The sequence below is a fragment of the Pan paniscus genome, chromosome 8, assembly GCF_029289425.2.
Source record: "Pan paniscus chromosome 8, NHGRI_mPanPan1-v2.0_pri, whole genome shotgun sequence".
NCBI lineage: Eukaryota > Metazoa > Chordata > Mammalia > Primates > Hominidae > Pan > Pan paniscus.
The window spans coordinates 134678268-134935000 of NC_073257.2; the positions used below are offsets into that span (position 1 = coordinate 134678268).

The 256733-nt window shown below is 40.7% G+C and overlaps 8 protein-coding genes across 14 annotated transcripts; 4 read left to right on the forward strand and 4 right to left on the reverse strand.

The window, feature by feature from the left end:
• Positions 1-4134: 4134 nt before the first annotated feature.
• CUZD1 (CUB and zona pellucida like domains 1) lies at positions 4135-18406 on the reverse strand. Its single transcript, XM_034931639.4, has 9 exons — positions 17945-18406; positions 13152-13302; positions 10990-11204; positions 9377-9527; positions 8804-9021; positions 8149-8321; positions 6670-7061; positions 5638-5906; positions 4135-4419 (listed from the first exon to the last, which is right to left on the reverse strand). The coding sequence occupies exons 1-9, from the start codon at positions 18024-18026 to the stop codon at positions 4247-4249; spliced, it is 1824 nt and encodes a 607-aa protein (XP_034787530.1). The 5' UTR covers positions 18027-18406; the 3' UTR covers positions 4135-4246.
• A 2875-nt stretch (positions 18407-21281) lies between these two features.
• FAM24B (family with sequence similarity 24 member B) lies at positions 21282-22695 on the reverse strand. The gene is made up of 2 exons (XM_034931641.4): positions 22580-22695; positions 21282-21627 (listed from the first exon to the last, which is right to left on the reverse strand). The coding sequence occupies exons 1-2, from the start codon at positions 22693-22695 to the stop codon at positions 21435-21437; spliced, it is 309 nt and encodes a 102-aa protein (XP_034787532.3). The 3' UTR covers positions 21282-21434.
• A 29323-nt stretch (positions 22696-52018) lies between these two features.
• LOC100974994 (putative uncharacterized protein C10orf88-like) lies at positions 52019-71898 on the forward strand. The gene is given in 4 exon segments (XM_063607548.1): positions 52019-52360; positions 52888-56148; positions 60491-60790; positions 60792-71898. Coding segments are annotated over 3 exon segments (564 nt in total). The 5' UTR covers positions 52019-52360; positions 52888-55995; the 3' UTR covers positions 60903-71898.
• Positions 71899-74311: 2413 nt separating this feature from the next.
• On the forward strand, positions 74312-80094 carry FAM24A (family with sequence similarity 24 member A). The gene is made up of 3 exons (XM_003816312.6): positions 74312-74522; positions 75336-75462; positions 76455-80094. Exons 2-3 carry the CDS (start codon positions 75338-75340, stop codon positions 76645-76647), a joined length of 318 nt encoding a protein of 105 aa, XP_003816360.1. The 5' UTR covers positions 74312-74522; positions 75336-75337; the 3' UTR covers positions 76648-80094.
• Positions 80095-96540: 16446 nt separating this feature from the next.
• On the reverse strand, positions 96541-123669 carry C8H10orf88 (chromosome 8 C10orf88 homolog). Its single transcript, XM_003846200.7, has 6 exons — positions 119641-123669; positions 118450-118653; positions 117575-117647; positions 114249-114455; positions 103359-103813; positions 96541-98302 (listed from the first exon to the last, which is right to left on the reverse strand). The coding sequence occupies exons 1-6, from the start codon at positions 119802-119804 to the stop codon at positions 98068-98070; spliced, it is 1338 nt and encodes a 445-aa protein (XP_003846248.4). The 5' UTR covers positions 119805-123669; the 3' UTR covers positions 96541-98067.
• A 17609-nt stretch (positions 123670-141278) lies between these two features.
• On the forward strand, positions 141279-156043 carry PSTK (phosphoseryl-tRNA kinase). 2 transcript variants are annotated; one of them, XM_055093435.2, is made up of 6 exons: positions 141279-146325; positions 148391-148682; positions 148931-149129; positions 151948-152023; positions 152517-152610; positions 155827-156043. In XM_055093435.2, the coding sequence occupies exons 1-6, from the start codon at positions 146110-146112 to the stop codon at positions 156024-156026; spliced, it is 1077 nt and encodes a 358-aa protein (XP_054949410.1). In that variant the 5' UTR covers positions 141279-146109; the 3' UTR covers positions 156027-156043. The 2 variants fall into 2 exon arrangements, with proteins under 2 accessions (XP_054949410.1, XP_054949412.1); XM_055093437.2 differs by lacking the exon at positions 155827-156043 and adding an exon at positions 152982-153151.
• Positions 156044-156465: 422 nt separating this feature from the next.
• IKZF5 (IKAROS family zinc finger 5) lies at positions 156466-174504 on the reverse strand. 5 transcript variants are annotated; one of them, XM_063607551.1, is made up of 5 exons: positions 174357-174501; positions 172690-172840; positions 164164-164329; positions 161660-161842; positions 156466-160383 (listed from the first exon to the last, which is right to left on the reverse strand). In XM_063607551.1, the coding sequence occupies exons 3-5, from the start codon at positions 164294-164296 to the stop codon at positions 159440-159442; spliced, it is 1260 nt and encodes a 419-aa protein (XP_063463621.1). In that variant the 5' UTR covers positions 164297-164329; positions 172690-172840; positions 174357-174501; the 3' UTR covers positions 156466-159439. The 5 variants fall into 5 exon arrangements, with proteins under 5 accessions (XP_063463621.1, XP_063463620.1, XP_063463622.1 ...); XM_063607550.1 differs by having other exon boundaries at positions 164164-164342; XM_063607552.1 differs by lacking the exon at positions 172690-172840 and having other exon boundaries at positions 174357-174504.
• Positions 174505-174519: 15 nt separating this feature from the next.
• On the forward strand, positions 174520-220791 carry ACADSB (acyl-CoA dehydrogenase short/branched chain). Of its 2 annotated transcripts, XM_034931647.3 has the most exons (12): positions 174603-174736; positions 193147-193200; positions 199981-200140; positions 203398-203498; positions 206117-206323; positions 206859-207029; positions 208712-208837; positions 210054-210146; positions 212861-212950; positions 216711-216848; positions 218719-218818; positions 219351-220791. In XM_034931647.3, the coding sequence occupies exons 1-12, from the start codon at positions 174695-174697 to the stop codon at positions 219419-219421; spliced, it is 1353 nt and encodes a 450-aa protein (XP_034787538.1). In that variant the 5' UTR covers positions 174603-174694; the 3' UTR covers positions 219422-220791. The 2 variants fall into 2 exon arrangements, with proteins under 2 accessions (XP_003816354.1, XP_034787538.1); XM_003816306.5 differs by lacking the exon at positions 193147-193200 and having other exon boundaries at positions 174520-174736.
• Positions 220792-256733: the final 35942 nt, after the last annotated feature.

Below are 256733 nucleotides of genomic sequence, written 5' to 3' on the forward strand. Positions count from 1 at the left end.
ACAGCTCTATGACTGCTCCTGCAGAGCAGGGCTACCCTGTAGGCAAAAAGTAGCAGCTCAGGGCAGTTTTGCAGTCATATTAATATTAATACTTACTTTTAATTGCATGCAGATTAAGGGTTGGTTTATGCAGAAATTTCTAGGCAAGGGGTAGTAACTTTTGAGTTAGTGGGTCATTGACATGGAAAGGGGCAGTAACTCCCAGGTGCTGCCGTGGCAACAGTAAATTGACATGGCACACTGGTGGGCATGTCTAATTGAAAGCTGCTTCCACCCCAGCCCTGTTTTAGTTAGTCCTCAATTTGGTCCGGTGCCTGAGCTCTTCCTCTAGAGTTGAAACCCGCCTCCTACTTCACTACCAGGTGTTTGTGTGGCCATGTTCTCAGTCTGTTTCCCAAATCCTCAAAGCATTTGGGAAACTTGAAAAGTACACATAAAACCTGAAAAGCAAACAAGGAAAGCTTAGCTTATTCCTGCATCCTCCCAGAGAAGGAGAGCAGCATCCACTCTCATCTCACTTTCTACCTTAACAGAAAGAGACCTGTGCTAGACTCACTATCCTTGAAGGTGTCTTTAAAAAAACAGACTTGAACATAGTCAGATTTTTATTTTTGCTTGTCAAGAAATATTCAGTAGCAATATTTAAAAGATAGGTCCCCATCTCCAAGGACTAGTTCCCCTCTTTGTCAACAAATGACCTGCACAGGATGGGACTACAGTATTTTCAAGTCCCCCATGGAGGAGGGCAGTTTTGGGTAGAGCCTAGGAGCTAACCCTGAGGTCTTCAAGGTTAAAAATCTGATAAATGACCCAAGGAGGGGTGTAGCCTGTGAGCTGAACATCTGTTTCATTACAAATTTTCCCTTCATCAACAACTGTCTTGGTAAAATATATTGGTATTTATTTTAATGAAGTTCCCTGCTTATACACAGAAATTGATGAAATGTGATTACTGGCCAGTTTGGTGAAAATGCTATCTTTAAATCAGAGTCAATTATTTGTCCCTGAGTGGCTCCAACTTTAGTCACATGAAACAATGATTTTAGTATCTGATGTGTATTTCATGCAAGTGCTTCAAATGAATAAAGGAGCTTTTCCAAGTAATTGTAGGCTGCTAGAGTTTCTACTTTCAAAGTCATCTCCCTATTAACTGTATATATTCATAGCCCATAGCATGTTGAGGAAGTAGAAGCTAACAGCTACCAAAACCTAGCATTTTATGACTTTTAATAAATCCCTAATATGAAACGTGTTGACAATGAAAGAACTAACATTTTAATAAACAAGGGTCCAAACGAACTTCCAGATCAGTTCCTCTTGGTGTGTGGTTCAAAGGACGGGATCCAGGAAGCAACCTTCTCCAAAAGCATTCCAGGTGATTCTCAGAAAGGCTGAAGTTTGAAAGCCATGGCCACCTTTCAGTTTTCCACACCTCATGGATCAAAATGCACTTCACAGGGAAAAGCCTGCAATCAGGAAACACCAATGGTACAAGACCAAAAAGAACCAAGAAAAGCCTGCTCTCTCTAGCCAAAGGACCAGCAAAGGAGCAACCTAGCAAGACAGAAAACACTTAGATGAAAACTGTCCGACTCTAGCTAACTGCCATAGGAAACACTGTGGCCCCACCTTCATCCCAGCCAGCAAATGTTGAGTGGAAAGCCTAGACTTCTGCCCTCCCCCAGCACTCCTTCTCTTCCCCTCCCTCATCCTGAGTGATGTCAGAGAAGGTAAAGCAGGCACTGGGATGCTCATCACCTCCAGGTAGTAATGAGACCCTCACCTCCAGCCCTCATGTCAGGTGCAGAGCAGGTAGTGAGCCTACACTTCCATTTTTACCCCTACTTGGAAGAGATGAGGCACCCTTTTATTCTATCCTGGTTAGAGGAGGCCCAGTGGAGAGCCAGGACTTTCACCCCAACCCAGCAGTAATGAGGTGACCGCCCCCCGCCTTGGGAAAGCAGAGGTAGCCTGGATTCCACCCCACCCCACCCCTCTAGTTTGCATGTGCCTGGTATTCCATTGCCTATCCCTTCGTTTTTAGCCTCTCCAAAACACTTTGTTAGGTAAGTCTTTTGAATACAACGTACAGTTACTTTGTAAAATATTCTGAAAATCCATCCCTTTTAGGAGTTGAGTAGAATGACCACTCTAGGGTGACACCCAGATGTCCCCTCAGAGAAAGTCACTCATATCCAGACTGCTGGGAGTGTTGGCGGCGGGCAGATCTCAGTGCCACCGCTCACCAGGAATTTCCCTCAGCTCAAGGCTTTGTCTAATCCAAGTTCACAGCCCCTCCACCCTCAGGCAGCCCTCAGGCAACGACTGATCCACAGAAGCATAGACAGGTCTGAGCACCTTGCCTCAGTGGGGCGTCTCTGAAGGGCAGAGCGGCCCCAGGACACCCTGGGGGAGTGGCTGGACCCTGCTGCTGCTGCAGCTGCTTCTTTGTGCGCCAACTCCCCTGCTTGGTTCTGCTTCCCTCCTAGGACACAGGGGCTGATCCCGAGCACACGCCTGAGGAAGCCTCCTGTACATCAGCCTCTGCATCAGAGTCTGTTTCTCAGGAACCCAATCTATGCCGGGTGTGGCCCAAGAATATTAGAAGCAGATTCTAGAACGGGATTTTGGAGCTGGCAGTGAGAACTTCTCACTGATGGTAAGTGGAACATGGATGGCTCCTGACTACAAACACATTCTCTCTTTTTTAATCCTCACCACAGCCCCGGGGGGTGGTAGCTGCTACCAACCCGTTTTAAATTATGGAGACCAAGGCTGAAGGTGACCTAGCTCATGTAACCCACCAGGTAAGTGAGAAGAACTAGAACCCAGGCCACTTTCACGTTAGGTTAAAAAATAACTTTACAGTCGTTCAACTTAGGCTACCTGGATGAACATAGAAGAGAGTCACTGTGTGGCTGCCTGAGAAAGTATTAATATTTAGGAGATTGACATGGAGATATTGAAAAGAAAATGGGGAAGATCTGCTGTGATTTGGAGCTGGAAAATCAGTGTCCTAAGGGCATGTTCTGTGAGGGCAGAGATTCTATCACATGTACCGTGTATTCTCTTCAGCATCCTATAGATGCAATGCATGTTCAGAAGGAAAAATGCCTTTGGGCATTTGGGAATGTGGTTACCTGTTGGGATGCATGTTACAACCTGAAACTATGTGTGTTGTTAGATGATGAGAGAGAGTTGTGTTGATTGATCATCTAGGGTGATTAGATTCTATGTTTTCATGTGTAAAATCAGTGCACACTGGGGTCTTTCATTTTATTTGTTCAGTCACAGTAAATGGGAAAGTGTAAACCCAAACTGGCTACTCCTTGAGGACAATGAACCTTTGGCTTAGGTGCTTGATGGTGAAGGGGAAAAAAAATGTTTTTATCTCATTAACCCAGAAACGGTATGAAGTCTCTCGTTTTATAGTCACATTTGTCTATCCAAAGCCCTTTCCTGAAATGCTTACAGTGAGAAATGCTGCGGCTCTGCATGAAAGCAGGAAGGCATGTGAATCAAGGAGACTGCGGTTCTCCTTCTCACACTTTAGTTTCAGAAATTCTAACTTTTGATGTTTCAAAGAGTAGCATATTTGCATCTAAAAAATAAACACATCTATCTTTGAAGGCTACTTTTCTTAAGTAAAAATAACCTTTTTCTTTTCACTTAATATTTGGTTAAAATGTTTTGTATTTATAAAAGGAGGTGTTAATTCGTGTCTTTTTTTTTTTTTTTTTTTTAACAGAGTTTCACTCTTGTTGCCCAGGCCGGAGTGCAATGGCGTGATCTTGGCTCACTGCAACCTCTGCCTCCCAGGTTCAAGTGATTCTCCTGCCTCAGCCTACCACCAAGTAGCTGGGATTACAGGCATGTGTCACCACACCCAGCTAATTTCTGTATTTTTAGTAGAGACGGGGTTTCACCATGTTTGTCAGGCTGGTCTCGAACTCCTGACCTCAGGTGATCCACCCGCCTTGGCCTCCCAAAGTGCTGAGATTATAGGCGTGAGCCACTGCGCTTGGCCTCATGTAATATTTTTGTATCTTTAGTTCCTAAAATGAGAGCCAACTGACGTGGTATTTATTTCCATCATCTTGTAATGAAACACACTGACACAGTGACATGCAGGCCTGTGTGTCACTTTCAGGCCCTTCCTCATTTATTCATAATACGTGTAGCCACGAGGTAGCATTTCCTTTGGCATCCTGGAGAAACGTGTCTCACTTAGGGTTGGACCTGTTAGTTAATAGTTCTGCAGCTTCTGGTATTTGTAGTCTGCCCGTTGATTTACAAAATGCCTCACTGTGATTGTCGCTACAATCACCACATTCAGAGCTAGAACCATGAAGGAAAACAGATGCAGACTGTTGAAAGGCTGGTTTGGAGTTTCTTCCGCATGTGTTTCATGCTGAAATCCTAAAATTGGAAACAAGATGAAAATCACTTTTTAAGAAGTGTTAATATTATAAAATGTTGGTAGCTTTTATAATACCTGTACATATCCTATGAATCTTATATATGAATTCATGTATAATGCATAATGCCAACACAATACAGAGGAACCATTATCAAATAGTTGAATTTATTTATATTTATATTTAATTTTGAACTTGTTTCAAATGGTTGACTTGGTTTGATTTCTCGATATCACATGAAAAACGTGTAACACTCAAGCATAACAGTCAAATGGAAATGCAGGTTCACTTACTAATGGTCACTGTTGCTCATTGTTGCCAAAATACATTTTGTCAACAGAAAAAAAAAATTTGTTCATTCCCTTGAAATAGGAAAAAGATACTTTTCTCATATTGATGGTATTTCCATAATGACTTCCATTTATAAATTTTCAACTAATTTCAAACCAGTGTCTATAGATACACTATGTAAGCCACTTAGTGAATGCGTTTATAAAATTACTGAATTTAACTTTTTTCTGTTTTTGCCATAGAAATATTTTGCTACAAACCAGAACCATACTCCTTTATAGTGCTAATAATATTGAATAAATACAGAGATCATAAGGTCCTTTAATGCCATTTACAACTAAAATAACTTCTTATAGTTTTTCTTTCATTAAGGCTTATCTTAAGCCATTTAATTATGAACCTTCCTTGAGTATTTACCATCATTCCTTTCATGCATCTGGGCAGATCTCAGGTTTCAAGCCTTTCAAAAGAAGCAGGGTTAGCCTATATTACTATAATAGATTCTTTGTCTTTTTTTTTAATAACTTTTTTTCAAATAGGCTATTATGTGGAATGCTGGTTCATTTTGTTTTACTCATTTAGGAGTTAAAACACATTGCTTTTGATTCAATTATCTGCTATGCCATCTATAATAAGGAGTCAGAAAACTAAAAGAAACTTGTTTTTAGAGATGAGGACATTACACTTATACTCAAAATCCAAATGAATAATGGCAAACTATCAGTGTATCATCTGCTTACACTGTACATGGTATGCATATTATCAACTGATGGAAATAAATACTAATCCTATATACTTAAAATTCAACTTATTTGCTAAAGCTACTATTATAAATCTCTAAACTGTACATGCTTAAGAGTTACTGGATTTGAGCAGCATTTTATGAGCCATGATGTGCTTTTTGATCATGGAATAGCTTTTTTCTTACCTGAATTGCCACTTGCACTTCGATCCCTTTTCAGACGAATGGGTCCTATGATGGAATCTGTTTTCCATTTATATGAAGAAATGTCTCGTTTGCTTCTGGAAACACAACCTTGATTGCAGCGAGACTGGTGGTCACTGCTATCACATATCAAAACTTTACACTGCAGATACACAGAGCTCATACTTCTCAAGAATTTAAAGGCATTAAACTGGAATCTCCCATAGTGTCCAAATAAGGGATACACCTTACAAGTTTCATCTCGACTACATCTGGAACAGAATTTATGAACATGTTTAGAAGATACAGACAAATTCAGTCTTTTCCATACTAAAAAGTTTTCTCAACTAAGTTGTGAATCCAAAAATCTCTCTCAAAAGACTGTCTCTAGTTCATACTACAGTGAGTTAAGACTATAGACCTGATTCCTGGGTGAGATAGCAAGGTTCTTTCTAGCTCTAAAATTCCTGGTCCATATAACTTAATCAGAAAACCAATACTTACGTATTGGAAGTCAAACTTCTTTCCTTACGTGCTTATCATTAATGTATCAGTACGAATGACGTAGTTAAAATCCAACAAATTGTAAGGAAAAAAGGAAATTGTTCCTTTCAAATAAGAACGTTATACTTTTTCTCTTAAGAATGCTACATATGTTTTACTGATGGCGTTATATTTTAAAGATAACGCACATGAAATAATCTTCTAGATTTTTGTTGAAAATAACCAAAACGTACAAAAACCAAAACGCAAATAGAGCTTTTATAACAGAAAATAAATTTGTTTCTACCAGCAAATATTTTGTGAATACACTTAAAATTCTAGATATAAGCTGTGTCTGCATAAATGTTTAAATTTAAATTATTCATAATTAGTACATAGTAACTATTTTATAAAATGATTAGAATAAATGTAATGAAATTTCATGTAGTGCTAGGAAAAATGTATATATACACAACACAAAAAATTACTTTATTGAAATTATTATTCCACAGGAAGGAATATCATACATACATCAGTTACATTAATACATACCCACTCTTGATTAGGTCGTAGGTTGGAGATGCAAAGTCAGAGGTGGGAGAGGCTCTACAGGTATCAAGAAACACCACCAAATTTGGATCTGAGGTGTGCAGACTAACTTGAACAAAAAGAGTTTGGTTCAAATCCACATAATATGGTGATTCAAGTATAGTCTTTTCAAATGAATTGGATTCAAAAAGAGCCATGCTGGTGTTATATTTGCCCAGTGCATTTTGACTTTGTATTACATCATCTTCTGTTATGTATATTATCTCCACTGTAGAATTATGTCCCATTTCACACTTCACAATAATCTGGAGTTGTTTCTGACGGGTGATCACTTCAGAAGTTGAGGATGCAGAAAAGGTGATTATATTGGTGTAAGTAATTGACTGATCTTCTACCTGCAGAACGAGATAGAATTCAATTTTTATATTTTAAGTCCAGTAATATTTTAGAGCATAGATGTGGATAACATTTGCAGGTACAGACATAATTTTCTTAAATCACGAGGTAACAGCTTTCATGTCAGAATACTATAAACCTTAAATGTATTTCATTGAAGAAATATTCTAGGAAAGAAAGAAAGTATGAGATGAGAAATACAGCTTGTATTAGAAAGACCTGAAGATAGAATCAGACAGAATTTTTTTCAGTTACAGTAAAATCCATTTTGATTGCAAATTTCCAGTCTTAAAAAGACATTACACCTTACTATATGTTGCTTTCCTTAAGGAGCTTTAAGTTAGTGTGGCTAACTGGGCAGTTTCCAAAATATATGTAGACCAAGGGTCTGCAAGAGGAAGGCCCTTAGCTGCCTTCCCTGGGGGTTCACAGTGTAATAAACCCTGTGCGTTCATTTTTGGCAAGATACGATGATTTACTTCTGTCTTTATCAATTCCTCTGGATTAACCCCCATTCTTTTCAATTACGTTACTGTTTAATGTCTGAGTGAAAAGTTTATAGTATATATCCTAAAGAGACCAAAGGTTGAAAATGTTTGAAATCTTGAATGGGACTTCTAGAAAATGGAGAACAAATCACAAACTTCCAGTAATATCCTTCATGTTTAAATGGGTTTTTTTAAATGTTTTTTTTTTCCTGTCTTTAAAAGGAAAAGAAGAAGATCCTAAAAATTTAGCTAGATTTTCACTAAATACAAGGTGTAAACATTTTCTGCGTAAGTGTTACTGGTAGGCTATTAAGCCAACTGCATATAGATGTTCGAACTCTCTTTAGTGAGTTTTCAGAGTTCTTTACCTTCTGGGAAAGATAACCATCCCCTACTTATCCTGAAAATGAATGCAGCAATTTGGCAGTTATGTATGAATGGGTATGTGCACTTATATGTCTTCACATGCTTATCATGTGGTTAAGCCACTAAAATTTGGGGGTCGTTTGTTACAGCAGCTAGCAAGCATTACCCTGACTGCATTGCTCAACATGCACTCAGCATTTGACAAAATCCAGCTATCAGTATTTCACTTTACCTTTCTGATTGTACCACATCCATTAAGAGGGATAGAAAATTCCACAACATTTGATAATTTTGGTCTGCAAGTTGGGTCTTTTAGTTGTAAGTTATTCCCATTAGAGTTAAAAGCCTCTAGGTAGGATTTGCTTATAATAACTCTCATCCTGTCAGAAGAGCAAGTTAAAGATGCTGTCAGGAAAAAAAAAAAAAAAAAAGAATGGTCATGTTTATGCCAGCTAGGAATGTTGGATCTTGAAGAGCTACGTGTGCAAGTAAATATATAAAAAGTCAAAACCATTTTGCCCTAAACAGTAATCATAAATTTGAGATAGCCAAGCAATTGATTCACCTTTTGCTGTGTTCATTGTGACCTTGTTTAGAGCTAGAATCTGCAAACCTGATGTTTTTAATTGTGTCTTTGCAGAAGGAATTAAGGGAAACAGTCCATATTATCTGCATAAATCTTTTTCAAGTTAATAAAATCATTAATTTCCTCTTCCATTAAGCAATGCACAGAAATGATTGTCAAGCTTAAGATTATGAATATGTTCCCAACTATATGTGACATGCTTGCAAATAGGAATAGCCACAGGTAGGCTAAAAATTAACAATTTCTACGTATGCAATCTTCGAAGAGCTCAAAATAGCTAAGAATGTAAAACATGACTTACTAGTGTTGATGTTTTCTGCATAAATTGAGGTGTAGGAAGCAGAAAAGCCCCGGTAAGAATTGGCATAATCTGTAGACAACACGACAGTCAGAGAGTTTGATGACGATTCGAAGGTGGGAGTCACACGGCCACAGACTTGTCCAATCAGGCCAGAGTTGGTGGAGGGGCCATCATAGATGGCAAGAAAATCAAATTTGCACTGTTTGTCTATTTCTAGGCTAGAGAATGAGGGCCTCTGGTGAAAAAGAGTTTCAAACCAATTCAATTCTATTTTCTAACATCCCAACAATCCTACTCTTAAGTGATTATGGATTTTTTTTTTCCTTCAATGGTATCTCAGGTTTACGAAGACAAACCTGGGGTTTTGATAGTCTCTGACAAAGACCTCAGAATCTTCAGAAAAATAGTCAACTTAGTTCAATGGAATAGTATCACTGTTTTCCTTTCTACATCAATTCTTTGAAAAGTGCCCATATATGAGAATTACGTATGGTAATTTCTCTTCCCCAAATCCCCCAGTTGCCAGGTGGGTTTACTGCATTTGTTCCAACAGAATTGGGCAGCAGTACTTACAAAATCTCTTTGAAGTTTAGTTTTATCTTGTAATCTTTCTCCACTTGTATGTGCCACACACAATAAGCCAGCTCAGGATGCGGCTTTGGGTAATTGGGGCTGGTGAAGGATCCTTCCAAGGTATCCAGGTAACCGCCACAGTTTGGAATAGCTGAAATGGATGTGAAGGTGGTCAAGAATGAACATCAAAATAGAGACTGCTTTTAATTTCTGTGTTGTGCATCGAGCTTAACACATCTCTCCTGAGTATGATTCCATCTCTATCTTTCCCATGGGTCACATATTGAGGTTTTCATCCTCTTTTATCATTGAAATTTCTGCCCACTGGTGCAGGGCAGAGAGGGAATCTTTATACTATTGCCAAACGAATCATATTAAAGTTGTGCTGTAAGATGTGTTGCATCTGGAGAGACTCCCAATACCTGAATTGCGCCATAGAAAATAAAGTCACACCCTCCCTTGAAGGCTCTTCCTCACTCTCACCAGCTCAGCTTTCCAGTCTCATCAGTCACTACTTCATGGCCTTCTGTTCTATCCTCCCTTTCTTCCCATGACTCCTCAGCTGTCAGCTCCAGCAGTGGTGAGTCCTCTTCCCTGACTCCCACCTCCGCCTACCCTCATCATGCTATTGTTCAAAGCTCAGCTCAGAAATAGCCTTCATGAAGCAGCCCTTGGTCTCTCCTTTCCCCAGTAAGTACATAAGGAAGCAGCTGGACAGATGAAATGTGGAGAAACAATGCAGAGAGCTCTTTTTGGAGATGTAAAATGGTTTAGATTGGCTGAAGCATAGGGTGCACGCCAGGCAGCAGCTAGAGGCAAGGCTTGAAAAGGTGGCCTGGGTCCAGCGTGGGAAAACCTTGACTGCTGCACTCTGGAGATTTGCTGGTACCAAGAAGTCAGTGGTTTTAGCAGGAGAGTGACATGGTCAGCTCTGGGCCTTGGAAAGAAATCCACAGTGGAGCTCTCCTCATGAACCCACTCGCAGATGTTCTTGGCATTCTGCTTCGGATCACAGTGGAATGTAGGTGCTGTGAATGCAGAGCCCTGTAAATGTAGCCTCCAATCACCTGACAGTCTTAAATTTCAATGGTGAGCCCAGAGATTCCTAGCATGCACTCTCCAGTCTTCTTTGTCAGAATCATCCGGGGGACTTGTTAAACATGAAGGTTCAACAACCCCAACCAAGATCTAAGGAATCAGAGCATAGGGAGGTGCAGTCCCTGAAGAGGCACTGCAGAAGATACCAGGGTTACTATTAAACAGGCTGAACATAGAATCTCTGCTTTGGGCTCTAACACAGTACCTCTCAATATGTAGCCATCTGATCAGCCCCTTGTCTCTGCCTCATCTGGGAGCTGGTTAGAAAGGCAAGATCATGTGCTCCATCCAGAACCAATGAATCAGAGTATCTGTGATGGGGTCCAGGATCTGTGATTTAACAAGCTCTCCAGATGATTCTTACGCACATGTAAGTTAGAGAACTACTGCTCTCTCAGATAGAGAAGACTCTGAGGGAATATACTCAGACTGAAGATTATAAGAACCCGGACAGAAGAGTGTGTAACCTGTGCTTGTAGGAGATGTGGGTGAAGGTTGTGTAAATGAGGACTTACAGATGTTAGGAGAGAAGTAGTAGTAGAAGACAAACACAGTTCTTTGAATTCTTGCTGAGTCAGTAACTATTTGAAACGTCAATGTACTGGATGATGATTCAAATACAGGAACATAGTCGTTTTTACTGCAGACTTGCCCTAGCAGAGGCCCATTGCTGGAGGTTCCGTCAAAGACTTTAATGTTTTCACTTTCACAGCTTCCATCTGGATCAAGCCTGTGGAAAAAACACAACTGTGGCTGAAGAAGTGTCACAAGCAAAGGGAGTTTGCAGAGCAGTCAATTGCTCACCTAGGCATGTAAATTTACAAAGTGGTGGCACATCTGTTTTCATTTAAACCTCTCCAAGACCAATCACCAACCCCACCATCCTCAACATCAAACCACAAACTGTCAACTTTAATGGGCTCAGGGAGGTGAACTGCTTTGCCTATGTCTTGTATCAAGTAAATTATGAGGATGGGCCTGGAATCAGAATTCCTTTCCTTCTACCTATTTCCATCTCTCCTGTTCCCCATGTCCATGTAACTCTCTGATGAACCTTCTTATTTAGAATTGTTTCCCATTGACACTTGATATCCAAGGCTGTTGAAAGGTGAAGCAACTCTTCTTCTTCCATAGCCACCTTTCCCAAGGAAAAGCAAACCTTAGCACCTCCCTAGTTGCTCCTTCCTTCCCTTGTATCACCACTTCCTCATTCTGAAAGACAGTCCCATGCCCTGCACTGGACAGGACAGCCCAGGGTTGTAGTTTGCTGCACATTCTGACAGGGTCTCTCCAAATATCCTCAGAGGACATATGTCCAAAATTATAGGAAGTAAGACAAGGGTAGAGAAATCTGGGTTCTCTTTCCACTTTAGTCACTTACCTGCTGTATAACTTCAGATAAGCGATTTAACCTTTCTTGGCTTCAGTTTTCTCATCTGTAAAATGGGGATATCACAGCCTACTTCTCATTACTGTGTGAAGTTTATAATATTCTGAATATGAAGCACCTGCCACAGGCCTGGCACATAGGTGTTCAATAGATGTTAAATGTTAATTTCTCGCCTCCTTTGCTCTTCCCACAATTTCTCTTCCCCTCTCTTCTTACACAGCAAGAATAGCATATATGTTTCTCAGCAACCATTCCAGGAAATTTGAGGCCTCTTTTGCTTCTTTGAAGGATAAAGTAAATTCCAACTTCATTGGTACAGGGCTATGGTTCTCAAAAGTGTGGTACTTGGACCTGCAGCATCAACATCACCTGGGCATTTGTTAGCTATGCAGATTCTCAGGTCCCACACACTCCATCTGAATAAGATAATAGAGACTTTGGTGGTGGGGCCCAGCAGTTGTGTTTTAACAAGCTTGCTACAGGCTTCTGATGTATGGTCAAGTGTAAGAACCACTGGGACAGGCGTAAGAGTGGGGGCTCCGGAGCCAGGCTGCTTGGATTCAGTTCCTATCCCATTTTTATTAGTTTTTAGTCTTGGACCTGGTGACTTCTCTGTGTTTTCTTATCTATAGAATGGGGATTAGACTGCATCTGCCCAGAGGGTTGCTGAGAGGATTAACTAGAGGCAGATAGGAAACACTGAGCGTCTCTGCAGGGCGGAGTCATGTTCTCAGCTTGGCCTCACACTGGGGTCACCTGGGCACTTATAAAAAGCACTTATAAATGTATACTTATTTCAAAATAAAAACTATAAAATAAAAAATATTGATGCCTGGAGTCTACCCCCAGAGATTATAATCTAATCATATGGTGTACAGCCTGGGAGTCTGGATGTGTGAAAGCTCCTCCACTGATTCAAATGCATAGAAAAATCTGGAACCAAAGTTTAGTGTTTTAAGGCCAAGAAACTGGAACTAGACCAGGTAGGTTCTAACCCTGGTCATGCTATTCACTATTTGTGTGACCTCAGACAAGTTCTCAACCTTGCTGTGTTTGTAGTACTATTATAGTGCTGACCTTGAAGGACCTCTGTGAGCCAGTGCCGGGCACACAGCCATCATCAGTGACTATCAGCCATCATCCTCATCACCATCATCATCACGATGGCTGTCAGTGTCACTACCACCTCTAGCAGCAGCTGAATTCTTTCTACAGAGAGTCCCTCTACCCACCCCAATGTGGTCAGAGTTCGATATCCCTTATTAGGAAACTAAAGTTTCTACTTACTGGACATAGGAAAAGATAATTCTGATGCTTTTGTTTTCTGGTCTTTCTATTGTCCAGGTGCAGTTCTCACTGGGATTGAGTTGCAGGATCATGGCTTTGTGGGTCTCTGCCATATTGGCACCCCCTAGACTGACTGTGCAGGTTGCATTGCCTGTTAGAGATCACAGATGGCACTGAGGAAAGTCAACAACAGGCCATTTCCCCTCCCTGAGAGATTAGGAATCTACCTCTCACATGTAATATACATACAAGTAGGCAGCTAATTGTGGATGGTACTTAGCTTACTCCAAAGTACGTCAAAAGCAGTTGATTTCTCCATCTTGAACCCTTTGAGAAGAAGTATTTTTAACTTCTCTACATATAGAGACTATATTAGGACCCGAAGAAGGATGGTTTGTATTTTTAATAGGTTTCCATATGAACATGTGTCTTTATTTCTCTAGCATAAATACCTAGGAGTGATATCACCAGGTCATATGTTAAGTGTATATTTAACTTCATAAGAAACTGCCAAACCATTTGCCAGAGTAGCTGTTCTATTTCACAATCCACCAATGATGTATGAGAGTTCCAGTTGCACCACATTCTTGTCAACACACACTATTGTCAGGTTTTTGTATTGCTTTGTTTAGCCATTCTAACAGATGTGTAGCAGCATCCCATCATGGTTTTAACTTACATTTCCCTAATGGCTAATGACACTGAACATCATTTCATGTTCTTATTTGCCTTCTATATATCCTTTTTGGTAAGTGTCTCTAAGTCTTTTGCCCTTTTTTTTTAACTTGGCTTTTTGTTTTTATGATTGGGTTTTGAGAGTTTTTTATATATGCTGAATACAAGTCCTTTGTTGCATCTGCAATTTGAAAATATTTTCTCCCAATCTGTATCTTGTCTTTTCATCCTCTTAACAGTGTCTTTCCTAAAACAAAAGTTTTAAATCTTTTATAAAGTCCAATTTAGTAATAGTTTCTTTTATGGGTTGTGCTTTTGGTGTCTTGTCTAAGAACTCTTTGCTCAACCCCAGGTTACAAAGATTTCTCCTATGTTTTCTTTTTAAAAATACTATAGTTTTACATTTTACATTTAGATCTATGATCCATTTTGAACTAATTTATGTGTAAGAAATGAGGCTTAGGTTGAGTTCATTTTTTGCATATGGGTGTCCAATTGTTCCAAGACCATTTGATGAGAAGGCTGTCCTTTCTCCATTAAATTGCCTTTGCACCTTTGTCAAAAATCAATGGACCATATTTGTGTGGATCTATTTCTGAGCTCTATTCTATTTCAATTTTCTCTGTCTATCCTTTTGGCAAACCACACCTTCTTGATTACTGTAGTTTATAAGAAGTCTTAAAATTAGGTAACATGACTGTTCCAACTTTACTGTTCTTTTGCAAAAATTTTTTGGCTATTCCAGTTCCTTTGCTTTTTCATATAAATTTTAGAGTCAGCATGTCTGTATCTATTTAACATTCTTACTGGGATTTTTATTGGAATTGCACTGAATTTATAGATCAACCTGGGAAAAAAAGGATGGTTTTTAAAAGACACTTGATTTCTAGAATGTATAAAGAATTCTTACAATTCAATAATTAAAAGGCAAATAATCCAATTTAAAATGGACAAAGAACCAGAATAGACATTTTTCCAAAGAAGATCTATAAATGGCCAATATGCATGTAAAGATATATTCAGCATCATTAGTCATCAGGGAAATACAAATCAAAACCACAATGAGATATCACTTCACATGCATTAGGATGGCTAGAGTCAAACACAGAAAACAGCAAGTGTTGACAAGGACATGGAGAAACTGGAATGCTTATACACTGCTTATGGGATTGTAAAGTGGTACAGCTGCCATGGAAAACAGTCTGGCAGTTCCTCAAAAGATTAAACATACAGTTATCATAACCCAGCAATTCTATTGCTAGGCATATCCCCAAAAGAAATAAAAACAAATGTCCACATAAAAACTTGTACACTATATTCATCGCAACATTAGTCATAATAAGCCAAATGTTCATCAATTGATGAATAAATAAAACATGGTCTATCCATACACTGGAATATTATTCAGCAATAAAAAGAAATGAGGTACAGTCATCCCTTGGTGTCCACGAATGATTGGTTCCAGGACTCCCTGTGGATACCAAAATCCATGGATGTTGGAGTCCCTTATGTAAAATGACTTAGTGTTTGCATGTGACCTACACACATCCTGTACACTTCAAAACATCTCTAGATTATTTATAATACAGTGTAAATGATGTGTAAATAGTTGTTTACTATATTATTTAGGAAATAACGGCAAGGAAAAAAGTTTGTACATGTTCCGTAACCAACCCTTATTTTTTCAAATGTTTTCAATTCATGGTTGGTTGAATCCATGAATGCTGAACCCACAGGTACTGAGGGCTGATTGTACTGATACATGCTACAATATATATGAACCTTGAAAATATTATGCTAAGTGAAATACCACATATTACATGATTTCATTTATGTGAAATATCCAGAATAAGTAAATTTATAGAGACAAAGTAGAGTAGTGGTTTCCTTGTGCTGGAGACATCAGGAGAAATGGAGAGTGAATGGTAGTGAATACAGACTTTCTTCATACATATATATACATACATATATATATATATATATCCACACAGAAACTTGCACACTAATATTCATCACATTAGTCTATATATAATATACAGTTATATATATTATGTTAGATATATTTATATATATAAAAAACATTGGTCTATACAGAGACTATATATATAGACTAAAGACTATATATAGACTATATATAGACTATATAAAGACTATATATAGACTATATATAGACTATATATAGAGACTATATATAGACTATATATAGACTATATATAGAGACTATATATAGACTATATATAGACTATATATAGAGACTATATATAGACTATATATAGACTATATATAGACTATATATAGACTATATATAGAGACTATATATAGACTATATATAGACTATATATAGAGACTATATATAAATATATATATATATAGAGAGAGAGAGACAGACACAGACAGACAGACAGAGTCTCACTCTGTTACCTATACTGGATTGAGATGGCACAATCATAGCTTACTGCAGCCTCAAACTACTGGGCTCAAGTGATCCTCCCACCTCAGCCGCCAGAGTAGCTGGGACTACAGTCATGTACCACCATGCCTGGCTAAAAAAATTTTTTTTTTAATTTTGTAGAGTCGAGGTCTCACTACGTTGTTCAGGGTGGTCTTAAACTCTCAGCCTCAAGCAATGCTCCCATGTCAGCCCCGCAAAGTGCTGGGATTGTAGGCTTGAGCCATCATGCTGAGCCTGAGACAGTTTCTTTTGGGGGTGAAGAATATGTTCTGGAATTAGATAGTGGTGATTGTTGCACAATTCTGTGTATATACTAAAAAACACTAAATTGTATACTTTAAAATGGTGGATTTTATGGTATATGAATCATATCTTAATAAAGCTGTTATTAAAAAGGAGAAAGAAGAGAAGAAAGAGAAAAGGGGAAGAGGAAAAATAACTGGATCCTAAAGATAAACTGTTAGCAGTGAAATGACCCGGTAAGGGGCTGGGCGTGGTGACTCATACCTGTAATCCCAGCACTTTGGGAGGCCAAAGCGGGTGGATCACTTGAGCTCAGGAGTTCGAGACCAGCCTGGGCAACATAGTGAAAATTTTTTTTCTATAAAATTTTTTAAAATTATTTGGTAAATTCTTATATTTTTATGTACATTGTCAGATGGGCCCAAATAAAATTAGTACTAATTCAAAATCCCACCAAGATTTTGACTAATGGTCAAAAACCCCACCTACATAGGAACAAAGCTTTATTTTTATTTATTCTCCCATATACTCCCATAACCCCATCCATCCAGAAACAATCATCACTAAAACCTTGGTGTAAATTCTTCCACTCCTTTTCCTTTCCTCTTCTATTTCTAGACATTTAAAATGCTTGAATGTATATATTTCAAACATAAGAACCATCATATTGTACACAAACTTCAGATCTCTTTTTTCTCTTAATGTGGTCTATGGACACATTATAGATCAGTCTTTTTTTTTTTTTTTTTTTTTTATGAGACGGAGTCTTGCTCTGTCACCCAGGCTGGAGTGCAGTGGCATGATCGCAGCTCACTGCAACCTCCACCTCTCGGGTTCAAGCGATTCTCCTGCCTCAGCCTCCCGAGTAGCTGGGACTACAGGCACGCATCACCACACCTGGCTAATTTTGGTATTTTTAGTAGAGACGGGGTTTCACCATGTTGGCCAGGCTGGTCTCGAACTCCTGACCTCGTGATCCACCCACCTTGGCCTCCCAAAGTGCTGGGATTACAGGCGTGAGCCACCGCCCCCAGCCATCATTTTTTTTTAAGTTGCAAAAAAGAGTGTTCCATTTTATGGATTTACCATAAGAAATAATGAAAAATCATGTTGTAGTTTACAATTATGTAAGTGCACATATTTATACATATATCTTTGGACACTTTTATGCTTATTTCCAAAACATAAACTCTTAGCAGTAAATTACCCAGTAAAATTCTATACGCTTTTGATATTTTTATGGACATTGTCAGATGAGCCAAATAAAATTAGAACTAATTTAAAATCCCCTCCAAGAGCATTAGAGTACATTTTTCTCTGAACGGGGGCCAACATATATAAACACTTTGAAAAATTTTGAAAGAGGCCTCTTAAGAGAAGAACTTCTCTGTTTTGGTGAATAAATCTGGTTCAATTTTCTTACCTTCAGCCTCCGCCATTGTCAGCTCCGCCAAACAGGAGAGAATTAAGAGGGTCAATGGCATGAGCCTTCTTACAAGCTCCATTTTGGCAAGGCGCTGGGCAGCCTTAAGGACCGACAGCTTTTATAGGCTCTGTGTTACATCAGCTTTCTGGACACCTCCAGGGAAACATCAGTTCCAGCCACGCAAGGGGTAGATTTGTGTGAGAATAGAGCAGCTGTGTGACTGGTTTCTTATCAGCATTCCCCACAGTGAGGGTTCTCTCTCCCCAACTCCTTCCTGGAAGGGTTGCCCCCAGTGGAAGCTCTCTGTAGGGATCTCCAGCAGCTGGTTCCCAGCAGGCACTGAGTTATTTTCCATGAAACTGATGGGGAGCTGTGCCTTTCTTCTGTGCCTGCATATCACAAACAGGTGGCCTCATTGACATCATTGAAGTCTTCAGGGCTCTGCTTTGAGAAGGGAGCCTGTGGGAGAACAAAGGTCTGTGGGGCAAGGCAGGGGGTGCAGCACCTGGGCAAAATCTGGGTCCAGCTGGGACATTCAGATGCCCTGCCAGGTGGCTGACCCTGTGGGGGACGGGAAGAGGGTAGAGGATGAAGAGAAAAAGAGTGCAGATCCGGATTCCCCCACAGCGATTTCTAACCAGTTATGTCTGGAGAGACTGAAGCAGGTGAATTAGTCTCTCGGGCACGGTGTTTTGCAGTTGAGAGAAAGAAATCCTAGTGTCCACATTGAGATTGGGAGGAGCAAGTGGTGGTGGGTGGGGGCTGCCCTCTTTTCATTCATTCAGTCAGTAAATATTACTTATTGATCTAGGGCCTAAGCAATATAGAATTGAATGTGAGAGACACAGTCCTGCCCTCATGAAACTTGTATTCTAAGTGGAGAGTTAGACAACAAAAATAAATGAAGAATTCAACTGGTGAGAGGAGCTAAGGATACAATAAACAGGATGACTGCATAGACGGTGGTTGCCTTGGGGTGGGGAGGAAATATGACAGTGAGAAGGAGGGCATCTTGAGAGATGAAATCTGAACAAAGGCAGAAAGACAAGAGGGAGGCATTCATGGGTGATCTGAGCTTGGGGGCTGCATCTTAGGCAAAAGAGAGGGCAAGTGCACAGGCCCCGAGGCAGAGACCAGGTGGGCACACCTACAATAGTAGGGAATAAAGAACAGCCTGGCTGGTCATGAGTGGGAGGAGTGAGCTGGGAGGGGAGGATGGAGAGGAGCAGGTGAAGGTCAGATGGGGAAGGACCCATAGGGCAAATGAGTCTGGGTTTCACTCTAAGTTCAGGTGGAACATATTGAGTGGACAATGCCAGGACTGGCTACTTTCTGAAGAACCTTTGTGCAGCTCTGGGGAGGTCTGACGCTCGTGTAGGCTAAGTCTCCTAGGGTGAAACCCTCTGGCTACCGTCAGCCCCTCTGTGTTGTTCTGACTGTGCTGCAGCCCAGGAGGCCTCCCTAGGGAGAGCACAGTCCTACGTTGTGACCCAGGGGATCCATTCCTCGTTGGACCCTTGCAGGGGAAAGGCAGCACCTGGGATGCTCAGGAGGAGCTTGGACATGCCCCAAGGCCCCTGCCTTGCTCTGCTCCATTCCTATCTGCCCGGGCTGGCTGTGGATGAGGCAGGACTGGGTGTCCTGGGGTGAGTTAGCAGGGCACAGGTGTTTGAGATGGGGGACCCTTCTGGTTACTAAGCGCTTGCAGCTGTGTCCATGGATACCCACTCCCACCCTGGGCTTTCCCTCTGAACCCCTCTTTGTCACCCATGGCTGGGATCTCCAACGTCCCTAATCCATCTCCACTGAGTGCGAGAGTTTCATGGCCACACTCTGTTAGGTGGCCCTGGCAAAGGACTCAGGCTTCCAGATCCAGTCAGGAGAGAAGCCCCCTTCAGGCCTCTGGCAACTTCCTGGGGACCACGGGGTGCTGTGGGGTCACCCTGCATCATCTCATTGCTTCTTCTCTGTCACCTGTGCAAGTCCGCACTTCACATCAAGGACACAGAGGCTCAGATGAGTCAAGGGACTTCCCCTGGTGAAGGCCGAATTGGGATGGGAACCGGCTCCATAGGGCTCTAAAGCCCATGTGCGGTGCTCTGTCCTCCTGCTAATGGGGGTGTCCTGAAGACCTTTGTCCCACCTCCCTCACGGCCCCTGCAATACCTGCACCAGGTATAGTCACCCACATGGGGAGGCCCTGGCACAGGCGTCCTGGATCCAGGCACTGGGCCACCCACTGGGTGGGGTAAGAGGGGATTTGTATGTGCTCCATCTGTCAGAGCTGGCTGGTGACAAGAGAAAATCAAAGGCAGGGGACAGAGACAGTGCCCGGAAACTTAAGGGGGACAGGTGACCTCCAGCTGGAGGCTGCCCTGACTTGGCCTCTTCCCAAGCATGCTGGGGCTGGAGGCTCAGCCTCCAGGAGGTGCTCGGCGTCTACAGGCAGCTCCTCCACCCACATCTGGCCCGTTTCTGTGCCTAGCTGTCACAGCTGTTTCCTTTATTTGCGACTTCTGTTTTCCTTTTTACCCCCTTTTAGTAGATTACCACCTGTTACTAGCTAATAATTCTTTACATTCAGTATACATGTGATGGTCACAAGCAAGGGTTTAGTTCATGAGAGGAGTGGACATGGCAGTTACAGATAGGGAATCATGCTTAGAAAGGGGTTCCAGGAGGCTCAGGGGCAGGAGCTGGAACAGAAGGCAGCTGGGAGTAAAGTGGGGAGGAGTGCTTCCTGCCACCTGCTGTTGTGGTCAGGGAGTCTGGGCTTTGGCCTTTGGCTGGTGGTTCGTGTTACAGTTGAAGATGTTGATGGCTAGATCAACAGACATCACTGTTACCGTAATCCATGCAGGAGCCACATGCTCTGGAGATCTGGGGATTGCAGTAGGAAGAAACTGGTTTTCAAAAGGTCCTTTTGAGGTCACTGAGCTCAGGCCTATCTTACACAGGTCAGACAACTTTAACACAGGGAGGTCCTGCCTGGCTCCTCTCACTGTCTTGGATAAATGGACAGGACAACAGGACAGGTATCAGGACATGACACCATTTTCTGCGGTGGATGTCAACCATCCAAGCCCTCACGAGAGCTAAACGAGCGACTCCAGCTGGACAAGATCAGCTAGGCTGAAATTGGAAGTGTCCTAAGAACAGTGTGCATTTTCCTTCTCGGGTGGGAGATGTGCTGGACACTTTTATTCCAATTCTCTTTCTTCTATTGCAATGCTACAAGCTAATCCCCCCCCCCACATTCCAAAGTGAGTAATAAATATATTTAAACAAAGGATGTTTATAATCAACAATCAAAAAATATTGGCAGCAAAGAGGATTATTTTTAATAGTGTACATTTATTCAAAAGTATATAAAACAGCACTGTAAATTATATAATCTCACATAAAAACACTAGAACTTGATTTGAATAACAAAACAATCTACTAAGAAGTATTGCTCATGAAGATTTTTGTGCCCACCTTTCCTAACTCAGAGGCCCTCATTTACGTTGCAACAGCAAGGTGGCAGGGAATCAAAACTGGCACACATTCTATATCCTTCACAGCACCGCAGGGCAGGACAAGACTCCGTGGCAATGGTTTTGGCCTGGCTGTTCTTGGCCCACCACACCTTGTCTGGGTTGTGATTTTTTACAGCCACAGCCTCAGGTTCCTTTGCAGCTCTTGAGAAAAGACACACACAAAGCACAGGCTTAGAATTTTTCTTCTCAGCCCTTTTGTGAGAACTGTTGGGGGGTATCTGGGGAGTTTAGTGCTGAAGCCAGTCAAACATGAACACCAGCCCTACATTAAAGCTCTCTCCCCCGTCGCAAGTTCCTCTCGAATCCTTTCCTCTTCTATGATTGCTATAAATGTAAACTGAGGTTACAAAAGTAAGGGTGAGTGAATTCGCAAGCAAGGTCACCCAACTGGTCACTGCAGGCCCCCGAGATGCAGGAATGATGGGAAGGTGCTGCATTTGGCTGTGTCCCGGGCTCCGGGATGTGCCATTGTGAACTCCTTAGAATGGGGACACAATTGCATCTGACAAATAATCTCTCTGGTACTTAAAGGGTCTTCTCCCCAAAATGCAATCTTATCTGACCTACCCTCCCTTGTCCACTGTCCCCCAGGTTTTTCACACGGTTCAGCTGTCCCTGAGATCTAGAGCCCCAGTCATTTTCCCCAAGGCCTCCAGAAACAAATGGAGGAATACCCTGAGAGCTCCCAACTCAGGCAAGAAGAGATCAATCCAGCCCGTCCTCCACATGAGCACAAGGCAGAGCTCGTTCACGCAGCCTCCCCCACAGAATCTGCAGCCTACAGTGCCCAGGACAGAGGGAGTCTTGGCCAACGTGCTGAATTAAACACCTGATGGTAAACTTAGTGAGGTCCAGTGACAGCCAAGCAGCGCTGACACTCACAGGCCAAAGCTGAGAACATTCTACCAACCCCAGCCAGGAAGAAAAAAAAATAAGATTCTACACTCAGCTGTCTTTTTGCTTTTACAAAGCTGCCTGTTCTTCTTGACTTCACCCAGGGTATGGCCACAGCAGCAACGAATGACCTTGCTCCAACAGGAAGCCCAGGTATCCCACTGAGGAAGTGCTATCCCCTTTTCCCCATGTGACTCACTTTAGTACGTTGTTTATTTTGAACTTTAGCGCATTGTGTATTTTGAAGTAAAGACAGAGCACGATAACTATCAGCAGGAGCAAGGCCGCCAGGATACCACCAGCGATGACAAGCATAATCACTGTATGGAGGTCAAAAGACTTCGATGTACCTAGGCAGATAAGCGCAAGCAAGCACTGAGCCCATGTGGTCTCCCTCCCCACACAACCACTGAGCAATGCCAATGTCAGGGGAGGAAGAAGAAACCCCAAACACAGATCCTTATGTGTGTAAAACACAAATGTCTTCCCAGGGCGGCCTAGGATCCCAAGCTGGCCCAGAGATGGAAAAAAAGAAAATTTAAAAAGTCAGTTTGTCAATGAAAAGGAATGGAAATGCAAAGTCCAGAGAGAAGGCTATCAGAAGGACAAACAGTGGGAAGAATCTTTCCCTTTCACAGGTGTGATGTGCGGCTGGAAATAACAAGCAGGCCTGCAGTGGAGCTGATGGCGTCACTCCCCAGCACCTGGGCCTCCTGAGCTATACTCATTTTCAGAGTCAGAAATGACCCCTCACTGGATATCAGGCTCAAAGCTCTTCTGTGGAAATGACTGTTTCCAAATGTTACTGTCCCAACAATACTGAGAATATGCAAATCCATTTTGTAAATGATGCATGTTTTAGGAAAAGAACTTTACAATTCTTCCTCTGACAACTGACATTTTTCCTCCTAAATCGTAAATTCTCCCAAGAAATCCAATTTGAGATAATAAATTAGTTTAACTTTCTGAAACTGGGAAAAAGTGAGTCAGGGGAGAAGAATAAACAATCTGATTGCCAAAGCATACTTACCACCTTCTAACTCCTCATGGCTGGATGAAAGCCAACAGTAAAAAAAAATTATAATCAAAGTAAACTTTAGGGAACAGGACATCTTATCACGAATTTCTCAAACCTTTAATTTGAGAAAGAAAATTCTAATGATTAACATCCAAAGTTGAAGAGCTTGCTTTTAGAAGCAGTCTTCCAGCAGAGCTAGCAGAATGGATATCCACAATCTAGTTCCAACTTCTGTGCCAATCAGGACACAGGCTGTGTGACATCAACGCTCTGGACACCAGCTCTCTTTCATGGAGTTCTGAATTCCATTCCACTTCCAGATAGATTTTAGCACCAATGGAAGTAGATATGCCTAAATACTCTCTTAAGCCATGGAATACTCAATCTCCCCTTTTCAGGCTTTGTTCCCTCAGAGAAAAGTTTTAGTTAAGAGTCTGATTCCCAGAGATGCTATATTATTTTAAATGTCCAGTTTTCAAAAAAGCCTATAAGAAAGTATGGCCCATAAAGGAGTGGGGGAGCAATAAATAAAAACTGTTTCTGGAAGAAGCCCAGACATTGGCCCTACTAGAAAATACTTTTAAAGTCTTTTAAATATGTTCAAAGGAATCCATGTCCAAAAAACTAAAGGAAAATATGAGAATAATGTCTCATCATAAAAAAATACCAATAAAGATAAAAATTATCAAAAGAACCAAATAGAAATTATGGCATTGGAAACTACAATAACTGAAATGAAAAATTCACTAGAAGGGCTTTCATAGCAGATTTGGATTGACAGAAGAATCAGTGAACTTGAAGATAGTTGAGATTATCCAAACTGCAATACAGAAAGAAAAAAAAATGGGTAAAAGTGAACACAGGACTTCTGGTTTCTGCACAAACATGTGAAGGGCTTGGGAGTCATCATTCCCATCCTCACAACAACTAAAAAGCTGAATAAAGTGGCTGAATAAAAGCTGAATCAACAACTCTTAAGTCAACCAGAAAATTGAAGTCACAGGGCAAACAGCCACCCCCAAAACTAAAGAGAGAGGTGAATACAGAGAATCCCAGCTTAGGAGCAGAAGCCATTGCCAGAGCCAGCAACTGGTAAGAACACTTACATGGTAACTGATGTCTTCCTGGATGATGAATAGGGACTAGCAGAATATTTAAAAACTCCTGAGGGCCCAATTTTGTTTTGTTTTGTTGGGTGGGGGCACACTTTCATGAGTCATATCTCCAGGAACTCACCAGGTTCTTATAATGAGGACAACAGGAAAATTCCTTTCTGTTTTAGTCTCCACTGACACTGCAGTGGAGGTGGCCTTATTACCACTGTGAGATAATAAAAGTCATGAAATTTCACCAGGCCTCCTCTGATGCCACCCCAGAAGTTAAGTGGAAAGTTGCCCCATTATCTACTGAGTCAGAGAAGAAATCCAGACTCCCCAAGGGGTCTCCACTGATACCACAGGGGTCAGAGGTGAGTCTCTGCTCTTTATTCAGCCTCCTCTGACACCACCCTGGTGGAGGGGTGCTTTGGGACACTTCTTTACAGCTTGGTAACAGTAGACATCTAGGCTCTCTACTCAGTCTTCGCTGGTGGAGTTGGGATAGGGCCATAGTTTTTTCTATGGTGTTTGCCTAGAATGCAGAAGCTATTGTCTAAAATTTTCTGTCTTGTTGAGTTGCCCATTTCCTGGTCTTTTGGCCAGAAAAACTAGTTTCTTGGTGGGGCTCTTTTGTCTGAACCCACTGGTGTTTCCAAGTTGCTCACTTCTTCAGCTCCAAGTTTAGGAATCCGAGACAAAAAACAAAACTTAGGGAACTCACTACCATGCTATTACTTTGATCCCAAGGTCCCTAGCTAGCCTTCCTTCTTCTCTCCACCTATTCAAGTCTTATGTTTGTTTTATATATAATGTCCATGGATTTTAGTTGTACTTAGGAAGAATAAGAAAAAGTATCTCTTCCCATAAGTAGAAGTCCCCCATATGGGAAATTTTTTCATCAGTCCTCTGCTTAAAAGCCACAGCCTCTGCACCAACCCTACACTTGCTCAATCCTGAAAATGAGTGTTTCCTTAAATTTTGTACCCCGGGCCCTTCGCATGTGTTATCCAGCCCATATCTCAACATAACATCTTTCCAGCCTCATCTCCCTCTCCATTACCCCACATCCCATGCATTTTCATGCCTGTGACCTGGTTAGATGGCCCTCCCTGTCCCTCGCCTCCTCTATCTGCTGAAACACCAATCCTGCAAGACTTCAATAAAATGCCATGTCCTTATAAAACCTTCACTGATTTCCGCCTCTCTCCCTCCCGTGTTAATTGCTCCTCTCCCTATGTATCCATGCCCTTTGTTTGTGCCTATATGGAAATTTGAATTGTTGACTAGGTGTAGTGGTTCATGCCTGTAATCCCAGCACTTTGGAAGGGTAGGGCAAGAGGATTGGATTGAGCCCAGGAGTTTGAGATCAGCCTTGGCAACATGGTGAGACCCCATCTCTACAAAAAATTTTAAAAATGAAAGTGAAAATAAATTAGCCAGATGTGGTAGCAGATGTCTGTAGTCCCTACTTGGGTTCAGAGGGATATAACCCTAAATAAGCTTAGTCATCATTAAGGAGCTAGGCCCTGTGGACCCTCCCCATGGGGGTGACTACTTCATCTCTCGGTTTCCCTCTATTTCTGTGGTTACTTGATTGCTGTTGGATAGTCTGTGGGCTTGTGCATTTAAAGTTTGCTTTTTCAAGGTGTCTGTGAGCTCTGTGGGGGCAGGAGCTCTGCAACCCTAGGTATCAGAGAACCTAGAACCTATCAGGTGCTGGCACATGTTATGATCAATGACTGAAATCTGAATTTTGTCAGTCTGGTACTCACTTTCTCTGACTGAGCCTCTACATTTAGACAGTGCAGTGACTCAGACACAGCAGTTAAACCCTGACCAATATTATTTCATTTATTAAAAAGAATGCATACTTTCTACACTGCTTGTAAGTCACCAACATTTAACTACTTCCAATGTGTTTTAGTAATATCTTTCTGAGTTGTAATGAAGGCAACCAGGAGGCAATAACTAAAACCTCTGTTTGAAAGATGAGGAAACTAAAGCTCAGAGAGTGGAAGTGACTCCCTTGGGTCACACAGCAAGTCACTGGCAGCAAAGAAACTAGGACCTAGTTCTGTAATCCTTCCCTCCATCTCCTGCTTCCCAAGTCCAATGCTCTTCCACCCCCAGCCTTCCTGAACCTTCTGAAATGATGTGTTGTTCCCCATTCCCAGTCCCCCAACTCTATTATTCAAAGGCCGTGATTTTGGCTGTCAGCTGAAAGATCTGCAAATAAATCCCGTTGCATTTCATTTAAGGAAGGGGCTGATTTTTGTGTTGATGTTTTCATTCGAAGCAATATCTCACTGATGATTCACATGTGGTGACTGCTTAAGAGGATTGAGAGGGATGGGGCCATGTGTTCCAGATGGCAAAAGGTAGGCAGCAACTGTGCTCAGAATCAGTGAGTTCAACTTTGCAAAATGCGATTCCCGATACAGGGGCTGGCCTTTTCTCTATGGAAATTCTCTGTAATTCACATCCACAGGGACTTTCACCCAAGTCAGTTATTTGCAAACTGCCCATCCTGTGACTAACACCTGTGACTAACCACTAACAAATGGTTGCAAACACCCCGATGCCTGCTAAATTGCATCTCTGGTGACAGAAGCATCCTGGATCCAAAACTACATAAGCCTGTGAGCTCCCTACTTGACCCAGTTCCCATCTCTGTGCCTCCTCCACAGCTCCTTCTGCTCCGCTCCCGGGAAACTTATCTTTACCTTCAGACTCTTGGTGCAGATGGGGACCTTGCTATGGCCCTGGCAAATGCCATGAGAAGAGTTGGGTTTTGCCCCAGAGAGAGGATCTCCTTAACTGAATCTTTTATTCTCAGAGAAATAAAGATTGTGGTGAACAACATGCAATTGGATTTTATGAACTGCCAAGGTTTGAAGACAGTTTCTGTGTCTTTGTAAAATCCAAATGGCACATTTTACTATATGTCCCAGAACCAGATTACACCTCTCTTCCCATCTCCGAAATTCCCATCCAGTCTTTCCCTCACCAAATTTTATGACTGTAAAATCAGTTTTAAAAGAACCAAAGAGAAAAAACTGCAAACTTAGTGATGGATTACCATGTTATATCTTATCAGTGCCTGTCTAGGTGATCCATGCAGATCCCCCGGAGGTGCAGGCACGATGGGAAGGTCACAATCTGCCACGCACTGGGCTCTGGGATTTGCCCTCTAACTCACAGGCTTAACTTCCACAAAATGTGACAAGACTGAGTCTGTCAAATCAACCTCTCATTTCTTGGGAGGCATTCTTCTCATACTCACGTGATTCAAGAGAAGTAACAGTTCATCTTATTTTACCTGCATAAATAATGGCTCCTCTGCTCCAGGAAGGGCAAGAAACGTTTCAAAAAGAGCTCCAATCATGTGTCAGACATCCCCTTGTCAGGCATCCTCCAGGGTCTTCCAACTGCAGCTTCCCATCTCACCATTTCTAAGGCAACTGGAGAGGGGAAAAGAGAACAGCTCAAGTACTCTCTAGCTCAGGAAAGGGGAGATCATTCAGCTTGTCAGTTTCTTCAGTCTACAGTGCCTCAAGACAGAGGGAGAGCTCAGCTAACACACTGAGTTAAACACCCGATAGTAAACTCAATTATTTAAAGTGACAACAAGGCAGCGCTGACACACAGAGCCACCAGGCTGAGAACATTTTATTTACAAGCTCACAGCCCCAAGCCAGAAGGTAAAAAAGCCAAGAGTGTACACAAACATGCCTTTGCCTTTCAACCTCTCCTGCTGTTCTTGACCTGAACCATATGTGGCTGCCACAGCAAAGAATGCCCCTGCTGAAGCAGAGAGTGTCCAGGTATCCCATTTGAAGGGATGTCCCTCATTGTTAAGTGACTCACATCTTTGCCATGGCACATTACAAGGAGACACGATCAGCACAGGGGCAGCACCCAGGAAGAGACCAAAACCAACTATGATCTCTGTCCCAAGACCAGCAGTCTCACCCAACTTGTGGTGGCTTACTTTGTGAAAAGCCAAATATCATCTATGAGGAGCTAAGCAGACAGTGCCAATTATGTTCCCCATGTAGCAAACAAGCAACCTGTCCTGCTGTTCTTGACCTGAACCATCTGTGGCTGCTGCAGCAAGGAGTGACCCTGCTGAAGCAGAGAGTGTCAGCCTGGGGAGTCAGCAGTGCCTGCCTTCAAGGGGAAGCCTGGGGGAGGTCATAAAGCCCTGATTCTGCAGCTCAATCCCAATGAGAATGGCCTTTGACACTGGAACGACCAGACAGCAAAAGCATCTGAATATCTTTCCCACTTCCAGTGTGTTGAGGTCTCAGTCTCAGTCTAGCCATGCTGGGGAGTCTCCAGGGGTCTCTTCTTCTTTCCCTGGGCCTAAATCAGGACTGCAGAGCATCCTCACTGGCCTCAAAGGTTCCTTCTCCAGCCCCCTCTCCCCTGGACAGACCCACTGCATGTTGCAAAGAGATGTAGACAGTGATTACAGATCGATCTTCATTTCACCTGGACTGAGAAAAATCACCCTGGGTTACTGCTGCTTTCCTCAGCCACTATATCCCTCCCTCCACTTCCCACCTCTGAACACCAGTGGCCTCATGATGTCCCTAAGCTGCCAGCCCCACAAAGCCAGGCCCAGCCCTGCATTTACATTTCACTGGATGGAGACAAACAGAATTTGGTTGCTTGTGATTGTAGGAATGAGGTTCCTATTTCTTGCTGGCTAATGGCCCAAAGCCACTCTCAGCTCCTACAGGTCACCCACTCACAGGCCCTCTCACTCCAAGGCAGTTTACTTCTCCTTCCCAGGCTAGGAGTAAAGCCTCTCTCTGATGCTCCACCCACCTTTAAAAGGGCTCACCTAATAAGGTCAGATCTACCCAGATAATCTCTATTTTGATTAGCTCAAAGTCAGCTGATTAGTAACCTAGACACAAGAGTGACATTCCATCATATTCGCTGGTCCAGCCTACCCTCTAGGGGATGGGAATATACAGGATATCTGCATGGGGGAGCTGGAATCTGGGGGGTCATCAGAGAACTTTGCCTACCATGAGGTTACTATGTTCCACTTATAAAAGGGAACCATTTTGGTCCAAAACATGAAAGCCAACGAGCTTTGCTGCAATTGAATTTTCACTATTCTTTCTTGCTATTACATAAGTCAGTCTTTAAAGCAATAAATATTGAATTGCTATCTAATCCATTTACACTTCACAACTGGTCATTTCTCTTACTACATTCAAATACGTTTATAAAACTCAAATTATCAATACAATGCTGGGAACCTTTACCTCTGCTCCGCAAAGGCAGTTTTGCTGTACTTGTGTATTTATGGTACTTATGTATCTGTTTCCTTGTATTTCTCTAGTTTTGTCATTTTCTCCAAAGCACTCATCATTCAAACTTGCCTCCAGTCAAGTTTTGAGGCCTTAATGACAAGAAGAATGTTATAAACTCTTGAGGAAGTACAAACCCTTCAAACTCACATTTCTAGGCCTTAAACTGTCAAACTGAAGCTTTAAAAAGGAACAAAAGAAAACATTATCAGTTTACTTTTATGTCCCCCAAATGGGCTGGAAGTGCGTGTCAGTGCCTGCTGACCACCTGACAACTACTCAGGCACTGGCAAGGCTGGCTCTGAATGCTCTGACAATTCACATGTGGTGACTACTTAAGAGTGTAACTTTCCTCAAGGATCTAGAACTAGAAATACCATTTGACCCAGCCATCCCATTACTGGGTATATACCCAAAGGATTACAAATCATGCTGCTATAAAGACACATGCACACATAGGTTTATTGCGGCACTATTCACAATAGCAAAGACTTGGAACCAACCCAGATGTCCATCAATGATAGACTGGATTAAGAAAATGTGGCACATATACACCATGGAATACTAGGCAGCCATAAAAAAGGATGAGTTCATGTCCTTTGTAGGGACACGGATGAAGCTAGAAACCATCATTCTCAGCAAACTATCGCAAGGACAAAAAACCAAACACCGCATGTTCTCACTCACAGGTGGGAACGGAACAATGAGAACACTTGGACACAGGAAGGGGAACATCACACACCGGGGCCTGTGGTTGGGTTGGGGAGGGGGGAGGGATAGCATTAGGAGATATACCTAATGTAAATGACGAGTTAATGGGTGCAGCACACCAACATGGCACATGTATACATATGTAACAAACCTGCACATTGTGCATATGTACCCTAGAACTTAAAGTGTAATAATAAAAAAAAAAGAGTGTCACTGTGCCCCTGCGCATCCCTCCCCATGCACACCTGTGCCCACAGCAGGAGATCACTCCTCCTGCATTCTTGAATGTGCACCTTCGGGTCCTGAAGCAGGACAGTTCTAGGAACTGGGGGAAGACCACAGAGAGTGGTTACCCAGGTAGCCCTTACTGTCTGTGGGGCACACAGAGCCTCTGAATCCTTCTAAATGTGGTGTCCCCAGTACCAGCGAGAAGTACCCCTTGGGCTGGTGCTCCCCAGAGACTACAGAGGGAGCATGCTAAGGCTTCAGGGCACCCCACCCTCCCTGGCAGTTATCCAACAGACTTCTGTGAGCAAAATCTGAACACGGTTCCTCTAGGGATCTGGCAATATATTAAATTTCCTTAGGAAAGATGCTTTTTTCTTCTTGCAGACTTCAGGTTTCCATCAGTGGTTCCTCTTCCAGGACTCAGGAAACTAGGCTCCCACAGAATTGCCCATCCTTGGTCTCTCTGCATCTTTTGGATGGAAGTGGACAGCACACATAAGACAGGGCAAGAACTGACTGATTCTACTGGTAAAGACACAGTAATCCACTTCTTGATTCAGACGGTTTAGTACTCAGACATTGAAAGAGAGATTAGCCAAAGGCACCCCAATCCCTGTTCCACATTCCAAATAGGATGACACCAAACAAAACACGTTGGATGACTGCGATGTGAGTTGTGGGATAATCTGTTGCTAAGGAGCCAATTCTATACTGAAGCTAAGTGGTTTAATATTCTGAAGTTGTATTCTGATGGAAGCATGGCAGAAAGCTTTATACCTTATCAGAACAGAGGCAGCCATTACAAACTGACTCATGAAAGCCTCCCAGAGAAGAGAAGATGGTGAGTGAGAGATGGCCTTGTAGCAGCTCCTTACAAGCCTCTCAAATCCTTCTTGATCCTGGAGGATCAAAGGCATTCCACCAAGCCTCAGATTAACTAGGGTTCAGACCTTGTCTTGCATGGCCAGAAAGGTGGAAAGGTGCAAGGTTGCCAGGGTGCAATGGCAGAGCCATTCCCTTACATACTCTTGTACCAACTGTCATAGGTCAGGAACCTGGAAAACAAACTCTGACACAGGCTTGTGTACAGGAGGCTCCCTGGGCAGTGTATTCAAAATCCACCCCTGTGAGGGGTGAGGGAAGCAGGACTGAAGAGTCAATGAACTATGAAGCAGCTGCAATAAAAGGTTCCCACCAATTCCCTGGAGAGTTTAAGGCTAGGCTGGCCCTTACAAGATGCCCCATTGAGGCAGTGTGCTCAGACCTTTATATGCCCATATTGACTAGTCACTGGATGAGGAGTTGTTCAAGGAGGGCCTGTGAAGTTGTTCAAGACAACTGTCTTGAATTCCTGGAGAGCAGTGGCACTGAAAGCCATCAGCTGCCAACACTCCCGGCAGCTTGTATTTTGTCCTGGCACAGCCCCTTCCACCAACATTTTGGTCTGACTTTTTTTTTTTTTTAACTTGCACACAGTAAAGTTCACTCTTCGTGATGTACAGTAGTATGGGTTTTGACAAATGCACAGAATCAGGTATTTGTCCACAACAGTACCATAAAGAACAGTTCCATCACCTTAAAAAGTTCCCTTCTGTGGCCCCTACAGTCAGCTTCTCCCCTATATGCCACCTCTTGGCAACCATGGATCAATTTTCCATCCTTTTGTTTTGGGTTTGCAGATTGTCATATAAACTAAATCATATTATACTTAGCCTTTTGGACCTGGCGTTGTGCACTTAGGAAAATGCATTTAATATTTGTATATCGATAGTTTCTTTTTAGGGTGAAGTACTATTCTGTTGTTTCACTGGACCACAGTTTATCCATTCATACATTGAAGGACATGTGGATTTATTTCCAGGTTTTGACAATTATAAAAAAGCTGCTATAATACATCCCATACCAGTTTTTGTGTGAATGTAAGTTTTCAGTTCATTTGGTAAATACCTAAGGGGAGAATTGCTGGGTTGTGTATTCAGTACATGTCTGACTTCATAAAAAACTGCCAAACTGTTTTACAGAGTGGTTGTATCATTTTTTATTCTCACTAGCAATGAAGTTGAATTCTAGCAGCTATGTTTACTTGTCAGCATTTGATAATGTCAGAGGACTTTTTTGTTTGCTTGCTTGTCATTCTAACACATCTGAAGTGGTATCTGGCTGTTATTATTTGATTTATTACTAATAATTTTGAGCATCTTTTCATATGCTTATTTGACATCCATATGCTTATTGGTAGATAACTTCCTTGATAAAGTATCTTTTTAGCTCTTTTGCTTATTTCCTGAAATTAGGTATTTACTTTATTATTCAGTTTTTAGAGTTCCTTCTTTATATGCTCTGGATCTAAGCCCTTTATGAAATATATGATTTGCAAATATTTTCTCCTAGTCTATGGCTTTTCTTTTCATTCTTTTAAGTGTGTGTTCAATAAAGCAAGTTTTTAATTAGATAAATTCCAATTTATCCTTTCATTCATTGATTATATTTTTGTTGTCATATCTAAAATGTCATTGCCAAACCCACTGTCATACAGATTTTCTCCTATTTTCTTCTGTATGTTTTATAGCTTTATATTTTACATTTAGGTCTACAATTCATATTGCTTTAGTTTTTGTAAATGAGGTATATGTGGAGGTTCATTTTTTGGCACACGAACATCCAACTGGTTTACAAAAACTTTGCCTTTGAAAATTTTTCAAAAATCATCTTATTTTTGTGGCTCTATTTCTGGGCTCTCCATTCTGTTCCACTGATCTATGTCAAACTGCATTGATCACTGTAGCTTCAAAATAAGTCTTAAAATTAACAGTGTGAGTCCTTAAACTTTGTTATTTTTCAGTTTGTTTTTGCTATTCTAATTCCTTTGCCTCTTTGTATACATTTTAGAATAAACTTGTAGCTATCTACAAAAACTTTCTACATTGAATCTGTAGATCAAATTGGGGAGAATTGACATCTTCATAGTGGATTTTCCTATCCATAAACATGGACTATCGCCATTTATTTAGATATTCTTTGATTAATTTCCATCAATGTTTTATAATACTCAGGATACAGATCCTACACAAAGTTTATTAGATTTATACCTAAATGCTTCTTTAACTTTTAGTGCTATTGTAAACAGTATTATTTTCAAATTTCAAATTCCAATTGTTCATTGCTGGTACACAGGAGCAGTGAATTTTTATATATTGACATCATTGCTGAGCTCACATCCTGAGCCACTGGGACATTCTTTAAAAACTAGTCAGCCATATCATTTTTCCTGCTCTAACAGTACCCACTGACCTTAGGGTAAAATCCAAACTCCTTATCTGACCTACACAGACCTTCATAATCTGACCATTTACCTGCCTCTCTTTTCTGTCACCACCTCCCATCTTGCTTCCTTTCACTGACATTCAAGCCACAATGGCCCTCCTTCCCTTACTGTGTAGACATGCCCAGTTGCTTCCTGCCTCAAGGCCTTAGCCCTTGTCTGTTTCTTTGCCTAACATGCACCAGCCCCTCCCCAAGACATGTCACACCTGAGTGCATTCCTCTTTATGTCTTTGCTAAAATTTCCCCTTCTCAAAATGGCATTCCTAGGCCATATTATTGAACCCCCACCTACAAGACACCCTCTATCTCATCACCTTGTTTAATTAGATTCTAAACAGCAATTATAATTTAATTTTGGTTTATTTACTGTGTGTCTCTCCTATTTAGAATATAAATGCCATGACAGCATGGACCGTCTCTCATGTTCATTTCAATATTCACATTCCCTAGAATAAGACTCAGTAAGTATACGCATTTTAGAAATCTGGAGGAGAAAGAAGAGAAAAAAGAAAAGTAAATACATGAAGTTATTAACAGTGATTGTCTATACGTGGTTGGGATTGTGGAATTTTATTATTTTTCTTTTCAGTGTATTTCTTATTTTTCTGTAATAAACATGTACTGTTCTTCAAATGAGTTATTTTTAAGGAAAAATAAATGAATAAAAGGCCTTTGTTTTCAGGGACTTTTCAGCCAATAATAAGCAAAATGGTTGCTGCATTATATATGGAGATTATAAAGAATAAGTCAGGTTCATTACAAACTGGGTTTTTTTAACACAAATGCAAATAATAATTCTTCTAGTATAACAATGTTCCTTCTGCCTTATATTTTCTTTGCTCTTTTAAGGACTATACACAAAGACATCATAACTACTTTTCTCTCCAGGTGTCCAAATGGGAGAAGCCAATTGCTGATGGTATTTAGCTAAATGACTGTGTAAGAATCACCTGTGGAAGGTATATTCCCACTCATTGTGTGGCCAACTCTTCTTAGTACCAAGTGCAGTCTCTATCAAGCAAATCAAGCGGAAGGGCCAGCTTGGGAGGGGACAGGCTAAAGGAAACCCATGAAGCATTGAATCTGAGCTCAATTTCAATGAGAACCATTCCTGAACAGTGGAAAGACCAGAGACATCAGAACCATCTTTCCCACTTCCATTAAGCCAAGGCATTTGGTCTTATCACCAGGACATGCAGCTTTTTGGCCATGTTGAAGAATCTCTGTGGAAAGAATTCAGCTGCTCCTACCTACAGGTAACAGTAACATCCACAATCACAAAGTAATAGCTGATATTACACTGATTGATGACTTCATGCCTGGCACTAGCTCTTAGATATTTCATTCTCTTAAGAGACCCTATGAGGTAGGTAATACTATTATCATCCCCATTTTCTTAATGGAGGCAATAACAAATGGGAAAACATGGACATATGGAGGTTAAGAATTTGTCCAAGGCCATACAGCTAGCAGGGAAAAGGGCCAGGAATTGAACTCAGCAAATCTGGTTCCAGAGGCAGGCTATAAACCTCAAGACTAGTGGCTAGCAAACTGTATGTGCATTCAAATCAGCTACAGAGCTTTCAAAAGTCTTTTTAGAACAGTTTTCTATTTATTTTTAAATTGAGTAGATAGGACAGAATTCCCATATGTCCCTCTCCCCTGCTCACATACACTGTTATTTTATTTTATTCAATCTGTCCTGTTTAGTTCTGTTTAATTCCTCAGTGAATACTTCATTTACACTGATTCACTGAAGTAACAACCTCAAAACTTCATTACCATCCATAGGCGTAGCCTCAGATGATGTTGCCAGGGCTCTTTACCAACATCTCCTGACTGTTTTTCCATTTTCAGGCTGGCCCCCTCCACATACTGGGCCAGTGTCGGCTACAAGCCCACATCCTTAAGATCTATGATCTAAAAAGGAGAGAGATAATGTCCTTTTCCAGCATGCGCAAATCCTACAAAAGGACTTTGGTCTTCCCTGGATCACCTGCCCTTGAATTGTACCAGTCCCTGTGGAAAAAGGGACAAGGGCCCATGATCTTGTTCAGGTCAGGGTCACATGCACTGTCACTGATAACTCCTGCCACAATCACAATGGATAAGTGGTGAAGCTCATCCCAAAACAACACATGAAAAACATGTGTTGTTTCAGAGCAAACTGAAACAACACATGTTCACTGTAGAAAGCAAGAGTGAAAAACATGAAGTTGTTGAAAAAGTTTAGCATTACAGTAATTTTATTCTGATCATTTAATACAAGAAAGCCAAATAGGAATTCAAGTTTTCGCCTTTATTTTTGGCATTGATGAATAATGAAGAACCTTAGCTTCTTCATACTTCCACAGTTACTTGAGTTAAAACAATCAGGTATTACATATTTCACTTGCTTTTTTAAAAGTTCTCCTAAAAAGCTGTGAGAATTCTACACCAGCATGGGTCACTGTTGCATAATATCACTGAGGTCTGTTGTGTGTACTACTTTTCACCAGCAAAGGAAAAATGATGGATTTTTTGAGTAACTTTTGTATACATATTTAGGTACTACACTTTTACTAATAAAAGTAACTTTGACAAGAAAAAACATCTTGTATTACTGTGGTGCATTTGTTACAATTAATGGGACAATATTAATATATTAACTAAGTTCGGTAATTTATATTCAGTTTTCTCACTCTGTGTGTACAGTCCTATAGGTCTGGACAAATGCACACATCCACCATTATAGTATCACATGCAGATTAATTTTGCCCCCAAAATCCCATGCTTCACTTATTCAACATTACCCTTCTCCTTTCCCCCTGCCAGACCCTGGCAACCATTCTTTTAATTGTCCCTGTAGTTTTGCCTTATCCAGAATGTCACATAGTTGGAACCATATAGTATGTAGCCTTTTAAGGCTAACTGGTTTCAACTGGCAATGTACACTTAAGGTTTCTCCATGTCATTTTGTTACTTGCTAGCTCATTTATTTTTATCACGGAATAATATTCCATTATATGAAAATACCAGTTTCTTTAGTTACCTACTGAAGGACATCTTAGTTGCTTCCAGCTTTTGCCAATTATGAATAAAGCTACTATAAAAATTCATGTGCAGGTTTTTGTGTACCCATAGATTTTCAGCTCAGCTGGATAAATAACTAGGAGTCCAACTGCTGAGTCATTATGTACCATTTAAAATTCCAACCAGCAGTGAATAAGAATTCCGGGTGCTGTGCATACCCACCAGCATCATTTGGATTGTCAGGTTTTGTTTTTTTATTTTAGCCATTCTAATACATACTTGTTAAGTATGATGTTAGCTGTAGGTTGTTTGCACATGTTCTTTATTAACCTGAAGAAGTTTCCATCTATTTCTAGTTTGCTGAATTTTTTTAATGATGAATGGGTGTTGAATTTTCTCAAATCCTCTTTTCTGCATCTATTGATATGATTTTTATTCTTTTATTCTTTATGTGATAGGTTACACTAATTGGTTTTCAATATTGAACCAGAAACATACTAGAATACCTTACACACCTGGAGTAACTCCCACTTGGTGTTGATACATAATACTTTTTCTACTTGTTGGATTCTATTTGATATTTTGTTGAGGATTTTTGCATCTGTGTTCATGAGAGGTATTGGTCTGTATGTTTCCATTCTCCTAATGATTTTATTTTGCTTTGGTGTTAGGGTAATGCTGGCTTCATATAATGAATTAGGAAGTGTTGCTGTGCTTCTGTTTTCTGGATAAAACTGCATAAAATTTGTATTATTTTTGCCACAAATGTTTGGGAAAATTCACAAGTGAACTCATCTTGTCCTGGTGCTTTATTTTTTTGGAAGAGTAATTATTAATTTTTTTTTTTACTAGATATAGGCCTATTTAGATTATCTATTTCTCCTTTCTAAGTTTGGGTACATTGTGTCTTTCAGGAAATTGATCCATTTCATCTGTTATCAAATTCGGAGACAGCTGTTTGTATTATTCTTTTTTTTTTTTTTTTTTTGAGATGGAGTCTCACTCTGTTGCCCAGCTGGAGTGCAGTGGTGCAATATTGGCTCACTGCAACCTCTGCCTCCCGGGTTCAAGCGATTCTCCTGCCTCAGCCTCCCGAGTAGCTGGAACTACAGGTGCATGCCACCACACCTCATTAGTTTTTTATTTTTAGTAGAGATGGGGTGTCACCATGTTGGCCAGGCTGGTCTCTAACTCTTGACCTCAGGTCACCTGCCCAGCTCAGCCTCCCAAAGTGCTGATATTACAGGCATGAGCCACCGCACCAGACCTCCTTTTTTATCCTTTTAATGCCTGTGGAATCAATACTAATGGTCCCCCTTTCATTTCTAATATTAATAATTTGTGTCTTTTTTAGTCTGACCAGAGGCCTATCAACTTTATCTATCTTTTCAAAGAACCAGCTTTTGATTTCATTGATTTTTTCTTTGTCGATTTCATTGATTTTTGCTGATTTTTATTACATCTTCTCTTCTGCTTGTTTTAGGTATACAGGCATACCCTGTTTTACTGTGCTTCACTGTACTGTGCCTCATAGATACTGTATTTTTTGCAAACTGAAGATTTCTGGCAACCCTGTATTAAGAAGGTCTATCAGTGCCATTTTTCCAACAGCATGTGCTTACTTGTGTCTCTGCTGTCACATTTTGGTAATTCTTACAATATTTCAAACTTTTGCTTTATTATTATATATGTTATGGTGATCTGTGATCAGCAATCTTTGATGTTACTATTGCCATTGTTTTGGTCCACCATGAATCATGACCCTATAACATGGCAGACTTAATCAACAAATTGTGTTCTGAGTACTCCACTGACTGCCATTCCCTCACCTCTCTCCCTATTCTCAGGCCTCCCTATTCCCTGAGACACAAAAATATCGAAATGATAACAATTAATACCCCTACAATGGTCTCTAAGTGTTCAAATGAAAGGAAGAGTCATGTACGTCATATTTTAAATCAAAAGCTAGAAATGATTAAGCTTAGTGAGTAAGGCATGTTGAAAACCCAGATAGGCTGACAACTAGGCCTCTTGCATGAAACAGTTACCAAGTTGGAATGCAAATGAAAAGTTCTCAAAGGAAATTAAAAGTGCTACTCCAGTGAACACACAGATAAGAATACAAAATAGCTTTATTGCTGATATGAATAAAGTTTTAGTGGTCTGGATAGAAAATCAAACCAGCCACAACATTCCCTTAAGCCAAAACCTAATCCAGAGCAATGCCCTAACTCTCTTCAATTCTGTGAAAGCTAAGAAAGGTAAGGAAGCTGCATAAGAACAGATAGAAGGTGGCAGCGAGGCTGGGGGAGGGACGCCCACCATTGCTCAGGCTTAAGTAGGTAAACAAAGCAGCTGGGAAGCTTGAACTGGGTGGAGTCCACCACAGCTCAAGGAGGCCTGCCTGCCTCTGTAGGCTCCACCTCTGGGGGCAGGGCACAGACAAACAAAAGACAGCAATAACCTCTGCAGACTTAAATGTCCCTGTCTGACAGCTTTGAAGAGAGCAGTGGTTCTCCCAGCACACAGCTTGAGATCTGAGAACGGGCAGACTGCCTCCTCAAGTGGGTCCCTGACCCCCGAGTAGCCTAACTGGGAGGCACCCCCTAGTAGGGGCGGACTGACACCTCACACGGCCGGGTACTCCTCTGAGACAAAACATCCAGAGAAACGAACAGGCATCAGCATTTGCGGTTCACCAGTATCCGCTGTTCTGCAGCCACCGCTGCGGATACCCAGGCAAACAGGGTCTGGAGTGGACCTCCAGTAAACTCCAACAGACTTGCAGCTGAGGGTCCTGCCTGTTAGAAGGAAAACTAACAAACAGAAAGGACATCCACACCAAAAACCCATCTGTACGTCACCAATATCAAAGACCAAAGGTAGATAAAACCACAAAGATGGGGAAAAAACAGAGCCGAAAAACCGGAAACTCTAAAAATCAGAGCGCCTCTCCTCCTCCAAAGGAACGCAGCTCCTCACCAGCAATGGAACAAAGCTGGACGAAGAATGACTTTGACGAGTTGAGAGAGGAAGGCTTCAGAAGATCAAACTACTCCGAGCTAAAGGAGGAAGTTCAAACCAATGGCAAAGAAGTTAAAAACTTTGAAAAAAATTAGACGAATGGATAACTAGAATAATCAATGCAGAGAAGTCCTTAAAGGACCTGATGGAGCTGAAAACCAAGGCTCGAGAACTACGTGATAAATGCACAAGCCTCAGTAACCGATGCAATCAACTGGAAGAAAGGGTATAAGCGATGGCAGATGAAATGAATGAAATGAAGCGTGAAGAGAATTTTAGAGAAAAAAGAATAAAAAGAAACGAACAAAGCCTCCAAGAAATATGGGACTATGTGAAAAGACCAAATCTACGTCTAACTGGTGTACCTGAAAGTGATGAGGAGAATGGAACCAAGTTGGAAAACACTCTGCAGGATATTATCCAGGAGAACTTCCCGAATCTAGCAAGGCAGGCCAACATTCAAATTCAGGAAATATAGAGAACGCCACAAAGATACTCCTGGAGAAGAGCAACTCCAAGACACGTAATTGTCAGATTCACCAAAGTTGAAATGAAGGAAAAAATGTTAAGGGCAGCCAGAGAGAAAGGTCGGGTTACCCACAAAGGGAAGCCCATCAGACTAACAGCTGATCTCTCGGCAGAAACTCTACAAGCCAGAAGAGAGTGGGAGCCAATATTCAACATTCTTAAAGAAAAGAATTTTCAACCCAGAATTTCATATCCAGCCAAACTAAGCTTCATAAGTGAAGAAGAAATAAAATCCTTTACAGATAAGCAAATGCTGAGAGATTTTGTCACCACCAGGCCTGCCCTAAAAGACCTCCTGAAGGAAGCACTAAACATGGAAAGGAACAACCAGTACCAGCCACTACAAAAACATGCCAAACTGTAAAGACCATTAAGGCTAGGAAGAAACTGCATCAACTATCGAGCAAAATAACCAGCTAACATCATGACAGGATAAAATTCACACATAACAACACTAACCTTAAATGTAAATGGGCTAAATGCTCCAATTAAAAGGCACAGACTGGCAAATTGGATAAAGAGTCAAGACCCATCAGTGTGCTGTATTCAGGAAACCCATCTCACGTGCAGAGACACACATAGGCTCAAAATAAAGGGATGGAGGAAGATCTACCAAGCAAATGGAAAACAAAAAAAGGCAGGGGTTGCAATCCTAGTCTCGGATAAAACAGACTTTAAACCAACAAAGATCAAAAGAGACAAAGAAGGCCATTACATAATGGTAAAGGGATCAATTCATCAAGAAGAACTAACTATCCTAAATATATATGCACCCAGTACAGGAGCATCGAGATTCATAAAGCAAGTCCTGAGTGACCCACAAAGAGACTTAGCCTCCCACACAATAATAATGGGAGACTTTAACACCCCACTGTCAACATTAGGCAGATCAACCAGACAGAAAGTTAACAAGGATATCCAGGAATTGAACTCAACTCTGCACCAAGTGGACCTAATAGACATCTACAGAACTCTCCACCCCAAATCAACAGAATATACATTCTTTTCAGCACCACACCACACCTATTCCAAAACTGACCACATAGTTGGAAGTAAAGCACTCCTCAGCAAATGTAAAAGAACAGAAATTATAACAAACTGTCTCTCAGACCACAGTGCAATCAAACTAGAACTCAGGATTAAGAAACTCACTCAAAACCGCTCAACTACATGGAAACTGAACAACCTGCTCCTGAATGACTAGTGGTTACATAACGAAATGAAGGCAGAAATAAAGAGGTTCTTTGAAACCAATGAGAACAAAGACACAGCATACCAGAATCTCTGGGACACATTCAAAGCAGTGTGTAGAGGGAAATTTATAGCACTAAATGCCCACAAGAGAAAGGAGGGAAGATCTAAAATTGACACCCTAACATCACAATTAAAAGAACTAGAGAAGCAAGAGCAAACACATTCAAAAGCTAGCAGAAGGCAAGAAATAACTAAGATCAGAGCAGAACTGAAGGAAATAGAGACACAAAAAACCCTTCAAAAAAATCAATGAATCCAGGAGCTGGTTTTTTGAAAAGATCAACAAAATTGATAGACTGCTAGTAAGACTAATAAAGAAGAAAAGAGAGAAGAATCAAATAGACGCAATAAAAAATGACAAATGGGATATCACCACTGATACCACAGAAATACAAACTACCATCAGAGCATACTATAAACACCTCTACGCAAATAAACTAGAAAATCTAGAAGAAATGGATAAATTCCTCAACACATACACTCTCCCAAGACTAAACCAGGAAGAAGTTGAATCTCTGAATAGACCAATAACAGGTGCTGAAATTGAAGCAATAATTAATAGCTTACCAACCAAAAAAAGTCCAGGACCAGATGGATTCACAGCCGAATTCTACCAGAGGTTACAAGGAGGAGCTGGTACCATTCCTTCTGAAACTATTCCAATCAATAGAAAAAGAGGGACTCCTCCCTAACTCATTTTATGAGGCCAGCATCATCCTGATACCAAAGCCCGGCAGAGACACAACCAAAAAAGAGAATTTTAGACCAATATCCTTGATGAACATTGATGCAAAAATCCTCAATAAAATACTGGCAAACCGAATCCAGCAACACATCAAAAAGCTTATCCACCATGATCAAGTGGGCTTCATCCCTGGGATGCAAGGCTGGTTCAATATATGCAAATCAATAAATGTAATCCAGCATATAAACAGAGCCAAAGACAAAAACCACAAGATTATCTCAATAGATGCAGAAAAGGCCTTTGACAAAATTCAACAACCTTCATGCTAAAAACTCTCAATAAATTAGGTATTGATGGGACGTATCTCAAAATAATAAGAGCTATCTATGACAAACCCATAGCCAATATCATACTGACTGGACAAAAACTGGAAGCATTCCCTTTGAAAACTGGCACAAGACAGGGATGACCTCTCTCACCACTCCTATTCAACATAATGTTGGAAGCTTTGGTCAGGGCAATCAGGCAGAAGAAGGAAATAAAGGGCATTCAATTAGGAAAGGAGGAAGTCAAATTGTCCCTGTTTGCAGATGACATGATTGTAAATCTAGAAAACCCCATCATCTCAGCTCAAAATCTCCTTAAGCTGATAGGCAACTTCAGCAAAGTCTCAGGATACAAAATCAATGTACAAAAATCACAAGCATTCTTATACACCAATAACAGACAGAGAGCCAAATCATGAGTGAACTCCCATTCACAATTGCTTCAAAGAGAATAAAATACCTAGGAATCCAACTTACAAGGGATGTGAAGGACCTCTTCAAGGAGAACTACAAACCACTGCTCAAGGAAATAAAAGAGGATACAAACAAATGGAAGAACATTCTATGCTCATGGGTAGGAAGAATCAATATCGTGCAAATGGCCACACTGCCCAAGGTAATTTACAGATTCAATGCCATCCCCATCAAGCTACCAATGACTTTCTTCACAGAATTGGAAAAAACTACTTTAAAGTTCATATGGAACCAAAAAAGAGCCGGCATCGCCAAGTCAATCCTAACCAAAAGAACAAAGCTGGAGGCATCACACTACCTGACTTCAAACTATACTACAAGGCGACAGTAACCAAAACAGCATGGTACTGGTACCAAAACAGAGATATAGATCAATGGAACAGAACAGAGCCCTCAGAAATAATGTCGCATATCTACAACTATCTGATCTTTGACAAACCTGAGAAAAACAAGCAATGGGGAAAGGATTCCCTATTTAATAAATGGTGCTGGGAAAACTGGCTAGCCATATGTAGAAAGCTGAAACTGGATCCCTTCCTTACACCTTATACAAAAATCAATTCAAGATGGATTAAAGACTTAAACGTCAGATCTAAAACCATAAAAATCCTAGAAGAAAACCTAGGCATTACCATTCAGGACATAGGCATGGGCAAGGACTTCATGTCGAAAACACCAAAGGCAATGGCAACAAAAGCCAAAATTGACAAATGGGATCTAATTAAACTAAACAGCTTCTGCGCAGCAAAAGAAACTACCATCAGAGTGAACAGGCAACCTACAAAATGGGAGAAAATTTTTGCAACCTACTCATCTGACAAAGGGCTAATATCCAGAATCTACAATGAACTCAAAACAAATTTACAAGAAAAAAACAACCCTATCAAAAAGTGGGTGAAGGATATGAACAGACACTTCTCAAAAGAAGACATTTATGCAGCCAAAAAACACATGAAAAAATACTCATATTCACTGGCCATCAGAGAAATGCAAATCAAAACCACAATGAGATACCACCTCACACCAGTTAGAAAGGCAATCATTAAAAAGTCAGGAAACAACAGGTGCTGGAGTGGATGTGGAGAAACAGGAACACTTTTACACTGTTGGTGGGACTGTAAACTAGTTCAACCATTGTGGAAGTCAGTGTGGTGATTCCTCAAGGATCTAGAAGTAGAAATACCATTTGACCCAGCCATCCCATTACTGGGTATATACCCAAAGGATTATAAATCATGCTGCTATAAAGACACATGCACACATATGTTTATTGCGGCACTATTCACAACAGCAAAGACTTGGAACCAACCCAAATGTCCAACAATGATAGACTGGATTAAGAAAATGTGGCACATATACACCATGGAATACTATGCATCCATAAAAAATGATGAGTTCATGTCCTTTGTAGCGACATGGATGAAGCTGGAAACCATCATTCTCAGCAAACTATCGCAAGGACAGAAAACAAAATACTGCATGTTCTCACTCATAGGTGAGAATTGAACAATGACAACACATGGACACAGGAAGGGGAACATCACACTCTGGGGACTGTTGTGGGGTGGGGGGAGGGGGGAGGGATAGCATTAGGAGATATACCTAATGTTAAATGACGAATTAATGGGTGCAGCACACCAACATGGCACATGTATACGTATGTAACAAACCTACATGTTGTGCACATGTACCCTAAAACTTAAAGTATAATAATACAAAAATAAAATAAAATAAAAAAAGAACAGATTGAAGCTAATAAATGTCAGTTCATGAGGTTTAAAAAATAAACCATCTCCATAACATAAACGTGCAAGGTGTAACAGGAAGGTACAGCAAGTTATCTAGAAGCTCTAGCTAGGATAATTCATGAAGGTGGCCACATTTAACAATGGATTTTCAGTATAGATGAAAACAGACTTCTATAGGACAAAGATGCCCTCTAGGACTTGCACAGCTAGAGAGGTCAACGCCTGGCTTCAAAGCTGATTCTGACTCAAAAATCAGGCTGACTTTGTCGCTGGGGACTAATATAGCTGATGATTTCAAGTTTAAGCCAACGCTCATTTACCATTCTGAAAATCCTAGGGCTCTTAAGAATTATGCTAAATCTGCTCTGTCTTTGCTTTATAAATGGAACAACAAAACCAGGATGACAACACATTGGTTTACTGAATATTTTAAGCTCCCTGCTGTGACCTCCTGCTCAGAAAAAAGTTCTTTTCAATACATTAGTGCTAACTGATGCTTGGCCAGGGCCACCCAAGAGCTCAGATGGTGATGTACAAGGAGATTAATGTTTTCATGTCTACCAACACAACATCCATTCTGCAGACCATGGATCAAGGAGTAATTTCAACTTTCAAGTCTTATTGTATGAGAAATACATTTCATAAGGCTTTAGTAGCCATAGATAGCAATTTCTCACAGTATCTCTTAGGTGTGCCTATAGATTGCTCTTCTTTCTCTAGTTTCTTAAGGTGAAAGCTTACATAACAGATTTTAGATCATTCTTTTCCAACATGTACTCAGTACTCTCCGTTTCCCTCTAAGCACTGCTCTTGTTGAAGTCTACAAATTCTGATGAGTTGTATTTTCACTTTCATTTAGTTTGAAATATTTTTAAATTTCTCTTGAAACTTCGAGCCAAGTGTTATTTTAGAAATATGTCTGTTAATCTCCAAATATTTTAGGATTTTTCAAGTATTTTCCTGTTACAAATTTCTAATTAAATACCATTGTGATCTAGGAACATACTTTGTATAATTTCTATTCTTTTACATTTGTTAAGGGGTGTTTTATGGCCCAGAATGTGCTCTATCTTGGTAAATGTTCCAGGAGTGTTTCAGAAAAATGTGTATTCTGCTATTGTTGAAGTGTCCTATTAATACCAATTAGATCCAGTGGACAGATGGTACAATTCAGTTCAACTATATTCTTACTGATTTTCTTACATGCTGAAACTGTCAATTACTGATCCAGGGTTGTTGAAGTCTCCAACAGTAACAGTGAATTTGTCTATTTCTCTTTGCAGTTCTATCAATTTTTGCTTCACATATTTGATGCTCTGTTGTTAGGTACATATACATTAAGGATTTTATTTTGCCTTCATTTATTCCTTCTCTGATGCTCTTCCTTTATATAGATCCAAGTTCATGACCTTGGATCATTTTCCTTCCCTCTGGAGAACTTATTTTAATATTTTTTGCAACACAGGTTTATCACTGACAAATTTCCTTAGCTTTTGTTTAAGAAAATCTTTAAGTCTCCTTCACTTCTGAAAGGTAATTCTTGTGGATACATTCTAGGTTGGTGGGGTTTCTCTTTCAACATTGTAAATATTTCACTCCAGTCCCTTCTTGCTTGGTTTCTAATCAGAAATATAATTCTTATTCTTGTTCCTCTATAGCGTGTATTTTTTCCTCTGGCTCCTTTCAATGACTCCCTCTTTGACTTTGGTTTTCCCATCTTGAATATAATATGCCTAGGTACAGACTAAGCTTGTCCAACCTACAGCCTGTGGGCTGTATACGGCCCTGGACAGCTTTGAATGCAACTCAACACAAATTTGTAAACTTTCTTAAAACAGCATGAGGTTTTTTTTGCAATTTTTAAGCTCATCAGCCATTGCTAGCGTTACTGCATTTTATGTGTGGCCCAAGACAATTCTTCTTCTTCCAGGGTGGCCCAGGGACACCCCTGGTACAGACCTTTTAGTATTTATCTTGCTTGGTGTTCTCCGAGCTTCCTGCTCTAAGAACGGGTTTGGTGTCATTAATTTTGGATAATTCCCAACCATTATTTCTCACATATTTCTTCTACTCTCTTTCTTCTCCTTCTGGTATTACCATTATACATGTTATTACAAGTTTTATAATTGTCCAGCAGTTCTTGGATAGTCTACTTTTTCATCTCTATTTTCTTTGCTTTTCAGTTTTTATTAACAGTTCTTCAAGCTCATTTATTCTTTGGCCTGTCCAGTCTCCTGATAAACCCATCAAAGGCATTCATTTGTCACGTTGTTTTTTGACTTCTATCATTTCCTTTTATATCTTCCTTAGAGTTTCCATATCTCTGCTTACATTACCCATTCACTCTTGCATGCTATCTGCTTTTTCCATTAGAGCCCTTAATATATCAATCATAGCTGCCTTAAATTCCCTACTTGAGAATTACAAAATCTGCATCATATGTAAGAATGGTTCTGATATTTCCTTTGTTTCTTGTTCTTTCTTGCCTTTTAGCATGCTTTGTAAATCTTTGTTGAAAGCCAGACATAATATATCTGGAAGAATGTATAGAAACTGAGGTAATCAGGCTACTTGATTCATGTCAATCTGACTAGAAGTTAGGCTGTGTTTAATGTTTGCTGTAGTTATCAGTGTCAGAGGCTTCAATCTACTATTCTTGCTTTGAGTTTCCACATTGTCACTGTCTTTGGGTATCCCCAGAGACTCCTTTTAAATAAAATGTAGTCTGATAATAATTGGTCACAGCTGGCACTAGGGAAAGGCAGTCTCCTAATTAAAAAAAAAACCCTGAAACTGGTGATCAACGGCTTGCCGATAAGATCTCAGGAGTTGGGCAAGTGGGTTCAAGCATGTGCACTAAGAGGCAAAATGGCAGAGTTTAACTGGTATATGACCTTCTAAGAACATTTGATGGGTAAGAGAAGAATGCTTCAAGTGAGCATGCATACAACTCCAGTAAACACACTACGCATACAGCCCCGCCCTAGTGCTGGCACGCCACTGAGCATGCAGACAGCCCACCCTGAGGGAAGAATTAGCAAGAAATAATGCAACCCTGGAAGCATGTCAACATGTAAGACCCAAAATCAAAGGTCCAATCACGCACTTGATCTCTCAAGGCGCTTGCTTGGCCCTCTTCCAAGTGTACTTTTACTTCCTTTTGTTCCACCTCTAAAGCTTTTAAATAAATTTTTCCTCCTGCCCTAAAACTTGTCTTGGTCTCTCACTCTTCCTTATGACCCTTGGTCGAATTCTTTCTTCTGACAAGAATTGAGGTTGCTGCAGCCCCCTGCAGATTCACTACCACTAACAACGGGAAGGCTAGAGGGGGCTGGAATCTTCTAATTGCCCTTTCCCTAGAACAGATAAGGCTCTGGTAAAGTACTTTCCCTTGAGAGAAGGCTTTTGTTAGGGAAAATGCTGAGGGCAGTTTTCAAAAAGGTTACTTTGCCCCCTCCTTCTGCACAAAGCAGGAGGGAGTTTTAATCCAATCCTTGTCCTAAGAATCTGCTGCAGCTCTGAAAAGTAAAACTCCCAAAAGTGTAAGGGCACCATATGAGTGGTCTCCCAGGAGTTTCTAACTGTCAAGCTAACTCACACTCAGCATCCAGCAAGTCATCAATGACCATTTTAAGTGTTCCTACCATTTGCTGCCTCATGAGGATTTCTGTTCCTAGCATGCTGATATCAGTTGTGATTTTCTGTATTTGCCTATCCAGTTTGGGGGTGGCCATTTGCTTTGTGACCTCCATTATCTGATGGATATTTTAAAGGCTGTTAATGTTCCATTTGTTCAGCTTTTTTCTTGTGAGGACAGTTGTGATTGACTTCTAAGTGGTTTATGTGTCACAGATGAAACCAGAAGTGTTAAAAAATAAGAAAAGAGCACACAAAAACAAAAGCTTTCTAGAATATTCAATATTTTGAGGGTAAAAGGTCCCGGGACTAAAGTGTTTGATTGCCACTATGCAAAGGCACTCTGTTAGCAACAGTAGATACATATATGATTCTACTCTAAATTCTACAAGTTATATACAATAAACTTCTCTTTAAAACAGTCAAGCCAAAAAAATACATTGTGATATTGGTGGAAAGATTTCAAAGATATGCCTTAGTCTTTATTTCAAGTGAAAAAATAAAAATAAAGCAAAAAATACCATTTGCCATTCACGACAAGAGTAATTTATTACATTAAAATTGAGGTCACCTAGGCACCAGCACAACACCCTGGCTTTGTAACCATCTGAAGGATTCTTCCTGCCTGCTACACAAAGATCATGGCATTGTAGTAAAGAAAGAGTTTAATAGACATAAGGCCAGCCACACCATGAGGGAGATAGATTTAGTACTCGAATCATTCTCATCCAAAGCTTATAGGTTAGGGATTTTTCAGAGGCAGTTTGGGGGAAGTGGTGGAGATCGCTAGGCTTGCTGCTGATTAGTTGGGGCAGAGATGAAATCACAAGGGGTGAAGCTGTCCTCTTGCACATTGAGTCACTTCTGGGTGGGGCTGTAAGAATGGTGGGTGTCAGACATACAAAAAAAACCTGAAAAGATATCTCAAAAGGCCAATCTACAATAGTGGTGTTATCTGCAGGAATAATTGGGGAAGTTGCATATCTTATAACCTTCTGAATAATAACTGATAATAGTTCATGTCTGCACCTTAGCAGGACCCAGGCTCCTCTCCTCCTGCCACCCTGATGCAAAAGCAGTTGAGTTTGGGGGAAGGCCTATGATAATTTAAACTACAGCCTAAATGTCCCAAAAGACCAAGAATAATCAAGGCAAGACTGGGGATGGATTAGCTCAGATCTCTTTCACTGTCATAATTTTCTCACTAACTTTTGCAAAGTTTTTTCAGCTTTGAAAATAAGATTGAATTTGCCAGTTTCACCTCTTTCTACTCCTCTTATACTGTAATAGAGTTCCCAAACAACCTCTATTGCTATCTCTATCATAAATTCCATACAACAAACCTATACTCAATCTCTACTAGGCACAAAACAATTCCTATTTTCAACAACTGTACAGATGGTTGGGAAAACAAATGTGAGAATTATTTGGTAAAGCTCCATACCAGAAGAGAATTATAGTATCTAAAAACTCTAAGTGTAGCAGAGAGAAATTACTGACAAATTCTCTCACAGTGTGGAGGGCTGTGCTTGGCACTAAATGATGAACAGGATTTTTCCTATCCAAAAGAAGGGGCATTCTAGGTAGAGGGAAAAGCATGTACAAAAGCTGGGGGGTCTAGGAGGCAGGCAGAAGTCAAGGATAAAGGGCTTTGTATGCCTGTTAAGAAGTAATGGTGGCCAGGTGCGGTGGCTCACGCTTGTAATCCCAGCACTTTTGGGAGCCGAGGCGGGCGGATCACTTGAAGCCAGGAGTTTGAGACCAGCCTGGCCAACATGGCAAAACCCTGTCTCTCCTAAAAATACAAAAATTAGCTGGGCCTGGTGGTGCACGCCTGTAGTCCCAGCTACTCAGAAGGCTGAGGCAGGAGAATCGCTTGAACCCAAGAGGCGGAAGTTGCAGGAGCCGAGATCACACCACTGTACTCCAGCCTGGGTGACAGAGTGAAACTCCATCTCAAAAGAAAAAAAAAAGTAATGGTGATGGTGATTCAGTCAGAAAGCATCAAGCATCAGGACAATTGATAAAAGATTAGAGGGCAGTGCAGAAAATGAAACGCAGGTGAGGAGATAATGACTATCGACCAGTAAAGAAACTCCTGGAATTGTTCCGATGAAAGCTAGTATTTCAAAACAGAGAGGCAGAGATGGAGAAAGACAGGGAAGTTTTTCTTTAAAAACCAAAAATGAAACAAGACTGGGTGATATACTGAACATACGAGATTGAAAGAAAGGGGAGACGACAAAATGCTGTAGGCTTTCTGCCTTATTTAAGGAAGTCAAAATCCAGCTTATAGTATTGATCTTGCTCATGAAGTTTCAGATAGGTAATTCTAAAAAGCCTATTTTCCTTTAGACTGTCCAATTATGATGACATGTATCAAAGTTAACTTATGACTACAATGGGCTGGGCATAAAGAACAGAAAGTCTGGTGTACACAACTTAGAATGCATCTGGAGTACAAAAGGAAGAAAGAGGCAAGATCTACTTCCTATTCCATGGGGCATCTGGAAAACTCCCTCAGGCGACCGCTCCATCCAAACACCTGGGATCTTTCTCAACCTTCTGATTTCTGTCACGAGGGCATCCAGCACAGTCCTGGCAACGCCGTAGGATCAGGGAGCATCAAATGAGATGGCACCTGGGGAAGGCCCGTGTGGCCCAACGTCCACCACTAACGCCGTTCAGTATCTACCTCAACTCCCCTCTAACGCGAGAATGTGTATGAGAGAGGCAGGGAGAGTTCGGAGTAAAATTAACCCGAATGGACAGCGCTTCCGCCGCGTTCGCTGCCACAAATGCTGCAGACCCGACGGAGTGGAGGCAGAAAAGGCCCTGGCGTCCACTCGGGAAAGAACGAGGTCAGGAGTCGGCCCTGCACATCGCGTAGAGCGAAGAGACGACACCTACCTGACCATAGACGCTCCCCATCCGCCCAGCAACCATGGTCCATGCTGCCTGCGTCCACCGCCAGCGTCGAAAAACCGCCGTGGTGCCCGCGCGCAGTGCACCGCGCCTGCGCATAGTCTCCAAAGGCCGAGCGAGGGGCTGCCAGTGCGCATGCTCCGCTCTTTTGCGCTTCCTGAGCAAAGTTTAAACGCCTCTCGAGTCCAGTTGGTTTATGCGCATGCGTTTCTCTGGTGCAGGTTCTCACCAAAATCCAGAAGTGGCGGGCATTTGAAATGATGTGAGCCGGGAGTCGCTCTGCCTGCCCGTTTCTGCGCTGCACTGGCCGACACTTAAGCACTGGAAGAGAGGTTCCAGGGCTGGGCTGGCCTGGCAGGAGGCGGCGCAGTGGACACGCGGTCCGAGGACGGGGGCCTCACCCGCCGCCCCACGCTTGCCTCTTCCTGGGATGCCGCAGGCGGGGCCCTAACTCACAGCTTCCTCACCCGGGCTGGTCTCCGCGCCCGCGACTTCGACTGGGAGGAGCTTCTGGCGCCACGTGCGCCAGGGTGCGCCGGGCCGCCGGGGACCGGGTCGCTGCGCTCGGCGACTGCCGCGCTCCTCGGGGAACCGTGAGGGTCTGAGTCCGGGATCCAGGAGAGCAGTTGGTGTCGGGTCTCTGCGGGGGAGCGGGGCTGCGAGGTGGAGGCGAGGACCGGGGTGGGCGGAGGCGGGGTGGGTCTGGCCGGGAAGTACCCGAGGCCCCGAGGCATGAGCGGGGGAAGGTGACCAGGACTTGGAATTTCATAAACGTCCCCGTCAGGCGTGACAGGTCGTCAGGGCTGCTGTCAAAGTCAGTCCGCCCATCTACCCTCAAACAAGCCACCTCCTCTCCACCAAAACAGGCTGTGTAAAAAGTCCAGCTATAGAAGACCGCCGTCGACTTAATTTCGAAAAAGATACACTTTGTCTTCTATTGTGTTCTGCTCCTACTCCTGTGCACACAGTAGGTGTCCAGTAATGTATCCGAGAATCAATTGCAGGGGACTGAGTAGAACGTTGATGATTGAGGAAAAAATAGAGGGGGAAGCCCTGATGTGTGATGCCTCCATTTCCTTATGAATTCTGTGTTGAGCATTTGTTAGAATAAACCTCATGGCCTAACAAGTGGGTTTTGAGCCATGTTCAGAAACTATACTGTGTGATGTTTTCACCTGTTTTCTTCTCAGCCAGATTCTGGTGATTTAGAAGAGAAGATTGAACAACCGAGATGAAAACCCCTGCTTCCTTTACCTGAGGTGTGGCCCTGATGGAGGTGAAGAAATCGCTTCTATTGGCATTTTAAGTTCAGCAAGAAATATGGAAGTGTACTTAGGAGAGGAGTACTGTGGAACCAGTAGGGGCAAGAATGTTTGTACTGTCCTGGATGGTAGGTGTGTGACTTGTACACGGGAAAGTGTTCTTCTGAATTGGTGTTTTTATTCTGTTCACCTTTTGCAATATTGATTGACTCTCTGACATTGATGTTTACATTAGAGAAGAGAAGATAAAAACCTACTATGGCATAGAAGGTTACACCATTAAAGCATCTTCTAGGCAATCTAGTTCAGCTTCCTCATTTTTAGGAATGCAGAAATTTAGAGCTAATAAAGGGGAGGTGAGCCTGGAGAGGGTCATACTAGTTAAAGTGTCCAGGCAAGAGTGCAGTCCTTATTGCTGCTTCTTGACTCTCTCCATAAACTCACAATGGTCTGTTTTCCAGAAATTAATTTGACAGTCAGTCTGGAACTTTGATCACATATTTTGTAAGGAACCTACAAGCCCAAGGTGGTGCCACACCAGCCTATTTCGTCCATATTCAATGTGTTATAGTTTGATCTTTTCCCTAGTCCCTTATAGGAACATTCTACACTAATCTCGCCTTAATATAAATCAAAACGTCAACAATTCTATATATTGTGCATATTGGAAATAATAAATACACGACATAGGGTTATTAACCAGGTCACTTGAGAAGGGATCTCAACTGTTTGTCCCCTACCAGGCAAACTGAATCTCAGGATTTAAGCAATGGCCTGGAAACAATTTTTTTTTACTGCAGCTGTTTAAAATGATAATTTATATAAGTGAAAAAATAATTTTTATTCTATTTTATTTTCGGTAAACACGAAATTATTTTCTACAAAAATTACTTAATATTGGCATCCTCCACTCATGCCTGTAAAATAAAGGTAGGTCATCACTAAATTTTAACTAATTTGACAATTGCAAATGTATGTATAATATACTTATGTACTGTTGGTTTGTTCATATAGTTAGTCCAACTTAGTCCCTGTTTATATGAAACTATGGTGCCAAGAAAACCACGTTTTGGCCCCATTATATTTAAAAAGACAAGAATTAGAGAAGTTGCAGAGAAAAGCACCTAAAAGCTATTTGGACTGGTACCCTGAATATGAAAAATATTGTTGAGGTGAACTTTAGTGATGTCATCAGAGTCTAAGAGTACTGAGCTACAAATAGCCCAAAGTATTAATGCAGTTCTGTTAGTTACTGCCTGAGTGACCTTGGGAAAATCTCTACATTTCATTGGACCTACCTCATGGGTAAATTAGAAGACTAAAGAAAATAAAGCATTGTATTCTTTTTTGTCTCCACATTATACAGGGTTGTGAGACTTACTTTAAGGAAAAAGTTGGCCGGGCATGGTGGCTCATGCCTGTAATCCTAGCACTTTGGGAGGCCGAGGCAGGCTGATCCCTTGAGCCCAGGAGTTTGAGACCAGCCTGGGTGGCATAAGGAGACTCTGTCTCAAAAAAGAAAAAAAAATAAAAAGAATAAGGAAAAAGTTAATGATTTTTATAGCAGGCAAGTAACAAACTTACAGATCAGATTGTTCCAAGACATTGTTTTAGGTAGTCTATATTAATCGCTTCCAAAGTCATTTAAATAAAGTGATTTATTCAACAAATATTTGAGTGCCTACTGATACCAGATACAGACTGTAGTAGGCATTTAGGAAGCAGCAGTAATAAAATGGAGCAACTACCCTTGTGTTGCTTATATTCAAATGGGATGAGACAGGTAATGAGCACACTCTGAATAAAATTGTGTTTTGTTTGGTGGTGAGAAAGGCTATAAGGATTAAGAAGCAGAAAGGGGATAAGAGAGAGGATGAGAGGCGACTGTTTAAATTTAACAGTGTTTTCTTAATTGTGAAGGATAGTCACGTCTTTGGTGCCATGGGTCTGAATTGACCTGTGTCTTTGGGTTACTTATGGTTCTGTGTGTCTCTCTGAAGATGAGTATTTTTTGTAACTATTCTATGGAAGTATATGTGAGTGCAAAGGGTCATTTCATTTAGGAAAATCCCAAGCCTACTAAAGCTTATTCTGAGGCAGCAGAATATGAAAGTTACAAAAATAGTTACTGATGAATATTTTCAAATACTCACTCATTGGAAATTTTAGCACATAATTCCAACCACCATGTGAAATCACCGATGTGATCCTCCCTCATGTTCATTCTGATTTACGTTTTGGCATTTGTCCAGGATCATACAGGCTATACAGAGCAGACTCATAACTGAACTCTGGTTTATCTCATTCTAAATCCTGTTTCCTTTCCACTTTGATACTGTTTTTGGTGCCACACATGAAATGTCTTTTGGTTCATAAACATGAATTAAGAGAGGCAGCATAAAGCATTGGAGAGGGCACTGTTATAACAGCCAGGAGAGCTAGGTTCTAAGCCTGACTTTTACTAATTGGGTAATCCTTTGACAAGTTAGAAAATGACCTCTAACTTCATCTTTTTAAATGTGTAAACCAGTGGGTTACATGAGACCATCTTGACCCTGCCTTATAATTCTAAATGGCTCATTTATATTTAGTAATTCAGTAAACACTTTGGATGGGCTTCTGAACACTCTTATTTTGTATTAAAGAATATTATAGTAAGCGGCTGTATGTTAAAGTATCAGATTGGCATAGTCTATTCTGAGTTGCTTAAATAAATGAAACTTTAATTTTACCTTCTTTCTTATATTTAGTATTTTTTTTAGTTTGAAAATGACATTGTCTTATATAAATTGTTCTTCTGAGTTTCATAATAAATTGAAACCTCTGACCATTACTGTATTAGGGAAAACTTGAAAATATATTTAAAGTTTATATTTGTTTTCCTGAATACTTTACTCTTGCTGATAATACAAAGGAGTGACCTTAAATAGTGAATATTGTTTAATATTATTATTTATTTTCCTGAACTTTGTATTGTAATAGTTGCGCTCCTTTGGTGAAAGGCAGTGTGTGTTCATCAGTAAAGTTGTGATACACATGAGAGCAGTTTCAGCAGATTATTCCACAGGCTCTCCTGCTGTAAAATCAAGAATAGAACTGGACAGGATCCAAACCATAATGGAATCTATGGGGTCAAAGTTATCTCCTGGAGCTCAGCAATTGATTAATATGGTTAGGTTTCAGCAGTGGGTAAGTAGAAATGGATGACTTTCCAGATACCATTAAAAATTAAAAGTAATGGCTTTTTATAAGTACACGTAGTGATGTAAATTTTTTCTTTGAAATTTTGTAATTGATTTAACTGTTATCCTTATTTACTTGTGTAAAAAATAACATTTCATAGACTTGCCCTCCTACAAAATATTTTGACTACAAATCTTCACACTTTTTCATGAATTCATTCACACATTCATTCAGCAAGTATTTATTAAGCACCTTCTTAGTGAACAAGGCACTAGTTTGAGTACATTTCATGATGCAAAGATATCAGTTTATAATTTGTCTTTAAGGATTTACATTCTAGGACATATAAATGGGGAGGGATGAAGAAGATTAGGAAAGGCTCACTAAAGGAAGTGGTATTTTTATCTAGGCCTTTAAAGGACAGGATTAGGCAAGTAAATTTGGAAGAAGGCCAATTCAGACAAAAAATAGGCTGAATAAAATCTTCAATGCTAAAAGAATTGGATGTAGCTGAGAAATGAGTAGTAGTTCATTTCTCTGAAGCAGAAGGGGAATAGGGGAAGTTTAAAGTAGATTTCAGCTAGGTCATAGTGAGAGCTTTGAATGCTACTTCACTTATTTTTTGAGGTGGAATCTCGCTCTGTTGCTCAGGCTGGAGTGCAGTGGCACGACCACGGCTCACTGAAACCTCTGCCTCCCAAGTTCAAGCGATTCTCCCACCTCAGCCTCCCTAGTAGTTGGGATTACAGGTGCCTGCCACCACACCTAATTTTTTTTTTTGTATTTTTAGTAAAGACGGGGTTTCACCATGTTGGCCAGGCTGGTCTCAAACTCCTGACTTCAAGTGATCCACCCGCATTGGCCTCCCAAAGTGCTAAGATTACAGCATGAGCCACCACACCCTGTCTGAGTGCTACATTAAATTTGTAAGTATTTCCACCGTCATGTGTAAGGTAAATCAAAAGAAAGTGAGACTACAAGGAGAAGACCAGCTACACGTTATTCCCCTCATCCAGATGAGCGAGAATGAGGGTCTAAGATTGAACATAGTAACATGATGCTGGATGGTGAAATGCTAAAACAATGGAGCTGTTGGGACTTTACAACTAACTTCATATTGGTGTTGTGGGAGAAAAATAGAGTCAAATGGTAAATTGAGGCTTTAAGGATGGCAATACAAATAATCGAAATTCAACCCAAGGAAGGAGGATGCTTGGGGGGAAGAAAAGTTTAGTTTTGGGAATATTGAGTTTTAGCTGTGAATAAAACATTCCCTGGGAGGATATTGCAAACATCTGAAAACAGAGGATTAGGAGAAATGGAATGAACCTTAAGTGGCTGGAAGGGAAGTTTAGAGGTGTATCCACAGTAGCTGATGGAGTGTGGTGAAGAGAGGGACTGAAGCAAGGAAGAAAGATCCTTGGAGAATAGCTGCATTTGTACAGATACAGGGAGAGGAAAAAGGAACCAGAAATGTAGAAGGTAGCAGAGTGATAGAGTAGCAAGAGAAAGGATTTGATGTCAGGTAAAATTATCTCAAGCTCTTGTCCTGTCTCCTCTTAGTTCTGCATCCTTTGGGCAAGTTGATTCATTTTTTTTTTTAACACAAATTCTTCATGTGCAAAATCTAAATCTAAGTGGTAACACTGTAACAATCACAGGATTGATGTAAAAATTTAAAATAAATAACGCAAGTAAAGAACTCCTTGTAGATGTGTGGCCTACAGATATTAATGTAGTACCGCTATTACCATGTGGGCTGAGTTAAGAGAACAAGGAGAGCTGAAGTTATGGAAACGACAGAAGGAAGAGTTCCAAAAAAGATGGAAATGTGTACTTTTCTTCCTCCCACACCGTGATCTCACCTGGATACCTCAGGAGGTTCCTAACTGGTCCTCCAGCTCTGCTAAAATCCATTCTCCACAGTGCACTCAGAATGGCCTCAAAGTTCTCATCCTGTGTAAGACTTTCTCACTGCTTCCCATCACACTTAGAATTAATCTTGATTCCTGACCCTGATCTCTAAGGTGTAGGCCCTTCTTGCCTCCTCAACCTCATCTCCTGCCATGTTTCCTTGGGCAACTTGCTCCAGACATTCTGATGTATGCATTCTATAAATATCCAAATGTGTTTCTACCTCCTCAGGACCTTTACAGTTATAATTGTTTTCTTTCCCTAAATCTTGGCATAACTGACTATCCTATCAGATTTTGGCTTAAATGTTACAGCCTCAATGAGATCTTCCCTAACCACCCAGTTTTAAGTAGACTTTCCCTCCAAATCTATATCATGTTTTCTTCGGAGCCCTCTTGACTATTTTTACTGTTGTTTATGTATTGGTCTGTTTATCTCATTAAAATAAGCTTTATGCAATAGACACCTGGTCTTTCTTGTTTATGGTATGGAATATATGTACGATAAATGTGCCCTTTGGATTATCAGTTAAGGACTCCTTGGAGATCTTCGGGGGGTCAGTTTGAATAGTGATGAGGTGGAAATCAGATTTTCAGGGATTTGATAGTAAATGGGTTTTTGGAATGTGGAGGTACCCAGGGTAACATGGGTTTATTTCAAGAAAGAGATAATGAACTTCAAGAATCTCTTGAAATGTTTATAAAATGCAGATTCTTGGCCCTCACCAGTGCCCTGAATCCTAGGGAGTGGGATCCAGGAATCAGTATTTTAAACAAGCATCTCCAGATGAGTCTTATGCATAGTGTATTATGAATATAGACTCTATCTGTCTAGAGTTTTCTATGCATATAGAAGCATGTTCCTTCCAGTCAGTAGATTGTGTTGTAACCAATTCCCACCCCCTGTCCCCCCCAGCACACACTCTAAATCATTACATCTGGAGACATTTGGGGAACACCCTGGAGAAGAAATAATGTTAATTCTTCCTTTAAACATGCTAATAAAAGACTTACTTCCTAGTAAGAAAGTTCTTATTTATGGAGTTAACAAACCAGACATCTATATATTGTCTCCCTAGAAAATGTCATATAAGCTTTGTAACTATCTGAGCATAAAATGGGGATGTTTCATGACTAAAACAACTCCTGTGTGATGGTGTAACCATACACATTGTCTAGGCAGGGTCTGTCCTGGAGAAAGGAAGCACCTGGGGACCTGTGTTGGAAGTCTCAGCCCCTCAGCTTTACTTCTGAATTGAGATTATTTGCTTTCTTGAAAGTTTTACTAAAGTTTAGTACTCTGAGTCATGTAAGTCTGAAATGGTCATCTGTGTGATATCTTGATAAATATAAAGGTTCTTATTTCCTTGTGTTTGAAGTTTAGATTGCTGGCTTTGTTTTTGCTTCACAATTTAGAATATTGAGTAGGAATTCCATATCAAAGTGTGTAGTATACTGTTGTCATTTAATATTATCTGAATGAAAGAATGGTGCACCCCATTTTCTCAAAATATATTCCATTATGATTTATACTGTTTACTTTTTCCCCTTCCAAATAAAAATAACTTTTTCTTGTTTTTTCAAAATGATATATGAGTGTTTTGTAAGTAAAACTTATTTCATAAATCCCATAAGATATTCAGAGATAAAACACTTGATTTTTCAGAAATGTCACTTATATGAAATTATGTGTATGCAATATATGAAGTTATGTGTATACACACATATATAGTTCTTTACATATTCATATATATTGACACAATTCTGCATAAATATTTTTCATGTTCCTTTATGCTGCTCTATAGTCATTTTCCTCTAACATGAGATGGGCCACATTCTAAGCAAGAAGTATATCCCTATGTCATTTTTAATAACTATATACTATGTCACTTTATGAGTATTTTGTACTTATTTAATCACTGCTAGATTAGTGAGTATTTAGGCTCCTCAAATTTTTTGGTATTATGATTAGCACTGCTAAGCAGAAACTTCTAAGAAAATTGTCAATTCTTGTGACTCAGTTGAGAGTACTGCATTTTATTACTGCAAATTAAAGAAGTCTTTGTAGTGGAAACATTGAAATATGCCAATGCCATTTTACTAACCATTCTATATTTATTTTAATATATTTTTAGAAAAAACTACAGTTAAATGATTAAAAGCCCCAACTGTGGGGTTAAGTGGCCTGAGTTCATGTTGCAGTTCTGCCACTTACTGGCTGTGTTACTTTGGCCAGGCCACCTTTAGCCTTGGTCTCCTCAATTTAATTTAATATAAAGTGATAGTAATATTACCCTACTTCATAAGGATGTTTTGTGGATTAGATGAAATAGTGCACAGTGCCTGACTCATACTCCAAAAGTTAGCTGTTAATTACTCTAAAAGGTAGCTGACAAGATTACTAATATTAACATTTACTTATTTATCTTGTTTAGAATTGTATTCCTATTGAAGAGCAGCTTCAGTTGGTGTTGGGCAATGCTGGATACAAGCAAACGACTGGACTACAATGCTCATCTGCCTTAGGAGCCTTAGACAAGTCATTCTCCACACCTTTCCCTTTTAGAACTGGATTGACATCTGGAAACGTGACTGAAAACTTACAAGCGTACATTGATAAAAGTACACAGGCATCTAGTGGAGAGAATTCTACAAAGCTTGATGAGTGTAAAATTGTGCCACAAAACCATTCCCTTCTTGAAAATGATCTTAAAAATGCAACATCCCCTTTCTTAACCAAAGAAAGCAAATGACAACTCAAATATATCTAACTCTGAGTTGCTGCCTTTTCTCCAGAATTTATGTAGTCAAGTTAACTATCTCCTTGTGGGACGTAAGGCCGAGTGACAGGAAAACATCACCAAGCCTGATGAAGGCATTCTTGGTGGTGGGTAAGTATTGTTTTAACACAGATGTAGTTTTGATTTGGTAGGTGGGAGAATTAGATGAAGAGAAAAAGAAGCAGATTTGTCTCAATGAGTACTGCCTAAAATCTGTTTCAATAGAAAATTCTAGCAGCTTTTTTTTTTTACAGCTTACTATTAATATACTTGTAGGTAATAACTATTCTACAGAGAATAGATTGTTTTGAAAGAAGTGCCTGTGCCTGTAACTGGAGGTGTTGCACACTTGTCAGGCATTTTGTGAGTTACAAGCATAGCTAATGGTTGAAGTTGAAAGTGATCCATACGAATGGAGAGCAGCTGTGGGAACCATAATATGTATATTTTTTTTCCTGATTGTACCAAATGAGCCATCATAACAGATTTTCTTTGTAAATCACATTTGACCTAGGCTAATTTTGAAGTCATCAAAAAATGTATTAACATTCTAATTATTTATAGCATATAGGCCCTTATACCCTGGTCTCATAATTCCAAGTTTGTGACAGTCCTCATTTGATTGAGGAATGGCTGAGTATTTAGTATGTTCCCCATTCTTTACATAGATATAGCGTGCTGAAATATTGCACTAGGCTAGAATTCAGGACTCAGTCAGAGACCTGGCTTAACTATTTTGCCTTACTGGTTAAAACTTTTGATTTTTTTTTCAATGTGTAAAGTTAGATATTTGTATTGGTTGAGATTTGTTTAAGGTTTCCAACAGTGTTAAAATTTTAGGAATTTAATTTATTTAAATAAAGGTGGTTCTTAGGATATAGAAAGATAACATTAGTGTTCAATAATTGGCGGTCTACATCAATGATAATTACTTGTTATATGAGATGGCATAGTCTTCAATTGTTGAAAGTCTGTATCAATGATAACTAGTTGTTATGTGTAATGGCAAAAAAAAAAAATCAAAAGACTATACAGTATACAGGGATTCAAAAACTGCTTGGGACACTTCTGGGTCCAGCTGAGATAGAACATTGCCATTCCTCTCAGATCCTCATTTTACAAATAAAAATCCTTGGACATAGCACAACGAAGAAACATACAAGGACTGTGAAAGGTAGAAAGAAGTCAGACTGCTTAGGGACTGTGGGATTTGAGGAGCAATGCAATGTTGAGTTTTTTTGCCTTCCATATATCTTGGATGGGGTGCCAAAGAAGTCTGCAACCTGGGACAACCAGTGGGGACAAAAATTAAGAGCTTCAAGAAAAGCCTATTCCTTCTAACCAAAGGACCAGGAAAAGGGAGTCCTAACAAAACAAAACCATGCAATAATACTTGTCTACTCCAATCAAACACCAATGGAAATACTGCCCTCCTGCCTGCCCTGTTGAATGAGGCAGTTGTACTCTGGTTTCTCTACTGGGGTGGTATCAGCAAGCTAAATGGTGAGCTGTTCTTCTATCTCTCAGTCAGAAGAAGTGGGCAGCATTCCAATTCTGCTACTGGGTGGTATCAACAGAGCCGAGTAGAAGTTAAACTTCCAGCCCCTGCTCAGCTGAAACAAGCAGTACTTCAGTTCTACCAGGGTGATGTCACCACTGCCCCGCAAAATCAGACGATACTTTAATTTTCTAGCTGGGGTGTTATAAGGAGAGGAAGGGAGAGTTTGGAGCTGAAAAAATATCTGAAGAAATAATGGTTGAAGTTTCCCCAAAGCTGAAATGGGGAAAGGCGTGAACTCAGAGATTCAAGAAGCTGAGTAAGTCCTACACAGGATAAATTCAAATACGTCTATGCCAAGTCATATCATAATTTTTTGAAAATGAAAAAATAAAAAATAAATTCTAAAAGAAAGCTGGAGAGAAACAACATATTCTCATAGAGAAATACCAAGTTTGTTGACAGCTGATTTCTCATCTGAAATTATGGTGGCCAATAAGAAGAGGCATATTTTTCAAGTGCTGTAAAAGAACTGTGAGTCACAAATTGTATATCCAGCAAAAATATCCGTTAGGAACAAACAGCAAGTAAAGACAGTCTCAAATAAATGAAAACAGATTATTTTGCACTGGCAGGCCTACCCTTAAAGAATGGATAAAGCAAGTTATCCAAGGAAATGATGACAAAAGAATGCTTAGAACTTCAGAAAGGAAGAAAGATCAATGGAATGGATAAAAATAGAGGTAAATATGACAGGCTATCCTTCTCATAAGTCTCTTAAATCATATTTGATGGTTGAAGTAAAAATTATAACACCATATGATGTGGTACTTAATATATGTAGAGGAAGTATCTAAGATAATTATATTTTAATAATTACTATAAATATAAATGGCTAGATTCACCAATTAAAAGAGATGTATAGAATGGATTATAAAATACAACCCAACTATATACAGTTGACAAAACACACTTTTCAAATATAATGACATAGGTAGGTCAAAAGTAGGAAGATATGCCATGAAAACATTAATTTTTAAAAAAGCAGAAGTCGTATATTAGTATCAGGTGAAGCAGGCTTCAGAGCAAAGAAATTCACTAGATAAAAAGAGGGACATTACATAATAATAAAAAGACAATGACATAGTGATCCTAAATGGGTATGCAGTAAACAGAGGTTCAAACTACATGAAGCAGAAAACTGATAGATACAAAAGGATCAATGGACATAACCATAATTATAGTTGAATACCTAACACCCCACGCTCAGTTATTGATAGAACTGTTAGACAAAATTATAGGAAAGATATAGAACTGAATAGTACACTATCAGTCATCAGGATCTAGTTGACATTTGTAAAACACTCCATTTCAGCCATTTCGAAAGTTAATGTAATCTACCATTTCAGCGGACTAGAAGAAAATTCATATGACTATATAAATTAACACAGAAAAGTATTTTTAAAATTCTAACACCAATCTATGATGAAAGAAACTCAGAAAACTAGAAATTGAGAGGAGCTGCCTCAACTTCATAAAGGATATCTACAAGAAACCTATAGCTAACATAATACTTAATGGTGAAAGACTGAATGCGTCCCTCCTAAGTGAAAAACAAGGCAAGGATGTCCTTTCCCACCACTGGGTTTATTTTGTTTTGTTTTGTTTTGTTTTGTTTTTGAGACAGAGTCTCGCTCTGTCGCCCAGGCTGGAGTGCAGTGGCACGATCTCGGCTCACTGCAAGCTCCGCCTCCTGGGTTCATGCCATTTTCCTGCCTCAGTCTCCTGAGTAGCTGGGACTACAGGTGCCCGCCACCATGCCCGGCTAATTTTTTTGTATTTTTAGTAGAGACGGGGTTTCACCATGTTAGGCAGGATGGTCTCGATCTCCTGACCTCGTGATCCACCCGCCTCAGCCTCCCAAATTGCTGGAATTATAGTCATGAGCCACCGTACCCGGCCATCACCACTCTTACTCAACATAGTGCTGGAAGTTATAGCCACTGCAGTAAGACAACAAAAATTCAATATAGATTGCAATGAAAGAAAACTGTCCTTATTTACAGATGACAAGATGGTCTATGTACAACATCCCAAGGAATATTTTTTTAAAAAAGGTTTAAAACTCATAAATTGAGTTCAGCAAAAGTCACAGGATGAAAGATCAAAATCAGTTGCTTATGTATATTCAGTTGGCCCTCCATATCCATGGCTTTTGCATCATGGATTGAACCCACTGTGGATCAGAAATAGAGAAAAAATAATTGTGTCTGTGCTGAACATGTAGACTTTTTTCCTGTCCTTATTGTCTAAGTAATACAGTATAACAAGTATTTACATAGAATTTACTTTTATTAAGTATTGTCATCTTATATAAGGGACTTAAGCATCTGCATATTTTGGTATCCATAAGGGTGGGTTTGGGGAGGGAGGTCCTGGAACCACTCTCCCACAAATATTGAGGCTTAACTACAAATGATGATGTGTGGAAACCAAAATTAAAAACAATTTCTTTTTATAACTCACCTGTCAACAATGAATTATTAAATTAAATGTTGGCTTCCTAGTAGAAAATGCTAAGAATAAAAGTAAGCTTTTCAACTTAAAAGAGACACACTCACTATACTATTTATAGTTGCTCCAAAGAAAACTAAATACTTAGGTATGAATCTAACAAAACATGTACAGGATATATATGCTGAAAATTGTAAAATGCTGATGAGAGAAATCAGAGAAGATCTAATTGAGGGACATACCCTGTTTATGGCTTGGTGACTCAACATAGTAAAATTGTTAGTTCTCCCTATTGATATGCAGGCTTAATGTAATTTGTATCAAAATCCCAAGACTTTTTGTAGACAAAAACAAGGCTTTTTAAAATTATATGAGAAGGCAAAAGTAGTAGAATGGCTAAAACAACTTGTTTTTCTTTTTTCTTTTTTTTTTTTTTTTTTTTTGAGATGGAGTCTTGCTCTGTCACCCAGACTGGAGTGCAATGGCGCAATCTCAGCTTCCTGCAACCTCCACCTCCTGGGTTCAAGCAATTCTCATGCCTTAGCCTCCCGAGTAGCTGGGACTATAGGTGCCCGCCACAACACCTGACTATTTTTTGCATTTTTTTTGTAGAGATGGGGTTTCACCATGTTGGCCAGGCTGGTCTTGAATTCCTGGCCTCAAGTAATCCGCCTGCCTTGGCCTCCCAAAGTACTGGGATTAAATGCTCAGCCTAAAACAACTTTCAAAAAAAGAATTAAATGATTGGAATCACTCTTCCCAGTGTAGAGTATCCAATACTGTTTAGTATTATGTGGGATTGAAATATAAATCAATGGAACATAATAGAGGGCCAGAAATAGACCCTCACAAATATGCTCAATTGATTTTTGATAAAGGTGCAAAACTGGCCAGGGGTGGTGGCTCACACCTATAATCCCAGCACTTTGGGAGGCCGAGGCGGGCAGATCACTTGAGCCTAGCATTTCAAGACTACTCTGGGCAACATGGCAAAGCCCTGTCTCTACAAAAAAATATGAAAATTAGCCAGGCATGGTGGCGCATGTCTGTAGTCCCAGCTATTTGGGAAGCTGAGGTGGGAGGATCACTTGAGCCCAAGAAGTCGAGGCTGTGGTGAGCTGAGATCGTACCACTGCCCTTCAGCCTCAGCAACAGAGTGAGAGTCTGTCACAAAAAAAAGGAGGGGGGAGGGTGCAGAAAGGATAGCACTTTCCAGAAATGGTGCTAGAGCAATTAGATATCCAAATTCTTTCACCTAAACTTCACATCCAACACAAAAATTAACTCAAAATGGGTCATAGATTTAAATGATCTTTTGGATGGAAACTGGAGAAAATCTTTAGCAACTAAGAATTGCAGAAAAGTACTTAAAAATGACACCAAAAGTACATAAAATAAAATTAATAAATTTGACTTCATTAAAGATAAAAAATTCTGCCCTCTGACTCAGTTAAGAGGATGAAAATACAAGCTACAGATGGGAGAATATATTATTTGCAAACCAAATAATCTGACAGATGACTCATACCTAGGATATATTAAGAACTCTCAAAACTCAACAGTAAAAAAAAAAAAAATCCATTTAGAACATGGGCGAGACAGGAGATATTTCACCAAAGAGAATATGCAAACAGCATATGAACATGAAAAGATATTCAACATTACTATCCATTAGGAAATTCAAAATAAGACCGTGATGAGATATCGCAGCACACCTATTTGAACAGCTAAAATAAAAGCTCAGGTGGCAGGACAAGTGGCAGTGTGCAGGCAGTCCAGCAGCCCAGCTTCATGAAGGCTCATGGTGCACTTCAGCCCTCAGGCACCAGAGGAAGCTCAGCCCAGCTGAAGGGGCGGTGAAGGAAGGGCCCAAGAGGAGGCCCATGAGGTTGTCAGATAAACCTGCTCCTGCAAAAGTGAAAACAAAACCAAAAGAGGCAGCAAGGAAGAATCATCCTCAGACAAAAAAAGTGCAAATAAAAGGGAAAAGGGGAGCAAAGGGAAAGCAGATTCAAAGTGGATAAACAAGAAACTAAAGATTTAAAGATTTACCTGCAGAAAACAGACAGACCGAAAATGAGAAGAGTCCAGCATCTGATGAAGCAGGAAAGAAAGAAGCCACGTCTGATTCATGTCCGGTACCATGTCTTATCAGTGGTCCCTGTCTCCCTTCTTGTTACTAGTTTGTAACTACACTTTTTTTTTTCAAGTTACTAGTTTGTAACTACACTTTTTTTAGTAGCTCTAGGAAACATTGAAAAGGAGGGAATACAACCTTATCCCACTTTTTAAAGTGTAAATGCTTTTTTTTTTTTTTTTGAGACAGAGTCTCACTGTGTTGGCCCAGGTTGGAGTGCAGTGGGGCAATCTCGGCTCCCTGCAACTTCTGCCTCTCAGGTTCAAGGGATTCTTGTAGCTGGGATTACAGACACCTGCCACCACACCCGGCTAATTTTTGTATTTTTAGTAGAGATGGGGTTTCATCATGTTGGCCAGGCTGGTCTCGAACTCCTGAGCTCAAGTGACCCCCCTGCCTCAGCCTCCCAAAGTGCTGGGATTACAAGCATGAACCACTATGCCTGGCCTAAATGCTCTTTTTAAGAGGAGAAATCACTTTCTGGTTGTATTTTTGGTAAAACCAGAAAATAGTGGGATATTGAATTATCGGAAGATTTGACTTTTTTGAGTGTTAGCTTAACATTCCATGAGGGTGTAGGTTATATCTTATAATACAAGGCATAATTGACAATTTGAATCACAGTTGTGTATTTAATATGTCTTGATCATTTTAACTTCTATTCCTATGTTTTTTAGCAGAATTGTTTACTAAAAACTACTCCTCGATCTTGCCTGTCCCTGTCAGAATAATGTGTACTCTGTAGTGTCTTTGGTCATGTAGTAGTCCAGTTTTCTTAATAACTTTGTTAATGTGTTGTGAAAGACTGAAAATCTGACTATGTTATATATATAATATTAAATTGTGAATTGGTGGGACTTTATAACAGCTTACAACATTTAACAATATGGGCACTTAATATCCTCAAGGGAATTTTGTCTCTAAATTTTAAGCTAAAAAGTCACTGAAATAACTTCAGAAAAGAATGATGATGCATGGCTTTTTAGATTTTCAGTACGTACATTTGAGATGTGCAGAAATTGAAATGTCTGTGTAGTGATCCTCAACACAACCAATACAATCTCCATTATGAAAGAAAAAAAATCTGAGAATGCCCAATGCTAGCAAAGATGCAGAGAAACTAGATCTTTCATACATTGCTAGTGAGAATGTAAAATGTACAGCCACTCTGGAAAACAGTGCCAGTTTCTCAAAAAACTAAACATACACTTACCATACAAGCCAGCAATCATACTCCTTAGCATGTATCCCACAGAAATTGAAACTTATGGATGTTCACCCTTTAACACACAGCTAATATAGGGCATTTTAGTTATTTCCAGTTTTGGGCTTTACATTAAAGCTGCTATGAACAATTACATACATGAGATTTCTGTGTGAATGTAAGAACATGGAATACACTCATAAAAAATGTGAACTATTGATACATCCAACAACTTGGATGAATCTCAAGTGAACTATGACAAGTGGAAAACAAAAGATTACATACTATAGTATCCAACATATATGACATTCTCAAAATAAAATTATAGAAATGGAGAACATCATGGCTGCCATGGAATAAGGATGATAGGGAAAAGAGGGGTGACTGTGATGGTAAAGGTTTAGCACAAGGATAATCTTTGTGGCTAAGGAATAGTTCTCTGTCTTGATTGTAATGGTAGTTACATGAATCTACACATGTGAAGTAGAACTATATGCATACATTGTACCAATGTCAATTCCTAGTTTTAATATTGTACCATAGCTATGTAAGATGTAACCATTGAGATCATTGGTGAAGGGTACTGGATAACTCTCCACAGTATCTTTGCAACTTTTGGTGAATCTGTAATTTTGTATTTCAATTTTTTTAATTTAATAATTTTTAACCTGCTTGGCAATTTCTAGAGTTGTAGTTCTCAAATGTTTTCATCTCAGGATCTCTAATCTCAAAAATGAAGAACTCAAAGAATATCTGTTTATATAGACTATATTAAAATTTATATTTATTTTTAAATAGTAATTATTTGCATATACATATAAACAATAGCTTTTATTAAAAACAATCTTGTTTTCAAAAAATCAGTGAAAAGAATGACATTGTATTAAATTTACACAAATCTGTATTAACTTGCTCATGTCTGCTTCTGCATTATAGTACATATAGTCCAATATAGCATAAAAGCACAATATAACTACTCAAAACAAACTGAGTTGATCTTTTAAAAAGCAAATATTTATACCCTAAACCTAGTACCCAAAAGCAAATGTAACAAAAACAAAGATAAATAGAATGGGACTTAAACTAAAAAGTTGCTGCACAGCAAAAGAAATTATCAGCAGAGTAAACACGCAACCCACAGCGTGGGAAAAAGTATTTGCAAACTATGCATCCATCAAAGCACTAATATCCAGAATCTACAAGGAACTGAAACAAAAGAAAAAAAACATAATCCCATCAAAAAGTGGGCTAGGGACATGAACAGACAATTCTCAAAAGAAGATATACAAATGGCCAACAAACATATGAGAAAATGCTCAACATCACTAATTATCAGGGAAATGCAAATCAAAATCACAATGTGATAACACCTTACTCCTATAAGAATGACCATAATGAAAAAATTGAAAAATAATAGATGTTGGCATGGATGTGGTGAAAAGGGGAATGCTTCTACCCTGCTGGTGGGATGGAAAACAGTATAGAGATTCCTTAAATAATGAAAAGCAGATCCACCATTTGATCCAGCAATCCCACTACTAGGTATCTACCCAGAGGAATATATGAAAAAGACACTTGCACATGCATGTTTACAGTACCCAGTTCACAACTGCAAAAATATGGAATGAGCCCAAATGCCCTTCAGTCAACGAGTGGATAAAGAAAATATGGTTTATTCATACTACTCACCCATAAAAAGGAACGAAATAATGGCATTGGCAGCAACCTGGATGGAGTTGGAGACCATAATTCTTAGTGAAGTAACCCAGGAATGGAAAACCAAACATCTTATATTCTCACTTACAAGTGGGAGCTAAGCCATGAGGGCACCAAGGCATAAGAATGATACAATGGAGTTTGGGGACCCAGGGAGAAGGGTGGTAGGGGGATGAGGGATAAAAGACTACACATTGGGTACAGTGTACACTACTTGGGTGATGGCTGCACCAAAATCTCAGAAATCACCACTAAAGAACTTACCCATGTAACCAAACACCACCTGTTCCCCAAAAACCTATTGAGAAAAATTAAAATACTTTGTTAATAAAAAGATAAACCATGTGATAAAAACTTTGAGAAATTTTTATTTTATTTTATGTTATTGTTATTATACTTTAACTTTTAGGGTACATGTGCACATTGTGCAGGTTAGTTACATACGTATACATGTGCCATGCTGGTGTGCTGCACCCATTAACTCGTCATTTAGCATTAGGTGTATCGCCTAATGCTATCCCTCCCCCCTCCCCCCACCTCACAACAGTCCCCAGAGTGTGATGTTCCCCTTCCTGTGTCCATGTGTTCTCATTGTTCAATTCCCACCTATGAGTGAGAATATGTGGTGTTTGGTTTTTTGTTCTTGCGATAGTTTACTGAGAATGATGATTTCCAATTTCATCCATGCCCCTACAAAGGACATGAACTCATCATTTCTTAAAAATAAAAAATAATAAAAAAACTTTGAGAAATTATGTAAAAAACAAACGTTAAAGGAAAAAAAAACAGACTGGAGCTCTCCTCATGAACCCACTTGCAGAAGTTATTGGTCATAATGGAATGTAGGTGCTGTGAATGCAGAACCCTGTACATGTAGCCTCTGACCAACCGCCTGACAGCCTTAAATTTCAGAAATGAGGCCAGAGACTCCTAGCACGCACTCCCCAGACAGTCTTCTTTGCCAGAATCACCTGGGGGACTTGTTAAACATGAAGGTTCCACAGCCCTAACCCAGATCTAAGGAATCAGAGCAGAATGAGGTGTGGTCCCTGAAGAACCATTGCAGGAGATTCCAGGGCTATTATTCAACAGGCTGAACATGGAGTCCCTGTTTTGGGCTCTGTGATGGTTAATATTGAGTGTCAACTTGATTCGATTAAAGGATGCAAAATATTGTTCCTGGGCATGTCTGTGAAAGTGTTGCCAAAAGAGATTAACAGTTGAGTCAGTGGACTGGGAGAAGCAGACCTACCCTCAATCTGGGTGTGCACCATGTAATCAGCTGCCATAGCATCCAGAATAAAAGCAGGCAGAGGAACTTGGAAGGACTAGACTGGCTGAGTCTTCCAGCCTACATCTTTTTCCTGTGTGGGATGCTTTCTGCCTTCCAACATCATACTCCAAGTTCTTCAGATTTTGGACTCTTGGACCTTCGATACAGACTGGAGTCTGAAGTCTGCACTATTGGCTTCCCTACATTTGAGGTTTTGGGACTCGGACTGGCTTCCTGGCTCCTCACCTTGCAGATCGCCTATTGTGGGACTTCACCTGGTGATTGTGTGAGTCAATTCTCCTAATGAACTCCCCTTTATGTATTCATCTATCCTATTAGTTCTGTCCTGTTAGAGAACCCTGACCAACACAGGCTCTAACACAGTCCCCCTCAACCTATGCCTCTGTCTCCCCTGGGAGATGCTTAGAAAGGCAAGTTCATGGGCTCCCCCCACCAAACCAATGAATCAGATCTCTATGGTTAGGCCCAGAATCTGTGATTTAACAAGCTCTCTAGATGATTCTTACGCACACATAAGTTAGAGAAACGCTGCTTCAATAAATGGATAAGTCTCAGAAGAAGTAGACTCAAGATTCCAAAAACTCAGAGTAGGTGTCTGTGCAACCTGTGTGTTCAGGAGATGCTCCTGAAAGTTGCTGTTTAAATGAGAACTGTGGGATCCAGAAGAGAAGTAGTAAAGCTCTTTGACTTGTTGAGGAGTCAGAAATCTTAAAACCTGATGAAACCAAGTGATGATTCCAATTGAACAGTCATTTGCAGACTTTTTCTAGCAGAGACCCATTGGTAAAGATTCCCTCAAAATCTTGTCCTCACTTTCACACCTTCTGCCTGGATCCAGCCTGTGGGCAGAAGACACCTGTGGCTGGAGAAGAGCCACAGCAGAAGAGTTAATTACTCACATTGGCATCACAGTTTTCCAAACTGTGACACATGTGTCCTTGTAGAAACCTCTGAGACACTAAAGGCTGCCACCACCATCATTGTCAGACCTCACACCATTCATTATCCCTTCACTTCAGAAAAGAAGCAGCAGGCTTAGGGAGGTGAACTGCTTTATTAGTCTTGGTATCAATAGATGGTGAGGATGGGCTTGAAATCCAGGACCCCTTTCCTTCTCCCTATTTTCATCTCTCCTGTTCCCCATGCCCATTTGGGTTTTGGTGTAGAACCTTTTTATTTAGAATTGATTCTCTTTCACATTTGAAATCTATGGAAAGGTGAAGCAACTCTTCCTCCATGGCTGCCTCTCAAGGTAAAGCAAATGTTAGCATCTTCCCAGTTGCCCCTTCCTTTTCCCATGTCCCTACTTCCTCATACTGAAAGACAGTCCCATGCCTTCATCAAGCAAGGAAGCCTAGGATTTCAGTTTTCTGCCCATTCTGACATCATCTCTCCAAATACCCTCAGAAGATACATGCTCAAGATGGCTTACAGGAAAAAACACTAGGAAAAGAAACCTGAATCCTCCTTCCACCTTAGTCACTTACTTGTTATGTAACTTTGGGGAAATTATTTGACCTTACTTGACCTCAGTTTTCTCTTCTGTAACCACTGGTCTATGTTTAAAAGCACAGCCTCCCCAGCCAGGTTGCATGAGTTTCTTACTAAAATCCCAATCAACATCTTCCAAGGATGTTCTGTAACAGGCAGAAAAAAAATCTAAGATTATACTAGAGCTCGAAGCCCTGCATGTTGGTATCCTTGGCCAATTTTTTCCAAGTCCTCTCCTGCCATCTTCGCTTTTATGCATCTCCAGTCAAATGGCCTTTTTCTTGTTCCTTGACCACACCAAACTTATTCCATGCTCAGGACATCAATTCATTGTCTCTTCTCATTCGGGCATGACTTTTCTGGTTATTGGTATTATGGGCGATAATACCCATAATACCATTTTCATTGAATCATGGACATTTTGACTTTATGCTAGGAGACTCTAGGTCCTATTTAAATATTTTATTTTATTAGTTAGTCACTGACTAGGTTTAGCATGCAGATCCTAGCTTACTTTTGTGGGATTAGATTCCAATTCCAATTTAATTTTCAGAGGTTTCGTGGTGATATTTTGGTCTACTTCATTTATCTGGTGTCACTGGGGCTTCTAGGTCCCCGAAAGTGCTGCCTGAGGGACAGAAGGAGGGTCCCCAAGCTGGAGCCACCTGGAGTCCAGGGGGGTCTCTAGCACATGGGAACAGAGTGCTTCCTGGGCTAGGTCACTGAATGTGGTCAGATCCCCTGCAGGGTCTGAGGAGGGGAGTCTCATGACTAGCAAGGAAGATGAGCACTTCCCCTGCAGGCTTATTGCCAGTGGAGTTCACAATCCACCCAACTTGCCACTGCTGCTGGGAAAGCCTGGGGTTGTCAGCAGGACTCACATTAAATCCGGGAATGGAATAAGCTAGATTGAGCATTGGAAAACACCAGGCCTGTCTACCTCCCCTGTTCTGCTGCTGTGGAGCTTACCCAGGCCTGGGGTCCCTAGTAGTTTGCTTTCTCCTTTCCAATTTCAGAGTTCTCCTTTGTTTGATTTGTGTTATTTCCAGGAATAATAGTTATGCTTAGCAGGGAGAAACATGTCTACACAATCTTCCTTGAACCTGGTGTCTCTTCATTTAATTTTACTACACTGGCTGGATATAAGTACCTTAAAATCATACAAACCTGACTAGAACAGATATCCTGTTCAACTTTCATTTTTGTACTTTTTTTAACTATAAAGCATTAAAATCTTCCCATGTCAATGGAAGTGTGCTTGAATCCTAGTAAATGGCTCCATATTATTTCATTATGCAACTAAAATCTAAAGTCTAACCAGTCTTCTATAATTGAAATTTAAATGTAAGATTATTTTACCCTTCCCACATTTCTTTTTCTTTTATTTGCTAAATTGAAATCTCAAACTTGATTTTGATTAGCAGTCAAACTCCAAAAATTAATGGAAGGGAAATAAGACCTGAAAAGGTAAAAGACTTAGAATTAAGTGATTCAAAATAGTATTTATATTTCACAAAAGCAAAAATATACCTATGGAATAGAATTCAGAACTCCATGAAAGACAGCTGGTGTCCCGAGAGCTGATGTCACACAGCCTGTGGCATGAATGTCAGAATAGGCCCATTCTACCAGCTCTGGCTGAGCCTGAGCTTCCAAAAAGTGAGCTGAGCTGTTCAACCTTGGATCTTAATTACTCCTAGCAGGGATAATTAGGTCCCTCTTTCTCAGATTACAGGTTTGAGAAGTTCCAAATATCCCATGCCCTAAAGGTTTTTTTCCCTTAATTTTATTGTTACAATTGGCCTTCATCTAGCTCTGGATGGTTGAACTGTAGTAAGTATGCTTAGCTATCAGATTGGTTATTCTTCTCTCCTGGCTCACTGTTCCCCAGTTTCACAGTGTTAGATTAAGCAAATTACTTATTCCAAACAAATTGGGTTTCCTGGGAAAATTTAGTATTTACTAGGAAAAATGGCAGAGGTAGGCCTATGGTCTACTAGGAAGACAGAATGAGGGACAGGGGCTCCTGAAGAAGCTGGCTCCTGGTCTCTGCAGACCACGTCCCATTTCTGAGCCCTGGCAAAGGTTTGGCTGGAAGTGTCAGGAATCCCCTTAAACCCTGAGATAACCCAGTTGTTGGTGGGAAAATTGAAAACTGTTCTTCCCAAAATACTTATCACTTACAAAATAGATTGTCATATTCTCAGTATTGTTGGACAATACTTTTTAAACTAATTCTCTTAGTTTCATAAAATAATTTTAAACCTAATGTACAGTGAGGGGTGACTTCTGACCCTCTGAGTGAACATATTTCAGGGCCCAGGTGGTGGGGAGTGAAGCCATCAGCTCCAAGGCAGGCCTGTGGTCATTTCCAGCTGCACATCATGCCTGTGAGAGGGAAAGATTCTTCCCATTGTCTGTCATTATGATTTCCTTCCCTCTGGAGTTTGCATTTAAGTCCATTTTTACCCATAAATAAATCCTTTTGCCTACCCCTGGACCAGCTTAGGATCCTAGGCCTCTCTGGAAAGATTTGCTTGCAGTTTACATGTGTTTGGGGTTCACTCTTCCTCTACTAACGGAAGGTTGTTTAGTGGCTGTGTGGGGAGGAAGGCCACGTTCTGCTTCCCTGCACTTTCTCCCTAGGCATGGCAAAGATGTTTGATCTCAGGACGAAGATCATGATCGGCATCGGAAGCAGCTTACTGGTTGCCGCGATGGTGCTTCTAAGTGTTGTGTTCTGTCTTTACTTCAAAGTAGCTAAGGCACTAAAGTGAGTCACGTGGGGGAAAATGAATTACACCTCCTCAAATGGGATACCTGGACTCCCTATTTGAGCAAGGTCATTCCTTTCTGCTGTGGCCATACCCCTGAGTGAGTGAGGACAAGAAGAACAAGCAGTTTTGAAAAGGCAGAAATGGCAGCTGAGTGTAAAATCTTTTTCCCTTCTGCCGGGGGTTTGTAGAATGTTCTCAGTTTAAGGCTGTGAGTGTCAGTGGTGCTTGGCTGTCACTGGACCTCAATGAGTTTACCATCAGGTGTTTAATTCAGCACCTTGGCCTCCCTTTGTTCAGCACCTTAGCCAGTACCTCACTCTGTTCAGCACCTTGGCCAGTACCTCCCCTGGGCACCGTAGGCTGAAGACTCTGTAGGGAGACTGCATTAATGAGCCTCTGCCTTGTGCTCATGCGGAGGATGGGCTGGATTGATTTCCTCTTGCCTGAGTTGGGAGCTCTCAGAGTGTTCCTTCATTTATTTCTGGTGGCCTTGAGAACAAAGAGGTGGATCTTTAGGACTCTGGGACAGCTGACATGTGTGAATATCCTGGGAGACAGCAGAAAAGGGAATGTAGGTTGAACAAAAGACAATTACAGTTTGGGGAGAAGACTCTTCAAGTACCAGAGAGGTTGGTTGTCAGACACAGTCCATTCTAAGGGGTTCACAGAGACACATCCCAGAGCCTGGGGCACAGCTGAATGCACACCTTCCCATCATTCCTGCATCTCAGGGGCCTGCAGTCACCAGCTGGGTGATTGCTTGCAATTCACTTACCCTTACTTTTGTAACCTGAGTTTACATTTATAGCAATCGTAGGAGAGGAAGGGATTCAAGAGGAATTTGAGACAGGGGAGAGAGCCTTAATGTAGGGCTGGTGTTCATGTTTGACTGGCTTCAGCACTAAACTTCCCAGATACCCCCAACAATTCTAACAAATGGACTGAGAAGAAAAATTCTAAGCCTGAGCTTTGTGTGTCTTTTCTTAAGAGCTGCAAAGGACCCTGATGCAGTGGTTGTAAAAAATCACAACCCAGACAAGGTGTGTTGGGCCACGAACAGCCAGGCCAAAGCCACCACCATGGAGTCTTGTCCATCTCTCCAGTGCTGTGAAGGATGTAGAATGCATGCCAGTTTTGATTCCCTGCCACCTTGCTGTTGTGACATAAATGAGGGCCTCTGACTTGGGAAAGCTGGGCACAAAGATCTTCATGAGCAATATTTCTTTCTTAATAGAACGTTTTATGATTCAAGTCAAGTTCTAGAGTGTTTACATACTATTATATAATGTACAGTGTTATTTTCTGTACTTTTGAATAAATGTGCAATATTGGAAATAATCCTCTGCCTCCAGTATTTTTGTTAGTTATAAACATCGCTTATTTAAATATGTGTATTACCTACTTTGGGATTTGGGGTCACTAGCTGGTAATATTACACTGCGGTAAAAGAAAGTTAGAAAATGAAAGTGTCCAGCACATCTCCCACCCTACAAGGAAAATGCACATTGATATTAGGACATTTCCAATGTCAGTCCCAGCTGATCTCACCCAGCTGGAGTAGCTCGTTTGGCTCTCCTGAAAGCTGTGGTCGCTGGCACCTAGTTCCTCCACCACGGATAATGGTCCATTTGTCTAAGACAGTGAGAGGAGCCAGGCAGGACCTCCCTTGCATTAAAGTCATCTGATCTGTGTAAAAGAAGTCCTGAGATCAGTGGCCTCAAGGGGCACATTTGGAAAACCAGATTTCTCCTGCTGCCACCCCCAGATCGTCAGAGTAGGTGCCTCCTTTGTGGATCACGATAACACTGATGTGCGTTGATCCAGCCATCAGCATCTTCAACTATAATAGGGACTTCCACCAAAGCCCAGACTTTCTGGACCACAGTGAGAAAGCAAAGAAATTTTATCTGAGGATAGCAGGTAAACATGAGGAATGTGAGCCCCCTTTAATTATCATTCCCAGAGAGGAACTGAAATGAAACAGCAGTCATGTCTCACTGCCCCTGTGAGCTAAATAATTACCTCCTGAAGCCACTTGCTATATGGGCTCTGGACTAACTGATGCCAAGAAGCCATAAAAATCCATACGCTGGACACCAAAACTCATACCCTATAATCCAACCCTGTAGAACCAATCACTAACCAATGTCATCTCTGTAAACCAGTGAGAATTCCTGTATTAGCCACTCCTGATCACCTTTGCCTTTTTTTTTTTTTTTTTTTTTTTTTGAGACACAGTCTTGCTCTGTCCCCCAGGCTGGAGTGCGGTGGCGTGACCTTGGCTCACTGCAACCTCCACCTCCTGGGTTCAAGCTATTCTCCTGCCTCAGCCTCCTGAGTAGCTGGGGTTATAGGCATGTGCCACCGTGCCCAGCTAAATTCTGTATTTTTAATAGAGACAGGGTTTCACCATGTTGGCCAGGCTGGTCTCAGACTCCTGACCTCAAATGATCCACCCACCTCGGCCTCCCAAAGTGATGGGATTACAGGCATGAACCACTGTGCCTGCCCCCTTTGCCTTTAAGAACCTACTAGTAACAGGCCAAGCAGAGCACTTCCCAAAGCAACCTGGAAGTGCGTCCCGGCCACGGTCCTCAACCTTGGGCCAAATAACCTCTCTATGTTAATTTTGTTTCAGTTTCTTTCCTTAGGTCAAGGACAGCAACAGGTAGCAGGAAGCCCTCCCTCGCTTCTTCTGCTCCCAGTTGCCTTCTGTTCCGGCTCCTTCCCCTAAGCCTCCTGGAACTGCTTTCGAGCACGAGAAAGGCATAACCATCATGTATACTCCTCTCATGAACTAAACCCTTGCTTGTGAACATCACATGTAGACAATATAAAGAATTATTCTAGCCTGGGTAACATAGTGAGGCCCCATCTCTACCAAAAATAAAAATAAAAAAATTAGCTGGATGTGGTGTCCCACACCTGTAGTCCCAGCTCCGCAGGCATTGAGGTGGATAATCTGAGCCCTGGGGTGCAGGCTTCAGTGAGCCGTGGTCTCACCACTGTACTCCAGTCTGAGTAACAGAGTAAGACTCTGTCTCCAAAAAATAAAAATAAAAAATAAAAAATAATAATTATTAACTAGTAACAGTTGGTTACCTACTAAAGGGGTAAACAGGAAAACAGGAATAGCAAATGAAAGAAACAGCTGTGGCTTCCAGGTGATGGGTGAACAAGGGTGGAAATAAGCATCTGGGTGGCTGCCTGCTGGCTGAACTCCAGGGATCTGGGCAGAGTGTGTGGGAGTCTTGGAAATATTCAGGATTCCCCCAACCTTAGTGCTGGGGAAACAGGCCAGAGGCAGGCAGGCCCAGCAGCTCTGGAGGGGCTGCCCTTGGAGCTGAGCAACTCCCTGGAGGCTGCCCTGAGACCCTCGTCCTGGAAGTGATCTCTCACCCTCGAGTTTCTGGGCACTGTTTCCATCCTTTGACACCGATTTACTCTTGTCACCAGCAAGCTCTGAGCTGACAGAGCACCCAGGAGTCCCCTCTTACCCCACCCAGTGGGCAGCCCAGTGCCTGGACCCAGAAGGCCTGTGCCAGGGCCTCCCTATATGGGCAACTATGCCTGGTGCAGGCATCGCAGGGGCCGTGAGGGAGGCGGGTGGGACAAGGGTCTTCAGGATGCCCCCATTAGCAGGAGGGCAGAACACCACACATGGGCTTTGGGGCCCTATGGACTCGGTTCCCATCCCAATTCGGCCTTCACTAGGGGAAGTCCCTTGACCCATCTGAGCCTCTGTGTCCTTGATGTGAAGTGGGGACTAGCACAGGTGCCAGGGAAGAGGCAGCGAGATGAGGCCGGGTGACCGCACAGCACCCCATGATCCAGAGAAAGTTGCCAAGGGCCTGAAGGTGGCTTCCCTCCTGACTGAACCTGGAAGCCTGAATCATTTATCAGGCACCCTACCCCCCAACAGAGTGTGGTCACGAAACTCTTGCACTCAGTGGGGATGGATCAGGGATGTTTGAGATCCTGGCCATGGGAGAGAGAGAGGGGTTCAGAGGGAGAGCCCAGGGTGGGGGTGGGCGTTCATGGACACAGCTGTGAGTGAGCAGCACTTAGTAATCAGAAGGGTCCCCTCTCAAATGCCTGCACCCTGCTCACTCACCCCAGGACACCCAGTCCCACCTCATCCGCAGCCAGCCTGAGCAGACAGGAATGGAGCAGAGCTGGGCAGGGGCCTTGGAGAGTGTCTAATCTCCTCCTGAGCACCACATCCCAGCATCTCAGGTGCTGCTTTTCCCCTGCAGCAATAGGTGCGGGCCCAACAAGGAATGGATCCCCTGGGTCACAGCATGTCTCCCCAGGGAGGCCTCCTGGGCTGCAGCACAGTCAGAACAATAAAGAGGAGTTGGCGGTAGCCAGAGGGTTTCACCTCAGGAGACGCAGCCTACACCAGCGTCAGACCTCCACAGAGCTGCACAGAGTTTCTTCAAAAAGTAGCCAGTCCTGGCATTGTCCACTCAAAATATTCCACCTGAACTTAGAGTAAAACTCAGACTCCTCATTTGCCCTACAGGTCCTTTCCACATCTGACCTTTACCTGCTCCTCTCTATCCTTCCCTCCCAGCTCGCTCCTCCCACTCATGTCCAGCCAAGCTGTTCTTTCATCTCTACTATTGTAGGTGTGCCCATCTGGTCCCTGCCTCAGGGCCTTTGCACTTGCCCTCTCTTTTGCCTAAAATGCAACTCCCAAGCTCAGATCACACATGAATGCCTCCCTCTTATCTTTCTGTCTTTGCTCAGATTTCATCTCTCAAGACACCTTCCCTCCCACCCTCATATGTTCTCCCCACCCCAAGGCAGCCACTGTCTATTAATAAAATGGGTCACCCTGTTTCATTGCAGTCAGAGCTCCTCTCACTGTTTGAATTCTTCATTTATTTTTGTTTAATTCTCCGCCTAGAATTCAAGTTCCATGAGGGCAGGACTGTGTCTCTCATGTTCAATTCTGTATTGCTCAGGACCTAGAACGTTACATAATATTTGCTAAATAAATGAATAAATGAATGAAAATGAAAAGAGGGCAGCCCCCACCCTCCCTAGTACACACACATTTGCCATTCCTAGTCTCATTATGGACACCAGGATTTCCTTCTCTTAGCCGCAAAACACAGTGCCCAAGGGACTAAGCTAACTGCTGCAGCCTCTCCAGACATAACCTGTTAGAAATCCTTGCAGGGGAACCTGGATCTGCTCTCCCTTTTCCTCACAATGCTCTGCCGCCTCTTTCCACCCCTCAGTTGTCTGGCAGGGCATCTGAGTGACTGTAAGGTAAACACACCTGACATCAACAATTGAAGCATACCCTGAGAATGACCCTGTGTGGCAGATGCAACTGAATGTATGTTCAGAGATGGTGAATCTAGGAGTGGTCAGCCCTGAGATTCATTTCTTGTCTGTCGGGAACATCTGAGCCCCCATCTCATCCCATGGAATTGCAGGCCAACCAGGAGACCAAGGCCCTGAGTTTTGGGTTAAGTGAAGGTTGCCAGGTGGAGACTGTTAGGGGGAGGGTGCTAAGCGAAAATGCCATATAAACTGCATGCTCTTTGCCAGCAGCTGCGATTTTCCTTCCCAGCCCATCTCCACTAGGCCATGCAATTATTCTGTCCAGCCCATGCTGAACTCTGTCCCCTGTATGTAGCCCCTAATAAAATCCCATGTCTCATTTTCTGGCTGAGTCTCTTCTTTGGCCTCTTGAACCTAGTGTCATCTCCATTGGAGTTGATAGGCGTTCGGCAGGACAGTGACCCAGCTGGACCCAGAGTTTGCCCAGGTGCCACACCCCCACCTTGCCCTACTGATCCTCTGACCTCCCACAGGCTTCCCTTCCCAGGCCAGAGCCCCTAAGGCCTCAGATGTCACTGAGGCCTCAAATGTCAAAGGCCTCAAATGCCAGTTCATGATTTGCAGGAACAGTGTAAAGATCCAACTTCCTGTCATCTCCACAGCAAATTTCTCATTGCCGCCTGAGTGGCAGCTGCTAGAGATCCCCACAAAGATCTCCCACTGGGGGGCAACCCTTCCAGGAAGGAGTTGGGGAGAGAGAACCCTCACTGTGGGGACTGCTGATAAAAAACCAGTCACTGAGCAGTGCTTTGTAGTTCACCTTGAGGAGGTCCTTCACATCCCTTGTAAGTTGGATTCCTAGGTATTTTATTCTCTTTGAAGCAATTTTGAATGGGAGTTCACTCATGATTTGGCTCTCTGTTTGTCTGTTATTGGTGTATAAGAATGCTTGTGATTTTTGCACATTGATTTTGTATCCTGAGACTGCTGAAGTTGCTTATCAGCTTAAGGAGATTTTGGGCTGAGACAATGGGGTTTTCTAGATACACAATCATGTCGTCTGCAAACAGGGACAATTTGACTTCCTCTTTTCCTAACTGAATACCCTTTATTTCCTTCTCCTGCCTGATTGCCCTGGCCAGAACTTCCAACACTATGTTGAATAGGAGTGGTGAGAGAGGGCATCCCCGTCTTGTGCCAGTTTTCAAAGGGAATGCTTCCAGTTTTTGCCCATTCAGTATGATATTGGCTGTGGGTTTGTCATAGATAGCTCTTATTATTTTGAGATACGTCCCATCAATACCTAATTTATTGAGTTTTTAGCATGAAGTGTTGTTGAATTTTGTCAAAGGCCTTTTCTGCATCTATGGAGATAATCGTGTGGTTTTTGTCTTTGGTTCTGTTTATATGCTGGATTACATTTATTGATTTGTGTATGTTGAACCAGCCTTGCATCCCAGGGATGAAGCCCACTCGATCGTGGTGGATAAGCTATTTGATGTGCTGCTGGATTCAGTTTGCCAGTATTTTATTGAGGATTTTTGCATCAATGTTCATCAAGGATATTGGTCCAAAATTCTCTTTTTTTGTTGTGTCTCTGCCAGGCTTTGGTATCAGAATGATGCTGGCCTCATAAAATGAGTTAGGGAGGATTCCCTCTTTTTCTATTGATTGGAACAGTTTCAGAAGGAATGGTACCAGCTCCTCCTTGTACCTCTGATAGAATTCAGCTGTGAATCCATCTGGTCCTGGACTTTTTTTGGTTGGTAAGCTATTGATTATTGCCGCAATTTCACAGCCTGTTATTGGTCTATTCAGAGATTCAACTTCTTCCTGGTTTAGTCTTGGGAGGATGTATGTGTCGAGGAATTTATCCATTTCTTGTAGATTTTCTAGTTTATTTGCGTAGAGGTGTTTATAGTATTCTCTGATGGTAGTTTGTATTTCTGTGGGATCAGTGGTGATGTCCCCTTTATCATTTTTTATTGCGTCTATTTGATTCTTCTCTCTTTTCTTCTTTATTAGTCTTGCTAGCGGTCTATCAATTTTGCTGATCTTTTCAAAAAAACAGCTCCTGGATTCATCAATTTTTTGAAGGGTTTTTTCTGTCTCTATTTCCTTCAGTTCTGCTCTGATCTTAGTTATTTCTTGCCTTCTGCTAGCTTTGAATGTGTTTGCTCTTGCTTTTCTAGTTCTTTTAATTGTGATGTTAGGGTGTCAATTTTTGATCTTTCCTGCTTTCTCTTGTGGGCATTTAGTGCTATAAATTTCCCTCTACACACTGCTTTGAATGTGTCCCAGAGATTCTGGTATGTTGTGTCTTTGTTCTCGTTGGTTTCAAAGAACCTCTTTATTTCTGCCTTCATTTCGTTATGTACCCAGTAGTCATTCAGGAGCAGGTTGTTCAGTTTCCATGTAGTTGAGCTGTTTTTAGTGAGTTTCTTAATCCTGAGTTCTAGTTTGATTGCACTGTGGTCTGAGAGACAGTTTGTTATAATTTCTATTCTTTTACATTTGCTGAGGAGTGCTTTAAATAAAAGAGGATACAAACAAATGGAAGAACATTACATGCTCATGGGTAGGAAGAATCAATATCGTGCAAATGGCCATACTGCCCAAAGTAATTTATAGATTCAATGCCATCCCCATCAAGCTACCAATGACTTTCTTCACAGAATTGGAAAAAACTATTTTAAAGTTCATATGGAACCAAAAAAGAGCCCGCATTGCCAAGTCAATCCTAAGCCAAAAGAACAAAGCTGGAGGCATCACACTACCTGACTTCAAACCATACTACAAGGCTACAGTAACCAAAACAGCATGGTACTGTTACCAAAACAGAGATATAGACCAATGGAACAGAACAGAGCCCTCAGAAATAATGCCGCATATCTACAACAATCTGATCTTTGAAAAACCTGAGAAAAACAAGCAATGGGGAAAGGATTCCCTATTTAATAAATGGTGCTGGGAAAACTGGCTAGCCATATGTAGAAAGCTGAAACTGGATCCCTTCCTTACACCTTATACAGAAATTAATTCAAGATGGATTAAAGACTTAAATGTTAGACCTAAAATCATAAAAACCCTAGAAGAAAACCTAGACAATACCATTCAGGACATAGGCATGGGCAAGGACTTCATGTCGAAAACACCAAAAGCAATGGCAACAAAAGCCAAAATTGACAAATGGGATCTAATTAAACTAAACAGCTTCTGCACAGCAAAAGAAACTACCATAAGAGTGAACAGGCAACCTACAGAATGGGAGAAAAATTTCGCAACCTACTCATCTGACAAAGGGCTAATATCCAGAATCTATAATGAACTCAAACAAATTTACAAGAAAAAAACGAACAACCCCATCAAAAAGTGGGTGAAGGATATGAACAGACACTTCTCAAAAGAAGACATTTATGCAGCCAAAAAACACATGAAAAAATGCTCATCATTACTGGCCATCAGAGAAATGCAAATCAAAACCACAATGAGATACCATCTCACACCAGTTAGAATGGCGATCATTAAAAAGTCAGGAAACAACAGGTGCTGGAGAGGATGTGGAGAAATAGGAACACTTTTACACTGTTGGTGGGACTGTAAACTAGTTCAACCATTGTGGAAGTCAGGGATCTAGAAGTAGAAATACCATTTGACCCAGCCATCCCATTACTGGGTATATACCCAAAGGATTATAAATCATGCTGCTATAAAGACACATGCACACGTATGTTTATTGCAGCACTATTCACAATAGCAAAGACTTGGAACCAACCTAAATGTCCAACAACCACAGACTGGATTAAGAAAATATGGCACATATACACCATGGAATACTATGCAGTCACAAAAAAGGATGAGTTCACGTCCTTTGTAGGGACATGGATGAAACTGGAAACCATCATTCTCAGCAAACTATCTCAAGGACAAAAAACCAAACACCGCATGTTCTCACTCATAGGTGGGAATTGAACAATGAGAACACGTGGACACAGGAAGGGGAACATCACACACCAGAGACTGTTGTGGGGTGGGAGGAGAGGGGAGGGATAGCATTAGGAGATATACCTAATGCTAAATAACGAGTTAATGCGTGCAACACACCAACATGGCACATGTATACATATGTAATGAACCTGCACGTTGTGCACATGTACCCTAAAACTTAAAGTATAATAATAATAAAATTAAAAAACAAAAACAACAAAAAACAGTCACACAGCTGCTCTCACACAAATCTACCTCTTGTATGAATGAAACTGACGTTTCCCTGGAGGTGTCCAGACAGCTGATGAAACAGAGAGCCTATAAAAGCTGTTGGTCCTTAAGGCTGCCCAGCCTCTGGCGAAGATGGAGCTTGTAAGGAGGCTCATGCCTCTGGCCTTTTTAATTGTCTCCTGATTGGCAGAGTTGATGTTGATGGAGGCTGAAGGTAAAACACATTTTTTTTTTAGTCAAAATACTGTCATTCAAAAGGTCCCTGCCAGAGATTTTAGAACTTTTTGAGTCCTCTGCTGGCCCCAGTGTGGAAAAAATTACTCTTAAATATTATTAGTGGGAGATTAAGTTAGTATCAGGTTCATTCATGGTGATACTGCAATACATATAAAATATAAAAAGCACAGGGAATTTAACCAGGTAATTTTATTTCTAAACACTTAGCTTTAGGAAACAACTATAATAGTGTCCAAAGATGTATGTACAAACATGTTCATTATACTATATTTATAAATGTAAGAAACAACAAAAATCTCCATTTATTATGAATCTTATGGTAAATACATACAAAGAACACTGCGTGGATTTTAGTTTTTAAAGGACACTGATCCAGGAGGAGGAAACAGAGAAAGATGGCAGAATAGAAGCCTCCATCAATCATCCTCCCCACAGGAACACTAAACTGAACAAGTATCTACACCAAAAAAGCATCTTAAGAAAAACCAAAAATCAGGTGAGTAATCACAGTACCTGTTTTTAACTTCATATCACTGAAAGAGGCACTGAAGAGGATGGGAAAGACAGTCTTGAATTGCCAACACCACTCCCTCCCCTATCCCCTTGCAGTGGCTACATGGTATGGAGAAAAAAATCTGTGCACTTGGTGGGAGGGAGAGTGCAGTGATTGTGGGACTTTGCATTGAAACTCAGTGCTTCTCTGTCACAGCAGGAAGCAACACCAGGCAGAGTTCAGCCAGTGCCCATGGAGGGAGCATTTAGACCAGCCACAGCCAGAGGGGAATCACCCCTCCTAGTGATTGGAACCTGGGTTCTGGCAAGCCTGGACACTACAGGCTAAAGTGCTCTGGGTCCTAAATAAACTTGAATGGGTGTCTAAACCACAATGACTGCAATTCCTGGGCAAGTCCTGATGCTGTGCTGGGTTTGCAGCCAGTGGACTTGGGGGGCATGTGACCCAGTGAGATACCAGCTGGGGTGATCAGCTTGCACCATGCCTCCCCCAACCCCAGGCAGCACAGCTCACAGCTCTGGGAGAGACTCCTTCCCTTTGTTTGAGGAGAGGAGAGGGAAGAGTATAGAGGACTTTGTCTTGCATGTTGGATACTAGCTCAGCCACAATAGGATAGGGTACCAGGGAGACTCCTGAGGCACCCAATCCAGGCCCTAACTCCAAGATGACATTTCTAGACACAATCTGGGCCACAAGGGAGTCTGCTGCTTTGACGGGTAGGACCTAGTCCCAGAAAAATTCATCACTTACTGACTAAAGAGCCCGTGGTACCAAAGCAGTACTTGCCATGGGCCTTGGGTGAAACTCAAGAGACATGCTGGCTTCAGGTGTGACTCAGCACATTCCCAGCTGTGGTGGCTATGGGGATGAACCCCTTCTGCTTGAGAAAAGGAGAAAGAAGAGTAGGGGGACTTTGTCTTGCAGCTTAGGTACGAGCTCGGCCACAGTGGGGTAGAGCATTAAGTGGGATCGTGGGGTCCCCAGTTCTGGGGCTTGCCTCTTGGATGGCATTTCTGTGCCTGCCCTGGGCCAGAGGGGAGCCTGCTGCTCTGTAGAGAGAGCCCCAGGCCTGGCAGCAGTCACTACAAGATGACTTAGGAGCCCCTGGGCCTTGAATGAACATTGGGAGTAGTCTGCCTGACTACCATGGGCCTAGGGCAGTGGTGGCCATAGAGAGAGATTCCTCTGCTTATGAAAAGAAGAGATATTTGTTTTATGGCTTGGGTGCCAGATCAGCTGCAGTAGAATAGAATACCAAGTAAATTCCTAAGATTTCTGACTCTAGGCCCAGGCTCCCCGACAGCATCTCTGAACCTGCTGAGGACTTGGGGGAAGTTGTTGCTCTGAAAAGAAGGATGCCATCCTGGCTGGCTTTACCACCTGCTGGTAGAGCCCTAGGGTCTTGAGCAAACATGGACAGTAGCCAGACAGTGGCTACTGTGGGCCTTGGGTGAGATCCAATACTATGCTGGCTTTAGTTCTGACTGAGCACAGTCCCATTGCTGGTGGCCACAGGGGTGCTTGTGTCACTTCATCCCAACTCCAGACAGCTCAGCAGTGAGAGAGAGAGACTCCATTTGTTTGGGTGGAAGTACGGAAAGAGACTAAGAGTCTCTGCCTGGTAATCCATTTCATTCTTCTGGATCTTGTCAAAGACCACCAAGGCAGTACCTCTATGAGTCTGCAAGAGCCATAGCCTTAATGGGCTTGGGGTATCTCCTAATGCAGATATGGTTGCAGTGACCAAAAACTTAGATCACAATAGGCACTTGCCTTCGAGCATCTAGAAAGCCTTCCCAAGAAGGACAGACACAAACAAGACCAGACTGTGAAGACTACAATCAATACCTAACTCTTGAATACTCAGACACAAACAAACATCCACAAGCATCAAGACCATCCAGGAAAACATGACCTCAGCAAATGAACTAAGTAAGGCACAAGGAATCAATCATGGAGAGACAGAGATATTTGACTTTCAGACAGAGAATCCAGAATAGCTGTTTTGAGGAAATACAATGAAATTCAAGATAACACAGAGAAGGAATTCAGAATCCTATTGATAAATTTAGCAAAGAGATTGAAATAATTTAAAAGAATCAAGAAGAAATTCTGTAGTTGAAAAATTCAATTGACGTACTGAAGAATGCATCAGAGTTTCTTAACAACAGAACTGATCAAGCAAAATAAAGAATTAGTGAGCTTAAAGACAGGCTATTTGAAAATACAAAGAGAGAGGAGACAAAAGCAAAAAGAATGAAGCATGCCTACAAAATCTTGAAAATAGCTTCAAAAGGGAAAATCCAAGAGTTACTGGCCTTAAAGAAGAGGTAGACAGACAGGGATAGAAAGTGTATTCAAAGGGATAATAAAAAAGAACTTCCCAAACCTAGAGAAAGATATCAATATTCAAGTAGAAGAAGGTTACAGAACCTCAAGCATATTTAACACAAATAAGACTACCTCAAGGAATTTAATAATCAAATTCCCAAAGGTCAAGGATAAAGAAAGGATCCTGAAAGCAGCAAAAGAAAAGAAACAACATACAATGGACTTCCAGTATATCTGGCAGCAAGCTTCTCCATAAAAATATTACAGGCCAGAAGACAGTGTATTTAAAATGCTGAAGGAAAAAAAAACTTTTATTCCAGAATAGTATATCAAGCAAAAATATCCTTCAAACATGAAGGAGAAATACTTTCCCGGACAAGAAAAAAAGCTGAGAAATTTAAACATGAAACCTGTCCTATAAAAAATGCTAAAGAGAGTTCTTAGTCTGAAAGAAAAGAACATCAATGAGCAATAAAAAGTCATGTGAAAGTACAAAACTCACTGGCAATAGTGAATACATAGAAAAACACAGAATATTACAACACTATAACTGTGACTACAATGTAAACTACTCATATCTAGAGTAGAAAGGCTAAAATATGAACTGATCAAAAATAATAATTACAACAAGTTTTCAAGACAGGCAGTACAATAAGATAAAAATAGAAAGAACAAAAAATTAAAAAGCAGGGAACAATGTTAAAGTGTAGAGTTTTATTAGTTTTCTCTTTGTTTATGCAATCAGTGTTGACATCAGTTTAAAATAATGAGATATTATATTATCTGAAAGCCTCATGGTAACCTCAAATCAAAGAACACACAACAGATACACAAAAACTAAAAAGCAAAGAATTAAAATGTACCACCAGAGAAAATCACCTTCATTAAAATGAAGACATTAGTAAGAAAAGAAGGAAGAGAAGACCACAAAACAACCCAAAAACAAATAAAATGGCAGGAGTAAGTCCTTACTTATCAATAATAACATTGAATGTAAATGGACTAAACTTTCCAATTAAAAAACATAGAGTGGCTGATGGATTAAAAAACAAAAACAAAAACAAGACCAAATGATCTGTTGCCTACATGAAACACACTTCATATATATTTAGGATAGTTAGCTCTTCTTGTTGAATTGATCCCTTTACCATTATGTAATGGCCTTGTCTCTTTTGATCTTTGTTGGTTTAAAGTCTGTTTTATCAGAGACTAGGATTACAACCCCTGCCTTTTTTTGTTTTCCATTTGCTTGGTAGATCTTCCTCTATCCTTTTATTTTGAGCCTATGTGTGTCTCTGCATGTGAGATGGGTTTCCTGAATACAGCACACTGATGGGTCTTGACTCTTTATCCAATTTGCCAGTCTGTGTCTTTTAATTGGAGCATTTAGTCCATTTACATTTAAAGTTAATATTGTTATGTGTGAATTTGATCCTGTCATTATGATGTTAGCTGGTTATTTTGCTCGTTAGTTGATGCAGTTTCTTTCTAATCTCGATGGTCTTTACATTTTGGCATGATTTTGCAGTGGCTGGTACTGGTAGTTCCTTTCCATGTTTAGTGCTTCCTTCAGGAGCTCTTTTAGGGCAGGCCTGGTGGTGACAAAATCTCTCAGCATTTGCTTGTCTGTAAAGGATTTTATTTCTCCTTCACTTATGAAGCTTAGTTTGGCTGGATATGAAATTCTGGGTTGAAAATTCTTTTCTTTAAGAATGTTGAATATTGGCCCCCACTCTCTTCTGGCTTGTAGAGTTTCTGCTGAGAGATCCGCTGTTAGTCTGATGGGCTTCCCTTTGTGGGTAACCCGACCTTTCTCTCTGGCTGCCCTTAACATTTTTTCCTTCATTTCAACTTTGGTGAATCTGACAATTATGTGTCTTGGAGTTGCTCTTCTCGAGGAATATCTTTGTGGCGTTCTCTGTATTTCCTGAATCTGAATGTTGGCCTGCCTTGCTAGATTGGGGAAGTTCTCCTGGATAATATCCTGCAGAGTGTTTTCCAACTTGGTTCCCTTCTCCCCGTCACTTTCAGGTACACCAATCAGACGTAGATTTGGTCTTTTCACATAGTCTCATATTTCTTGGAGGCTTTGTTCATTTCTTTTTATTCTTTTTTCTCTAAACTTCCCTTCTCGCTTCATTTCATTCATTTCATCTTCCATCGCTGATACCCTTTCTTCCAGTTGATCGCATCGGCTCCTGAGGCTTCTGCATTCTTCACGTAGTTCTCGAGCCTTGGTTTTCAGCTCCATCAGCTCCTTTAAGCACTTCTCTGTATTGGTTATTCTAGTTGTACATTCGTCTAAATTTTTTTCAAAGTTTTTAACTTCTTTGCCTTTGGTTTGAATTTCCTCCTGTAGCTCGTAGTTTGATCGTCTGAAGCCTTCTTCTCTCAACTCGTCAATTAAAAAGTCAGGAAACAACAGATGCTGGAGAGGATGGGGAGAAATAGGAACACTTTTACACTGTTGGTGGGACTGTAAACTAGTTCAACCATTGTGGAAATCAGTGTGGTGATTCCTCAGGGATCTAGAACTAGAAATACCATTTGACCCAGCCATCCCATTACTGGGTATATACCCAAAGGACCATAAATCATGCTGCTATAAAGACACATGCACACGTATGTTTATTGCGGCACTATTCACAATAGCAAAGACTTGGAACCAACCCAAATGTCCAACAATGATAGACTGGATTAAGAAAATGTGGCACATATACACCATGGAATACTACGCAGCAATAAAAAATGATGAGTTCATGTCCTTTGTAGGGACATGGATGAAATTGGAAATCATCATTCTCAGTAAACTATCACAAGAACAAAAAACCAAACACCACATATTCTCACTCATAGGTGGGAATTGAACAATGACAACACATGGACACAGGAAGGGGAACATCACACTCTGGGGACTGTTGTGGGGTGGGGGGAGGGGGAAGGGATAGCATTGGGAGATATACCTAATGCTAGATGACGAGTTAGTGGGTGCAGCGCACCAGCATGGCACATGTATACATATGTAACGAACCTGCACATTGTGCACATGTACCCTAAAACTTAAAGTATAATAATAAATAAAAAAAAAGAAACACCTATAAAGACACAACATAGACTGAAAATACAGGGATGGAAAAAGATATTCCATGCAAATGGAAACAAAAAAGAGCAGAATAGATTGATGCAAAAAATATATTTCAAGACAAAAACTATAAAAAGAGACAAAGAAGTTCATTATATAATTATACATGGATACATTCAGCAAGAGGTTATAACTACTGTAAATGCACCTCACACTGGACCACTGAGCTATACAAAGCAAATATTATTAGAGGGAAAGAGAGACATAGACCCCAATACAATAATAACTAGAGACTTCAACATCCCAGTTTCAGCACTGAACAGATCACCCAGACAAAAAAAAAAAAATCAATGAACATTGGACTTAATCTGCACTATAGACCAAATGGACATAATAGATATTTACAGAACATTGTATCCAATGGCTTCAGAATATACATTCTTCTCCTCAACACATAGATAATTCTCAAGGATAGACCTTATGTTATACTGCAAAGCAAGTCTTTAAAAATTTAAAACACTTGAAATAATATCAAAGTAACTTCTCTGACCACAATGGAATAAAACTATAAGTCAATAACAACGGGATTTTTGGAAACTATACAAACACATGGAAATTAAACAATATGCTTCTAAATGACCAGTGGGTCAATGAAGAGATTAAGAAGGAAAGTGAAAATTTTCTTCAAACAAATAATGAAAACACAACATACTAAAGCCTATGGAATATAGTAAAAGCAGTACTAAGAGGAAAGCATATACCTTTAAGCCTACATCAAAAAAGTAGAAAAACTTCAAATAGACAACCAAGTTAAAGAATTAGACAAGAAAGAGTAAACCAAACCCAAAATTAGAAGAAAAGAAATAATTAAGATAAGAGCAAAAATTAATGAACTTGAAATGAGGAAAACAAAAAAGATCAACAAAATGAAAAGCCGGTTTTTTGAAAAGATAAACAAAATCATCAAAACTTTAGCCAGATTAACTGAAAAGAAAGAGAGAAGAACAGATAAATAAAATCAGATATGAAAAAGGAAATATTACAACTGGCACTGCAAAAATTCAAAGGATTATTAGGGGCTACTATGAGCAAATATACACCAATAAATTGGAAAGCCTAGAAGAAATGGATAAATTCCTAGACACATACAACCTACCAAGATTAAACTTGAAAGAAATCCAAAACCTGAAAATGTCTGAACAGATTGGTAAAAGTAATGAGATCAAAGCTGTACTAAAAAGTCTCCTAGCAAAACAAATTCCAGGATATGATGGTTTCACTGCTGAATTTTACCAAACATTTAAAGAAGAACTAATACCAATCTTACTTGAACTATTTCAAAAGATAAAGTAGGAAGGAATACTTCCAAACTCTTTCTATGAGGCCAGTAATACCCTGATACCAAAACCAGACAAAGACACAGAAAGAAAGGAAAGAAAGAAAGAAAGAAAGAAAGAAAGAGAAAGAAAGAAATAGAGAACGAACAAACTACAGGCCAATATCACTGATGAATACTGATGCAAAAATTCTCAGTGAACTACTAGCAAACTGACTTCAACAACACATTAAAAAGATTATTCATCATGACCAAGTGGGATTTATCCTAGGAATACAAGGATGGCTCCATGCACTTAAATCAATCAATGTGATACATCATATCAACAAAATAAAAGACAAAAATCATATAATCATTTCAATTGATGCTGAAAAGGCATTTGATAAAATTCAACATTCCTTCATGATAAAAACACTTTAAAAAACTGAGTATCAAAGGAAAATACCTTGACACAATAAAAGCCAAATATGAAAGACCCACAGCCAGTATCATACTGAATGGGGAAAAACAGAATGCCTTTCCTCTAAGATCTGGAACACAACAAGGGTGCCTACTGTCACTACTGTTATTCAACAATAATTGAATAGAAGTACTATTGAAGAGGTACTAGAATAGGTACTATAAGTCCTAACTAGAGTAATCAGACAAGAGAAAGAAATAAAGGGCATTCAAGTTGGAGAGGAAGAAGTGAAATTATCCTTGTTTGCAGATGATATGATCTTATATTTGGAAAAAACCTAAAGACATCACCAAAAAACTACTAGAACTGAAAAACAAGTTAAGTTTTAGGATACAATATCAACATACAAAAATCAGTGGCATTTCTATATGCCAACAGTAAACAGTCTGAAAAAGAAATCAAGAAAGTAATCTGATTTATAATAGCTACAAATAAAATACCTAGGACTTACACATGGGCTGCAAGAGCCAGAGCTTCCTGATTCCCAGCCTGGGAGCAGAGAGGGATGCTCAAGCTCAGGCCAACCACGCCCTGCCCTGGACTGACTTTACCCACCAGAGTCGGCTGCCACTTTTTCAGAAAGTTCAAGAATAACTCACCCCTTACTTAGCATATAATTAGGCATAGGCATTAATATAGCTAGCCAGCAGTCCACAAGTGCCACTCTGCCTATGGGATAGCTCTGCTGGGTCTATGGAACAGCCATTTCACTGTACATTGTTGCTCCCATAAATGTGCTGTCTTTCACTGTTGGCTCACTCTTGAATTTCTTTTTTATTATACTTTAAGTTTTAGGGTACATCTGCACAACGTTCAGGTTAGTTACATATGTATACATGTGCCATGTTGGTGTGCTGCACCCATTAACTCATCATTTAGCATTAGGTATATCTCCTAATGCTATCCCTCCCCTCTCCCCCTACCCCACAACAGGCCCCAGTGTGTGCATTCTTTCAGCTGAAGCCAAGAACCCTCCCAAGCTGAGCCCCAATTTGGGGTTTCATCTGTATCAGGATGATGAGGAGACTTCCACTCCAGTTTTCTTTCCAAGGCCCAGAGCCGATCATGTCACTCTCTTTCTTAAATATCACGCATAGTTCTTCAGTGATTCCCTGGCACTAGGAGAAGCAGCTTTCAAAGTCTTCCCATGGTATTGTTTCAAAACTAGTTATGCACCACATAAGGATGCTCCAGTCAATGACGGACTGCATATATGATGGTGGTCTGTTGTGCCAAACCCCTATAGACTCCTGTGGAGATGGTACCAGGTTCAAGAGGCCTCAGAGACCCAGAGCCAGCAAATGAGACATGGGGTTTTTTAAAATGGAGAAATACTATCTTAACACAGAAGAATCCTTAGTTTTAAAGGTCAGGAATCTGAATTCTGACATTGCATGGGACACAGGGAATGGCAAATGCACTCAGTGATAACTGTATGTTGGCTACATTGAGTCATTTTCTCCACATTACCTAAATATCTGATACTGAATGTACTGAGCTTGATAGATGTTTTGTTTTTAAGGATAAGTCACAATTAAATAGAAACTGTTTAATAATTTATCTTAGGTGAAAATGATCCTGGTATACAAGAAGTCCTGTAATGCCTAGCTTTATATCATTATTTATATGGACTACGAAGAATTATAATTCTGGTTTATAACCAACTATTTTTATGTCAAAACAAAACAAAAGAAAAAAGCCATGAGAAGACATGGAGGAAACTTAAATGCATATTGCTAAGTAAAAGGCCAAACTGAAAAGGCTACAGACCATGATTCCAACTATATGGAATTCAGGAAACAGGAAAAACATGGAGATGGTAAAGAGAGCAGTGGCTGCCAGAGGGATGAATAAGTGGAGCATAGAGGATTTTTAGGGCAGTGAAACTAGTCTATATGATACGATAATGGTGGATACATGTCATTATACATTTGTCCAAATCCATAGACTGTACAACACCAAGAGTGAATCCTAATATGAACTATAGACTTCAGGTGATAAAGATGTCAATGTAGGCTCGTCAATTGTAACAAATGTACCACTCTAGTGAGGATGTTGATAGTAGAGGAGGTTATGCACACGTAAGGATAGGGAATATATGAGAAATCTCTGTAACTTCTCTCAATTTTGCTGTGAACCTAAAATGGCTTTTTAAGTCTTAAATCAAGAAATTAAACGTATTAACTTCTATAAACACATTCACTGCAAAGACTTGCATAATGCATCTTTAAGTTTGAAAACAGTTGAACATTTGTGAATGTCAATATGGAAACATCCTAGTAAAATACTGTTTTCCAGTTTCAAAGAAGGACACTAATTTCCCTGTTAATCAAATGTTTTGACAACTATGAAAAATACTGACCCTTAATAAATGACCCTGCATGGCTCCTTAACTCTAACACTTTTTTTTTCTGTAAAGACAGGGCCTCACTATGTTTACCCAGGCTGGACTCAAACTCCCCACCTCAAGTGATCTTTCTGCCTCAGCCTCCCAGTGTTAAGATTATGAGCATGAGCCACCATGTCCAGCCAGACTATAATACTTTAATTTCACAAGTTTTCTACCTCACACTGGGAAGCCAAACTAAATTAGCCACTTGAAATAGAAATACTTTTAGGGGCCGGGCGCAGTGGTTCACGCCTGTAACCCCAGCACTTTTGGGGGCTGAGGTGGGTGGATCATTTGAGGTCAGGAGTTCAAGACCAGATTGACCAACAGGGTGAGACTCCATCTCTACTAAAAATACAAAAATTAGCCAGGCATGGTGGTCTGCACCTGTAATCCCAGCTACTCGGGAGGCTGAGGTAGGAGAATTGCTTGAACCAGGAGGCAGAGGTTGAAGTGAGATGAGATCGCACCACTGCACTCCAGCCTGGGCTACAGAGTGAAACTCTGTCTCAAAATAAATAAATAAATAAATAAAAAGAAATACTTTCAGGGATATTTTGTCTTTGATTTTTAACATAAACACTAAGCTAATTCCAATAACAGTTCCTCTGCTATGCTGGCACTGTTCCAAATAACAAATGCAGAGTATGTAGAGAAATCACATATTTATCAAATTTCAAATTGCCAAATATTACTCTTTAAGATGATTGTGATCTTGCTTCCCAATTACTTCATCATCAGATACATGCAGAAGGAACTCAGAATTGGCCTTTGTACTGTCTGCCCCTAACTTCATTCATCATCCTTGCTTGGAATACAGTAATTGCTACTACATCATAGTGAGGCACTTTGTGAATCAATGAACAGACCACAACTACCAGAAGATGCAGGACTATTAACTAATGCAGGACTATTAACTAACAGATTCAAACTTGAGACAGACTTCTCAATGAGAACAAAGATACTATCTAATATATGTTATGAATGTCCCATAAATAATGGCCCTTCAAGGACTATCAAAAGGGATATGCAAATCCTGACATTACTACGGTCACAGTTTGTTCCATATACTGTGTCACCTTTGTAGTACGATAAAAATGAACAAACAACATATAAATTAGCCCTCCTTTTGTTACCAAAAAAGCTGGTCCTCCAAAAGATGGGGTCTTTCCCTGATGGGTGTCACAAAGCCAATACGTGAAACCAAAAAAGAGTGACAAACAGTGCAGGTTTTATTCAATTGCCACTGAATTGAGAAGCAGGAGTATGGCTCACAAATCAACTTTTCAACTAATGAGGAGTGAGGGGGTTAAAATATAATTTTTCCAATAAAGGTGTTTCACATTAAAGCAAAGGGAGGAACATTCATGGATTTTTCAGAAATGGGCAGTGAACTTCCTAAAACCAGAGTGCTGCCTTCCTTTTTGTCCTTCCATGGCTTCTTCTGGTCACTGTCATGGCGACTGTCAACTGTCATGGAGCTGGCGGGAGCGTCATTTAGCACAGAAATAAGATTATAAAAAGGCTGAGGTCTTTTTAAAGTCGTTTGGTCAGCTATTGTGGTTGTAACCAGTCTCCTCTGGACTGGTTACAAAAGGAACTTTTCATCACAGGCATCCTGTTTCTTAAAGATAAGCAGAGTTAGGGCAGGGTAAAAATTCAGCTATGTCACGCAGGAATTACATCAGGTAACATTTTTAAAGAAGAAATTTGCCAAAATATTACATGAGTATGAGATACCCTTTTTCTAAAAAGTAAGACATTTGAAGTAAAGATTAGTTGAAATAAAACAGTTCTACTAACTAAAGACAAGTAGTTCCCAGAGCAGGTGCATTTATTTTTATATGCAAATATATCACCCTTCAATGCATATACAATAGTTATAAGATCTGAAAACTAAGTCTATCAGAGAGAATTGCAATCCCTTGACTCATATGTGTTCATCCTTCCATGGAGAGCCTCATTATTTCATACAATAAACATGCCAGAAAAGGATTCTGGGGAGAAAACCTGTATCAGCTCAAAAGGAGAGGTTTTCTTATACTGTCTGGGGTTACTGAGGTCAAACAAGACGACTGCATCTGTTTTACAGGAAAAATCAAATCCAAAGTACTAATCGTAACAAGGACTAGGCTAGTTCTGATGTTTACTTTCCTACCTACAGCTACTCTGTAATAAAACAAATAATATTAACAGCCCCAGAGTGAACTAAGTTTACACATGCCAAATATCACATCTTATTCATTATCTCACACAAGCAATACACAATGTAAATTGTTAATCTGAATTAAAGGCTCCAAGTCTTAAGTATCCAATTTTCCAAGATAATTAGAAAAAGAAAAAAAAATCAAATACTCTAAGCATTATTTTTCATACTTCTGAGACTATAAGATCTTTGTATAAATAAAAATTATACTTAAACACATATACAATACAAACTAATGAACTGTATTAGAAGTCCTCAAGCATTTTAAACTCTTCACACAAGTATACATACATTTCTGTAAGACTGAAAAATATCGTGAGCAAAAATAATTTGACTGTATCATATTAACTCAGTGTACAGTACTGGATTTAAAATAACAAGTGTAGTAAAAACGAAAACTGAGGTCACTTTGTGTAAGACAACGATCCCTCAAAGGACATTAAATACTTGCTTTTTATAAATATTTTTGGGTTTTGGCTTTGTAATAAATATGTAATAAATATCTGCAGTACACTGTTTATGTTGAGAGCTTATCTTTCTCCATTTGAAAGTCTTTCTCCAGAGTCATAATGTCTTAGAGGTATCCCAGTGGGCGGGGAGTTAGGATTTTGCAGCAAATCCATTAACAAAGCAATCTTATCATCAATGTGCTCCTGGAGTTCATGTATTCGCTGATCAATGTAATCCATAAGTTTCTTTTCCATCAGTTCCATATTTTTAGAAAGAATCTTTTCCAAGTAGGAGCAAATAGGTTGCTCTTCCATTCTAAAAATACATTTTTAAAAATGTGTAAATTTTCCCTAATAACAATAACAACCAAGCTTATAAAACAAGCAGCCAACATATATTGCTGAGATTTGTCTCCACAACTGTGCTCTGTCTTCTTACAATGCATTTCTAGGTTCTAATACACATCCACAATAGGCAACCACAGCCCTAAATGCCGAACACATTATTAATTCTTTTTTAGTATACAATTGAACAGAAATGTAAAAGTGAAAAGGAACCCTCAAAGAGCAAGTCTTTAGAAAGGGTCTTTTTGATTTTGAGGTCCAAATCAAAACTGATCCGGCCCAATTTTCTTCTAAAGTCAACATGTATATTTTCAAATACTTCCCCAATCAACTCTATAAAGTTTTTCTTCCTTCATACAAACAACCTTACTAAACTACTGGAAGGTTCTTTTTTTTAACCTGATATAAAAACACTTCAGAATTTAACTAGAATGGGCAAACTATCAAAATAAATAAAAAGCACACCAATTTCTAATGTTCACAATAAACATTAGAACAGTAAGTCTCAGGGCAGGCACAGTGGCTTACGCCTGTAATCCCAGCACTTTGGGAGGCTGAGGTGAGTGGATCACTTGAGGTCAGGAGTTCGAGACCAGCCTGGCCAACATGGTGAAACTCTTGTCTCTTACTAAAAGTACAAAAATTAGCTGGGTATGGTGGTGGGCGCCTGTAGTCCCAGCTACCTGGGAGGACTGCTTGAACCCGGGAGACAGAGGCTGCAGTGAGCTGAGATTGCGCAACTGCACTCCAGCCTGGGTGATAAAACAAGACTCCGTCTCAAAACAAGAACAGTAACTCTCAGAATGTGGTCCACAGAACCTTGGGGTCTCCACGATTCTTTTGGGAATTCACTGAAGTCAGAAGTATGTTTATACTAAGATGTTATTTGACTTTTTCATCCTCATACTCATGAATTTTCCAGAGGCTACAAAATCTGTTATTGCCCTGCTGACTAACAGAATCTGTAGTTGTGTATTCTTCTTTCCTAAAATTTCAAAGTAGTAGAGATTTAGTGTATAACTATATGCTTTTTCAGAGATTAATCCACTCTGTTCTCAGTATTCCTACTGTGCTTTTACTAGCTATATTTCACTATACATGCCATAATTCAATATACATGATAATGCAGCCAAAAGCTATTATGTATAGATTCATGTACATTTAAAATAATACTATTCTCAATAAAATTTTAAAAGAAAATCTGGCTTTTTTTCATAAAGACTGTTATTTATGTTAATATACAGTGGGTTTATTGTTATTTTTAAACAAATATTTTTATGTAGCCTACATAAGTTTATTGGAGTCCTCAATTATTTTTAAGATTGTAAAGACCAAAAGTCTGAGAGCCACTACTCTAGAATACACCAAAGAGAGTTTTTAAGAAACTCCTTATTTTGAAATAATTATGGATTCACAGGAAGTTGCAAAGATATTAGTTTCTCAGTACCCTTTATCCAATCCTCCCAATGGTCACATCTTATCTACCTGTAATCCAATATCAAAACCAGGAAATTGATATTAATATCATGTGTGTGTATAGTTCTATGCCATTTTATCCCATGTACACATATTTATTTAAACACCACCATAATCAAAAGGCAGAAATATTCTTTAACTACAATGATCTCCTTCCTGCTACCCCTCTATTGTCATACCTACTCCCCTAAAGTCTTCTTTCCCTAATACCTGGTAACCATCAATATGTTGTTCATCTCTACAGTTTTATTATTTTGAAAATATTATAAAATGAGATCATACAGTATGTGACCTTTTGAGATTCTCTTTTGTCACTCAGCAAAATGCCTTTGAGAGATGTCCAAGTTGTTTTTTACTGCTCATCAGCATTGCATGATAAGGAGGTACCACAGTTTAACCATTCACCTATTGCTAAGACATTTTAGTTGGGACTTTTGGGATATTACAAAGAAAGCTTCTATTAATAACTGTGTACAAGTTTCTGTGTGGACCTGAGCTTTCATTTCTCTGGGATGTCCAGGAGTATAATTGCTGGGTTGTACGGTAACTGTATGTTTAGTTTTTAAGATATTGCCAAAATATTTTTTAGAGTGACTGTACCATTTTATATTCCTACCAACAATGTAAGAGAGATCCAGTTCCCAAACATCTTTGTCAGCATTTGGTATTGTTACCATTTTTAAATTTTAGCCATCCAAATATGTAGTGATATACTGTGGTTTTAATATGCATTTCCCTAATAGTCATTAAGTCAATGTTGATCAACTTTCCTTGTGCTTATTTGCTATTTGTATATCCTGTCTGTTGAAATGACTATTCTTTTGCCCATGGTTTAAATTGGATTGGTAGGTTTTATTTTTATTTTCTTTTAACATAGAGTTTTGAGAGTTCTTTATGTACTTCAGATACAGGTCATTTGCTGGATTTCTAATTTGCAAAGAATTTCTCCCAGTCTGTATTTTAATTCCCCTAACAGGGTCTTTCATAAACAAAAGTTTTACATTTTGATGGGGCCCAATATATCAGTTTTTTACTTTATGGATCATGCTTTTGATGTCATATCTGAGAACTCATTTCCTAGTCCTAGGTCCCTAGAGTTTCTCCTGTAGAAAAGCTTTATAGTTTTATATTTTACATTTTAGTCTACAAGTAATTTTGTGTTAATTTTTGCATAAAGTATAAGATTTAAGTCACAATTCACTTTTTGCCTGTGGATATCCAACTGCTCCAGCACAGGTTAAAAAGACAATTCTACCTGTATTGAATTATTTTTGCATTGTCAAACGTCAGTTGGTGTACTTGTGCAGAGTTATTTCTGTGCTATCCATCTATAAGTCTATGCCTCTGACAATAACACAGTCTTGAATACTGTGGCTATGTCTTGAAATCAAGTAGTGATTTCTCTTACACTTTTTCAAAATTTTTTATAGTTCCTTTATTTTTCCATTTTAAAAAAGTCTCCATTTCTAAATTTTAGAATCATCTCATTCATATTTATAAAAAATCATGCTCGATTTTTCATAGGAATTGCATTAAATTTATATATCAACTAGGAGAGAATTGACGTTTTTACTATGCTGTGTCTTCAAATCCATGAATATGGTATGTCTCTCCAGTTTTTAGGGCTTTTCTTTTCCTTTGTCAGTATTTTATAATTTTCATTTCATATATCCTGTATATATTTTGTTAGGTTTATAAATTTTTTCATATATTTTATAAGTATTTTTATAGATTTACATATTTTACATATATTTACATGCATTTTTGTGTATTTTAATTTGGGGTGGCAATCTAGTTTGGTGTCAGGCTAATACTGACTTCACAGAATGAGTTGGAACATCTTCCCTCCTCTTCTAGTTTTTAAAAGCATGTAAAATTGATGTTTTTTAAATGTTCAGTGGAAACCTTCAGTGTAGCCATCTGGGCCTGGATATTTCTTTTTCATGAGCTTTCCAATCATTAATCAAATATTTTTAGTGGTTATAGGACTATTTTATTACTTATTTCATGTTGGCTGAGTTTGGTTGGTAGTTTGTGGTTTTGGGGAAATTAATCCATTTCTCCTAAGTTGTCAAATTTATGAGCATAAATTTGTTTGTAATATTCCCTCCCTTGTTATCTTTTAATGGCCTTAGGATCAGCAGTGACATCTCATTACATTCCAGATACTGATGATTGCATCTTCTCTCTTTTTATCTTTTGATAGTCTTGTTAGAAGTGTATCAATTTTATTGAAATTTTCAAAGAACTGGCTTTTGGCTTCATTGATTTTGTTTGCTTGTTTTCAGTTACACTGATTTCTGTTATTATTTCCTTCTTTCTGCTTGCTTTAAGTTCAGTTTGCTTGGTTTTAAAATTGTAAATTCAATTTCTTTAATGGTTACAGGACTATTCAGATTATTTTATTTTGGTTGAGTTGTAGTTTTACGCTACTGATTTGAGAATAATCCTCTTTTCTAATGTAATCATTGAGTGCTATAAATATCCTTATCAATACTTCTTTAACTGCATCCCACAAATTTTGATGTGTTGTATTTTCATTCATTTCTGTGTAATACGTTTAATTTCTGTCAAGACTTTTTCTTGAACCATAAATTTAAGAATGCTGTGTAATTCCCAAAAATCTGGAAATTTTGTTGTCTTTTATTGGTTTCTAGTTAGATTCATTTATGGTCAGAAAACACACATTGTATTATTTCAATCCTCTTGAATTTGGTCAGATTTGCTTTGTGACTCAAGATATAATCTATCTTTGCAAATCTTCCATAGATGCTTGAAAAAAGTGTATATTCTGCTATTGTTGGTAGAGTTCTCTATAAATGTCAACTCAATCCTGTTGGTTGGTGGTGGTGTTTAGTTACAAAATAATCCAACTACCTCATTTTCAAATAAAATCTCTTAGGCTAAAGAATACTAAACAGTGTGGCAACATGTTTAAGCCAAAACCACACCTAGAGTCCTGAATTCTAGTCTAGAACACCATTTTGACATACTATATCTACTTAAGCAATTAGGAACATAATACTTAGCTATCTCTTAATCAAATATGTACTGCCAAAATAAGGGATTAAGAGACTGGGGATAATAGCCTGTAAACTACAAGTGATTATTATCCTAATATAGTTTTTTAATAATCAGGAATTTGCCTAGACCAAACATAATCTTCAAGGAAAATGTCACAATGACATGCTTAACATACCCAGGCACAAAATAGTACAAATACATAAAAACAACATAAAGATTATGATTCCCACAGCTCCTTTCCATTCATGCAAATCACTTTCTATTCCAACTGTGAACTAATACTTGTGACCCTTCCACAAAATGCCTGGGAAGTGTGCAACACCTCCAGTTATAGGGACTTCTTTCAAAGTAATCCATTCTACTCTGCAGTTATCCCCTTTAAGTGTATTAATGGTAAAATGTAAAAGTTGCTAAAATTTTCTCTGGAAACAAATTTTAGGCAGTACTCATTGAGACAAATCTGTTTCCTTTCATCTGATTCTTCCACCTACCAAATCGAAACTCATATGTCTTAAAATAATACTTACCCAACACCAAGAATGCGTTCACCATGCTTGGTGATGCTTTCCTGACACTCGGTCTTATTTCCCACATGGAGATGATTAACTTGACTACATAAATTCTGGAGAAAAGGCAGCAACTCGGAGTTGGGTATATTTGAGTTGTCACTTGCTTTCTTTGGTAAGAAAGAGGCCATTGCATTTTTAAAATCATTTTCAAGAAAGGAATGGTTTTGAGGCATAATTTTACACTCATCAAGCTTGGTAGAATTCTCTCCACCAGGCAGTTGTGTACTTTTATCAATGTAAGTTTGTAAGTTTTCAGTCACGTTCCCAGATGTCAATCCAGTTCTAAAAGGAAAAGGTGTGGAGGATGACTTGTCTAAGTTTCCTAAGGTAGATGAGGATTGTAGTCCAATCATATGCTTGTATCCAGAATTGCCCAACACCAACTGAAGCTGCTCTCCAATGGGAATACAATTCTAAACAAGGTAAACAAGTAAATGTTAATATTAATAACACTGACAGCTAACTTTTGGAGTAATTATTATGAGTCAGGCACTGTGCATTGTTTCATCCGATCCTCAAAACATCCTTATAAAGTAGGCCACTAATACTATCCCAATATTAAGCTGAGGAGACCAAGGCTAAAGGTACCTAGCCAAGGTAACCAGCCAGTAAGTGGCAGAATTGGAACATGAACGCAGGCCACTTAACTCCACAGTCATGACTTTCAATCATTTCATTGTAGTTTTTCCCAAAAGAAATTAAATAAATACTAGCATGAATAGTCAAACTGCACTGACAGTAATGTTCCACTACAAATGTCTCTTTATGATAATAAAATGTACTACTCTCAACTGAGTCACAAGAACTGGTAAGTTTCTTAAAATTCAATTATATCATTCCCAATTGTCAAAATATGGTAAGTTACTCACTTTCACCTAGTAATATCTTTTGCAATGAATTTTTCCTGGAAACTACACAGATAGGTATGCTATTTAAAGTTAGATGCTCTATGGGTACATCTGTCATATTTTCAATGACTGAAATTAGCTACTTCTGGCTGTGTTTGCTCTAAGAATTTCCAGGATAATGAGAGTTGTTGTGCAGCCTCAATTCAACTGGTTATGCAGTATTATTTCCTGAGAAGATTCTGGCTTACCTTGAAGGGATGATTACAATATCTCCCTTTTATGCTCTTTAATTTTTCCATTTGATAAAAGAAAATATCTCTAGCCTAAGTCTTAAGGCATATGGCTCCACTCTAAATTCAAAACATAAAAGTCTACTATAGATTCTTATCAGGGGATATCATCCCACACTTATTGCTGTTCAACAGCTGGTGAAACAGACTGAAAAAGCAATATGTAAATTAGCTGAAGAAACTCAGTTCATATACTTTTAGATATTCTAAAAAGTTATTACTAGACTAAGCCAGAACAACATTAATTTATTCAACAAATATTTACCAGGAATCTACTCTGTGCTAGTATTGTTTCAAGCACTGGAAATACAGCAGCGAACAAAATAAATTAAAATCCCTGACCTCACAGAGCCTATATGACAGGGGAACAAGGAGACACAAACTACAAAAGAAAAGAAGGAAAAAGGGGAAAGAAAAGAAAAAGAGAAAGTAAGAGAAAAAGAAGTGAAGAAGGAAGAAGAGAAAAAAGTAAAGAAAAGAAAAGAAAGAAAAAAATGTATCATGAAATGGAGATGGTGATAAATACTTTAGGGAAAAATAAAGTGAGAAAGGAGAATAATAAGGGCCAGGGAAGCTGGGGGAAGATTTGTAATGTCATGTCCCCATCTAACTTTTTACCAAACTGCACTTTGGAAAAGTGCTCTTTATAGAGAAATGTTAACCTACTGTAAGTTTATCTTGTTTTATAAAATGCAAGTTTTGAATAAACCTGAATATTTAAATATTCCTGGAATAAGATGAATTATGTAAAATTATATTTATAAAATGTTAACATTGGACAACTCCCCATAAGCTCAAAGAAAGTTACTCAGTCATAACAGGAAAGCCCATTTATTTCTCTATGACATTTCAAAACAAAATGTACAGTGGAAACCTACATTAAGAGTAATAATATTTACACTACAGTCAATGTCAAAAGTATGGGTGAATATTAAGTAGGCAGAACATTTAAACAGAAAAATCTAAATGTAAAGGTATTTGCTATGTAAATTTTTCCTTTCTGACATATAATATTCTGTTTATAAGAATTCACTGATTATGAAAATTAGTCATTGGTTAAGAATGTAAAATAGTATAGCAGTGATGAAAAACAGTATGGAGGCTCCTCAAAAAATTAAAAATAGAACTACCATATGATCTAACAATCCCACTTCTGGGCATATATCCAAAATAACTGAAACTGGGATCTCAAAAAGATTATCTGCACTCCCATGTTCACTGCAGCAGTACTCACAACCGCCAAGATACAGAAACAACCTAAATGTCCATTGACTGATGTATTGATAAAGAAAATGAAATGAAATATCATTGAATGAATATCATACAATGAAATACCATTCAGCCTTTGAGAAGAAGGATATTTTGTCATGTGACAATATGATCAATCTGGAAGACATGCTAAGTGAAATAAGCCAGGCACAGAAGAATAAATAATGGATGATTCCATTAACATGACATATCTAAAATAGTTAAACTCAGAAACAGAGAGTAGAATGGTGGTTGCTAGGAGATGGGGGGAAGGAGAAATGAATTGCTATTCATTAGGTATAAAGTTACAGCTTTACAAGATGAATCTGTTTTAGAGATCTTCTGTACAACAGTGTCTATAGTTAACACCACCATATTGTACATTTAAAAATTTGTTAAGAGGGTAGATCTCATGTTAAGTATTCTTACCACAATTTAAAAAAGGTCACATTTTCTGAGATGAGAGCTCTTTAGATGATCTTTTCTCTTTGGAATAAATATCAAGAAATTCAAATATGTCTACATGCCACTATAGAAAATGAAGAAATCTCAGGTGCCTGGTAGCTAATCGTTTATTTCTCTTTATGTGAGCCTCCACTGCTAACATGCTATTAAAAATTTTGAAGAAACTTAAATATCCATGAATAGGTAACTGCATAATATTCACAAACCATAGAAAGCTGTATTTATTGATATCCTTTCAAGTGAAAAATGTTCCTGAGCAACATATGCAGTATGAAAGCATTTAGAGAGAACTGTGTCCATATACTTACAAAGATATGTGTATGTGTGTATGTATAACTACATATATTCTGTATATATACAACAGAGATTTCTGAAAAAATAATAGTTTATCTTTAAATATATTGTAGGATTTAGGAAAGTATGAATTTCCTATACCTTTTTGCTTTTTAATTTTTTTGTATCACCTTTAATAATCAGAAAGAAATTAAATAATAAAGTCATTTTTATTTTGAAGGAGAAAAAAGCAAGAGTATAACTCCTAAATAACTGAATATGTTTTCTTTGAGAAAATGGGTCATATCCTTTCATTCAGATAACATTAAATGACAACCATATGCTACACCCTTTGATATAGAATTCCTATTCAAGAATTCTAAATTGCTAAAGCAAAAGCAAATCAAAGCCAGCAACCTGAACTTCAAATAGAAGGAAATAAAAAATAATCTTAATACTTATTGAGAAATCACAAAGGTTTGCATTGCATTTCAGACTCACAAAACTTGGCGTGTTGAACTTTAATCAAACTTTCGAGAAAACAAGTAATTCCAAGGCACAGGTAAGCCAGAGAGAAGCCAAAACATCTGAGGTCCTTCCTTTCCCCCAAGAGAAGTCCTGCCCAAACAACATGTGTGATCACACCACTTACACGGAAGGAGTTGATTTGGTCATGAAACATCCCCATTTTATGTGCAGAAAGTTACACAGCTTATATGACATTCTCTATGCCTTAGAATGTATAGATGCCTAGTTTGTCATCAATAAGCAATCCTAGAGAACCAGGTACATCCTGTAAGAATCACTCCATAAATAAGGACTTTTTTTACTAGGAAGGAAGTCTTCCATTAGCATGTTTAAAAGGACACAGAACTGTTTATCACCTTCTTTCTTCCCCAGGGTGTTCCAGAAATGTCCCTGCATTAGTGGTGAGAAGAAAGTAAGTTATAGTACAGTGTACATAGCAGTAACCCATGAGTGTTGGCTGAGGGTGGGGTGGCATGGGGGAGAGCCTTATGTGTTGCTACACGCATAAAAAAACTCTACAAGGATACACGCCAAACTGTTAGCTGTGTATCCTCTGGGGTATAGAATGACAGCTGGAAAACATTTTTAATTTTTACCTAACACTTCTGTATTGGTTAAAATTCATGGCAAAGAAAAATTATTTCTAAATAAAACCATAAAAATTTAAAGACACAGCCAAAATAAAAATACATCTAGTTTCATTTTTTCCTAAAGTCAAGATTTTAAAATAGAGATATCAGACAGTAAACTAATTAATATCCTCTAATCGTTACCAAAACAAACAATTGCTTCCTTTTTAAAATCGTCCATTAAAAGAGTTATTATCATGTAATCCAGCACATAAACAGAACCAAAGACAAAAACCACATGATTATCTCAATAGATGCAGAAAAGGCCTTTGACAAAATTCAACAACACTTCATGCTAAAAACTCTCAATAAATTAGGTATTGATAGGACATATCTCAAAATAATAAGAGCTATCTATGACAAACCCACAGCCAATATCATCCTGAATGGGCAAAAACTGGAAGCATTCCCTTTGAAAACTGGCACAAGATAGGGATGCCCTCTCTCACCACTCCTATTCAACATAGTGTTGGAAGTTCTGGCCAGGGCAATTAGGCAGGAGAAGGAAATAAAGGGTATTCAATTAGGAAAAGATGAAGTCAAATTGTCCCTGTTTGCAGATGACATGATTGTATATCTAGAAAACCCCACGGTCTCAGCCCAAAATCTCCTTAAGCTGATAAGCAACTTCAGCAAAGTCTCAGGATACAAAATCAATGTACAAAAATCACAAGCATTCTTATACACCAACAACAGACAAACAGAGAGCCAAATCATGAGTGAACTCCCATTCACAATTGCTTCAAAGAGAATAAAATACCTAGGAATCCAACTTACAAGGGATGTGAAGGACCTCTTCAAGGAGAACTACAAACCACTGCTCAGGGAAATAAAAGAGGATACAAACAAATGGAAGAACATTCCATGCTCATGGGTAGGAAGAATGAATATTGTGAAAATGGCCATACTGCCCAAGGTAATTTACAGATTCAATGCCATCCCCATCAAGCTACCAATGACTTTCTTCACAGAATTGGAAAAAAACACTTTAAAGTTCATATGGAACCAAAAAAGAGCCCGCATCGCCAAGTCAATCCTAAGCCAAAAGAACAAAGCTGGAGGCATCACGCTACCTGACTTCAAACTATACTACAAGGCTACAGTAACCAAAACAGCATGGTACTGGTACCAAAACAGAGATATAGATCAATGGAACAGAACAGAGCCCTCAGAAATAACGCCGCATATCTACAACTATCTGATTTTGACAAACCTGACAAAAAGAAGAAATGGGGAAAGGATTCCCTATTTAATAAATGGTGCTGGGAAAACTGGCTAGCCATATGTAGAAAGCTGAAACTGGATCCCTTCCTTACACCTTATACAAAAATCAATTCAAGATGGATTAAAGACTTAAACGTTAGACCTAAAACCATAAAAACCCTAGAAGAAAACCTAGGCATTACCATTCAGGACATAGGCATGGGCAAGGACTTCATGTCGAAAACACCAAAAGCAATGGCAACAAAAGCCAAAATTGACAAATGGGATCTAATTAAACTAAACAGCTTCTGCACAGCAAAAGAAACTACCATCAGAGTGAATAGGCAACCTACAAAATGGGAGAAAATTTTCGCAACCTACTCATCTGACAAAGGGCTAATATCCAGAATCTAAAATGAACTCAAACAAATTCACGAGAAAAAAACAAACAACCCCATCAAAAAGTGGGCAAAGGAAATGAACAGACACTTCTCAAAAGAAGACATTTATGCAGCCAAAAAACTCATGAAAAAATGCTCACCATCACTGGCCATCAGAGAAATGCAAATCAAAACCACAATGAGATACCATTTCACACCAGTTAGAATGGCAATCATTAAAAAGTCAGGAAACAACAGGTGCTGGAGAGGATGTGGAGAAATAGGAACACTTTTACACTGTTGGTGGGACTGTAAACTAGTTCAACCATTGTGGAAGTCAGTGTGGCGATTCCTCAGGGATCTAGAACTAGAAATACCATTTGACCCAGCCATCCCATTACTGGGTATATACCCAAAGGATTATAAATCATGCTGCTATAAAGACACATGCACACGTATGTTTATTGCGGCATTATTCACAATAGCAAAGACTTGGAACCAACCCAAATGTCCAACAATGATAGACTGGATTAAGAAAATATGGCACATATACACCATGGAATACTATGCAGCCATAAAAAATGTTGAGTTCATGTCCTTTGTAGGGACATGGATGAAATTGGAAACCATCATTCTCAGTAAACTATCACAAGAACAAAAAACCAAACACCGCATATTCTCACTCATAGGTGGGAATTGAACAATGAGAACACATAGACACAGGAAGGGGAACATCACACTCTGGGGCGTTGTGGGGTGGGGGGAGGGGGGAGGGATGGCATTGGGAGATATACTTAATGCTAGATGACGAGTTAGTGGGTGCAGTGCACCAGCATGGCACATGTATACATATGTAACGAACCTGCACATTGTACACATGTACCCTAAAACTTAAAGTATAATAATAATTTTTAAAAAAAGAGTTATTATCAAATCATAATGTACATAAAACTCACTTAGACATGACTGTTTAAAACACTGATTCCTGGACCCCATCCTCTGGGATTGAGTAGATAGTGAGGGCCAGGAATCTGCATTTTGGAGACCTTCCAAAGGATTCTGACACAGGTGTTCAATGGAGTGTACTTGAAAAAATACACTGCCCTAAATAAATTCTTAATAAAGCTCAAATCTCACAAGCTTTTCAAATTCCTTATTTATCTTCAATATTCCTTTACACAAGTATCTAATTTCCTCTTTATCTCTAAACTTGAAGAAAAAAAAACCTGTGTGCACTTGGTAACTCCACATCCCAAATACCCGGTTACTACCTAATCCCTCACAACTTCGTTTATGTCTCATCACTATTCAAACTTACTTCCTGAGGATCTCCAAGAAATAGCTGATCAATCCAATAGGTGTGTGTGTATATATATGTGTATATATATATGTATATAGATATATGCGTGTATATATACATATATATATATGTATGTATATATAGATATATGTATGTGTCACATTACAATGTTTTGGTCCACAATGGACCTACATATGACAGTGGCCCCATAATATTATAATGGAGCTAAAAAATTCCAGTCCCCAAGTGGTATCATAGTAACACATTACTCACATGTTTGTGGCAATGTTGGTGTAAACCAACCGATTGCACTGCCAGTCATATAAAAGTATAGCATGTACAATTATGTATACTGTATACTACTTAGTAATAATAATCAATGACTATGTTGCTGGTTTATGTATTTACTATACCATATTTTTAGTCTTAAAGTATATTCCTTCTGCTTATACGTTTTAAAAGTTCACTGTAAAACCACCTCAGGCAGGTCCTTCAGGAGGTCTTCCAGAAGAAGGCATTGTTATAAAAGATGACAGCTCCATGGGTATTACTGTCCCTGAAGACCTTCCAGTGGGACAAGATATGGAGGTGGGAGACAGTGATACTTATGATCCTGACCCTCTGTAGGCCTAGGGTAATGTGTATGTTTGTGTCTTTGTTTTAAGCAAAAAAGTTTAAAACTTAAAAAAAAATTAAATACAAAAAAAGCTTAATAGAAAAAGGATATAAAGAAACCAAATATATTTGTACAGCTATACAATGAGTTTGTGTTTTAAGCTCTTTACTACAAAAGAGTCAAAAAGTTTTTTAAAATTTAAGTATATAAAGTTAAAAAGTTACAATAGGCTGGGCATGGTGGTTCACGCCTGTAATCCCACCCAGTACTTTGGGAGGCCAAGGCAGGTGATCACCTGAGAACCTGGAGTTCGAGACCAGCCTGGCCAACATGGTGAAACACCGTATCTACTAAAAATAAAAAAATTAGTCTGGTGTGGTGGCATGTGCCTGTAATCCAGCTACTCGGGGGCCTGAGGTAGGAGAATCGCTTGAACCCAAGAGGCAGAGGTTGCAGTGAGCTGAGATCATACCACTGCACTCCAGCCCGGATGACAGAGGAAGACTCTGTCTCAAAAAATTAAAAAAAAAAAAAGTTACAATAAGCTAAGGTTAATTTATTATTGAAAAATAAAAAATGTTTAAAAAAATTTAGCATAGCCTAAATGTGCAGTGTTTATAAAGTCTACAGTAGTGTACAGTAATGTTCTAGGCCTTCATATTCAGTTACTGACTTACCTAGAGTAACTTCTAGTCCTTCAAGTTCAGTTCATGGTAAGTGCCCTATACAGGCGTGCCATTTTTCATCTTGTATGCTATATTTTTACAGTACCTCTTCTATGTTTAGATACACAAATCCTTACCATTATAACTGCCTAGAGTATTCCGTAAAGTAACATGCTATACAGGTTCGTAACCTAGGTATATAGTAGGCTATACGATCTAGGATTCTGCAAGTACATACCATGATGGTTTCATAACCATGAAATCCCCTAATCAGCTTTGTTCTCAGAACATATCCCCACTGTGAATTGATGCATGACTGTGTATAATACTTGGAGCCATAAACAAGACAGATAAGTCTTGTTTGCATGAAGCTTGTCCTTTAGTGAGATAGACATGCAACCAATACAAAAACAACAACAAAGTGGTCAAAAGGGCACTGATGAAACTGATACGGATTTGGAGGTACATGCTACTTTACACTGGTTGGCTAAGAAAGGTGTCATTAAAGATGTAACATTAAAATGAGATCTGAATAAGAAAAATGCAGATACAGAAGTATCACAGGGAGGGAGTTCTGGCCACAGAGAACAGTTATGAGTGCAAAGGTCTGCAGGTGGGAACATATCTAGTTATTTACGGAATACACATATCAGAATGTCTGGAGCAAGCTGCCCAAGGAAACATGGCAGGAGATGAGGTTGAGAAGGCAAGCAGGGCCTACATTTTAGAGATCAAGGTAAGGAATCACGATTAATTCCAAGTACAAAGGGAGGCAAGCAGTCAGGGGGCTTTGCACAGGAGAAGGATGAGATCCAATTATCCTTTGAGGTCATTCTCGGTACATTGTGGAGAATAGATTGCAGCAGGACAGGTGGGCCAGTTAGGAATCTCCTGAGGTATCCAGGTGAGAACATGGTGTGGGAGGAAGAAAAGTACACATTTCCATCTCTTTTGAAATTCTTCTTTCTGTGGTTTCCATAATCTTCAGCTCTCCTGGTTCTCTTAACTCAGCCCATATTATAATACTGGTACTACATTAATATTTGTGAACCACACAACATCTACAAGGAGTTCTTTACTTGCATTATTTATTTTAAATTTTCACATCAATTCTGTGATCCTTACAGTGTTATCATTTAGATTTTGTACATGAGGAATTCATATTGAAAAAAATATTAATCAACTTGCCATAGGATGCAGAACTAAGAAGAGGCAGGACAAGAGTTTGAAGTCACTTTACCTGACATCAAATCCTTTCTCTTGCTACTCTATCACACTGCTGCCTTCTATGTTTCTGGTTCCTTTTTCCTCTCCCTTCACCACCCTCCGTCAGCTACTGTGGGTACACCCCTAAACTTCCCTTCCAGCCACTGAAGGTTCATTCCATTTCTCCTAATCCTCTGTTTCCAGATGTTTGCAACATCCTTCCAGGGAATGTCTTATTCACAGCTAAAAGTCAATGTTCCCAAAATTAAATTCCTTTTTCCTCCAAGCATCCTCCTCCTTTGGGCTGCATTTATATTATTAGTATCACCATCTTCAAAGCCTCAATTTCATGTTTAACTTGATTTTTCTATCATAATACCAATATTAAGTTAGCTGTCAAGTCCCAATGGCTCCACCATTTTAGCATCATTTAGCATCCAGCATTATGTTACTACGTCCAATCTTAGACCTCATTCACTCTCATCTGGATGAGGGGAATAACGTGCAGCTCATCTTCTCCTTGTAGTCTCACTTTCCTCAGATTCACCTTACACTTGACAGTGGCTTAAAATTTCTTGAAACATAAGTCAAAAACATCTACAAATTTAAACCAGCATCCCAAGCTGTTTATGATCTAGCTGAAATCTACTTTAAACTTTGCCTATTACTTTTTTGCTTCAGAGAAATGAACTACTATTCATTTCCCAGCTCTATCAAATTCTTCTAGCACTGAAGATTTTATTCACCTTATTTTTTGTCTGAAATGGCCTTCTTCCAAATTTACTTGCCTAATCCCACCCTACATTTTAAAGGCCTAGATAAAATACCACTTCCTTTAGTGAGCCTTTCCTTAGTGTTTTCATCATTCCCCACTTACATGCTCCAGAATGTAAAAATTCTTAAAGACTACAGACTAACTGATCATCGTCGCACACTCAAAATTGCTCAAACCAGTGCCTTGTTTACTGCAAGAAAAAAATCTTGCTGAATGAATGAATGCATTTATAAAAAGTGTGAAAATGTGTAGTCAAAACACTTTGTAGAAGGGCAAATCTAAAAAATGTTAACTTCTATAAAACTAAAAGATAACAGTTAAATCAGTATGAAAGAAAAATTTTAAGTCACTACATTTCTTTACTAAAAGCAATGGTTTTGAAATCGTTAATGTTATCTGGAAAGAAATCCATTTCTACTTACCCGCTGCTGAAACCTAACCATATCCATCAACTGCTGAGCTCCAGGAGATAACTTTGACCCCATGGACTCCACTATGGTTTGGACCTTGTCAAGGTCTATCCTTGATCCTAGAGCAGGAGAGCTTGTTGAAGAATTTGCAAAAACTGATCTCATGTGTACCACAACTTTACTGATGAACACACACTGCCTTTCGCCAAAGGAGAGCAACTATTATAAAACAAAAGTTCCAGAAAAGAATGATATTAAAAACAATAATCATTTAATGTCACTTCTTGGTATGACCTAAACAAGAGTGAAGTATTCAAGAATCTAAAAATTAGCTTCAAGTATATTTTAAACTTTTCTCTAGACAGCAATAGTCAGGAAAAATTCCAATTTATCTTAAGGCTCAGATGAACTATTTAAATAAAAGAGTCCTTTCAAAAATTAAGACTTCACGTAAAACAACAAATGAGGTGATTAAATAAATGCTTACCTATTTAAAGAACTAAAAATAAACTATAGTAGTTCCTCTTTATCTGTGGAGAATGTGTTCTAAGACCTCCAGTGGCTCCCTGAAACTGCATATAGTACCAACCCCTATATTTTTTCCTATACATACATACCTATGATAAAGTTTAATATATAAATTAGGTATAGTAAGAGTTTAATAATAGAGTAATTTTGACAACATAATAAAAGTTATGTGAATGTGGTCTCCTCTCTCTAAATCTTACTGTGCAATACTTACCCTTCCTGTAATGACGTGACATGATAAAATGCCTATATAATGAGATGAAGCGAGGTGAATGACATAGGCATTGTAATACAGCATTAGGCTACTATTGACCTTCTGATGATACATTTGGCTAGTAAGTGGCTAATGGGCAGTAACATATACAGCAGGGACATACTAGACAAAAGGATGATTCATGTTCCAGACAGGACTGAGCAGGATGGCAGGAGATTCGATCACACTACTCTGAACGAAGCACAATTTAAAACTTATGAGTTGTTTATTTCTGAAATTTTCCATTTAATATTTTTGGACCTCAATTGACTGTGGGTAATGGAAACTGTGGAAAGTAAAACTGCAGATAAAGGGGAACTACTATATACCAATCTGAGACCTTAACATACCACAACTTGCTACTTAACACAAAATAAGGCTGTCCAGATGCTCATGCAAAATGTTTACTGAAATAAGTAAAATTCAATCCTTTCAAATTCAGAACTATAAGAGAATATCAAAATGATGTAATATAGCTTGCTGGATTACACATAGAAATGATGACTTCAAGGGTGATTTTCAAACTTGTTAAAGGACGCTCAATTAGTAAAGAACCACCTTGAAACCTATCTCTTCTGGCTTCTATCCCTGTAGTTTATCCAACATTTTATCCTGTCCATATTTCTGAAACAAGAGACATTTCATGTACGGTACAGACAACAGAGTAGCAAAATGGAAAGGGAATAGGCTTTAGAATCAGACAAACCTAAGTTTAAATTATGACTCTGGTACTTACAACCTGTGTGACCTTGGGCAAATGCTAAATCTGAGTCAGGATAAAAATGAGAGAAGACAGTAGCAATGATTTCACATAGTTGTTGTGAGGATTATATGTTAAAATTTCCAGTAGCTACCAGTAAGTAAGCGCTCAAAAACCTGTATAAGTAACCATTTTTTTATTTGAACTTTCATATACTATTGCCTCAGAACAAGCTTTCATATCAATCCTAGAGTTTCCCTGAAATAACCCTTTGCACTCCCATGTACCTCCATTGAACAGTTAAAAAAACATTCACCTTCAGAGAGACACACAGGTCCATATGTCAAACAAGGACGTAGGTCAATACAGACTCATGATCCAAGAACTCTTAAGTGTTGAACCAAAGATGTGACTGTCTTCAACATTTTAAGGAAACACCTTATTAACCTCCTACCTCTCAACCTCTCTATTATCCCCCTTTCTCTTTTTAACCCCATAGCCTTTTTCACCATTAAATATAGTATTTATTTTACTCATTGAGTCTCCTTATTGTCTGTCTTGCCCACTAGAATACAAGCAACATAAGTTCAGGCATTTCAGTTTATTTTCTTATTGCTAATTCCTAAATGACTGGTATAGTACCTGACATTAAGAGGCACTCAAATCTTTGTTGAATGAAGAAATTACTTTATTCAAATGGTTTTAGAAGCTATTTAATATATACTATCCAAAACAACATCTTGGGATAAATAGTCCTATGAGTTTGCTATCTGCCTGTAAAAATCACTTATTTTTTCTTATTGTAAAAATAGGTTTCATTCTTCTATAAGTAATGATAATAAGTACAGAATTTTAGAGATAAAAAGAATCCAAAAATTTTCTTCAGTTCTCTAATTTTACCCATGAGATAGGTCCAAAATCTGCCCAAGACTAATCCACTAGTCAGGACAGAACTGAATTAGCATTCAGGGCTTAAGACTTCCAACCCATTACCTTATCCCTAGACTCTGAAGACATAACTAACAGTTACCTTAACAATATTTTTCATGCTGAAGACAACAGTCCAATCCCTTTAACTTATTGGTTCTCTTGCTTGAAACTTCTCTAATTTTGTTCTTTTATAAATGGGGCCAAAACTGCTTATGGGTTTTTGCCATCACAGTTTATATAGTTTTTAAAAATGTTTTTTGCTCAATTTCCCAACACTTCAAAATACACAGCACTACTATATTAACAATACATTATCCAAGGTTAATAAATAGTCAAATTTTATTTTTATTATTTTTTTAGTGAGATGGGGTTTCACTCTGTTGCCCAGGTTGGTCTTGAACTCCTGGGCTTGAGCAATCCTCCCACCTCAGCCTCCTGAGTAACTGAGATTATAAACATGTACCACTGCATGTGGCTCATGGTTAAATTTTAAGAGAAAAAGTCTGCTCACTGGTCACCGGGTGAAAAATTAAAAAAAAAAATTTTTTTTTTTAATTCAATGTTAAAAAGGGCTGATAATTTTTTAGAAAAGTAATTTCTTTGTACATGTTTACTAAGTATTTCTGAGCCTCATCTCTACTAAAAATTTAAAAAATTTGCCAGGCATGGTGCTGTATGCCTGTAGTCCCAGCTACTTGGGAGGCTGAGGTAGGAAGTTAGCTTGAGCTGGGAGATGACGTTGCAGTGAGCCATGATTGTCCCACTGCACTCCAGCCTGGGCAACAGAGCAAGATACTGTCTTGAAAAGAAAAAAAAAAAGCAAGCAAGCAAGTTGGACTAATTGTATTACTAATCCAAAAGAAAACAAGCATACACAGAGTACAAAAACAACTTACTTGTCAAATTAGTTTACAACTGACAACTTACCTTTATTTTACAAGCATGTGTGGAGGACTCCAATTTTAGATTTTTTTTATACAAAATGATCTTTTCATGTTCACTAAAAATAAAAAAAGAATTAATTTTTTTACTTACATATATTGTCACTTTTAATAGTTACACTTAAACATAAATGTTTCCAGAACAATATTGAAATCCTAAGATTCAGTTTTCCTGGTGAGGCATGAAGAGTAGGGCTCCATTACTGAAGCACACTGCCTATGATTACATCTACCACTCACTAGGCTCAATGAGAAAATTACATTATATAACATATGTACAACCATGTAGCCAGACTGTATTTTAAAGCTCAATAAACACAGCAATTGTTTCCAACATGCAGGATATAAAACAGTTCATATTTTGGGTTAAAGACAGATTGGGGAAAAATCTTCGTAAGAAAAAAAATCACAAGTTGCGTTACAGGTTAATAAATAGGTTTATGTAGCACAGTCTTAGATCCCTCCACCATTTCTAATAGGCTTCCAAGAAGAAAATGTATTCAAAGTTCCAGACTGACTACCAAATTAACTTTCGGAAGACAGACTGCTGTGAGTTTAAGGAAAGAGACACACTTCTCAAAATTTCATTCTAATAAAACTCTTCCACTAACTAGCTATGACCTCCTACCAATTCACCTTGATTGTTAGTTCTAAATTTCAACATTTATAAAAATAACTAGGCTGATCTACACTGTCTTTTAAGATCTCTAAAGTTGTAAACTTCTATGCCTACTGGCACATTTTTATCTTCTCTCCCATAACATATGGTATCAATATCAGAGAATCAATAATTACTGCAAAAAGTGAGAAAAATCAAAACACTAATTCAGAAGAACACTTTCCTGTGTACAAGTCACACACCTGTCATCCAGGACAGTACAAACATTCTTGCCCCTACTGGTTCCACAGTACTCCTCTCCTAAGTACACTTCCATATTTCTTGCTGAACTTAAAATGCCAATAGAAGCGATTTCTTCACCTCCATCAGGGCCACACCTCAGGTAAAGGAAGCAGGGGTTTTCATCTTTGTTGTTGAGGTTTCTCTTCAAAATCACCAGATCCTGACTGAGAAGAAAATTGGCGAAAATATCACAGTATAGTTCTCTGAACATGACTCTTCTTTTTTTTTTGAGACGGAGTCTGGCTCTGTCGCCCAGGCTGGAGTGCAGTGGCGCCATCTCGGCTCACTGCAAGCTCCGCCTTCCGGGTTCACGCCATTCTCCTGCCTCAGCCTCCCAAGTAGCTGGGACTACAGGCACCCGCCACCGCGCCCGGCTAATTTTTTGTATTTTTCGTAGAGACGGGGTTTCGCCGTGTTAGCCAGGATGGTCTTGATCTCCTGACCTTGTGATCCGCCCGCCTCGGCCTCCCAAAGTGCTGGGATTACAGGTGTGAGCCACCGTGCCCGGCCGGGGCTTCTTTCTTCTAACTCACTTCCACTTGCCCTTGAGGTCCAAGCACCTTCCCAAGCATCCAAGAAGCGCTCAACACAGAATTCATACGGAAATGAAGGTGTCACACATCAGGGCTTTCCCAAACTCTGTTTTTTCCTCAATCATCAACATTCTACTCAATCCCCTGCAATTGACTCTCGGATAATTACATAAATCACTGGGCACCTACTGGGTGCAGGGCACAATGAAAGACAAAAGTGTCTCTTTTTAGAAATTAAGTCGACAGCGATCATCTATAGCTGGACTTTTTACACAGCCTGTTTTGGTGGACAGGAGGTGGCTTGTTTGAGGGTAGATGGGCGGACTGACTTTGACAGCAGCCCTGAGGAGCTGTCACGCCTGATGGGGACGTTTATGAAATTCCGAGTCCGGGTCACCTTCCCCCGCTCACGCCCAGGAGCCTCGGCCCCTTCCCGGCCGGACCCACCCCGCCTCCGCCCACCCCGGACGACCTCGCAGCTCCCCTCCCCAACTAGAGACCCGGTACCAACTGCTCTCCCGGATCCCGGGCTCAGACCCTCTCGCCTCCCCTCACAGCTCCCCGAGAAGCGCGGCAGTTGCCGAGCGTAGCGACCCCGTCCCCGTCGGCCCGGCGCACCCTGGAGCAGGCTGTGCCAGCAGCTCCTCCCAGTCGAAGTCACCGGGGCCGAGACCGGCCCGGGTGAGGAGGAGGCTGTGGGTCAGGACCCCGCCTGCAACATCCCAAGAAGAGGCCAGCCTGGGGCGGCGGGTGAGGCCCCCGTCCTCGGTCCGCGTCTCCATTCCGCCGCCGCCTTCAGTCAGGCCAGCCCAGCCCCGGAACCTCTCTTCCAGTGCTTGAATTTCCGCCGGTACAGCGTGGAAGTGGGCAGGCAAAGCGACTTCCGGCTCACTCCGCTTCAAGTACCCGCCGCTTCTTGCTTTGGTGGGGAGAGCAGGCACCAGAGACACGCATGCGCCTGTGCCAGCCGGCCTCAGGCGCGGCGTTCAAAGTGTGCGGGGAGGAGGTCGAGAGCGGAGCATGCGCACTGGCAGACCCTTGCTCTTTCGCTGGAGACTATGCGCAGGCGCGGTGCACTGCGCGCCGGCACGAGGGTGTTTTCGACGTTGGTTGTGGGGAAACAGCAAGCGGCGTGGACGACCGTTGCTGAGCTGGTGTGGAACGTCTGTGATCAGGTAGGTGTAGTCTCGTCGCTCTACGCTGCGTGCAAGACCGACTCCTGACCTCGTTCTTTCCCGAGGGGACGCCAGGGCCTTTTCTGCTTCCACTCCGTCGGATCTGCAGCATTTGTGGCAGCTAGCGCGGCGGACGCGCTGCCGATTCGGGTTATTTTTACTCCGAATTCTCCTAGCCTCCCTCACACATATTCTCGCTTTAGAGGGGGGCTGAAGCGGATGATGGGGTTTTGGGGTTGAAGGGCATCTGTGATGGGCATTGAGCCACGCTGGCCCTCGCCGGGTGCTGTCTCAGCTGACGCCCCCTGACCCCATGTGCAACCCTCGGGCCGCAGGAACCCGGGCATCCAGGGCTGGACGCTCTAGGTGACAGAAATTTGAAATGCAAGAAAGACCCAGAGACCGAAGGCAGGGGCTGCCCCATGAGATCACTCCTCATGGCACTGGAAACAGCGAGTGGAAAGGGGGGTCTCAGGACTCTGTTGAAGTAGAATATGAACTCAGTCTTGAAGGAACTTAAGGCTACGGATGCAGAACAGTGGGAGCAGATGGAACTTTCTAGATGCCCCACGGGATGGGACTGTATATAGTGTGCCCCCTCATCCTCCTCCTGTAGAGGCTTGTGCAGATTATTTTTCTGTCTTTTGAAAAAAGCAAACTCTGAAATTCCACTTGTCTATAATCTAGAGTTCCAAAGTTGTGTTTAAGGTGGTATCCTCTCTAGGAAATAACGTTTTTGCTCACCCATACTCTAATTTTCTTTCAGAGCTGTCTATTCTGGGTTCATGACTCAGTGCACATTACTTTAATCTTTTTGCTTATGTTTTCATTTGAGTTTATGTACTAGGACTTGTGCCCTCTGGCTAAAAATGAGAATAGAGTAAACTTTGCATTCTGTTCACCTGTGTCAAAGCAAGAAAAATGATGACCAAATGTATTTTTCTGTAAGTAATCACCAGAATGTACGTATGGTAGGTGAATTCACCAAGACTGGAAGAGAGAAATGTCACCAAAGGTCTGTCATAGCAGAATTGTAAAGTCCTCGTTTGCAAAGATTTTTTAATATTTCAGACTCATTTTAAGTTGTCCTTGTCATTATTTTTGTCCTGTATGTCCTGCTTCCTGTGGTCGTAAGTTAACTTTGATCCACATTAATACATGTGGACAATCCGAAGGAAAATAGGCTCTTCAGAAACTAATCTGCAATTTCATGAGCAATATCAATATTATAAACTGGATTTTGACTTCCTTAAATAAAGCTGAATGTCCAGGAATCAGAAAACAAAAGATTCCTATGGTCTATCCTTTCCTTTATTTCCATACAGCCAATAAACCACCAAGTCTTCATTTTCTTAAAGAAAAATTTTCCTATCTCTGCTTCTTCTGTTTCCAAGCACTAGCTTTATCTGAACAATTCCAGGAGTTTCTGTCAGTAGCTTTCATTTTGATTCCTTCCATTTCAGTCTTTGCACTGCCCTCTTCTCCTTCTGGTGATCAATGTTCCTGACTGAATCAACAACTTCACTCCTTAGCATAGCATGTGGAGTCCTTTGTACTTTGAACCCTGCCTACCTTCCAGTTTCCTCTACCTAGAATGCCATTTTTTTCAATAGTAGGAAAAATCCGATTTATCATGCGAAACCAAGCTTACTTCATCCTGCTACAGAATTAAACAAATTCCTCTGTGCTACACTTACCACTTTTTTAGGTAGTATAATTCTCCTTTGATGTCAGACTTTGCCAGTTTATATATCTGTGTTCCCTACTATCTGCATGCTTGCTGAGATTAGGCATTATGTTGAGTACAGGTTTGTTGTATGGAATTGATAGGTTGGTGACAGCTTTTATCACATAAACTAAGAGCAGCAGAAAAAGGAAAATTAGTACATTCAATCTTAAGCTTTTTTCCAAAGCCAGGATGGTTATGGTTCAAAGCTGACTTCAATCTTAATATGATACATTATTCTTGTCATGAATTACAAGTGAGTTTTTTGCTTTACTTTTCTCTTTGAAATAAATCAGAAAATATAGTTGGTGATATGGTTGGCTGTGTCCCCACCCAAATGTCATCTTGAATTGTGGCTCCCATAATTCCCACTTGTTGTGGGAGGGACCCCGTGGGAGATAACTGAATGGTGGGGGCAGTTTCCCCCATACTGTTCTCGTGGTAGTGAATAAGTCTTGGGAGATCTGATGGTTTAATAAGGGAAGCGCCTTTCGCTTTGCTCTCATTCTCTCTTTCCTCTGCCTTGCTCTTCTGCCATGATTGTGAGGCCTCCCCAACCAACCACATGGAACTGTGAGTCCATTAAACCTTGTCTTTATAAATTACCCAGTATCAGGTATGTCTTTATCAGCAGCGTGAAGATGGCTAATACAGTTGGAAATTTCCCAGCAGTAGTGATATGCAAGAACTCAATATTTAGGAGCATATTTCAAATCTGTTTTCAGAATATGAGCCAACGCACATTTGAAAGGTACATTTTAGAAAAAAGTAACTAAGGGTACTAATTTTCTTGAGCACATTCATTTAGTAATGCCACAGTTTAAATGTTTTGACTATCTTAAGTAGATTGAGTTCTTACTATATATGCCCTGCCTTTTACACAGGAGTATACTTCCCAGCAAGGTGGTTATAGGAACTTAACTTCCTTCTCAGGACCACTTGAGTTGTACCTTCTCTCCTCCTTTCCCTCTCTTCTGGTCCTTGCAGGTCCCACAGTTGCCAGGAATTCCTTCTCACCCTGCCTCAATACAGGGCCTGCAATTAACAGAGGAGTGGAAAAGAACAACCTTCCTATCTTTTTCTCCCAACTTCATTTATAGCTGCTTTCTACCTCATTTTAACTAGAACCTCTGTTCTAGTTAGAAACATTGTTTAGACTGTATATCATTTTCAATACAACCTTTCTGAGGAAATGTAGAAATGCTGCAGAGGCTCTCGAACTAGAGCTGAACCTGTGCCCACATCCATGATTATCACCTGTATGACGCTTTCTTATCCTAAAACTCTTATGCAATAGTCTATGGCCATACCACCCTGAACATGCCCAATCTTGTCTAAAACTGTTATGCAATAAAGGGTTAACTCAGGAAGTCTGGGAGGTTCAAACCCTGCAGCTTCCAAAGAAGTTGGCTCTTGACCAGCTCTGGGAAGATGACTGCTAACCTATTGGAATGTCCTGCCTGATAAGAGTGTCTTTGTATACCTAGCTAGCTTATATCAACAGTGTGATTTATATAGTAAGGCCACACTTGAGCCACACTCTATCAGTTTGATCTCTGGAGCTCAATTTTAAATAATTATTTTAAATTAAATAAATAATACTCTATACCTATCTATACAAAGAAAGGTTTTTCGGGGTGAGGTAGGTGGGAATCACATAACCATATCTTGCTGCTAACTGTGGGCTTTATAACAGAGTTCCTTAACACTTCAGTTTCAGAACCCTTTTACACCTTTATAGCTTTCTAATTAAAAAATCAACAACATTGTTCTTGAGTCTGTAGTAACGTACACTAATAGGAATGAGTACTTAAAGAGTGGATTGAAAAGATAACCACTGGGTCCCTCCCACAACAAGTGGGAATTATGGGAGCTACAATTCAAGATGACATTTGGGTGGGGACACAGCCAAACCATATCACCAACTATATTTTATGGTTTATTTAAAAGGGGAAAAGGAAAAATCCACTCCAGCTTCAGGACACCTGGCTTAAAATAAACTTTCTTAATGGACCCATTTCGTAAAAATGGTTTTATCCTGTTTCCTTGGGAACTTGGCAATAACTTAGAGGGTTTTAGAGTCTTAAAGGAAGGTCTGGGTGAATAAACTCTTTTTTTATGTTAACAAAGGAAAATAGCATCCAAGCTAAATCAGCTGTAGGATTTGTTATGTTTCGTTATGCATTCATGGCACTTGCACCTTCAGAAGAAGTAACTCATCAAAAATTCTACATAATATGCTGTCAACTCATTTGTAATATTGCGCGTTTCCTACAGAAATAATCCATCTTTGTGCAGAATGATAGAATTTTGAGGTAAGTTTATTAACATCCCTTCAGGAATATGTTGTACTGTTGGGTTGCAGGTTAAGGGGAAGCTACAGAATCCTTTTTACTGGTTTTACTTTTGATAGCCGTGCTTTTGTATACAACATACTATGATGTAGTGTAAATACACCTGACAGCAATAACTTAAGCATACCCTTAGAATGACCCTCTATGGCAGATGCACCTGAATGTGTGTTCTGAGCTAGGGAATCCAGGGCTTGGCCATCTTGGAGATTCGTTTCTTATCTATGATAAACATCTGATGCCCCAGACTTTCCCGTAGAACTTGGGCAGCACAGGAGATTGAGGCCCTGAGTTTTGAGTTAGATGAAGGTTGCCAGGTAGAGGTCATTATGGGGAGATTTTTAAGTGAAAATGCTATATAAACTGCATGCTCTTTGCAGGCAGTTGTAGTTTTCATGCCCAGCCCCTGCCACTGGGCTGTGCAATTATGTTGTCTAGTCTGCCACCACTGGACTCTCCCCTGTTTGTAAGCCCCTAATAAAACCCATGTCTCGTTTGCTGGCTCTGGGTTTCTTCTTTAGCTTCTTGAACCAGATGCCTTCTCTAGTGAGGTTAATGGGGCTTCTGCACAACATATGAACAGCCAAATGTAAGTTTTATTAATTTTTAATTATATTTTTGTTTACTTATTGTGGACATTTTACTTTCCTCACTTTCTCTCTTCAAATCAAGTATGAGTTTTTAAATAGCAGCAGCTGTCTTTAGTTACATGTGAATCCCCAGCATTTAATGCATTGTCTGGTACACAAATATAAAGTGAATGTTGAATAAGTAACAGCCTTAAAATACAAGGCCCTCTTATTAAACTGTTAAATTGTTTATAATTACTTTATAAATTATAATAATTTATAATTATACATTTATCTTTATAATTACTTTAAACATATAACAGTGGTAGGAAGTAAGAACACAGTGAGGAAGAGCAGTGGAAATCTGTGGGAACTGCTTTTTTCCAAAGTTGTGTTGAAAGCTTCAGAAACCAAGGAATTGAAACCTATTTCATCATTGTTTCTAAATAGCAGGGGTTGATAATATGCAGATCCTCCATTAGCAGAGATGGATCTTGTAGCTTTGTTCTTTCCTCAGACATTTTGGTGGTTCTTAGGGTTACTGAGATTGATGATTCTTCTAGGTCTACCCGCTTTCAGCAGATTTCATAATTGCTTTTAACCTCAAAATACCAGGAACAGAGTAATCTTGGGGAACTAAACACTAGATATTGTCAGATTAGTTCAAGATATAGTAATGTTTGAGTATCTGGCTCAGATTTTAGGATACCTTTATTATGTTTTTATAAAAAGTCAATAAGAAGATAAGACTGGTGACTTGAAAATGACATTGATGTTGAGTTTTAAAAAAAGGAGCCAATTGGCTTATAAATTTTATATGGACCTGTATTTTGTAGGAGGAGTTGTTGAAATGGGTGTAAACAATACCTCATTGGAGAGTAAAATAGGAAAGTTCGTTTTCACAGGCCTATGAATTTTTGGCGGCCAAGGGGACAAACATTTATTAAATGTCTACTAAGGTATAAATAACATATTTTAGACCATCTCAGCAACTAGAAGTGAGATTTTTGCAGAGGTTGTGAATAAGTCGTGCTGGCAAAGCAAAGGTGAAACAGTTCGAGGTAATTTTTTTTTTTTTTAAACAGAGTCTAGCTGTGTCGCCCAGGCTAGAGTGCAGTGGCGCCATCTTGGTTCATTGCAACCTCTGCCTGCTGGGTTCCAGCAATTCTCGTGCCTCAGCCTCCCAAGTAGCTGGGGCTACAGGCATGCACTACCATTCCTGGCTAATTTTTGTATTTTTAGTAGAGATGGGGTTTTGCCATGTTGCCCAGGCTGGTCTCAAATCCTGGCCTCAAGTGATCCACCCACCTGGGCCTTCCACAGTGTCTGGATTACAGGCGTGAGCCACTGTGCCTGGCCATCCAAGGTATTTTTAAAGGTGAAATTCTTTTTGTAACTAGAGTTTCAGAAAGCTTAGCTCTATAAATTAGTAAAGAAGGGAAAAGATGGGCAAAAGTAGTGAGGGGTGGAGTTTTACTTGCCATTGCTGTGATTAAGAAAATCTGGGCTTCGGCAGCGAGACTGTTAGCAATTTCTGTTACCAGTTACAGAACCCAGTTGCTGAGTTGGTAGAATACTATGAAAGAAACTAGAGGAGAAAGCCTTCTGCTAAAGATACTGGGGATGGCAGAGGTGGAATCTCAGATTTTCTAAGATGTCTGAGTGTCCTTTTGAGGATGTCATTCATTATAGATATCAGGGTATTTAGACTCAGAGTTGTCTGTCACCTTGCTGTTTCTGCTCACTTATTCCCGGATGAATACAATTCCCCTTAAGGACAATTAACAAGTTTGGAACAGGAATCTGGATCAAAGTGAATTGAAAGCTGTCTTAGGAACAGCATGGGAAAATTTAGCTGAGGCTGAAATTGGAAGTAGGTTCTGGGTACTTCCTGCAGCGTATGCGGTAGTCAGAAGACCTAATAGGTAAGGCAAGAACCTCATGCATTGCCCAGGGCTCTAAGTGACAGCACTGAAAGAACAGCCAGTAAGGTGAGGTGGGTCAAGTAGCCTTACCCTGAGTTCAAAGCAGAATGACTATTCCAGCATGAAGCATTACTACCAACATCATTGCTTCTCTGAGGATCAGAAGGAACAGAATGATGACAACTGAAGCTGAACTTATTCAGTGACAATGCCTATGTGACTTAACCAATCTAATATAATTGTGATTTAAATCAACTTTAACAACAAGTCTTTAATAGGAGTGATCTGTGCCTCTTCAGGTTATATGTTTGTATGTGAGGAAAGTTGGCCTCATCTCCACTGAGGATGAGGATTGCTTTTTGGCTCATTTATTGCCCCCTATAATTAATGGCAATGACACCAAAGACCAGGTTAGTCCAAACATGGGTACTTGTACCCAACAGAGCGATAAAAGTTTGAATCCCTTTTCTCTGCAAAGTTCCTCAGCATACTCAATTTTTTCCTTAAAGCAGCTGAGGTTTAGGTAAAGGGAGAGGCAAAAGGCTGCACAAAGGGGCAGAGTCATTCAGTGCCAGGAAGCAAGATTTACTTTAAGATTCAGGCCGGGCATGGTGGCTCATACCTGTAGTTCCAGCACTTTGGGAGGCTGAGCCAGACAGATTGCTTGAACCCAGGAGTTGGACACCAGCCTGTGCAACATGGTGAAACCTCATCTCTCCAAAAATACAAAAATTAGCCGGCATAGTGGTGTGTGCCTGTGTTCCCAGCTAGGAGGATCTCTTAAGCCCAGGAGGTGGAGGTTGTGGTAAGCCAAGATCATTCCACAGCACTTCAGCCTGAGTGACACAGTGAAACCGTGTCTGAAAAAAAAAAAAAAAAAAAAAGCAGCAAGCAACTGCCTGCTCAGGCACACAAAATGAACTGCTTTACCTCTGCCCAAGCTGTATATCTTCATTGATAACACCACTTATTTGAGCTTTGGGCACTCCAAGGCACAGTAGCCACAACCACATTGCCTATCAGCTGGGGTAAATAGGGATTGCTGTCCCTTTGTCCTGATAACATTCCTTCCTCTTCCCACTCAAAGAAGCAACAACCAAGTTGCCATTTAGGCACCTTGTTTCAATCCTGCCTCTTACCACTCAGCCAATATAAATTTAACAGATAGCATGCTGGTGGACTTTTACCCTTCACCTACCTACGACTTGGACAAAAGCATTTGCTTCTAGGTCTTGGGTAGTTTTGAATCTTCTAGCTTGGCCCTCAAGGACCTTTTGTTCTTTCTTTTCTAGAAAGCAACTGCATTCTGTCTTCATCATCATCATCACCAAAACTGTCATGAACTATATAAGCTCTGAGATTTTACCCTATATACTTAGCTTACTCACAAGCTAATCAGCTAGAAGCTGTTACTCTTTCATGATTAGTGGCAGAAGATAAAAGACTCCTGGGTCAGAGACTAAGGACTTTATTACTCACAGCAAAGCAATAACCGCAGCTTCATGTTGGCTTTTTCTATTTCCCATTCCTTTACTCCCACAGTGATGACACACGGGGCCAGTGATGGGTACCTCTACACTCAGGGAGTTGTACTGCAAAACAGGAACACTGTTTTTTTGCACGACCCACTGCATTTGTAGCAAACAGAAGCAAGCTTGCTTTCTGTCTGGAGGAAGACATGATTTCATTTCTGAAAATTGCTCACTGCACTTCAGCTTTCAAGATTGCTGATTGAAACATAATCCTAAGAAATAACTTAGGTAAAGAGCAGTCAGCATTTTATTATTGCCATACTATGGGCAAAGGGACACTAAGGGCAAAGGGACACCAAGGGCACATGGAAAATTGCTTCAATCAGCAGGTATAATCTTTAATGGAGGGGAATTTGGCAATATCTAACAAAACTACATATGCATTGACCTTTTGACTCTGCTCCTATTTCTTAAGATTTTAACCTGAAGATATGGGTTAAGTAATACAGAAATATAAACACTCAATATTTTTTATTTCAGAATCATTTTAAAATGTTGGAAACCTAAATGTCCAGACATAGGAGAGTGGTTGAATTAAATATTGTACATCCACACAATAGAGTACTATGCTGCCACAAAAAAGAATGAAGATTTCTATGAAGTGATACAGAGTGATTTTCAGGATATACTTTATGAAGGGGAAAAAAAGTAAAGTGAAAAAAATTTATGTAATGCTACCTTTGTATAAAAAGGAAAGGGAAGGTTAAATACACATGCCTATTTTGTTTTGTTTTTGAGATAGGATCTCGCTCTGTTGCCAAGGCTGGAGTGCAGTGGCACAATCACAGCTCATTGCAGCCTTGACTTTCAGGCTCAAGTGATCCTCCCACTTTAGCCTCCCAAGTTGCTGGGACTACAGGGATGTACCATCATGTCTATATATTTAAAAAAAAAATTGTAGAGACAGGGGTCTTGCTGCGATTTCAGAGTTGGTCTCAAACTCTTGGGCTCAACCAGTCCTCCTGCTTTGACCTCCCAAAGTGCTGTGATTATAGGTGTGAGTCACCACACCTGGCCTCACATGCCTATATTTGCAAAAAGAAATACAGGAAAGAAATAAAAATCAAATGTGATTGGTTACCTACAAGAATTGGGTAGGAATGGCATAGATAAGATGGAAGGTAACCATGTTAATGTTTTGTGTACTCAAATATAATAAAAGTCAACAAATATAAGGAGAAAAAATAGCCCAGGGAACTTCTGAATGCACTATTTTGAGCATCAAGCCATGCATGCATGGGGGAGACATTTCAGCCAAAATAAATTAATTGAAATTTGAACAACTGCTCATTGCAGGTAAGACAGAGTGAGTTTTTAGTTGTATTTCTGCCAGGTTAACTGCTTTCTTTAAAACAAAAATCAATTTAAAAAGTCCAGAATCTCTACAGCATATCATCCACAATGTTGAGAACATAATCCAAAATTACTGATACACAAAATGCAAGAAAATGTGGCCCATTCTTAAGAAAAAAGACAATCAATGGAGAAAAGTGAGAAGACAAGGGCTGTGGTTTGAATGTGTTCCCCAAAGTTCATGTGTTGAAAACATGATCCCCAATGTGACACTATTAAGAGATGGGGTCTTTAAGATATGATTCGTGAGGCAGATCCCTCATGAATGGATTAATGTTATTATTGCAAGAGTGAGCTATCACAGGAATGGGCTCCTACTGAAAGAATGTTTGGCCCACTATTCTCTGTCTCACATGTTTGCTTCCTCCTTCTGCCATAGGATTACCCTCTCCAGATGCTGGTGCCATGCTCTTGGACTTCCCAGCCTCCTAGAACTGTGAGAAAAAAAATTTAAAGAATTAACAGGAGGTGGCCAAGATGGTCAACTAGAAGTAGCTAGTGTTTGTGGCTCTCACAGAAACAAATGGAAGGAGAGAGTAAATAACAGCACCTTCAACTGAAACATGCCGGTAGTCACTTTGGGAATAATCAAGGAAACAACCCACAAAGAACAGAGAAAAGCAAGGCAGGAAAATGGCCCATCTGGAAGCAGCACAGAGCCAAGGGAGTCTCCCCTGCCCAGGGAAGTGGTGAATGAGTGTGTCACCCCGGGAACCCACACTTCTCTCACAGATCTTTGTAACCCTTGGGTTGGGAGATCCTGTCGTGAACCCATTTCACCAGGGCTTTCAGTCTGACTGACACACAGAGCTACAGGGAGTCTCAGCAGAGGCCCCACAAAGGGACACATGGAGACTTGGGAGCCTTAGATACTAGATGGCTTTCTGGGCATCCCAGCAAAAGCAGATGCAACTCCAGCAAACTGGGAGATGAGACACCCCACCCCGTACATACCCCTAGGAAAGAGGCTGAATCCAGAGGGCTGAGCAGCAACAGTCTACAGGCCCCACTTCCAAGGCACCTCACAGGATAAGACCCACTGGCTTGGAATTCCAGCCAGCCACCGGTAGCCAAGTTGGAGCTCCTGGGGGAGGGGAAGGGCACCATCTTTGCTGTTTGGGCGACTTAACCATACCAGCCTTTGGGCTTTGGAAAGTCCAAGCCAACCAGGGGTGGAAGGGATTCCCCAGCATAGCACAGCTGCTCTACAAAAACATGGCCAGACTTTTTGCAAAGATCTGTGAGAGAAGTGTGGGTTCCCAATCCTGTTTCTCCTTTCTGAGTGGGACCTCCCAGCTGGGGTCTCCAGCCACCCCTGCCAGTCAGAGTTTTGAAACCTCCCTGGGACTAAGCTTCCAGAAGGAAGGGCAAGCTGCCATCTTTGCTGTTTAGGTGACTTAGCCATTCCAGCCTTCATGCCAACCACAGGGTAGAAGCGGTACCCAAGCAGAGCACAGCTGCTGTATGAAAATGTGGCCAGACTGCTTCTTTAAGTAGGTCTCTGATTCTGTTCTTCCTCATGGGGCAGGACCTCCCAACTGGGGCTTCCAGCCACCCCTGCTGGCGTTCTCTGGCCATGAACACCTGCAGGGAGACAGGCACCCCCATATCCACTAGCACTCTGCTGCAGCTGCCACGCCACAGCACTTCCCAGCACAGTGGACCGTAAACCATGAGGAGCCACAGGACAATGGCAGGGTTCAATATGAGTCCCTCAGAGTTAGAGAACACAGTCCAGGAGTTGGAATCTGAGCTTTGGCCCCCTAAAATCTCTCAAAAATGAAGCCAGTTGACAGAATTCACCTTATACCACAATCAAACCCTCAAGGTCATCAAATAGGATAAAACAAACAAACAAAAAACCCAAAGGTCAGCAACCTCAAAGATTGAAGATCAGCGCAAGAATGATGAAAACTCAAAAAGCCAGAGTGCCTTCTTTCCTCCAAAGGACTGCATCACCTCCAGCAAAGGTTCAGAACTGGGCTGAAGCTGAGAAGGCTGAAATGACAGAAGTAGAATTCAGAGTATGGATAGGTACAGAGTTCATTGAACTACAGGTATATGTTGTAACCCAATACAAGGAAGCTAAAAATCATGATAAAACATTGTAGGAGCTGACAGACAAAATAGCCAGTATAGAGAAGAACATAACTTAGCTGATAGAGCTGAAAAACACATTGCAAGAATTTCATAATGCAGTCACAAATATTAATAGTAGAATAGACCAAGCAGAGGAAAGAATCTCAGAGCTTAGAGACTAGCTTTATGAAATAAGGCAGACAAGAATAGAGAAAAAAGAATAAAAAGGAAATGACAAAACCTTCAAAAAATATGGAATTATGGAAATAGACCAAATCTATAACCGATTGGTGCACCTGAAAGAGATGAGAATAAAACCAACTTGGAAAACATATTTCAGGATGGCATTCATGAGGACTTCCTTAACCTAGCTAGAGAGGCCAACATTCAAATTCAGGAAATGCAGAGAACCCCCAGTAAGATACTTCACAAGAAGATCATCACAAGGACATAATCATCAGATTCTCCAAGGTCAAGATGAAAGAAAAAATGTTAAAGGCAGAGAAGAAAGGCCAGGTCACATACGAAGGGAAGCCCATCCTACTAATGGTGGACTTCTCAACTGAAACCCTACAACCCAGAAGATATTGGGGGCCAATATTCAACATTCTTAAATGCCAACCCAGAATTTCATATCTGGCCAAACTAAGTTTCATAAGCAAAGGAGAAATCAGATCCTTTTCAGACAAGCAAATGCTCAGGGAATTTGTTACCACCAGACCTGCCTTACAAGAGCTCCTAAAGGAAGCACTAAATATTGAAAGGAAAGACTATTTACCAGCCACTTCAAAAACATGCTGAAGTACACAGACCAGTGACACTATAAAGGAGCCACATGTAAAAAGTCTGCAAAATATCCAGCTAACATCATGATGACAAGATGAAGTCCACACATATCAACACTAACCTTAAATGTAAATTGACTAAATGCCCCCAATTAAAGGACACAGAGTGGCAAGCTGGATAAAGAGCCAAGACCCATTGGTATGCTGACTTCAAGATACCCATCTCACATGCAGTGACACACACAGGCTCAAAATAAAGGGATGAAGAAAAATCTACCAGGCAAATGCAAAACAGAAAAAAGCAGGGGTTTCAATCCTAGTTTCTGACAAAACAGACTTTAAACCAACAAAGATTAAAAAAAAAGAGAAGGGCATTATATAATGTTAAAGGGTTCAATATAACAAGAAGATCTAACTACCTGAAATACATATGCACCCAACACAGAAGCACCCAGATTCATAAAGCAAGTTCTTGGAGGCCTTCAAAGAGACATAGACTCCCACACAATAATAGTGGGAGACTTTAACACCCTACTGACAATATTAGATCGAGACAGAAAATTAACAAAGATATTCAGGACCTGAACTCAGCACTAGATCAAGTGCACCTGATGGATATCTACAGAACTCTCCACACCAAAACAGTAGAATATACATTCTTCTCATCGATGCATGGCACATACTCTAAAATTGATCACATAAACGTTAGCAAAACACTCCTCAGCAAATGCAAAGAACTGAAATCATAACAGTCTCTTGGACCACAGTGCAATTAAATGAGAAATGAGGACTGGGAAATTCACTCAAAACCATACAATTATGTGGAAATTGAATAACCTGCACTTGAATGACCTTTGGGTGAATAATGAAATTGTATTGGAATTCCTGGCCAGGGCAGTCAGGTAAAAGAAAGAAAGAAAAGGCAGGAAGAGAGGAAGTCAAACTATCCCTATTTGCCGACAACTTGGTCCTGTATCTAGAAAACCCCATAGTCTCAGCCCAAAAGCTTCTTAAACTGATAACTCAAGCTCAGTCTCAGGATGCAAAACCGATGTGTAAAAATAACTAGCATTTCTATGCACCAACAGCAGGCAAGCCTAGAGCCAAATCAGAAATGAACTCCCATTCACAACTGCCACAAAAAGAATAAAATACATAGGAATACAGCCAACCAGGGAGGTGAAAGAGCTCTACAAGAACTGCAAACCGCTGCTCAAAGAAATCAGAGATGACACAAACATCAAAAAACATTCCATGTTTATGTATACAAAGAATCAGTGTCATGAAAATGGCCATACTGCCAAAAGCAATTTATACATTAAATGCTATTCCTTTTAAATTACCATTGAGATTCTTCACAGAACTGGACAAAAACTATTTTAAAATTCATATGGAACCAAAAAGCTCGAATAGCCAATGCAATTCTAAGCAAAAAGAACAAAGCTGGAGGCATCATGCTACCTTACTTTAAAATATACTACAGGTCTACAGTAACCAAAACAGAATGGTTCTGGTACAAAAACAGACATGCAGACCAATGGAACAGAATAGAGAACCCAGCAATAAGACTGCACACCTACAACTATCTGATCCTCAACAAACCTGACAAAAACAAGCAATGGGAAAAGCATCCCCTATTCAATAAATGGTGCTGGGATAACTGGCTGGCCATATGCAGAAGATCAATACTGGACCCCTTTCTTATACCATATACAAAAACTAATATGGAGTAAAGATTTAAATGTAAAACCCAAAGCTATAAAGATTCTGGAAGACAACCTAGGCAATACCATTCAGGACATAGGCATGACAAAGATTTTTGACAGACACCAAAGGCAATTGCAACAAAGGCAAAAATTGACAAATGGGATCTAATTAAACTAAAAGAGCTTCTTCACAGCAAAAGAAACTATCAACGGAGTAAACAGACAACCTACAGAATGGGAGAAAAGGGAAGTGCTACACACTTTAAAACAACCAGATCTCGTGAGAAGTCACTGTCATGAGTACAGCAAGGAAGGGGGAAGTCCACCTGCATGATCCAGTCACCTCTCATCAGGCCCCTCCTCCAACAATGAGGATTACGACAACATGAGATTTGGGTTGGGACATAGAGCTAAACCATATCAGACATGAACACTTTTCAAAAAAAGATATACATGCAGCCAACAATCATATGAAAAGAAGGTCAACATCACTCATCATTAGAGAAATGCAAATCAAAACCATAGTGAAATACCATCTCACACCAGTCAGAATGGCTGCTACTAGAAATAACATGCTGGTGAGGCTGCAGAGAGAAAGGAATGTTTATACACTGTTAATGGGAGTGTAATTAGTTCAACCATTGTGGTAGACAGTGTGACAATTCCTCAAAGACCTAGAGACAGAAATACCATTTGACTGAGCAATCTCATTACTGGGTATATAGCCAAAGGAATATAAATTGTTCTACTGTAGAGAAACATGCGTGCATGTTTGTTGCAGCACCATTCACAATAGCAAACACATGGAATCAACTTAAAGGCCCTTTAATTATAGACTGAATAAAGAAAATGTACATATACACCATGGAATACTATGCAGCCATAAAAAAGAACAAGATCATTCTTTTTCTTGCAGGACATGGATGGAGCTGGAAGCCATTATCCTTAGCAAACTAATGCATGAATAGAAAACCAATTACTGCTTGTTCTCACTTGTAAGTGGGAGCTAAATGAGAACACATGGACACATAGAGAAGAACAACACACACTATCAGAAGGGTCCTATCAGAAGGTGGAAGGTGGGAGGAGGAAGAGGATCAGGAAAAATAACTAATGGGTAGTAGGCTTAATAACTAGCTGATTAAATAATCTGTACAACAAACCTCCATGACACAAGTTTATCTATGTACAAACCTGCACACATACCTCTAACTTAAAAGTTTTTTTAAAAAAAATATAAAAGGTTGGCCGGGTGCGAGTGGCTCACGCCTGTAATCCCAGCACTTTGGGAGTCCAAGGCAGGTGGATCACAAGGTCAGGAGTTCAAGACCAGCCTGGCCAATATGGTCTCTACTAAAAATACAAAAAAAAAAATTAGCCTGGTGCAGTGGCAGGCGCCTGTAATCCCAGCTTTCTCGGGAGGCTAAGGCAGGAGAATCACTTGAACCTGGGGGGCGGAGGTTGCAGTGAGCTGAGATCGCGCCACTGTACTCCAGCCTGGGCAACAGAGTGAAACTCCTTCTCAAAAAAATAAATAATAAAATAAAAAGTTACTGAGTCTGTGGTTTTCTGTTATAGCAGCAGAAAATAGACTAAGACAGAAAATTGGCACAAAGAACTGGGTATCATTGGTCAAGCCTGTAGTCCCAGCTACTTGGGAGGCTCAGTTGGCTTGAGGCCCTGGAGTTCGAGGCTCTAGTGTGTCATGATCTTGCTTGTGAATAACCACTGCACTTCAGCCTGGGCAATGTAGCAAGATCTCATCTCCATTTAAGTAAATAATTTTTTTGTGACAAAAAAATGGTACCTAGAAATGGGGCTCTTGCCGTAACAAATACCTGAATATGTGGAAGTGGCTTTGAAACTAAGTAATAGGCAGAGGCTGGAAGAGTTTGGAAGAGCAAGCTAGAAAAATGACCATATTGCCATGAATGGAGCATTAGGGGCAATTGTAATGATTGTTTAAAAGAGGCAAGCTATAGGGGAAGTCTGAATCTTCTTTTAGATTACTTACATGGTTGTGACTGGCATGTTGGTAGAAATGCGGACTGTAGAGACCATTCTGATGAGGTCTCAGACAGAAATGAGAAGGTTTTGAAAACTGGAGTAAAGGCCATCCTGTTACAAAGTTGCAAAGACCTTGACTAGGTTATGTCCATACCCTAGGGCTTTATGAAATGGAGAATTTAAAAGCAATGAATTAGGATATCTGGCAGAAGAAACATCTAAGCAGCAAAGCACTCAGCCTGCTGTGTGGCTACTTTTAACTGCATTCAGTGAGATGTGAGAGCAAAGCCATGATTAAAGACAGAATTTATAATTAAAAGGAAAGTAAAGCAGAAAGATTTGGAAAACTCAGAGTCAAGCTATTACAGAGTGAACTTTACAGAGTGAAAAACTTTGGGAGAGATTACTAAGCGTGTGGGCCAAGTGCTGTTTGCTAAAGAGATTACTGCTATAAGGGAGCCAGGTATTCACGAAGATCATGGGGGAAAAGACTCAAAGGTATTTCAGAGATCTTTGAGGCTTCCCCTTCTACCACAGTCCCAGAGCTCTAGGAGGGAAGGATGTTTTTGGAGGCAGACCTGGGACATCTTCCACAGGCTCACTCTTCAGAGCTGCCTTGGGCCCCTGCTCCCCACATTTCATTGCAGCACCTCTTGGCCACCCCAGCTGTGGCTCAAGCAGGCCCAGGTGTGGCTCACGATACCATTCTGGAGGTTACAAACTGTAAACTTTGGTGGCATCTACATGGTACTAATTCTGCAGGTACACAGAATGTAAGAACTGTGGAGACATGTCTTCCTTCACCAAGACCTCAAAGAAAGGCATGGACAGCCTGGGTGCCCAGGCAGAGATGTATCATCAGGGTGGAGCCACTCAGAGGCTCACCAGGGCAGTGCCTAGTGGAGCTGTGGAAGTGGGGCCACCCCTAAGATCCTGGAACTTTAGGGACACCAGTCTGCAACTCCAGCCCAAGAGAACTGAAGCATGGACTGAGCCCTGCAAAGCCATAGGAACAGACCTGCCCAAGGTTTTGGGGGCCCAACCCCTCACCCCCAACAAGTTATAAGCTGTGTCCAGCATACAGGACATGGAGTCAAAGGAGATTATTCTCTGGTTTTAAGATTTAATGCTGTTTTTACTGTTGAGTTTTGAACTTAGGACCAGTTACCCCTTTCTTTTTGCTTATATCTCTATTTTGGAATGGGAATGTCTATCCTGTGTCTGTCCCACTATTGTGTTTTGGAAGTAGATAACTTGTTTTGATTTCACAAACTTAGAGCTGGAGGGAGTTTGCCCCAGGTGAATCAGGCCTTGAGTCTCACCCATATCTGATTTAGATGAGACTTTAGACTTTTGAGTTGATGCTGGAACAAGTTAAGACTCTGGGGCTATTGGGATGTAATCACTGTAATTTACATTGTGAAGACATAAATTTTGGGGGCTGGGGAAAAATGCTACAGTTTGTATGTATGCCCCAGAAGTTCATATGTTGAAAAAAATTAATCTTCGATGTAACAGTATTAGGAATGGGGCTTTTAAGAGGTGATTAAGACATGAGGGCTCTTCCCTTATGAATGGATGAATGCTTTTATCATGGAAGTGGGTTAGTTACAGTGAGAGTGTGCAGAATACATTGAAATACATCGAGCATTTCACAGGAGAGTAAATATACACAGCCAAAAAACTGAAGGAACAAGTGAAGAGGTGTTCAACATTGTTAGTGATTAGGGAAATGCAAAGCAAGACCACAATGATATTTTATGTCCATTAGATTGGTAAAAATAAAAATCAAATGTTAAAGAAGATGTAGGTCTACTGGATTTTTAAAATGTTAACAGGAATGTAGATTGATGGAATCATTCTGAAAAATAGTTTGATATTATCTCCAAAACTTCAAGTCTAGCAGTTTTACACCTAAACATATACACAATAGTAATTGATGCATACATACAACTGGGGACATACACAAGAATGTTTATTGTAGCACCATTCACAATAGCAAAATCTTGAAACAACCATAATGCCCACCAACAAGATGAATAAATTATATTTACATAATGAAATATTCAGCAGTCAAAATTAATGAACTACATCAATATACAGTACTATGGGTGACTCCCAGTAATAAAAGTGAAAAAAGTTACATCCTAAAAGGTTACAAATAGCATACCATTTTTGTAACTTGTTTTAAACATAAAATTTTTCAGGACTATAAGTACAAAAAGAGGATGAACATGGGATTTCAAATGATGGTTATTTGGGGTGGATGAAAATGCATAAATTTCATTGCAGAAATATTAATTTATTTGATTACTAATATATGTATTATTTATTAATGTATTTTTATTAGACACCCACTGAGCATGTAATGTATTATATGTATTGCCTACTAAACTCCAAAATATTACTAATTTCAAACTACATCTGGATACAGTGGTTTCAGTTAAGAGCTTGTGAATCTGTAGAGGCCTGGAATGAAAGGCAGCAATGGAGATATATTTTGAAGATAAAATGGAGGAGACTTGCAGATAAACTTGATTTGGGGGTGAAGAAGAGGGAAGGATCGAGGATGACTGCTAGGTTAGCTGGGCTAAAGGTAGTGTCCTTTCTTGAAATGGGGAATGGGAATGTGGACTACATAGGTTTGGGAGGGTAATCACATTGATGTGGTATTAATAAATGCTTAAATCTGTAACAGTTGCAGTTTGACTGACCTTGACGTAATTTTCAAATACTATTTCCCTGTACATTCCTTCTCAGCTGCCCTGACTCTGGGAGATGGCTGTCAATCTCTGGTCCATTTTCCCTCTGTGGATAAATAGAGTTTCTAATTCCTGGCTCAGTTGATTCTTTTGTTCCACACAGGCTCTCTTGGTAAGGAGTAGGCTGTCACTAGCCTCTTCCACAGTCACTCAATTTCTGTTGTTTTCACTTAATTTGCCCACCAGGCTTTCTTCTGACATAAAGGTTTTTTGGAAGTGTCAGTCCACCAAACATATACTGAGCTCAGAGGGAACAATGGAAGCTATGACAGTTGCTGGCCTGGGAAAAAGACCTCTGCCAACAAGGGGTGATGGAGATGTCTTGACCCATTTAATTTTGCTATAGACAATACCTGAGGCTGGTTAGTTTACAAAGAGGCTTATATGGCTCATGACTCTGTGGATTGTGCAAGAAGCATGGAGCCAACATTTGCTCCTGTTAATGGCCTCAGGCTGCTTCTACTTGTCATGGAAAGTGGAGAGCCTGCATGTGCAGAGATCATATGGTGAGAGAGGAAGCAAGAGGTGAGACACCAGGCCCCTAATAACCAGCTCTCATGGGAACTAATAGAGCAAGAACTCACTTCTCCCTCCCCAGGAAGGGAATTACTCTATTCCTGAAGGATTCATCCTTGATGTAGTTTGAATATATGTCCCCACTAAATCTCATGTTGAATTGTAATCCTCAATGTTGGATGTGGGGCCTGGTGGGAGGTGTTTGGGTCATGGGTGGCAGATCACTCATGGCTTGGTGCTGTCCTCATGATAATGAGTTCTCACAAGATCTAGTTGTTTAAGTGTGTTTCACTTCCCGCTCAACTCTCTCATGCTCCTGCTTTCACCATGTGACATGCCTGCTCCTGCTTGGCTGTCTGCCATGAGTAAAAGCTCCCAGAAGCTGAACACATGCCAGTGCCATGCTTCCTGTACAGCCTGCAGAACTGTGAGCCAATTATACCTCTTTTCTTTATAAATTACCCATTCTCTGGTATTTCTTTGTAGCAACGAAAGAATGGCCTAACAACGCCCGACTCAGATACCTCTCACTAGGCCACATCTCCAACATTGGGGATCAAATTTCAACATGAGATTTGGAGAGAACAAATATCCAAACAATAATGGGGATGACCATTTTTACATGATAAAGAAGAATTTTTCCCATATAACTCTTCTCATCCTAAACTACACAGAACACCCAGCCTTGACCCCAGTGCATGCAGGGACAAGTGAGTAGACTACAGAAGGCAGCCACGCTGAATATGCAGAAGGATGATGTCTGGGGCATCCCAAGCTAGAGTGAAAGGAGCTTGAAATGCAGCCAAGAGTAGCTCCCCTTCCCGTAGGGTGAAATGGGCAACCCTGGGGCTAAGACAAGGAGGGAGTATGCAAAATGGGACCTAAGTTCACATCCCCAATTGCTCTGGGCCCCATTGTTGGTCCCACAGCCACCCACCTAGACCCTGTATCAATCTCCAGTAGTAATGTGATGATGTCATGTTGCTAATTATTTTTGTAGAGGTGGGGTCTCGCTTTGTTGCCCAAGCTGTTCTAGAGCTCCTGGCCTGAAGTGATCCTCACACCTCGGCCTCCCAAAGTGCTGGGATTACAGGCATGAGCCACCATGCCTGGCTACACCCTGCTGATTTAAGAGAATCATATATCCAGTAAATATGTAATCACACTATTGTCCTTTTCTGAGCCTCAGGTGAGATTGAGGTCTGTAAAGGAAAGCTTTACAAATTTAAGAGCAAACTATAATTAAGGCTATATGTCAATGTCACATGCTTATATTTGAACCTATTCTTGGGAAGCATGTCTTTTTAGGTAGTAGACACCTAACTTTGAAGTGACAATAGTTCATTTTGGAATTCTGAAATACAAAGCATTATGTTTTTACAAAAAACTTTAAAAATGGTTTTCCCAAAATAGATTATTGAAAAGATAATTGAGGTTAGATTGATAACCTGGCAAATTCTACAAAACATTTGAGGAAATTATACCAATTCTCTACAATCTCTTCCAGATGGTAGAAGCAAAAGGAATACTTTCTAACTTGTTTTATGAGTTCAACATGACCCAGATGTCAAAAACAAAGACATTACAAGAAAAGAACACTACAGACCAATACTTCTCTTGGACCTAGAACTATCTCTTTTGTATGTATATAGATGCCAAAATCCTTAACAAAATATTAGCAAATTGAATTTTAAAATGTATAAAAATTATACACAAAAACCAAGTGGGTTTTATTCCAAGCATGCAAAGCTGGTTCAATGTTTGAAAACCAGTTAATGTAATCCGTCATATCAAGACATTAAATAATTAAATCACATAATCATATCAATCGATGCAAAAAAAGCATTTGACAAAATTCCACAGACATTCATGATACAAACCCTCAGCAAATTAGGAATAGAGGAGTGCTTCCTCAACCTGATAACTATCTACAAAACACCTATAGCTTACATTATACTTAATGGTGACCAACTAGAGACTTTTCCATTAAGATCAGTAACAAGGCAAGAATGTCCTCTCTCACCACTTTTTCACATTATACTGGAAGTCCTAGCTAATAGAATAAGACACAGAAAATAAAAGGTATACATGTTGGGAAGGAAGAAATAAGACTGTCTGCAGATGACATGATTGTCTATGTAGAAATCCAAAAGAATCCATAACAAAAAATCTGGAACTAATACATGATTATTGCAAAGTTTTAGGATACAAGGTCAAGACATAAAAATCAACCACTTTCTTAATTCCAGCAATGAACAAGTGAAATTTCAAATTAGAAACACAATACCATTACATGAACACCCCCCAAAATGAAATACTTAAATTTAAAACTTCTTTTTATTAGGTATAAAATTTTTAAAATATGCATGAAATCTATATGATGAAAACTACAAAACTCTGTTGAAAGAAATAAACTAAAATATTTCATGTTCATGAATAGAAATAATATTGTCAAGATGTCATTTCTTCCCAACTTGATCTATAGATTCAACACAGTCTCAACCCCAGCAAGCTGTTTTGTGGATATCAACAAAGTGATTCTAAAGTTTATGTGGCAAGGCAAAGGATCTAGGCTAGCCAGCACAATATTAAAGAAGGAGCAAAACTAGGAGACTGACAGTAGCCAACTGCAAGACTTACTATAAAGCTATAATAATAAAGATAGTGTCATATTGGCAAAAGAATAGACAAATAGATCAATGAACAGAATAGAGAGAGAGCCCACATAAATACAGTCAACTGATCTTTGACAAAGGAGCAAAGGCAATGCGATGGACAAAAAAATAGTCTTTTCAACAACTGGTGCTGAAACTAGATATCTACACACAGACTTTACCTCCTTCACAAGAATTAACTCAAAATGGATCATAGAACAAAATGTAAATCCCAAAACTATAAGACTAGCGGATAACAGAGAATCTAGAATACTGGGCTTGGTGATATTTTTGATAAAACACCAAAGGTATGATGCATGAAAGAAGTCATTGGTAAACTGGGCTTCATTAAAATTAAAAACTTATCTCCAAAAGACACTGTGACAAGAATGAAAAGATAAACCACAGACTGGGAGAAAATGTTTGCCAAAGGGATCTTGTAAAAAGGACTGTTGTCCAATATATACAAACAACGCTTAAAACTGAACAACAAGAAAACAACCCAATTTAAATATGGGCAAAAAGAGGCTAGGCATAATGGTGCATGCCTGTAACCCCAGCTACTCAGGTGGGGGATTGCTCAAGCCCAGGAGTTTGGGACCAGCATGGGCAATGTAGTGAGACCCCATCTCAAAAATGGTAAATAAAATAGGCAAAAAGATCTGAACAGGCACCTCACCAAAGAAGATGTACAGATGGCAAATAAGCATATGAAAAGATGTTTGGCTGTGCATGGTGGCTCACGCCTGTAATCCTAGCACTTTGGAAGGCTGAGGCATGAGGTTTGAGCCCAGGAGTTTGAGACCAGCCTGGGCAACATAGGGAGACCTCATCTCTACAAAAATGAAAATTAGCCAGGCATGGTGATGCAGAGGTTTGTTTGAGCCCAGCAGTTTGAGACCAGCCTGGGCAACATAGGGAGACCTCATCTCTACAAAAATAAAAATAAAAATTAGCCAGGCATGGTGGTGCATGCCTGTAGTCCCAGCTGCTCACGAGGCTGAAGCAGCAGGATTGCTTTGAGCCTGGGAGGTTGAGGCTGTAGTGAACCATGATCTGCCTCCAGCCTGAGTGACAGAGCAAGATTCTGTCTCACAAAAGAAAAGAAAAGAAAAGAAAAAAGATGTTTAACATCATATGTCAGTAAGGAAATGCAAACTAAAAGAATAGTGAGATACCACTACACACTTACTAGAATGACGAAAATCCAAAACGTTGACAACACCAAATATGAGGGAGGATATGGAGCAGTAAGAAGTCTCATTCATTGCTGACTGGAATGCAAAATGGTACAGCCACTTTGGAAGACAGTTTGGCAGTTTCTTACAAAACTAAACACTCTTACTGTATGATATAGCAGTCACGCTTCTTGATATGATATTTACCCAAATGAGTTGAAAATTTACGTCCACACAAAAACCTGCACATGGATGTTTATAGCAGCTTTATTCATAATTGCCAAATCTTGGAAGCAACCAAGATGTCCTTCAGTAGGCGAGTGGAAAACTAAACTGTGGTACCTCTAGACATTGGAATATTATTCATGGCTAAAAAGAAATGCACTGTCAAGCCATAAAAAGACATAGAGGAGCCTTAAATGCATATTACTAAGTAAAAGAAGCAAATTAAAAAGACTGTGTGATTACAATTATATAATTGTATGTTATTCCGGACAAGGCAAAACTACAGAGACAGACATAAAAAAATCAATGGTGTCAGGGGTTAGAGGAGAGGGAGGATAAACCGATGGAGCACAGAGGATGTTTGTGCTCTGTGCTCTGAGGATGTTTGGGCTGTGAAACTATTCTGTACTGATGGAGATGTGTCATTATACATAGCCAAAACCTACAGAATGTACACCAAGAGTAAACCCAAATACCAATAGTAAACTATTTTACACCAATAGTAAACTATGGCCTTTAGGTGATAATGATGTGTCAATGTAGGTTCATTGATTATTGATTGTAACAAATGTATCACTCTGGTGAAGGATGTTGATAGTGGGGGAGGTTATGAATGAGGAGGGGAAGGAGTATATGAGAACTCTACTTTCTGCTCAGTTTAGCTGTGAACCTAAAACTGCTTTAAAAAATAAAGCCTATTTAAAAAATATACATAACCAAAACAAAAATAACTATGATAAAAAGAAAAAAAAAAAACCGGTTGCCTGCAGGGGTTAAATGGGTGTGGATGTGGAGGATGGGAGATAAAAGACAGTGGAGCCAGGCTCAATGGCACATGCCTATACTCCCGGCTACTCAGGAGGCTGAGATAGGAGGATTGCTTGAGCCTAGAAATTCGAGGTTACAATGAGCTATGGTTCCACTCCAGCTTGGGTGACAAAGCAAAACCCTGTCTCTTGGAAAAGTGGGGGAGGGGCAAATTAAGGAGAGGGACCTTATACTGGACCAATAATGATAAAATGTCATGAAATGAAGAGTTTAACTCATTGCTCTTCACTTTCAGTCCAAAGGAAAATGAGATTATTTGTATGTGCTTCATACAAATTATATCAGCTTTAGCAGGTTACTTGTCATATTTTTTGTCCTCACGGCTTCACATTTTGAACATACCCTTTACAGGTAAGAAGGAATTATCCCCTAAAATATAAGGATAAAAGAATCTGGAATCTAGGCCCGACGTGGTGGCTCACGCCTGTAATACCAGCACTTTGGGAAGCCGAGGAGGGTGGATCATTTGCGGTCAGGAGTTCAAGACCAGCCTGTCCAACATGAAACCCCCGTTCTTACTGAAAATACAAAAATTAATTGGGCAGTAGTGGTGTTCGCCTGTAATCCCAGCTACTCGGGAGGCTGAGGCAGGAGAATCCCTCGAGCCTGAGAGGCAGAGGTTGCGGTGAGCCGAGATCGGACCACTGCACTCCAGTCCGGGCGAGAGAGTGAGACCCTGTCTCAAAAAACAAAAAACTGTAATCTGAATTCAATTTTTCTACAACACACCCCCAAACAAAAACAACTTGTCTTGGCCGGGCGCAGTGGCTTGCGCCTGTAATCTTTGGGAGGCCGAGGCGGGCGGATCACAAGGTCAGGAAATCGAGACCATCCTGGCTAACATGGTGAAACCCCGTCTCCACTAAAAATACAAAAAGTTAGCTGGGCCTGGTGGCAGGCGCCTGTATTCCCAGCTACTCGGGAGGCTGAGGCAGGAGAATGGCGTGAACCCGGGGGAGGCGGAGGTTGCGGAGGTTGCAGTGAGCCGAGATTGCGCCACTGTACTCCAGCCTGGGCGACAGAGCGAGACTCCGTCTTAAAAACAAACAAACAAAAAACAAAAACTTGTTTTGTACCTCTCCATAGCTTAGTATTACTTTTTAACACAAACACCTATTGTTCTCTGTCTGCATGCACTGGAATTGAGGTCTGTGGATGTGCCTTTCCTGACAATATTTCTTCACGCTTGCTGCCCACTGGTGCCGTGAGGGCACAATAACGAATGTTTACTTTGTCCTTGCACTCTTCACATCTGGGAACCGCAAAGGAGCGCGGTCGAACTGTCAGCCTCGCCTTCTATTCTTTGATTTCCAGTAACTTATTTTCGAAAGATTGCTGGAGGGAAAGGCTCAACGTCTCTTTTGGGATTTTCCTAAGCAGAAAGACCTCATCCTAACAAAACTGAGGCGCCAATCCTATTGGCTGGCAACTTTCGGCAGGGAGGGTGATTCTATTTGAAGATTAATCCTAACTCTGGGACCCCTTGGGAATGTCCAGGAGCTAGGAACGCAGCGTCGCGGTCTCTCCAGCCTCTGGTCCCTGGGAGCAAGCAGGGCGCCGGTGGAGCAGGTGCCTCTGGGGCCGCACGGAAACCCAGCCAGGCCAGTTCCTCCACTGCGCCGGTAGGCGGCGGAGACGCTGCGCGTGCGCGCAGGGCAGACGGTAGAGCGGAGACAACGCTCCCAGACTCCTCTGGTCTCCCCGGGCAGCCCGGACATGAAGACCGCCGAGAACACCAGAGGAACCGGCAGCGACGGGCCGCGGAAACGAGGCCTCTGCGTCCTCTGTGGCCTCCCCGCGGCAGGAAAATCGACTTTCGCGCGCGCCCTCGCCCACCGGCTGCGGCAGGAGCAGGGTTGGGCCGTCGGTGTTGTCGCGTATGATGACGTCATGCCCGACGCGTTTCTCGTCGGGGCAAGAGCGCGACCGGCGGTCAGCACGGAGGGGCGGGGCCTGGGCCGCGGGGCGGGGCGGGGCGGGGACCCTCGCGTCCACGCGGTCCTGGGTGATTTGCCATGAGCGCCCATTGCACACTAGACCGTGCTTTGTGTGGGAGGTGAAGTTCGAGAAAAGTGGAGCTGGGTTCACATAGTTACTGCAGAGGGTGAATGCGTTGGCTGTAGAAAGTGGTTACAAAGCCAACTGTTAGAACGATGCATTTTAGAGGCTTATCTGTATATTTGATGCATGTATATGTTGTATATTCTATACAGTTGAGTCTTCAGGCAGGGTCAGGTTCTCAAGTCAGCGTGCAAGGTGGAAAGCCCCTGTAGTCAAATGCACTGTCGAAAATCCCTTAGGAAGTTTCTCCTTAGGAGAGGGAAAGAAGTTCTGAAACTTTAACGTCTAGCTACGGGTGGATTCAGGTTTTGTAATTTGAGGAATCCTCTTTAAGAAAAGGAATAAAAACTATAAGTAACAAAATTTCTAGGGTCCCTCAGAACGATAGAAAGAGGCTGTACAAATGCATTATCAGACCTACGAAGCTTAATCTTTGTTCATCTCAAAGTAAATCTGCCTCTGCCAGCTTTGGGAAAGATGGCTGTTTCTTAGTTGACCACCAGAGGAAGTAATGGGTTTGTATTTACGGAACAACTTGTATGTTCCAAGTACATCTCTTTAAGCCCTCCTCATCTCACACTCAGCACAGTGAGATACATCCTCTTGGAGAAGCATGTGGAAACTGAGACCACTGGGGGAAGAGTAGATTACATTCGTGTTTCTCATGCTCACTCTTGAGTAAATACTCTTTGAAATATTCTGAAATGTTAACATTATTATTTTTGTTGTTTAATGCCTAATGTAGATGAATTTACAGAAATCAAATGCAAATGTTATGTGACTCTACTTTCTAAGTATATATACAAAAATACAGTACATTTGGTGCATGGGCTCTCCAGCAAAGTGTATCTACTTTCTCATTCTTGGTTAATTGTGAAGTAAGTGCAGTGTCAGGATAGCGCAGGATTGACCTGGATGATAGTATTTTCAACACTTCGGAGAAAGCTGAAAGTTGTCGATAGGGATTGTTGTATTTGCTGGCTTTCCCTTCACTTGTATTATGTTGTTTTTTCCACGCTTTTCCTATGGACAAAGACTGTGGGACTCATCTGCTCACTTAGGAAGTGATATGTGTTTCCAATTTAGTGGGTTTAGCTGATGTGTTTGTTGTATATAGTGTAATCTCAGTGGTGGTAAGGCATGGGCAGGCAAGTGAGAGTTCTCACTCCCCTGTCCTCGTGTTTTCCCTCCAGCTTAGATTTCTTAACTATGTCAGGATTCTCCACAGCCCTTGACCAGCACAAGATTACTTGTATTCTCAAGCTGTTTATTCCCCTCAGTTTGTTTCCTCCATCTTTCCCCATCCCATATCAACTCATTTGTTAGCCTGAGGTCTTTTCTTCTTGACCCAGAGACTTTTCACCTGATCTTTTTGCTGTCTACTACCTTTCCCATTTCAAGGGAAAACCTGCATTATTATATCTTAGCCAGACTATTTTGGCAGGATGCTGATTTTGACTCCACCTTTCTCTTGGATGATAAATAAGTTCTTTCATTTATTCACTTATTCAGTCAGTCATCCATTTAATATACATTTCTGGAGTACCTATTAGGTGCCAGACCCTCTGCTGGAGGCTGAGTATGCAATGGACAGTGATCTAGCAGAGAGAGAAGTGTAAACAAATGCTTAAACTGTGTAAGCACTGCTAGAGTGGAGATATATGTATAGAATGGGGTTTCATGATGGGCAAGGGAGAGGCTGAGCTGCCTTCTGCATGTTTGAGTCTCAGAAAGCTTTACACAGCACTAGTAACATTAGTTTTCCAGGCAGAAGGAGTGGTATATATGGAGTCATGTGAAACCAGGTGTGTTAGAGAACTACAGATGGTTCCATATTGTGAGCTGAAATTTTCATATGGGGCAGGGTGGCAGTGAGGCCAGATGACTGACCACCCTAGTGGCCTAATATGAATTGCAATTCTTTGGTCTCTTGTAGCTATCCCAATGGAAATTGCTTCGACAGGAACTGTTGAAGTACCTGGAATACTTCTTGATGGCTGTCATTAATGGGTGTCAGATGTCTGTCCCACCCAACAGGACTGAAGCCATGTGGGAAGATTTTATAACCTGCTTAAAGGATCAAGATCTGATATTTTCTGCAGCATTTGAGGCCCAGTCTTGCTACCTCTTAACAAAAACTGCTGTTTCTAGACCTTTGTTTTTGGTTTTGGATGACAATTTTTATTATCAGAGTATGAGATATGAAGTCTACCAGCTGGCTCGGAAATGTAATTAAAACTTTTTTTTTTCTTACACATGGAGATACTTATTCACATATCAAAAACACTATTGTCTTCAATGAGAATTTAACTTGATTAGGAGGTTATGTAGATTTACTTAATTTTAAAAGCTAGATGTTCAGTATTGCAAATGGAGTTTTTCCTACTATAATTGTCATAATTTGTCTAATATATGTTTATTTCATATTTTGGAAAAATAGTATACCAGTAATTCTGTCATTTTAAACTGTTTTCAGATTCGTTGGGCTTTTGCCAGCTCTTTTTAGATTGTCCTCTTGAGACCTGTTTACAGAGGAATGGCCAGAGGCCACAGGCACTGCCTCCTGAGACCATCCACCTGATGGGAAGAAAGCTAGAAAAGCCCAACCCTGAGAAAAATGCTTGGGAACACTACAGCCTCACAATTCCGAGTCCAGCATGTGCTTCGGAGGCCAGGTATTCCACTCAGTCATCCCTCCCTGGATGCTCCCCTGTGCCAGGTATCATGGTCAGTGCTTTGTCTGTGTTGGTTTAGTTAGTCCTCACACAGGCGTTGGAGAGACATTATTCCCCACTTTGTGTGGAAGCCAAAAGTGAAATGGGAAAATTTAGTTTGTCCAGAAAGATCTGAACCCAAGTTTATTTGCAAATGTCTGCTCATAACTATTAGGGTTATACTGTCTTCCAGTAGTTGGAGCAGGGAATTCAGAGAACACATCTTTGATTCTCTTGCTAAAATAGATAGTCTAAATAGGTTGCCTGGTAGTTTTCTTATAGAAAGAGATCTGTGAAAGAGTGCAACAGGTACTGGGTCCTATTTGCCTTAGAGCTCACCATAGTTACACTGCTGTTGCATATGTGAGGCTTGTAGGCTATGCTGTCTAATGCATTTCATTCATTATGTATGTCTTGAGAGTTCTAGAGCAGCATATTTCTAGCAGAAACTTTGCTGGCGATGGAAATGTTCTATATTTGCACTAATATGGTAGCTGCTAGCCACATTTGACTATTGAGCCCTTAAAAGTAGCTAGTGTAACTGATGACCCGAATTTTTTTGTTTAACTTATTAATTTAAACTTAAGTAGCCTCATGTGGCCAGTGGCTATTTATTGGACAGCGCAGTTCCAGAGGTATATTGCCCGCATTTCCTTAGTTCCTGCATATTGTCCATGAGGGATCGGTATCAGCTCACTGCAGGCTTGACCTCCTGGGCTCAAGCAATTCTCCTGTCTGAGTCCCCTAAGTAACTGGAACTACAGGCCCACACTGCCAAGCCCAGCTAATTTTTTAATTTGTTGTAGTGACAGGGTCTCACTATGTTGCCCAGGCTGGTCTGAAACTCGTGGCCTCAAGCAATTCTTCCAACTTGACCTCCCAAATTGCTGGGATTACGAGCATGAGCTATCAACCCCAGCTAATATTTTCTTAAATTTTGGGTTACATTGGGAACAGTGTCTATAATTCCTTTTGAAATTCTTTTTAGGAATCTTATCTTAAGGTTATAGTTCCCTTAAAAAATATATTTGCTATGCTTTACCTCTTTTAAGACTGTAAACAAGCTGGGTGCAGTGGCTCACACCTGTGATCCCAGCACTTGGGAGGCCAAGAAGGGAGGATCACTTGAACCCAAGATTTTGAGGTTGCAGTTGAGCTATGATAATGCCACTGCACTCCAGCCTGGGTGACAGTGAAACCCTGTCTCTAAACAAACAGACTAAATAGAACAAAAGGGCATGGATGTGAAAATTAGCTAGTGATCACTGGCTGAATAGTCACTAAAACTCAAATTCTCTCCCAGTTCTGAACACTTTATATATATGGTCTCATTCAGTCCTCACAACCACCCTTTAAGGGTAGAAACTACTATCCCCATTTTATAGATGGGATAACTGAGGCCCAGATAAGTAAAGTAATATACCCAGGTAGGAAGTGGCAGAGCCAAGATCTGGACCCAGTGGGATCGCACTCACTCCAGAACCTGGGCTCTTTTCAGTGTGAGGAAGATCATCTTGAGGTTGAGCTTTAAGTTGATGAGCTCACTCGCTTAAAACTTTTTAGTGCCACCCCCATAATGTGAGTAAAATTCAAACTCCTTACCCTAACTTATGTGATCTAACCCAGATTAATTCTCCAACTTCATATTCTGCCACTCTCCCTCCTGGCTTCTTTTCAACCTTTCTCTATTGCACGAACACAAGGAGCATGTTCTTGCCCTGGGGCCCTTGTACTTGCTGCCCCTCTGCCCTTCCCACATTCTTATACTTGACTGCCTTCACTGACCATCCTTACTAAAGCAAAGAACATTAGTTGGGCTACCCTGTCACTCTTATCATTGTCACTTTATTGTCTTTGCTCACTTATCTACTTACCACCATCTGAAATTATTTTTTGCTTTATTTAACTGTTTATCTGTCTCTATTACATTATCAGCCTTGGCAAACGCAAGGATCTTGCTACACCCCCAGCTCAAAATGTGGTTGTACAGTATTTTTCATATAAGACGTTCAATAAATATTTGTTAAATCAATGAATGAATTCTACCTGAAACCTTCATGGACCTTTGCTCAGTGAGAAACTTTGCTCATCCATATCCAGTAAATAAGCGGGAGCCAGAAAGTAAAGACCAGGCATCTTTCCATAGAGAATAAAGTTGAGCTCTTGTGGCCCCCGGTTCAGCCTTAAGAGGGGAAAAGAGAATGACTTTTCAAAGCTTATTGACATGAGTCTTAGGAAATTGGTATTTTTTAATGAGGGGTCCTTAGCTTATCATTTGTTTTGAGCTACTGCATTTGGATTTTCTACATGGAAGCTAGCTTCTAAATCATTTAGTTTTTTTCCTTTTGTTAAGAATCTTGGGTTATAGCAGTTTCATTCCTCTAGAATTCAGTTTAATATTCATAAATACAAGTTCCTTAAAAGTCAGATGTTGGCCGGGCGTGGTGGCTCACGCCTGTAATCCCAGCACTTTGGGAGGCTGAGGCAGGCAGATCACGAGGTCAGGAGATCTAGACCATCCTGGCTAACACGGTGAAACCCCATCTCTACTAAAAAATACAAAAAATTAGCTGGGCGTGGTGGTGGGCGCCTGTAGTCCCAGCTACTCGGGAGGCTGAGGCAGGAGAATGGTGCGAATCCGGGAAGCAGAGCTAGAGATCACGCCACTGCACTCCAGCCTGGGTGACAGAGCAAGACTCCAGGACTCCATCTCAAAAAAAAAAAAAAGTCAGATGTTGGATATAAGGATCTATTGTATTTTATCCCATTTTCTCTGTAGCCTGGAGGTGACTGATTTATTGCTCACTGCTTTGGAAAATCCAGTAAAATATGCTGAGGACAATATGGAACAAAAGGTAAACTTCCAGTGTAAATTTAATGTAAATGAGAAGGAACAACTTTTTGTAGGAAGATCTTTTGAGCTGAATATAAAATGTGAGTGAAACGAGAGAGGCGTTGTCATTGGCTTGGCCTCTCACCAGCACTCACTGCTGACAGCTCATGCCGGCTGGGCAAAGCCCATTGTTAAACTTTCAGAAGTGTTGGAGCCTGTTGATGGTTTGTTGGTAGGAATGTTTACATCACAGAAATTGGCAAACACTACAGATAGGTCTGGGGTTTTTTTCCGGGAGAGTCAGTTATTAGACATTCACCAGCATATCACCGCCTAGCTGGAACCCAGTTTACCACTGGATCTGATTTGGTTGGACTCTCTTGTAGGGAAGAATAACAAACAGAAAAGCCGCTTAAACTTTTCTTTTAGTCCCTTCAAATACATGTGACCTATTCTTTAGCCATTTATTTTATAAAACTATGTGACTTCTAATAACAATGTCTGTATTAACATAGGACACAGACAGAATTATTTGTTCAACTAACATTCTTCATAAAACTGATCAGACACTCCGAAGGATTGTATCTCAGACAATGAAGGAAGCAAAAGGTATGATGTGTCAGTTATGTGTTGAGTTGGTATGATTGTGACTTTCTACTGCTACTGTTATTCCCGACACTCAGAGTTTATTAATTTTCAGTCATAAAAGTTCACATCATGTTTTCAATTAAATTATGCAATTTGACTAAATATAACTAAAAATTCTACCTCTGGAACTGAGTGTTCATCCATCCATAAAATTTTTACTGAGTCGCCTTACTGTACTAGGCCTTACTCTAGATGCTGGGGAATCGGCAGGGAGCAGAACATTCTAATGAGGAGACAGACAAAACATGATTACATGAGTATATGCCCATGCTCTGAAGAAAATGTAAGTAAGGTAAGGCGGTGTAGTAATGGGAGGATTTATTTTTAAAAAGGTAATCAGGAAGGCTTCTCAGAGATGACATTTAAGCAAAGATGGGTAAGAGAGAACCATGCAGCTATCTGGAGGATTATTCTAGGCAATGAACACATCAAGTGCAGAAGCCCAAAGGTTGGCTGGTTGCAGTGTTGCAGAATCGAGAAGAGGCCATTGAGCATGGGGTGAGGTAAGAAAGGGGGAAAGGTAGTCAGGGGCCAGGTGTAAGATCAGCATGGAATTTGAGTAAAGTCAATGTATTATAAATCTGAATTAACATAATAGATGAAATATGTGGTGACTAGAGTTTTACACAGTAATTCCATTAGGTTTTGAATACTGTATTGCTATATTTAAAATTGTACCTTTAAAAACCAGCAATGAACATTTTTTGAGCACCTTTCTATACGTTAAGCGCTTTACAAATACTGTTTCTAATCTTCACAGTCCTATAAGGTAGGTGTAATTTTACAAATGGGGAAATGGAGGTTCATAGAGGAACAAGTAACTTGTCCAAGGCTGAACAGCTACTAAATATTTGGGTAACCTGGGGTCCAGAATTACATCCAGTTCCAGTCTGTGCTTCCCATTCTGCTCCCCTGCATCACCATCATTTATTACCTTTACAAAAGCTTAGAACATTGGAAAAGGAAACAATATACCAGCCATACTGTTTTTGAATTTGTATAAAACTATGATCTACCAGTTGATTTTATATTGTAACCCAGGGTATAACCCAGTACACGAACTCATGTGTGGAAACAAGTTTCACAAAACACCTTCACATGTTTAATGAACTCTGTGTTCTACTTGATTTCATTTTAGAAAAATACCGATTGCCACTTATTAATGGGTAACAATGCAAAGTTTGAGAAACAGAGGACCGGAACAGAAATGGCATCATAAATAAAATAAGACAAAAAATAGTTCCAGGAGTTCTCACTCAACCATTTGCCTTTCTTCTTTTCTGTCTATAAAATGAAGCAAGGTCCTGGGGGATTGTGGGGGGTAGGGTTATGCCCAAATCACTCTTATATCCCACCTATTTAAAAACATACAGATAGAGAGAGAGCCATATATATATACATATATATATATTTTTTTTGGGGGGGGTCAGGGGAGGTAGTAGTAGTTTTTAATTTATGCTTAATTAAAAATTCAGTTCCTCTACCATCAGGAAAGTGAAAAGACAACCTATAGATGGGAAAAAGTATTTGCAGACATATATCTCATAAGGGACTTGTATCCAAAATATATAAAGAACTCTTACCACTCAATAATAAACACAACCCAATTTTTAAAAGGGCAAAGGATCTGAGTAGACATGCTCAACATGATTAGTCATTGGGGAAATACAAATCAAAACCATAAGATAGCACTTCACACCCACTAGGAGGTCTAGAATTAAAACGTCCAAGTGTTGAGGATGTGTAGAAATGTTAGGAATGTCAGATGATACAGCTGCTTTGGAAAACAGCCAGCAGTCCCTCAAACATACCGTTAGCACATGACCCAACGATTCCATTCTCAGGTGTATACCCAAGAGAGATGAAAACATGTTCACATAAAAACTTGTACATGTATTTTAATGGCAGCATTATTCCTAATAGCCAAAATATGAAAATAACCCACATGTCCATCAGCTGACCAACAAAATTTGGTGAATCCATACAACAAAATATTATTCAGCCATAAAAAGGAATGAAATGCTGATATGTGCTATACAATGTGGAATAACCTTGAAAACATGATGCAAAGTGCAAGCAGTCAGTCCCAAAGACCAAGTGTATGTATACTTCCGGTCATACGAAACATCCTGAACAGGGAAATCTTGAGATAGACAGTGGATGTGTGGTTGCTTAGAGATTGGGGGGGGGGGGGGGGGGCGGGGTGGGCAGAAGGGAAGGTGGTAAGGAGGATGATAGCTAAAGGATATGGGTTTTTGTTTTGCTTTGTTTTTGAGATGGAGTCTTGCTCTGTTGCCCAGGCTGGAGTACAATGGCACGATCTTGGCTCACTGCAACCTCCACCTCCCGGGTTCAAGTGATTCTCCTGCCTCAGCCTCCCGAGTAGCTGGGATTACAGGCATGTGCCACCATGCCCTGCTAATTTTTGTATTTTTAGTAGAGGAGGGGTTTCACCATGTTGGCCAGTCTGGTCTCGAACGCCCGACCTCAGGTGATCCGCCCACCTCGGCCTCCCACAGTGCTGGGATTACAGGCTTGAGCCACCAGGATATGGGTTTTTGAGATGATGAAAATGTTCTAAAATTAACTGGTGATGGTTGCACATATCTGTGAGTATACAAAAAAAACACTGTATCATACAGATTAAATGGGTAAACTGTATGTGAATTATGTCCTAATAAAGCTAACAGAAAAATAAAGTTCAGCTTCTCAGTAACACTGCCCACGTGTGGCTATTGGCTGCTGTATTGAATAAAGCAGATATAGAACAGGTCCATCATTGCAGAAAGTTATGTTGGACAACTACTGTTCTAGATATTATTTATCAGGTTCAAAACTAAATTGTCATCTATTTCTGCTTTTTTGCCTTTCTGCTTAATTCAGTAAGGTAGTAAGTCAGCTGTCTTGAGTTTTCTTGGCAACAACAACAAAAAGTCCCTTTCAGGTTAGTCTTTTCTGCTCACACGTTTCCTAACAAGTTATTTAAATTCTTTGACGTGTTTCAGACGATTTTTGAATATCACATTGAGACCTTTTTTCTATATATTACACTAACTCAATTGTGATTGTTTATAGAATCTAACTGGTTTGTTTAATCAAATTAATTTCCTAATGTCATTAGACACCCCGGATTACTTTAATTTACACCAGTAATTTGAGAATATCTTTTTATTTTAGATGAACAAGTGCTTCCTCACAACTTGAAGCTTCTAGCAGAAGAACTTAACAAGCTCAAAGCAGAGTTTTTGGAAGACCTAAAACAAGGAAACAAAAAATATCTGTGCTTTCAGCAAACCATTGACATATCAGATGTCATTTCTTTTTTTCATTATGAGAAAGATAATATTGTACAGAAGTATTTTTCAAAGCAGCATTAAAATTTCTGAACTGCCAATCAAATGTCTCATTTTGGTAAGCTTTTACAAATTTGTTAAAACAACGGTGTTGTATTACGATGTTTTCTAGGCTAGTAATGCCAGAATGAGTCAGTCACTTGTCAGATGTGATGTGGATAACTAAGCACAGAGGCAGCCTTCCTCATGTGCCAGAGCACTTAGGGTAGGGCTTGGGGGACAGGAGTCAAGTTAAATGGATCTTGAATAAAGAGAAGAAACTAGGAGGGGGACAAGTTGCGGATGTATGGAGCTGTTTTGTTTTTTAACTCGTGATAAATCTTCTCAGGTAAGGTATTTTAGAAATTCAAAGCAGTGTAGTCATAAAATCTATTTCTTTCATTAACTTAATATTTCACTAGTGGAAAATTACTAAAACACTAATTTGATCTTATTTTCCAAAAAAGAAAAACCAAGGTCATTAGAAAGTCTTATTTATTTATTACAAAAGCAAAGCTTCATTCACAATATGAACTGCATACTAGATATAGTTATTTCTGCATTAAACTGCTTTCCGGAATCCCTAAACAATATAGTGTATTGTACAACCATAATGCAAGTTATGTTTTGCATACAAAATATGTTCTTTACATCAAAGCACATGTTAACAAAAACAAGTTCTAGAAAGCATATACCCTCTAAGACTAATGAAAATGTCTTTAGCAGGGAATTAAAAAAAAATTAACATTCATTTGATAAATATTTTGTAGAACTTGAAATGAGGATTTTATCTCTGAGTAATTTTTGTAGTATTCCCCTTGTCCAGTTTTTGCAGAAGAATGGCAAACACTTATTTCTAAAATGAAATAGCCCTGGAAACACCCAGTGGAATTTTTTCAAAGTAAATGTCTAGACTTAACTTGAATTTCAAGAAGTTGTAGCTACATACTACATTAGTAAAATCTGAAATAAAATTATTCCCAGTTAATCTCTTCACAGTTTCTTAAAAAAATATTAGTGGAGATAAATTATCTACCAACTTTAAAAATCTAAACTTATGTTCACTGAACAAAAATAAATTTAGTTTCAGAACATTGCCTGTTAACGGCAAAGTACTATAAATAGTGCATGTTAAACTCTTCCCAACAACTCATTTCTATAAAATATTTGATTAAAAATAAAATGAGAGAAACATTCAATACAGAGGGGAAGACACGAACATCTTTTCAAATACAGAATAACTCACAGGAAATTTAAATAAAATCTAAATATTTTTAAAAATACCATACCAAAAAAGCCTCTAAGGTAGATTTGCCTCAAACATTTTAGTGCATTTAGAATAACTGTAGCTTCTTAGCATCAAAACCTTTGGGATATCAACTGTGCTCTTTAAGTCATGGCAAAATTATAATTTTTTACATTCTAGTATGTAATTATGAAAAAAATCTTTTCCATGTTTAAATTAAAATGCACCTTCACAACATCCATGGTCAGTTGTTAGAAAAAAATGCATTTGACTGAGAATACAGAGTTAATAAGCTGGTTTTAACAAGGGAGTTCTCTTTGTTTCATGAAAATTTTCATTTTCTATTTTGGGGTACTGCTTTTATCTGAAGAATAAAAATGGGAAAAAATAACCACAAAAACTTCCAAATGACAACCTGTTTCTTTCTGGCAACTGATAAATACTAAAGCCAAGTTACACACTTGGTAACTACTGCAGTAAAATGAATCTGAGCAGTCTGTGATTTAAGCAACAATGTAACAGAATTGTAGAATTTTAAAGTACAAGATTTGACAAAGAAGAGAGTTCCAGTTTGGAGAAACTGTCCTTGATGCTGCTCTTTAAACAATGCAGTAGCTTAGACTGGATGCTAAACTGCAAGAACTCATTACAGTGGCTTTCTAGCATCTGAAAGGGAAAGCAGAGATTCCATTAACTTGGCACTTGGGGGTTTTGTGGGTACATACCACCAATATTTCCCTTTCCTTTACTATTAGAGGTCTTTTTTGGTTAATAGATGCTTAATATTCTGTTTAAGATGCCAATTAGGAGCACATTCAACATATGAATAAAATTAAAAATAGAATTTTTGCAAAGTACACAGAAAAGAAACCAAGTTAGTAACAATGTATTTTATTGTTTGACCAAGCTCTCTTCAGAGTACGTGAATTATTACACAATATAAAAACAATAGCCTCCTATTCAAAATGAATTACTCTATATTTAGTAAGTCTTATTTTTATAAACAAATTAAATGTCATGTTTAGATGCATTTTATATTCATTTCCACACCTTTTTATCCTTTCTTACTAAAGCGATGATTTAGTTTCTACACAGTTTCGTCACTGTACATGAAGACTGGTAAAACTGCAAATAAGAATTACAATTTGAAGTCACAGAAAATATTTTAAATGGCTAATTCTGAAGAGGAGACAAGAATCCATTTTGTACATGTTCTCAGTTTTGTAAATATGACTTCACTATCACATTCTCTCATGTGTTTCCATACCCACCTTTTCTTGGAAATTATGGGCAGTAAATGGATAGAAGGAAGGAAAAGGAATCTTGAGAAATTTGTTTGGAGGCTGCATTTTAATAATAAGGATGACTTCACTTTATCTCTTTGGTCATCAAAGGAATAGGAAGAATAAGAGATTCTCATTATAGTTATCCACCTCACCTAACAGTAATGATATCAGAATGAAGGATTTAAATGAAAGTCAAACTGACAGGGGAAAAAGGCATCTAGCACTCTAGTGTATTTACCTGTGAAAATAAAAATCCAGTGGAAAACTGACATGTTTAGACATTGAATAAACAAGTTATTTTAAATATTAAAAGAATTTTCAATTTCAAGTCTTAACTGTTTTACATTTCCCCTTGTGGAAAAAAGAAAATTTTATTAAACTGAAATAGCTTTACTATTATCAGTTGAAATGAAACTACCGATTCAACTTAAGAAATGTGAACTAAATGATATTTCAATTAATAGCAATTTTTAAGGCAATTTCTGTACTAAACACTGAAATGAGTAGTAATAAATTCTGTAAAAGTAATTTATTCTACCATTTTGAAATATGGCAGAAATAACATCCAGTTCAATGCATATTGAAACATCAAAAGTATGGATAAGCCTTGAAGTTTTTATGGACCATAAATGTGAGAAATTCAAATGAACATCTTGTAAGATTATGACTGCACTCCAATTCTCCAATGTCGAAAGGAAAGGAAAAAAGAGACGCCAATGTGTCTAACTGTTCTAATATATAAATGACCCTGACCAGATTTTTATGAAAAAAAGGGGAAATTTTATTCCACTGTCAAATTTATATTCTATAAATATAATGTATAAGCCTTGAATTAGCAGACACTTTATTAGGGATGACCAAAACAAAAAACAAAAAAAACCAAACCACAAAAACAGCAAAACTAAGTAAAATATGACTATTTTCAATCAATGTTGGTTATGTTGCCCTCTTGCAAAATGACAGGCAAAATCATACTTGTTTTTACATTTGCATCCACATATATTACACTGAAAAGGATTTTCATACCCATGACATCCCATATGAATAGTGTAAAGGATGTTGTCTGCAAAGTACATATCACAGTGCTGGCAGTGGTGCAGAAGCTGAGGGTCCTGGACCGGCAGGGCTGGGGCTGGCGTGCTTGGCTGGCTGTTTCCTATGCTGGGAGTGCTCGTGTGGGCACTTGGCTCACTGCTTGGACCTGCCACTGGACTATAGTTCCTTTGACTATGGGATGGCCGAGGTTCTGGGCTTGTGGGAGAGGAGCTCTGAGGAATACTTGCTGATACGGCAGAAACTACTGCTTGGGTAGAGGGCTGCTGAATCATGAAAGGCTTTTCATCAGGGCAGGGAACTACATCAGGGGATGCAGGGTTTTGGTTTTCGGGTGGCAGACTGGACAACTGCCCTGCTAGAGTCGAGAGCTGATTCAAAGGGTTATCAACCATGAGTTCTTGGGGGTCCCTTGGAAGGCCACCAGTTGGTGTGGTTTTTGCCATACTTTCAAAGGAGTCAGTCTGGATATTTGGGATTTCGTGGGTAAAATCGTTAAGGTAGTCTGGTTTCTGAACCACCATGGAAGGTGGACTTAAGTTGATTAGTGCTCTTCTGCTATAGCCCAGATTGCTTGTTTTCTTCTGTAAAACCCCCCACATTTTCTTGCTGCTTAAGGAAGACCTAGTACCTTTAATTGGTACCATTTTATGCTTGCGCCTTCGATGATGGGACAAGTTACTTCGATCACTGCAGCGGAAGGAACATAACTCACATTTGTATGGTTTTTCTCCAGTATGAGAACGCATATGGGCTTCCAGATGACGCTCATAAGCAGATGCAAATGGACAAAGATGACATCGATGAGGTTTTTCACCTGTTTCAAAAGAAAAATGATGGAGAAACTACAAGAGTAGTTCATTTATGGAAAGTTTTGCTTGTCCATTCATTGGACAACTGGAAATTGATCAAAAAGAAAATGCTTTCAGAAAGTCATATTTGCATAGCATATGAGATTGTTAAAATTTGTAAATAAACCCACAAACTGAAATAAAGCTTAAGAACTCATCAGCAACAACCTGAAATATGCATTGATGTTGTATTAGTCAATACAGTATAAAAACTGTTATGGCTTCGAATGCATTTAGAGAGAAGAAACAGTACAATTGAAATATTCTAGTAATAGTCTTACATAATAATGAGTTTATCAAAAGTATGTCTCAGAGTTATATGTTCATGTATACATTTATATACATTCATATTCACACACATACACACATATGCATACCCTTTGCTCACAGAAAAAAAATACAAAAAAAGCTTTTTTTAAAGTCCTTATATGAAATAGAAAGCTCAGAATTGAAATGGGCTTGCTAGTCTGAGTTATGCAAAGCATCCCTTCAAAATTGCTGGTGCTTCTCCTCCATCTTCCTACTCTTCAGCTGCCAGAAGGAACAACTATAGTTAATGTTGTTAACTGAAGACTGCCCAATTATGTGAAATAAACATTTGGAATATGAGATTTAGAGTCATTCATCTAGTAAGTTATGTGTCACATGCCCTCCTAGGCTTTGGGGGTACAAAGATGGTCTTGTCACAATTGCCCTGTCCTCAAGAGGCTCTCAGGCTACAATGATGTGATGAATGAGCACAGGATGCATGAAGCACACAGGAAGGACGTCTGACCTGGTCTTGGGCAGGGGGCAGATGTAGTTGGGAAAGTTTCTCAGAAGGGACAGCTAAAGTGAGATCTGGGATTAGCAGTACCATCTGCAACTGTATACTTTCTGAAACTTTTCCCCCTTTCGGCAACTGAAACGTAATAGGATAAAGATTAAAACATTTGATCACATCGCAGTGCTTTAGCATTATTCCTTCCCAATCTGAGAGGCAGACAGATGTTGAGAGATTATTTGGATCAAGAGGGAAACAAGGCTAAGGAAGGAGAGGATCTACAAAGGGCATCACTTCTGACCTGTTTGTATGTTGTTATGTTGTTGCTTTGAAAAATGGAGTAACTTTCCCATTTATTCGAACTTTACATAAACCTTCATTTTTGAATATTAAAACTATTTCTATGACAAACCAACCTGCCCCCCTTGGCCCCTCTCCTGCCCTCACAGAAATGCTTTTTCCAGCTGTCTTCCCATTACCTGTGTGGATTCTGATGTGTTCAATAAGCCGGGCTGTTCCTTTGCTGGCATAGTTGCAGTACCGACACTTGAGCTTCCCATCAAAGGTCCTTTCAAACCCGTCTACTAACATTCCTGAGTTTTCATCCAAGGAAACTTCAACAGATGGGTGATCAAGTCCATTTTGATCACCATCTGTTCCAGCTATAAACAAAGTACCGCAAAAGAAATTATGCATCTCAGAATCAACTCAATTTAGCATTTCAGTTTTAAGTGGTTGAAAAATCTTATAAATTGACAGTTCACTTCTCACAAAAGTTAAGTCCATTTTATAACAGACTTTCTGAACTGAGGCTAATTTTATACAAAAGCAGTAATACATTCTGTATTATATTCTGAGAATCTTTTATTGGGGGATCTCAAATTATTTACACAAGGCCAGTGCAGTGGCTCATACCTGTAATCCCAGAACTTTGGGAGGCAGAGGTGGGGGGATAGCTTGAGGCCAGGAGTTAGAGACCAGCCTAGCCAACATGGCAAAACCCTGTCTCTACTTAAAAAAAAAAAAAAAATTACAAAAATTAGCTGGGCATGGCGGTGCACACCTGTAGTCCCAGCTACTCAGGAGGCTGAGGCATGAGAATCGCTGGAATCCAGGAGGCAGAGGTTGCAGTGAGCCAAGATTGTGCCACTGTACTCCAGCCTGGGCGACAGAGCAAGACTGTGTCTCAAAAACAAAGAAAACAAAATTACTTACACACACATTGTACCGGTCCTTAACATGTTTTTGAAGAAGTGAACAGGTGGTGAGGAGGGAGGGGAATAAAGAGATTCACTGGAGAGTGATGGCACAGTTACACACAGGTGTTTAGCACCCTCGCTATTTCTACAACTGTAACTGGCAGTCAAAGAATCTCCAAAACCCTAACTCTATTTATTTTAGTCTGAAGCACTGAATAAGTTTTCCACATCCCAGTGTTTATATGTACGTTCTAGATCTCTGTTCCATTTAGGATCTTAAAATTCTAATTAAGCCCATAAAGGAAAGTATCGTCCCTGATACCTCTGAAGGTTAAGGTTTTAAGAATCTCAGAGATAAAACATGTTTGGCTGTTTGCTTTTAATCTAATCTGACTACTTTTTTGTAGAAAGAAACCGAAGAGACCTGATGCTCATAATCAGGAAAATCGGCAAATGGCTGGGACTACAACCCTGGTCTCTTGAATCCTGTTTGGAAATCTGTGCGTTAGGAGGGAAATTTCCATTCCTACAGCTTCATGGGAAAAGGTCTACTCCATTTCAGGAGGTAACAGTGCTGGCATGCACAATTCAAGCCCCCTGCTTCACCGGTTCCTCACTCCTCACTAGGAGAAGTGATTCTGCTAGTTGAGACAAGACCAATAACCAAGAGGGCTACACTGCATTTGAGGGACAAGGCTCAGTGTCTTCCTCTCTCCCACTGCTTTCCCAAGCCAGTCACTATCACATTTTAATGTGTATGTGAATTACTTGGGGGATCTTATTAAAACACATATTATAATTCAGTAGATCTGGGGTGGTGTCTGGTGTTTTGTATTTCTAACAAGCTCCCGGGTGATGCCTGGTCCCTGCTGCCAGTCCCTGCATTATAAGGCCGTACCCAGACTATCTAGGTCAGGGGTCAGCAAACTTTTTCTATAGGCATGAAATAGTAAATACTTCAGGCTTTGTGGGCCATATGGTCTCTACCACAACTACTCAACTCTGCTGTTTTAGCAAAACAAACAAAAACAGCTACAGAAAATATGTAAACAAATGAGCATATCTGTGTTCCAATTAAATTTTATTTATATGGACTCAAGTTTGAACTTCACAGAATTTTCATGTATCATTACATTATTCTCCTTTTGACACTTTTAAAACCATCTGTAAATGTAAAAACCATTCTTAGCTTGCAGGCCATATAAAAACAGCAGTCCAGATGGGGCCCACAGGCTATAGTTTGCTGACCTCCGAGCTAGGTTAGGAATAAATTCCAGTTTTTTGTGGCAAGCAAATTAGACAAAATTTACCTCTAGCAGGCTCAAGGAGGTCACGACCACTTTCTCTATTTTCATTTCTCTTCTTGGATAGGTAAACATGGTCAGCCCTTTCTTCATTTTAAGAGAGAAGAAACGGAAACCCCTATTTTTGTCTCAGGTCGAATCCAGATTTCCTGATGGCCTAATGGTTTGTATAGTGAAGCTGATGTTCCAATCCCCTTTGGGTTCTTTGTGTCTAATGCTAGCTCATAAAAACTGGAGGACAGGAAGGGTATTTGGAGCCCCTAACCTTCCAACAAGACCATAATGCATCTCCAGACCATGTTAAGTACTCTCCAGCAGAAGTCTGATATGTTTAAAAAAGGGGGAAAAAATGCCCTGTATCTTTCTAGAAAAAACAGAATGATTCACATTAATGCACAGTGGTCTTCACAGTAACAGCTGCACGCAATCATAGTACGTGTATAAAAAGTGAATTACTTAGTAGTATTAAAATGAGTCTACCTCCCTGAAGAGCCTCTGCTTCTTTGTCCCCACTAACTGATCCAGAAATCATGTTCACATGATGGGTCTGCTGAGTCAGGTATTCCTGAAAATCTTTCACGAAGTCCAAAGGCTCTGGTTTTTTTTCACCCATCTTTGCTTTTTTAACATTTACAGTTTGTTATACCTAGAAAACAAAACTGAAATAATTTTACACTATTTAGGGAGATCTAGTACATAGCAAACAAATGACAAAAGCTATTTTGTGCAAGACACTATATAAAGCAAGAGAAAACACAGTGCCTGCCTTTCAGCATCTTATAATCTTCCTGGTGAACTAAAGACATACACAAAATGGTAAAAAATCATATATTTAATAATTAAATATGAATACGGATTCAAACTTAGTCATAGAGGATGGGAAGAAATTTCAAAGGCAGAAAAAAAGAGAAAACAAGTTCAGATTAAAGAAATAAGAACACAAGCAGAGATTATTGATGAAAAAGACAATAAAGAAACCAAGGAGGCCGGAGACCAACATAGGGAGAACTTGTCCCTACAAAAAAAAAAGTGTTTTTAATTAGCTGAGTGGTGGCACATGCTGATGGTCCCAGCTACTCAGGAGGCTGAGGTAGGAGAATTGCTTGGGTCTGAGTGGTCGAGGCTGCAGTGAGCCGTGATCGCACCACTGGACTCCATCCTGGTCGACAGAAGGAGACTATTTTCTGGATGATGGACATGTTTCTTACCTGTGCTATTCCTACGCAGTTGCTACTAGCCACATATAGCGACTGAGGCACTTGAAATTTGGCTAATACATATGACCTGAGTTTTTAATGTTATTAATTTAAATAGAAATAGCTGCATGCAGCTAGTAACTACCAGCAAAGGCTCTTAGACATAGTGTTCACATGAATGAGTAGTCTGCAAATAAGTGGTCTAGAACTAGGGGTTGCAAAGTTTTTATGAAGGGCCAGATAGTAAATATTTTAGGCTTTGCAAGCCATGCTCATCTTTGCTGCAATTACTCAACTGTGTCACTGTAAGGAGCCACAGACAATAGGCAGCCACAGACAATATGTAAACAAATGGGTGGGGCTATGTTCCAATTAGACTTTATAACAACAGCCTTGAGCCAGATTTGGCCTACAGGCCTTAGCTTCCCAACCCCTGCTCTAGAAATATCCAAATCACCACCTCTACTACCTATCATCCTATCCACTCCAAGACTAGGGAAAAATAAAAAAGTACAAGAAAATCCCTGACCGTAGTGTAGAAAGGGAAAGTCTCTTGTGGGTTCTGCAATCACAAGCTGGTCTTCACATAGGTTTATGGCCCAAATTCACAAATGAAATAGCCAAAAAAGTTTTCTAGTAAGAATAAGATGAAGTCTAGCACCTGGGATAAAAAAGGTCTTTTCTTCCAGGAAAAACAATTTTTATGCAAATAAGTACAATTCTCTGGTAAATATACCTTATAAAATCTTCTTTTTCTAAACTGAAACTATTTAATGAATAATTTTCCATCTAAAAAAGCTTCCATCTTTAGTAGCCAGTGGTAGACAAAAAATTACTCACTTTCAGCATATATGCTTAACTTTTTCTTGAAGTCTTGTACATATATAGAAAAGCACATAAATCATAAGAGCAGAGCTCAATGAACTGTCACAAAATGAACACATTCATAAAATCAGCACCACAATCAAGAAACAGAAGGATGCCGGCATCCCAGAAGCCCCCCTCGTGTACCCTTCCAATGCTAGGACCCTCGGCCCTGACAAGGGTTACAGCCATCCTGACTTCTGACTCTGTAGATTAGTTTTGTCTGTTCTTCAGCTTTATGTAAATGGAATCACACACTATGAACCTTTGTCTGGCTTCTGTCACTCAACATTGTAATTCTAAGATTCATCCATATTGTTGCATGCAACTGAAGTTTGCTCAAATTTACTGCTGGAGTCTGTTGGATGACCATGCCACAACTAATTTATCTCTTATACTGCTTTTAGATCATTTGGGTAATTTCCAGTAATTGGCTGCTGTGAATAAAGTTTCTATGAACATATTACTACACGTTTTTTGATTACGTACATATTTCTGTTGGTTGTATAGGAGTGAAACTGCTGGATCAAAGGCATGCATATATTCAGTTTTAGATAATGTCAAATAGGTTTTCAAAGTGATTATAGCAATTTACACTCCCACTAGCAGTAAACAAAACTGCTGCTGCTCCACATCCTTGACAATACTTGGGCATTTTTTGCCTTTTTCGTTTTAGCCGTTCTGGTGGGTGTCTGGTGGTATCACATTAGTTTTAATTTACACTCCTTGATGACTAATGAAGATGTAAACTTTTTAATATATACTAATTAACCACTTAGATACCCTCTGTTGTATAATGTCTGCTCATACCTTTTGCTTATTTTTCTATTGTGTTGTCTTTTTCTAATATGGAAGAATGCTTTATAATGAGTCCTTTATTAGGATATGTGCATCTTAAGTATCTTCTCCCACTGTGGTTGCCTTTTCATTTTCTCTTCTTTTTTTTTTTTTTTTTTTTGAAACAGAGTCTCACTCTGTCGCCCAGGCTGGAGTGCAGTGCCGTGATCTCGGCTCACTGCAAGCTCCACCTCCCAGGTTCACGCCACCTGCCTCAGCCTCCCGAGTAGCTGGGACTACAGGTGTCCGCCACCATGCCCGGTAATTTTTTTTGTATTTTTAGTAGAGATGCGGTTTCACCGTGTTAGCCAGGATGGTCTCGATCTCCCGACCTCATGATCCACCCACCTCGGCCTCCCAAAGTGCTGGGATTACAGACGTGAGCCACTGCGCCCGGCCTTCACTTTCTTAATGGTAATTTTTGATGAACAGAAGTTCTTAATATAGGACAATTTACCCATTTTTATCCTTTACATTTAGAGTTGTTTGTGTCCTAGTTAAGAAATCCTTGCCTACATCTTACTTGAAGATGTTCTCCTGTACTTTCTTCTAAATGCTTTTTATTTTACCTTTCATATTTTTATCTGGACTTGAGTTTTGTGTATGGTGTGAGATAAGAGTCAAAGCATACTTTTTTCCAAAGAGATATCCAACTGTCCCAGCAATGTGTACCTAACAGATCAGCCTTTCTCTACTAAGCTCTGATGTCTTCTTTTTAAATCAAATGATTATATGCATGTATGTGGCTCTGCTTCTGGATTCTCTGTTCTGTTCCACTAGCCTATCTGTCCTTGCTGCCATACCAGATACTCTTAATAAGTCTTGCTATCACAGTAATTTAAGTCCCCCTGCTTTGTTTTTCTTCTTCAAGAATAGGCTGTTCTTGGGCCTTTTCAGCCTAAGTTTTTAAATAGTAGAACTGTAGGGTTGAGGCATGAGGGGGTTCCGCAAAAGCAGATTTTCCAATTTACAAAAATATGACCAACTTTTTAAGAATCAAAACTTCTTCTTTGACTTAACTCGAAATCTACTGGAAATAGACCAACATTTGACATACCATTAATATGAATTATTGTACTTTACAACCACTCAGTAACACAGGGCTGTTTTTGTTTTCCCTGTTTCCTGGCTTCAGACTGATCTATCATATTTTCGTACTTCTTGTCTTCTCTCTTCACATCTAGTCTCTTCTTTGTTCCAAACATATTTAGCCAAATAAGGACTTACAGGTAACTGAATTCTCTTTTCTTAATTCAATACTTGTGAATCGTTCCTTTCCTCTCTTTTTAGAAGCTACGGTAGTTCTAGGGGCTTTTAAAAATTATTAGTGGCCGGGCGCGGTGGCTCACGCTTGTAATCCCAGCACTTTGCGAGGCCGAGGCGGGTGGATCATGAGGTCAAGAGATGGAGACCATCCTGGCCAACATGGTGAAACCCCGTCTCTACTAAAAATATCAAAAAAATTAGCCGGGCATAGCAGCAGGCGCCTGTAATCCCTGCTTCTCAGGAGGCTGAGGCAGGAGAATCGCTTGAACCCGGGAGGCAGAGGTTGCAGTGAGCCCAGATCGCACCACTGCACTCCAGCCTGGCGACAGAGCAAAATTCTGTCTCCAAAAAAAAAAAAATTATTAGTGCCAGGCACGGTGGCTCACATCTGTAATTCCAGCACTTTGGGAGGCCGAGGCAGGCAGATCACGAGGTCAGGAGTTCAAGACTAGCCTGGCCAGCATGGTGAAACCCCGTCTCTACTAAAAATACAAAAAAATTAGCCAGGCGTGGTGGCAGAAGAATTGATTGAACCCGGGAGGTGGAGGCTGCAGTAAGCTGAGATTGTGCCACTGCACTCCAGCCTGGGAGACAGAGCAAGACTCCGTCTAAAAAAAAAAAACCAAAACATTATTAGTATTACTACCCCTTTTCAGGTAGAAAAGCCTATTTTTTAGAAAATTGTCTAGGAAGTTGAGGCTACTGAAAGTTTATCCTCTGGACAAGTAGAGTATAGTCAACTCTATATCCACAGGTTCTGTTATCTGTTGATTCAACCAACTGCAAAACAAGATTATTTGGAAAAAATGGATGGTTGCATCTATATTAAACACGTACAGACTTTTTCTTTCTTTCTTTTTTTTTTTTTTGAGACGGAGTTTCGTTCTTGTTGCCCAGGCTGGAGTGCAATGGCGCGATCTTGGCTCACTGCAACCTCTGCCTCCCAGGTTCAGGCAATTCTCCTGCCTTAGCCTCCAGAGTAGCTGGGATTACAGGTGCCCGCTACCACACCTGGATGATATTTTTTGTATTTTTAGTAGAGACAGAGTTTCACCAGACTTTTGGGGGGGTCATAATTCCCTAAACAATACAGTATAACTATTTACATAGCATTTACATTGTATTAGGTATTATAAATAATCTAGAGCTTAAAGTATGCAAGAGGATGAGATTGTGAGTTATATGCAAATACTAAGCCATTTTATATGAAGGACTGGAGCACCCACAAATTTTGCTATCTACAGGGGTCCTGGAACCAGTACCTACCAGATACGGAGGGACAACTTTAAGACTATGAACAGGGACCTCCCTCAGCCTTAGTTTCCTATTTTGTAAAATGGAATCATAATCCAACTTGCAGTGCTATCTTAAGTTTTATAGGTAAGTATACATAAAGCATATTGTGACATGTATCACATATGGTAGGCTATCAGAAAATGGCGGCTATTTTTCTAATAATTATTTTTGTAGCAAATAGAAAAAATGGTTATAACTTGGATTTTAAAGTTCTCACCACCCCTGATTCAGTTATTCCCCTTTTTCTATGGGTTCATCAACGTGGTTGAAAAATATACTGAGCATCTGTTTCTTAGTTACAACGAAACAAACATGTTCCACCTTAGTCTCAAGTAATTCCAATTTGCAATTTTTCAAATCACTTTGCAATTTCTCAAACAGATCTTTGCTTATTTTACTTATAGGCCACCTCTTTAAATCACTTGCTTTAGTCTGGCTCAACTTTCTGAATCTTAAGGATTATTGTTGGCTTTTGAACACATTTGTTTCCGTTGTTTTTTTCCCCATCTTATCATGTTTATTTGAACTAGTTCTCTGTTTCTTTATCATTGCGTTACTATTTGTTTTGTGACTACAGTTGATTGTGCTGATTATCTGTCCTTTAAATTTGCTCTTGGTGGGAAAATGTAAGCTAGTCAGCTCCAGTGAAAAAGACTATCAAGAATAAGATCTGGGAAAATATTTTTTTAATTTGTAAAAGCTGTATAGCCCTATAGATTGTCTGCGTTCTAATTATAAAAGCTATAATTAAGAAAGAAATCCCAGTATTTACATTGTAACTTAGCATCACTTCTTGCCAATCAGTTCACATGAAAACTAATACATTTCTCCTGGAAAATGTCTGAATATACTTTGACAGGCTTCTGGAAGCAAGATAATCCTTACCCAATCTTGATTAGAAAGCATAACGTTGCTACAGCACAACATGTGACAGTGCAGTAAAAACACACAAGACTGCCAGAAAGGAAGCAGAAGAAAATGATATTTTTATACATGCATCTCAAGTTTAAGAACACAAATGAGCCTAATTACAGAGGATGGCTGGCATATTTTGACAGTCTTGGCTATTATCACATTGTCACATTATAAACTTCACTGTGTTCCTTGCCATAAATTGTGTGCTGCTTTTCAACCACAATGCATGATAAACTTAAAAAAAAAAAAAAAGAATGTCTATGAAATAGAGAACACTGTAACATTGCAAACATGAAGAAAAACTCTTCTTAAATTCGAATTTTAAATATATTAGTATGCTTTATAACCTTAAACATCCTGTCATGATTTAAAAATTAGGTGTCATTTCGTCCCTAAGCATTTTTGTGACCACTTGACCTGTATGGCCTCTATCCCATATATCCATATACACAGGGTATGACAGATGCTTGCAAAGCCCTAGTCTATAGTAGAGACATATATGAATGAAAGGTGCCTAAAGTGAAGTAGAGTCTTGGGCTCAAAACTCAGCTTTCTACATCTCAAGTCAATATTTCTAAGCACAATAAATTGAAAAATAGTAATAATTCTGAAACTAGGCTGGACATGGTGGCTCATGACTATAATCCCAGCACTTTCAGAGGCTAAGATGGGAGGACTGCCTGAGCTCAGGAGTTCAAGACCAGTCCAGGCAACAGAGCGAGACCTCATCTCTAATTTTTAAAAGAAAAAAAAAAAATTCTGGAACTTTTACAAAAGACTTCCTCTTATAGAAAGAAAATAAAGGTTTTCTATCCGAGCCATTTTCCTGTCTTTGATGTAATTATCATCAGTCTCAGGTCTCAAAGTTTAATCTAGGAACTCCACAAATTAACTGATACCCAGAGATGCCTCTAAGGCATTGATAAATTTTAAAACCTTTGCAAACATAACAAAATATACTTTAGAAAATCCACAAGCTATAATTTTTTTAGTGGTATCTTTCCTATACTGGACATGAACTCAATACCTTGGTGTTTGTTAGCCAAAAAATTACTTACTTTACACAAAATTTCAATGTGTGATATCATGTCATCTGAACAAGAAATATACTTAAGTATTTTCCAGTATTATTATAGATGTGGGTGGTGTTATTACAACTCAGATGTACTCTTTCTGCTGGTATCGTCATGGACTGAATGTTTATGTCCCCAAAAGCTGATATGTTGAAATTCTAACCCCTAATTTGATGGCATCTGGAGTGGGGCCTTTGAGAGATAATTGGGTTGTAAAGGTGAAGTCCTCTAAGTGGGATTAGTGCCTTGTGAAGAGATCCAGAGATCTTGCTTCCTCTCTGCTCTTTGCCATGAGAGGATACAATCAGAAAGCAAGCCCTCCCCAGATACCTGATCTGCTGGCACCTTCATATTAAGATTTCCCAGCCTCCAGAACTGTGAGAAATAAATGTTTGTTTAAACCACTCAGTCTATGGTAATTCGTTATAGCAACCTGAACTAAGATATCTAATCATATCAACCAAAGAGAACAATATCCCCATACTTCATGATGATTGTTCCTTATGATATAGCAAAATTCCCAAATCCTTCCTGTGATTATTCTGATTAAAGTTAAGTTGAATATAGTATGGAATTCCATGGGGTGTAGGTGGATATCTATATAGAAACTGGCTAGGGTATACCTAAAGTATTGTCATGCCAGTAGCATCCCCCAAATTATTATTCAAGGCTCAAAATTAATGCTTTCAGAAAACAACCAGAGGCTATGCAAGCCGGTAGGGGAAAAAGAGGTATAAGAGAATTAAGCTTTGATATCCCAAAGAACAGGAAAACCTCTACCTCAAGTAGGTAATTTAAGCTAATTTCTGATCTTCCTTGGTTTCTGATAAAGGATTTATTTTGTATGAAGTCGTCTGATCTTTCTTCTTCAGTCTCATAAATGGGAAGCTGTTGATCAATGCAAGCGTATATACAAGCACACACACACAATTACATGTGTGTATATATATGTGCACCCCCCAACCTCTTAACCAGTAGCTAATAATTTAAAACACAGGCACTGAAATGCAAATTAGAAGGCATTCACAACTATGAAACAAACAGAGAAGAAGCTCTCTAACCTATCTTCCTTCTATCTTTTTTATAAACTGTGGGAGAATTTTGAGAACATGATTAGGGAACAGCAGGATATGTTTCGTTCACCTAGCATTCATGAGAAGTCTTACTTCTCATGGGTAACCATAAGGAAGAATACAGTATTAGCAACTAACTTACTTACATAATAATTTATGGGTAAGGCAGGCCTATACACATAAAGTGATTACAGTTCAATAGATGTGTTTACCCTCCATAGCCTAATAATTATGGTCACTGAGATTTACTCTGCTATAGAACACATATAAACAGACAACGTTGACAAATAAGGATTGGTTTCTATGGAGTAACATGGGCCTTCAAAAATAATTGGAACACAATTCCTGATTTCAGAACTGTCAAAAACTCCTGAAGGCAAAAAAGGAAATTATGAGGCTCTGAGAAATCAGAAATCAAAACATAAAAATAAAACATAAGTAAAACCATGTTGAAAGAAATCCAGAAGAGAAATTATACAATCTAACCTTTTCACCCCAAATCTGTTCCTCCTTTTTCTTGCCACTCCAACATTGATGAAATGTAGAGTAATTGAAATTTACTCTGGAGATACAGCAAGGGACTCCAAAAGGCCATGGAGAGAGAATTTCAACTAAAATTGAAAAGCCATACAGAGGTCTGCATAAAAAACAAACAGCACACCACAAATCAAAACCTTTAAGATAAAAACTTAATTAGCATCTACAGGTTGAATGAGCTAGTAACTTATGCCAATCTTATCATTACATTAGCTGAAAAGAAAACGAACTGACAGATTAATCAAAGAACAAAGCAGTAGCTTCACTTCAGCAAAAGCTCCATAGGATCACCAAAGAATAACTGGTGTGACTACCGTTTTCTCACTGGTGGGTTAGTTTTTGGCAAGATTTTTAATGTCTAAATTTAAGTTAAACTTCAGTTTAAAGAAATTAAGATTAACTTCATTTAGTCACAGCACACTTCTAAAACGGTCAAGCTTAGTACTGCTGAACAGCTGTAGTTGCATAAAAACAACGCATAGTCCTAAGTAGGGAAATGGGAAAGGGCTTTAAATACAAAAACAAAAAAACATGCACACCCGATAAGGGCACATCTGAATCCCATCCTTCTTATCCTATCGTAACACAAAACAGTTACGGTTTTCTGGGAAACATCCTGGACCGCTAGGGGAAAATAACACCAGACATTTCAATTCACTGTAACGAACTCTCATCAATAATAATAACCTTTAGCTGTTGTGACAACACGACATAAATCAAAATTAAATTGAATTTTTAAAATTGTTAGTTCCGACGTTTAAAAAAAAGTTGTTTTAAATACATTCTGTTCTTTCAAAACTGAATTTCCTCAGATCACACAATTTAAGACGCCTTTATGTCTTCTTCCGCTTGTCACACCTCTTTCGGGTTCTGACCAGCACATCAAGGGGACTCTAAGCAGGCCACGTGGTTAGTGTTTGCTAGAACTTGTTTAGCTTCAGATCCAGTAATCGAGCATGCTAGGCTTGGCTACTCGCGCTCCACACAGTTTATCCAAAGATCTAAACCCCGAATGAACCTGAATAGTTATTTGCTACAATGTCTTTCTCAAATCTCACATGTTCCTAAAATAAGGGTGCCCATGCAGTAGAGACGGATCCAGGCAGGATCATTAGATAAAATACGAAGGCTTTAAACGTCCTTCTCCCAACGATCAGCCTGGGACCGGCGTCGGGGCAGCAGCCTCACCAAGATTCGGAGCGACATCCTCGCCAGGATTCGAAACACCTAGGAGACCCGCGCCCGGCTGACTCCCAGCCCCTGGGACCCCGTGAAGACGCAAACCTCGGGACGCCTCCCGCAGAACCACCTGTCAGAGCCAAGCAACAGTCCCCACCCCGGAGCCTCCGAGCTCCTGCTCGAAGGCGCTGACAGCAGGAGACCCCGCTCCCTCGGGGTTCTCGCGGCCATAGGCGCCGCAGTCCACCGCCCTCCGGCTAAGGAGGTCCCGGGCCATCACCTGCCCGCCTACCGACCACGCCCGACCCGCCACTGAACTGAGTCTCCGTCCGGATCAGCCGGCCCGCCACGAACCCAGCTCCAGTCTCCGGCCGCTCCTTCTTATCCGCCCTGTCCCGCCGCGTCGCCGCCGTCCGAGCCGGCAGCCTGCTACTTACCTCCTGACAACTGCATCGAGTAAACCACACCGCCTTGTTAAACGCCGTCGCCGCCGCCGCCGTCTTCGTCACCGTCGCAGTCGCCGCCGCCATCTTTGTTGTGTCTCCGACTCCCTTCCCGCCCCCCTGCCTTGCTGAAGTCTCGCGTGAGCAGGATGGGGGGGGGGAAGCGAGGAGGGGCCTGTTTGTCTCTCTTGGGGTTCCGTAGGCAGCAGGGGGCAGGAATTAAGGGGTGGGGCTGTGCGGGGCGGGTACTGAGTGGGCGGGGCCTTGCTCGGGTAACTCCCAGGGGCTGGCTAGAGACCCAGAGTCGCAGAGCGGAGAGGCCTGCGGCGAGGATGGAGGGCCTGGCAGTGCGGTTGCTGCGCGGCAGCAGGCTGGTGAGTGCGTTCGAGGCTGGCGTCCTGGGGGCCCAGGGCGACCTTGGCCCCTGGCATCGCAGCTGGCAGAGCCTTCTAACGGGCCTCGGGGCGCCGGCCTGAGCCCCGCTCCACGTCCTGGGTCCCCAGACTCTTTACCCGCGGGCAGTCTATGACCCCGACCCCTTCAGGCCTCTGGTGGAGGCAGCTGGTGGCAAGGGGGTCGGGGCTGTCTAGAAGCTGCTTTGGCGGAGCAAGTACCTTGAGTGGAGTCGGCGGGTCGCGTCCGCAAGACGTCCTTTGCAGGCCGTTGCGTCCTGAGAGCCACCGAGTCTGGATCTCTGGATGCATTTTGCACAGATGTCACCTCCCTGATGCCCTAACCCACCTTTCCCGAGTGATTACATTTCACACCCCCTCCCCTAAAAAAGATAGTTAAAATATAGGCCCAGTCTCATTCTGAGCAGGTGTCTCCCTGTCCTTCCTTCCGCGGCCCCGCTCAAAGGTAGTAAGGGAGTTCGGAGTTGTTCGGGCTTCCCGGCCAGGGACAGAGTTCCCTCTGCCCCTTATCTCATGTCTGGAGCCTGGGTATCTTCCGTGGATAGACTCACCGCCGCCCAGGGGAGCCGGAGCCGGTGCCGGTCCCTCTTCCATGAACTTAAGCTGAAACCAGCCTCTTGTTGTGCTTAATTCTTATCTGTGCACCCACACAAACTGTTGATTCTTTAACAGCCCCTGTGTTAAACATCCTATGCTCTTCACCCCTTGGACCTATTATATAGCATGCTTTTCAGAACATACACATTTGGATACACTTGTATTTGTCAGTACACTTCACTGGGAATTTTCCCGCTTACGTGTGCTTTTCATGTTTCCTTTGCATTTGCTTTAATGAGTTAGGCTTTCCAATTGCTGCTTCAGTCTTATGCCCAGAGGCAGAACTCTTACCTTTTTTCTCATTAGAGATAATTAATGTTATTTGACTGTTTTACAGGCCTGAAGTGCAATAAAAAAATAGTAAGTGATTATTGTTTAATACTGTTTATAATTGTTGGTTAATAGCAAAGAAAATTTCTTTGGTTTTACAATTTGACTCTGTTTTAGAGCCAAAATTTATTGACCGCATACTCTGTGGTAGGCACGTTCTCGTTCTACCTGAGTCATCTCAATTCTCACAACCATCTTAACAAGTAGTTTAATCTTGCAGATGCTGAAAAAGAATAATAACTTGCCCACAGATAGAAAGTGATAGAGCTGGTGGTATTCGAACTCTGGTCTAATTCTAAACTTAACCTTCATATACTACTGTCTCCCCTTCCTTAGAGATACCAAAAACCTATTTTGTTTGAACTTTTGGTTTATTGTGGCTTATAGTCCTTTATAGTTTTTGAAGCTCTTTTACATAAATTAGCTAAATTGATTGAACATCGACTGTAGCATAGCGGTTAAGAACATAGGTTCTGTAGCTAGGCTGCTTGGATCTGAACCCAGGCCCTCTCACTTCCTAGTGGTATAACCTTGGACAGGTTATGCTTTGGGTCTCGGTTTCCTGGTCTGTAAATGGAGAGAATAATTGTGCCTATTCCAAAATTGTTGTGAAAATTAAATGAGTTCATATGTTCATGTAAGGCACTTAGAATAGTGCTCGGCATATAGTCAGCTCTCGGTAAATATCAGCTCTTACTGCCATGCACGAAGCATTGTGTGCTATGGCAGATGTAATAATGAGTAAAACACTCTATCTCCAAGAAGTTTATCTTTTAGAGGAAAGGTTAGAACTATATGCAACTAACCCTCCTGTAGGTGTGGAACAAATCCTAAGGGGCTACAGTCTGCGTGCAGATTCAGAAGATAGAAATGACTAGGACCATTGGGGAAGTGATAGGCTCTTTGGAAGGTGGGTTAAAGTTTAGGAGGGGAAAGGAGTGGTCAGAAAACTGCAACAAAAGGGGACTGAGGCCACTTTAGGGAATTGGGGGTTGATCCTTTTGGATTGTGAGGAGCCATTGAAGGTCAAGAGCTTTGGAGTTTCCTCATGCCACAGTGTAGGTAGATGGCTGTGGACACAAGTGGCATGGAGTGGGGAGAAATGCAAGGTAGGGCTAATTTTGGTTTCTATCCAGAGGCAAATGGAGAGCTAGCATTTACTCACTTATTGTAGACCACGGACAGCATTTTACACCCACTACCCTATTTACTCTTCCTGTAAACCTCTGAAGTAGGTATATTAGTGGCTTCATCTTGCAAATGAGGAAGTTGGAGGCAATAACCAGTGTTCCCAAGTCACATAACAATCAGATTGCAATGCTGACCTTCAGCCTACCCCTGCCTTCTCAGAAGGTCTCTCCTAGTCCTGCAGATAGAACTGTCCTGCCCATTTGGTCTAAGCAACCCACGTGGAGAATTGGACCTTGTAGTTAACCTGTGGTTCCAAAGCATTTTAATGTAGCTTGATATCTTTTTTTTTTTTTTTTTGAGACGGAGTCTTACTCTGTCGCCCAGGTTGGAGTGCCGTGGTGCGATCTCAGTTCACTGCAACCTATGCCACCCGGGTTCGAGCGATTCTCCTGCCTCAGCCTCCCGAGTAGCTGGGATTACAGGCGCCTGCCACTGTGCCCGGCTAATTTTTGTAGTTTTAGTACAGACGGGGTTTCACCATCTTGGTCAGCAAGATGGAAATGGTCTCAAACTCCTAACCTCGTGATCCACCCGCCACGGCCTCCCAAAATGCTGGGATTACAGGCGTGAGCCACCACACCAGGCCGCTTGATGTCTTTTAAGAGATGATTTTTTTTTTTTTTTTTTTAGACAAGGTTTCACTCTCTTGCCCAGGCTGGAGTGCAGTGGCGTGATCATACCTCACCGTAACCTTGAACTCCTGGCTCAAGTGATTCTCTGACCTCAGCTCCCCGGGAGCTAGGACCACAGGCATGTATCACTGCACCTGGCCAATTTTTAAAGTGTTTTGTAGAGATGAGGTCTCACTGTGTTGGCCAGGCTGGTCTAGAACTCCTGGCCTCAAGCGATCCTCCCACCTCACCCTCCAAAATGCTGGGATTACAGGCATGAGCCACTGCACCCAGCCAAGAGGTGATTCTTGATAAATATCCTTGACGTGAATTCTTGTTCAGTTAATTCTCTGGACATCTGCCAGACAGCAGCTGCCAAAATACATATAATTCTTGTTGTTCAACTTTTTGCTCTTCAACAAAATCAGAAGTATTTTTCTGGACATATATTTGGCATCCAGGTAGAGAGAACACAAATGGTTTGAATGTGTCCCCCAAAATTCATGTGTTGGAAGCTTGATCCCCAGTGCGGAGGTTTTGAGTGGTGGGGCCTAATGGGAAGTGTTTGGGTCATAGTGTGTCCAGAATTGGTGGGTTCTTGGTCTCACTGACTTCAAGAATGAAGCCGCGGACCCTCGCGGTGAGTGTTACAGTTCTTAAAGGCGGCGTGTCCAGAGTTTGTTCCTTCTGATGTTCTGATGTGTTCGGAGTTTCTTCCTTCTGGTGGGTTTGTGGTCTCACCGGCTCAGGAGTGAAGCTGCAGACCTTCACGGTGAGTGTTACAGCTCTTAAGGCAGCGCATCTGGAGTTGTTCGCTCCTCCCGGTGGGCTCGTGGCCTCGCTGGCTTCAGGAGTGAAGCTGCAGACCTTCACGGTGAGTGTTACAGCTCATAAAGGCAATGTGGACCCAAAGAGTGAGCAGCCGCAAGATTTATTGCAAAGAGCTAAAGAACAAAGCTTCCACAGTGTGGAAAGGGACCTGATTGGGTTGCCACTGCTGGCTCGGCAGGCTGATTGGTCTGTTTTACAGACAGCTGATTGGATTGGTCTGTTTTGACAGGGTGCTGATTGGTGCATTTACAATCCCTGAGCTAGACACAAAAGTTCTCCACCTCCCCACTAGATTAGCTAGATACAGAGTGTGATTGGTGTATTTACAAACCCTGAACTAGACACAGAGTGCTGATTGGTGCATTTACAAACCTTGAGCTAGATACAGAGTGCTGATTGGTGTATTTACAATCCCTTAGCTAGACATAAAGATTCTGCAAGTCCCCACCAGATTAGCTAGATACAGAGTGCCGATTGGTGCATCCACAAACCCTGAGCTAGACACAGGGTGCTGATTGGTGTGTTCACAAACCTTGAGCTAGACACTGAGTGCTGATTGGTGCACTCACAATCCCTTAGCTAGACACAAAGGTTCTCCAAGTCCCCACTAGACTCAGGAGCCCAGCTGCCCTCACCCAGTGGATCTCGCACGGGGGCCGCAGGTGGAGCTGCCTGCCAGTCTCACGCCTCGTGCCCGCACTCCTCAGCCCTTGGGCGGTTGATGGGACTGGGCGTAGTGGAGCAGGGGGCGGCGCTCGTCGGGGAGGCTCAGGCCCTGCAGGAGCCCACTGGCGGTGGCGGGGAGACTCAGGCATGGCCGGCTGCAGGTCCCGAGGCCTGCCCCGCGGAGAGGCAGCTAAGGCCTGGCAAGAAATCGAGCGCGGCGCCAGTGGGCCAGCACTGCTGGGGGACCCGGCGCACCCTCCACAGCTGCTGGCCTGGGTGCTAAGCCCCTCACTGCCCAGGGCCGCAGGGCCCGCCAAGCCCACGCCCACCCAGAACTCTAGCTGGCCCACAAGCGCTGCGCAGCCCTGATTCCCGCCCGTGCCTCTCCCTCCACACCTCCCCGCAAGCCGAGGGAGCTGTCTCCAGCCTTGGCCAGCCTAGAGAAGGGCTCCCACGGTGCAGCGGCGGGCTGAAGGGCTCCTCAAGTGTGGCCAGAATGGGCGCCAAGGCCGAGGAGGCGAGGCACCGAGAGCGAGCGAGGGCTGCGAGGGCTGCCAGCATGCTGTTACCTCTAAATAGGGGAACTGGCCTTGTAAATTATTAATGCTGTTTTTGAGAGAATGAGTTCCTCATTAAAGGACAACTTTGGCCTTCTCTTGCTCTCTCTTTCTCTCCCCTCATTTCTCACTCTCTCTCACCTTCTTTCACCCTCTTGCCTTTCTCTTTGGAATGACACACCTTTTAGCCTGAGAACTTGGAACAGCTGACTCATAATAAATGTTCTTAAGTACTTAGAACAGCTGACTCATTATAAATAATCAGTAAACATTAGCTATTTTTAAAATTAATTAATTAAGTTAGTTTTTTAGAGACAGGATCTTGTTCTGTCACCCAGGCTGGAGTGCAGTGATACAGATCATGGCTCACTGAAGCTTCAAAATCCTGGATTCAAGTGATCCTCCCACCTTGGCCTCCCAAAGTGCTGGGATTGCAGGCATGAGCCACTGTGCCTGGACAACACTAGCTATTAATGTAGGCAGAACACATTACCAATAACTTTGATAGGATGTTTTAGGGTATCATTGCCTTACACAAAGTACACAGGTAAGTTTTGGGGATCTGTAGGTTTACAACAGGGTTCTTGACATCAAAAAAAATTACATTTTTAATTGGGGAGGTGGGGTATCTGTTTTAAAAATGAATTTTAGGACAGTAGAAGATAGCATGTTGCTAATGCTAAATAAATAATATGGGCAGATGTGCTTATAGGAGATGGGGCTTCAAGTGACCATTCAAAGAAGGAGCAGTTTTAGGTAAAGCAGCAGAGGGGTGCGGATTCCAGGGCAAGGAAATGTGCACGCAAAGGTGTAGAGGCAGGAATATGCTCAGCTTGTTTAAGAAATAATATGCCACTATAGGTGATGTAACAATTTTGCAGAAGGTTGGAATGGGTTCAGATGGTAACTGCCTAAGGGTTAAGTTTATCCTTGATCTCAAAGCAGTGAGGAGCTGATAGCTGCCAAGCAGTTTTGGCTTCTCCAATCTAGGAAGCTAGAAAGAATCACAGAGTGAAGCAAGCCTGGATTTCTTCTGCCAGTTCCTACATGGGTGTTGCCCAGACAGGGTTGCCCACAGTCCTGGAGAAGAGCCCTTTTATTTACCAAAACACAAGAATTTATAATGTTTACTACTCAACACAGAAATGGCAGTTACTTTGCACATGCAAATATATCTTTGTCTTCCGTTGATCTCTCTCTGGTGCTAGGAAGACTAAGTAACCATAAAGACACTCTCCCTGGCAACCATCAAAGAGTCTTTCTCCTTTCTCTCGGGATCCTTGCACACTTGCCCTGTCTTGGGCCTACATTGTCGTTTTTGTTGTTGTTGTTCCTCATGCTACCTTGTCTAAGAAGGCCCACATTATCGTGACTCATTCTCTGTAAGGGCTAGACCAGGTTTTCTGTGTTTTGTAGGATGCTAAGCAGTATCCCTGGCCTCTACTCATAAGAGGCCAATAGCATGCCTGAGCTATGACAACCCAAAATGTCTCCATCCGTGGCCAAATGTCCCGCGGGGGCAAAATTACTGGACTGAGAACCACGGGTGTAGACCTGTGTAACAGTGTACTCCATGAAGGAGGGGAAAGGTGGCCTTTCTCCTTATAACCTGGTAGGGAACTTACTCTCTCAAACTATTTGCCATACTCAGTTTGTTGGCCATAGAAACTGATCTACAGTTTCAAAGATTTTTGTTGAAAGATTTCAATAGCAGCCATTGAGATTTTAAGGTGCTGTTTGCCAAGGAGTTTACAAGTAAAACAATCAGCAGCTCACAAAAGGAACTCATCACGTGAGACTCTGAAGCCACATCCCACTTAGACCATTTCACAAGTCCACTTTTAGTGTAACAAGGCCCCCAATGAGGGTGATGGCACCAATGATCAGAAAGGAAGACATGTTAATAAAAGAAGACTTGAGAAGATGTGGGAATTATCTTGAAATGGAGGAATTAGATGGACTCCACATTTTCTAAATGAAATAGCTTAGTGATAGGCAAAGATTGGGACATCTGGAGAAAAAGTAATTTAGGGTGACAGAAGAAAGGTAATTCTGTTTTAGACATGTTTTAGGCATTAATAAAACTTACAACTGAAAGTATCTTAGAAGCTGGTCAGAAATGGGTCTAGAAAGTGGACCAGTGCTAAAGCTATGGTAAAAGGAAAACTTCAGCTGAATTAAATTTAAAGGAGTTTAATTGAGCAGCAAATTGGGCAGCCCCCAGAACCACAGCAGATTTGGAGAGACTCCAGAGATGCCTTGTGGTCATAACAAATTTATAGACAAATGAAGGGAAGTGACAGAAATCGGAAGTGAGGTACACAGTGGCTGGATTGGTTACAAAGTGAGGTACACAGTGGCTGGATTGGTTACAGATTTGCAATTGCCTTATTTGAACACAGTTTGAACACTCAGCAGTCCATGAGTGGTTGAAGGATGGCTGCTGGGATTGCCCAAGACGCAGCTACTGTTACAGGCGCATACTCCTAAGTTAGGCTTTCAATCTTGTCTACCTATTAAGCTAGGTTACAGTTCATCCACAAGGACTCAAATATAGACATACGGAGTCCTTCTCAGGCAATATTTAGTTTGCTTTAAGAGCTATAAATGCTAGCCAAAACCATAAATGGGTATGGGGCATCAGAAGGATAGTGAAGAAACAGGAGTGGACAAGTCAGCCTTTGGGGTACAGTTCAGACCATCCTGGGTAAATGTTGAGAAGCAAAGAAGCAAAAGGAGACTTAGTAGGATATCAGAGGAAATTCTGTGACGTATGTGTTTTATTCAGAATTGGAGCAAAGGAAGGAAAAGGATATTTAAAAGCAAACATACAGAATTTGTGTCACATAAAAAAAACAAACCTGTGAGAGCAGAAGCGGTGTGTTTTGAGAAGTGCAAGACATGGCAGGGCCAGCTAATGGAGCTGGTGGAATGCATACTGAGGAGGCTGTGAACGTGGTTCATGCTCCCTTCACTCAATTTGGTAACCTCCTGTCCCCAGCCAGTGTTGAATATGCAACCCCTGATATGGAACTCTGGTCTTTTGGCATCTGTTTAAGTGTTTCTTCTGACTATCTTCCCTGAAAAAGAGGGTGAGTTGAAGAAATTCCCAATGCCTGTTAAGTTGTTGGACCCAAGTAATTACGTGATTAAAAAAAATTTAAACTCCATAATAGTCCTATCTTTTAAAATTTCTTTGAAAATAGAAGTGAGTGTCTTGTTTCATTTTTGTCCACTGGTAATTTGGGAAAGAGAAATTGTTGACTTGGCTAAGGTCACAATAAAGGCAAGCCCATCTCCTTTACCTTATATTTATTTATTTATTTTTTTGAGACGGAGTTTCATTCTTGTTGCCTAGGCTGGAGTGCAATGCGTGATCTCAGCTCACTGCAACCTCCACTTCCCGGGTTCAAGTGATTCTCCTGCCTCAGCCTCCCAAGCAGCTGGGATTATAGGCACCTACCACCATGCCTGGCTAATTTTTGTATTTTTAGTAGAGACGGGGTTTTACCATCTTGGTCAGGCTGGTCTGGAACTCCTGACCTCACGTGATCCGTCCACCTAGGCCTCCCTAAGTGCTGGGATTACAGGTGTGAGCCACCTCACCGGGTGGACACAATTTCTAATGGCCGGCATTTGCATGTCTAAGCTTGCTGTCCCAGCTCGAAGAGCCGGGCTTTCCTGCTAGACAAGAAACGTTCCTGGAGCTGCTTTAAAAGAAACAAAAACTTCCCAAGGACACCTTTTCCTCTCTATATGCCTAAAATAATTTTTTAATAACTCCTATAACGAAAGTGGGCGGTGGCTTCCAGGCTATAGGTAAATTTAAACATTTTCTGGTTGACAATTGGTTGAGTTGGGCTAAAAACCTGGGGTGAATAGAAAGGAATGTCTGGGTTGTGATAAGAAGTTGTAGAGACCAAAGTTTAATCATGCAGATGAAGCCTCCAGGTAGCCGACTTCAGAGAGAATGGATTGAAATGCTTCTTATTAGGCTTAAAGGTCTGTGTTGATGTTCATGCTGGTGAGGTATAATGAGGTATGTTTGACCCCCACTTCCCATCATGGCCTGAAACAGTCTCTCAGGTGAAATTTTAAGACCCCTGGCTAGGGAGGAAGTCTGTTCAGCTGGTTTGGGGGGCCTTAGAATCTTATTTTTGGTTTACACGTGATTAAAAAATACTTTAGCTCCATAATAATCCTATCTTTTAAAATTTCTTTGAAAATAGAAGTGAGTGTCTGGTTTCATTTTTGTCCACTGGTAATTTGGGAAAGAGAAATTGTTGACTTGGCCAAGGTCACACTACAGGCAAACCCATTTCCTTTGTGTTGATTCCCTTGCCTTGTGTCCTGTCTTGGCTTATTTAACCCTCTTTTGAGGGAATCACTATAATTCTTAAAAGGGCAAGGCATTGTTAGGAACTCCTAAAGACTAGAATGAAGAATCAGAGACTGGTAGATGGGAAAGTTTGCGTTTTTAGCAGTTTTGGAGAATACCTAGAACAGAATCTATTATTTATGGAGAAAGCAAGCAGAGGTTGGACAGATTCTGGTGTAGAAGTTTTGGCTTGGGGATATGAAATTGGGATCAACTTAAAATCTAATCCATTGGTACACTGCTAATAAAGGCATACCCAAGACTGGGTAATTTATAAAGAAAAAGAGATTTAATGGATTTGCAGCTCCACGTGGCTGACGAGGCCCCACAATTGTGGTGAGGAAGGTGAAGGAGGAGCAAAGGCACGTCTTACATAGCAGCAGGCAAGAGAGAAGTGCAGGGGAACTGCCCTTTATAAAACGATCAGATCTTGTGAGACTTATTCACTATCACGAGAACAACACGGGAACAACCTGCCCCCATGATTCAGTTACCTCCCACTGGGTCCCTCCCATGACACATGGGGATTATGGGAGCTACAATTCAAGATGAGATTTGGGTGGGGACACAGCCAAACCATGTCAAGCAGGTATGAACAATTTGGCTTAGGAAATCAAAATCAAAACTGAATATAGTGTTAAGTATTTTTTCATTAAATTCTAATAAATTGTTGACACAATTCTCATAAGCCGTATCAATTCCTGTAATTTGAAAGCCCATAAAGTAGTTTAATTTTCCTTTGGGGGTGGTGAGAGAATTTGTTTAAACTTCATTTCAGATAATTGTAGATTCTCATGCAGTTATAAAAAGAAATACAGATAGATCCTGCATCTTGTTATCTGATTTGCCCCTGTGTAACACTTTACCAACCTGTAGTACAATATCACAACCAGGAAATTGACATTGATACTGTCAACCTAAATAACAGAGAGAGGCTCTCTGAAAGAAAAGATGCTTCTTTGGGAATAGAGCATTGCCATGGAAATACACGTGCCATAGGATTACATAATTGTTTTAAAATAATTATAGTTGGCTACAAGATCAATAACAAGGATGATGCCAGTCCAGGATTGAACAGGTAGTTACTGGGGCAGATAGGCCTTGCAGAAGTATTTTTTCTGTAAGATTGTGATGGCCTTTGTGCAATATTTTGGTGTTTGCAGTCTTTGGTGATAGTTTTTTATCAGGCTTACAAATATGAGAACCCTTTTTTCATGGCCTTCCCTCGCTCTATTTGTCAAGGTTTGTTTGTTTGTTTGTTTTACCTTACTGACTCCATTTTGATTCTGACAACTTTTACAATATGATACAGCAAGCTTTTTCAGATATTCCCAGTTTTACATGTATATGTGTGTGTAGGACTGTGCAGTTTTATCACATATGTTTGTGTATCCACCGCTATAGTCAAGCTACAAGATAGTTCCAACAGCATAAGGATCCCTTGTGTTGTTTGTCCTCTTATAACCACTCGCTACCCCTAACCTCCTGTCCTGGTCTCTAATCCTCGGTAGACACTAGTCTCTAGCTTTATAAATTTGTCATTTCAAGATTAGATAAATAGAATCATCCAGTCTTTTTTTTGTTTTTTTGCTGAATAGAATTTATTGTGAGGGAAGGAAAAAATTTTCATCCACCCTCTTAGGTTCAGTGACTGGGGCTTGGAAATTAAATAACAAAAGACAGATTAACAGTAGTAAAAGGTTTATTTCCTATGCATAATGAGCAAGTACCTGGCTCATTAAATAGTTAAAGGGTTTTGTTTATATACCTACCTTAGGTATATAAAGGAAGAGGGAGAAAGGGCCTCTATAGGAAAAACAAATAGATCTCTTTGGGAAAGACAAACAGGTGGTAAGAAATTGTGTAATGATATTTGCCTATTCATCTTCAGGGCCAAAAACTCCCCAGGAGGGGGAATTTCTAACAGCCTCATTTCCCAGAGTTTGCTGCTTTAGTCAGTTAAGGGAAGCTCCTAGAAGGCTTTTCCTCCACTTGTTGAATCTCAGATGTCTTCAGCTTAAAAGAAGCATTATGCCAACTCTGGGATTCCAAATGGGTCGCTGCACCATGATAGGGATGTACCACAGATGTTTAACCATTCACCCACTGAAGGACATCTGGATTGTTTCCAGTTTTTTACTACTGTGGCTAAAGCTGCTGTGGACATTTGTGTGCAGATCTTTGAACTTCTGTTCTTACTTCTCTTGAATAAATATAAAAGAGTACAACTGCTGAGTCATATGATAATTGCATAAGAAACAGCTAAACTGTTTTCCAGAGTGACTGTACCATTTTACATTCTCAAAAACAATGTATTAGAGATCCATTTGCTCATCTCCCTTGCCAGTGCAGCAAATCAAAATATTTTACCCCAAAATGTACTTTGACATATTTTGAAATGGTTGCCATAGTGCCAGCAGACCAGGCTGACCAACATGGTGAAACCCCGTCTCTACCAAAAATACAAAAATTAGCTGGGTGTGATGGCACGCGCCTGTAATCCTAGCTACTCAGGAGGCTGAGGCAGGAGACTCGCTTGAACCCGGGAGGCAGAGGTTGCAGTGAGCCAAGATCGTGCAACTGCACTCCAGCCTGGGTGACAGAGCAAGACTCCATCTCAATAAATAAATAAATACATACATACATAAGAAGACTTAGCTTTCCAAAGAATCTGTCTCCTGTCTTCTTCTTCTATTCGGTAGTTTATTTGCAAGGCAAACAAGCATCTTTCATTATCCTTTACAATTAAATGAAAATTGTGTTCAAGGGAGAGAAAGCCAACTTTCACCCCTGCATTAGTCCACCATTAATATTAACCCCAGTATTTTATTTTTAAAATGAAACCTTATAGACAAATCCATTCAATCTTAATCAGTTTGACCATAAGATGGGATTCTCATAATCCCTTTACAAATTTTTGTTAAAGAGCAGATCAGTGCCTTAAGAAAACCTTGTGCTTTTATTCCAATGCTCAATTTATGGAAAAATCAAATAATACCCTTTTGAATGTAGTCAATATGTTCACACAGAGAATTTCTTTTACAAGATTAATTTTTACAAACCTTCCACAACTTGTTCAAACCTTTAGCTTTATCTTATTTAACTGAAAACAATCCTTTAACCCTCTAAACTAGGCAAAAATTTACATTCCCATGGCTTACAATCTTTTACCAAAAACATATTTTACTTTCTTTACACACCTTGCATGTCTTTTTTATATAAACATTACACACATAACATATATATAACTACACAGATAGACAAAAGGTGCAGTAGTTGTAAGATTTTTCATTTGCCAATCTGCTAATTGGATTACTGGCCTCAGGGTGGAGCTCTTCACGCAACAGGGCCAGGAAAACATGCAGTTTCTATGACTTAATAAGCAGGTATAGCTGGAAGACAAGAATAGATTTTGAGAGGGATCTATCATAGCACTTTTAATTCTTGGGGTTCTGAGGAAAACAGGGTTTTTCTCCCAAAATAGGGTCCTTGGTGACTTTTCTGTTTTTCCCACAGTCCCATGCTCTCAGAAGTGATCTTAGGGCCTCTCATGTGTGCATTAAGAGTGGCAAGACAAAATGGAGAAAAATAACTCAGTCAACTGTGAAGAGAATTTAAAAAAGCTTCTTTCCAGCAAAACAAGATTCAAGAAGAGAAAAAAATACATAAAGGCCTTTTAAGTATACATATAGCTTGGATATCCACTTTTAATTAGGCTTTTAACCATAATGCTCTTTAAAAAAAAATTCTTTTAAATCTCCTATTACCCAACTCTAGCCATGCCAAGTGGCCAATATTTCTGGCTTTGAACTTTACCAAAGGTAACCTCCCAGGTTCTCAGAGAAAGGAACATTTGAAACAGTTCATGGAGGGGAAGAGAATCAGCAAATGGTAAATGTCACACAGATATCAAACCAGAAAGGACTCATTCCCCAAGCCAAGATTGAACCTATGACACCATTGTAAAATGATGAAGCCACAGCTACTGAGCCACTGCATTGGACAATCTCCAATGCCCCTCCCAGAAGGAGTCTAGAGTAGTTAATTTTGAGCTTGCAAAGACTTCCAACTACTTAAGATTATTTTAGAGCTAACTATGACATGAACCCCAAAATTCCTGGTCTGGGTGGTGGAGACTAAGAGAAAGTACCGCACGTGGTTATAAGGGAACCTTTTCAAATCTGTGATTTGAGCTAACTTTTAGATAACTTCTGAATTACACAAAATTATACTTTTTCTCACTAATAACACAACCCTTTCTGGCATATTTTGTATTCAGAATTATGTGTTAATTCGAATTCTTATCCTTAGTAACCCAAGGATATCCTTAGTAACCTAAAACTTTAATGAAACCATAAAGAACAAGAAATCCTGAAGTATCAGATATGGGCATTTGTACATAAGAACATTTGCACAATTTTAGAAACATATTTCCCCATATCACAACCCTTTCTTAATTGAAAATGAGCCAGATAGTAAATGAGCATCAAAATTAACTTTAAGATTTTAATTTACACAAAAAATTTACCTAAAACATTTATCCCATTTACTGTACTCAATTCCTTCATTTTCAACAGTTTATCTAGATTACTTCTGCAAACTGAGATATTAGACACTATAATTGCTTTTAATAGCCAGTGAACATCCAGTGCTCACCTAAACCTAAGTAAGAGCCTTAAAGTTAAATACACAGATATTTTTACCGATAACTCAGAAGACTTGGCTAACAACATTAAATTACTCTCATTTGTCAAAACAAACAAACAAACAAAAAGGCATGCAAACGAAGATCATTTTGTTTTGGCTGGGTTTATAGTTTTATAACCTTCTATGCCAAACCCTGACACCTCAAAATATCTAGCAGAGACAAATATAAAATCCAGACAAAAATGTATGTTGACAATTCTGAAGGCATTTCTATTTTTGTTTTATCAATAGTTTTAAAACCAGCTTGTTTATACTTAAGTCATGTGAACTTGAAATTTGCTTAGACTTATGTACTTAATTTATGAGCACTCTTTTACTTAAAAGCCAATTTGGTAGACACAACATATAATAGTAAGTATACATGCAAATAAACACATCTAGACAGGTATACACACACACACACAAAGATCCAATAGCTTTTACCTTGGAACTCTAGCCATGAGACAGCAATACAGGCTCACCAGTTTTACTTTGTATGCCCCAACAGATAATCCAATGAAGGCTGTGAACCAAAACTGTGGGTAAAGCAGTTTGCATGGCAGTTTGGTTTTTAAAGGCCAAACCTCCCCAGGCTCCAAAGAACACTGGGGCCAAACAGCACTAAAGGAGAGCATCCCTCGCTAACCAGGCCCCCTGCTTAGAACAGCAGCACAAAAGCCTGGGTACATGCAACTCCATCCCACTTTCCCATTCAGCAGCAAACTCCAGATTCCAAACAATATTGGGACCAAACAGTATTGCAAAATTTCCCATTGTCATCTGTGAAAGAAAATTCTAAGGAGGGCTTAGTACTGGACCTCAGAACCTCTGCCTACGGTGTCCCCTTTGGAGAGGTTGAAGTCTGGAGTTCGATCCCCTGAGGCGTCCCCCTTTGGGGTCCAGTCTTAGAGTGTCAGACGTCTCTGACCTTAGGTGGGCACCAATCCCACTCTGCATGTTTTCCCTCCAGAGGCAATGGCCTACTATGAGCTTTCCTTTGGTTCCTGGATGTAATCCCCAACTTTTAGCATCCTCATAATTTGATAAGGCCACGCTTTCCCATGCTTTCCATTCCACTAAAGTGATAGCCATGAATGGTAATGATAGGAGCTGGAGGCTGAGTGGGTTTCTTTTGTCCTTAGCCAGTCAAATAGAGGAAGGGAAGAATTTAGTATAAGTAAAGAAGGTTTAAGTTGACTGAAACATGTTCGAGTTCTCTCCAGATTAGCTGCGCCACATGTAGGGATTAGGGACCACAGCCGGAAATGATAGAAAAGAGTCCTTACCTCTTCCAGGGAGGGCAGCTATCCTCAGTCACTCCTTGGCCTTCAGGCAACACTGGAGAGTGGCCCTGGCCAGAAACCTGCAGTTGCCTCCGTGTTTAGGTGCTGCCCACCAAGGATCCTGAGTTGGAAAGGAAAAGAGAGAGAGATCCCCCTGGATGGAGCAGAAAGGAAAAGGTGAAAAATAAACCCCAAACTTTGGGCTTACCACCTGGCTGGCTAACCAAACTATGCTACCAGTGTAGGGTGTCCAGGTTCTTGGCATTTTGAACAAACAGTTGGACAAAATGCACAAACAAAGCAAGAAAAGAATGAAGCAACAAAAGCAGAGATGTATTGAAAATGAAAGCACACTCCATGGGGTGGGGCTGGGCCCAAGCAAGCAGCTCGTGGGGCCAGGCCCAAGCAGGCAGCTAGCTCAAGGGCCCAGTTACAGAATTTTCTGGGGTTCAAATACACTCTAGAGGTTTCCCGTTGGTTACTTGGTATATGATGTTTCCTGCCATAGCTGAAGTATAGTTACAAAATTATTTACTTGGCTTAAGAAGGTTGGAGGCTTTCCATTTAATTTAGTTCTAGGAAACCCTTAGGTTCCCTGCCTCCAGACCCTATTTCCTGCCTCAGTCCCAGCTATGCCGGAGGCTGAGGTGGGAGGATCACCTGACCCTGGGAAGTTGAGGTTCCAGTGAGCAGTGGGCGTGCCACTGCCCTCATGCCTGGGCGACAGAGTGAGACTGACTCGAAAACAAAAAGAAAACAAAACAAATGTTAAACTAGATCACCCTGAAGAAAAAGTAATTAATAAAAATAAAAGGCTTTTAGGCCAGGCACAGTCGCTCATGCCTGCAATCACTGCACTTTGCGGGGGCCTAGCCACAAGGATCGCTTGAATCTAGGAGTTTGACATCAGCCTGGGCAACATAGCGAGACCTTGTCTCTGCAACAACAACAACAACAACAAAAAATTAGCTGGGAATGGTGTGCACCTATAGTCCCAGCTACTTGGAAGGCTGAGGTGGGAGGATCATCTGAGTCCGGGAGGTCAAGACTGCAGTCAGCTGTGATCACATAACTGCACTCCAGCCTGGGTGACAAAGTGAGACCCTGTCACAAAAAATAAATAAATAAATAAAATAATGTGTTTGCATGGCAAAATACCCAAAACTATAAGCGAAGTCAAAAGACAAATCACAAACCGGCTTTTTTAAAAGTTGCAATTCCTGCCATCAAAGAGCTAATTTCCCTAATTTGTATAAAGCTCCTGGAAGTCAATGGGAACAGAAAAAGAAATTGAATAGAAAAATGGGCAAAGAACATGAATAAGCTGTATGCAGAAAAAGAAATACAAATGGTTTGTAGACATATGAAAACATGCTCAAATGCATAGGAAGAGAAGCACAAATATAAGAATGCCTGGCCCAGTGTGGTGGTGGCTCACGCCTGTAATCCCAGCACTTTTGGAGGCAGAGGTGGGCAGATCACCTGAGGTCAGGAGTTGGACACCAGCCTGGCCAACGTGGTGAAACCCTGTCTCTACTAAAAATACAAAAATTAGCCAGGTGTGGTGGCGTGCACCTGTAATCCCAGCTACGCAGGAGGCTGAATCAGGAGAATTGCTTGAACCCAAGCAGTTCTTGCGGGGAGGTTGCAGTGAGCCAAGATGGCGCCACTGCACTCCAGCCTGGGAGACAGAGTGAGACTCCGTCTCACAACAAAAAAACAAACAAAAAAGAATGCCTTGTGATACAATTTTTCACCTATCAGATTGGCACAAAAATTTAAATATTAAAACAGCATACTGTTTTGGCCAAGGCTCTGAAAAACAGAACTAATAATAGTCCACCAAAGTATTATGAAAATTTTAAACTGAAAACATCCCATCAGTAGCCACAGGGAAAAACATTATAAAAACTTAAACCGAGCCTTCTGAAAATACAACTGCCTGTGTAAATAAACCTTGTCTCTACTATTGTTAATCTGTCTATAGTTAGTTCAGAGCCCCTCTATCATCACCATTTAACCTGGTTGGTTAGAGAAATATGTAAATGTATCATTCTTTGGTATTTTATCACGTGTAGATTTGCATAACCACCACTACCATCTAGATGCTCACAAAGATCTCCCTCATTTCAGTTTACTTACAACAAAAGGAGTTTTGTTGTACCTTCCCCAGCCTACCCTGCCCCCAGAGTTAATGACTTTTATTAGATTTCTATGCAGTCTAAGGTGGAGCCTAGTTCTAAAAACAAAAAGCTTGGTACTTGTACACAGTGGACTATTTTGCAACTATTTAAATTTTAAAAAGGAGTGAAAAAGCTCTCTAAGTCTTAATATGCAAATATCTCTTGAATATATTGCTAAATGAAAAAAAAAGGAAGGCACAGAATAGGATACATAGTATGCTACATTTTTGAAAGGACAGGGAGAAAAATAAGAACGTGTATTCCTATTTGCTTATATTTGTTTTAAGAGAACACTAGAAGGATAATAATAATATTTTAAATAATAAAATAACATCAATAAATTAATAATTTTATTAATATTAATAATATTAATAAAGATAATATTTTTAATAAAATAATATTTTAAATAATAAAATAATTTTTTTTAAAAAGAAACAGGTTGCCTATGGGAGAGGTTGAGAAGTGGGCTGGATGAGGATGTGATAACAGAGCTTTTTTGAGCCTTGTTTGTATGTTACCTATTAAAACCAGAAGAAAATATTAAAGCCAACTGGAGAACGGATGTCATGGGGTAGGGCACGTTCATAGATTATTACTTGAACTCTAAGCCATAAGTGAATGGTTTGGTTTTTGAAAGTCATAAGATGGGTTGAGTTTTCAGTCTCCAAAGTCATGCATGTAAACCACAAATTCCAGCGCAAGCTGCACAACAGAATGACCTGGGGTGCTTTTTAGCAGTAAGGATGCCCAGGGCAGAGTCTACTCTTGAATCACAATCTTAAATGTTGTGGCTATGATAGCTCTTTTTTAAGTTCTCCAAGTGATACAGCTATGCAGCTGATATGATTTGGCTGTGTCGCCACCCAAATCTCAACTTGAATTGTATCTGCTAGAATTCTCGCATGTTGTGGGAGGGACACAGGGGGAAGTAATTTAATTGTGAGGGCCAGTATTTCCCGTGCTATTCTTGTGATGATGAATAAGTCTCATGAGATCTGATGTGTTTATCAGGGTTTCCACTTTTGCTTCTTTCTCATTTTCTGCTGCTGCCATGTAAGAAGTGCCTTTCGCCTCCTGCCATGGTTCAGAGGCCCTCCCAGCCATATGGAACTGTAAGTCCAGTTAAACCTCTTTTTCTTCCCAGTCTCAGGTATGTCTTTATCCACAGTGTGAAAATGGACTAATACAGCAGCCAACGTGGTAACCCCTTGTTCCCATACAAGGGGTGTGTATGGTCCCTTGGCAGATACCAATCCAGTGTCCACAACTAGGGAGGATTTAGCAAGGGGATTTTATTACTTGTAACAAGTAAGGAGAACACTGGGATTATTCCCACAACAGTGTCTTCCCTGAGCTTGGGGCTGGATCAGGTTTTGTAAGCATGGGGTAATGAGGTGTGATCTGATTGGATCCTGCAATGAGTTGATGCCAGGAGGCATGATCTGACCAGATCCTGCCAGGGTGTGACCCAAGAGCTCATCTGATTAGATCCTTGATCCTGCCTTAAAGTGTCCACTTCTTATAATAATTAAGTCCTTACTCCTCAGTCCCAGCACTTAGGTTCTCTTTGTGGTTGCATGCTTGATTCATCTGGGTATGCCCAGTTTTATATAACCTGAGGTCCATGACAACTGAAAAACAACTCACCACTTTGTTACATAAAAATGGAATCAGATTGGCCTGGGGAGGCTACACACTGATTTAAATCTCAGGGACATTCTTTCTCAGACACTAATAGATTAGTTGGTAAATGTTACTGTAATAAACTAGTTTAATTATTGTAACAATATTCAGCAGTTAGGATCTTATCCTTAAAATTGTTCTGTGTCATACTAAACACATTATCTAAAACCTACTTCTAGCTTTTAAAAGCAAGCCTACTTTGAATCCCTTTGAAAACAGGCTGGGCATGGTAGCTCGGGCCTATAATCCCAGCACTTTGGGAAGCCAAGGCAGAAGGATCACTTGAGGCCAAGAGTTTGAAACTAGCCTGGGTAACATAGCAAGACTCTGTCTCTACAAAGAGTTAAAAAATTAGCTGGGTGTGGTGTCGCACACCTGGAGTCATAGCTAGTCAGAAAGCTGAGCCGGGAGGATTGCTTGAACCTAGGAGGTAGAGGCCACAGTGAGCCATGGTCCTGCCATTGCACTCCATCCTTAGTGACAAAGCAAGACCCTATCTCAAAAAAATAAAATAATAAAATGAAAATGAAATCCCAAAGCATACGTGGTTCAGGCAATTGTACATACTTTTAAGGCTTAAAATTTTTGCTGGGCATAATGGCTTACAATTTTAATCTCAGCACTTTGGGAGGCTGACAGGAGGATCACTTGAGGCCAGGAGTTCAAGGCCAGCCTGGGCAACATAGCAAGACCCCATCTCTATTTCTAAAACAGAAAGAAAAAACTATTTAAAGTTTCTTAATTAAAGTTTTTTCTTGTTAAATATTTCTAATATACAGAAAAGTCCAAAAACTAATATAACTGATACCCATATACACACAACCCACCTTTGCTACAGATTTGTTTTAAAGGTTAGTCAAGTGAAGCAATATTACATATTTTTTCAAAAGAAATAAAACAGACCAGGCATGGTAGCTCATGCCTGTAATCCCAGCAGATTGGGCAGATTGCTTGAGGCCAGGAGTTCGAGACCAGCCTGGCTAACATGGTGAAACCCCGTCTCTACTAAAAATACAAAAATTAGCTGGGCATGGTGGCATATACCTGTAGACCCAGCTACTTGGAGACTAAGGCACAAGAATCACTTAAACCCAGGAGGCGCAGTTTGTAGTGAGCTGAAACCACGACACTGCACTCCAGCCTGGGTGATAAAGCAAGATTCTGTCTCAAAAAAAAAAGAGAAGAAAAAAAAAAAAAGAAAGAAAACAATGCTAACACAGAACTCACACTTCCACCCTCTCCTCAGATACAACCTCCATCCTGAAGCTCATCTGTATGCTTCCTGTTCGTGTTTTTAAACTTTTACTATATCTTTATGTCCTCATAAGAATATGTACTATCATTTGGTGTTTTAAAGTGTACATAAATGCTGTCATCCTGAACAAATCCTCTCGCTAACTGCATCTTTAACTCTATACTATATTTTCAAGATTTGTCCATGTTGATCCACGTAGCTCCCTAGTTCCCTTTAACTGCTATAAGATATTCTCTTGCGTCAATATATGACAATTTATGCATGCTTTGTTGACAGATAATTGGATTTTTAGTGTTTTGCCTTTACAAAAATCACTGCATCTTTTGCACATGTCTACTTGTGCATATGAACTGAGGTAAAATTGCTGGGCCTTACTGTAAATATGTTGTTTTAATTCACTTTGTGCTGCTGTAACAGAATACCATAGACTGGGTGCTTATAAAGAAAAGAAATTTATTTCTCATAGTTCTGGAGAATGGGAATTCCGAGACCCATTCACAGGTTCGGTTGTCTGGGGAAGACTTTCTTCACACATCCTCACTTGGCAGAACGGAAGGGCCTGGGCTGATGCTGTGTGAAACCTCTTTTATAAGGGCCTTAGTCTCATTCCCAAGGAGGAGCTCTCATAACCTAATCACCTCTTAAAGGCCCCCCACTCAATACTATGACATTGAATTTCAACATCTGAATTTTAGAGGGGACACATGCAAACCATGTCATATGTCTTTATCTTTACTATCACTAAGTTGTCCAAAGTTATTGCAACAGTGATTTATATACTCAACCCACAGAGTATAAGAATTTCTCCTTTCTAGCTGGGCACGGTGGCTCACGCCAGTAATCCCAGCACTCTCGGAGGCCGAGATGGGCGGATCACTTGAGGCCAGGAGTTCAAGACCAGCCTGGCCAACACAGTGAAACCCCATCTCTACTAAAAATAGAAAAAATTAGCTAGGTATGGTGGCGCAAACCTGTAATCCTAGCTATTTGGGTGGCTGAGGCAAGAGAATTGCTTGAACCTGGGAGGCTGAGGTAGCAGTGAGCTGAGATCGTACCATTGCACTCCAGCCTGGGTGACAGAGCGAGACTCTGTCTCAAAAAAAATAAAAAAGAAAAGAAAAAAATTTTCTTCTTTCTCCCCACAACCTTTCCTAACTCTTAAGGGTCAAGTAGTTGGGGAGAAGCTTCAGGAGACAACACAACATCTCTGATACGTCTTCCTTTGCCTTTCATATATTGTGAAAGCTTCTAGGTTTAAAGCACTTTAAGAATGTTTAGAGCAATACTTCATTATGCTGGAGCATAGCAGAGGAAGGGAACTAACTCAATTCTTTTACTAACTGGGTTTCACAAACGAGCCTTTACCAGAACATTCCACAGTCAGGAGTTCTTAACCTTCTTTGTGTCTTGAATGAAGAGTAAACCACAAGATTAAACAACAATGTAGTAAAGTTTATAGACCTTTTCTCAAGGATTCAAAATGCATAAAATATAGACGGTTACAAAGGAAATCAATCTATTTTTTCCCCCAAAGACGCTAGATATAAAAATACTTTTTAATTGTGATATAGTAATGTGTGTTTGTTAATTAAATAAGATCTAGCAGTAGTTCTATTCACAGATAACTGCTGTGAATTTGAAGTAGTGAAGAGCACAAATAATATTTCAAGATATTTGCACCAAATCAATGTGATATAAAAGTATCTGTAATTTCTTTTGATGACAGAGTCACAGATACTGCTAAAACTACTGTAACTTGTTGCTTACATTCATAATAGAAGGAAATGCTGTATTTTAGTTAGAGGTTAGTGAAATGAGGATGTAATTTTACCCCCGTCCAAGTTCATGGACTTTATTATTCTGTCCACGAGGCCCAGATTTGATCATCAACACTTCTAAGTGCAACAGAACTCTGGTCAGTTGAGTAAGAAACGGATCAGACTCAAGCTCTGGAAAGTATTTGGCAAGGCATAAATAACCATTATTCCATTCAAGTAGCAATTGCTGTTCTATACAAAAAAAAATGTGATGATGTGGTGCAATGGGTTATAACTGTGGAAAATCATTTTGATGGAGTGGACACCAAAGCTGCAAAGGCTGAGGTCAACAATGAAGGGCAGGGGACATTAGAAAATCAACATCAAAACATCAGGCTGTGCAGTCAAAGGCAAGGAAAAGAAAAGCTTCTTTTATTAAAGACTGTCATAGTATTAATAAATGGAAAATTTTTTCTGCCGAAAAATGTTAGGTAATATCTCTCAATGCTTTGGTTAAAAATGGATTCCATTCACTTAGCATATGTCACTGTATTTTATGAAGAGCATCTTCAATAATTTTACCCTGTGATCCTATACCATTTCTAACCTTTTTAAGTACAATTGTCTCTGTTATCGTGTCTATGAATCTAAAATCATTGCTGTGTTTTGAATGGTCCTATACTTTGTCAGTAGCAATACTGAAACCAAGAGGCTCACAGTTGTGTCCGTGGGAAAAATAGGTATTAATGTAAGATCCACTGGCTTTTAAGTTTCTCAGTAGTGAGCTTTCTTTTCTTTTCTTTTCTTTTTCTTTTTCTTTTTTTTTTTTTTTTTTTTTTAAGATGGAGTCTCACTTTGTCGCCCAGGCTGGAGTGCAGTGGCGTGATCTTGGCTCACTGCAACCTCTGCCGCTGGGGTTCAAGCAATTCTCCTGCCTCAGCCTCCCAAGTAGCTGGGATTACAGTTGCCTGCCACCACACCTAGCTAATTTTTGTAGTTTTTAGCAGAGATGGGGTTTCACCATCTTGGCCAGGCTGGTCTTGAACTCCTGACCTATTGATCCACCTGCCTCGGCCTCCCAAAGTGCTCGGACTACAGGTGTGAGCCACTGCACCCGGCCTCGTGAGCTTTCTTTTAAAGATAAACTTAGGTACAAAGGTGATATATTAACTAACAGACACATAGAATTCTGTCACGGGTTTAGTAAAGTAAATAATCTCCCTTAGAAATAAGAAATGTGGGCAATGTATTATAGTTTTTGAAATGTAATAGGTAAGTTTCATGAGCATTTTGTGAAGAAGACTAGTTGACACATTCTTTCACTCATTCAAATATATATCAAGAACCCCATTCAAGGCTCCACCACCAGCCAGTGAGCGGACTTGGCCCCCATGCTTACTTCTCTTCCTTCTCCAATTTCCATTCTTTTTTTTTTTTTTTTTTTTTTTGAGACGGAGTTTCGCTCTTGTTGCCCAGGCTGGAGTGCAGTCATGTAATCCAGGCTCACCGCAACCTCCGCCTCCTGGGTTTGAGTGATTCTCCTGCATCCGCCTCCCGAGTAGCTGGGATTACAGGCATGCACCACCATGCCCGACTAATTTTGTATTTTTAGTAGAGATGGGGTTTCTCCATGTTGGTCAGGCAGGCCTTGAACTACCGACCTCAGATGATCCGCCCGCCTCGGCCTCCCAAAGTGCTGGGATTACAGGCGTGAGCCACCATGCCTGGCCTCCAATTTCCATTCTTTCCCCCCTTTCTTCCTTCTTTCTTCGTGCCAGCTGCCACTGACCGTTCTCTCCTGCTGCTGCTAGCAGCGTTCTTCCCCTTCTTGAGCCCCTTTGCACTTAGATTCTTACCTCACTTCTCCTTTACCCTTCTTTTTAATTCTTCCTGTCCATCTCATCAAGGAGAAAATACCTTATGTCCCCTTTGTCCTCCTTTCTAGCCCAAAGTTTTCCTGTCCCAACTCTGTCTTTAATGAGAAAAAATGTTCCATGCAACTTTGCCCCAAACTGACTCCTACTTCTGAAAACAAAACAAAACAATTAGCTAGGAAAATTGAGACGCATACCACTTTTCTTCTAACTGGCCAGTGTTTCTTGTTCCCAGGTGAATCCGGAGCAGAGTATGTCTGCTCCTAGGCACATAGTTGCAAAGAGTGACCAGAGTGCAGCAAAGATTGACAGTGGTTTCAAATGTAGTGACTCGTCCACAGTTTCTCTTTTTCTCGACTTTTCAGCGTGTAATCAGAACTACTCAGAAAACATATTTCAGTATTTTACTGCATTTGTTAAAGGATTTGGGACACTACAACAGGAAGGCACTCTCATGGCAAGCAATGATGGCTGGCAGTTTAACTAGATCGTTACTACTGCTGTTTCTATGATGACCACCTCCACTTCTGTGTTCTTAGCGGTTGTGTAGAAACAGTCATTACAGCGTATTGAGCTCTTACTATATGCTCAGCCCTTTTGTGGATGGTCTTACTAATCCTCACAAAACTCCAAGAGGTTGGTACCTGCATTTTACAGGTAAGGAAACTGAGACTCTGAGAGGTTTTAACTGAGAGGTTAAAAATCACTTGCTCAAGACCACATAACTTAAATATCAGAAGCTAGGATTTGAAACTAGTTCTTTCAGACTTCAGAGCTTATTTTCTTAATTTTTATGCTGCCTGTAAGATGCTGAAAAAAAAAATTAGCCATGGAAATTGCAAAAGCCCAGCTGCCTGGGCTCTCTCAGCGCAGGGCAGGTAGCTCTATGTCCTCCCCAGCTCCCTGGGCCCACTCAGGGCAGGGAAGGGCAGGTAGCTCTGTGCCCTCACAAGAGAAGGCTCTTGATAATGGTGAGTTTTAGACATCAGTGGTGCTATAGTTCCAGTTTCCCCTTCTAAAATGTCAGTGAAATGTGAAATACATTGGAGAATGAAATCTTTTGAGAAAGTTCTGTCTCCTTGATTGGTAAAAGTTAAGTATCTGGGAAATTTGTTTATTTAAAACAGCTCATAGCTGGATAAAGAAGGTATCACATCATGTTAACAAACTAATTTGTGTTATGTTTAAAAGACTGGATTTAAAAATGCTCTAGGTTAAGTTTCCTTATTTTGGTGACATGAAATATAAGAATGGGTTATAAAGTCATTCCCAAAGAAAATGATATTCAAGTACCTTTCTTTCGTGTGTGTATGTTCCCTACAGCTAAGAAGAAATTTCCCGACTTGTTTGTCTTCTTGGAAGATTCCTCCTCATGTCTCAAAATCTTCCCAGTCAGAAGCTCTACTCAATATAACAAATAATGGAATACACTTTGCTCCCCTGCAAACATTTACAGATGAGGAAATGATGATAAAGAGTTCAGGTAAGTAAATTTATCAGCGTCACCTTTTTCTCCCCAGACAGGATCTCTGGAGCATAGTGGTGCAAGCATGATTGCTCACTGCAGCCCCACCTCTGGGCTCAAGCTATCCTGCTTCAGCCTCCTGAATAGCTGGAAAAATATCACCTTATTATTCCTCTGGTCATGAATTGGGTCTACAATATGAAGTCACATATGACAGGATTGAAAGATATGTTCATCTAAATTTGTGAATGTAGTTTTTTTGACATAAATTCTTTTTGAAGAAAAGCAATGCATATCCAATATTAAAACAACAGAATAAAAGGCTATGTAGTTAAAAGTGAAGACTCTCCCACCCATGTTCTGTAGTTCCCCGGTTCTTGCCACCTCGTTACCAGTTTCTTATATAGGCTTGCAGAGTTAGAAGTACATTTATATTCCACTTTTCTTTAGATAGTGGGTTTTCTTTTTCTTTCTTTCTTTCTTTTTTTTTTTTGAGATGGAGTCTCACTCTGACACCCAGGCTGGAGTGCAGTGGCGCAATCTCGGCTCACAGCAACCTTTGCCTCCTGGGTTCAAGCAATTCTCCTGCCTCAGCCTCCTGAGTAGCTGGGACTACAGGCACGTGCCAGCACGCCTGGCTAATTTTTTTGTATTTTGTTTTTTAGTACAGACGTGGTTTCACCGTGTTAGTCAGGATGGTCTCGATCTCCTGACCTCGTGATCTGCCCTCCTTGACCTCCCAAAGTGCTGGGATTACAGGCGTGAGCCACCATGCCCAGCCTAGATAGTGGGTTTTCATACTTTACGTGGAATTTCAATTCTACCTTTATCTGTGAAACACCTGTGGTTGAAACACGGAGCCCAAATGAAGCAGAAGTTGTATACCACTAAACCTTAAAGCAGTTTGCATTCATTTATTTATGGGTATAGATATAGGTGTAAAATTATGATATATTTAAAAATCCGTAGCAGAACATCAGAATGTTGTTCTTAGAGAATATGGATGGTAAGTGTATTCGTTTTCTATTGCTTGGTATTGAATCACTACAAACTTAACAAGTTAAAACAGCACCCGTGTAGTGGCTCACAGTTCTGTAGGTCAGAAGTCCAGCTGGAGCAAGTCCAGGCGCAGGGTCTCAGAAGGTCAACATCAGTGTGTCAGTTGGGCTGTGTTTTCGTCCAGAGCTCAGGGTCCTTCCAAGCTCCCATGGTTGTGTCAGTACGCAGTTCTTTGCTGTTGCAGGGCTGAGGTCTTGTTGCCCAGCTGGCTGTCAGCCAGAGGTTGTCCCCAACTCCTGGAGGCCTCTGTATTCCTTGCCATGTGGCTCCCTCCATCTTCAAAACCAGTAACTCTCCCTCCCAGCATCGAGTCTCTCTCATCCTTAAAACCTGTTTCACCAGAAAGAGCCCCACCTTTTTTAAGGGCTCACCTGATTAGGTCAGGCCCACCAATCTCCATGTTTTAAGTTCAGCTGATTTGGAAGCTTAATTGTAAAATCCCTTCACAGCAGCACTTAGATTCATGTTTGAATAACTGAGAGAGGACATGTATACACCAGTGGCTGGGAATCTTGGCACTGTCTTAGAACTCTGTCACAATAAGTAAATTTCTTTTCTTTCTTTTTTTTTTGAAATGGAGTTTTGCTCTTTTTGCCCATGTTGGAATGCAATGGCACTATCTCGGCTCACTGCAACCTCTGCCTCCTGGGTTCAAGCAATTCTCCTGCCTCAGCCTCCCAAGTAGCTGAGATTACAGGCGTGTGCCACCACACCCAGCTAATTTTGTACTTTTAGTAGACATAGGGTTTCACCATGTTAGCCAGGCTGCTCTCGAACTCCAGACCTCAGGTGATCCACCAACCTCGGCCTCTCAAAGTATTGGGATTACAGGCATGAGCCACTGCGCCCAGCTAGTAAATTTCTTTTCCTTTGCTCCCTCACCTTTTAGATATGGTCTCAGGGAAGTGAGTTTGGGATAGCTAAGGAAAAACAAGAGTGAGTGGTTAAATAGTTTACATAAATCAAAGAATTTGCTTAGAGTATCTTGATTCTCTGTCTTCAGTCATATTTATTTCTTTAGTATCCACCTAGTCTAAGCACAGAAGCAATAAAGATGGGCAAGAAAAAAATCACTGCTTTTAAGGAACTCAGAATCTAGTGGCAAAGACAGTCGAATAAAGAAATAGTTTCAGAATAACATGGTAAATGTCATGGAGGTATTTGGGGAGCAAAGCAGAGAACACCTAGACTTTGCTAGGCGTGGCAGAAGTGGGCTAAGGAAGCAGTCAGGAAAGGCTTCCCAGAGAGTGTGGAGCTTGAGCTGTACCATGAAGGACAAAGTGCAGTTGGCTGGCTGGACAAGAGAAGGGAAGAGATTCTACATAATGGGAGTCGCGTGTGCAGAAACGAAGGAATACTGAAGCAATCCACATGCACTGAACCCGGTTGCCTTCTCTACTGACTTGGTATTACGTTGGTAGTAAACTTAAGAAGGTATTTTCATCAAAATGATTTCTAAATGCATCTAAGTCTTAAAAACATTAAAAAATGAAACAGCGGTTTTCAGTGGGGGCAAGTTTGCCCCCAGCGGACATTTAGCAACATTTAGAGACATTTTTGATTGCCACAACTTAGAAGTGGGGGACGCTCCTGGCAGCTAGTGGGGTCGTGGCCGGGATGCTGCTCAACATCCTGCAATGCACAGGACAGCCCCACAACAAAGACTCACCTGCCCCAAAATGTCAATAGTGGCAAGGTGGGGAAACCCTGTTCTGTATGACCACGCAGCTATGAAAAGGACCAGGTTAGATGGGATATGCTGACATAGAAAGATCATCAAGATATAGTTGAGAGGAAGGAAGGCACACACCAGTGTGTATCTCATGATTCCTTTGTGTGAACATGTATGTGTACAGTTAAGTATAGATGATTTTCAAAGAAAAGTTTTCAGAAAGAATACATAATAAATTTAAAATTAGTCACCTTTGGGTAGAGTGGAAATGGCTTTCATTTTTCATTTTGTGCTTTCTTTATTGCTTGTGTTTTTGCACCATCTACACATATCATTTATTTTGTGATGTCATCAAGAGTTACAAAGGGATATGGGGAACTACACCTTTCTATGTTAAAAAGAAAACTTTATAAATTCTATTTTAAAAATATAAGAAGGGTACCTGTGTATATTTTAACTTAGTTAAAATGTAAAATTTTGTCAGCAAACTATTAATGTGACTGTCACTTTAACATAGACTTATCAGTAATTCTTTTTCCTACAGTTAAAAAATTTGCTCAGGAACAAATTGCACCTTTGGTTTCAACCATGGATGAAAATTCGAAAATGGAGAAATCAGTAATACAAGGATTATTTCAACAAGGGGTACATTTCATAATTCTTCCACTTTCAAGCTTCTATAATTAAATTCAGGGACTGCAATGATAGCATAATGAACCCTGCATTTCCCAGTCAAAATTATCTGTTTTCTTTTTTTGGTTGAAATCCTACTTGATATTTATGTACTTAAAAGTTCTTAAAAATGGAGTTAACATTTTTTAATTAGAAATACTGTATATTTTAAGGAAAAGTTTGGAAGTAAGATGGTAATTTATTTGTGTCTTTAGACCAGTGGTTCTCAACTGGGGGCAGTTTTGCCCTCCAGGGGACATTGGGCAACGTCTAGGGACATCTTTGGTTGCCACAGCTAAGGCGTGCTACTGGCATCTAGTGGGATAGAGACAAGGGATGCCACTCGACATCCTGTGGTGCACAGGACAACTGCCACAACAAAGAATTATCCAACCCAATGCCACCGTGAAGAAACCCTGCTTTAGATAGTAAAACTTCATAGTATAGTTTATATTCTACCTGAAGCTCTATGTAAGTGATAAACTTAGAAGCAGAGGTGATACATGAATTCCACATTAACTGGGCAACAGATTCCCATCTTCCCAAGTCACATAGCTGTTTAATGGAAATACAACATATGAAATAGATACAAGTAAAACCGCTCTCACTGTGAGTAGGGGGAGAGGCTATTAGCATAGGGGCTTCTAGAAGAACATTTTAAAAATCACCGCACGCATCATTTGTCACTTCTGCAGAGGTATAAAATTTTTTTTTTAATTTTTAATACTAAAGATGTCCCAGAACAAGTGGCTGCTATTCAGAGCCATTGGCCTAAATCTTGTCTGCCATCCGGTTTGAAAAATAACCATTGCCACTTAGCTAGATAGTTTTATTTATTTCTGTTTTAAAGCAACCAGCTTTTTTATACCGTGTGTAGTAGCGATTCTTCCATCTTTCTTTTAGCAGTCAAACTCTTGGGAAACTGGAATCTTAGGTGGAGCCATAGTGGTCAAACAGGAGGCCGATGTGGAGAGCAGATGGACTCTGTGAGTCCATTTCTCAGCCAGGTTTTATTTCTATTGCTTGCAGACCCTCTAGGCTTCTGGGAGCCGTCTCACGGTTTCACAGTGTGAGATCTCCCCTGCGGTGGTCGTTCCTGCAGCGGGGCTGTCTGTAGAGTGATGCATTGCCTGCACCCTGCTACTCATCTCCACAAACCACTCCTGTGCAGATGCAGCCTCACCTGCCTCCTCACTCCCATTGTCCTGGGTTTTTGGCATAATGGCTTGCAAAAACACTATTTCCACGATGGGAGAGATTAGTGACTTTTTTAGAGAAGCAATGTCTCTGATATCTGTTCGAGTCATTGTAATGAGGTTTCCGGAGTGCCCTCCTCAGTTCTCAGGCAAACCCAGATCCTTCCGTTCTTCCTCGTTTCTGGTTTTCTCACCATTCAGTCGCTCCCATTTCTGGTTCTCTTTTCCTGTTGTAGCCCAAAATGTAACAGCCACAGCCCTGACTGCAGCATAGTGTGACTCCAGGAATGTCTAGAGAGAGACTAAGAGAATTATCCTTCTATTAACAGCTGTGGGTTTTGAATTACACATGCACACATTCTCTTTGTGAAATTGAGAGTACTGTGTGAGTTTCAGTAACGATGGAACTGGGTCGTTGGAAAGGCTTGGCTGGCACTGGTCGTGTTTACCAGGCCCTCGTGCTTTGGCTAGTGTGGCTCTAGCAAACACCACCACATGTTCTCTGCTAACCATCCTGAACTTATGAAGTGGCGTAAAAGGAATGGTCATTCAATTATTAACTTGGCTGAAAAAGTCAAGGTGAAAGAGCCTGACTAGAAGAAACTTTGCCAAATGAAACTATAGACATCCCATTGAGGAGTAGGTTATTTTCTTCTGTTTCCTTATTACATTGAAATCAGCATAAGGTGGGTAGGGCATGTTGAAAAATCAAAACCCCACCTACCTTCTTTAAGCAGGCAACAACAGTTCTTAGCAAGAAAGGTCATCTAAGTATATAAGATATTTTCTCATTCCATTAAGCTACCCTTTAAAGCATTTTACCTCTCATTATTTTTTGAATCCCAAAAGGAAGCAAATGATACCATATAATTTTATCCTTTTCAAATATACAGTTTCTGTTACAGATTTTTTTGTTACTTATGGCAAAATTGCTATACCAAATTAAAATAAAATATAAATACAAAATTTTAAAATTAAGAATAATTATGGTGGCTGGGTACAGTCGCTCACGCCTGTAATCCCAACACTTTGAGAGGTTGAGGTGGGTGGATCACCTGAGGTCAGGGGTTCGAGACCAGACTGGCCAACATGGTGAAACCCCATCTCTACTAAAAAAAAAAAAAAAAAAAAAAAAATTAGCTGAGTGTGATGGTGGGCACCTGTAATCCCAGTGACTTGGGAGGCTAAGGCAGGAGAATTGCTTGAACCCAGGAGGTGGAGGTTGCAGTGAGCTGAGATTGCGCCATTGCACTCCAGCCTGGGAGATGGAGCAAGACTGTCTCAAAAAAAAAAATAATAAATATGGTTACAGTTTATTTTTTAACTTGTTCATGCAAGAAATTTCCCCATATAAAAATAGCTTTCTTAATCTATGTTGCCTTGTTTTTTCTTTAGTTGATGGGTATTGAAGTTGACCCAGAATATGGAGGCACAGGAGCTTCATTTTTATCCACTGTGCTCGTGATAGAGGAATTAGCCAAAGTTGATGCATCTGTGGCTGTCTTTTGTGAGATCCAGAACACACTAATTAACACACTGATTAGAAAACATGGAACAGAAGAACAAAAGGCCACCTATTTGCCTCAGCTCACTACAGAAAAAGTGAGTTGAGATGAATTGTTGATCTAATGGATCTAATCTTTAGTAAGTTTACAATATTTTCAGGAAAAAAGTAGCTGCAATGTCGACTTTACTATCCAAGACCACAATGCAGTATCATTAATTCAAGCAATGCTTGATAAATTAATGCTGCTGGAAAAGTACACTCTACCTCTTATTTGCCAGTTGGAAATTTAGAAAATAATCATCAGATAATAAAATTATTTCTTTTTGTCCTGATTATATTTTCTAATACCTTTGTTGATGGTTTCATTTACGTTGTGATGTCTTTCTACTGTAATTATTCAAATCAATTTCAATGAGTATGTGTTCGTGAGTCTTTAAATTTGTCTTGGACAAATAGTGTATATTTTTGGAAAATAATACTTTCAGAATACCATTGCTATTTTCATAAATATAGGCTTTTTAAAAAAGCAGCTAAAGATTTAATTTACAAATGTCCATTTTTCCATGAGTATTTGTTATACAGAGTATAAATACAGTTATTAATTTGGACATTTTTTTCTCCCATATGTAGGTAGGAAGTTTCTGCCTTTCAGAGGCTGGAGCAGGTAGTGACTCATTTGCTTTGAAGACCAGAGCTGATAAAGAGGGAGATTATTATGTCCTCAATGGATCAAAGATGTGGATCAGCAGTGCTGAGCACGCAGGGCTCTTTCTGGTGATGGCAAATGTAGACCCTACCATTGTAAGTTTGAAAACGAAATTTCTTTCTTTTTCCAAACCCCTTCTTTTCTCTTTCTTTATCTTTTCCTCCTTCTGTTTCCTTTTTAGGACTTCATCTTGAACTCTTTAGTCTTCTCAGTACTGAAAATGTCAGACTTCAGCTGGCATTTTTTCACTTCGTTAATCTCCTAAAGTAAATATTGTTGACAAAATTATTAATTAGAATTGGCCCACCATATCTGTGGATTCAACCAACTCTGGATTGAAAATATTTGATTAAAAAAAAAATTCTGCAAAGTTCCAAAAAGTAAAACTTGAATTTGCTTTGTGCCAACTACCATATTGAATTCACGTGAATAAAGTGACATGCATGTATTATGTTAGGTATCAAATAATCTAGAGATGATTTAGAGTCTACCGGAGCATGTGCATAGGTTATATGCAAATATTACACCATTTTATGTAAGGTACTTGAGCACTGTCAGATTTTGGTATCCATGGGGGTCCTGGAACCACTCCGCCACAGATATGGAGGGATGACTGTTTGTGGAGGACCAACTGTTACTTAGCTCCTAATGGGTTATGTAGGAAGCTAATCTTTTTTCTTTTCTTTTCTTTCTTTTTTTTTTTTTTTTTTTAATATGGAGTCTCGCTGTATCTCCTAGGCTGGAGTGCAGTGGTGTGATCTCACCTCACTGCAACCTCCTCCTCCTGAGTTCAAGCGATTCTCCTGCCTCAGCCTCCCAAGTATATGAGACTACAGGTGTGCACCACCACGCACAGCTAATTTTTGCATTTTTTGTAGAGACAGAGTTTCGCCATGTTGGCCAGGCTGGTCTCAAACTCCTGACGTCGGATGATCTGCCTGCCTCGGCCTCCCAAATTGCTGGGATTATAGGCATGAACCACTGCACCCGGCCCTAATCTTTAATTTTGTTGAATTTCCAATTTCTATTTAGGAATGAAGAATTTAAGTACCTATTTAGTACATTTATTTGTAAGAATATTTTATTCAGTTGGAAAATAGACATATAGCAAAATAATAAATACATTTTTTCACCAGTAAATACAGTATTTTCACTAATGTAACAATTGAATTAAATTGTTAAAACTTTTTTTTTTTTTTTTTTTTTTTTGAGACGGAGTTTCGCTCTAGTTGCCTAGACTGGAGTGCAAGGCTGTGATCCCAGCTCACTGCAACCTCCGCCTTCTGGGTTCAAGCAATTCTCCTGCTTCAGCCTCCTGACGGGTGCCTGCCACCACACCCAGCTAATTTTTGTATTTTTAGTAGAGACGTTTTTTCACCATGTTGGCTAGGCTGGTTTCAAACCCCTGACCTCAGGTAATCCGCCCGACTCAGCCTCCGAAAGTGCTGGGATTACAGGCGTGAGCCACCGCACCTGGCCTAAAACTTTATATAGTAAAATTAAATTGAGAACATGACATTCTCATGATTATATAATAGTGTAATAATAATTTTAATATTTATGATGGTCTCTGAAAAAGTGAAACAAATGGTAAGGTTCTATAGTTTGGATCTAATGTCCTCTAGCTGCTCTCGTTTCATAATGCCCATGTTGCAATTCTGAGTCCATTAGTATTTATTACCAAAGTCCATTTTTAGTTTTCTTTTTACTTAAACTCTTCAGAAACAAGGCTTTTTATAAATCCAAGTGGTAATAGCGTTTTAATTCTTCTTTTTAGGGATATAAGGGAATTACCTCCTTCTTAGTAGATCGTGATACTCCGGGCCTTCATATAGGGAAACCTGAAAACAAATTGGGGCTCAGAGCTTCTTCCACCTGCCCATTAACATTCGAAAATGTCAAGGTGGGTATCGTAGACTAATCAGTAAAAGACTGATGTGAAATAAGCCTTGCATGGAACCACAGGAGGTGTGCAAGACAGGTGTCAAAATATTAAGTGGCTATAAGCACACGCAGGAGAGTATTTTGTAAAACCCTGAACAGTGCTCTTTAGTCATGACCAGATAAATGTACTTTTCACAAAAGTGGAAACCTTTCTGCCAAGAAGCTGTCCTGGGAAGCAAGTGCCAAGAATTCATCCCATTTATGTTTTATAACTTATGTGCTTCTGACCACGTATACTTTATAAGCTTGAGACTTGTGAACCAAATGGGGCTGCAGAGAAGGAAGTCTGTTGTCACTGCACTAAAGGCCACAAGATGGGGGTGTTGCTCAGTGACAGCGGAAACAGCCAGGCTATTAAACGTGAGCCGCAAAAGATCCAGATCGTTAGTGCTGATGCTGGAGAACTCTCTGTAGGTGGGGCAGGTGGTGTCGGCTTTTCCACCACTCATCACAGAGCTTGATCTTTTTTTGCATGGCTGTGGGGAGCGAGGGGGACGATGTCTTTACAGATGTCACTGGGGCCTCATTACTTCACCCCAACTGTTTTCCTCATTCTTACTTTCCCATTTCTTTCTCCATTCTTCCTGCTCTCTCCCCCAACTACCCATATTACAAAACTAAGTATAGTTTTTTATTATGCTTAATTCTTTATTTTAAACTATGAATAAGCATTTTAATCTGTTTCTTCTCTCTTCCTCTTTCTTGTGCATACACCTGTGTACACACATGCACACACACATATACCCTACTGTTGATTTTTATGAGGGTGAATGGTCTCAACAGCAGAAAGGCTTACTACACTTGTTTTTGCAAGTATTTGCAGATCTTTGTAGTTCCTAATACGTTATCTCACACTGTAGCCTACAGATAAGAATTGGGGGGGAAAAGTATTAATTTATGTTATTGATGAATTCTATGAGATTCCCTTACTCTAGATTCACTCATCCATTCAATACCTGTGCAAGGCTCTGGAGGATGCAATCATGAACAGCATGGACTTGAGTCCTTTTCCTCAGAGAGCTGTGGAAAAACAGCGTAGAGGGAGACACAGATGCCGGCAAGTTCTGTGAGAGGGCTAGCACACGAATTGAGAGTCTATGCGTACTTACAAATATATAATCAAAATGAATCATGGAAAATGAAACTGAGAAATAAGTGCACATTTGTATTTTCAGGTTCCAGAAGCCAATATCTTGGGACAAATTGGACATGGCTATAAGTATGCCATAGGGAGTCTCAATGAAGGTAGAATAGGAATCGCTGCACAGGTAAGTCAGATTTAAACTCTTCCATGATGTGAGTCAATTAAACTGTGAAAAGAAAAAAATGCAGTGAGACCAATGAATATTTGGAAGCTTAGGGACACAAGATGGCACCGTTCCCTTACATGAGGGATAGAATGGCTTATTATTTCTTTCAAATTCCCTTTTGGTCAATTATGTAAGTGTCCATAGAACCAAACAATGGCTTGGTGGTAACAGTGTTTCTGCTTTGAGAACATTAAAGTGTTATCTAATACCTGAACCGATAGCTTTTAAAATGTATTGTAAATTAAATATGGCACTTTAAAAAAAATCAACTTTTCAAAGCATGAAATTCATTCTGGAAGGAATTTTTTACATTAAGAATAAATAATATTCATTCCACTGTGTAGTAAAGATCTCTTATCTATAGTTAATAAAAGATTTGTTGCTTACTGTTTTGCATGTGAAAACTGGGCAAGTTTTTTGGCGGCACATGAAATAAAATAGCCACAGTTAAGTAGATACATAAAATGAGAACTATTCAAAATTTTTTTTTTACCAAATTTGGCTTTTATCATGCATATTGCATTTTTCTATTAAGTAATATCAGTTATTTTCCAGATTAACAAAATGAATAAGGTCTTTGGCTTTACTTTAGTGTCAGTTTTGTAGAGTGTATATATATATATATATATATATATATATTTTTTTTTTTTTTTTTTTTTTTGAGATGGAGTCTCGCTCTGTTGCCCAGGCTGGAGTGCAGTGGTGCGATCTCGGCTCACTGCAAGCTCCGCCTCCTGGGTTCATGCCATTCTCCTCCCTCAGCCTCCCGAGTAGCTGGGACTACAGGCGCCCGCCACCACGCCCAGCCAATTTTTTGTATTTTTAGTAGAGATGAGGTTTCACCATGTTAGCCAGGATGGTCTCAATCTCCTGACCTCGTGATCCACCCACCTCGGCCTCCCAAAGTGCTGGGATTACAGGCATAAGCCACCGCGCCCGGCGTTTGTAGAGTATATTTTTAATCAGTGATTATACAAAACTCAAGAACTTAGAGCTTTTCAGTTTTGAAGATGTTACATATAAGCTATTGGAATAAATATTAGATTATTACTCTAGATTTTTTTCTGCTGCTGTTACTTTGCTAACTATTTTTAGACCAAAACTTAGTCCAGTTTTCCTACAATGTTTGACAGTGTGTCACTAAAGAATATTGTTTTATCAGTTCTCTTAAAAGTTTTTCTGTGATTCAACTTAGACATGACATTAGAAACTGCAATACTAGAGCTCATTTTTTTCAGACATATAAATAATATAGATGTTCTGGCAATAAAATACATGGCCTGGGCTTCAGTTTAATTACTCCAAGTTATCTAATAACCTAATTAAAAGTTAAGATCAGGTAGTTACTATCTCAGTGGATGCCTTTGAGAGGAAGAGGCACATGGAGTATAACAGTGAACTGAAGGCATCTATCTGTCCTCGAAACCTTGCAGGCAGAGAGAATTCAGTTTTTCAGTGTTTGTAGTAGAAACATTTTACTGAGGTAGAAAAGCCCATTTTGATGGATAACTGATCATTTCAGTCTTCGTGTCAATATAGGGTATTATTTATGTACAAATTTTAGCTGTAAGGTATAGTGACATCATCTTATCTCACAGCCAAGAGTGCAGTGAGTCTGCTGCCTCATTTGAATTTGGGGTTTGTGGTTTTCTTGTGCCTTTAATTTTTAACGTATTATTCTGTTCTCTAGAGAGTTCAAAATAAAAGACTAAAAGAAAATGTGAATGAATACTAATGAAATAAATTGATAAGTCTGCTGGGCATTTTCCCCAAAAGCTTTGGCTATTGATTTTCTAAAACCATAATTTGACATAATTAGTGATTTAGTGGCTACCTAATGTTGAAATTTAGAAACCATTTCCAAGCTTGAATCATATAATAGATACGAAAATTGGTTAGCAGTGAGACAGTTCAGCTAAAATTGTCACCACGTCCTGTGTAAATTAATGTTTTTACTAGATGCTTTCTATCCATTGTTCTCAACCCTAGCTGTGTATTAAGTCACTAAGGAGTTTTACAGAGTTGAGGTTTAGGTCACACTCCTTCACCTACTCTACTCCCAAGATTTGGATTCAGTCATTAGGCCTGGGTATCAGTATTGTTTTAAATCAGATTCCCCAAATGATTCTATGGTACAACTCGGGTTCAGAACCACTGCTCTCTTATTCTAATGCCCTCCCATTGAAGCTCTCATTAATCCTAATCATATACAAAATAGACGGAAAGGTAGAAAGTTAAGAAGTAACCTTCCATATTTTACTTCTGGAAGAACTGGAGGGCATTCCTCTGTAGCCTTCAAGGCCAGTTCTGAGCAAAACTTCTATGGCTCATTTTATACCTGGAGAATCAAAGCTTAAAGAAGGTTCCTAAAAAGTAATCTTAACCTAAAAAGGTTGTGTGAACACAGCCTTGCTGGGAGATTTACCTCTGCTAGAATTAAATGTGCTCATATTCACATGAAATCACTCAAAATTTTCTCCCAATTATTGGAAGTTCGGTTCTACAAATGCAGTGGGTGAGGATGTGTTATTAACACACACCTCACCACCTCAGCATCTCCAGTTCTTCCCCTACCCCAATCATTCAATTTATGTTTAGAAGGAATTCACAACTTGGATAATTAAACTTGTAACAAAATAAGAAATTCTGATCTTTTTTTTTTGTTTTAACAGATGCTGGGACTGGCGCAAGGATGTTTTGACTACACTATTCCATATATTAAAGAAAGGATACAATTTGGCAAAAGACTATTTGATTTTCAGGTATGTAATTATTAGGGTCTTTCTGCTGTGCTGGACTTCCCCAGCTTCCTGTTAATGAAGGGCTGTGTTGAAATCCATGGAGGGAATCCCTTCAGGGGGATTTTAATGGGAGATGGGTAGGGGAGGAAAGAATAGGTCTCAGGGAGTGTACCTGTGAATGCCTTGATCTTTGCCAAGGGCAGAGCAGTAGTCCTTGAGGCCCAGCTATGGCATGATTCAGGATATCTTGGTGAGCACTGTGAAGCTGTCTCCTTACTGCTTCAGAAGCTCAGGGCAGGGGGTCTGGAGTCAGACTTTCTGGATTCAAATCCTGGTTCTTTCACTTACCAGCTTTAGGCCTTAGGCAAGTGACCTCATTCTAGTCTTAAACTGCCTCATCTGTAACATAAAGGTAAAACTACTTACTTACCCAGTTTTAAATGAGGTATGTGTAAAGTGTTTCACACATTGCATTGGTATAGCATGTGCTCAGTAAATGGTAACACTTGTTATGGGTCCCCTATTCAGACCAGAACCATGTGGTGATCCTCAGAGGACTGTACTTTGACACCTACGTCTCATGGAAGATACAGTTTGCTGCATTAAATACAAATGAGGTGCAGTCAGCCAAGCACTTGGGTAATACTGATTTGGTCCAGTGCTGCGGCTTCTCAGAGCTCACCAGGCAATCTGGGGATTCCTTGGTGGCAGTGGTATTCTTCCTGCCCTCCTTGAGGTCTTGCCAGGGTGGGGGCAGCCTGGAGTGGCAGCTTACCAAACCTTTTAGGCAACCTGAAGGCATGTCACCTAAAATTCCAGAATAATTACTTTACATGGTTGCAAAACCTCCCCTTAAGCAGCTCTAGCCTCCAAGTACAATTTATGATTGCATTGCCAACTGCATGTTGCATTGTCTTCAGGTTTATAATAATGACTAGGCATCCTACGAGCACACTCAGATTGCATATGTGTAGAGATACGAGGCTGTGGACATGCACAGTCAGTTCAAGACCCAGAAGGACTGAGAGTGGCAGGCCTGGCCAGTGCCTACCACAGCCCATGCTGTCATTCCCATCTTATGCCTAGGAACCTGAAGCACACGGAGGCTGAGTTCCCAAGGTCATAAAGCTAATATGGGGCCAAAAGTAGAGGTTTTTTTTTTTTGTCTTGGCTTCTAGTCGAATTTTCATTATACTAGAGTACTTTCTCAGCCAGCTACCACAAAGATTGCAGTGAAAGAGACAGAATGTAAAGGTTGTTTTGAAGGGAGGCTTTTGATCTTCTTTATGCACAGGAAACTATGTTCTTGTGCATATAGATAGATAGATCAATAGACAGAAGGGGTCAGGTATACTAACAGGTATAATCATAATGCCATCTTTAGAGATGCCTAGTATGGGTAGTTAAAAGAACACTTAGATTTTTAAAATTTATGTATGTATGTATTTATTTATTTATTTATTTTTATTTATTTATTTTGAGACGGAGTCTCACTCTGTCACCTAGGCTGGAGTGCAGTGGCGCTATCTCGGCTCACTGCAAGCTCCACCTCCCAGGTTCACACCATTCTCCTGCCTCAGGCTCCCGAGTAGCTGGGACTACAGGCACCTGCCACCACGCCCAGCTAGTTTTTTGTATTTGTAGTAGAGATGGGGTTTAACCGTGGTCTTGATCTCCTCACCTCGTGATCTGCCCGCTTCGGCCTCCCAAAGTGCTGGGATTACAGGCGTGAGCCACTGCGCCCGGCCTAATTTATTTTTTAAAAATTTTGTGGGTACACAGGTACCCATAAACATTTATGAGGTACATGAGATGTTTTGATAGAGACATGCTATGTGAAATAAGCACATCAAGGAGAAGAAATTTTGATCTTAAAAAGCAACATTATTATAGCTGTATAATGCTTTGATTAAAGTTAGTAGAGTTTTTTCTAACACATTATCTTATGTTTGCTTTGCATGCATTCGTTCATATCTTTCTGACCTCGAGACTACATGGTCCTTGAGGGTAGAGACCAGCCTATTCATCTTTACTAATTTCAATTGTTTATTCAGTATAGATTTATTTAGCATGTTCTCCATGCCAGGCCTTGTGTTCACAATGTAGTGAGGGAACGAGTATTCAGCAATGGTGAGTTCTTGTAGAGCAGGAGACATGCCTCAGTCACTTTCCTGCCTCTCTCAGTACTTAATGTGGCAAATGGAATAGACAGCATGGATGGTGACTGTAAGTTTAATTGAACTGAATGTAGTTTGCAAAAATAATCAGAATCTCTGAGTTCCACATAAAAAGCCAAATTCCTAGAACAGTGATACTTGTATAGAAACAGACAAATTCACTGATGGAACAAAACAGAAAAGCCAGAAATAGACCCATGCATGGAGCAGATTTGATGTATGATAGAAATGGCATTACAGATCACTGAGTGGGAATATTCTTTCTACATGAGAAAATAATGAAACTGTATTCCTACCTCACACCATACATACAAAATAGATGTCAGATGTAAAGACGTGATCTTAAAAGCAAAACTTTAAAGATTTTAGGAGAAAACAGAGAATATCTTTATAACCTCATGGTAGGAAAGGTTTTTGTAAACAGACACAAAAAGGACTAATCCTAAAGATAAGATGGATGGTAAGATTGGTAAGTTTTTTTCCTTGAAATATGCCATAAAGTGAAAAGATAAATCACAGGGGAGAAGATATTGACTCTGCACATAGGTTTGTGGGTGTTTAACTTACTATTATGCTTTATAGCCTACATATACAGAACATCGTCTCTTTTTGTACATACGAAATTGTTGTGTGTATCACATATTTCAGAAAGAGAAAGAGAAGAATCTGTAGGGTATTAACAAACAGTGCTGTTTTTCTCCAACTTTTCCCTCCCTTTTGTTTAGGAAAGGCCATTCCTGGGATTCGTGTGTGATTGCCTTAATCAAGGTTCACTGTCTTAATATTCATCACACATTATTATAATTATTTAATTGTCTGTTCTCCCTGCTGGACTATGTATTATAAATTGTGAGAACAAGGAACTCTGGCTATAATGTTCAGTGTGCTGCCTCCGTCACTCAGGGCGGTGCCTGCCATCTCAGAGGTGCCCAATAACTATCTGGGTGGATGGATAGGTTAGGCATGAGAAACATTTCAGTTTGTAGTAAACATCTGTGCCTGTTATTTGCAGGAAATTGTTTATAAATGTTAATGTTTGTATTCTGGCTCACTAAATTAACTGTTGTTTCTTTCATTGGCAAACATTTAGTGTGAACCTAATCACCCTCTAAAATTTCAGGGTGGTAGTAATTGGTGCTTCAAATATTCTTCATTACTTTGTAGCTAACATTTTTTAATGCCTGGAAGCCATATGCAAAATCAAAATTTTCTTAACTCAAGCAAATAAAGAATATATTCAAAGTTTTGCTGTGCCAGGATTTCATTTAAGCTCAATTTTGATCAAAAGAGAGTTGAAATAATTATTAAATATAACAGTCAAGTTTTGAAACCTAACTTTGTTATACTTTACTATTTAAATCTTGAAAATCATGAAGACTTACATGAACTTTGAAGTTTTTCTAGGAAAAGAGGATTTAACAATACTTATAGTGTCACATTTCATTTTAGATTACTCATTTTAAAGTATTTAAAAGACGTGAATGTAAATTTCCTTTGGGGTGTATTTTGAGTCTGTCGGTGTTGTGTATCTAGGCAGGACTTTGAGGTTGAGGTGCTTGTTTTTTTGAAATCATAATTCTCTAACTTGGGCCTGACTGTTACAGGGCCTCCAACACCAAGTGGCTCACGTGGCTACCCAGCTGGAAGCTGCAAGATTACTAACATACAATGCTGCTAGGCTTTTAGAAGCTGGAAAGCCATTCATAAAAGAAGCATCAATGGCCAAATACTATGCATCAGAGGTAAAAAAAAAAAAAAAAAAGGAAAAAGTAATTCAGCCTTTTTTTTTTTAAGATATATACTTATTAACATTTTCTCTTGGGAATGTTTGATTGTACTTTGGTTGTTTTTCAAGTTAAGATAACATGGACTTTTATTTCTTATAATAGAAAAGCAAAAAAGGAAAACTGCCATAGGAAAACACTTGAATTCTGTGAGGTCTCAATGTTTCGTTGAGTAGCCCAGCTCAGCTAGACCACCCATCTCAAACTGCCATAGGAAAACCTTCAGTTCTGTGAGGTCTCGATGTTTCGTGAGTAGCCCAGCTCAGATAGACCACCCATCTCAAATCCATGGCTGAGCCTCCTCTGAATGAGGGTGTCATGCCTATGGTGTCAAGTTCGGGCAAAGTGAATGCCGTGGAAGATGATGGGTCCATCATATGAACAAATCAGATTTAAAACACCAAGAAAAGATTGTCTAAAACTTTCTACTCATACATTTGCTTTCTAGAGCTAACACATTAGACTGAGGCTAGAGAATTTAGCCAGATCACTGGGCAGCTGTTTCGTAGCCTCAGCAGTATCTTATTCATTCCGTGGCTTTAAATTCTCATTTAACCTCTCCAGCCCATAAATTAAATATCCTACCTCAACTTCTTTCTGAATTCCAGACTAACATGTCCAACTTCTGCTTCACCATCAGAACCTGAGCGTCATCTTGACACCCTGCTTTCCCTCACCCCCCACATTGAGTCCAGCATCATTTCCTATGATTCTACCCCTAAAAGATTCCTTAAATGGTGTGTTTGTCTCCCTCTCCACTGCCACCTCTGTACTTCAGTCACCTCGCTGCCTTCCTGGTCCCTGGTGCTTCCTCCCATCCAGCCTCTCTCCTTTTTCAAAGTGGCGGTGAGGCCATGTCACCTTCCAGCTTTAACCCTTCAGTGGCTTCTCACAACAAATGGAACTCTATCTGTACTAGATTCCAATTGCTGCTATAACAAATTACCAAAAAGTCGGGGACCTAAAACAACGCAATTTCATTTTCTGTCACTTCTAGAGGTCAGAAATCTGAAATGGGTTTCACTGGAATACAGGGGCTGCCTTTCTGCGGTTCTGGTGGACAGTTGTTTCCAGCTTCTAGGGGCTGCTCACATTCCTTGACTCGTAGCCCCTTCCTCCATCTTCAAAGCCAACAATGTGGCATGTTCAGATCTCTCTCTGACTCTGCTTCCTGTCTCTGTGGTCATGTCACCTTCCATGACTAACTCTCCTGCCTCCTCCTTTTCCTTATAAGGATTCCTGTGATTATATCACAGCCACCCAGATAATTCAGGGTAATCTCTCCATCTCGTGTCCTTACCCACATCTGCAGAGTCCCTATTGCCATGGAAGGCAGCATATTCACAGCTCTGAGGGCTAGGATGTGGATGTCCTTGAGGGGCCATTCTGCAGGGTCTCTCGCTCCTCCATTCTCTTTTCACATTTCACCCCGATCCCAGCCCACTGGCTGTCTCAGGGGCTGGAAGTTGAAGAGCTCATTCTCCCCTTGGAGGATTTCAACGTGTTGGTCCTCAGCTTGAAATGTCCCTTAGCTCGTCCGTTAGGCCCCCAGTAAACATTTCCTGAATAAATGATATCTCTCAGCATGCAGATTCATGTGAACAATGCTCTAATTTCTTAAGAAAATGGGGATTCTGTGAATTAATAGGATGTTTTACAGAAATGGTATGGAGAATGGGACTGAAGAGACAGTGCTAGTTTAGAAGATAACTTTAGTCCTTCCAGTGCCACTAACAGTGAATCCATGTTGCTGAAAATGTTACCCAGAAGTGTTTATCATGTATAAGTTATGTGGTTTCAGTGTGTGATTTGCACTTGCTTTTGGTAGATTGCAGGACAAACAACGAGTAAATGTATCGAGTGGATGGGGGGAGTAGGCTACACCAAAGATTACCCTGTGGAGAAATACTTCCGAGATGCAAAGATTGGTAAATAGATTTTTTTTTTACATTTTATTTTGTTTTATTTGCCTCTGTAGGTATTTTGGCTGTTTTATTTGTCGATTTTATCCTAGGTAAAAGCAATTTTAATTTCTTCAGTATATGTTTGGTGGCTCTATTTATGTGGCTGGATTTTTTTCTTACCTCGTCCTTCAAAAAAAATTGTTCTATATTTTTTAAAAATATCAAATTGCCTTTTTAAATGCCTCAACAGGCTTTTTAGTAAAACTGCCACAAATAACAGTCTGAGCTTATGCATCGATTGTTGAAGAATCAAAATCTTCAACTTTTGTTTACACCTTTAGTCAGTTTAATACTGATCCTGGACATCGAGAAACCCAATGGAAAATTGTCATCTCTTAGTCAAAATTACTGTGAAATAGTACCATATTCAGGGGACATGAAGTGATGTGACTAGTAACTGTTTTATAGCAAGCGCAGAGGTGATGTATATAGAGCTATTTCTTGTCTTAACCATGCGCCAACTTCTCATTGTTCCTTCTGCTTCCTTTTGCTTAAGGTACGATATATGAAGGAGCTTCCAACATCCAGTTGAACACCATTGCAAAGCATATCGATGCAGAATACTGACGTCTATAGGAGTGGGACCCCTCCCTGGTGTCACTGCTGTAAAATTTTAAACTGTTGTGTCTTGTTGGGAGTAAGTGCCTTGCATGGGAATAAACTTCCACAGCATTCGAATATTTTAATGAAGCCCTTAGTCAGGGTCCTGGGGTTTGCCTTTTTGGTTTTCTCTTTTCAGGCTGTTTAACTTAGGCACAGGAGATCCACTTTTAAACTTGGGAAATAAGCACCTGTATTTTTTTCCAAAACTGTTTTTAAAGCTGTATACGCATACATATATATTTTTTTACTCTGTCTTACTCTGTCACCCAGGCTAGAGTGCAGTGGCGCGATCTCAGCTCACTGCAGCCTTGACCTCCTGGGTTCCAGTGATTCTCATGCCTCATCCTCCCAAGTAGCTGGAACTACAGGTGTGCACCACCATGCCTGGCTCATTTTTGTGTTTTTAGTAGAGATGGGGTTTTACCATATTGCCCAGGCTGGTCTTCTGGCTTCTAGATATCGCCCACCTTGGCCTCCCAAAGTGCTGGGATTACAGGGATGAGCCACCGTGCCTGGCTGGATATTTATATTATCATTCTAGTTTCAGAGTATACAGAAGTTTCATCCCATCATTTGGAAAAATAAAGGCATCTGAAGTACAATATTACTTATAGAAATAGTTTATATTCCTATTAAATCTTAATCTTGTGGCATCAGGGAAATATTTGTTACATAGTAGGCAATTTTTATCCAGTACTTTATAGATTCAACTCTAAGTTGCAAGTGAAGTCAAAACTGATGAAAATTTATTTAGAAAAATCTAAAAATTCTGGTTTTAAATATGAGAATCAGTGGAAAATAAGGGTATAATTTTGTAGGTCATATGATTGAAGAAAATATTATTTTAACAATGTAAAGCAATATGATTTGTTACTATAATTAACCTGTATAAAAGATACATTTTATGGTGGTTTCAGTAGGTCATTTTAAAAACCAATGTGCATTAGTTTTCAAGTATAAGGTTTAAGTAATTTGGTTTAATAATCAAAATATTCAATACAGTGTTGGATATTCTGTCATGCACTATTTTTCAGTTGACAATTTCTGTATTTTAATTGAATACTGTTTCTTCAGTCATGGTTATTGCACTTTATCCTGAATAATAATTCAGAAATTGGGTTTTGTTTCAGTGATTCTCAAGAAAAAGATCTCTTGCCCATTAAGAAGTGTATCAAAATCTCATAAGGAATGAGGGAGAGAAGGGGGCTGTAGAGTTTGAAAAAGCATATTCAATATTAAAATAGTTTTATATTTGGGAAGGCAAAAATGAATCTATTGTTTTGCAATATAGGTTATAAACAGGCAAAATGCAATAAAATATATATCTGGTTGTATTAGTCTGTTTTCACGCTGCTGATAAAGACATACCTGAGACCAGGAAGAAAAAGAGGTTTAATTGGACTTACAGTTCCACATGACTGGGGAGGCCTCAGAATCATGGTGGGAGGCGAAAAGCACTTCTTACATGGCGGCAGCAAGAGAAAATGAGAAAGAAGCAAAAGTGGAAACCCCTAATAAACCTATCAGATCTTGTGAGACTTACTATCACAAGAATAGCACAGGAAAGACTGGCCCCCATAATTCAATTACCTCCCCCGGGTCCCTCCCACAACACATGGGAATTCTGAGAGATACCATTTAAGTTGAGATTTCAGTGGGGACACAGCCAAACCATATCATTCTACCCTTGGCACCTCCAAATCTCATGTCCTCACATTTCAAAACCAATCATGCCTTCCCAACAGTCCCCCAAAGTCTTATTTCAGCATTAACCCAAAAGTCCACAGTCCAAAGTTTCATCTGAGACAAGGCAAGTCCCTTCCACTTATGAACCTGTAAAATCAAAAGTAAACTAGTTACTTCCTAGATACAATGGGGGTACAGGTATTGGGTAAATACAGCCATTCCAAATGGGAGAAATTGGCCAAAACAAAAGGGTAACAGGGCCCATGCAAGTCCAAAATTCAGCAGGGCAGTCAAATTTTAAACCTCCAAAATGATCACCTTTGACTCCACGTCTGACATCCAGGTTATGCTGATGCAAGAGATAGGTCCCATTGTCTTGGGCAGCTCCGCCCCTGTGGCTTTGCAGGGTACAGCCTCTCTCCTGGCTGCTTTCATGGGCTAGCATCGAGTGTCTGCGGCTTTTTCAGGTGCACAGTGCAAGTTGTCCATGGATCTACCATCCTGGTGTCTGGAAGACGGTGGCCCTCTTCTCACAGCACCACTAGGTGGTGCCCCAGTAGGGACACTGTGTGGGGGCTCTGACCCCACATTTCCCTTCTGCACTGCCCTAGAAGAGGTTCTCCATGAAGGCCCCACCCCTGCAGCAAACTTCTGTCTGGGCACCCAGGCATTTCCATACCTCTGAAATCTAGGCGGAGGTTCCCAAACCCCAGTTCTTGACTTCTGTGCACCCACATGCTCAACACCACATGGAAGCTGTCAAGGCTTGAGGCTTCCACCCTCTGAAGCCACAGCCCAAGCTGTACATTGGCCCCTTTCAGCCACAGCTGGAGCAGCTGGGACACAGGGCACCAAGTGCCTAGACTGCACACAGCATGGGAACCCTGGGCCCAGCCCATGAAACCACTTTTTCCTCCTGGGCTCCAGGCCTGTGATGGGAGGGCCTGCCAGGAAGTTCTCTGACATGGCCTGGAGACATTTTCCCGATGGTCTTGGGGATTAACATTAGGCTTCTTTCTACTTATGCAAATTTCTGCAGCCAGCTTGAATTTCTCCCCAGAAAATGGATTTTTCTTTTCTATTGCATAGTCAGGCTGCAAATTTTCCAAACTTTGATGCTCTGCTTCCCTTATAAAACTGAATGCCTTTAACAGCACCCAAGTTGTCTCTGGAATGCTTTGCTGCTTAGAAATTTCTTCCACCAGATATCCTAAATCATCTCTCTCAAGTTCGAAGTTCCACAAATCTCTAAGGCAAGGGAAAGACGCTGCCAGTCTCTTTGCTAAAACACAGCAAGAGTCACCTTTGCTCCAGTTGCCAACAAGTTTTTCATCTCCATCTGAGACCACCTCAGCCTGAATTTTATTGTCAATATTGCTATCAGCATTTTGGGCAAAGCCATTCAGCAAGTATCTAGGAAGTTCCAAACTTTCCCACATTTTCCTGTCTTCTTCTGAGCCCTTCAAACTGTTCCAACCTCTGCCTGTTACCCAGTTCCAAACTTGCTTTCATATTTTTGGCTATCTTTTCAGCAATGCCCCACTCTACTGTTAGCAGTTTACTGTATTAGTCTGTTTTCACACTGCTGATAAAGACATTCCTCAAGATTGTGAAGAAAAAGAGGTTTAATTGGACTTACAGTTCCACATGGCTGGGGAGGCCTCAGAATCATGGCGGGAGGTGAAAAGCACTTCTTACATGGTGGTGGCAAGAGAAAATGAAGAAGAAGCAAAAGTGGAAACCCCTGATAAACCCATCAGATCTCATGAGACTTACTATCATGAGAATAGCACAGGAAAGACTGGCCCCCATGATTCGATGACCTCCCCCTGGGTCCCTCCCACAACATGTGGGAATTCCAGAAGATAAATTCAAGTTGTAATTTCAGTGGGGACATAGCCAAACCATATCACTGGTGATGCCACTTCCTCAGTATTAGGGATTCTCAGTCAGAAGAGACCCCCTGTGTGGCCTGAGTCCCCTCAGGAGGAAGGTGGACAACAGAGAAATGAGAGTTTTGATATTTTCTGAAAGAGGAACATGTGTTAGAGATGAAGAATCTTCCAAGGCTCATGCAGTTGCTTAGAATAATCATTACTGTTATATGAGAAACATTTTAGTACTTTAATAAAAGGATAATGTTTATTTAAAAAACCTGACTTTTCCAGAGTAATTTTGTTTTGCACATTCATGTTTATTTTAGTGGACTAATTTCTATAATGCAAATCAGAGTTAAATATTAAAAATTGTGTAAATACAATTGACATAGGAATTACATTAAAATATTAGGAAGAAACAAGGACAAATTTAGACCTTGAATCCGAAGAGATAAAGCCTACTTGACTTTCAAATGGAGAGATGATGAAAACCCACTCATTCAGTCTTTCGGAACAAAAAGACAGTCATCTGATAAGAGTATGACATGGATGAAATGCCCTACAGGGTCCTTGGACATCTTTAATTTCTGCGATTATGTGAAAGAGGTGGACTTTACAGATAATGGAGCAGAAGCCAACATTAGTAAAAGGAATCCCAACTTCTTCCCATAGAATTAGAAACATGTGAAAGTACAATAAACTTCTTGTTCAAATTACCAGCATCAGAGAGCTTCCCATTTGCATCTAGACCTTGAATTTATATTTATTGATCAAGTTCTAATTTGTATGTATATTTTGTGCATATTCACCAATAACAGTTAAAATTAATTATGTGTTATAGTTAATATATGCACCTACCTTCTTCCGTTAGTGAATCAGTAAATGTGTTATTTTGTCATTTTTCCAAAGAGAGTGTTGTAGGTTTTCCCTGTAGTTCTTCCTTTATAGCTTTTCTTCTGATAACCATGACTTCAGGAGCTTTAAAACTATCTATCTTGCATTTGTGTCTGGCGGAGAACTAGCCATCAGCCTCCTGAAGCCTGCCATCATTGTTAATTTGAGGACTGGGCTGTCTTGGGGCTCAGAAGGTAAAGAACTATTTGAGCAGTTGTGTGTGGGCGGCACTGGATTCCACCCAACTGCCAAGTTAGTATTGTTAGAGATTTCATTTTACAACACAAAAATAAGCCTGTGTCAAAGATTTTAAAATCATGGAAAGTTAAAATCTAGAAAGACCTTAGAGAACCAGCCAACCAACTCTCTCATTTTAAAAGTGAAGGATTCATAGCACAGATTACTTGCCTAAGATCATCCAGGAATGAAGACAAGAATCCAAATGTACTTGGGGACAAGAATTAGTCCCCAAATTCAGTGTTCTTCCTAGTATTAAACATTGCCCCTTTTGACAAATTTTGGATTTCATTCTTGTTATATTTCAGTACTCTTGTTGATTTATTTTAGGTTTAACTGGTAAAGAATGAACATTTCAGAAGTGTTAGGATTAGTCAGTGTCATCGCTTATGTATATGAATCACTTGCCAAAGACACTGGCTCTCCTCAGCTGTAACCAGCATGTCAAATGTGAAGATTATTGTGTGGGATCCTTTGGTTTCATTGTTATGATGTATTTTATACATGTACTAGTTATATCCTTGTTTATGTATTTTTGCTGATCTTTCATAAAGCAGAATGGTATGTATCGGATTGTTTTAATGGTATATATTGGATTGTATTCGATGTTACAAAGCCAATATTCTATGGAGAATGAAAAAAATAAAGGACTAAATTAACTGGAGATTTTTGGTACTCTTATAAAGCAAAATTGTTTGTTATACATACAGATGAAATAAGAAAATAATGTAATCTTTCTGTAAGATATATACATCTTTGTTTACCAAACCAATAGCTTGCCTCTCATATAAGCCAATTTTGTTTGTTTTCAGAGAAGAGGTCTTATAATGTAGACTGAGTTTAAATTCATGATACTAAAGAAAATGTTGCCAGAGGACCCTTTTTTTTAAATGGCAAAATAAGCAGCTCTTCAGTAGAGAGTTCACCTCTTTTGAGCGTATCCTTGCTGTACAGATATTATCTGGCTGATATGTATGCCTGTGCTTTATAGTGTTACTTTTAGAAAATGTATATTATTGCACTTTTTACTCAGTGGTACACTGTAGCCTAAGGCTATAGGAAATTTCAACTTATCTTCTCCCCATTATCCTCTACATCATTTTAGAAATCTAGGTATTAGTCCCTTTTTTTTTTCCTTTGTCATTCAGCAACATGTAGTGAGTGGTTGCTATGTCCAAAGTGCTGTGGACGCCGAGCCACCATGCAAACATGAATAAGAACAGCTCCTTGTTTAAATGTGCGTCCATTCAGGTGTCTTTTCTATTCATCACAGAAAGATTGAGTAGAAAGCTACCAAGGTCACCCCTATAAAGAAAAATTTCTTTACATCCATTAGAATGATAACAGTAAGCGCTGACATCTCTTGAGCTCCTACCATGTGCTAGCCATGATTCTAGACTCTTGACAGATATTAACTCACAACAGCCCTATGAGGGAGGTGCTCTTTGTTATCTCATTTCATAGGCAAGGACACTGAGGCATAGAGGGGTTAGATAAGATGCTTATTCATAGATGGCAGAAATGGAACTCAAACTCCAGCAGTCTTGCTGATGAAGGCCCTCCTAGATTTATTCTTTTGGGTCTAAGTCTTGTTTATCTTCAGGAGCCTTCCAGTAAAATACCACCACCAACTAGTCCTTTATTCATTAATAATTCTTCATGAATGAGTTTCAGATACTTTGAGGCAGAGAAACTAGCTGAGAATGGGACCTTCGAGACAAACGGGTGTGGTGGAAACGTGTGTTTGGAGAGAAGACCTGGCAGAGTAGGTAAAGCAATGGGAAGATGCAGTTAGAAGGATGAGAAAAGCACTGAAAAGAAAACTAAGGAAATACCAAATAATCTCACTCTAGAGTTTTGCCTGGGATTTGCTATGTGCCATGTTTGATTCTTGATCTTAAAAAGATAAAAATAAGTAATTTCTTGAGCCCAGGAAATTTGAGACCAGCCTGGGCAATGTGGCGAGACCCCTTTTCTACACAAAAACACAAAAATTAGCCAGGCATGGTAGCACATACCTGTAGCCGCTGCTACTCGGAGGCTGAGGTGAGAGGATCGCCTGAGTCTGGGAAGTCGAGGTTACATTTAGGTGTAATTGCATTCCAGCCTGGGAGACAGAGTGAGATCCTGTCTCAAGAAAAAAAGAAAAAGGAAAAAAAAAAAAAAGTACAGACTCAAAGTTACCCTAGGGTGGGGAGAATGACAAAAAATCATGATAGAAATCTGAGTGGTGGCTACGCAATTATTTGTACAGATAGCTCACAATATAAGGAAAAAACCTTATTTTTTTAAAAGAAATCAAGGTAAGTAGAAAATAAGATGGGAAGATAGGCAAACATAGTATTATTTGTAGTTGCAAATGGGTTAAACTCAGATGTTCAGATGGTGCAAATGAAAAATTTAAATCCCAGCTACATAAAGTTGGAAACACCTAAAACAAAACAGCACAATAAAGTTGAAATAAAGAGATGGAAAAAGACCATACAAATACTACAAAAAGGAAAGCATGAATAGCAATGTTGATATCTAACAAAACGGAATTAAAGGCAAAAATAATTTTAAAGGATATGTCATAAAAAGAAAGAGTTCACCAAAAAAGTCCAGCAGTCACAAACTTTATGTCCCTAACAACATAACTGGGAACTACATAGAGCAAAGCGAATAGAAATACAATGAAAAAAATTGACAAAGCCATAATTATAGTTGCTGACTTAGAAATCACCAAGTCAAGTAGAAGGTAAGAACAGTTGTAGAGGATTTGGGTGGCGTAATTAACAGGTTTGATAGAACTTTTTTGTTTCTTTTCAAATGCAAATGAATGATCATTAGGATTTTGTCTCAAAATTTCTACAAATTCCAAAAAGATAAATTTTACAGGCAGCACTCACTGTACACAATGATAAGTAAATATATAAACAAAAAAGATAGGATATAAAAAAGCTAACCACGCCGGGCATGGTGGCTCATGCCTGTAATCCCAGCACTTTGGGAGGCTGAGGCGGGCGGATCGCCTGAGGTCAGGAGTTCGAGACCAGTCTGACCAACATGGTGAAACCCCGTCCCTACTAAAAATACAAAAATTAGCTGGGCGTGGTGGCATGCCCCTGTAATCCCACTAGCTACTCGGGAGGCTAAGGCAGGAGAACCTGGAGGCGGAGGTTGCAGTGAGCCAAGATCGCACCACTGCATTCCAGCCTGGGCGACCGCACGAGACTCCATCTCAAAAACAAACAAAAAACTAACCCTAGACTTTAAATAACCTGGATTAATTAATAAATAAAAATACAAAATACAAATTGTTGGCCGAGCACGGTGGCTTACGCCTGTAATCCAAGCACTTTGGGAGGCCAATGCGGGTGGATCTTTTGAGATCATGAGTTCGAGACCAGCCTGGGTGGCGAAACCCTGCCTCTATTTGCCTGTATTTGTAAGTAAAATACAAAAATTAGCCAGGCGTGGTGGCTCGTGCCTGTAATCCAAGCTACTCAGGAGGCTGACGTGGGAGGATTGCTTGACCCTGGGAGGAAAAGGTTGCAGTGAGTTGAGATCACAGCACTGCACTCCAGCCTGAGTGAAAGAGCAAGACTCCATCTGAAAAACAAACAAACAAAAAACAAATATTGACAATGATGTGACAAGCCCAGGTCTCTTGAATCTTCAGTGCTTCTGGGAGGGGGTGCAAGAAGGCATGTCAGGGACATCCAGGGTGGCATGGTTTGTAGTAGTGAAAAGTTAGAAATGGCTGAGTAGGAGAATAAATAGGTAAATCATCGAAAACGCACACAAAAGCCGTTTAAAAAAAATAAGGAAGATCCGTGTATGGAGATGAAATCATCAAGTCATATTGTTTAAGGAGATAATAAGTCACGCAGTATTTGTGCAGAACAATACAAAGCTACATCTATTTCTGTAAATACAGAGGTGTATAAATTCTTAGGAAAAAAAACTTGGAAATTAGCCAGGCACAGTGGTGCACACCTGTAGTCCTAGCTACTCCAGAGGCTAAGGCGGGAGGATCACTTGAGCCAAGGAGTTCAAGGCTGCAGTGAGCTATGATCATGCCACTACACTCTAGCCTGGGCAAGAGAGTGAGACCTCATCTCTTAAAATATAATAAAATAAAATACAGAAAAAAGTGGAAAGTATACTGCCACACCAATAACTGCATTTAACTCTGGGGGCCTGTGCTGGCACTGGAGGTCATTAGCATCATCTATACTATTTGAATTTTTATATTAGGAATATATTCTTGTATTACTTGTGTAATAGGAAATATAAAATTAAAACAACCTACTAGGCTACTGATATCTTTTACTTTTGTGCATCATTCTCCCTTTAACTGATTTTTCTACTTTTCTCAAATAGCCACAGTGAAATTGGCAGCTCTATTCAGCCTCACGGGAGAGTAGACTCTGACATAGAGAGCACAGAAAAGAGATCTGAAACTTATGAAGGTTTGACCTCCCTAGGTAAATAGCACTGTTCAGGTTTAAATGCTTGTCCTAAGCAAAGCAATGCATGGCTTGCTTTGCCAAGCAGAACTTCACAGAGAGGGCTTTTTGCTTTCAGGTACAAATTGGGCCATTTGCACTGGCTTGGGATTGGGATCTTGTCTTTAGTTGTGATTTGATTTTCTATGATTTGACCCAGAGTATTCAAATGTAATGTTTCCTTGAACATGAAGCATTTGCATTAAGGAAAAAGGAAAAATTCAAAACTTCTACTCAAGTCAAAGGACACAGGTCCTTTGTTTAAATTGGATGGACAAAGTATGGCCCATGGGCCAAATCCAAGCCACTGCCTATTTTCGTTATGGCCTACAAGCTAAGAATGTGTTTTTATGTTTTAAATGTTATATAGTTATGTACAGTATCCTCAATTTTGCCACTTTCCCACAAAGCCTAAAATGTTTACTCTCTAGCACCTTTAGGAAAAAGTTTTCCAACACCTGATTAAATGATTGCCTCTAAATCAAATTTTGACTGAAAAGGTTGGTCAGTCTGTCTTGATGTCATACCGAAAGAAGAGAAAGAGAGAAGACTTCCCCTAGGAACTTGAGCCATTATTCTCTCTTGATTTCCTTTGTAGACTTTCTAGCCCTGTGGGCTCCCTGCTACAACCTACAAACATGATTGTCTTCCCTTACCCGCAGTTTCAGTTACCTGCATCAACTGTGATCTGAAAATATTAAACAAAAAACTCCAGAAACAAACAACATACAAGTTTTAAATTGCACGTCGCTCTGAGTAGCATGATGAAATCTTGCACAGTTCTGCTCCGTCCCAATAAGAACGTGAATCATCCCTTTGTCCAGCGTATCCATGTTGTCTGCTCTACGCCCTTCTTGGTCATCAACATTGTCTGCTCTTGACATCCCGCCATCTTCATTGTCATGCTTGGTGATCTAGGATCACACAAAGCAGAGGCTCCACCTTCTGAGACGTTGTCAGAAGGTTGATAGTGGCCGAATCACTAGTAGGCACATCACAGTGCCTACGCCATTCACACAACTTCATCCTATCCCACACACATTTTACCATCTCACACCATCAAAAGAAGGGTATAACAATGAGACAGTGAGAAAGAGAGAGACCACGTTCATCTAACTTTTCTTACAGCCTTCTCTCTTTCTCTTCTTTCGGTATGACATCAAGACAGACTGACCAACCTTTTCAGTCAAAATTTGATTTAGAGGCAATCATTTAATCAGGGGTTGGAAAACTTTTTCCTAAAGGTGCTAGAGAGTAAACATTTTAGGCTTTGTGGGAAAGTGGCAAAATTGAGGATACTGTACATACCTATATAACCTAAATATTATTATTGTTGCTCCACTTTATTATTATTGTTGCTCCACTTTATTATTATTGTTAATCTCTTTCTGTGTCTAACTTATAAACTTTATCATATGTACAGTAAAAAATACATTATATATAAGGTTCAGCTTTAACTGCAGTGTCAGGCATCCACTGGGGATCTTGGAACATATCACCAATGAATGGATAAAGGGGGGACAACTGTATGTTCATGTCTTCCCACCCTAAAAAATCAATTTCCTGTGAGCCACTGCTCCACAGTGCTGAAAAGATGGATAGTGGTCACTCTACAGCAGTTCCTCATCCTCATTACTCCTTGATCCCTTTTTACCTGGTGTTCATTTTGTCAGTGAGTTTAAACAATGTTCTCAAAAGCCATCTTTTTACCTTTAATTGGTGGCCTATTATATTTGTCCCAATTTATATAGTTTCAGACACCCCTCATCTTCCTACAGGCTCTGCTCCTTTGACAAAGCACCTCCTCTTTTTCACTGACTCTTCGTTGGCTTCTTTGGCCTTAAATGGAAATTTTTTTATCAAGACTCTGCTATTGTGCCTCTTCATTCTCTATACAATTGGTTCTAAACTTCACTGTGCTTTTAGAATAACTCCAAGAAACCTCAGAGTGCACACTGTGGAATACTATTCCCAGAGTGTTCCAGTCATTGGCTATAGTGTTTATTTTTAGATCTATCTAGCAGGCTTTGGAAATTTATATTTATTTATTTATTTATTTTTGAGATGGAGTCTCACTCTGTCGCCCAGGCTGGAGTGCAGTGGTGCGATCTCGACTCACTGCAACCTCCACCTCCCAGGTTCAAGCAATTCTCCTGCCTCAGCCTCCTGAGTAGCTGGGATTACAGGTGCCCGCCACCACGCCTGGCTAATTTTTGTATTTTTAGTAGAGATGGAGTTTCACCATGTTGGTCAGGCTGCTCTCGAACTCCTGACCTCGTGATCCATCCGCCTCAGCCTCCCAAAGTGCTGGGATTACAGGCGTGAGCCATCGCACCTGGCTGGCTTTGGAAATTTATGTCTAAAATGCAGGTGAAGGATGAGAGTAGGAGACAGAGATCAGGAAGTCTTACATAAGTCTGGTGGTATAAAGGTCAGATGAAGTACTCAGGAAGGACTGGCCATCTCCTGGGCTTTCTGCCCCCAGATCACTTGAGATGTCTGTAGAAAGGCACATTTCCTGACCTATGAGTCTTATCTTTGGGGCTGGGGCCTAGGAATCTGCATGTTTAGTAACCTGCCAAGGGATTTTCATTGCACACTAAGACTTGAGTAGTTGCTCAAAATGATTCCATCCCCAAAGTCCATGTTCCTTTCCAACTTCTCCCCAGCACCCCAGTCCAGCAGGACCAACGAGGTAAACCCCAAGCTCCCTAGAGACCCACCTGCTTAGTGAAGAAGCAGAAGGGGAGCAGGCGAGCCCCTTCTCTCCATCCTCCTGAGGTCAGAGGTCCTTGCGGATCCCCATTCACGCTCCCAGTGTGAGGCAGAGAAGCCAGGCACCAACTGTTCTCCGAGTTCGGTGGAACCAAAAGCAATTTAGGGCAATGTGTTCACAATTCTCCACCCCAAAATAGGAGCCTCCATAGGGCTTGCTTTAATGAGATTTTACTTTATTAGTTCAAGAGTTAATGAAGAAACTGCTGATAAGATAAATCACCTTAGGTGCGGTGTTTTGAAATCTAACCATTTCTCTTAGAAATGGATTTTTTTTTCCTTTTGGATATGCAAACTAATGATGAAGTCATAGTAGGGATGTAAGTTTTGGTGCCTTTGGAGGGTCAGGACGTCTGAAGGGAGAACATCTGGCTGAGTGGACAGCTCTTCGAGCCTTACCTTATTTTACATTCTGTCTATAACAGAAACCCATCGCTGTAAAATGTACATACAGTTCCTTTACGCATTAATACCCCATTGTACCAACCCTATTGATTTTTCCAAGTAGACAAAGGCTAAGGATGTGTTTATTGATTGTTGCTCAGTGCATTTTAAGTGTATTTTGTAATAAAGAGCATTTTGAGACTGAAACAAACTTTCCCTTAACCAATGGGCAAGTTGAAATTTTAATTAAATGTTACTAAATATTTTTTGTAAAAAATAAGACTATTCACAATTCTACATTCAATGTCCATCAGCTAATGTAGAGAATTACAATCACGTGCCATGCATGTTACAACTAGACCTATGGAGTTAATATAATGTAGGAGTAATGGGAATTACTAATATTGCAAAATGTTGCTCAGGCACCATGTGAAACTGTTGGAAAGACAAGCCAATTCATGGAAATTCTGGAACTGACCATTGGAACACAAAGAGACAGAAGGAGGGAAGAGAAGCCAAACCCTGAAGAGCTTTGGTGGAATTACCTAATTTGGGGTAAAATAGAAAGAACCTTCTCTTTCCCCAGCCCCTTTCTGGAGCAGCCTCCAAAAAGGCTGAGAGTAGTTGCTGAGAAAACATATCTGTCAGACGGATGGCCAGATAGGAAGCCCTGTTTGGTTAGTGCTTTTTCTTTAAAGAGTAGCTGCATAATAATGATTTCTCTTTTCGTTTACTCATTGTCTTTATTCGAGTGGGGGCAGCTAAGATTTGCTTGGGGACATTAAAACATCATTTGGAAAATCAACCTTTGGTATTTGCCAGCTCATATTAGTGGATTTGCAGTTTGATAAACCACTTGGATAGAGGGGGTGCCATCCTTGTCTCAGGTACCTCACGTGGCTTGAAACGGTGTCCACACTGGAAGAAGACATGTCCTCCATCAAGGGCATCCATGAAAATCCATGAGTGGTCCAAAACAATTCATAAGGAAGGTGAGTCGGTTTAACTCCAAATGTGGTTTCAGAGTGGAGTGTGGCACCTGGGTCCCAGTCACCAGTGGGCTGCCACCACTGGTTCCACCTCCAAAGTAATTTTTAAATCTGTCCAGTCTTTATTCTCCACTAACACCATAGTCTAATCTAAGATATGACTTCTCACTCAGAACAGCACAATAAGCCTCTCAACTGGCTTCCAGCTTCCACTATTCCCACTGTTCGATCCACTTTCTATCTAACAGCCTGAGACATTCTTTCAAATGTAAGCTGGATTACACTCCTCTTCCATCATTTCTCTAGAAATGTGCTGTTCAATACAATGGCCACCAGCCGGCCATGTGTGTCTATTTAAATTATTTTTTGGTCTTTTGCTATTTTATTCGGAGGATTATTGCATATATATTCATAATGAGAGTCATCTATTCTTCTTCTTTATGCTTTTAATCAGATGTTGGTTTTGTATTGTATTTCTTTATAAAATGATTTGAGAAATTATCTATATTTTTATGATTTCAAATACCTATCTAAATTTAAATGAGTTAAAATTTTAAAAAATGAACAATCCTTTCCTTGGTTATACTAGCCATGTTTCAAGTGCTCATTAGTCACATGTGGCCAGTGGTGACCATGTTGGGCAGCACAGACATCTAGCATTTTTGTTTTACCTGAAAGTTCTGTCCGTTTGTACTGCTCTTGAAGATGCAGCAGTTTCTCCCTCAAAGTAGCAGGTGGTGCCCAGAGCTCCTGACCAAGCAAGCTGTGTGGTCTCTAAGAACTTTGGGCTTTGAAGGAGTATGGCAAGCTTAATTTGGGGAGCTATTACTTTTTTTTCCCTTTTCTCTTCTCCCTATTCAAGCAGGCTCCAACGATTCTTGCCTCCATTGAGGCTGGTGGCAGCACCTCCTGACTTTTGTCTAAAAGTCTAAATCCATAGAGAAGGACGAGGTTTGAAAGGAAAGGAGGAAATTAAGTCCCATGTGAAGAATAAGGCTTGAGGAAAGAAGAATTTTCACCAAATTAAAGAGAAATTTCCCTAGGTTGGGGAAAGAGAGAGAGAGATGATCAGGTCCCATAAGTAGTCTAGACTAGTACCCCAAGGAAGTGCATCAGAGGGCAAGAGGGAATGGCATGGGGGACACCAGGAAGCTGGTCCTGGGCAGAGCCCTCCAGCCTCGTGAAAGATGTTGGATCTCAGGCACATCCCAAAGAAAGCAGAGAAGCTGGTCTGAAGGAAGCACCTGGGCCAGGAGAAGGGACCTCTCTCTCAAGGAGGTAAGGAGCATAGGAGGTGATGGAGGCTCAAGAGGCTCCTTTACACCATGGCCCTGGGCAAGACCCCAGAACCCAGATAGAACTCCTGGGGGAAAGAGCCCTCACAGAGTTAGGTATTCCATGGAATTATTGGGCTGAGAGCTCAGAGTTGGTGCCACACTGATTGAGGGTGTAAAAGGATGTAGGGTGTGAATTTTACTCTTTCACAGAATGAGAGCTAGAGTTCAGAGCTGCTTATGGATCAGGTGGCCATAGTCTTAGTATCCCTGGACAGTCCCCGCCTGTTATTCTTAAGATTTGCTTGCTATCCCCTTATTTTGTGTAGAAGGCATCTGAGCCCAGAGAGGCAAAGGCCCTTGCTCCCAAGTTCCCACAGCAGATGACTAAGAGCTTAGGCATTGACATCAGACTGCTGGAGTTTGGCTGTCTGTGCCACCACCTCTTAAGTGTACAACCTGCAGTGGGTGTCTCATGGCTGCCATGACAAAATACCTTATACTGGGCAACTTACAAGCAATAGAAATGTATTGCTCACAGTTCTGGAGGCTGGGAAGTCCAAGGTGCAGGGAGATAGGAATCTATCTGGTGGGGGCTCACTCCGCTTCATAGATGCTACTTTTTCACTGCTTCCTCCCATGGCAAAGGGGCCCACAAGCTCCCTCAGACTTCTTTTCTAAAGACACTAATCCCATTGATGAGGGTGGATTCCTCACTGAGGCTCCACCTCTTACTACCAACACATTGGGAATTAGGTTTCAACATATGGATTTGGGAGGAGGGGGACACAAACATTCTGACCAAGATTGTGGTTATTTGACCTCTGTAAGGTTTTGTTTTCTTAAGGGTGAATGGGGCATGATCATGACACTAATGCCCACTTTGAAAGGCTGCTGTAAGGTATAAGTTACACAGTGTGCATGAGCCTCAGCAGACTACTGAGTCGTTCCACAAATTACCAGCTGGGGCCACAGGCTGGCTCTCCTGGCTCTTCATTCAACATTCCTGCCTCATAATAAAGTCAAAGCAACTGCTAATGAGCAGATCAGAAAGTAAAGTTGTAAAACTTCTGAAGTCCCACTTTTTCTCAAATTACAGCAACTCCTTTAGCCAAGGGTAAAATACCCTGACCCACTTGGTTAGAGGTTTGCCATCAAGGCCACTGCCGCGTCTAGCTGTGCAGCCAGCAGAAAATGCGAAACCGTCCAAGCACTTTGGCTTCCACTCCAAGATGATCTGCATGACATTTGGGTCAATCAGTCTAGAGATAATGATTCCTGCTGCAGAGCTGTGTGTGTCCAATCACACACACAAAATAAGGGTTCCCAATTGATTTTTGTGAACTGGTTTCATTTTCTCGGAAAGCATTTCAGGTCAACGGTGAAGCTAGGGTGCTGAGAGGAGGTGGCGTGTCTCCACCTAATTTTGCCCAGGAATGTCTGGCTCTCACTGTGCTCTGTGGAATAAAATTGGAATCATCAAGCCCTTTGAGGAATTACAAGGATATTTTAAAGCAGGACTTTTAATGCGGGGGAATAAGCATAGAGCATCTGCCTGGAGGAGATACACACATACACACACACACACATACACACACATACACATACATACACGCACATACACACACACATACACACACATACACATACACACACGTACACACACATGCATACACACACACATACACACATGCATACGTATACATATATATTCACATAGGTTTGTTTTTCCAGAATAAGTTTCTCACAGCAGCACAGAGACAGTTAGGAATCTGTGGGTACTCTTTTCCTGGGCTATTTTTCCACCTTAATGTGTGAACTTCATTTATAATATCCTCAAAATTAAAGCACAAGAAAACCTAAATGAATAGTTTAAGGGGTAATTAAAAATAGGCAACTGTCCTTGTTTCTCTCCTAAACTGGTTGATTTATGCCTTGTTGGGGTTTTTTTTTTTTGAGAACACAAAACTATTAATTTATGTGTGAAAAGAACAGTGAATTAATCCTAAAGAGCCCTGCAGCCTTTAAAGACCTGAATCATATGTTGAGCTCATTTAAAACTTGCATAGGAAATTAAGGTAGAATAAAGCCCTTTAATTTGAAAAGTGCATCTATAGTTGCCATCCCTAGGATATCTGCAGGGTCATTATTCAGAAAGGTTAAGGAGGACTTTATTTTTTTATATTCACTATGTATTTCCCAGTTACAGCTCACCATGGTGCATTTCAACTTATAAAGAGAAGGAGATAAAAGGGGGGAGGGGAGCTTTTTATTCACTTTCCACTTAATTTCCTTGCCGCCACGCCAGTCCCAGCTTAATGAATGTAATTGCTACCTTTGATGAAAATACTATTATCAAGATCACACATTACATTGGAAAACAGTTTTTCTTTAAACACAGCTACTGCAGTCTCTAATTATGCATGTAACAAGTGTCTCCCAAACAAAAGAGCATGTTGTCTACAATTGCTAGGAATTGGAGCAAGGCAAATTCGAACAAAGGACAGATTAGATTTGCTCCCCGCTCCACAAAGCCCGTCCCTCTGATTAATTTCCTGCAAAAACTAAAACAATTCTCTTAAAAGGCGCTCGCCCCCTTCTTCAGAATGATCCATATGCCATTTGGGTCTTTCTATAGGATGATAATGGCCTCTGATTTGAACCCGTGTTAGAAAATAAGAAAGGGCTTTTATGAACTTCCTCTTTCATATGCAAATGGACAGCACAAGATCTTGAGGGATAATAAGCCCCCCAAAAAGTGACTTTTTAGTGGCTATAAAAGAGCTCACTGGTAGGGGAAAGTCTGCATTGAGCCTGTTCAACCCAATTATTTTATTAGCTTCAAGAAATGAGGCATCTCTGAGAAAATACCTCTGTGCCTGTTGAGACAGTGGCAACAGCTTTTCTGGGGTGGCCTTTCCTAAAAGACAGTTTCTTGACTTAGGAATAGAATTTTAAAAATGGATTCTGATTAAACAGCAAGTATGCTTGTTAAAGTCTTGTCTTAGGAGACCCTAGGTTTTAACTGCGCTTTGCTATTCATTTGGGAGACTGCATTGGGCAAGTTATCAGGCAAGTTGGGCACAATGTCCTGGGTCTTCATTTCTTTCACTTACCCAGTGTGAGAGGGGAGCGAGATGATCCTGAATGTGCAACTGCCACAATGTCCCCATTCTACCCCCAGCACTATTCAAACCCAGAAGGAAAAAACCAGCTTAGTCCCCAAAACAATATTAGTTATGAGGATGAGGTCTAGAGTCAGACAGCCTGGGTTCAAATCTCAGTTCATAATTTACCTCCTGTGTGACCTGGAAAACGATCATCTTTCTATGTCTTTATTTCCTTGACTTTATTTATTTATTTTTGGTGTTTCCTTTATTGTTTGTATTTATTTATATGTATCTCAACTTTTTTTTAGATTCATGGAGTACATATGCAGGTTTGTCACATGGATATGTTGTGTGATGCTGAGGTTTGGGGTACAACTGATCCCATCACACGGGAAGTGAGCAGAGTATCCAAGAGTTAGCTTTTCAACCCTTGCCCCATTGCCCCCATTCCCCTCTAGTAGTCCTCAGTTTCTACTGTTATCATCTTTTTTTTTTTCTTTTTTTGAGATGGAGTCTTCCTCTGTCACCCAGGCTGGAGTGTGGTGATACAATCTTGGCTCACTGCAACCTCCGCCTTCCAGTTTCAAGCAATTCTTCTGCCTCAGCCTCCCGAGTAGCTGGGACTACAGGTGTAAGCCACCACACCTGGTTAATTTTCAGTAGAGATGGGGTTTCACCATATTGGCCAGGCTGGTCTTGAACTCCTGACCTCATGATCCACCCACCTCAGCCTCCCAAAGTGCTGGGATTATAGGCGTGAGCCACTGCCCCTGGGCTATTGTTATCATCTCTACCTCCACGTTTACCCAATATTTAGCTCCCACTTGTAAGTGAAAACATGTGGTGTTTGCTTTTCTGTTCCCATGTTAATTTGATTATATTTCCTCAACTTTAAAATGAAATTAACACCAAAAGGACAGTGAGAATTAAATAAAAGCATACTTGTAAAATGCTTCCAACAATACCCAGTACCTAGGAAGTATTCAAGGAAGGAAGTATTCAATCAATTTTACTTGTTACTCTTATTATTTAAGACCTGGAAGACCACTGGTGCTTGATGAAATGAATTTCCCAAAGTACTGCCCGCTGTCTCCTTGAGGCCTGGGGAAATGGCAAAAGGGAAGTGTCATCTTGGATTGAACCTTATGTCTATCCAATAATGGGAAGGCTACAAGAACTCAATTTAAGGAGGTCACAGTTAGGTCTGGAGCTGTTTTGGTAAAGCTCTACTGCATTAGACGTGACTTGATTCTTTTCAGAGGCTCCTGCCAGATATGGTCCAGAGAGAATCAGCAGAGCAAACGCCAAACGAAGCAGGCTACCTGCACTGCTCTTTCTCATAGGAAAGAGGCTCTGGATACATAAAAAGAGAACCACCACACTCCTGACTCCTCATTATCTTAGGATTCATTACCTGCATCCAGATCATTTCCTTAGGGCAGTGAAAGCCATCATAAAGCTATGCTCACTAAAGAACCGAGTACCTATGAAAGTAGCACCCACCGGAATGTCCCCTTCTGCTGAACTCTAGCTGTCTTTGCTCAACCCTGATCATCTTTACTGTCTGTCTACTAATTGTCAGATGTTCCAACAATACTTTGCAAAGTCCATATAAATTGATGGCAAAATGAAACTGCAAATTGTGCCACAGTTGCAGGATTTCTTGGAGTTGTGAAAATGACGCTGGAGAGCCATTAGAATTCTATGAAAAGCCATTGACAAATGAGGATCTGGCCATTCTTGAGTTAAAGAAAAAAATGGGCAAGAGGGATGACACAGTCGACACTCAAAAGAGAATGATTTGAGTGCCATGGGTGAAGAAGATATGCCCTTGTGAAAATGCATGAAGCCTTTGGATAATTTTGCAAAAATGACACTCTAAGACCATGCTGTGAAAATCAACCACAAAGAATGGCCCACAGAGTGAGCCATCATACAATTTTGTACTGAAAAACGTATGCCCCCCCACAAATTAACATTCGATTCATTCTTTGTTCAGTCTAAGATTATAGGTGCAATTATAGCCTTAGTCTAAAAATGAGATACATCTTTTTTCATAAATTTTAAGGCAAATTGTAAGTTTCAAGACAAACTCTACATCAAACCTCTTTTGTTTCCACCATTTATTACGAGAGGGTCCCTATTTTAAAGAGATTTGTTTAAAGTGGAATTTTTCCTGCACCAATTTGCTAGTTCAGCAAGGACTTCATGTACTGTAGGTGATATCTTGGGAGCCGCAGGAGACAGTGCACACCCTTTTACATTAAGGCCTCAATGCTGCAGAGCTCCATCCCTTACATACTTTGATCAGTGTGAGCAGGACACACACACGCGCACGCACGCACACACACACACACACTTCACCTGCAGATTCCACGCGAAGTCAGGCTCTCCAGGCCTGTGTTATCCTGGTAGGGAGGGCTTTCCCAGTTCAGGCGTCTTTCCCATAGCACAGGACTCTATGACTAGTGATCAGAAGGAAAGGGGCCAGGAGCACATCACAGAATATGAAGACCAAACTCCTCAAATCCCACCCTCGCCCACTGCCCCATGAGTCATAGAGAGAGTGATGGGGCTAAGAGTCAGCAGAGAGTACAGAAATGCCCATTTGCATCCACAATTCTGTTCTCTCAGGAGTCTTCTGGCCCTCGAAGCTGTGTACCTGCCACCTGGTCCCGGCCACAGCCCTGGAGGAGGCCCCGGAGCACAGCAATCTCAATTTCTCAGAAGCAGAAGTGGAGGTGCTGGGACCAGCCCAAGGGTACCCAGTGCATGCTGAGAACCAGGGCAGCCTGAGCACAGATGGAGGGCTCCTCAAAGTACTCCCCGGAAAGCCCCACACATCCATCACTCTTCCCATTCCTCATGCTGCCTGGAACTCTGGAAATTGGCTGCTGAGATCGCTCTAAGGAGCCTCAATGGGGACACGGCATTACAGACAAGAGAGCTTTAAGGCGGCATCTCTGAGTCTCGATGGTCTCACAAATGACTGGCCATTTCCTGGTCCACTGGTCAGAGAATTAGCATACTGTGCATGGGAGCTGCCTCCATCTGTCTTCTGTGCTCCTCATTACCAGTGGCAAGGTGGAATCGGCACCTAACCTTTGAATCCATGAAGGGTAATGCCCCAAACACTCCTGAGTAGATGCACTCCCCTGTGACGGCCACATCGAGGGACTCTGGAACGTCCTCCGCGGGCCCATACAGGCCACATCTGTGTCTGAGGCCCAGGGAGCAGGTGGACTCCACGAAGAGCAAGGGGTCGAGGAAGGAGCCCTGGCCTCTGCTGGTTCCATGCACTGTTTGTGGGGGACTCAGGCTGTTTGCTTGTCTTATCTGGCCTCATCAGTAAATCAGGGGTCTTCCTGGCAGGTCTGAGAGGTCTTCTGAGCGCCAACTCCGGGGCTGCCTTCCCTAGAAGCCTTTTTTAACCCAGTCCTCACCTTCTTCCAGTCCTGGAAAACCAGCCACGACTCCATCAACTCCCCGCTGGCCTCCCACAGGCTCTGACCCAGCTCCCCCTGCCCTTAGCTGCATTCTCTGGCTCAGTTTCAGCAGCTTCCCCTGTTCACTCAGTGGGAGAAAGTGACCCTGGCTTCTTCCCTGTATTTGCTTCTGGCCACAGCTGCAGTCTGGGTTGGAGGACAGAATCTCCAGGGAAAGGAAAGGAAGATAAGGCTGAGAGAAGGCAGGGTCCCTAGGATGCCCTGTCTGCCAGAGGGCACCTTCTGACATTGGCTGGCTCCTGGAGCTGTGGCCTCTATCCTGCAAGGTGGCAGGTGTTTGTTGACAATGCAAACTGAGCCACCTGCGGCTCCCACCCTGGACAGGACTGGGGTCTGTGCGAAAGGACATTTGACCGCTGCTGGGTGCCTCAAACAATTGGTTGCAAGGTGCTCTTTATAAATCTACCGGGTATAGTTTTTTATTGTAGATTGCACAGAAAGGCCCCATGGTGGGCCAGGAAGGCCGGGGCTCAAACAGAGCTGGGCTGGACCACGCTGTGGGATGTCACCTTGGACAAGTTCTTTCTAGAATTCAAAGCTCAGTTCATTCGTCGGTTAAATGGGTGGTTGTACCAGATCGTGGCTACGAAACTTCCCAGCCCTGACCGTCCAGAGGACTCCAAAAATGCTGGAAGGGACTGGAGAATGTGCCAACTCAGGGGCTTTCCAGCCTTGTTTTGCAGAGTGGTAAGTTTTGGACTAAAGAAACTGGGCCATGTGACTCAAATGCCCAGCAGCTTGGGGCTGTCACAGTGAGGGTGTGACTGCAGCCTGACCAGAGGCCAGGAAACGCCATCTGGCTCCCAGGCAGCTCTGTCCACCCTGTGGGGATGCTGAAGGCTCCATACATCTGACCTTCTCTCTATAGGGAGGAGAAGGGGGCCCATGGTTGAGGCAGGCCAAGGAAGGGGCAGCCTCATTGCTTAGTTAATTTCATCTACTTGTCCATCCATCTACGGCTGCATTCACATCTTGAGTGCTCAGGGAGCTCCTGTTTGTCCCTCAAGACTCCACTCTGTTTTTGCCCTGCTGTCCCCCTGCCCACCCCCAGGAATAATGAGGCCCACCTCCCCCTGCCTGAACCACCATCGTCACACAGGCCATCCCTCTACAGTGGCACTTGGAAGGCTTCACGAATGACAGTGAGTCTGTAAACCCCCGGAGGCAGGGCTTTCTGTCCCCCAGCACTTGGCATAGCAGGTGCTTAATCAAGGTTTGCTGAATGAATTAATGAATGAGGGGAAGAAGTGAGATGAGGAGGCATGGAGATGACATTCCAGGGGGAGGGGCAGTGTAGGCAAAGGCCAGTGGAGGGAAACAACTCAGTGTCCAGGGACCTGGGAGTAATCAGCACTGATGAACATGGGGACACCCTAATGCCCCATTTTGTTCCTCATCTCACAGGTACTTGGGTATTTGCCTTAATATCTGTATTATTCATTGGACTGTGAGTCCCATAAGCCCATCTGACTATCCCCAGGGTTTTGCCTGTGACCTAGCACATAGTAGGCACTTAATAAGTGATCCTTAAATGGATTAATTGGATAAGGTAGGAGGGCAAAAAGATGGAAACTACAGGGCCGGTATGGCAGCTCCACAACCATCAGAGACCCCATGGCACGGCAGGTGCTTAATCAAGGTTTGCTGAATGAATTAATGAATGAGAGGAAGAAGTGAGATAAGCAGATGTGGAGAGCAGGTGTGATGAGCAGATGGGCCCCTTAAAGGGTTGCTATAAGAAAGGCAGGATGCTCAGTTAAACTAGAATTTCAGATAAGCAATAAAAAGTTGTGTTTCTTTTTTGTTTTTGTTTTTTGTTTTGTTTTCATTTTTGTTTTGAGACAGGGTCTTGCTTTGTCACCCAGGCTGGAGTGCAGTGGTGCAATCTTGGCTCACTGCAGCCTCGACCTCCCAGGTTCAAGCGATCCTCCCACCTCAGCCCCCCAAGTAGCTGGGACTATAGGCATGTACCACCACTCCTGGCTAATTTTTGTATTTTTTGTAAAGATGGGGTTTTGCCATGTTGCCCAGGCTGGTCTGGAACTCCTGGGCTCAAGTGATCCACCCACCTCAGCATCCCAAAATGCTGGGATTACAGGCATGAGCCACCGCATCCAACCAACAATGAATAAGTCTTTGATAACTATGTCCCAAATATTGCACAGGACGTATTTATTAAAAAATTATTCATTGTGTTCTGAAACTCAAACTCATGTTTTTGGTGTTTTTATTTATTTGCATATTTGTTTTTTGTATCTTATTTTTAAAGTTTGTTTCTTTGTTTATTTTTTACTAATCTGGCAACCTACCATTCCCTCTTTTCACTTAGCCATAATCATCTCTGGCTTTTATCATCAGTATGACTGTGACCTCAGAGTCACAAGGTGGCTGCTGGAGCGCCAGCCTTCATGCTTGCGATTTAGGAAGGCAGAAGGATAAAAGGAGAAGGGATGAAAGGACACCTCTCTCCCATCTGAGTCAGCTCTCTGTAAGAGATTTCCTCCACTAAATATGGGTTTGTGCTAGATTTCTTCTTTGATAATAATAAGAAATTATTGTTTATTTTGTTAGATGTAAAAGGTATTATGGATATATGAGAAAATGTTCTACCTTTTTGGAGATGCATCCTAAAATATTTAAAGATAAGATACGACGTCTGTAATGTATTTTTAATTATTTTCAGGAAAAAAGGAAGCAAATATGGCAAAAAGTTAACAACTATTAAATCTGAATGAGGGGTATATATGATGCCAATTACCCTTGTCTCTGGACCTTTTTTATGCTTGAAAATTTTCTTTGCGGGTTTTTTGTTTTTTGTTTTTTTTTAGATGTAGTCTCACTCTGTTGCCCAGGCTGGAGTGCACTGGTGCGATCTTGGCTCATTGCAACCTCTGCCACCCGGTTCAAGCGATTCTCCTGCCTCAGCCTCCAGAGTAGCTGGGATTACAGATGTCCACCACCACGCCTGGCTAATTTTTGTATCTTTTTAAGTAGAGACGGGGTTTCGCCATGTTAGCCAGGCTGGTCTCGAACTCCCGACCTCAAGCAATCCGCCCACCTCAGCCTCCCAAACATTCTCTAATAGAAAGTTTTGAGCTGGGCACAGTGGCTCACATCTGTAATCCCTGCACTTTGGGAGGACAAGGTGGGAGGATCACTTGAGCCCAGGAACTTCAAGCTACAGTGAGCTATAATCGCACCACTGCACTCCAGCCTGGGAGACAAAAGAAGACTCCAACTCTTAAAAAAACAAAAAACAAAAATAAACAAAAAATAGTTTTTGTTTTGTTCTTTTTAAAAATTATTTTATTTATTTATTTATTTATTTATTTATTTATTTATTTATTTATGTTTTGAGACAGAGTCTTGCTCTGTCGCCCAGGCTGGAGTGCAGTGGTGCGATCTTGGCTCACTGCAACCTCCACCTCCTGGGTTCAAGCGATTCTCCCACCTCAGCCTCCTGAGTAGCTGGGATTACAGGCACATGCCACCACGACCAGCTAATTTTTGTATTTTTAGTAGAGACGGGGTTTCATCCTATTGGTCAGGCTGGTCTTGAACTCCTGTCCTCAGGTGATCCACCCACCTCAGCCTCCCAAAGTGCTGGGATTACAGGGTTGAGCCACCTTGCCCAGCCTGTTCTTGTTTTTTAAAGGACAGATTACCCATAATCTTGCCCAACATTTGATTTCTTCTCATTCCCTTACAGAATGGGAGGCTGGGAAGGGAAGTCTTTGAGCTGGGTATACTGATGCCTGATACAATCAACATTCAGTCAGTGAGGAGGAAAGGGAGAATGGTTGTCAGGCAGGAGCTCACAGCCTCTGCCCAGGGCTCAATTTCTCAACCCCTCTGCACAGAGGAGCAGGGGCCGCGGTGCCTGAAGCGCTGCCTTGCCTTCCTTGTTGGAACCAGCCCCTCCTGATCTCACCCAAACTCCTAGAGAATTTCTTCCCTTAGTACGGTGACTAAGGCACCACCAACCCCTCACCCCAGGGAGAGGAGACTTGCTGAGCTCCCAGTTTGTGCATGGTACAGCTTGTATGATCTCTGTGTCATACAGGTACCCTGTATGATCTTTGCCAGGGTAATTTAACCTCCTTGGAGCCCTGTGATCACCTCTCTAAAGAATACACAGCCCAGCCCCTTCCTTCCCTCATTAGATGGAGTTTAATTTCCCAGCTCACTGGCTGGGGCTACTGTCAGGGAGAAAAATCCTTGAACAGAGATCCTGAGCTGCTGTGTCAGGTGAGGCAGCCTATGCCACTTGCTTTCCTTTCTGCCTTGATGCCCTAGTTGTCACCTGCCGGAAACTGATAGTACCTGGCGTAGTGTTCAGTGTATAGAGGAAGACCTTGAAGCCATGGATACATATACGTGTTATTGCACTCTACGTATGTGGCATGTAGTAGGCCTGCTATGAAGATATGCGGGGACAGCAGGTCCACTGGTCTGTCAACTGACTGATGAACGGATAGATGAAATGTGGCACATCCATGCAATGGTATATTATTCGGCCATAAAGAGGAATAAAGTACTGATTCATGCTACACAAAGATGAACCTTGAAAACAGCGTGCTAAGTGATAGGAGTCAGTCACGAAGGAGCACATACTGTTTGATTCCATTTAGATGAAATGTCCAGAAGGGCAAATCTGTAGAGACAGAAAGTAGATTAGCGCTTGCCTAGAGTCAGTTGCGGGATGGAGGAGAAATGGGGAGTGATTGCTAATGGGTATGGGGTTTCTTTTTGGCATGATAAAAATATTCTGAAATTGACTGTGGGGATGGTTGCACATATCTGCAAATATATGAAAACCAATTGAATTGTACACCTTGCGTAGGTGAATTGTATGGTATGTGAATTAGAGCTCAATAAAGCTTTTTTTTTTTTTTTTTTTTGAGACAGAGTCTTGCTCTGTTGCCCAGGCTGGAGTGCAGTGGTACAATCTTGGCTCACTGCAATCTCCACCTTCTGGGTTCAAGCGATTCTCGTTGCCTCAGCTTCCTGAGTAGCTGGGACTACAGGTGCACCCACAACACTGGGCTAATTTTTGTATTTTTAGTAGAGACAGGATTTCGCCATGTTGGCCAGGCTGGTCTCCAACTCCTGGCCTCAAGTGAGCCACCCTCCTCGGCCTCCCAAAGTGCTGGGATTACAGGTGTGAGCCACCAGGCCCAGTCAATAAAGCAGTTTTTTAAAATGAAAAAATCCTGGCATGGTGGCTCACAACTCTAATCCCAACATGTTAGGAAAGCCGAGGTGGGCACATTGCTTGAGCCCAGGAGTTTGAGACAGCCTGGGCAACATGGTGAAACCTCGTCTCTATAGAGAATATGAAAATTAGCCTGGTGTGGTGGCGCACACTTGTAGTCTCAGGTACTTGGGAGGCTGAGGTAGGAGGATCACCAGAGCCCAGGAGGCGGAGGCTGCATTAAGCCATGTTCACACTGCTGCAGTCCAGCCTGGACAACAGAGCAAAAGCCTGTCTCAAATAAATAAATAAATAATAAAAGTTAAAAAATGGGAGATGTTTATATCCATAGCAACAATATCAACAATATGTTGCCCAGGAGGCCCTGTGGCCACTAGCGACCTGGAAAATTCCTAGCGGCAGCCGGAATTCCAGAAGCCAAGTCCAGCTAGAACCATGAGGTAGGGAGCTGGGGGAAGAGCCCTGTGTGGCTTCTGCCAGTGGTGAATGACTCGAGCTAATGTGCCTCCACTTACATGTATTGATCGTTTACCTCCCTCTGTTCCCCACGCTAGATCTATGAGCAAGGAGAAAGAAAAAAGGAGTTCAGGTTTAAACTCTTATCACTAAAGTGAGTCTCCTTCTACATTAAAAAACTATCCAGACCCTGTGGCAGGAATGGGCTCTGTTCTTGGGGCATAAATTTGTGTGTGTGGAAAAAAGACTTATTGGTGAACTTAGCAGTATTTTTCGTTGAACTGGCAGTTGCTAACCATTACACCAGTATTTATTTGATTCTTAAAGAGTACAAAACCATGGACCACAAATAAAGAAGATGGAGTAATAGTTTGTGGCTGGGCCACTAGCTTTAAACTTGAAATGAAGTGTCCAGTTTTGAGTTACTGTGTCCAACCACCATTTGTACAGTTTGAAAAGTGGGGGCATTTTTCCAGCCTGTCAGTGTGACTGTAGTTCATTCCCATGAATGATATTGCTGAAGGAGCAGTTGTTCTGCTATGAGCACCTCACTCATGACCAGAATATATTAAATGTATTAATCTGTGCCTCCCGGCGTAATTTAGGAAGGCCCTCTATTTGACACATTCCTGTACATCCTTGTTTTATTGCCTGCTCCCGCAGGTAACAATGTCTCAAAAGTCTTGCTCCTGAATGAAGTTAAAATTACATGTCACCCAATAGCATATGCAGTTTTGTGGCTTATTTTGCTGTCAAAATTACCACCGTGCAACAACATGAGGTGTTAATGGGGACGTAGCGTGATTTACCTCTCGGGCTCTGGGCTCCGTGGTGAGGGAGGACTCCTTCGTCCACGTGGCCACATGCGAAGGGAAGCCCTGGCCACCTCTGCCCTTCCACTCTGCCTTCAGTACCCAAATTGTGTCTCTGACCATGGCAGGTCTTTCCAGAGATGAAAATAAGAGGTACTTGAGATTCTCTGCCAAATAATTGCTAAGCTTGTTTTAAGTCATGAAGGGAAAACTGCAAATTTCAAGCAGGTTAGTCTTCCACCAACAAACAGCATTCATAACTTGTTTCCCAGTTAGACTGGTGACTACTATCCGTTAAGAATGTGCCCAAGACTTAATGCAGAAATGTCTTAATTTTAAGGCTAATGGGAACAGCTCTGACTTACAATTTGACGCAATGTTTTTCTACCCTGCCAAGCCTATGTCTTTGGAATGTTTATTATTTTAGGTAACAAGAAAGCCACAAAGCCAGGTTGCATCTTTTAGTGAGATTATGGATTCCCCATCCAGGAAGAGTATGGAATGTAGTTTAAGCCAGCCTGGGAGCCTGGACTAGAGGCTGCACTAGGAGGTTAATGAGTCCTAGGCACTTTTGCTTGTGTGGGTCCCTTCCTCCCTAAGAAAAAAAAAATATATTTTATAACTTCTTGGGTATCAAGACAAATATAATCAACTGGGCATGGTGGCTCATGCCTAAAATCCCAGCACTTTAGGAGGTCAAGGCAGGAGGATCACCTGAGGCCAAGAGTTTGAAACCAGTCTGGACAACATAGCGAGACCGTGTCTCTTTAAAAAAATAAAATTATTGTTTAAAAACGATATATTTTCCAAGTAGGAGAACAGAAAAAAATAAACAATACAAAAATAAAAATAAAACAAAAAGATGGATATAATCTAGGCTGGACTTATTATTATATAGACATTACTATTATATTCATTTTTAATTTCTGATTTTAAAAGAAATAAAAGTGAAAACATTTCTGTGAGCCCTAGGCGCTGTGCCTGCTGTGCCTGATGGGTATGGCTGCCTTGACCTGTGCTGCGGGATTGAAGTGTCCAATCTTTCCCCGGGAGTTTATTTCAAGGCCAGCACAATCTGGCCAGGGCACCTCATGGAGGGACTCAGCCAAAAGGCATCCCACTTCCCCACCTCGGCACACAGTGTTTGCCAGGCCTCCCCCAGGGGCGACCCCAGGGCCTCTTCTTTCCCTCTCTCGTTGATTTGTCTTTATTTTAAATAAATAGGCCAAGGCCTCTGCTATGGATTTTCCCATGCATTTGAGAGATGGGGACAATTCATGAGTGCGAGACCAGAACGCTCCACCTGCGGGTGTGGCTGGCCACGATGATGGGAAGCGCGTTAGTAATGGGCCACCATGGCTGACCCCCGACCTCATCGACCGCCGCCCCTCTCCCCAGCCAGGTTCTGCTGTCCAGGCAGCTGCAGAGGAGTTTAAAGGGCAGCCATCGTCCCTGGTCAGCCAGCCTGCCATTAATAACATTTGCATCTGTGACAATGACAAACCTGCAGTACTTGAAGAGAGTTTATTAAGGTCAGTCTATAAATAAGAATTAAAAATTTTTAAAAATCAGTTGACACAGACGAACAGACAGATGAAGAAAGTGATTGGGTGAAACAATAAATATAAAAGTGGATAAGGAGCTCCCAGAGCTGGCCTGGAAATCAGAGCCCAGCCCAGTCTTCCTCCGACCTCGCCTGAAGTTTAGATTTCATGAAGACACTCAGAACTTGTAGGTTTTGTGAATCTAGGCCCTGGCTAATATTTTGTCATTTAATGCCTGTTCTCTCAGCTGATAAAAAGAATTGCAGCCATTTCTCTATGTCAAACCCATAACTGAGAGCTGGTAAAATTTAAATGTCTCATCTGTCCTCTGGCTTGCATGCAGATGCCCTTCCCCGGGAGCTTGGCTCCAGGCCTGTGGGCTAGTGACAGTCCCCCGGCTTGCCCAGCTGGCTCTTGCTGTCTTGGGATGGACTGCCTGAGCAAACTGGCCAGGGGGATTGGAAGCGAGAAGTGTGTCTTCCTGTAGCTTGGTCCCCCATCTCAGAGAGTGGGATTCTCCCCCGCAGTCCACAGGTCTTTGGGGTTTTGGTGCACACCATCCCAGTCGACTTTCTCAACGAAGTGGCTCCTGCTCTGTAGGCCTTTTCAATGATCGTGGTGATTTTTAATCATATATTTAAGCAACTCTTTTCAAAGTTCTTTTGCCTCCGTTAGCTCATTTGGCCCCCACAAGAAGCCCAGGAGAGACTCAGAGCAAATTTGATTATCTCCATTTGGAAGATATACGGGGCACAGAGAGGTCAGGCTAGTCTGAGGTCGCTCCGCGTGTAGGCGCAGAACCAGGTCACTGTCCACTAAATGTACGAAGAGAGGGAAAGAAAGCAGTGGGTAGGAAGTCCAAGTGCTGCAAAGAAATGAAACTTAGCCAGCTTTCTACCCACCAGGAATGCATATTAGCATGAAAGTTAACTTGTCCTCACTTTGGTGACAACCAGGGAGCACTATGGTAGCTCTGCAGGGCTGTCAGGCCAGAAACAACCTTCAGAATCATCATATTATTAGGATGTGGTGCTTTATTCCAAATAAAGGAGTAAATGTCACTGTGTCTCATCCTTCCGAAAAGACAATTAGATGGAAATACTCATGGTAACTGCTTCTCAGTTAAGCAGAATTATCAACAAGCCAGAATGTCACAATAAGAAAGCAGGCAGTAGACAGGATGGAGAGTTCTCCTAAATGCTCTGCCCTCTGTTAGTACTTAGATTCCCCATGACTCAATTCGAGTTTGAGGGTCTTAGGGGTGCAACACAGATTGGGAGCTGTACAGAGCTCAGAACCACAGGCAAGAAAGAAGGAAGACTTCAGAGCCGGAGTCTAAAAGAGAGGATTCTGCCATTCAATTCCGCTTATCAAATGTCTGGTATTATGTCCCCCAAGCCAGACCCCAGACCAGGAGCACCAGAGTCGGGAGAGAGTGAAGTGACCCCAGTCCCTGAGCTTCAGGTGGAGGACAGGCAAGTATGTGACTAATTGTGAGATGCAATGTGAGAACTGTGTCAGTAGTGTAGACACCATTCTGCCATGAAGATCTCTATCATAGGAAAGGAATTCTAGGAAGGCTTCACAGAGCAGGTGTCCCAAAAGAACTAAGCTTGAAGGAAAAGTGGGAAAATCCCATATGGGAAAGGAAACGGCATGCCAGGTGCTATAGGCTATGTCCCCTTAAAATTCATATGTTGAAGCCATTACCCCCAGAACCTCAGAATATGACTGTATTGGGAGATAGGGTCTTTAAAGAGGCGATAAAATTAAAATGAGGTCATTAGGGTGGGCCCCAAGCCAATCTGACTGATGTCCTTATCAAAACAGGAGATTAGAACACAGATGGGTACATAGGAAAGACCTTGTGAAGACCCAGAGAAGACGGCCACCTACAAGCCAAGGAGGGAGGCCTCAGAAGGAACAAACCTGCCAACACCTTGATCTCGGACTTCCAGCCTCCAGAACTGTGAGGGAATAAATTTCTGTCATTTAGGACACCTAGTTGGCGGTTATGTTTTACAGCCACCCTAGCAAACTAATAACACCAGGAAAGCAAAGAGCCCGGCACAGTTCTGGGAGTGGGAATGTATCTGAGTGTTTAGAGCATGGTGGTGCTTTGAGGAGTCTAGGTGGCCAGAAGGGGACAGAATGTGCTTGCTGGAGGCACCAGGACACCAGAGTTCTTGCCTCATTACCAACCGTTGTCCTCATGGGAGTGCCACGGCAGCCTTTCCTGGCTGTGCCCTGCTCCACTCCTGTCTCCCAGGGGAAGCTGGGCACTCATACCCTTTGCTTTGCTTTAGTGCAAACTTAAAGGCAGCTTCCAGCTCAGAATCTCCAGCTCCTTCCCTGGGGTCTCCCCAGTGGCAACCACGTGCCTCCCACATGTTTGTGGGGGGTGGAGCCAACAGACACCTGTGTGAGTTCAGGGTTGCCTGCTCTCCTCCAACACCCTTGGCTTGCTAGCTTTCCACCCTAGGAGCTTCCCAGATCTCCCCTAGTAGATGGCTGCTGGGGGAAACCACTCAACTCAAAGCCACGGCCAGCTGGAAGATGTTTTGGAAACTCTCAGCTGACATTGCAGCCTCTGTGGTGTGGGAGAATGTGGTAGGCTGAATAATGGCCCCTCAAAAATATCAGGCCCTAATCCCTGGAACCTATAAAATTTTCATATACAGAGAATCTTTGCAGATGTGATCTTGACATGTGGGATTATCCTGGATTCTCACAGTGGGCCCTAAATGCAATCACATGTATCCTTATAGGAGGGAGGGAGAGGGAGATTTTATACACACAGAGGAGAAGGCACTGGGAAGACAGAGCCAAGAGATTTGAAGATGCTGGCCTTGAAGACAGTGTGATGCAGCCACAAACCGAGGAAAGCCGGCAGCTACGAGAAGCTGGGAGCGGCAAGGAAGACTTCTCCCCAGAGTCTCCCAGGGAACAAGGCCTTACCCGCACCTTGATTTGATACTGATTTCAAACTTCTGGCCTTGGTAATGGTGAGAGAATAATCCTGTTTTAAGCCACCACATTCCTGGTCATCAGTTACAGCAGCACAGGAAGCTCATGCAGAATGGCAGGCCAGGGATCCAGGTAGGGCTCTGACACCTGCTAGTTCCAGGCACTTTATGCTTTCTCCGATCTCAGTTTCCTCCCCTGAGCTCCCATTGTGTAATGCATCATTGCCATTGTGACAGCCAATCCTGGCCTGCCTGCATATGCATCCGGGTCAAGGGGCACCCACAGCACTCTAAACAGGCCTGGCAACTGCAGCGTTGCCCCACACGCAGCAGAATATCATGAACTTCGGCCTTGCTATCTGAGAGTCTGAGCAGCCCAGATCATGGGTGTTCGCCTTGACGTTCCCATTTGTTGCACCCAATCTGATGATAAACGCGGAGACCCCAGGAACACTGGCCTGGAAAGGCCCTGACAACTGAGAGATGTAGCTGAGGCAAGAGGAAAGAAAGGAAATGGCATTTTCCCTCCAAAAGGCCTAGGCCTTCTTGAATGAGCCATAGCCAGGGAGCCCCAGTGTGTGCTTGGGCGGTGTCCACCAGCAGTAATCCCAGAGGCCATTGCCCCTGGTTTCACCCACAGCGATGGGCAGCAGTGATGGGGGCCAAGTCACTGAAAAAGAAAGGGAAAGTGGAAGTGGGGCTAGGGGTAGGAAACGTGTACATCTGTGTGGGTTTGCCAGGAGATGGGGAGGCCTCATGTTTGAGGCGAACGTCCAGATGCCACCTGCTCAGGGGAGCAGGCTGCTCTGGAGCCCTCACTGCAAGCCCGGGAATGGGTCCTGGCCAGAAAACATGCAGGTGTTGCAACCAGGTGCAGGGAACTCTTCCTACAGACACACCTGTGCTGCCTGGCAGCACATCCTCCTGGGGTCCTCATCTGGCTCGCAGCCACCCTCCTCCTTGATCTCACTAACTGCTGAGTCACCTTCTGTGATATCATCCTCACTCTTTCTTCACTGGTCCTAACCCAGTCTGAAATCGTGTACTTTGTCCTGATTTATTGTCGATCTCTCCTCATAAGAATTTAAGTGCCTGGGCCAGGCACGGTGGCTCATGCCTATAATCCCAGCACTTTGGGAGGCCGAGGTAGGCAGATCATGAGGTAAAGAGATCGAGACCATCCTGGCCAACATGGTGAAACCCTGTCTCTACTAAAAATACAAAAAGTAGCTGAGCATGGTGGTGCATGCCTGTAGTCTCAGCTGCTTGGGAGGCTGAGGCAGGAAAATCACTTGAACCTGGGAGGCAGAGGTTGCAGTGAGCCAAGATCATGCCATTGCACTCCAGCCTGGGTGACAGAGCGAGACTCCGTCTCAAAAAAAAAATTTTTTTTAAGTTCCTGGATAGACCAGGCTGAGACTTCAGTCCCTCGTCTCTGCCACAGAGAACTCACTCAGGAAATATTGAATGAATGGGTGAATGAGTGAGTGAACGAGTTGATGAATGAGTGAGTGAATGAATGAATGAGAGAGTGATGCATGAATGAGTGAATGGGTGAGTGAGCAAATGGATGAATGAGTGTATGATGGATGAATGAGCAAATGAATGAATGAGTGACTGAGTGATGAATGAATGAGTGAACGGGTGAATAAGTGAGTGAATGGATGAATTAATGAATGGATGGGTGAATGAGCGAATGGGTGAATGAGTGAGTGAATGGATGAATTAATGAGTGAGGGAATGGATGAATGAGTGAGTGAGTGAGTGAATAGATGAATAAATGAGTGGGTGAGGGAATGGATGAATAAATGAGTGGGTGAATGGATGAATGAATGAGTGACTGAATAAATGAATGAGAGAGTGGATGAATGCGTGAATGAATTAATGAGTGATCAATGAATTAGTGAATGGATGGATGAATGAGTGAATGTGTGAGTGAGTGAGTGAACGGGTGAATGAGTGACTGAGTGAATAAATGAATGAGTGAGCGAATGGATAAATTAGTGCATGAGTGAATGAGAGGGGGCACTCAAGCCCCCACACTGATATTCACAGATATTCCAGAAGCTCCACGGAGCCTCTGGGAGCTCAGAGGAGTGAGGGAGGTTCCTGTCCTCCTCTCTCTGATCTCCAGCCTGAGGTCCAGGGCCAGGGAGACTCATCAGCTGCCATCGTACCACAGGCAGGTTATGGTGATGGCCGTGCCTGGGGGCCAAACAGGGTCACGGAGGTGGAGGTGGGAGAGATGGCCCTGGGGGACTGGGGTTCAGTGGTTTCTCACAGTGTTCAAATCAAAGCCCAAAGGCAAGGACTTGGGCTTCTTTCCAAGAATGGGAGCCTTATTTAATCCATAATCCCACCATAGCTGATGATGCCTGCAGACCCCATTCTCAGCTCCACGTGGCTGCCCCCCTCTCTCTCGTGGAGCCAGATGTCCCACGGTCCCACCCACCTCAGGGGCATGAAGGTGCCCCTTTCATTTCTTCTCTACATTCCACTCTCTCAGTGACGTTTTAATCCATTCAAACTGGTAGGAAATCTTTGCTAATCACCCTCTGAAAATCTTTAGTTGTTAAAATTCTTTTTGTTGTTGTTGTTGCCGCTTAAAGTTTCATTATTTTTAAACAATCCAATTTTACGGGCATTGCATCCTTAATGTGCCCTAATTATGGGGGATGTTTTGGTAAAGCAGTGGGATGCTTCGTTCTGGAAGTTTCACCTTCTCCAGGAAGGGGCTGCTGAGGGTTTTTGGGGATTCCTACATCGTAATATATCATAATTGTGCATATTTTTACTAGGGGCTGTGAATATGCATTGTTACAAATAATTAAATTCAGCACAACCGGAACTGCATCCAGAAAACGCAAACCTTGCATAAAAGCAATAAAATTAGCAGCTTCCGATGAATCTTCAGAACTACCTGTATTAGAATCCAACCAATCCCTTCTCTTCAGTCAGTCCCCAAGAAGGAGCAGAAGAATGCAACTTCCATGACTCCACATGTGTGGGATGGAGTCAGGAAACCTATGTTTGAGTTCTGGCTCTGCTTTTTAACCAGAACCGTGGCCTTGGGTGAGTTCTTTTCTCCCTGAGCTTTGGATTTCTTATCTGTAAAACGGAGAAAATAGCAATGCAAGCTGTGAGAGTCCAATGAGATAATAGATCTAAACATGCCTTAGAAACTATGAAGGGCCAGATATACTACTCAGAGACCCAGCCTCTCCAGAAGAATGAATCGGAGGAACTAGAGGCCTTCTTACCCAAAACTGCTGCCTGCCAGCCAAGCCAGATGGTTCCATCCACCACAGGCACTCTGTCCCGCCCTTGGGCCTAAACAAACCTAACATTCCTGCTGCTATTTTGGGGCCCCCGCTACCCTCAGGGCCCCAAGGTCAAACAACCTGGCATCTCTATTTTCACTCCTGTTAGGAATTGGAGAGCCATAAAATGGATATTTCAGAAAGCCCAGTGCATGGGTCATGGGGCCAATACCAGCACTAGCAAGCTTCTTTAATTTTACTTAAAGGTAAAATTCAGTCACATAATGGGTGATTCTTTGAAATCCACCACTAATGTTTTTGGTGAACTCTTTTATGAAATAATTGCATAATTTCAGCAGGTTGCCCAGGGTCTAGAAAATAAATAAATAAATAAATAGTCATATAAGCCTTCAATCCACATTTCTTAAATAAAATGATTGACCAGAGGCATTTAAAAAGCACAGTTTGAGAGTATCCATGGAGATTTGGTTGGAAAATCTTAAACTACAAATTCTACAAATGGCTCCTCCTTCCTTAAACTTGAGCCTGGTCTCTGTTCAAGCAAGAAGGCAGGATCTCAGCGTCTGCACTGCAAGCAGTCCGAATACCCGAGTGGGGACTCTGTCAACTGGCCCATTCTCCATGTGTCATGGAATTCTCAGCCCGTGCGGATTTATCCTCAGCCTCAGACAGGGCGTTCTGGGTTTAAATATGCATATGCATATTGACAGGGCCACTTTCCTTAAAGAAGGGGAGGGCACAGAACAGGCCATGGCCATCTTTGCCATCTGTGGGTGCCCATGTGCCCGCCATCTGGAGTCATACTGGAGCCATGGTCACCTGGGCATACTGGCAGATTGTAGAAACACATGTTCCACTGCTTTCTTTTGATAGTACCTGCCGCTTGTTTATTCTTTGGTGTGAATAAAGATAACTTTTGTTCAGAGAGTGAGACAACTTACCAGAGCCCCCTTCAGATGCCATGAGACGGGCCTGGGGCCTTCTGGAACAATGAGGGGACACAGGCCATCGTCCTGTTGAACACTCTGGGGAGCCACTCTGGGGAAATGCTGCTGTTGGAATATGACCAGGGCCCACCGAGAGAAGCCTTGATGCTGAAACCAAGAGTTACTCCTGCCATCAGGAGGGCAGATGGAATGGACAGGGTGGGCTCTGGGGTGGGGGTTCTGCTGAGGGGTTTCCTGCCCTGGCTGCTGCACTCGGCCAGTGGATGCCATTGCCAGACCTCCTGCTCCAGAAGCAGCAGCTTTCCCCCATGGTAGAGTTGGTTCCCAATTCCCTCAAGACAAAAGGCACTATGGCAACTAGACATGATTGTTGCGATTAATCACTCCTGACGTCTAAAGGGTTTTGCTCCTGAGGTCATCTGGCACAGTGGCAAAGCACACAGACCCGAGGGACAGCACTGCCACCTTCTTCTAGCTGGGGGAGATTGGGGACATCACTGTCATCTCTAAAACAGGAACAGCAATAATGATAATTACAATGGTAATTATATCATAGGGTCATCATCAAGATTAAATGGGATCATCTGTGTCAATTACCAAGCAAACACTAAGTGTTCAATATATTTTGTTATAACTTGCACTTATGTTAATCACATTTTATCCTCATGGTAATTTTGTAAGTTTGTAATTATTATGACTTTTTTACTGGTAAGGAAATTGGTGCTCTGAGAGGTCCCATGACTTTCTTGTGGTCACTGAGCAGCAGGAAGTGGAGGTGGAGACAGTCCCAACATCCTCACGTGAAGCCCCCATCACTAGCGGAACCACGTTGA

Excerpts from the sequence above, each read along its gene's own strand:
- PSTK (XM_055093435.2), top strand. The coding sequence starts at position 146,110 with ATGAAGACCGCCGAGAACACCAGAGGAACCGGCAGCGACGGGCCGCGG. Across the intron at positions 149,130-151,947 it reads GCATGTGCTTCGGAGGCCAG|CCTGGAGGTGACTGATTTAT; the intron begins GTATTCCACTCA and ends TTTTCTCTGTAG. Across the intron at positions 152,611-155,826 it reads GACAATGAAGGAAGCAAAAG|ATGAACAAGTGCTTCCTCAC; the intron begins GTATGATGTGTC and ends TTTTTATTTTAG.
- IKZF5 (XM_063607552.1), bottom strand. The coding sequence starts at position 164,296 with ATGGGTGAAAAAAAACCAGAGCCTTTGGACTTCGTGAAAGATTTTCAG. Across the intron at positions 161,843-164,163 it reads AGCAGAGGCTCTTCAGGGAG|CTGGAACAGATGGTGATCAA; the intron begins GTAGACTCATTT and ends CTTTGTTTATAG. Across the intron at positions 160,384-161,659 it reads ACACATCAGAATCCACACAG|GTGAAAAACCTCATCGATGT; the intron begins GTAATGGGAAGA and ends CTTTTGAAACAG.
- CUZD1 (XM_034931639.4), bottom strand. The coding sequence starts at position 18,026 with ATGGAGCTTGTAAGAAGGCTCATGCCATTGACCCTCTTAATTCTCTCC. Across the intron at positions 9,528-10,989 it reads CTACTTCTCTCCTAACATCT|CTATTCCAAACTGTGGCGGT; the intron begins GTAAGTCCTCAT and ends CATCCATTTCAG. Across the intron at positions 4,420-5,637 it reads AAGTGCAAGTGGCAATTCAG|GATTTCAGCATGAAACACAT; the intron begins GTAAGAAAAAAG and ends TTCCAATTTTAG.
- C8H10orf88 (XM_003846200.7), bottom strand. The coding sequence starts at position 119,804 with ATGGAGACGCGGACCGAGGACGGGGGCCTCACCCGCCGCCCCAGGCTG. Across the intron at positions 117,648-118,449 it reads TGTACTGTCCTGGATGACAG|TGAACATGAAAAGATCATTT; the intron begins GTGTGTGACTTG and ends TTTTATTTTTAG. Across the intron at positions 103,814-114,248 it reads TGGTTAGGTTTCAGCAGCGG|AATTGTATTCCCATTGGAGA; the intron begins GTAAGTAGAAAT and ends TACCTTGTTTAG.
- FAM24B (XM_034931641.4), bottom strand. The coding sequence starts at position 22,695 with ATGCTTGTCATCGCTGGTGGTATCCTGGCGGCCTTGCTCCTGCTGATA. Across the intron at positions 21,628-22,579 it reads AAAATAAACAACGTACTAAA|AGCTGCAAAGGAACCTGAGG; the intron begins GTGAGTCACATG and ends TCTTTTCTCAAG.
- ACADSB (XM_034931647.3), top strand. The coding sequence starts at position 174,695 with ATGGAGGGCCTGGCAGTGCGGTTGCTGCGCGGCAGCAGGCTG. Across the intron at positions 193,201-199,980 it reads CCTCCCAGCCATATGGAACT|CTAAGAAGAAATTTCCCGAC; the intron begins GTAAGTCCAGTT and ends TGTTCCCTACAG. Across the intron at positions 212,951-216,710 it reads AAAGACTATTTGATTTTCAG|GGCCTCCAACACCAAGTGGC; the intron begins GTATGTAATTAT and ends TGACTGTTACAG.
- FAM24A (XM_003816312.6), top strand. The coding sequence starts at position 75,338 with ATGGCAAAGATGTTTGATCTCAGGACGAAGATCATGATCGGCATCGGA. Across the intron at positions 75,463-76,454 it reads AAAGTAGCTAAGGCACTAAA|AGCTGCAAAGGACCCTGATG; the intron begins GTGAGTCACGTG and ends TCTTTTCTTAAG.